The sequence below is a fragment of the Puma concolor genome, chromosome F2 (genome assembly GCF_028749965.1).
Source record: "Puma concolor isolate L17-30 chromosome F2, mPumCon1.1.hap2, whole genome shotgun sequence".
NCBI classification, from domain to species: domain Eukaryota; kingdom Metazoa; phylum Chordata; class Mammalia; order Carnivora; family Felidae; genus Puma; species Puma concolor.
Window position 1 is genome coordinate 77,513,522 of NC_141684.1, and position 288,358 is coordinate 77,801,879.

The window sequence follows — 288,358 nt, forward strand, 5'->3', positions numbered from 1 at the left end:
AAGCACTGATACATGCTGCAATATGGATGGACCTCAAAAAATATTATGTCAAGTGAAAGAAATGAGACACAAAAGATCACATCTTTATCATATACTGATGTGAAATTTTCAGAATGGGCAAATCTACAGAGACAGGAAGTAGGTTGGTAATTGCCTTGGGATGGGGAGAGGAGAAAAGAATAGATACTGACTGCTAATGAGCATGGCTTCTTTTCGTGATTATGGGAAAGCCCTTTAATTAGATTGTGGTAATGGCTGAATAACTTTGTAAGTATATCAAAAACTATCACACGCTGAGAATCACTATTACATGTGAATTATCTCAATAAAGCTGTTTTTAAAAAAATAAAAATGTACTAGAAAAAGAAGAGCAAATTAAATCTAACATAGACAAAGGAAATAATAACAATAAGCAGAAATCAAGAAAATTAAAAACAAAAAATAGAGAAAATCAATGAAACTAAAAACTCGTTTTTTGAGATGATCAATAAACCTGATAAACCTTGGGGCCCCTGGGTGGCTCAGTCGGTTAAGCAGCTGACTCTTGATTTCACATCAGGTCATGATCTCATGGTTTCCTGAGTTTGAGCCCTGCGTCAGGCACTGCACTGACAGCACAGAACCTTCTTGGGATTCTGTCTCTCCCTCTCTCTGCCCCTCCCTGCTCTCTCTCTTTCTCAAAATAAAACAAAAAAGAAAACTGATAAACCTCTAATTAGTCCAATCAAAAAAAAAAAAAAAAATGAAGAAACATGCAAATTACAATCAGGAACTAGGGAGAGACATCTCTATAGATCCTACAGAACTAAAAAGAATATTAAAGGTATATTAATAATTTCATACCCATAAATTTGACAATGTAGATGAATGACCAAATCCTTGAAATGTACAAATTACCAAAGTCTATTTAAAGAAAAATAAATAACCTTAATAGTCCTGTATCTATTAAAGAAATAAAATTTATAGTTAAAAATCTGGGGTGCCTGGGTGGCTCAGTCAATTGAACGTCCAACTCTTGATTTTGGCCCAGGTCATAATCTCGCGGTTTGTGAGTTCGAGCCCCACATCAGCCTCTGAGTGCAGAGCAGCCTCCTCAGGATTCTCATTCTCTCTCTCTCTCTCTCTGCCCCTCCCCCACTCGGTCCCTCTTTCAAAATAAACAAAAACTTTATAGTTAAAAACTTTATCACATAACTACAGACTCAGGTGGTTACACTGGCAAATTCTTTAAGATATTTAATAATATCAATTTTACACAGTCTTCCAGACAATAAAAGATTATTCTTCCCAATTCATTTTAAGAGACAGCATTATCCTGACACCAAAACCAGGAAAAAAAAAATAGTACCAGAAAAAATATTACAAATTGATATCCTTCATGGGCAAAGGTGAAATAAAATCCTAATAAAATATTAACAAATCTTGGGATTGCACGGTTAGTTCAACATTAGAAAATCAATGTACTTCATCATATCAAGAAACTAAAGAAAACAAATATACGATCATCTCAATAAATGTAGAAAAAGCATTTGACAAATTCAACTAATATTCATGACAAAAACTCTCAGCAAACTAAGGATTAAAACGGAATTTTAAAAAAGCTTCCTAAAATTCAAAAAGGTTATGCACAAATAATATATAGCCTGCATCATCTTTAATAGTAAAAGACTAAATGCTCTCTAAGATCTGGAACAAGGCTAGGATGTGTATTCTCACCACTTTCATTTGTCATCACATCTTCATACCGGAGGTCCTAGCTAGCGCAATAATACAAAACAAAGTAGGGTTGGGGCACCTGGGTGGCTCAGTCAGTTAAGCGGCCGACTTCAGCTCAGGTCATGATCTTGCGGTCTGTGAGTTCGAGCCCCGCATCGGGCTCTGTGCTGACAGCTCAGAGCCTGGAGTCTGCTCCTGTTTCTGTGTCTCCCTCTCTCTCTGCCCTTCCCCCATTCGTGCTCTGTCTCTCTCTGCCTTTCAAAAATGAATAAATGTTAAAAAAAAAATTTTTTTTTTGGGGCGCCTGGGTGGCGCAGTCGGTTAAGCATCCGACTTCAGCCAGGTCACGATCTCGCGGTCCGTGAGTTCGAGCCCCGCGTCAGGCTCTGGGCTGATGGCTCAGAGCCTGGAGCCTGTTTCTGATTCTGTGTCTCCCTCTCTCTCTGCCCCTCCCCCGTTCATGCTCTGTCTCTCTCTGTCCCAAAAATAAATACATAAACGTTGAAAAAAAAAAATTAAAAAAAAAAATTTTTTTTTTTTTTAAACAAAGCAGGGTGGCAGGGATGGGATACAAACCAGACAAGAAGAAATAAAGTTGTCACTATCTGCAGATGACATGATTGTCTACATAGAAAACAGCCCCACACACACACAACTACCAAAAAGCTACTAGAACTAATAGTTGAGTTTAGCTTGGTTGCAGAATAAAAGGTCAACATTTTACAGAATCAATTTTGTTAATATGTTTATTTAAAAAATTTTTTTTAATGTTTATTTATTTTTGAGACCATGCGAGAGACAGAGTGCAAGCAGCGAAGGGGCAGACGGAGGGAGACACAGAATCCAAAGCAGGCTCCAGGCTCCAAGCTGTCAGCCCAGAGCCTGACCCGGGGCTCGAACTCACAAACCGTGAGATCATGACCTGAGCCAAAGTCAGACACTTAACTGACTGAGCCACTCAGGTGCCCCTATTTATTTTTAACATATACAGTTAGAAATTGAAATTTTAAAGTGTCATCATTTATATTAACACCAAAAAACCCCCATATATGACATAAATCTAATAAAATAGGTCCAAGATCTCTATGCTGAAAAATATAAAGATCTAAATAAAAGGAGAGGTGTTCCATATACGTAGTTGGAAGTCTCAATAGTGTGAAGACGTCAAATCTCCTCAAACTTGTCTATAGAATGCAACACAAACCAAATAAAAATCCCAGCAGTTTGTTTTTAATAGAAACTGACAAGCTGATCTTAAAATTTAAAAGAAAATAAAAGGAGTTAGACTACCCAAAACAATTTTGGAAAGATAAAAGTTAGAAGACTTATACTACCTGATTTAAAGACTTACTGTAAAGGGTGCCTGGGTGGCTCAGTTGGTTAAGCAGCCAACTTTTGGTTTGGGCTCAGGTCATGATCTCATGTTTCATGAATTCGAGCCCCACATCAGGCCCTGCACTGCCAGTACAGAGCCTGCTTGGGATTCTCTCTCCCTCTCTCTCTGCCTCTCCCCCACTCGTACTCTCTTTCTCTCAAAATAAAAAAATAAACTTAAAAAAATAAAGACTAAACAGTGTGGAGATTCCTCAAAAAATTAAAAATAGATCTACCCTATGACCCAGCAATAGCACTGCTAGGAATTTACCCAAGTGATACAGGAGTGCTAATGCATAGGGGCACTTGTACCCCAGTGTTTATAGCAGCACTTTCAACAATAGTCAAATTATGGAAAGAGCCTAAATGTCCATCAATTGATGAATGGATAAAGAAGATGTGGTTTATATATACAATGGAATACTACTTGGCAATGAGAAAGAATGAAATCTGGCCATTTGTAGCAACGTGGATGGAACTGGAGAGCGTTATGCTAAGTGAAATAAGTCAGGCAGAGAAAGACAGATACCATATGTCTTCACTCTTATGTGGATCCTGAGAAACTCAACGGAAGACCAGGGGGGAGGGGGAGGGGGAAAAAGTTACAGAGAGGGAAGGAGGCAAACCATAAGAGACTCTTAAATACTGAGAACAAACTGAGGGTTGATGGGAGGTGGAGGGGAGGGGAAAGTGGGTGATGGGCCTTGTGGAGGGGCACCGGTTGGGATGAGCACTGGGTGTTATATGGAAACCGATTTGACAATAAATTTCATATAAATAAAATAATAAAATAAAGACTTACTGTAAGATAGGTCTAGTTATAAAGACCATGTATATTGATAGAATGATAGATACATAGATCAATGAAACAGAAGAGTCCAGAAATAGACTCATGCACATTTGACCAACTGATTTTTAAATTTTTTTTAATGTTTATTTATTTTTGAAGGAGACAGAGCATGAGCATGAGCAGGGGAGGGGCAGAGAGAGAGGGAGACACAGAATCCGAAGCAGGCTCCAGGCTCTGAGCTGTCAGCACAGAGCCCAACGTGGGGCTCGAACTCACAGACTGTGAGGTCATGACCTGAGCTGAAGTCGGATGCCCAACCCACTGAGCCACCCAGGCATCCTTGATCAACTGATTTTTGCCAAAGGTGCAAAAATTATCTTTCAACAAATGATGCTAGAACAATAGAAAATCCATATGCCAAAAAAAAAAAAAAAGCTTTTATAACTTTGACCCATAACTCACACCCTAAACCAAAATTAACTTTATAAGTATCATAGAACTAAAAAGTAAAACCTAGAATTAAGAAAACTTTTGGGAAAAAATAGGAAAAAAAAAATTTTTGTAACCTTGGGTTAGGCAAAGATATCTTAGATACAATACCAAAAGCATGATCCATTAAAGAAAAAAATTGATAAACTGCACTCTATCAAACTTAAAAGCTCTTCTTCAAAAGACATTGTTAAGAAAATGAAGACAAGTCCCAGACAGACAATATTTAAAAATACATACCTGATAAAGGACTAGTATGCAGTGTATATAAAAAACACTCAAAAGACCATAAGAAAACAATCCAATTTAAAAATGTACAAAAATAGGAGCACCTGAGTGGCTCAGTCAGTTAAGCGTCCAACTCTTGATCTCAGCTCAGGTCATGATCACATGGCTGCTGAATTTGAGCTCCAAGTCAGGCTCTGCAGACAGCCACAGCCGCTTGGGATTCTGTCTCTCCCTCTCTCTGCCCCTCCCCTGCTCTCTTGCACGCGTGCATGCTCTCTCTCTCTCACAAAATAAATGAACTTTTAAAAAAATGGACAAAAATAGGAAGATATTCCAAGAAATGTGAATGGTACACAAGCACACGACAGTCAGTAGGGAAACCACAGTGAGATACCACCACACAGCTATTACAATAGCTGAAATTGAAAAAGATGATTCACCAAGTGCTGGTAGGCATGAGAAGCATCTGGAATTCTCTTACACATCTGATGGGAATGTAAAATGGCACACTCACTTCAGAAAACAGTTTCTACATGATGTTCACAATGTTCACATTTATCCACAAGAAAAAAAAGCACGTATCTATACAAAGACTCACACGCCACTGTTCATCGCAGCTTTCCTTCTACTAGATAAACACTACAAACAATGCAGAGGCCTATCAACAGGTAGCTGAATAAATAAGCTGCTTGATGGAACACATACTCCACGATAAAAAAGAGTGAATTATGTATACACACGTTGACATGGACAAACCCCAAATCATCTATAATCATAGTGGCTTTATTAATAAAACTGGAAACAACCCGAATGCAAACAGATGAACAAACTGTGGCACGCCCATAAAATGGAACACTATCCGGCAATAAAAAGGAGAAAATGAGCCGTAGAAGCAGTCAGCATGATTAAGTCTTCCAAATGCATTGTGTTAAGTGAGGAAAGCTAGACTCAAAATGCTATAAACTGTATGATTCCATAGATCACTGATTGCTAGGATTTGGGCGAACAGATGGACTACAAAAGAACAAGAGGCAACTGTAGAGGTGATAGAACGGTCTTGACTGTGGTGGTGGTGGCGGTAGGACTGTATGAAGTTGTTACAATTCAACTCTACACCCAAACACCTTTACTACATGCAAATCACACCTCAGTGAACCTGACCCTTTAAAAAAGGAGATATCGCACACAGACAGTGCAGAGCCTGCTTGGGTTTCTCTCTCTCCCTCTCCCTCTTAAATAAATAAATTAAAAAATAATAATATTAAATTAAATTTTAAAAAAAAGGAGATATCAATGCTTAGCCTTCACCAGGCCAAGGGAGCAGAGCCTCTTTGAAGAGGATGGAATCATGGAATGGGGTTGCAGTGGAAAGCGTTTGCCAGAGGATCAACAAACATGGGGGTTTTAGGGAAGAGGAGAAAGGCAAACCATACGTACACAAGGCTGTGAACTTATAACACGAGAGATGCAAAGATCATGACCCAACACATAAACAGCTCCTACTGACCTCTTCACTTAGGAAATAAGAATTCCTTTCTTGCAAAGGGATTTTACTTTAAATGTGGACTTATGAGAATTAGCAAGATCATGGCTACTTTTTGATTGATTTGGAGCAGGGCACACCATCCAGGCTCTTCAACCAAAGCACACACTGAAAGCTTAGGATTCACACGGGACAGTTTATACTAATCCGATTACCTCGTTGAAGGGCACACATCGGAGTGTATTTGCCCTTGCATATGTATTCTGCTCCACATCAACGGAAAACGTACTTCCGGTTTCCCCACATGTAAGATGGAAAATACACCGACCTCAGAGGGCAGTTGTGAGAATTTCTGGCTCTTGATCTAAGTTCATAGCAAGTTGTCAGAATAATTTTTGTACGGTCAGAAGAAATCAAGAAATATTAGGTTACCTTTTGGTTTCTTGTATCTTACAAATTTTAATGCTACTAATCTTAAGTTTGATGATGTTGCTTTTTTGAAATAATTACTTTCATTACCGAAAATAAAATTAAAGGCTTTTAAAAGAGAATATAGGGGCATCTGGGTGGATCAGTCAGTTAAGTGCCGACTTCAGCTCAGGTCATGATCTTGCAGTTTGTGACTTTGACCCTCATGTCAGCCTCTGTGCTGACAGTTTGGAGCCTGGAGCCTGCTTTGGATTCTGTGTCTCCCTCTCTTCCTCTACCCCTCCCCTGCTTGCACTCTCTCTCTCTCAAAATAAATAGATAATGGGGTACCTGGCTTGCTCAGTCGGTTAGGTGTACTTCAGCTCAGGTCAGGATCTCACGGTTCATGAGTTCAAGCCCTGCGTCCAGGTCTGTGCTGACAGCTCAGAGCCTGGAGCCTGCTTCAGATTCTGTGTCTCCCTCTCTCTCTGTCCCCCCCGCCCCAACCCCGCATTCACATTCTGTTCCTTTCTCTCAAAAATAAACATTAAGAAAAATTTTTTAATAAAAATAAATAAATAAAAGAGAATATAAAGTTTTGCTGCTCATATTAATGAATTTTAGCCCTGATACTTCCATTTAAATCTTTTACACAATATGGGGTGCCTGGAAGGCTCAGTCGGTTAAGCATCTGACTTGAGCTCAGGTCATGATCTCACGGCTCATGAGCCTGAGCCCCATGTCGGGCTCTGTGCTGCAGCTCAGAACCTGGAACCTGCTTCGGATTCTGTGTCTCTGTCTCTCTGACTCTTCCTTACTCACACTCTCTTTCTCTCTCTCTCTCTCTCAAAAATAAATAAACATTTAAAAAAATTTTAATCTTTTACACAGTACTTAAAACATATATACCCATATAAAGGAAATTTAAACTACTTTGATTTTTATAAATCTATCCTATAATATATACACAATAACCTTAATTGGTGAAAATGAAAACCATCATGAAAATGAAAAAATACATCTACTTACAAAAAAACAGAGGCTCCTGGGTGGCTTAGTCGGTTAAGTGTCCAACTCTTGATTTCAGCTCAGGTCATGATCCCATGATTCGTGGGATGGAACCCCACATCAGGCTTTGCACTGACAGCACAGAGCCTGCTTAGAATTCTCTCTCTCTCTCTGCCCCTCCCCCTGCTTGCACTCTCTCCCCCCACCTCAAAAAAAAAAAAAAAATACATACAGAAAAACAAAAAAAAGAGCATTACATAGTCAAAATCTTAAGTGATTAACTTTTATTTTCTTCCCTTTTTGTAGTTTCCAGATGTCCTATATATAGAGAGAGAATTTATAGGATCTGACAACACAGCCATTTAAATTTTTTCTCAATTTCCTAGATAGGTAAATGGCTTTTATAAATTAAAAAAAAAAAAAATTTTTTTTTTAACATTTACTCATCTTTGAGAGACAGAGAAAGAGCGTGAGTAAGGGAGGAGCACAGAAAGAGGGAGACACAGAATCTGAAGCAGGCTCCAGGCTCTGAGCTGTCAGCACAGAGCCCAACACAGGGCTTGAACTCACTGACTGCAAGATCATGACCTGAGCCGAAGTCAGATGCTCAACCTACTGAGCCACCCAGGTGCCCCAACGGCTTTTATAAATTAATGGCAGAGCAAATCAGTGACTAAGTTACTGAAATTCAACTTAATCCTCCTGGTTCTGGGTCTAATTCCTACCATGCTCTCTCTTTAAAATGTACTTATTTGGGGTACCTGGGTGGCTCAGTTGGTTAAGCATCTGACTTGGGCTCAGGTCATGATCTCACAGTTCGTGAGTTCGAGCCCCATGTCAGGCTCTGTGCTGACAGCTCAGAAACTGGAACCTGTTTCCGATTCTGTGTCTCCCTCTCTCTCTGCACCTTCCCCACTTGCACTGTCTTTCTCTCTCTCTAGCTCTCAAAAATAAATAAACATTAGAAAAATTAAAAAATAGGGGCGCCTGGGTGGCGCAGTCGGTTAAGCGTCCGACTTCAGCCAGGTCACGATCTCGCGGTCCGTGAGTTCGAGCCCCGCGTCGGGCTCTGGGCTGATGGCTCGGAGCCTGGAGCCTGTTTCCGATTCTGTGTCTCCCTCTCTCTGCCCCTCCCCCGTTCGTGCTCTGTCTCTCTCTGTCCCAAAAAGAAATAAAAACGTTGAGAAAAAAAAAAAAAAATTAAAAAAAAAAAAAAGAAATTAAAAAATAAATAAAATGTACTTTTTCAGCAGGTCCTGATACAAATAAGAAAGTGTAGCATGCTTCTCTTTTCATTAAAAAGACACTGATTATATATGAAAATTTTCAGGAGAAAAGCAACATCTACAGAATGACTACCACAGAGGGACGGTAAAAGAGGCTTAATTCACTAACACAGGCATTTATGTGCCAGGCATCGTGCTAACATTTTCTACAAGTAGTGACTTCTTCCAATCCTCATCATAGTCATGTCTTAGGATCTACCACTATCCCCCGTGGGAAACTGAGGCATGGAGAGGTTCAACAGTGATCACAAGGCCGCTACTGGGATCTGGGTCCAAGAAAACAACGGCTGGTGGCCCCCCAAACCGGCTCTCTGAGGCTGGTGCCTCTCCACAGATAACCTTCCTGAGTCCCCAAGCAAGAAGAGGGGGGATCCCCCCTTCACACCCAGGACAGCAGAACGCAGCGCTCAAGCTGCTGGAGGAGCCGGGACTGCGGTCCGGGTCTCCGACAGGGACTTCTGCCCCCACCATTGTACGTCTCGCCAGCAAAATGTATAGAGACACAGCCATTCCGGGACCTGTACGAACATTAGCACACTTTATTCCCAGACACTAAGTTGGGTTACTCTGCCCTGTATCTGACATTCTGTTTACTATTCCAGAGCCACTCCATTGTCCGAGAAATAGAGTAACATTTAAAAAAGAAAATAAGGGGGCGCCTGGGAGGCGCAGTCGGTTGAGCGTCCGACTTCAGCCAGGTCACGATCTCGCAGTCCGTGAGTTCGAGCCCCGCGTCGGGCTCTGGGCTGATGGCTCAGAGCCTGGAGCCTGTTTCCGATTCTGTGTCTCCCTCTCTCTCTGCCCCTCCCCCGTTCATGCTCTGTCTCTCTCTGTCCCAAAAATAAATAAACGTTGAAAAAAAAAATTAAAAAAAAAAATAAATAAAAATAAAAAAGAAAAAAGAAAATAGGGGCGCCTGGGCGACTCAGTCGGTTGAGCAACCGACTTCAGCTCAGGTCATGATCTCCAGGTCTGTGGGTCGGAACCCCGCATCAGGCTCTGTGCTGACAGCTCAGAGCTTAGAACCTGCTTCAGATTCTGTGTCTCCCTCTCTCTCTGTCCCTCCCCTGCTCACGCTCTCTCTCTTTCCCTCAAAAATAAATAAACATTAAATTTTTTTTTTTTTAAAAAAGAACTGCCTGTTTTATAAACAGAATGGACACTTTGGGGAACATGCCTGTTTGGGCTGAGAATTATCTGCACAATTACAACACTAAGACCAGGATACAGCTGTTTGTGACTAAGCCCAGGTTCACTGAGTAAGTACTATCCAAGCATTACATCACCAGACATCTGTTTCCTGTTTTCAGTCTTCCTTCTATCGTTCCATCCTGATTTCCCTTCACCTGTAGGCCACCTACGCGAGCCACAATTAAGCAAGTCTTGTCTCCTTTTCCATCTTTAACTCAGGGTGACTTAGTCATTGTGCACGGAGGGGGTGGGGGAGATCCTAAGGGCCCTCAAAAGTGCATTCTGAGACTGGAGGGCTTTTCCCCGGGTAACCCATCTTTACATGACTAACTTCTCGCTCATTTCCAATTATGCACTTTTCCTGTGGAGGCAATACCAGCCCCTCCAAAAGGACAACTGTGAACTGAGTCACAAAAGAAAAACCTCCAGCAGCACAAAAAAGTCGAGGCACTAACTTACCTACAGCAATGTCCCCACACTCTGGTACACAAAAAAATGGTATCTTTTGGGTTTGTTTCCATACTTCGTGTCCGGATGCAGAACAGGATGTGTTTAAATTTAAGGAAATCTATGCAAATAGATGGAGGTCAAAGAAGCTTTCCACAGCCCAAGGCAACATCTTTATCATCATGGCAATAGAGCTGAAAGAGACTTTAGAGGTCACTTTACACAACTCTTGGATTACACAGAGATTAAGTGTCACGAGGTCACTTTACACAACTCTTGGATTACACAGAGATTAAGTGTCACACATTTCACACAGTTAAGAAAGGTAAAGTGACTCCTCCAATGACTCTTATTTCACATGGTTTAAGAATAAAAGCACAAAGGTTAAATACTGTAATGGAAAGTATTCAGAAAAAAGTGTCTTTGAAATACATTAGATGAAGGGCGCCTGGGTGGCTCAGTCCGTTAAATGTTCGACTTTGGCTCAGGTCATGATCTCACGGTTTGTGGGTTCCAGCCCCATGTCGGGCTCCGCACTGACAACTCAGAGCCTGGAGCCTGCTTCAGATTCTCTCTCTCTCTCTCTCTCTCTCTCTGTCTCTCGCTCTCTGCCCCTCCCTCACTAGTGCTCTGTCTCTCAAAAATAAATTTAAAAACTTTTTTTAATAAAAAAGAAAAGAAATACATTAGATGTAATAAGCAAGGTCAAACAGTGCAACAATCTATCCCTTTCTGATTAAAAAAAAAAAAAAAAAAAAAAAGACACCGAACAGTGGTTTATAGTTCTCTCTGGGAACCAGGTCAGGGACAGGCAACAGTAGGACAATATGGGCTTTTACTTTTTATATTTCGATATTACATCATTTCAAAATAAGTATGAAGTACTTTTATAACGTTAGAAAGTTTTGAGGGGGTCTTTTCCTAGCAGTGATTAAAAAAAAAAAAATGTATTCTACTCAACCCTTAGTGACTCACTGTAATCGTCAAAAAAAACCATTTTCCTTGTGCCTTGATATTTTTCTTTGCAACCTATCATCTCACTTCCTCCATACATGACATTCAAATACAACTGTTTAGATACCTAACATGGTAAGCGTAAGATGGCTTTATTGCCAAAATGTTCAGGAAAAGCAGGCACGGAGTACGAGGACTCCTTGGACGCTTCCTGGTGCTCTGTCAACACTCCGAAGACATCTGCTCACCCAGATTGATGAATTCACCAACTTTTTGACTTAATGTAAGTTACTGAACTCAGCATTCTGGAATGGTGAATGTACTAGTAAACAAAGAATTTAGAAGTTCTGCACTGTTTGTGCTGTCCATTATAGTCGGTTAACCTCGGAGTTCAAGTCTGGTCAATACCAAAACAGGGGTCAACCTCCTGCTGGTGGCCCAATGCATCCCACTCTTATTCACCCATCCTAAAGGAATTCTTTAGCTAAGAACATAAGCTACCAAGGTAAAGACTTCAGGCTCCCTTGCAGGAGAGAACTGTATCTAAGCTCTGGCCAATGGGATTTACGTGTAAGTTTGGTGTGGCAGCTGCCAGGAATGTTTCTTAGGACAAGCTGGCTCTACTGCTCCCCATTTGGATCATGAAGATGCACATCTCATTCTCGGGATGGGAGAGCTAAGCAGGGAGAAGCCATGGGCTTTGAGAATGGAACAGAGCCAGCAATCAGCCCTGCAGTGGTCTCAGCACTTCTGGGGAAAAAAATAAATAAATAAACATTATTTCCTTGAAGCCACTGTGATTTGCAGTTTCTATCAATGGGACCAAAACTAATCCCAAAAACCCAACTGTCACTTGAAGTCTCTGAAAAATACAAACCATGTTTTTAAATTTTTGTCCTCTGAAATTCATAGGTGACTATCATAGAAGATGGTCCTAACAGTGATTCCTGTAAGTTCTGGGTTATTAAGGGTTTAATAACAAGCCAAACTATGTAATCCTGGATAAACATTTAAATCTTTTAGGGGCGCCTGGGTGGTTCAGTCGGTTGAGCGTCCGACTTCAGCTCAGGTCACGATCTCACGGTCCGTGAGTTCGAGCCCCACGTCGGGCTCTGGGCTGATGGCTCGGAGCCTGGAGCCTGTTTCCGATTCTGTGTCTCCCTCTCTCTCTGCCCCTCCCCCGTTCATGCTCTGTCTCAAAAATAAATAAACGTAAAAAAAATAATAATAATAAATCTTTTGGTGGGAGAGGAGAGCCAAGATGGCAGAACAGCATGGATGTTTTTTATGTGTCTCACACCCATGAAATCCAGCCAGACCAACACTAAACCATCCTACACACCTAGAAAACCGATCTGAGGATTAACACAACAATCTGAGCAATCTGAACCACAGAATTCAGCAGGTATGCAGCGTGGAGAGGCGAACTTGGGGAGCGAGAAGCCACGGGAAGGGAGGTGCTTTTGCAGGCAGAGAGAGGACGGAGACTGCAGTGGGGGGGGGGGGGCGGATTTTGGGACAAGCACCCCTCCCCAAAAGCAGCTGGAGAGAAAGTGGAAAATTGGAAACAGCCGCAGGCACTAAACGAAAAAGGGAGAAAGGAGATAGGAGAGGGTTTAAATTCCATTAAGACTATAAACAAGGGTAGTGCAAAGGCTGCAACTCTGCAGCTCCATACCTGGCGGTGCTCTGGTGGGAAGGGCGAATCCCCAGGAACAAAGTGGGGTCTGGGAGGTGCTCGGGCCACACGAGAGAAGCGGTTCCACTGCTGGAAGGACATTTGGTGGAGACTGTGGAAGCCACCTGGTCCTGGCAGACCCCGGAAGGCAGCCACATTTACTGGTGCTGAAACAAGGTCGTCGAGGATGAAGCCCGCTGCCAGGCGTGTGTTGTGATTTTCCATAATCCCTGAGATGCTGCTGCTACACCATCTCGCGACCTTTTTCTGGGGCGGGCTGGCACCTGGCCTCAGTCTCGGGGCACCGGCAGCAGCAGGGTCTAGCAAGCGTTCCTGGGTGCAGCCGACATTTGGCCATTGCTCATTCGGCCAATGTTTGGTGAGCCCCTCCCGCAGAGGGGCCGAACGGGTCAAGGCCGCAGTCCGTCAGAAGTAAGGGTCCGGGGAAAACAGCCGCATCTGAGACAAAACTTGGGAGAGAGGTACTGCCTGGGGCCTGGACACGGAGAATGAAGCGGGGAGTGGACAGAAGCTGAAGAGAGAGGACAGGTGCACAATCGCTGATCGGGGAGAACAGACAGGGTAGCTGGAGGATGCCATTTTCACGATCCCGCGCACGCGCATACTTACAAGCGCCGCCAGCATCCACCCCAGGAGGCCAGCGGCGCCATCTAGTGGAGAATGGAGCCGTCACATGGAGCCCCGCCCGACTGGACCCACCTCGCTCTTCAAGAACACAAGTCTCACCGACGGCTTAGTTTATGGACTATGAAGCGCTACATAGACTGACTTCTAGGGGAAAACGAAGTAATTTCAGTCCTACTTCAATCTGTCAGCAGGTTCATCTATTCAATTTTCTTTCTTTTTTTCTTTTACACGACTCTTTCTTGAATAAAGAGAAAAAAATTCATTTTTGTTTTTATTAAAAATATTTTTTCTTTAATCTTTTTACTATGTTTTTTACGTTTGTGTAACTTTTTTCAAATTCTATCTTACTTCCATTATTTTACTTCACTGTATTCACCTTTTCAAATTTTCAAACGATTTCCTTTTTTTCTTTTTCTTGAATGCAGAAAAACTTCATTTTTACTTTCAATTTCTATTAAAAATATTTTTAATTTTTTTACTATATTTTTTGCTTTTATGTAAATTTTTTCAAATTCTATTTTACTTCCATCATTTTAGTCTACTACAGTGTATTCACTTTTTCAAATTTTCAAATTCCTTTTTTTTCATTTCTTTTTTTGTTGAAGAGAAAAAAATTTTTTAATTTTTATTTAAAATATTTTTAATTTTTTTCTACTATATTTTTTTACTTTTGTGTAAATTTTTTCAAATTCTGTTTTACTCCCATCATTTCATTTTAGTCTACTTCAGTGTATTCACTTTTTCAAATTCTCAAACAATGTCCCCCCCCCTTTTTTCCTCTAATCTATCAAACCACTTTCAACACCCAGACCAAAACACACCTAGGATCTAGCATCATTTATTAGATTTGTGTGTGTGTGTTCTACTTTTTTAATTTTAATTTTTTTAATTTTTCTACCTCACTAATTTCTTTTCTCCCTTCAAAATGACAAAACGAAGGAATTCACCCCAAAAGAAAGAGCACAAAGAAACGACAGCCAGGGACTTAACCAACACAGATACAAGCAAGATGTCTGAACTAGAATTTAGAATCACGATAACAAGAATACTAGCTGGAGTGGAAAATAGATTAGAATCCCTTTCTGCAGAGATAAAAGAAGTAAAAATAGTAAGAATGAAATTAAAAATGCTATAACTGAGCCGCAATCACAGATGGATGCCGCGGTGGCAAGGATGGATGAGGAAGAACAGAGAATCAGCAATATGGAGGACAAACTTAGAATAATGAAGCAGGAAAAAAAAAAAGGAGACTAAGGCAAAAGACCACGATTTAGGAATTAGAGAAATCAGTGACTCATTAAAAAAGAACAACATCAGAATCATAGGGGTCCCAGAAGAGGAAGAGGGAGAAATAAGGGTAGAAGGGTTATGTGAGCAAATCATAGCAGAAAACTTTCCTAACCTGGGGAAAGACACAGACATCAAAATCCAGGAAGCACAGAGGACCCCCATTAGATTCAACAAAAACCGACCATCAACAAGGCATATCATAGTCAAATTCACAAAATACTCAGGCAAGGAGAGAATCATGAAAGCAGAAAGGGAGAAAAAGTCCCTAACCTACAAGGGAAGACAGATCAGCTTTGCAGCAGACCTATCCACAGCAACTTGGCAGGCCAGAAAGGAGTGGCAGGACATATTCAGTGTGCCGAATCAGAAAAATATGCAGCCAAGAATTCTTTATCCGGCAAGGCTGTCATTCAAAATAGAAGGAGAGATAATAAGTTTCCCAGACAAACAAAAATTAAAGAGTTTGTGACCACTAAACCAGCCCGGCAACAAATTTTAAGGGGGACTCTCTGAGGGGAGAAAAGATGAAAATACATACATATAAATAAATAAATACCAGAAGCAACAAAGATTAGAAAGGACCAGAGAACACCACTAGAAACTCCAACTCTACAAGCATCATAATGGCAACAAATTCCTATCTTTCAGTACTCACTCTAAACGTCAATGGACTCAATGTGCCAATCAAAAGACATAGGGTAACAGAATGGATAAGAAAACAAGATCCATCTATATGCTGTTTACAAAAGACCCACTTTAGACCTAAAGACACCTTCAAATTGAAAGTAAAGGGATGGAGAACCAACTACCATGCTAATGGTCAACAAAAGGAAGCCAGAATAGCCATACTTGTATCAGACAATTTAGACTTTAAAATAAAGACTGTATCAAGAGATGAAGGGCATTATATCACAATCAAGGCGTCTATCCACCAAGAAGACCTAACAATTGTAAACATTTATGCGCCAAATGTGGGAAAACCCAAATATATAAATCGATTAATCACAAACATAAAGAAACTCATCGATAGTAATACCATAATAGTAGGAGACTTCAGCACCCCACTCACAGCAATGGACAGATCATCTAATCAAAAAATCAAGAAGGAAACAATGGTTTTGAGTGACACACTGGACCAGATGGCCTTAAGAGATATATTCAGAACATTTCATCCTCAAGCAGCAGAATATACATTCCTCTCCAGTGCACATGGAACGTTCTCCAGAATAGAACATATACTGGGACACAAATCAGCCCTAAGTACAAAAAGATCGAGATCATACCTGTGCATATTTTCAGACCACAACTCTATGAAACTCGAAACCACCCACAAGAAAAAATTTGGAAAGGTAACAAATACTTGGAGACTGAAGAACATCCTACTAAAGAATGAATGGGCTAACCAAGAAGCTAAAGAGGAAATTAAAAAGTATATGCAGGTCAATGAAAATGATAACACCACAACCCAAAACCTCTGGGACGCAGCAAAGGTGGTCATAAAAGTATATAGCAATCCAGGCCTTCCTAAAGAAGGAAGAAAGATCTCAGATACACAACCTAACCTTATGTCTCAAGGAGCTGGAAAAACAACAGCAAATAAAACCCAAAACCAGCAGAAGACAGGAAATAATAAAGACTAGAGCAGAAATTAATGCTATCAAAACCAAAAAAAAACCAAAACAAAACAAAAACAAACAAACCCAGAACAGATTAATGAAACCAGAAGCTGGTTCTTTGAAAGAATTAACAAAATTGATAAACCACTAGCCAGTTTGATCAAAAAGAAAAAGGACCCAAATAAATAAAATCAAGAATGAAAGAGGAGAGATCACAACCAACACAGCAGAACTAAAAACAATAAGAGAATATTATGAGCAATTATATGCCAATAAAATGGGCAAAGAAATGTACAAATTCCTAGAAACATACATGACCAAAACTGAAACAGGAAGAAATAGAAAATTTGAACAGACCCATAACCAGTAAGGAAATCGAATTAGTAATCAAAAATCTGCCAAAAAACAAGAGTCCAGGACCAGATGGCTTTCCAGGGGAAGTCTACCAAACATTTAAGGAAGACTTAACACCTATTCTCTTGAAACTGTTCCAAAAAATAGAAATGGAAGGAAAACTGCCAAACTCTTTCTAGGAAGCCAGCATTACCTTGATTCCAAAACCAGACAGAGGCCCCACTAAAAAGGAGAACTTTAGACCAATTTCCCTGATGAACATGGATGCAAAAATCCTCAACAAGATATTAGCCAACCGATCCAACAATACATTTTTAAAAAATTATTCACCACAACCAAGCGGGATTTATACCTGGGATGCAGGGCTGGTTCCATATCCGCAAAACAATTAACATGATTCATCACATCAATAAAAGAAAGGACAAGAACCATATGATCCTCTCAACAGATGTAGAGAAAGCATTTGACAACATACAGCATCCTTCCTTGATAAAAACCCTCAAGAAAGTAGGGATAGAAGGAACATACCTCGAGATCATAAAAGCCATGTATGAACGACCCAACTCTAATATCATCCTCAATGGGGAAAAATGGAGGGCTTTCCCCCTAAGGTCAAGAACAAGACAGGGATGTCCACTCTCACCACTGTTATTCAACATAGTATTGGAAATCTTAGCATCTGCAATCAGACAACACAAAGAAATAAAAGGCATCCAAATTGGCCAGGAGGAGGTCAAACTTTCACTCTTCTCAGATGACATGATACTCTATATGGAAAACCCAAAAGATTCCACCAAAAAAACTGCTAGAATTGATTCATGAATTCAGCAAAGTTGCAGGATATAAAATCAATGCACACAAATCGGTTGCATTCCTATACACCAACAATGAAGCAACAGAAAGAGAATCAAGAATCAATCCCATTTACAGTTACACAAAAAATCAGAAAATACCTAGGAATAAATCTAACCAAAGAGGTGAATAATCTATACACTGAAAACTACAGAAAGCTTATGAAAGAAATTGAAGAAAACACAAAAAAACGGAAAAACATTCCATGCTCATGGACTGGAAGAACAAATATTGTTAAAATGTCAATACTACCCAAAAGAATCTACATATCCAATGCAATCCCTATCAAAATAACACCAGCCTTCTTCACAGAGCTAGAACAAATAATCCTAAAATGTGTATGGAACCAGAAAAGACCCCGAATAGCCAAAGCAATCTTGAAAAAGAAAACCAAAGCTGGAGGCATCACAATCCCGGACTTCAAGATTGTATTACAAAGCTGTAATCATCAAGACGGTATGATACTGGCACAAGAACAGACACTCAGATCAATGGAACAGAATAGAGAACCCAGAAATGGACCCACAAACGTATGGCCAACTAATCTTTGACAAAGCAGGAAAGAATATCCAATGGAATAAAGACAGTCTCTTCAGCAAGCGGTGCTGGGAAAACTGGACAGCAACATGCAAAAGAATGAACCTGGACCACTTTCTTACACCATACACAAAAATAAACTCAAGATGGATGAAAGACCTCAATTTAAGACAGGAAGCCATCAAAATCCTCAAGAAGAAAGCAGGCAAAAACCTCTTTGATCTTGGCCGCAGCAACTTCTTACTCAACACGTCTCCAGAGGCAAGGGAAACAAAAGCAAAAATGAACTACTGGGACCTCATCAAAATAAAAATCTTCTGCACAGTGAAGGAAACAATCAGCAAAACTAAAGGCAACCGACAGAATGGGAGGAGACATTTGCAAACGATATATCAGATAAAGGGTTAGTATCCAAAATCTACAAAGAACTTGTCAAACTCAACACCCCAAAAAAACAAATAATCCAATGAAGAAATGGGCAAAACATGAAGACACTTCTCCAAAGAAGACATCCAGATGGCCAACCGACACATGAAAAAAAATGCTCAACATCACTCATCATCAGGGAAATACAAATCGAAACCACAATGAGACACCACCTCACACCTGTCAGAATGGCTAACATTAACAACTCAGGCAACAACAGATGTTGGCGAGGATGCAGAGAAAGAGGATCTCTTTTGCATTGTTGGTGGGAATGCAAGCTGGTGCAGCCATTCTGGAAACCGGTATGGAGGTTCCTCAAAAAACTAAAAATAGAACTATCCTAGGATGCAGCAATTGCACTACTAGGCATTTATCCACGGGATACAGGTGTGCTGTTTCGAAGGGGCACATGCACCCCCGTGTTTATAGCAGCGCTACTGACAATACCCAAAGTATGGAAAGAGCCCAAATGTCCATCGATGGATGAATGGAGAAAGAAGATGTGGTGTGTATACACACACACACACACACACACACACACACACACACACACACACACACACACAATGGAGTATTACTCAGCAATCAAAAAGAATTTAGGAGACAAAACAGATGAACATAAGGGAAAGGAAACAAAAATAATATAAAAACAGGGAGGGGGACAAAACAGAAAAGACTCATAAATATGGAGAACAAACGGAGGGTTACCGGAGGGGTTGTGGGAGGGGGGATGGGCTAAATGGGTAAGGGGGACTAAGGAACGTACTCCTGAAATCATGTGGCACTATATGCTAACTAATTTGGATGCAAATTTAAAAAAATAAAAAATAAAACAAGTTTGAATAAATAAATAAATAAATAAATAAAATACTCTTGGTACATAAATTACCTTATAAACTGAATCTCAGATCAGGAATACAGAAGGTAGACAAGTGAACAAAATATTGCATCATTTAGGTTTTTAATTTTTTTATTTTAAGAAAATGAACATCCAGGAATCATTTTATTCTTGCTGTGGAAAAATTATCATGAATTATTTAGATTTAACTGCAGCGGGACAAATTGCGTTTCTGTATGGTTTAGATACGACGTAACTTTGGAAAGCTAAATAAGCTTACAGATTGCTGAAACTTTTACGTTAACTGAGTTTAATTTTCACAATACCAGCTGTTTTCATGGCTTACATAATTACTGGACAATTTTTCAAAAATCATTTAAAATGAATGAAAAACATGGGGCGCCTGGGTGGCGCAGTCGGTTAAGCGTCCGACTTCAGCCAGGTCAAGATCTCACGGTCCGTGAGTTCGAGCCCCGCGTCGGGCTCTGGGCTGGTGGCTCAGAGCCTGGAGCCTGTTTCCGATTCTGTGTCTCCCTCTCTCTCTGCCCCTCCCCCGTTCATGCTCTGTCTCTCTCTGTCCCAAAAATAAATAAAAACGTTGAAAAAAAAAATTTAAAAAAAAAAAAAAAATGAATGAAAAACAAAGGTCTCCACTATCTATGAAATAAGTAAAATATCAGTTAGAACACTTACCTTGTTCAAGAAAAAGGCTAAGGGCTTAATCATTATGGTCTACTCTTATCAGATGACTTGAGAAAATGAATTCGCTTGGAATTATTTCAATTTTGCTAGCAAATATTGTACTACTTACTCACTAGCCTTAAATCTTAAACTCCTATCCCAAATCTTAATAATCCAGAGTTGAAAGCTTTCCATCCTGACACTGGATGGAGCTTCCTGAGGCCCCTGATTAAGATGGGCAACCAGTAGCAACTGCTTAGCCTTGACAGGCCCACCCATCAATCCCGTTCCAGCTGCACCTTCATTTTGATGTGCAACAATGATTAACACAGACCTGGACAAAAAGATCATGAAAAAAAGAACGCTCCCCTAAGAGTTATAATCTTCCTTTGGCAGAAAACCAGGGGGGGTTGTTTCTTTAACTGAGAAAGAACCCGCACAGATTCAGTTCCTCTATACAGCCTTGCTTACTGCATTTTTATTTTAATTTTAGATAAAAATGGAAACGGGACTACATGGAAAATTTACAACTAGAGAAAAGATGATGAGAAATATACATGTTTCAGTCTCTTTTCTTCCAGAACTCTTTTACAACTCTGCTTTCTTGGAAGGAATTCATGAGCTGTAATACTTGAGGAGATTCTCATCTGTAGGTTTTAGGATTTTCTTATCTGCCATATTCACCACCCATCCAGGAGCAAGACCAAAGAAAATCTGCCTTGGATCCTTTCGAGTACTAAGCATTTTGAAGAGTTCATCTTTAGTGATATCAGGTAAAATATAGCCGTACTTCTTGGCAAGTTCAAGTCTTGCTTCAGGAAATTTGGCAGGATCCGCCAGGTAACCACGATTCTTTGCATCTGTATAATACGGTACCAGTGCTTCGGGCGGAAGCATTCGTTTGGGAATGGGTTGTCCACGCAGAAAGAATGGAACAGGTTTGCACAGAATGTCTGAAAAGGTTTTAAATAAAAAAGATACAAATAGTGGCTATATGTATATGATTTTAATTATTCATATGTTTAATGTTTATTTTTGATTTTAATTGTTAATATGCTTAATGTTTATTTTTGAAAGACAGAGAAAGAGGGCAAGTGGGGGAGGGGCAGAAAGAGAGAGGGGAACAGAGGATCCGAAGCAGGCTCTTGTGCTGATAGCAGAGAACCCAATGCGGGGCTCGAACTCACAAACTGTGAGATCATGACCCAAGCAGAAGCCAGACACTCAACTGACTGAGCCACCCAGGTGCCCTTCTTTTGATTATTAATTTTTAACTACTACCAAGATGGGAACTTCCAAGAACTTTTTATTATTATTATTATTATTATTATTATTATTATTATTAAAAAGACTTGTCTTAAGTAAGCAAATGGAAATACTTCACTTTCCAAAATTTGGATCTTGAAAATCAAAGTTACCTCTGGGTTACCAACAATGAGTGAATTTCTAAACATGGTATATAATACCATATGTAAGTCCCATGTTTAAAAACAAAAAACCTGCTCATGACCTAGTGACTGCGGAATACTAGAAGCCACACCACGAACAGGAAACCCTAAAACAGAAGACTGAGGTGTCCGAACCACAAGTCAGAGGGCCATGAGGCCTTTTAAATCCTCACACGGCAGCCAGTAGGAGATGAAGAGGGAGAAAAAAGGGACTGCAGGACATCTTACCCAGGCTTCTTGGATCATAGAAGGCCGTAGTGACGACACCACCATTTTTTTCGATTGCAGCGATGGCTAGTTCTGAAGCCAACTGTACTTCAATATTAACTTTTGCCTTAAAGGTGTCAGCACCCTGCGACATGGCAAAGCAAAGTCTGTTTGTAGGTGGTTCGGTTAACAGTGGAGTATAAAATTATGGCAAGTTTTTTACACTGTGTTTTCTCCTCCAAAATGCCTACAATGTTACAGTAATTCCAACTCTAAATACCTCTGCTTCCAGGTCCTACCAAACCACGTTCATTTCTTTTACGTTTGTTTAGGCTATCTTGTTTTACCAACTTTCATTCTCCGTAAGCAAGGACGACTACGTTTTCATCCTACATATTTAGTAGACAGCAACACAAGCATCCATCCCCAGTATCTCATTAATAGTGGACTGTTTAATCCCGACAACCCCATGACAAAATTATTGCTACACCAACTTCATAGATGGGGACACAAAGCACACAGAGGTTAAGCAACTTGTCAAGATCACACAGCTAGGATTCTAACCCAGGGAGTCCAGTCACAGCATGTGTTCTGTTTTGTTCTTTTTCAGAGCAAGGTTTCACGCTGTGTGTATTCAAACATGACAGCCATTTTCACAAACATGGAGTCCTAAGGCATGCTGTAGATATCCTTGGGGCCTTTCCTGAGGGCGGGGGCTGTTCCAGGTACAGCAGGAGCTAACATGGAAGGAGACAATACCAGCAGACGTCAGAGGGATCCAAGAAGGGTCAGTTTACCTAATCACCCTCCTTAAACTTGCCACTAGTGTAGGGCACCCAGTCCAGAATCAGCTGGCAGTCCACGGCCCATACCAGCCCTACCGTGCCCACAGTGCCCCACATGCCTGCTGTGGGAATCCAGGTTTTGGCCAGCTCGTGGCAGCACAGGCCCAGGAACGTGCCCAGCATCGCAGTGCGGGCCACAGCTCAGGGTGACGCCTGTGTCTGTGTTCTTACACACAACACTCTACCATACTGAGGTGGATAGAAATTTCTCTTCTTGGGCGCCTGGGTGGCGCAGTCGGTTAAGCGTCCGACTTCAGCCAGGTCACGATCTCGCGGTCCGTGAGTTCGAGCCCCGCGTCGGGCTCTGGGCTGATGGCTCAGAGCCTGGAGCCTGTTTCCGATTCTGTGTCTCCCTCTCTCTGCCCCTCCCCCGTTCATGCTCTGTCTCTCTCTGTCCCAAAAATGAATAAACGTTGAAAAAAAAAAAAAAAATTTAGAAATTTCTCTTCTTTATCCCTAAGTCAGCAAGAGGCCAAGAAATTTTTTTTTTATTTTTTTATTTTTTTTTTTTTTTTTTTTTTTTTTAAATTTTTTTTTTTTTTTTCAGTTTTTATTTATTTTTGGGACAGAGAGAGACAGAGCATGAACGGGGGAGGGGCAGAGAGAGAGGGAGACACAGAATCGGAAACAGGCTCCAGGCTCCGAGCCATCAGCCCAGAGCCTGACGCGGGGCTCGAACTCACGGACCGCGAGATCGTGACCTGGCTGAAGTCGGACGCTTAACCGACTGCGCCACCCAGGCGCCCCAAAGAGGCCAAGAAATTTTTAATGATGGGATGAGTGGGCTGGAACCAGTGGAAAAATAAAAACCTGACAACAGAGGTGCCTGGCTGGCTCAGTCAGTAGAGCATGCAACTCTTCATCTTGGGGCTACATCTGAGCCCCTGTTGTGTGTAGATTAAAAATAAAATCTTAAAAAAAAAAATCTGGAGCACCTGGGTGGCTCAGTCAGTTAAATGACTTTTTTTTTTTTTTTTTAACGTTTATTTATTTTTGAGAGAGACAGAGACAGAATGCAAGTGGGTTAGGGGCAGAGAGAGAGAGAGGGAGACACAGAATCGGAAACAGGCTCCAGGCTCTGAGCTGTCAGCACAGAGCCCGATGCGGGGCTCGAACTCACGAGCCACGAGGTCATGACCCGAGCCAAGGTCAGACGCTCAACCGACTGAGCCACCCAGGAGCCCCTAAATGTCTGACTCTTGATTTTGGCTCAGGTCACGATCTCCCAGTTCATGGGTTCGAGCTCCACATCGGGCTCTGTGCTAACAACGCAGAGCCTGCTTGGGATTCTCATGCTCTCTGCCCCTCTGCCCCCATCTCTCTCTCAATAAATAAATAAACCTAAAAAACTAATTAGTTGATTAATTTTTAAAATTCTGACAATATCTGATCTTGGAGGGATCAGCTGCCTCTTAGACAAAAGATTCACTCTGCTTTTACTACTGATTTTATCACAGCCTCTAAAAGGACAAAAAAAGTAAGAACTTTTCCCTAGAATAATCAACACTAAAAAAGGTAGACTTGAACTTCCTAAAGTTCTGGTTTTGGTCATTTTAATTAGGCTGTACTACATTTTACTCTAATTTCAAAACAGATTCTGAATTAAAAGATGGTAGTATTACTATTTTGTGGTAATAGAATTTTTTTTTTTGCTATTTTGGTGTGGTTGAATCAGGCTGGCTCCCAATCAAGTTCCTTTTATTAATTATGAAGCTTTAATGTACTTCAAAAACACTCCTTTGGGGTGCCTGGGTGGTTCAGTCAGTTAAGGGTCTGACTCTTGGTTTTGGCTCAGGTCATGATCTCACATGGGATCATGGGATCCCAGGGCTCGTTCGTGGGATTAAGCCCTGCTCTGTCAGTGAAGAACCGGTTTGGGATTCTCTCTCTCCCTCTGTGTCCCTTCCCCAATCACACCTGCTCTGCCTCTCTCTCAAAATAAACATTAAAAAAAATAGGTTCACCCATTCCATCAAGTAAGACACAAATATTCCACCAAATAAGATGCATATTCTCACATTTTTTTCCATCTATGATACTGGTCTGCATTTTATTAATCAATGGCACCTCTGACTCAATAAAATAAGGTCTTGGGGCACCTGGGTGGCTCAGTCAGTTAAGCGTCCAACTTCAGCTCAGGTCATGATCTCACAGTTCACGAGTTCAAGTCCCATGTCAGGCTCTGTGCTTACAGCTCAGGGCCTGGAGCCTGCTTCAGATTCTGTCTCTCTCTCAAAAACAAATAAATTTAAATAAATAAATAAATAAATAAATAAATAAATAAATAAATAAATAAATAAGGTCTTGCCATATTATTTGTGAATTTTAATTACTATTCCAAATTGCCCAACTATTTCCTTTTCTTGGGCATTAGAGTTAATTCTGGTGTTTTCAGTATTATAAATACTATTTTTAGGAATGTCTTTATATCAGTTAAGTTTCTTTTTTTGTTATTCCTTGAAAACATATATTCTGAAATTGGTAATTTTGTGCTATGGATTAATTATTACCATTATTTATTGCAAATCTAAAATCCAGAAAAGGTCAACCAATTTACAGCTACAAATGACTGTAACTGTACTTACTCAACTGTTGCCCTGGTGTAGTTTTCAGGATTATTTTCCTAGTTAATATAGATACATGCCTGAAAGCTGTTGGAATGTGCTATTGGCTGACAAGGTCACAGATTTTTCCACATTAATTTATATGTATATTCCCTTATATACCCAGAATAGAATACTGAGGCTTAACTGAGTATTTTGTATTTTATTTTCAAATCATTTTATTTGGAAAACTTTTATCCACAAGGTTCATTTTTTCAAAGGAACCTAAAAGATTTTTCCATAAACACATGCCTCCCTCTAGTGGACACTAAGTTACTCACATAGCTGTATTCCTGACCTACAAGAAACAAAAGTATTATTGAAGAAATTTAACTGCTTATGAAACTCTTAGCCAATTTCTATAAATAGAAAAAGGTTTTGCTGCAGTTAGAATTAGATTTGATTCTGGGTGCCTGGGTGGCTCAGTCGACTGAGCATCTGACTTCAGCTCAGGTCATGATCTCACAGTTCGTGAGTTCAAGCCCCACATCAGGCTCCCTGCTGTTAGCACCGAGCCTGCTTCAGATCCTCTGTCTCCCTCTCTCTGCCCCTCACCACCCCCCTCAAAAATGAATACATATTGAAAAAATGAGAAATTAAAAAAAAAAGAATTGGATTTGATTCATTCCTTGTCTCCATAAAACTAATTATTATGAGCCAGTATTTCCAATACTGAAAATATAGCAATGAACTAAAGTACTTGTCATTACATTTAGACATAGAATTTACATTATGGTGTGAAGAAGAGCATGAAAAAATAAATGCATTACTTGGTAATAAAGGTCAGGTGTTTATACATTCAAAGAAAAATACTTTGCACAGGGTAAAGCAGACAAGAGTATGAGGGGAGCGGAGGGGAGGGAGGAGTTGTGAGTATTCTTTTATAAAAGGATGTCAGAAAAGATCTCCCAGATATGACATTTTGAGCAGAGAATCAAAGGGAGAGAGCCAGCTGAATCGATACACAGCAGAGCACCCCAGAACCAAGGACAAAGGCCATGCCAACTTCCTCAAACTACAACTGAGTATAACACAGTGTAATGGTTATATGGTAACTCAAAAGAAATAAAAATTGGGGGGGGGGGGGGGAGGTGCCTGGGTGGCTCAGCCAGTTAAGTGTCCAACTCTTGATTTCAGCTCAGGTCGTGATCTCGAGGTTCATGGGTTCAAGAGCCCAGCATTGGGCTCTTCGTTGACAGTGGGGGGCCTGCTTGGGATTCCATCTCCCCCTCTTTCTGCCCCTCTCCTGCCCTCTCTCTCTCAAAATAAATAACCATTTAAAAAAAAAAAAAAAGAAAGAAAGAAAAATTGGGGCACCTGGGCTGACTTCAGCTCAGGTTATGATCTCACTGTTCGTGAGTCCGAGCCCGGCTTCAGGTGACCTCAAGCCCCACTCCGGGTAAGTTTGAGCCCTGCTCCAGGCTCTGCACACACTCACTCACTCACTCACTCACTCACTCTCACTCTCTCTGTCTCTCTCCCTCTCCCTCTCTCTCTGCCCCTCGCTCACTTGGTCTCTCAAAAAATTTTAAATTAATTAAAGAAATAAAAATTAAAAAGGCAGAGTGTTGATTATATGGTAATCAGAAATAGCCTTCTATGTGACACCAACAAATCTCATCCAGACTTACCTCCTCCACCAGCTGGACACCATAATCCCTTTTAAGTGGCTGGATGGTCACACCTCTCCCATTGACAAGCTGAGTTAAGTCAATAGGTTGAGTAGGATCCACTCGACCCAAATCAATAAGATATTGCAATCTATTCAGACTCAAAGGCTGATACTGGCGTCTGAAGCTACAAAACAAAGTAACAATTGGAACACTCGAACGGCTCTTCCCGTAAGTTCTTCCGATCAACTCAAAGCTTTGTCCTCTATTTTCCTCCCTCGATTTACATAATTTAACAAAAATAAAACCATCCTGAGTGCAACAAAATCACACAATATCGCTTGCTTTTTGGCAATGAAACAGAACCAGAACTTCATTTCACTAAAAATAATTTGCCTCTCTAAGCATTTACTTCACTCATTTAAACAAATTTGTCAAATGTGACTTATGCATTAACGGAGCTCAAAGTAACAAGAGGAGTTGTCATTTATTGGGTGACTACCCAGGTTTTTATATACATTATTGCTAAGCCTCTAGCCAACCACAAGAGCTGGTATTACCATCTCCTCCTTTGCCAGGTCTGAGCATCAAGTCCGGGCTTTTTTCCCCTCCTAATCCAGGCCAAATTTCATCACCAAAAATGATTCAGAGAAACAGCAATAAAAGTTTACCTCAAAGTGAATTTAAATTTCTACCAAGCAATTGTTTTTGTTTTTTTTTTTTTTGGTGACTGTCAGTGAAAATTAGGGATTTTTACTTTAAAAAGCAAAGCAACCTTACCTATGACCTTCATTAAACCCATATTTTGGGATTCGAATGTAAAATGGAGTCTGGCCTCCCTCAAAACCCAGTCTGGGCCGGGTTCCTCTCTGCCGCTCTCCCTTATGGCCTCTGCCACATTTTCGACCTCTTCTCTGACCTCTTCGCCGTCTTTCCTACAAGGAAAAGAAACGCCATTCATTTATCCAATCAACCAGTACTAACAGCTAACACTATGTGCCAAGCTCTGTTCTAACTGCTCTAACCTCCTCTTTTAAGTTAGCATCCTTGCCTCTGTAAATGTAGTGAATTCTTGTAACCAAAGTCCAAATTGTGTTTCAAAGGAAAAGTTCCAAGGACGGAATGGAGGTAAGGACTCTAGGATAGGCTGGAAATGAAAAAAATCCTAGAGTCAAACATCCACAACAAACAAGGTTTACACGGTATTTAAGAACACTTATTTTGTAATTAATTGTAAACACATAATCGTTACCCATGTGTATTATTTAAACCTTAATTTGTAAAGAAAGTAGTTTTTTCCCAAATTAACTTCCTGTCACTTCGTGAAAACGAACCGATTCTTTAAATAATAGTGTGTTGGCGCTCAGTCACGGGTTGTGAGTTCCAACCCCACGCTGGGTGGAAACAAAATATTTTTAAAGTTAAATAAATGACAGTATGTCAACTGACAGCTTTTCTAGCTGTATTCAGTGATTTGCAGAAAAGACAACTACCGTAATCAATTCAAATCTTTCCCACGAAAATAAAGTTAACGGGAAAGTAGCTCATCTTAAATCCAATTCTGAACGAGGCCATCATTTTGTGGCTCCTGCGACTTCACGCCTTCGCCGTAATTACAGAATCACGCTTTACCATATGAACCTTATTACGAATTGGGACCGTGTTACGAATTGGGTTCTCCGTGCAGTTGAGAACAAGGGCTCGGCAACCCTACGTTTACCCCAACACCCTCCGCAAAGAGTGCGGGAGAACGATGGCGAGAACAGGCCGCTTCCATCGCCCCTTCCCCCGGCGCGTCCCCGCACCGCCACCAGCCATTTACCGCTTTCCTGGAGCCTGGATTCGGCTTTAGGTTTGCCAAGCTCACACGTGGAAGTGCCCGGAGCAGGTCCAGAGCCCCTGCCCCACCGGCCCGCAGGGGACCGGCCATGACCCGCACAGCCAAGGCCCTCCAAGGGCGCCCGGGGTCGCCTCGGAGCCCACGTGGTCTCCGGGCGCTGCTTTACGGCCGCGGCCCCGCCCCTGTCGTACCGCAGGAACTGCTGCGCTCTCGGCCGCTGGGCTCGCCGGTGTCCGGGAGAGCCCTGGTAGCGTGCGAAGTTTTGCAAGTTAGTCTCTGCTGCTCTACCTCGTTTTCTGGGTTTTAGTTCGCTGGGGGTGTGAGCGTAGTTTGGGAGACCGTGCCTTGACCTCGTCCCTGAGCCTACGACGTTTTCCCCGGCTTTAGAAAAGCGCGCGTTGAAAACGCCATGCATTAGGGAATCTTGGGAGTCCGTGTTTGGCCTGGCACGTTTTGTCGTGTCTTGGCCTCTAGGAGACAGTGTCTTCCCCGAGCTCCGCGTGGAGCCCAGACCAAAGTAACGGGAGCGCTAAGCCTTTAGCTTTGAGCTTCGCCTGGCTACACGCGGTGAGAGACAAAAATAATACCCGGGGTCCAGCTATTAAAATGCCTGGCTCCTACCACCTGTGAGTAAGACTCAAACTATGCGTTCTCATCCCGGTGTATCTACACTACATTGTTGTGCCTGAGCTGCTGAGGTAACTAATTTCGCTTATTGTTTAATGATGTTAGCGCTTGGTTATGTGTCAGGCGCGTGTTAAGTCAGCCTTACTCGGTTTATCTAAACAACCAGTCGTAGAGATGTTTTTATTTTTTACAGACCTCGGCAAGGTCGAGTAGCTGGACCAGGGTCTCACGATAAAAAGCAGAGCCAGGATTCAAACTTCTACTACCTCCTTACAAAGTAGTATTTTTTATCATATAAAATTGAGTATCTGCAGCACGAAATACATAAGGTTATTTTCATTCAAAAAATAGCAACTTCCCTATTTTTGCCTTGAGGGGATGTAATGTCAAAGACCATGTTCCCTCCTTTTGTTTTATTCTTTTTACATTTCACTGTCTTGCTGTGGAGTTGTTCTTCCTGGTTGCTATTAGTTATACAATAGTGAAGTTGAGAAATTTGGGGAGGCGAACTACTTCTATGTTTGACAAAACCTTTCTGAAGTTATTTTGAATGAAATATAAAAGAAGGAAGATGCATCCATTTCTTTAAGCATATTTATGAGCACGTCACTAACTAACTTGTTACTGAGAAATATACAAAGATGAAATCAAATAGGATCTTGCTCCCAGGTTTTTTTTTTTTTTAAATCTACAACAGGAAATTTGTCAAAATTGACGGGTTTTTTTTTTTTTAAGATTTTATTTCTTTTTTAAAATTTCCTTTTAAGATCATCTTTTTTTTCTTATGTTTACTTCTTTTGAGAGAGAGAGCGAGCAAGCACACGAACCGGTGAAGGAGAGGCTGAGAGAGGAGAGAGAGAATCCCAAGCAGGCTGCACACTGTCAGCATAGAGCCTACCACAGGGCTCCAACTCAACCCTGAGATGACCTGAGAGGAAATCGAGTTTGATGGTCAGCCGACTGAGCCCCCCAGGCACCTCTGAAGTCTTTATTTTTAAGTAATCCCTACACCCAGTGGGGCTCAAATCCACGCCCTGGAGATCAAGAATTGCTTGCTCCACCAACTGAGCCAGTCAGGAGCCCCAAAATTGAGTGTTTTTTAAAAAGTCAAAAAAAAAAAAAAAAAAGTAGGTCTCTTGTAGACCTAACAGCACAAATAGAAGAAAAATACAAATATGAGCTCTCTAAAACAATATAAAATACTCTATTTGGAAGTACAAAAGAAAATACAGAAAACAATAGAAACTAGTTCCTGACTTTAAGGGTTTCAATTCGATATATTTCATCATCTTTTTGTTAGAAATTTCATACTTCTGGGAAGAAAATTGCAAAATACACTGCAGAAAGATTCACAGCTTTTTTTTTCTCTACCTAGAAAATCGTTGCTTGCATTAAGTAGTGAATTTCTGGGTGAGTGTTAATACTAATAACATTTTTAAACATATAATTTTTATTGAATAAATGAGATACAGGAAATATAAATACAGTACAGTGTGCTGTACTTCCTGGAAGTAGATGTTTTTATTCGTGTAGGTTATATAATGTTATTGGGGGACATTAGTTAATAACAGTTAATAAGGACATTAGTTAATAATTGTCGTAAATTGTAGGCTATATGTTTGTTTATCCCATAACCAACTTGTTGAGGAAGCATATAAAACTCAATTTGATGAGTATCATCGTGTTGTGAAAATGTAAATTAAGGTTGTGTAATAAATAGGTAAGGTAAGGTTTACATCATCAGTATTGTATGATAATATTTATTCAGCACCCACATGATTGGGGTATTGCAGTAATATATATTAAACACCCACAAGATTGAGGTGTTGCACTATACCCTGTTTAAATCATTGAGAAGACTTTGTAATAAAATATTTCAGGGGGTGTGGGTGGCTCAGTCAGTCAAGCCTCCGACTCTTGATTTTGGCTCAGGTCCTGATCTCGTGGTTCATGAGTTCAAGCCCCATGTTGGCCCCGTGCTGGCAGTGAGGAGCCTGCTTGGGATTCTCTCTCTCCCTTTGCTCCTCCCCTGCTTGCGTACTCTCTCTCAAAATAAATAAATAAACTCTAAAAAAAAAAGTCTTCAGGGGCGCCTGGGTGGCTTGGTCGGTTAAGCGTCCGACTTCTGCTCAGGTCATGATCTCACGGTCTGTGAGTTCGAGCCCCGCGTCGGGCTCTGTGCTGACAGCTCAGAGCCTGGAGCCTGTGTCTTCATAAAAAGAAAACATTTCAGTGACTGCTTAAGGTCCATCCTGATTCCAGTCCCAGTTAATAATGACTACTGCATCATTATATAAAAAGAATGAAATGAATCCTGTGAAGGTGGTATAATTTGAAATTCCTTGGGAAGTCCTCTTTCTCACACACTCCTAAATAATCTTTTGCCACTTATGCAAGGACCCTAACGGTCCATCAACATAGATTAATTCCTTTGAACTCATTTAAAATGAAAATTCTCGGGGTGTGGGGTAGCTCAGTCGGTTAAGCATCTGACTTCAGCTCAGGTCATGATCTCGCAGTTAGTGAGTTACAGCCCCGTGTCAGACTCTGTGCTGACAGCTCAGAGTGTGGAGCCTGCTTCAAATTCTGTGTCTCCCTCTCTCTGCTCCTCCCTTGCTCGTTCTCTCTCTCTTTCTCTCAAAAACAAACATTAAAAAAAAATTTTTTTTTAATGAAAATTCTCAAAGTGGGTAGAGAATGAGAGTTGGGGACGTGAAAATAAAGGGATAATTTTATCATATAAGGCAGTTTACATGAACCATAATAAAATACACTAGGAAGAGGCTAATCAACTTACCCCTCTGTTTCTGAGATTAAAAAGCAACAAAACAAAAACATGCACATAAACTCTCCTCCTAAATGAGATCACACATTAAAGAATATTTCGGCAGGGATGGGAACAAGAGGAAAAGAATTTCAGTTATTAGATTATTACTGACTTTTTCTGTGACCCAAGAACAAGTCATTTTTAGAGTGCAACCAAGAACAGGCTTATTTTGTGTTTATCAAAGTTGAGAATTGGAAAACAACTAGAGATGAGAGTTTCCTTAGTGAAAAGAGGAGGAACCCAGGTGCAGGAGAGCAGTAAATCCCTTTGATACTGGGGAAAAAACAATACCAAGAGGGCATGGGAAGGGGATGGAAATAAATGTCACCCTGATAAAACCTACCTAGTTTTATCAAAGGTTGGCCCTGACTTACAGGTCTTCATTTATACTTGAATAGTTTTTGTTTTAATTTTATTAAAGTATAGTAATGCATTCATTTGTTTGGAGAAAAATCAAATAGTACGAAGAGTCTCATGAGAAACAGTTTTCCATAGGCAATCAACTTTTAACTTTCGTTTTTATTTCATCAGGTGAGTACTTCTATATTTATAAATTAAACTATCTCTACCACTAATTGTTTTATTAATTTTTGACATTGTATATTCACTTGTCTTAAGATAGATGAAGATTTAGATAATTTAAACTATTTCCTAGTATTTTAGTTTTCTCTATGGTAACTGTAATTCAAATAATGTGAGTACTTTAAATATCTATCTCTTGAATTGTCAATTGTCAAAAGCATACAGAAACTCCTCACTCTGTGTAAGATGAAGGCATTGACTCATCTAACCTCTCACACTTTTTGGCCCCTTCTACTTACAACATCTTTTAGCTATATATATATATATTTTTTAACATTGTCATGGATATAAATAAGAAGCTACAACAATTACTGTATCTGCTCTCTCTCTCTAGAGCAGTTTTCAGTGTTTCTCTTTCCTGCCCATAAAGAACTAGCTGTCCGGCTAACAAGCTTTCTTTAAATTCAAGATCACAGGGGTGCCTGGGAGGCTCAGTCGGTTGAGCGTCCAACTTCGGCTCAGGTCATGATCTCATAGTCTGTGAGTTCGAGCCGCACATTGGGCTCCGTGCTGACAGCTCAGAGCCTGGAGCCTGCTTCGGATTCTGTGTCTTCCTCTCTCTCTGACCTTCCCCCCCGTTCATGCTCTATCTCTCTCTGTCTCAAAAATAAATAAACGTTAATTAAAAAAAAAAAACAGGGGCGCCTGGGTGGCGCAGTCGGTTGGCGTCCGACTTCAGCCAGGTCACGATCTCGCGGGCCGTGAGTTCGAGCCCCGCGTCGGGCTCTGGGCTGATGGCTCAGAGCCTGGAGCCTGTTTCCGATTCTGTGTCTCCCTCTCTCTCTGCCCCTCCCCCGTTCATGCTCTGTCTCTCTCTGTCCCAAAAATAAATAAAAACGTTGAAAAAAAGAAAAAAAAAAATTCAAGATCACAGACCCCAAATTGGTCATCCTATTCCAGTGTCCCAGAATACTTACTTTTTCACTCTCCACAATGACTACTTTGTATCTTCTTTCTCAGCCAATGATTTTCCTTTCTACTTTACAAAAAGCACTCATGAGCTCAGGCATTTTCCCACATCCCACCATTAAATGTACAATCCTTCCCATCATTGCGTGTATTCTCTATATCCTGTTAAAGACAAGGAAGTGGCTTCCTCCTGCTAATGGTCAGTCTTTCCAACTGTGATCTGGACTTCCATGCCTCCTACCTGCTTAAGGATTTTGTTGTTTTGAATATCCCCTATCTTTCCCACATCAGCATCATCAATCTCTCCTCATGCCAGGTGGTCTCATGAGCATATAAAAACGCATGACTAGCATTGATTACGAAAAAACTATACCACTTTTCTTTATCCCATCATCCCTCCACACGCCTTCACCTGTATCCATCTTTCTGCTTGCTCTCCTAGCAAAACTCCTCAAAAGAGTTCTATGTAGGCTATCTCTATTTCCTCTTCTTTAATCCTATGTTTTCCTACGAATAACCTCCATGTTGCCAGTTCTGATAAGAAATGCAAATCAAAACCACAATGAAGTATTGCCTCACAAATGTTAGAATGACTATTGCCAAAACAAAACAAAACAAAAGATAATAAGTATCGGTAGGGATGTGACGAAATTGGAACCCTGTACGCTGTTCCTGTTCATGGGAATGTAAAATGGTGCAGGCACTTTGGAAGACCGTATACAGATTCTTCAAAGAATTAAAAACAGAACTGCCATACGATCCAGCAATTCCACTTTTGGGTATATACCCAAAAGAATTGGAATCAGGATCTCAAAGAGATATCTCCTGTGTTTATTGCAGCACTATTCACAATAGCCAAGATCTGGAAACTGCCCAAATATCCAATGTAAGACAAATGGATATAGAAAATGTGGGATATTGAAACTAATGTAACGTTGTGTGTCAATTATATTCAAAATTTTTAGAATATGTGGGCTATACATATAAGTAGATACTATTCAAACTTAAAAATTAAGGAAATGCTATCATTTTTGACAAGATGGATGGACTCGGAAGACATTATGTTAAGTGAAATAAATCAGTCACAGAAGGACAAATACTGCATGATTCCTCCTCTATAATGTATCTAAAATAGTCAAATAAGCAGAAAATAGATTGGTGGTTGCCAGATTGGAGTGAGTTTGATAGTTGAGATGGGGGAGTTGTTTGATGGGTATAAAGTCTCAGTTTTCCAGGATGAGTATGTTCTGGAGATCTACAACATTCAACACTCTGTTGTTAACAGTGTGGTATTACACACTTCTTAAGAGGGTAAATCTTATGTTAAATATTCTTACCACAAACAAAAAGCCAGGGGACAAAGGAAATTTTTTGGATGTGATGGATATTCTTTTCAAGTTTACTTATTTATTCAAGTAATCTCTACACCCAACATGGGGCTCAAATTCACAATCGCAAGATCAGGAGTCACAATGCTCCTCCAACCGAGCCAGCCAGGCACCCTGGTGATGGATTTGCTTATAACCATGATCGTGGTGGTAGTATCACAGGTCTAAGCTTATATCCGAACTCATTAAAGTGTATACATTACATGTGTACAATTTTTGTATATTATACCTCAATAAAGCTGAAAAAAATGGAAATTCTCTGTTCTTTTAAAGGAGTGCTTTGCATCATTCAAGGCAGTTGATCACTTTGTCCTTGAAATACTTTGTGTAGTTTCTGGACCACCCACATTTCTGGTGTTCTTCTTCCATCCTGGTTGATCTCACTCACTTTTACCGAGTTGTCTTAAACTCTCTGCTCTCTAAATGTTGAAATTTATTTTTTCTATTCAGATATTCTCTCAAGGTGATCTTAAATGGTTTATAGATTCTCAGATTTATATCTGTATCCCAAATTGGAGTTCAACTTTTATGTATCCAGCTCCTTAATTGATATCTTGACTAAGATGTCTTAACATCATCAAAAGGGGATCCTAGATTTCCAACACTCTACCACAATCTTCCCCAAATTCCTCTTCCCTTATATTCTCCTTGTCAATAAATGGCACCTCTGTTTCCCTAGTTATTAAAGCCAAAACCTAAGAGTCATTCTTAATGCCCCTCTTTCCCTATTTCATCCATCAACAACACCTATCACTTTTACCTGTAAACATAATGCTGGTTCAAACCACCACCATATTGCCTAGAACAATGCTGCAGTCTGCTGATGACTATTTTCACTTCCACTCCTGTGCCCTTCCAATCCATTTTCCAAAAAGTCAGAATGTCATTACCCTTCAGTGACTTCACATTGCTCCTGAGTAAAATGCAAACTTCTTACCATGGCCTATGAGAATCAGGCTGATCTGATTCAATTTCATTCAGTGAATGAAATAAGTCTTTTTTTTTTTTTAAGTTTATGTATTTAAGTGGGGGAGGGGCAGAGAGAGCCCTGAGCAAGCTCCACACTCTGTGAAGCCTGACGCAAGGCTTGATCTCATGACTGTGAGATCATGACCTGATGCAAAATCGAGAGTTGGGTGCTTAACCAACTGAACCACCCAAGCACTCTAGGCAAGTCTTCTTATGGAATTTTCTGGGTTATTTCTTTTGCGGGGGGGAGGGGGGGTGAAATACAATAAATAAGTACAAATAAAACTATTTCTCAGAATAAGGAGTACCATGGAGACAATTAGGGGATTTTGTTAGGGAATAACTGATATTTGTGTTGTCTTTCAGACTGAATGGTCAAATATTGCCTCTCTGAAGGGACATTTGAACTAAAGGACACAAAAGATTTTTTTAGCATTTTCTAAGGGAAGGTTTATTTCTTGATTACATTATAAGCCCACTGAAGATGAGCTGGGAACTCTATTCCTTATCTTTCTAATCCTAGAACCCAGGATGAGAAAGCAGCCATATCATGAAACCTGCAGGTTGCTATGACAGATGGAAAGAGGCTTCTGGGGGGTTCTCACACCAGGAATGGAAATCTCTAGTCTGAAAGTGACACATGTCTCTTCTACCTACAATTTATTGACCGGACCTACTGACATGACCTCACTTAAAATCTGGGAAGTGCAATCCTACCATGTCCTGGAGGACAGAGAATCAGAAATATTTGAAAAAAAAAAAAAAACCACCACCTACAGAGTCCTTCGTGTTCATAAAGGAAAGTTTATAAAAGGGAAAGGTATAGACGCGTAGTAGCAAGAGTTCTCCTACAACTATACAGTGCCATAGTGTTGCTAGGTGTGGTCCCTCTGGTAGATGTAAAATAGAAACAAGATGGTTTGGTGAGCCTTTCCAAGTCTTGCTGGTATCCAATCCTAAGACTCAGGAAATGATTTCCTACTATTATACAGAGCTGGAAGAATGAGCCCACAGAATACTACCTAATTCTCCCTACTCAGGATTGCAATTTGCTCAGCTTCAGTCTCACTGCCTTAAACTATTCTAGAAGTCAAGAACAGTCTGGAAATATGTATATTCTCCACATCAGCATTATAGAGCAAAAATCAAATAAATGGGCACAAGACTGGCTCGGTGTTTTTTTTTTATGGCAGATTATTTAATTTCAAGACTATTTCTTATATATTACACATACATTTGCAGAAAGAGTAAAATGTTGAATCAAGGTTATAAATGCCACTAAGACATATATGTTCTTTCTTCTAGCATTTTTATGGTTTCTTTGTCAAAAAAAAACCAAAAACCCACTTAACCCTTTGTCCTATTTGAAATCTTTCTATGGTGAGATATTTCAAGACCAATGTTAAATATAACTAACAATAAGCTGAACACCTATGTGCCCACCACCTACCTTGTGAAATAAAATAGTATTTTTATAGTTGTAAGTCTCCTTTTATACCTAACCATATTCCTATTTCTCCCAACTTCCCCAGAAGTAGTCACTATTCTGAACTTAGAATTTATCCTTCCTATGCATTTCTTTGTACTTTTACTCTGTCTCTGTATATCCATTATCAACATATAATATTTTGAGATTTTTGGCTTCTGGCAATGATGGGGCAAGAACTGAATAATAATATTTAAAAGGAATTATATTTAATATAATAATATTTAAAAAGATTTATCCTCCCACCACACACAACTAAGCAACCAGACAAAATATACAGCATAATGGCTGGTGGATATTAGACAACAGGCACTTCTCTGAGAGAAATGAAACAAAAATTTTGAGTTACATTATTGTTCCAACTGATGGCATGGAGCGAATTTCCAGGCTACATCCAGGGAGGAAGTACCCAAACAGAGCCCTCTAGTCTCCCAGAGGTGAAGAGACAGAGTCTGTACCGGGAAAGCCTACTAGCATTTATGGGATCAAGTACAAGAGAAGAGAAAGCTGCACAGGAAAAGCTCCAAATGTGTGTATTAGTCAGCACGTGTGTGAAGAAACCACTCAAGGCCAGTGAACGGCCATGAGAAAGATGCAAGCAGAAGCTTTACCAGAGTTCACACAGGGCTAGGAATACTTTATCTTACCACTAGCCAAAAAAAAAAAAAAAAATTCCTAACACAAGGACATTCCCAAAACGTTACTGCATAAGGGCTGGGACCAAATTAGCCCTTCAGTAAAGGCTGTAGTGGACCCGCCTCGCAAAGCAAAAATGCGAGCCTCAGATAGACCAACTTAACAAGTGACTTAACTGCATTCCCAAACAAAGGCCGAAAATATTTTAGGAAAAATCAGAAACTCCAACAACTAACAAAATAAGGAAAATAAAATCGACAATATTTAGCATATTGTAAAAGAAAAAATTACCATATATGCAAAGAGGCAAGAAAGAAACGAAATAAAAAATCAAAGTAGATCCAGGGGCGCCTGGGTGGCTCAGTCTGTTGAGAGTCTGACTTCGGCTCAGGTCATGATCTCACAGCTCATGAATTCAAGCCCCGCATCGGGCTCTGTGCCAACAGCTCAGAGCCTGGATCCTGCTTCGGATTCTGGGTCTCCCTCTCCCTCCCTCTCCTCCGCTCATGCTCTCTCTCTGTCTCAAAAATAAATAAACATTAAAAAAAATGTTTTAAAGTAGATCCAGAAATGACAGAGATGATAGAAACAATTGGCAAGAGTGTTTAAACAGAATAAATACAGTTCATACGTTCAAGATAGAGGACCGATGAGCATTTTAAGAAGACACAGATGTTAAAAAAATATCTATTGCCCAGCAATGTAAATATACTCAACCCTACTGAACTGTACACTTATAAATGGTTAAGATGATAAATTTTAGGTTATGTGTTTCACCACAGTTAAAAATTTTGCTAATCCAAAAGACAACAAACAAACAAAACTACAAATAAATGTCTAGAGGTGAAAAATATAATGTCTGAGAAGAAAATGGTATGGGTAAAATTACCAGCAAGTTATACACTGTAGAAAAAGAGCAACAAACAAAGACTTCATAGAAATCATTTAAAATGAAACGGAGGAGATACTGGGGAAAATAAAGCAAAGAGGAAATTATAATCTTTTCGATGGATGATAATGGACAATCAGATAGCCATATGCAAAAAAAATCTCAATCGTTCTTTCATACCTTATGAAAATATAGTTCAAGATGGATCATAATAAATCTAAATATAATAGCTAAAAGTATAAATCTTCTGGAAGAAAACATACAAGAAAATGTTAGTCATGTTGGGTTAGGCAAAAATTTCTTAAAGCATAAACTAAACTAAAAGGCATAAACTATAAAAGAAAAATTGATAAATTTGACTTTATGAAAAGTAAAAATTTTAGTCTTTATTTTTTTTTAAATTTTTTTTTTCAACGTTTATTTATTTTTGGGACAGAGAGAGACAGAGCATGAACGGGGGAGGGGCAGAGAGAGAGGGAGACACAGAATCAGAAACAGGCTCCAGGCTCTGAGCCATCAGCCCAGAGCCCGACGCGGGGCTCGAACTCACAGATGGTGAGATCGTGACCTGGCTGAAGTCGGACACTTAACCGACTGCGCCACCCAGGCGCCCCATAAAAATTTTAGTCTTTAAAAGGCATATAAGAAAATGAGAAGTTCAGCCACAGATTGGGAGAAAGTATTTTTTTAATGTTTATTTATTTTGAGAGAGAGAGACCAAGGGAGGGGCAGAGAAAGAGGGGGAAAGAGAGAATCCCAAGGAGGCTCCACACTGTCAGTGAACCAATTTCATGAACTGTGAAATCATGACCTGAGCCAAAATCAAGTGTCAGATGCTTAACTGACCGACCCATCCAGGCGCCCCTGGGAGAAGTGTTTTTAAAACGTGTCTCTGACACAGTATTTGTCCCTAAGTTATTTGTGTAATTCTTACAACATAATATTGAGACAACCCAGTTAAAACATGGACAAAAGATGTGATCAGATATATAAAATGACTATTTTAGAGAATATTTTCCCAGGTTTTTAAAGAGTTAAGGCTTCACCTTCTACATGGTTGAGCAGTCCCACTCCTAGAGAAATGGGAGCGTATGTTCACAAGAAAACTTGTACAGGGTTGGTAATAGCAGCTCCTTTGTAATAGCCCCAAACTTGAAACAACTCAAATGTTCCTCAGCAGGTGAACAGATAAACAACGGTGTGTCGTGGGAGGGTCGTGGGAGGGTCGTGGGAGGCTACTTAGCAATTTAAAAAGTGAACAGTTGATACAATACGGATGGATCTCTAAATAGTGATAATGAGCGAAAGAAGTGCTAGAAAATGATCAGGTCTCTTGAAAGAAACAACATATGGTATCTTAATGGGCTTTTAAACTTCTTACAAAATTTCATTTTTGTTGTTTGTTTTAAAAAAATTCAGTGTTGTTTTGGGGGCACCTGGGTGGCTCCGTTAGTTAAGCGCCCAACTCTTGATTTCAGCTCGGGTCGTGATCTCATGGTTCCTGGACTCGAGCCCCGCGTCAGGCTCTGTGCAGACAGAGCTTGGGATTTCTCTCTCTCTCTCTGCCCCTCCCCGCCCCCCCAAATAAATAAATAAACATTTAAAAAAATTCAGCATTATTTTTGAAATCTGCTCATGTTGCTGTATTTATCCACCATTCATACATTGTCACCTTTGTATAATATCATATGAATATAACCATGAATTCATCCATTTCCTGTCAACGAGTGTTTAGGTAACTCTTGGTTTTTCACCTTACAAAGTGATGCTTTTAACATTCCTATAAGTCTCTCTGTGCACATATATGTGAGGGTTTCCAAGGTATGCCCCAGAGCAGAGTTGTCAGGTCATAGTTGCTGTTAACCTTAAAAAGTAAAAACTGCTGGTTATTTTACCAGCAAAAGATGGGTTTGTTCAGGAATAAAAGCGAATTATAATCTGGGACAAAGACACTGTGGCAAAACCAAAGGTAAGTCCGGGGAACAAAGGAGAGGTAATATTATTCTTTTTTTCTTTTAAGGAGAGAAGGGGTACGTTGGGAAGGTTGCTATAAACTAAAAGTCCATTTGAGTACATTGGGAATTTGACATCTGGTGCCTTCTCATTGGTTGAGCTGCCTGGGGGGTGGAGGGGTGGAGGGAGGAAAGTGGCTCTTGCTCAAGCTGAAGTAGCAGAGTAGTAGCCACCGGCAAAATGAAACCCAAGTAAGGTCAAGTCTATCTCTTCCTGTTGGGTCTGCAACTGACTAGGCATGGTAGGGCAGAGCTCCCCCTGCCCAAACCTCCCCACTCTGTTTTAGTGAGGTTTCATGTTACTGATTTTCTCACATTGCACATCTGCAACTTCACTAGATCTTTCCCAACTGTTCTGCAGCTGTATTCCATTTTTTCTTTAGCAGTGTGTGCAATTTAACATGGTTCTGTTCTTTCCAGTAACACAGGTCTAAAGTAGTAAATTGTTTTAATTTGTCTTTCTTTAATGATTTGAAAAGTGGGGCACTTCCTTGTATTAGTCATTTGGATTTTCTCTTCTGGATATTGCCTACAATTTGGTGGGAGGAATAATGGAGAAACCATCTGAATTTTCTCTCAAAGGTAGCCAGTTATTCTGCTCTCATTTATCGAAAAACTCATTTTTCTATTGATTTGAAATGTCACCCTTAACATATCCCTATTTCTCTTATGTTTCTTTTTTTCTTGCAGTTTTCATTCCATTTTACAACTAAATTGACTCAACTAAGGGAATTCAGTAAAGGATCCGATCTACTTGTACTTTCTTACATTGGTAATTTACTCTTGTAGCCAATGTAATTCTAGGTGATATTGATGGGCAGGGAAAACACTTTTTCTTCTCCTCTCTTAGGTTCAGTAACTGCAGCCTGGCAAGCTGAATTGACAAAAAACGGATTAATAGGAGAAAAAGGGTTATTTCATATGCCTGTGTTGGGGACCTCACAGAAATGACACAAAAACTCTAAAGAGTTGGAGCACCTTGCTGGCTCAGTCTGTGGAACACGTGATCTTGATCTTGGGGTCATGATTTTGAGCCCTACGTTGGTCCTTGAGATTACGTAAGGAGAAAAAAATAACACACAACTCTAAAGAGGTAGTCAGACATAGAGGCTTATGTACCATTTGAAGAAAGGGAAATAAATTTATGGAGAAATGATAAGACAAACAAAAAGGGTTTTGAGCTTCTAGGGTTTGTAAATTATGGGAAGGTAAATTTGTGGGGGAACTAATGAAAGATAAAAGTTATTTAGCAAAGTTTGTTTGTGAAATAGCACTTTGGTGCCAGCTTTCTCTGTCTTCTTTGTGGCCATAAATCTCCCCCCAGGAGAGGAGATTTATGACCGTCCTGTTCTTTTTTTTCTTAATGTTTATTTATTTTTGGGGTGCCTGGGTGGCGCAGTCGGTTAAGCGTCCGACTTCAGCCAGGTCACGATCTCGCGGTCCGTGAGTTCGAGCCCCGCGTCAGGCTCTGGGCTGATGGCTCAGAGCCTGGAGCCTGTTTCCGATTCTGTGTCTCCCTCTCTCTCTGCCCCTCCCCTGTTCATGCTCTGTCTTTCTCTGTCCCCAAAAAAATAAACGTTGAAAAAAAAAAAATTAAAAAAAAAAAAATGTTTATTTATTTTTGAGACAGAGACAGAGTGTGAACAGGGTAGGGGCAGAGAGAGAGGAAGACAAAGGATCTGAAACAGGCTCCAGGCTCTGAGCTGTCAGCACAGAGTCCGACGCGGGGCTTGAACCCACAAACCGTGAGATCATGACCTCAGCCGCAGTTGGACGCTTGACTGAGCCACCCAGGCGCCCCTTAGAGTTTCTGTTCTTAAAGGAAACCCCAAGATGGCTTCTTTCTCCATCTATTGTTTCTCAGTGGCCTTAAGGCAAAATGATCAATATTGCCAAATGGCAGAATTTGGGGCATGAATTCTGACCCCCTTCAATGTCACATGTATGGTAGGGTTGGTACCTCAAATTGCCATATTTCTTTTTTTAATTCCTGGATTTTCCTGCATGTCTATTCTCCCACGCGCATGAATTTTAGAATTATTTTATGAAATTAGAAAATTTGATTGGGATATTCAAAAATAATTGTTATCAAAGTATAAACTATTGGGATTTTAATTGGAAGTACACTGTGTTAGTAACTCTGAGCAAATTAATAACCTTATAACAGTGCATCTTCCTATCCAATTATTTGCTCTCGTACCCTGGTGCCTTCATGCTTTTTCTGATATAGGTCTGATACATTCTTGTTAAATTTTGCTTGAATACATTTTTTTAAACTTCTATTGCAAATATTTTGTCTTCCATTAGATATTCTAACCAGGTATTGTTTGTAGACGGAAAAACCACTCATTTTTGTATATTGATTTAGTAATTAGCTATATTGCTAAATTTTCTTGTAACTACTCATTAAGTTTTCCCTATTTTCTGTTAATTCTGAAAATAACTATAATTTTGTCTTTTTTCCACTATAATTCTTTCATTCCCTTACGGGAGGAAAAGAGAGATCAATTAATTAGAACATTAAGGTTCTTTAAAGGATGTATGACTTGGGAGAATCTTGCAGGAATTAGCATTTGGATAGGGAGGGAGGGGCAGGTGACTGAAATACACGAAATTGAGCAGTTCAACTCCGCACTGTTGGAAGTTAATCGTTAGAACGGATTGGTGCCCCGGGGAACTATACATATTACATCATAGAAAAAGTCACATACTAGGGAATATGTCGTGGTCACAGCAAGAACTAAAGTTTTTCTCTATTTAGATCACAACCAAATACTTAAAAGCCTGACATAAACACGTATACTCCTATGTGAAATGAGTCACATTATCATTTTCAATAAGTGAGCACCAACTTAACATTTTTGAATTCTCAGCACTCCAATCCAAGATACGAGTCATAAAAACAGTACCAGTAAGATCCCCAACCCTTCAGCATTCTGGTTACCATGTGAATTAAAGTGGAGTGGGTTTTTGAAACCCTTTTGTTCACCAGCTTCCTTCCCTACCTTAGGTGCTACTCTCTAAAGATTGTATAGATCCTTTAAGTTTCTCCACTGAATTGCTAACTTCTGAAAGTCAAGGCATTTTGGTTTCAAGCGTTTCTGCCTCTTGTCGCCTCCGGGATACACAAAGTGATATAATTTGAGCCACCGTGCAGAAAAGGGGCCATCCAATCTTGTGCTTAAATCAGTACAGTGTTAATATTCGTCAGTCATAAATTGTGGATCCACAATTGAGTGTTTTCCTTTTCAGGTGAAGTTTAAAGGAGGAGGGGAGTCGACCCCCAAACTGCACACTAGCAGAGCCCCGAATGGAAATACGGCAAAAGCTCCACCGGCCTCTCCCAGTCCAGTCCTTCTTGACTCTTACGAACTGAGTACAGCCCTGGCTTCAGGACACAAAGGAATATCCGGGACTGGGTACGACGACTGGCTTCGGGGATAATTACTTTCATTACGGGGCCCCAGGAGCGGAGGATAAAGCTGGGCTCCGGGGACCACGCTGCTGGCCTGGGCCTCCGAGCCTTCCCCGGGGTGCCCGGGACGCCCCACGGGCAGGAGCGCCGCGTGGCCACCCGCACCGAGCGCTCGCGGGCCGCGGGGCACCAGAAGGTCCGCTTCGGTCGCAGCCAATCGGGCGGACGGAGAAGCCGGGCATTGTGACACGCGGGCCGAGCGGGCGGCGGGGGAGGGGCGGGCCGACCGGCGTCCCGCAGCGCGGGCGCGCGCGGAGCCGGCGCAGGGCGGCCAGGCGCCTCGTTGGCGCGCACGCGCCTGAGCGCGCGCCCGGAGGGGCGGGCCGGGACTCGCCGCTCGCACGCCCTTGGGCCGGGGCCGGGCGCCCGCTCTCCGTTCCGCCGCCGACGCGCGCCGTCAGTCGAGCCGGTGTATGTGCGGCAATAACATGTCTGCCCCGCTTCCCGCCGTCGTGCCCGCCGCCCGGAAAGCCACCGCTGCGGTGAGTGGCGGCGGCCAGGGTTCGGAGGGGCCCGCTCGGCCCGCCGCCGGCTGCCGCCTCTCGCGCGGGGTCGGCGTCGCAGGCCGGTGGGCGACCGGTGGGTGGGCGCGCTCCGCCCTGCCCCTCGTGGGGGTGGGGGGGGGTGGGGAAGAGCGGCTTGGCGCGGGCGGAGGGCGCGAGCGGAGCGCGCCGGGGTCGCGGCCGGCCCGGAGGATTCGCCTCCCTCCCGCTCAACGGCCCCCCGAACCCGAGTCCTCCGCATTGCGGAGCGAGTGCGGCCCGCCGGACCCCCGGAACCCTCCCCGCCGCCCCCCCGGAACCCTCCCCGCCGCCCCCCCCCCGTCCCAGCTTGGGGACAGTGGCGTTAGCGGACAAGCGCCTTAACACGAGGTGGCTTTCTAACATGCTTCTGTCTCATTTGTGATGAGGGAATGCTTTATTTTCTTACCTCGCACTCTTGTTCTAAATTAAAGAAGTTTGAAGATTTCGTGTCTCCCAAAACCAGAGGTGCTGTTTTTTGGTTTTGTTTTGGTTTTTGTTTTTTGGGTTTTTTTGTTTGTTTGTTTGATTTTTTTAGGAAACTTGGGTATGAGGATCTCAAACTTTTTATGCCCGCCCGGAAGTTCCTTTTTGCGATGGAAAAATTCGGCACCCTATGCGAAGCTTGCATGGTTTGACTGGAAAGAGACAAAGTCTTTTTCTTAAAATGGGTGGACATTCGCACCTAGGAATGTCTACTTGGGACCTCTTTTAAGTGCTAAAACGCCACCTTGATTGTCTTAGGAACTCGGGGAGAGAAGTTAAAGATTTTCGTCACTTAAGAGGTCTGTAGAGATTGATGAACTTGCTGAAGGCAGTGCTCTGTGATTGCGGCATCATCCACCGTAACCGAGGCCTCAGTGTCTAACGCTTCTCTGTGGGTCTGTTTAGGCATTGCTTATTAATTTTCCCTCTTCTCTTTTAGGTGATTTTCCTTCACGGCTTGGGAGATACAGGGTAGGTGCCGCTGGTAGTAAGAGTAATGAAATGGGGTTATGCAACCCTACTTACACCATCAAAGGTTTGTTTAAGGCCTCGAGGATTGTATAAAAAGAAGATTGCTGTTCGTCCTGCTTCTTACAGCCCAGGAATAAGATACAACCTTTTCATTTTTGAATTTTTCTCTCATCATCTTAAATTTGTCATGTTTCGTCTCCTGTTTCTGGAACATATTAAAATTGCAAACTCTTCTCTGAGTTGCTGGGGGTATTGGATGCAAGAGATCGGGGGAATGTTTGTAGAGACAGCGTGCAATTGAGAACTTTCTCCAGGAGTTAAAATTGCAGGACGGGCTGAGAAGTAGTTGGTTTTGATAAGACACATAATAGCAACGTGAGGTCTACGGTGTTCTGATTGAGAGCTTAGATAGTCCCTTAAAAGAAGAAATCAGTTGAAGTGCAGGGGAGAACACGCAAAGATTTATTTGGAGGCTGATGAGCCAAATTTTGTTGTGCTAACTTTAGTCACATGATTTATCTTTCCCTTAGGCTTTTTCTGTATTGAGAGGTGTGTGTTTTGGAAAGGTTTTTGTTTTTGTTTTTGTTTTTTTTTTACTGTTTTGTTTTATTTTTGAGACAGAGAGAGTGCGAGAGGGGGAGAGGCAGAGAGAGAGGGAGACACAGAATCCGAAGCAGGCTCCAGGCTCTGAGCTGTCAGCACTGAGCCCGACGCAGGGCTCGAGCTCATGAACCGGGAGATCATGACCTGAGCTGAAGTTGGATGACTGCATCAGCGAGGTGCCCTGAGAGGTTTTTGTTTTTAATGTAAAGCAGTGATTATCGGGGGCACGTGTCTGGCTCAGTCAGTAGAGCCTGTGGCTCTCTCTCGGTCTCAAGAGTGGTGAGTTCAAGCCCCACATTGGGTATGGAGCGATAAACCAACCAGTGATTATCAATTTGAAACTTGGGCAAAATTACAGAACTGGAGGAAAACTGAAGATAGATAAATTTTGGATAAAGTAGCCAAAAACCATTAAATGTTCTTTCCAAGGAGGTGTTGGGCTAGATGAATTGTTAAAAGTGACTCCTAATATTCTTTTATGTCTACTAAGTGGAGGTGCATGACACATACCTTGTATGGAGCTGGGGAACAGGTTGCAGGACTCTTTCTGGCAATCATGTTGTCTTGTGAAAATGACAGACTTTTTTTTTTTTTTTTTTTTTTAACTATTATTTAACTGAAGAGAGTCTCACAGCTCTTTTACAACCAATCCCTGACAAGTCAAGGAGGAACTTGCTACCCTGTAACTTTCTCTTTAAGGAGATCCAGGCCTAAAGAATCAGTCCAAGAGAAGAAAGCTTCAGTGTAGGAAGATTCTCTGTAGACCCCAATTTAGCCAGATTCCATGCATGAGCTGAAGTTAAAGACTGAAAATGATGAAGGAAATGTGAGATTAAAATTACCAAGAGCATCCAGGCATCTTGACCAAGAATTAAGTTTATGTAAAAAATTAAAGGTCTCCAATTCTTCTTTTTTTTTCAACGTTTTTTATTTATTTTTGGGACAGAGAGAAACAGAGCATGAACGGGGGAGGGGCAGAGAGAGAGGGAGACACAGCATCGGAAACAGGCTCCAGGCTCCGAGCCATCAGCCCAGAGCCCGACGCGGGGCTCGAACTCACGGACCGCAAGATCGTGACCTGGCTGAAGTCGGACGCTTAACTGACTGCGCCACCCAGGCGCCCCTAAAGGTCTCCAATTCTAAAAATACTTCATGAGATAAAAGCTGACTCTAAATTGGTCCCATGAATACATGGTGAAATTCAGAAGCAATCAATCTGACAAGTGGCAATTTAATGTTTAAAATATGGGTTAAATTGGCGGATGATGGGGATTAAGTGATTTTGTTCGTTGCTATAAAATTGGGCAGGTTTTGCCTTTTTTTTTTTTTTTTTTTCTTTTTGGTTAAGACTTTTGTAGAACTAGCCAAGGTATACTGTCTGGTAACATAGGTCTCCAGGTCTGTGTCTTTTAGATTCCTCATGAAAAAAATGGTGACCAAATATGATTGGAAGACCCGTGTAATTCTATATTTTGACAATTCTAATATATAATTTCCCCCACATTTTTGTTTCTGAGATTGGTGCTCATTTTACTACACGTGTGTTTATTGTCATGGTGATTTTTTTTTTCCCCCTTAAAAAGCTGTTTTTTTCAGTGGTGTCTCTTATTTAGATTATGTCACTGTCCAGGAAATATGAAGTGGCATATTGTCCTCTTGAAAAATTTTCTAGCATATGCACTAGCATGTTTAAAATTCTGAAAAGTTCTGCTGTAAAGAAACACCTATGATAAAATGTTGCTAATAACATGTATAATAAACTGTGAAACTAGTATTCACAGAAATATGTTTTAGACTATACTGTATGGTGTGAGATCACAGATTTCCTTCTAAAATAAGAGTAGCTGTTAGGATTATGAAAATACTATATTAGTATTGTAAACAAATTCAAACTGTAAATATGAGAGGAGAATGAAAATTAGTTGAAATCCAAAAACCCAGAAGTACTTATTTTTGATAGCAATTTAAAAAATGTTGCATTTTGAAGTATTTTCAAGTTTGTGGAAGAGTTGCAAGAATAGAGATTGCTCAATACCTTTTACCCAGAAATAGGTTACTATGTTTGCCGAACCCCCTGAGAGTAAATTGCAGTTATCCTGATTCTTTATTTCCAAACCCTTTAGCATGTATTTCCTAAGAACAAGGAGAGTCTTTTATGTAACCCCAGAACAGTTCATCACGTTTGGGAAATTGAACATTTCATATCATTGTCTAATGCAAGAGTTATTCAAACTTTACCTGGTGATACGTCCTGTTCATTGCATCATGTCAGCATGCAAATGATAGCATTTGTCCCCTTGTTGTTTACTTGGATCACTTGAGCATGATGGCATTTTCCGGGTTTCTCTACTGCAGTTATTGTCCCTTTGTAGTTTAAAAAGCAACTTGTAGGGAGATACTTTGAGACTTTGCAAATTGTACGTTAAGCTTTCACCCAATGTTTTTAGCATCCGTTGATGATTCTTGCTTGACTCAGTTGTTAATATGATACGATTTTCTAAGTCTGTCACTCTTTATGTTTATTAATTTGCCCCTACCCATTTTTTTGTACAGACTATAAATTTAGGGAACGGCATTTCATCATTGTTACTGTGTTTTAAAATTTTTAGCTCTTTGAAAACAACTGTAAATTTACATAAATGTTTAACAGAAGTAGTATTTAGAGCTCCTGATGCTCTTCCTCTCAGATTACCCAGTTGTTAACATCTCTGGAACAATTGGGACATACTGAAGAAGTATTGCCTCATTACTCTATAAAATTTCAGTGTGTATCTTGTAAGTACAGGAACATTCCCACATCACCACAGTTAACCATCAATCAGGAAGTTAACATTGATCATCAAATATCTTGCTTTTGTCATCACATTTTTCTTGATTTGACCCAATCATGTCTCTTACGGGCCCAGGATCCAATTCAGGATCACATGTTACGTTTAGTTATCATGTGCCCTTAGTCTCCTTCAGTCTAGATCAGTCTTTCCTTGTCTTTCATGACTTGACACTTTATGAGAATACGGGCCAATGACTTTGTGGGCTGTCCTCAGTTTGGGTTTATGTAATGTCTCCTGACTTAAGCCTTTTTTGACAAAAATAACACAGGTGTTGCTGTGTTCCTCTCTATGGATTGTATCAGACACATACTGTGTTGGTTTTTGTTCACTGGTGATGCTACATTTTTTCACCTGGTTAAGATAGTGTTTGTTCCATTTCTCCACAGTAAAATTAATAAATGTGTTTACTTAAAAATATTTTGTGGGGAGATGTAGCAGACTATGAGTCTGGAGTTCTTTCTTGTCCGGCAAGAGAGCAGATGCAGAATTGAAAGGCTAGTGTTCGGGAGGAGACAAGAGCCCTGAACAGGGGTTTTGTCTCCGGATTTATTGAGCTCATAGGATATTACTCACGTGGTGAACGTGAAGAAAACAAGATCTTACACACGTGAACGTGGAGAAAATAGACAGTAATCATTAACTTGTGTGGAAGAAGCAAAGGGTCTGGAGGGCAAGTGGAGTTTGTAATCAAAGAACAGTAGTATATTGGCATCAGATGGACAGTAGTTTCCTGCAGGTGATGTAATAAGCTACTCCTGACCCCATTATAATGTCCTGCTAGCTATCCTCGGGTGCTTTCTCCCCCATGGTGGCGGCTTTCCACTCTAAGCTTTTTTCTAACCCATTTATGTAAGTAGAACCTATTTCCCCACAGGGAGATGCTTCGATGTTATGAAAACATGTTTCTCGCCAAATTTTCACCTATGGATTTAGTGTCCATTAATGATTCTTGTCCATACCTATTATTGTGAAAGTTCCAAATGATGATCTTTTCAAAAAATCCTTCATTCTAGATTTATTCATTGGCAACTCTCCCTTCTCCCTTATTATGTATACATATATTCATTTATTCATTTTAAAGTGTCAAATCAGGACAGACTCTTGGATTGCTGTTTTACTCTGAGGGTTACAAACTTAAATCTATCATATTTTTGACGTCAAATCATCTTGTAGTTGGCTAGCGGGAGCCCCTTCAAGCTGCTCTTATGGGACATGTCTCCATCATTCCTTGAGCACTTCCCTGCTTTCTGATACAGCAAGATCTGTTCCAGGATCATCTTATATTTTTCCTACTTCAGTCCTGGGACTCAGCCATTTTTTTCAAGAGCTCTGGTTCCTTTTCGTAGAGTATTATTTAGGAACCTAGATCTGAGTGCCGGATGTGCTTGTTGAAGGAATCGTTACTTCTAGATCCTTTCCGTAGACAAAACTGGAAGTGTAGCTACATAACATACATGTGTGGACACACATCTATATCAGTTTTGAAATTTACATATATTAAAATTTGGGGCTTTATACTGATTTCCTCCAGTTCCAGTCAGCACCACTGGGATTATGCTAGCCTTCCTTCTTTCCGTATTTGTAACTCCATAAGAAACCTGGCTTCTGTTCCGCAGTTTTGGTCAGTAGTGCGTTTTGGCATTGCCTCATCACCCCTCCAGGTGCCCCAGCCCACAGCTTTGCTTCATACATGGGAACCACCTCCACACCTGACCGCCCCCCTCGCCCCCACACAGCTGAACGTGACACTTGAAAGCTCAGTTCCAGGGAAGGAGAAAAGGCCAGGTGGAAAACTTGGCCCTCTTCATGTAAACTTCCCTCCATATGTTCCAGGAGTTACTGGTCTTTATTACCAATCTACATGAGAATTTTCTAGGCTGTGGAGATTTTAAAGCTTAGAAAAGAAAGTTTCAAAAGAAAAAAAAAAAAAAGACGGGGGCGCCTGAGAAGCTCAGTCGATTAAGCAGCTGACTCGATTTCGGCTCGGGTCAGGATCTCATGATTCAGGAGATCAAACCCTGCATCGGGCTCTGCACTGGTAGTGTGGAGCCTACTTGGGATTCTCTCTCTCTCCCTCCCTCTCTCTGCCCCTCCCCTGCTTGCACGTGCTTTCTCTCTCTCTCTCTCTCTCTCTCTAAAAATAAACATTAAAAAGACAAAGTTTCAAAGACAAATGTTTAAGTAGATTAAGTCTTAACTGAGAGATCAAGTAAGATCAAAAATAATATTGAATTGGCAACATGGGTATATTTTGTGACCGTTCATTTGCAGGTCTTTTTGTAATCAAGAACTAAGAGAATTATAGAGCGGGATTTGGGGATCATTTAGTTACAAGGACTAGAAAACTGTTCAACTAGTTTATACAAAATTTATGGAAGGATACAAGATAGCTCATTAGCATATAAGCTCCAAGAACGCAAAGATTTTTTTTAATTTCATTGAAATAAAAGTCACCTGAGAACACAGGTTTTTTCTATTTAACTTAATACTGCATCCTCAGGGCTTGGACGCTACTGGAAGAACTAAGTGTTGAGTAGATAAATGAATGAATGAGGAATTAAGGGGCAAGACCTATAATGGGAATTAGTCACCAAGTATATTAAGTTTCCCAGGGCTGCCATAGTAAAACACTACAAACTAGATGGCTTAAAGACACAGAAATTTATTCTGACAGTTAAAGAAGTTAGGAGTCCAGTGTCAGGGTGTCAAAAGGACTACAAATGCTCCCTGCAAAAGCTGTTGGGGAGAACCCTGTGCCTCTTCCAGGTTGTGACAGTTCCTTGGCATTTGATAGTTACTTCCAGTCTCTGCCTCCCTCCTCACATGACCATTTTGCTGTTAATCTGTGTACTTTCCTCATTTTTTTTTCTCATTTCTAATAAGGACACCAGTTGCTAGATTTAGGGCCCACCCTAATCCTAATAAATCCCATCTTGATCCTTAACAGATTACATCTGCAAAGAGCCTATTTCCAAATAAGGTCACGTTCTGATGTTCCAGGTGAACATGAATTTTGGTGGGTACTATTCAGTCAACTGCATGCACCAAAGTGCCTTTCATCTCTCTGCTTTTCATCCCCTTGTGGTCTCTTACTTTTGCTTCTTTCTGTGTATTTGCACAATTTCCTCAGCTGACACATTTTTCTGATCAAAATGGACCACCCCAGCTCTGACTTTGTATCAACCCTAATTCTGGTGTTCAGTTAAGAATCTGACCCCATCTTGGGGCACCTGGTAGCTCAGTCAGTTAAGCGTCTGACTTTGGTTCAGGTCATGATCTCATGGCTCATGAGTTCGAGCCCTGCGTTGGGCTCTGTGCTAACAGCTTGGAGCCTGGTGCCTGCTTCAGGTTCTGACCCCCTCTCTCTCTCTGCCCCTCCCTGGCTCGAGCTCTGTCTCTGTCTCTCTCTCAAATAGAAACAAACATTTTAAAAAAACAAAACAAAAAAAAAATCTGACCTAATCTTGGGGCACTTGGGTGGCTCAGTTGGTTGAGCGTCTGACTTTGGCTCAGGTCATGATCTCATATCTTGTGGGTTCAAGCCCCGCATCGGGCTCTGTGCTGACAGCTCAGAGCCTGGAGCCTGCTTCAGATTCTGTGTCTCCCTACTCTCTCCCCATCCCCCACTCATGCTGTATCTCTCAAAAATAAGTAGACATAAAAAAAAAAAAAATGAATCTGACCCACCTTGGGTCATTTTGCTCTTAGCCAGATAGTTGGTAAGACTCATTAGGACAGATAGGAGAGATTCTGTAACTGTGATGTGCTACTGGGACAGGGATGGTAATAAGTAGTGCTTCTTGTACAAACCTGGAATCTTTGTTTTTAGTTCCACACCATATTACTATGGAGTAGTGAGCATAATGGAAATAGACTTTAGTTACTTTGTTGTAGTCTTTTCTAAAAGCACAATTGAGAAATAAAATAGTGTGAATTTGTGATATTTCTTGGGATATGCCTGGAAATTTTTTTTGGACTCAGAAAACCTTTGTATGTATATGTGTGTGTGCATGTTTTGTTTTCTTTTTCTGTTTCAAGTAAGTGAAATATATTCTGATTGATCTAGGTTTCTGACCAGTAGATTGTTCATTTAACTGAAGCTTTGTGTCAACTTCTTGAATCTTGAGGTTTCCACTGACTTTGAAAATTAACAAAAGGACTGGAAACAAGTTGGCCATACTTTTGTATAATTCAGTTACAGTCAAAGATCTTTAGGGGTACCTGGGTGGCTCAGTCGGTTGAGCATCTGACTTCGGCTCACGTCATGATCTCACAGCTCATGAGTTTGAGCCCTGTGTCTGGCTCTGTGCTAACAGCTCAGAGCCTGGAGCCTGCTTCAGATTCTCTCTCTCTCTCTCTCTCTCTCTCTCTCGTCCTCCCCTTCTCGTGCTCTCTCTTTCTCTCTCTCTCTCTCAAAATAAATAAACGGTAAATAAAAAAAATTTTTTTTAAGAAAAATAATAAAAATAAACATTCAAAGAAGATTTTTTATAAGCGATGGGGAGATTATGGATGGGAAAACTAAGGACTGGAAAAGCATTGATTCTCATACTTTAATATGCATAAAAATCACCTGGAAGGCTCAATGTGGTCCCCACCACCAGAGTTTCTGATTCACTGGGTCTGGGATGGGGCCCGGCAATTTGCATTTCTGACAAGTTCCCAGATATTATTACTGATCTGGAGAGAACACTTTGAAAGCCACTAGTCTGAGCTGTCTGTATCCACGCTTCTACATAGAGGCAGAGTTGGACTAGAACTCAAGATTTCTGTTCTTTTTCTCATAAGAGTTCTTAGTATTTCTTGTGTAGAAGAGTGGTTGGCAAACAGTGGGCCACAGTTCAGTTCTGGCCTGCCCCTTTTTAAAAACTTCTTCAGTTGTTAATGTTATTTATTGAAATATGATTTGCATATCATAAAAGCAACTCTTTTAAAGTGTACAATTCCATAGTTTTTAGTATATTTACAAAGTTGTGGAACCATCACTAAGGTGTTAATTGCAGGATATTTTCAACATCCCCCAAAGAAATGGCACACCCCTTAGCAGATATTCTTTATTCCCTTCCCTGGCAACCACTAATCTCCCTGTGGTTTCTATGGATTTACCTCTTCTGGATTTCTCATATAAATGGAATTGGACAGTATTTGACCTTTTTAGTATGCATTCTTTCACATAGCATGTTTTTCAGGTTCATTCATTTTGTGACATGTATCAGTACTTTATTCCTTTTATTCTCAAATAATATTCCATGGAGTGATAGCCATGTATTGATCTTATGAATATACCATAGTTTTTAAATTTATCAGTTGATGAACATTTGAATTGTTTCGTCCTCTTGGCTGTTATGATTAGTGCTACTCAGAACATCCATGTGCAAGATTTTACATGAATATAGGTTTTCCGTTCACTTGAACGGTTGCTGAGTGAGTGGTAACTGTTTAACCCTTTGAGGAGCTCCCAGACTGTTTGTTGTCCACAGTGGCTGTACCATTTTCCTGGTCTACTAACAGTGTAAGAAGGTTCTGATTTTTCCACATTCTCACCAGTATTTGTTATTCTCTTTCTTTTGGATTATAGCCATCCTATCGAGTGTGAAGTGTTTGGGTTTTTAATTGCATTTCCTAGTGACTGATGAAGTTGATCATCTTTTCATGTGCTTATTTGGCCATTTATATATCTTCATTAGAGAAATATCTGTGCAAGCCCTTTGCCCATTTTTAAAACCAAGTTGTCTTTTTTCTTGTTGATTTTTAAGACTTTAAAAATATATGCTAGGGTCTCCTGTGCAGCTCAGTCAGTTAAGTGTCCAACTTCGGCCCAGGCATGATCTTGCAGTTTGTGAGTTCGAGCCCTCCATTGGGCTCACTGCTGTCAGCTCAGAGCCTGCTTGGAATCCTCTTTCCCCCTTTCTCTCTGCCCCTTCCCCACACTCGTACTCTCTCTCTCTCAAAACTAAAAATAATAATAATTAAAAAATAAAAATATATTCTAGGAGAGTCTGGCTGGCTTAGTTGGAAGAGCATGTGATTCTTGATCTCAGGGTCGTGAGTTCCAGCCACACATTGAATGTAGAGATTACTAAAAATAATAAATAAACTTAAAAAATAAAAATAAAAATATATTTTAGATAATGGAAACCTCATATATGTGATTTTCAAATATTATCCCCCAATCTAAGGGTTATCTTTTCACTTTCTTGATAGTGTACATTAAAGCACGACAGTTTTAATCCTGATGAATTCTAGTTTATCTTTTTCTGTCTTTGGTTACTTGTGCTGATCATTCCATATCTTTGTTGCCAAGCTTCCCCAATTGTTAATCTTTTACTACATTGTGCAACTGTGCATGCATTCAAGCTCTTTCTCTGTCTCCATATGTATATGCTCATTATCTAGTAATCAGAACTCTTTTTTTTTTTTTTTTTTTTTTGAGGGAGAGAGAGATACATGGCCCAACTGAGGGACAGAGAGAGAGAATCCCAGGAGGGGCGGGGAAAAACAGAGAGACAGAGAGAGAGAATCTGAAGCAGGCTCCAGGCTCTTAGCTGTCAGCACAGAGCCTGATGCAGGGCTTAAGCTCATGAACCGTGAGATCATGACCTGAGCCCAAGTCCGATGCACAACCAACTGAGCCATCCAGGCATCCCCTAATCCATTCAGGTTTTGCCAACTTTCCCAACTATGTGTTTCCTTCCTGGTCTAAGATCCTTTCCAGTAATTTGTGTTACTTTTAGCTATCATGTCTGTTATGAAACAGTTTATTAGTCTATCTCTCATTTCCTTTATATATAGATGTATATATATATTTTTAATTTTTTTAATTTATCTCCAAGTTAGTTAGCATATACTACAACAGTGATTTCAGGGGTAGATTCCTTAATGCTCCTTACCCATTTAGCCCATCCTGCCTCCCACAACCTCTCCAGAAACCCTCTGTTTGTTCTCCATGTTTAAGAGTCTCTTATGTTTCCCCCCTCCCTGTTTTTATATTATTTTTGCTTCCTTTCCCTTGTGTTCATCTGTTCTGTGTCTCAAAGTCCTCATATGAGTGAAGCCATATGATCTTTGTCTTTCTCTGACTAATTTCACTTAGCATAATACCCTCCAGTTCCATCCACGTAGTTGCAAATGGCAAGATTTCATTCTTTTTGATTGCCAAGTAATACTCCATTGTGCATATATACCACATCTTCTTTATCCATTCATTCATCGGTGGACATTTGGGCTCTTTCCATACTTCGGCTGTTGTTGATAGTGCTGCTATAAACATGGGGGTGCATGTGCCCCTTCGAAACAGCATACCTGTATCCCTTGGATAAATACCTAGTAGTGCAATTGCTGGGTCATGGGGTAGTTGTATGTTTAGTTGTTTGAGGAACCTCCATACTGGTTTCCAGAGTGGCTGCACTAGCTTGCATTGCCACCAACAATGCAAAAGAGATCCTCTTTCTCTGCATCCTCGCCAACATCTGTTGTTGCCTGAGTTGTTAATGTTAGCCATTCTGACAGGTGTGAGGTGGTGTCTCATTGTGGTTTCGATTTGTATTTCCCTGATGATGTGTGATGTTGAGCATTTTTTCATGTGTCGGTTGGCCATCTGGATATCTTCTTTGGAGAAGTGTCTGTTCGTGTCTTTTGCCTGTTTCTTCACTGGATTATTTGTTTTTTGGGTGTTGAGTTTGACAAGTTCTTTATAGATTTTGGATACTAACCCTTTATCTGATATGCCATTTGCAAATATCTTCTCCCATCGGTTGTCTTTTAGTTTTGCCGATTGTTTCCTTCGCTGTGCAGAAGTTTTTTATTTTGATAAGGTCCCAATAGTTCATTTTTGCTTTTGTTTCCCTTGCCTCTGGAGATGTGTTGAGTAAGAAGTTGCTGCGACCAAGATCAAAGAGGTTTTTGCCTGCTTTCTCCTTGAGGATTTTGATGGCTTCCTGTCTTACACTGAGGTCTTTCATCCATTTTGAGTTTATTTTTGTGTATGGTGTAAGAAAGTGGTCCAGGTTCATTTTCATAGCCTTTATATTTTTAAAATACAGAGCCTTACCTTTGTATATTCTGTTGAATGACCCTTAACTTAGTTTTAATGTTTTCTCATGACTGGGCTTGCGTCATGTATTTCTTTTGGCAACAGTTTGAGATATACCACACAATTCACCCACTTGAATTCTGCAGTTCACCCTTTAATATATTCACAAAACTGTGCAGCCATTTTTATTCCAAAAAGAAACCCTATACTCGTTATCACCCTGAAACCCGTATATTCTCAGCCCTAGGTAACCACTATTTTCTATACCTGTAGATTCACCTATTCTGGACATTTCGTATAAATGGAATCATATAACATGGTCTTTTAACGGCTTCCTTTACTTAACCTAATGTTTATAAGGTTCATCCATGTTGTAGCATATGTTAGTACTTCATTCCTTTTTCTTGTTGATCATATTTCTTTGAGTAGAATTGCTCGTTCATATGGTAACTTCATGTTTACCAGCAGTACATGAAAATTCTGATTTCTCCCCATCCTCATTAACACTTGTTTCTGTCTTTTTTTTTTTTTTTTTTTTTTTTAAGATTTTAAAGTACATCCAACATGGGACTCAAAACTTACTACAACCTTGAGATCAGAGTTTACATGCCCTGCCGACTAAGCTAGCAAGGCACCCCTTGTCTTTTGATTATAGCCATCCTAGAGGGTGTGAAGTGGTATTGTGATTTTATTTGCATGTACCTAATGACTAATAATGCTGAGCATCTTTTCCTATCCATGTTGGCCATTTGTATATCTTTGGAAAAATGTCTTTTCAGGTCCTTTACCTGTTTATGTTTAGGCTGTCTTTCTGTTTGTGGGTTTTAAGAGTTCTTTATATGTTATGGATCCTAGACCCTTACTGAATGTATGTTTTGCAAATATTTCTCCCATTCTGTAGGTTGTCTTTTCACTTTCTTTGTAATGTTCTTTGAAGCATAATGGTTTTTAATTTTGATGATTTTTTTTGAAAATTTTGTTGTTGCTTGTGCTTTTGGCATCTAAGAAATCATTACCCAATCTAAGGCTACAAGATTTCCATGTATTTTCTTCTGGGAGTTTTATAGTTTTATCTCTTAGGTTTAAGTCTTTTGAAATTGGGAAGTGTGAGGCCTCCAACCTCACTCATTAAATTTTTTTTTAATGTTTATTTATTTTTGAGAGAGAGACAGAGACAGAGCACGAGTCGGGGAGGAGCAGAGAGAGAGGGAGACACAGAATTCAAAGCAGGCTCCAGGCTCTGAGCTGTCAGCACAGAGGCTGATGCAGGGTATGAACCCATGAACCGTGAGATATGACCTGAGATGAAGTCAGATACTTAACCGAATGAGCCATCCAGGTGCCCCCAACCTTACTCGTTTTTAAGATTGTTTTGGCTCTTCTGGGTCTCTTGCATGTCCAAATGAATTTTGGAATTGGCTTGTCAATTTCTGCAAAGCCAGCAATGATTCTGATAGAGATTGCATTGACTCTGTAGATCAGTTTGTGTGTACTGTCACCTTAAGAAGATTAAGTTTTCTGGTCCATGAACATGAGATGTCCATTTACATAGATCTTTAATTTCTTTCAACATTTTTGTAGTTTTCAGAGTGAAGTCTCATATATGTACACACACACATGAACTCACATATAAACACACATTTAGGGGCGCCTGGGTGGCTCAGTCAGTTAAGTGTCCAACTTCGGCTCAGGTCATGATCTTGCAGTTTGTGGGTTCAATCCCCACATCAGGCTCTGTGCTGACAGCTCAGAGCCTAGAGCCTGCTTTGGATTCTGTGTCTCCCTTTCTCTCTGTTTCTCCCCTGCTCACACTCTCTCTCTCAAAAGTAAATAAAGATTTGAAAAAAATTAAACACACATTTACACATGCAAGCACTCCTACAACTCTAGAATAGTGCCTAACTTAGTGTTGTTATATAAGTGTAAATATTACTACAGTTGTTACTGATTTTTCTATATGCCTTTAACACTTTTGGGAGAGGTGTATTAAAATAGAAGAATAGTTAATACAAAAGCATTCAACATTTTTGTATTTGTTTATTTAATTTTAAATTGTTTTTTTAATTTTAAGTAGCCTCCTTACCCAACATGGGGCTTGAACTCATCACACAAGAGTCGCATCCTCTACCACCTAAGCCAACCAGGTGCCCTGCATTTAACATTTATATCTGGACTATTTCACACAAAAAATGTCCTAAGTTACTTTTTAAAAATTTTTTTTAATTTCTTTTTTTTTTTAAATAAGCTCTGTGCCCAGCATGGGGCTTGAACTCATGACCTAGGGATCAAGAGTCCGTGCTCTACCAAATGAGCCCAATAGGCGCCCCTTAGGTTACTTTTCTTTTATGCTTTAATAGAAGTAACATGTAGGAAGTATCAGTTACGATGTCAAGTGTAAACAAGTAGGTACTGTATGTATGTATGTATAGTATGATCCCATTTTTGTAAAATCTGTGTCTGTTGCTTAGGTGTTATGCGTGAAAAAAATCAGAAGGAAGTGCACCAAAAGATAACTGCTTATTTGCAGCTAGAAGGATTGTGATTTACTGTTTTATTTTTTTTAGTTTTTCTTGTATTCCATTTTGAACACATATAATACACACAAGGAAAGAATGTTAATTAAAGTTATTTTCATTAGAGTAGAAGCATGTAGAGATATTAGACAACTGATTTACTTCTGAGGTTTCTTCCATCATATAAAATATGATTTATATTATCTGTCTTGTCTACTTTGTTGTGACGTTATAGAGAGATAAATATACCTGTATTTTGTAAATAGTAAAGCCCTGTGGAAATCTGTGAAAGAAAACACACTGCTCTTCAGAAATCAGGAGAGTTCATCTTTATTTGTAGACAAAGCTTAGTAGCCTTTGGGTTGTTGTGGCGTTTTAATAGCATTGACGGCCCATACTTTTATGGTATTATAAAGAGCTACATTTATCCTTGCAAGTTTTTTAAAGTACTATTCCGTTACTAATTTATTGGGATTTAAAACAGTATCTAATGGCATTATTCACATAATTTCCCTCCAGGCATGGATGGGCAGAAGCCTTCGCGGGTATCAGAAGTTCACATATCAAATATATCTGCCCGCATGCGTAAGTATTTTAATCTTTACATTTGTGAGTCAGAATCTGGAGAGGAATCATTGTGATACCTTTACTTTTCTAGAAAAGCATTTAAATATAATTTGTTTTTGTCCTTTTAAATATTTGGTTTAAAAGTAAAGATTAGTAAATTCTTTAAAACTAAACTGGTGACTTGGCTACATAGAATTTTTTTCCTGTTATGTTGGGAAATTTAAAATAATGTTCTCTTGAAGGTCAGTTGAACTGAGAACCAGAAAAATTCCTTTAGATATACACACATCTGAGATCTAAGGATATCCACAAGGGGATTTATTTACTTGTCAAGTTTGTCTTTACTATGTTGGAAACACTCCTAAAGTTTATCAGGTAAAGGCATTGTGATACACCATGGGGAAAAAAACCACAGGTTTTGAAGTCTCATAGGTTTGGTTTTAAATTCTGGAGATGCTTGTGGATGTCAAAAAGAAACTATAAAGTTTTCAGGAAACAGAAAATTGCTGAGATTGGCAACATTTTAGGTCAGAATGTTGCCGAGAAACAGTAGCCATGGAGAAGACAACTGTGATTCGAGTTCATGCTAATAGGTTAGTTCATCCTCAGAAGTGGTGGTAGCAGTAGAGCTGATAAATGTGAAAGAAGAAATGGAAGGAGGAAACATATCTGATTAGGTAAGAATACATTCTGTCCCCTTTTTATCCTTAAATAGGTGGTTCATCTTACCTCTGTAGACTACCAAATACTCTGGCCAGGGTTACTGTGTCCTCTATTCTGACTCATGTAAGAGAGATTTTTTTTTTTTTTTTTTTTTTTTTTTAGTTTTTATTTTTGAGACAGAGAAAGACAGAGCATGAATGGGGGAGGGTCAGAGAGAGAGGGAGACACAGAATCTGAAACAGGCTCCAGGCTCTGAGCCATCAGCCCAGAGCCTGATGCGGGGGCTTGAACTCACAAACCGTGAGATCATGACCTGAGCCGAAGTTAGACGCTTAACCGACTGAGCCACCCAGGCGCCCCAGAGACAATTCTTGATTAATTAGAATGTTCTCATGTGTTGTGATTGGCCCCAAGATTGAATTTGATTTAAGGCCATTTCCCAACCTAGGGAAATTCATGTTCTCAAAGAAATTGTGATAAGATTTGTAACCTCTAACTAAGGTAGACTTGTTTTATGAATCAGGAGGATAGTGATGAGATGTAGTTATAGTGTATTTATTTCTCTTTCCTTTTTTATCTAGCTACATTCAGGTTATCCAACAGATTGTTCATCAAAGACTTGAACTGAGTGTAGTGGACACTTTGGCAAAACGTCTATTTCCCATATTTATTTAGAGGTCTCTTAAGCAACTACATAGCTGAAACTTAGAAAATAAGCAAAAATATAATCTGAGCATATGGGAATTGATGTACCATATCTGTGTGGTAAATTGCTCGTTTCCTTAGACTTAGCCAGAGTCTTATATTTTATGCATTTCCAACTGTCTTGGTTACACATTTTTGTAAGAAAATGTCTGGCTTGAAAGTATTAAATAAGAGTGTTGAGAAAGGAAAATGTTTTTATTTGCCAAGCGTGGTCCTGAACACCTGCTGCTCTGTCTTCAGAACACATTTGGAGGATGTGTAGAGAAAATGATGCAATGTGGATGCGGTGACACAGCTCAGTGTTGAAATTGTAGCATACAATTTTGTGTAAGCCTGAAGTAATTCTCTATCCTTCAGTGATGGAATGTATCAGGTTTTATGCCTTGTTATATTACTCTCAGTTTGCGGTTTTTTTCTTTCCTATGTAGACCAGTTATGCCTGTAACATTGAATATGAACATGGCTATGCCTTCCTGGTAAGTAAGAATTATTCAATAAGACCTTTTTATTTACACTTAGTTTTTTTGTTTTTTATTAGAAGAGCTTTTGCATATAGCAATTTTTAATTAGCTATTTTTAAGTTGCAAAGTTACATAATTAACTTTACGTTTAACCTTTAATTATTTAAGTTTTGTATTTTAGATTCAGGGGTAAACTTGAGGAGCTGTGCCAAGAGGTAGAGGAATGGGAGAGAATAGGTACATAGAAATAGTGTAGAAAATATCTCCTACTGCCTGATAAACCTTTGTTGGTTTGAGTGACCCCATGTGGCATAACTCTGATTAAGCCACAACCTTACACCCTTCCAACCTCTTGCTTTTGTGGAGAGTTGACAAGTTTTTAAGGAGACCACTTCCTCTTCCGCACTCTCAAGATATTTTCACATTCCCTGTATGTTTTATAGTCAGGAAGTAGAGTCAGTTCTTCGTTCCTCTAAGCTACTTCCAGTCTATTGTCCTCTTGTCCTCTCTACTTGTTGCCACCCATTTCTTACCCACCCCTTCACTTCCTTTCTGTCTACCCTAGATTTCTTGGCAGTTTTCACAGGTTCCTGCCTATTTTGCCCTTTGGTTCTTTCATCTTCCTTCTCTGGCAAAACTCCCATCCAGAACCACAATTTCTAGCGAACGTAGCTAGAGACCACAATGAGAGGATATAACCCAGTAGGGAAATGGAAAGGGCCTGACAGAGAAGAGGAAAGCTTCCTTTGGGGCTCTGGTTTGAGGTACCTACAATGTACGATGAAAACGTTTTGAAGAATGTGGCTAGAGATCAGTGTAATACCTCTGTTTAATAGCTATGAGATGGTTCATGAGAGAGTGACGGCGTAAAGTAGCTCTGTCCCATTGGACTGACCTATGGTGCAGTAGAAGGGGAGGGGAGTGGCTGGAATCATTGCAGACTTTTTAGGGGAGTGTGCATCGCAGTTCCTGCTTGGGTGTAGGACTGGATTAGGTATTTTCTTAGATGTTCTTACTCTAAAATTATGTGGCAGTGTGATTTTTTAACATTAGAATCTGTATCTAGTTGGTGAAAGGAACGTGTAGAGTGTCATATTCACACATTTAAGTTCTATTTTGGCCTCTGTAGACATTTTAATTTGAGTTTCATGTTCATGGTGTGCCCTTTTAATCCAGACTACCATGAGTTTAGTGAAATGTACTTACCATAAATACATATTTTTAGAATCAAATAGCTCTTTTAAGATTTTGCCTTGTTTTCCAGGTTCGATATTATTGGGCTTTCACCAGAATCACAGGAGGATGAACCTGGAATTAAACAGGCAGCAGAAAATGGTAAGTACAGAAAAATTTTACGAAGACAAAAGAATTCTTATTTTAGCGGCTTCAGTAGTTTTATTGATACTGATGAAATCCGGTGTACAATTATCTGAACTTAGTAGGTGATGCTATTTCCTTCTTTCTGATCACACTCTAAGTTGTTTGCCAAATGGACTCCCTTAACTGTAGGCAGCGAAGGTGAGGTGAATAGGGAAGAATGGTCTTTATCAAACTTAGTATCTGTGGATACATAATTTTGCTTTTATTTACAGCAGCTAATAGAGAAAATGGCAACTTAATCGTTGTGGCCAGTTATCTTCATTAAGGAGACTTGAATTAATGATGGATGTAATGATATAATCATGTGTGATGCAAATTATGTTAGTGGTTGGTTTTCGTGTGGTAATAATAATAGAAGCCACTGATTGAACACTTAGCTGTTTAAAAAGACAGGTAATTCTTGTACGACTTAGCATTTGGGGTGACCTTGAGGAGTAAAGCTTTGCGAAATTCAGGGGAAGTGGTCCCGGCACTGCTGGCCGGTGGGCAAGCAGCTTCCAGTCGCCAGGCCCCCACAAGCCTTCTCTCCTCCCAATCGGGCCTTTTCTGCCACTTCTGCTTCCTCCGTGCCACTGTAAATAAATCCCTCAGGTTTCCCAGCACTTCTTTTCTTTCTTAACCCCCTGTTCCTATTTTCTAGCCCATTCTTCCATGCCATCGTCAGGGTGTTGCTTGCTTTTCATGCTCAGTCTAAGAACTAAACTGTATATAAAAAAGAAAATAAGTTTTCATTCGGGCGTTTGTTTTTTGCAGTGTTTTAGAAAAAGCAGATTTTTATTTTTTGATAGAAAGGAAGTATGAAATTGGAAATTCTGATCTTAAAAAATGAAACTCTTGGGGCACCCGGGTGGCTCAGGAAGTTGAGCGCCCGACTCTTGATCTTGGCTCAGGTCATAATCTCATGGTTCGTGGGTTCAGGCACTATGTCAGGCTCTGTGCTGACAGTGTGGAGCCTGCCTAGGATTTTCTCTTTTCCTCTCTCACTGCCCCTCCCCTGCTCGCACTCTCTCTCCCAAAATGAATACATAAACTTAGAAAAATAAATAAAATGTCACATTGTTGTAAAAAAATTAAACTCTTGCACATATGTAAAAAATGAAAGGACAGGGGCGCCTGGGTGGCTCAGTGGGTTCAGCTCAGGTCATGATCTTCAGCTCAGGTCATGAGTTCAGGCCCCATGTCGGGCTCTGTGCTGGCGGCTCAGAGCCTGGAGCCTCCTTCGGATTCTGTGCCTCCCTCTCTCTCTCTCTGCCCCTCTCCTTCTTGTGCTCTTTCTACCTCTCAAAAATAAACAAACACTAAAAAAAAAAACACATAGCACTGATTATAAAGAAAAATTCGAGGGGCGCCTGGGTGGCGCAGTCGGTTAAGCGTCCGACTTCAGCCAGGTCACGATCTCGCGGTCCGTGAGTTCGAGCCCCGCGTCGGGCCCTGGGCTGATGGCTCAGAGCCTGGAGCCTGTTTCCGATTCTGTGTCTCCCTCTCTCTCTGCCCCTCGCCCGTTCATGCTCTGTCTCTCTCTGTCCCAAAAATAAATAAACCTTGGAAAAAAAAAAAAAAAGAAAAATTCGAGGAGTCAGCAGTTTTATAGTTAATGATTTGTGTCAAAGTGCTCTGCAAAACAAAAGAACCCTTTGATTTTTTTTCGTACATCATTTAGTGGCTATAAGAAAAATTAGAGTTTTAAAATAATAGAAATGAACTTTTTTTTTTTAATGTTTATTTCTTTTGAGAGAGAGAGCGAGCAGGGAAGGGGCAAAGAGAGAGAATCCCCAGCAGGCTCCGCTGAGAGCATGGAGCCCAACACGGGGCTCAAACCTGAGAACCATGAGATCGTGACCTGAGCCGAAATCAAAAGGTGGACACTTAACTGACTGAACCACCCAGGTGCCCCTAGTAGAATGAACGTTTTACTTATTTATTTATTTATTTATTTATTTATTTATTTATTTATTAAAAATGTTTGTTTTTTTAAACGTTTTATTTATTTTTGAGACAGGGAGAGACAGCATGAACGGGGGAGGGTCAGAGAGAGAGGGAGACTCAGAATCTGAAACAGGCTCCAGGTTCTGAGCAGTCAGCACAGAGCCCGACACGGAGCTCGAACTCAGGGACAGTGAGATCGTGACCTGAGCCCAAGTCGGACGCTTAACCGACTGAGCCATCCAGGCACCCCAAAAATGTTTATTTTTGAGAGAGAGTGCGAGCAGGGGAGGGGCAGAGAGAGAGGGGGACAGAGGATCTGAAGCAAGCTCCATGCCGACAGCAGACCGCCTGATGTGGGGCTCAAACTCATGCACCACGAGATCATGACCTGAGCTGAAGTCAGATGCTTAACTGACTGAGCAACCCAGGTACCCCTAGAATGAACTTTATAAACACTGTAAATCACAAACCATGTAATCTACATTTCTTAGGATTTAAAATGGCAACTTGAGGTACAAATTCCTATGATTCATTGAAGAGAGAGAAATATAGAATGTATATGGGCAGAATTGACGCAGGTAAAAGAATATCCATTGATTGGTAAGAGAAAGAACTTTTGTTTACAAATGACATAAATAATTGGACAGGGGTGTCTCACTGGCTCAGTTGAAAGAGCGGAGTATGCGACTCTTGATCTCAGGGTTGAGTTCAAGCCCCACATTGGGTATAGAGATTACTTAAGAATAAAATCTTAAAAAAAGAAGAAAAAAAAAAGGAAATAATTGAACTATTTAAGCAACACCTGCCAAATATGAGTTTTATAATGAAAATACATCCTCCTTTTATATTTTAATAGAGTGCTTCAAGTTTTTCACGTATTATTCACCTTTAACATACCTTGTGCTTTTCTGTAATTAATTTATCCTGTTTAAAATGGTATCAGGCTTAACTTTTACAGTATTGGTGATTTAATTTTATGTTGTTTTTAGTAAAAGCTTTGATAGAGCAAGAGATGAAGAATGGCATTCCTTCTAACAGAATTATTTTGGGAGGATTTTCTCAGGTAAGGTAAAGTTTGGGTGATATGTCATTGGTATATTTATCTAGAAAATCTGTGGTTTCCATCCTTTTCTATGGAGGAGTCTTTTTTTTTTTTAGTAGATGTTGTAGAATCTGTTACACTATTGCTAATGCTGAATTAAGTTCAAATGGATTACATGTAGTTAATTACAAGAGTGTTCTCTTTTGCTTTTCTAGTTTTCTCTCTTCAGCTATTGCCTTTCCCTTCTAAATTATATCTTTAAAATAAATTTATTTGGCAAATTGATAGGAACTTGGAATGTATTTTCTTAAAATACTAATACGCACATAGCTAGGTTTCTAAGTTGATGCTATGTACCCCTTTAAACAAAACTCTAATTTAAACACAGGTATAACTCCCCTCTTCTAGGAGGAGACTACTGATAGGAACAATACATTAGAAGACAGGAGAATTTCTTCTCTCTTTCTGTCACAGATTCCCGGTGGTTGAGCCCCATAGACTCCCCCTGCAATCCCCTTGAGACAAGATCTAAGTAGGGGCTCCCACAAAGTGACCCACAATGCTGGGGATGCTGGTTGTCCCCGTTGCGTTCTTTCTTCCCACTGGAGGAACTGGAGGCTCCGGGGAGACTCTGGGTGGCGCTGCACTGGTCAGCGTGTAACCACTTCTCTTCCCTTCCAGTGTGATCTTTCTTGGTCTCTGTGGGACAGGGGTGCCTCCGCCTCCCCTCCGTGTGCTAGGATTCTCTCAGTGGTGCCCTGTCCATGATTAGATGTTAGTTCTTGTAAGAGGGAGCAAAGTTAGGAATGACCTGTGTCCCATCTTGGTGACGTCACTCTGTCATCTTTCTTCTTTTCATCTTGTAAAATAGATTTTAGACTTAAATATGTGATGTTTATTTTTGGTATCTTCTTCTTTCTATACTTTTTCTCCTACCTTCTATACTTTTTCTGCAGATGTAGTTACCTCATATTGACCTTATGTCTTTATTTCACCTATCCCCACATTGCTGTAGCTTCTAATCTGTGAATCTTCTAAATCAACAACTTAGTGTTCAGACTGAATACCTGAATTTGGGCAATGTTAGAATTATGGAATTAATTACGGAATTATTTAGAAGTTAAAATCTAGTAGACAGTTTATTGATTCAATATGGTAAAAAAGATGTTACTGATTTGATATTTATTGAAGTTCAAGATAATGTCTATTGTAATACACATTGTGCCATAAATATAGGTATAGAAATGAATGCTTGATTCGAGTAGGAAGCTAACATAGGAGGCTATGTGGTTGGGATTCATTGATTACAGAAAGCAACTCCTAGTACCGTAAGCCAGAAAGAGCAAGTTATGAGTCCGTGGGGTCACGTCAAGGAAGTCAAGGATGAGAATGAAGCAAGGCCTCAGGAAATATCTAAGACTTGGAGAGCCGTCATGACTTTCTCTCCATCTTCCTTGTTTCTCTGCCCATCTGCTTCCTTTGCCTGTTCATCTAGAGTTGGCTTTTTCTGCCGTCGCAGCCTATAACTTTGCCAGTTCTTGAGTTTACATGTTACCATCCCAGCTGCACAGAGACAGACTCACAGTCACTGAGTTCCAGTTTCAAAATCTTGGGAAAAAGAACTTGACTGTCTCGGATGAGTTGGAATCTCATGTTCTTATGGGCCCCGGTGACCCGTGGGGATGGTCAGAGTGACATGGCATCCAGGTGACTAACAGGAATACAGTTCCCAGAGTGCAGGGTATTTAAGCTGGGGTGGATACTCTAAAGGTATCTGCTACAGGGTCCTTATTGTCTTGAATTTTTTAGAAAAGAGTACCAAGTTACAACTAGATTTGATTTTATACCTAAGACTTTTCAGAGGAGAAAATAAGTAACTAAGTTTAGAATATTCCTAAGGCATCTGTAAGTGCAAATATACTGTTAACTCTTTCTCAACTGATTGGGTGGTCCCTGTGTTCTCACAGTGATCTTCAATGTAGAGAATCTTATCCTTTAGGACATGGTGGAGTGGGGTGTTTGTGTTTCTAGGAGCTTGTCTGATCTGACTTGACATCAGTCACCCGGGTTGATTTTTTCTTTAATGGACATTATTAATAACAAGAAATCAAGTTGCTGTTAGCAGAGCATGTGTTCCATTGACTCTCTCTGTTGTCTTTCCAGGGAGGAGCTTTATCTTTATACACTGCTCTTACCACACAGCAGAAACTGGCAGGAGTCACTGCCCTCAGTTGCTGGCTTCCACTACGGGCTTCATTTCCACAGGTAGCCTGATTGAAACTTGCAGCATAAGATTACTGAGTTAAGGCAGATAATGTTGTGAGAGGGTCATTTTTTTTTTTTTTTAATTAATAAACTGTATATTTTTAGAGCAGCTAAGGTTCACAGCAAAACTGAGCAGAAAACACACAGAGTTCCCACATGTCCCCTGTCCCCATACGTGCACAGCTTGTGAACACCCCGCAGCGTGGTGGTGCGTCTTTGATAATCAGCAAACCTACACTGACACACAATATTATTACCTAAAGCCCGTAGTTTACATCAATCATCCTTTTTTAAAAAGGATTTTCCTAGACTTTTGTGATCTGTATACTATACTGTCTTTACTGTAGATTGCATAGAATGGGGTAAAAAAGAAGTCCTTTTGTCACAAATCTTCTATTTGAAGTGTTTGATACTTCTATTTGAAGTGTAAGATACTTATAAAAGGGGAATTTTTTACACATAGAAATAACATTTTTAAATATTCAATATTCTTATTGATTGCTAGCAGAATTTTACCATAGAATATAATTTCTAAGTACTCTATAGTGTAAAGCAGTATATAACACACATGGGAGGTGTGGACATTTATTTTCAGGTTCATCTTTAAATCTAGGATTTTTTTTCTTTATCATTATATAGCGTTTGTTTGGTGTCTTACACGTAGTAAGTGCTGCTGATTAACCGTCTTATTTAAATCAATTAAATAAGATCCAGCTAAAGTGTACCTCTCCTGTCAAGACACTGAATATAATAAAGAATAATTAAGATACAGTCTGCTTCAAGGAACCAGTTCGTTGGCAAAATAATAATACAAGACAGGATAATCATGTGTCCTGTAAAAGTTTATTTTTTTTTTATTTATTTTTTATATGAAATTTATTGTCAAATTGGTTTCCATACAACACCCAGTGCTCGTCCCAACAGGTGCCCTCCTCAGTGCCCATCACCCACTTGCCCTGTCCTGTAAAAGTTTAAATAAAGAGTTGTGGGGAGCATAGGGATGGAAGGAATTTTATTCCCGTGGCCGAATAGAACCTGTGATGTAAGTAATAACATATGTACGTGCATATCTATCTGCAGTTGTAAATGCCTGGCATAATGCTCTATACATTTGAATAAATGATACTGGTTTTTTTGTGTTTTTTTTTGCAGGGTCCTATCAGTGGCGTTAATAGAGATATTGCTATTCTTCAGTGCCATGGAGATTGCGACCCTTTAGTTCCCCTAATGATTGCTTCTCTTACTTCTGAAAAGCTAAAAATGTTAGTAAACCCAGCCAATGTAACCTTCAAAACCTACCAAGGCATGATGCACAGCTCATGTCAGCAGGTAACTGTTTGGAAGCAGAGACATATTTACCACTTTTCCGTGTGATGTTTTTAACTTAAGTAGCATTTGATTCCTTGGGTATTTAAAGGAGTTAATTAATGAATTCACATTGAATCATAGGTGAGGACTTAGAGTTTCTTCAATTTGATTCAACAGATATTCACTGTTTTTCCTATTACATGCAAGTTTTGTGCATAATTCAAAGACAAATAAAAAACAGTCCTTTTTATTGCAATTTAAGCTAAATTAATTAAAATTTAATAGGGGAGAAGGGTATATATCCAAATGTGTAGAAAGCAGAATGTGATACGTGTTATATTAGAAGTTTTTAAAAGCATTCTAGAAAACTGAGAAAAGCTGAGATTCCTTTTGTTTGGGGAAGTACAGAGATCATGAAGGAAGAGCTGGATTTGAAAGAATGGGTAGGATTTGGATAGCAGGTGTACAAAGAAAGGACTGTGGGGTAGGGAAAGCAAGCTGACCAGTTGGGCCATAGTCTCATGAAAAGCTGGGTGTCCTCATAAAGTAGTTACAAGGAAGAGTTTTAGGGTAACGGAGGAGACAATAATGATTGAGTTTAGTGAACGTACTGAGATTGATGTACCCCCATCATAGCAAAATGGGATGTTGGAAATACTTGTCTGGAGCTCAGGCCTGTAATAGAGATTTAGAATAATGGCCAATATTATTGATCACTGAAGAATTACCATGGGGGAATATCAGGAAAAAAGCTGAGGGGTAGAACTTGTTTGAGGGGGGTACGATTAGAAAGGAGTTAGGTGTTGAATGAGAGTACGAGAGGAGAGAGTTTCAGAGCGGTTGGGTGCCTGGCTGGCTCAGTCAGAAGAGTGTGTTGCGACTCTTGATACTGGTTTTGAGTTTGAGCCCCAAGCTGGGTGTAGAGATTGCATACATATATACGTACATACGTGTGCAAACTTTTTTTTTTTAATTCGTTAAATTATTTAAGGAAAAAAAGAATTTCAGAGTGGAAGGGAAGAGTGTCCCATGATTCAGAGAACAATTAAGGAAAAACAGGCCAGGAAGAAACTATCCCATAGTAAGCCATCTGTGACCTTGGATGCTTGGAAATGGAGCCTGCAGTGGATTGAGTGAACTAGATAGGGATAAGGACCTTTATTAAAAAGGTTTTTGTGAAAGGGGGAAAGAGTAGGAAGGCTCCTTAGTCAATGGGAGAAAAAGACTCCCATGGGTGGGGAAGAAGGAGGGAGAAAATGAAGTGAAGAGAAGATAATAATCTAATGGGAGAATCTTAGGGAGATCAAATAATAATGTAGTTTAAAGCCCTAAAATGGGTAGTGCTTGCCTTCAAAGAGGAGAACATCACTTAAGAATCTAGAATAGGATGGATGAATATAAACAAGGATTGTTGAGGTGGGTAATAGTTGAGAGCTCACTTGAGATCTTCTTTGTCTTTTCAGTAAAGTGGGAGATATGGTCACTTGGTAAGAGTGAAGGAGGCCTGCATTGGTTTGGAGGCTTGAAAAGGTCTAGAATAAAAACGGATTACCCATCGTTAAGGTAGTCCAACTTAACTTAGCTTTGCAACCACTGAGTGGGTCTGAATCATTTGCTTTAGGGGCAGAGAAAAGAGGTATTAATATGATTTATCCAGAAAGACAAGGGGGCCTAGGATTCTAGGGTGTTATTGAGAACATAGTTGAAACTGTCAGCAAGTTTTGAATCCAGAAAGCAGGTGGGCTGACACTCAGGATCCAGGAGGGACTGAGGGTCTAGAGCAGTGGTTTTCTTTCTTTTTTCTTTTTTTTTTTTATATGAAATTTATTGGCAAATTGGTTTCCATACAACACCCAGTGCTCATCCCAACAGGTGCCCTCCTCAATGCCTACCCCCTACTTTCCCCTCCCTACACCCCCCTTCAACTCTCAGTTTATTCTCAGTTTTTAAGGGTCTCTTATGGTTTGCCTCCCTCCCTCTCTCTTTTTTCCCCTTCCCCTCCCCCATGGTCTTCTGTTAAGTTTCTCAGGATCCACATATGAGTGAAAACATATGGTGTCTGTCTTTCTCTGCCTGACTTATTTCACTTAGCATCACACTCCCCAGTTCCATCCACATTTAGAGCAGTGTTTTTCAAAGTAGGCTTTACATTACAAATACCCTGGAGCCTAATAGAAATGCAGACACCAGAACTTCAAACTCCGCATTTCTTTTTTTTTTTTTTTTTTAACCTTTATTTTTGAGAGAGCACAAACTGGGGAGGGGCAGAGAGAGAGGAAGACACCAAATCCCAGGCAGGCTCTAGGCAGGCTCTGAGCTGTCAGCACAGAGCCCAGCACGGGGCTCCAACCCACAGACCATGAGATCATGACCTGAGCTGAAGTCGGATGTCTGACCGACTGAGCCACCAATCAAACTCTGCATTTCTGATTCAGCACATTGGGGGTTAGCAGGTAAACTCAGGTATCTGTGTTTGTATAGATGTGTTTTTAAAATAAAAGCTCTAGGGGCGCCTGGGTGGCTCAGTCGGTTGGGCGTCCAACTTCGGCTCAGGTCATGATCTCGTGGTCCGTGGGTTCGAGCCCCGCGTCGGGCTCTGTGCTGACAGCTCAGAGCCTGGAGCCTGTTTCAGATTCTGTGTCTCCCTCTCTCTCTGACCCTCTCCCGTTCATGCTCTCTCTCTGTCTCAAAAATAAATAAACGTTAAAAAAAAAAAAAGCTCTATTGGGGCACCTGGCTGGTTCAGTTGGTAGAGCATGTGACTCTTCTAAGATTTTATTTAAGTAATCTCTACACCCAGTGAGGAGCTTGAACTCAAAACCGCAAGATTAAGAGTCTCATGCTCTACTGACTAGCCAGCCAGGTGCCCCAAGCATGTGACTCTTGATCTTGGAGTTATGAGTTCAAGGCTCATGTCAGGCGTAGAGCTTACATACAAAGGAAAAAAAAAGTAAAATAAAAGCTGATGATTCTTTGCAATCACATTGGAGAACACTGGACTGAATGATTAGGAGCAGAAAGAAGAGATAAAAGGCACAAAATATTTTATGCAATGGATTTAGCATTTCATTCTAATGAGGGAAGGCTAAAAGCTAGGTTTTTCCACCCAAGCTTAGTTGACAGTAATTGTATCCTTACTGATACTTCTCGGGATGGGTGTTGTCACTCCTAAGGCCCTTTGTCCGCACTCAGCCCCAGTGTTTTGTTCAAGTAGAGCAAAGTGCAGACCATTTTCATGGGACCTCAAAATAGTTGGGAACTATCATTTGAACGTAAAATAATCATCATAGTCACGGGAAATGTTCTGAAATTTCTATCGTAGCCTCATTTCTCTGTTACAACTTTTCATTTAATAGAAGTGAAAATGTGGTTTCGCCTTACCTAGGCACACTGCAGATTTATTTGGTGGTATTTTAGTGGGGATTTAATTTCTGATTTTGTAACAGCTTGTTAAATCACTTTATTCCAAACAGGAAATGATGGATATCAAGCAATTCATTGATAAACTTCTACCTCCAATTGATTGACGTCACTAAGAGGCCTTGTGTCGAAGTACACACCAGCATCGTTGTAGTAGTGTAGAAACCTTTTCCCGTGCCCAATCTTGAAACTTCGGAAGTTTGCAGTGTTAAAATGTTTTGCAAATACGCACCGATAACACAGACTACGTAATAATATCTCCTTGTGGGAAATAATGGTCTTTTAAGTTTCTATACGTGTATTTGTATGATTCAGAATATACTAGTATTAAAATAGGTGAAGCAGCTGACTTTTTCCCAAATGTAATTCAGCAAAATAATAAAATACTGTAACCAGATTTTTTATTACATCATTTGAAAATTATCAGTATGCTTAATGAGAATTTGTTCAGGTATAAAGGAACAGTTAGGATATGAATTATTTGTGCATCTTGTGACTTAGTCTACAGACTTACTCCAAAATGTAGACACCATGCATTATCTGTATTTTTATATATGTGTTCCTTACATACTTAATGATTGCACTACATAATGAGAGTGAGGTGTTACTGCATTATTCCCAGTAACGGGAGTAATGCTTCTAAGTGTCAGTAAAGAGTAATATTGCTCTCTCCAGTTAATGGCCCTTTTATTTTGGGGACCAGGCTTTACTTTCCCTGATATCATTTCTATTTAAGGGTTTTTTTCCTCTCCAGAAAGGTGTTTTCTTTTTTATCCTTCATAAAAGACCAAATGGCTTTGGCAATTGGCTCCTTGCTGTAGACCTCTCCTGCCAATACATGCTGTAATTTGACATTCTGGATCACAGATTTGATGGTATTTTAAATGTATTTACACTTACATAAAGACACCTGACATCACTTTAAACTTCCTACACTACTTACTTCTTAAACTATACCTTACTTAGTCCAAAGTTAGACCGATATAGTTATTAGAATCTTCAGTCTAGATAATTGGAATAATTCTGTGGTTGTATTTTTCTGTAATTAATGGAAGGGTAATTACGTCATATTCTAGTATGTTCTCGAATATTTAAGACAGATTTTAAAAACTGTAATTTCTAAGATGATTTGCTCTAAGATGATTCTCTTCGTAGCATAGTTTTAGTTTGTTTTGTACATATGTTTGAAACCAACTACTGTAGGAAATGAACAATCCATTAGAAAAATTTGCTTTATTTTTATCTGCCAATGGACTTATTTGAAGACTTCACTTTAGTCAGATGTTTTTTTTTTTTATTTGATTTTACATAGTTGAATTTTTCAGATTATTGGTAAAATTTATTTGAAAACGTGTATGGGTGACAACAATGAATCACAACTCAATACATATGGTGTAGTTACCACAGTTTAATATGTAGCAAAAATGTACACTTGATATTTCTGATCTGTTGTTAATTTTTCTGCTGTATTCCAACTGACTAAAACAGTGTTAGGGATGCATCTTTATAAATGGGTGCTAATTGATAATGGAAATAATTTAGTAATGGATTGTACAGAATGTTAATAATGAAGCCATATGTTTATGTCTGGATTTAAAATTTTTAAACAATCATTTACTAAGTCATTTTGCTTTACCTTGAAGAATATAAATTGTTGTTTCAGTTATATAAATCAACAAGATCTAATTTATGGCAAGAAATATTCTGTTGAAATGTGCTGTTATGTGGGACGATGTAAATCTTTTTCATGGTTTCTACCAATGTGAAATAAAATTTAATTCTGACTTTTCTGTGACTCCTTTTTCAAATACTGTGTTTAATATTTGGATTTACCTTCAAGTGGCCATCTGTACTGAAGAGGGGGAAAATGACAATGTAATCATAAGAACACATATTCAGAAGAGAATTTTTAATGATGGTATGGTTAGCCTGGAATGGAATTAGGCATGAGAAAAGCTTCTCTTGTTACTCAGTTTTTTTTTAAGATTTTTGTTTTTTGTCGATAGAGAGAGCAAATGGAGGGGCAGAGAGCAAAGGAGAGAGAAAATCTCAAGCAGGTTCCTTGCTCAATCGCACAACCTGAGATTGTGAGCTGAGCCGAAATTAAGAGTCAAATGTTTTTAATCGACCAAACCATCCAGGCATCCCTCAATTTTAATGACCTAAAAAAAATTCTGAAGTTTGGTTTTCAGTGTTTTTAACCTACTTAAGTTTGGTTTGGGGTTTGCCAGTCTCTTCCTTATTTGCAGTAGGCATGGTATTTTTAAATTAGTGTCATGAGACGGTTATCCAAATAGTTTTTTCTCCTTTTATTTCACCATTAACTTCTAGCATGTCCCAATAAAGGAATCCTTTCTGTTGTGGCTCTTAAGCGGTCCTTCATTTTCTGCTTTTGAATACTTAAAACGACCAGTACCCTTTTTGTGAAGCAGCTTGTTCTATTTTTGGACAACCCTGATGGGTAAGTGGGTTCTGGACCAAAACATTGTGTGCAACCTCAACTCTTTGTGACTTCACAGCTGTGCCTTATTTCATGTGATAATCTTTATTTCATCATCCTTTTTAAACTATTGTGTTCACAGATGTGGTCAGAGTGTGGTATTATTACTCTATTGACAGATAATAGCAGTGCCTTATGTATATATAAATAATTGGGAAATGTGTCTACTGTTGGAATCAGTCTTATTGCTACTTTTATTTTTTTAATTAAAAAAAATTTTTTTTTGAGAGAGAGCAAGCACAAGCAGGGAAGGGGCAGAGAGAGAGGGAGAGACAGAATCTGAAGCAAGCTCCAGGTTCTGAGCTATCAGCACAGAGCCTGATGCAGGGCTCGAACTCACGAAACCATGAGATCATGAACTGAGCTGAAGTCCGATGCTTAACCCACTCTGCCACCCAGGTGCCCCAAGTTTAAAAAAAGGTAAAAGTAGAAACATGACATACATCTGCACTCCTAACAACATACCATTTTATTTTGTAAAAATTATTAAAAAGTGAAGATGTAGGGGCGCCTGGGTGGCTCAGTCGGTTAAGTGTCCTATTTCACAGTTCGTGGGTTCGAGCCCCGCGTCAGGCTCTGCTGACAGCTTGGAGCCTGCTTCGGTTTCTGTGTCTCCCTCTCTGTGTCCTTCCCCTGCTTGCGCTCTCTCTCTCTCTCTCTCTCTCTCTCTCTCTCTCTCTCTCTCAAAAACATTAAAAAAAATTTTTTAGGTGAAAATGTAATTTGTTAAGTACTTGAGATAGTCTAGGCACTATAATAGTGTTTTATAGCCTTTATTAATATAATCTTCACATCAACCTTATCTTTATAGGAGAAACTGATAGCTAGAAAGATGAACTGTTTGCCTATAGTTACAGAGCTATTATGTGTAGCAAGCAGGATTCAGAATGCTGTGCCTGACTCCATGGTCTGCTACGTTGCTGTATGCCCCCATGATTTCATTTAAACGCTGTAAACAGGGGCACCTGGGTGTCTTGTTCGATTAAGTGTCCAACTCTTGATCTCAGCTCAGGTCTTGATCTCGGTCATGAGTTCAAGCCCCATGTTAGGCTCTATGCTGGGTGTAAAGCCTACCTAAAAAAAGGCTGTAAACAAAACAACTTCTTCCATACAATTCAGAACACCTAGAATTGCCAAAGAACACAAAAAACAAAATGATGGTAAACCCCAGCCTACCATAAAGAAATTACAATCTCCAGTGCCCAGGGAGAACTGAAAAGGAAACGGAAAACCCACATGGTACACCTGACTTTGGGGCTCAAAATAACTCACCATTACACAGCCAGGACCCTTTTAAGAGCTACACTCTTCACCACAAAGTAGACTGGAAAAACAATCTGACCCCTCAGGAAGGGACGGGGGAAGCTTGTCTTATTTTGGCCTGGGCTCTGGACTGGGAGAGGAGGGAGCTCTTCCCTTGAAATTGTTTAGCTGGAAGCTTGTATTCATATATATTTGGATCTTGAATTAATACTATTTATGTGGCCTGGAAACACATAAGCTCATAAGTTAATGCGTCAAGCATCTCCTTGGATTGACTGCCCCTCAAGCACCTGGAAGAAACTTTTTTTAAAATTTTTTCTTTTGACATTTATTTTCAAGAGGCAGAGAGAGACAGAGTGTGAGTGGGGGAGGAACAGAGAGAGAGAGGGAGACACACAGACTCCGAAGCAGGCTCCAGGCTTTGAGCTGTCAGCACAGAGCCGGACGCAGGGTTCGAACCCACCAACCGTGAGATCATCACCCGAGCTGAAGTCAGACGCTCAACAGACTGAGCCACCCAGGCGCCCCTGGAAGAAACAAATTCTTTATGGAGAGTGGCATCCTCAATGTAGGCTGCATAAATTGTCTGCCAAAAGTGAGCTCAACTTTCTTCCCCAAAGTACAAACCATAGGAGGGAACAGTCTACCTGCCACAAATGAATACAAGTGGCACAAAAGAGAAAAAGATCATTAGACTCTTCAGGAACTTTAAGAAATAGAACAGAGTGTTGAGAGTGTTAATCAGAATAAACAAGTGTAAAGACAGTACCAGAAAATTTATAGAAACAAAAAACAGCCACTCGAGTGAAAAATATATCAAGTGAGAAGCATTTATGACAATAAAATATTTGAAACAACCCAATGTGGAATTAAAAAGCCCAGCTAGGGGCGCCTGGTTGGCTCAGTCGATTACAACCTCTGCCTTTGGCTCAGGTCGTGATCTCACGGTTAGTGAGTTCGAGGCCCGTGTCAGGCTTTGCACTGACAGCTCGGAGCCTGGAGCCTGCTTCAGATTCTCCCTCTCTCTCTGCTCCTCCCTCACTAACGCTCTGTCTCTCTCTTTCAAAAATAAACATTAAAGAAAAATTTTAGAAAGCAAAATGAGTTACCAACAGGTTTAAACTAAATCCCTAATGAGGCATTTCATGGTGGAAACACAACTGAACACCACAGAGAAAGATCATCGTGGCAATTAGGAAGAGCCTATTCAGACCGTCCATATACAGTGCACTTGAGAAAAACAATGCTAGAGGTCAGAATAATGGAATAATATCAAAGTTGGAGAGAAAATGGTGGTTTGGAACTTTCTACATAAGTAGACTCATTTAAGAGCAAGGGCAAAAGAAAACCATCTTAAAATATGTAGAAAGTTTAGAAGGAAGAGCTTAGTGACAGAACCTTTAAAAGATGTTCTTTCAGAGGAAGGAAAACGGATGAAGAGGAAAGGAGAGCTCCAAGCAATGGGGAACAAAGTATAAACTTTTGAACTGATGGCAGAAAACCAATCCGAATTTGGGGGCTGAAACACGAGATAAAAATTAAGTATATGCAAAAGTACTATAAAATGGTACTTTATACACCAGCAATGTTTCCAATTTCTCAGAAGAAAAAAGGAATACTTCAGCGTCAATTTAACAAATCATGTACAGGATTTGGAGGCTGAAAACTACAGCAGGCTGATGAAAGACCTCAAAGCAGATCTAAATAAATGGGAATCTATATCATGTTACGGATCAGGGGATTCAACATAGTGACGATGTTAATTCTCTCCAAATTGATAAAGTTCGATGCAATTTCTATCAGAAACTCGGCAAGATTGTTGTTGCTATGCACAAGATGATTCTAAGATGTATACGGAGGGGCGCCTGGGTGGCTCAGTCGGTTGAGCGGCTGACTTCCGCTCAGGTCATGATCTCGCGGTCTGTGAGTTCCAGCCCCCCGACGGGCTCTGTGCTGACAGCTCAGAGCCTGGAGCCTGCTTCGATTCTGGGTCTTGCTCTCTCTCTGCCCCTCCCCTGCTCACACTCTGTCTCTCTCTGTCCCAAAAATAAATAAAACAGGGGCGCCTGGGTGGCACAGTCGGTTAAGCGTCCGACTTCAGCCAGGTCACGATCTCGCGGTCCGTGAGTTCGAGCCCCGCGTCGGGCTCTGGGCTGATGGCTCAGAGCCTGGAGCCTGTTTCCGATTCTGTGTCTCCCTCTCTCTCTGCCCCTCGCCCGTTCATGCTCTGTCTCTCTCTGTCCCAAAAATAAATAAACGTTGAAAAAAAAATTTTTTAAATAAATAAAACATTAAAAAATTTTTTTAATGTGGATGGAAAGGCAAAGGAACTAGAATAGCTTAAACAATATTGAAAAACTGGGAGAAATCTACCAGATTTTGAGACTTATTATATAGTAACAGATCGAAACTGGGTGGTATTGGCAGAGAGATAGACACAAGATGAACTGAACAAAATAAAGCAGAAATAGCCCCCCGCAAGAGCAGCCAAGTGAATTTTGACAAAGGTACAAAAGTAATGCAATAGAGGGATGGTGGTCTTTTAACAAATGGTGCAGGAGCAGTTGGATATCAACTAGCCAGAAAAGTGAACCTGATACAGAAGTGAACTCTGTATAATGAATCATGGATTTAAATGTCAAATATGGGGGCGCCTGAGTGCCTCAGTAGGCTCACGTCATGATCTCACGGTTCGTGAGTTCGAGTCCTGTGTTGGGCTCTGTGCTGACAGCTCAGAGCCTGGAGCCTGTTTCCGATTCTGTGTCTCCTTCTCTCTCTGCCCCTCCCCAACTCATGCTCTGTCTCTGTCTCAAAAATAAATAAACATTTTAAAAAATGTCAAATATGAAACTAAAAATTATAGAAAAAAACACAGGAGAAAATCTTGGGACGTAGGGCTTGAAGCGTTTCTAAATAAGACACCAAAGTAAAATCCTTAAAAGAGAAAAATTTAATTGGACTTCATCAAAATTTAAAACGTTTTTGCTCTCTCGAAGCTCCTGTTAAGAAGATAAAAAGACAAGCTAAGACTGGGAGAAAATATCTCCAAACCACATATCCACATGCCCAGTTTCTAGAATATATAAAGAAGTCTCAAAACACAACAGTAAAGAAGAAGAAGAAGAAGAAGAAGAAGAAGAAGAAGAAGAAGAAGAAGAAGAAAATAAGCAAAATTCACAAAGACATATTTTATTGAAGGGGCTGCATGGATGTCAAATAGGCTCATGAAAATATATTCAACATTTTACTAAACCATTAAGGAAATGGAAAATTAAAACCACAATAAGATTATTGCCATATACCTATTAGAACTGCTAAAAGAAAAAATGACAATGCCCAGGGCGTCTGGGTGTCTCTGTCGGTTAAGCATCCAACTCTTGGTTTCAGCTCAGGTAATAAACTCAGTTTGTGAGTTCAAGACCCACATTGGGCTCTGCACTGACAGTGCGGAGCCTGCTTAGGATTCTCTCTCTCTCTCTCTCTCTCTCTCTCTCTCTCTCTCTCTGCCACTCCTGCACTCTCTATCAAAATAAATAAATAAATAAACTTAAAAGTAATAATGACAATGCCAAGTGCCAAAGAGGATGCAGAGAACTCAGATCTCTCATATGTGGCTGGTTGGAATATAAAATATCATAGCCACTTTGAAAGTTAGGTAGTTTCTTTAAAATCCAAATAAAACAGACCGAGCAATTATAATCTTGGGCATTTATGCCAGAGAAAGGAAAGCTTATGTCCACACAAAAACCTGTACATGATTATTTATAGAAATTTTATTCCAGTCAAAAAGTAGAAACAAACAAAAATAAGGTACATCCATACCATTGAATACTGCTTGCCAATAAAAAGGAATGAATTACTGATGTACACAACAACTCTGATTGATCTGAATGGCAAAAAACAGCTAATCTCCAAAGGTCATATCTGGTAGGATTTTATATAACTTTGTCAAAAGACAAAAGTGTAGAAATGGAAAACAGATTAGTGGCTGCTGGGGGTTAGAGATGGTTGGGGGAAAGTAATGGGTATGACTAAAAAGGGATATGAATGAGATCTTGGTGGTGATGGAATACTCTGTATCTTGATTGTGGTGGTAGTTACACGAATTAATACATGTCATAAACGACTGTGCACACAAGTGTCAATTTCTGGGTTTTGATACTGTATTATAATTATGAAAGATTAACCATTGGGGAAATTTGGTGAAGCATACATAGGACCTCTCTGTACTATCTTTACAATTTCTTTTCAATCTGTGAATGTTTTGAAAGTTTTTTTTTAATTAAAAAAAATGTTAATGTTTATTTTGAGAGAGAGAGACAGAGCAAGCAGGGGAAGGGCACAGAGAGAGAGAGAGAGAGAGAGAGAGAGAGAGAGAGAGAGAGAGAGAAAGAGAGAGAGAATCCCAAGCAACCGCCACACTGTTCGTGCAGAGCCGGATACAGGCCTGGAACTCATGAACAATACAATCGCTTAACCGACTGAGCCAACTAGGCACCCCTAATTTTATTTTATTTTAGAGAGTGAGGGAGAGGGGCAGAAGGAGAGAGAGAAAGAGACAGAGAGAGAGAGAGAGAGAGAGAGAGAGAGAGAATCTCAAGCAGGCTCCACACTCAGTGTGGAGCAGACGTGAGACTCTATCCCACAACCCTGGGATCATGACCTGAGCCAAAATCAAGAGTTGGATGCTCAACTGACCGAGTCACCCAGGTGCCCAAAGTAAGTTTGTTTTTTTAATGTATAATGGGAGGGATGATAGAAGTTGAAATATTCTTTTTTTTTTTTTTTTAAATTTGTTTTTCAACGTTTATTTATTTTTTGGGGGACAGAGAGAGACAGAGCATGAACGGGGGAGGAGCAGAGAGAGAGGGAGACACAGAATCGGAAACAGGCTCCAGGCTCCGAGCCATCAGCCCAGAGCCCGACGCGGGGCTCGAACCCACGGACCGCGAGATCGTGACCTGGCTGAAGGCGGACGCTTAACTGACTGCGCCACCCAGGCGCCCCAAAGTTGAAATATTCTATGGTTCTTTTATTTTCTGAGAATAGATAAGAAATATTCATTCCCTTTAGATTAAATACTCACAATGTAAAGCAACTAAAGCAAACAAGCAAACAAACAAACAAATGTATGTAAGTTCCAAACTAGTGGGGATTAGGAGGAAATAAAGCTTGATGTAAAAGATAAGAAAGGAGGAAAGACAAAATGTAGAACAGGAAGTTTCATGATATGATAGATACAAATCCAAAAATAATAGTAACTACGATTGTGAATAGACTAAATTTGCCAGTAAAATGACAGAAGTTATGAGATTGGGCAAAAGAATGAGATGAAGCTATATTTTAATTACAAACTATTCTATTTAATTACAGAAAGATTGAAAGTAAAGGGATGGGAAAATGTAAGAAGCAAATATTACCAAAAACTAGGTTGGCTTATCCTAAATTAGTGTGATGGAAAATACATTTTAAGGCAACGAACACATGTTCCACGAAGACTTGTACATGGATATTCATAGCATTATTATTCATAATAGCCAAAATGTGGAAAGAACCTAAATGTCCATAACTGATGAATGGATAAAGAAAATGGGGCATCCTTACAATAGAATAGTATTCAGCAATGAAGAGGAATGTTATGACATGGATGAATCCTGAAACCATAATGCTGAGTGAAAGACACCCGTTACAAATGACTTCATCTTATTTGATTTCTTTTATGTGAAAGACCAGAATAAACAAGGCTGTTTTTATTTTTGTTTATTTGCTTGACCAAGCTGTTTTTATTTTTTTATTTGTTTTTTATTTTTTTTTTCAACGTTTATTTATTTTTGGGACAGAGAGAGACAGAGCATGAATGGGGGAGGGGCAGAGAGAGAGGGAGACACAGAATCGGAAACAGGCTCCAGGCTCTGAGCCATCAGCCCAGGGCCCGACGCGGGGCTCGAACTTGCCGACCGCGAGATCGTGACCTGGCTGAAGTCGGACGCTTAACCGACTGTGCCACCCAGGCGCCCCAACCAAGCTGTTTTTAAAAATAGACATTAATACAAAGGGTATTATTGGGGATAAAAATGATTACTACGTCAGGATAAGAGCGGTAATTCTCCAGGAAATATGCTAATCTTTAGCACGTATGTACCCATCCATCTCTCTCGTGATTCACTCTGATAACCATAAATTCTGGAAGGTTCTAGGCAGCACACAGAAATGATGATCTGACGCCATTCCTGCTTATCAGAACTGGTTAAGCCCATTCACATCAGTGAAAGAGGTGGGCAGAGAATTCTGAAGTCCTGTGCCTCCACAGAAATACCAAAAAAACGTGGCAAAAATTGTCAGAATAAGCTTTATGGAACTCTGGAAAATAGTCAAAGGTTTATAATAACCAAGTGAATACTTTTTTTTAATGTTTATTTATTTAAAGTTTACTTATTTTTGAGAGAGAGAGAGAGAGAGAGAGAGAGAGAGCAGGGGAAGGGCAGAGAGAGAGGGAGAGAGAAAGGATCCCAGGCAGGCTCCACACTGTCAGTACAAAGCCATATGGGGGGCTCGAACTCACAACAGTGATATCATGACCCGAGCTGAAATCAAGAGTTGGACACTTAACAAACTGAGCCACCTAGGTGTCCCAACGTTTATTTATTTTTGAGAGACAGAGAGAAACAAAGCACAAATGGGGGAGGGGCAGAGAGAGGGGAGACACAGAATCTGAAACAGGCTCCAGATTCTGAGCTGTAAGCGCAGAGCCTGACGTGCAGCTCGAACACATGAACCGTGAGATCCTGACCTGAGTCAAAGTTGGAAGCTTAACTGACTGAGCCACCTAGGCTCCCCCAACCAAGTGAATACTTAAGAAAAAGTTGGGGTGCCTGAGTGGCTAAGTCGGTTAAACAACCGACTCTTCATTTCAGCTCAGGTCATGATTTAGCAGTTTGTGGGTTTGAGCCCTGCATCGGGCTCTGTGCCGACAGCTCGGAGCCCGGAGCCTGCTTCAGATTCTCTGTCTCCCTCTCTCTCTGTGCCTCTCCCCCACATGTGCTCTTTCTCTCTCTCTCTCTCTCTCTCTCAAAAATAAACATTTAAAAAAATTAGAAAAGAAAAAAGAGTTGGCTGAAACCAGTAAGAAAGTTTTGCATCATTTTAACTTACCCTTGCTTAATCCCCCACTCCCAGGTCTTGAAGATGGAAGTCCACACTCCCAATGTGAATTCCAGATTTCAGAGAAAGCAAACCAGATTTTGTTTCCAAAAAATTGTGATTGACTCTTAGGTGGCTCCTTGAAGGACTAACCTAAAGGCCTTTTCCCTTCCTTCCCCCCTTCCTTCCCCCCTTCCTTCCCCCCTTCCTTCCTTCCTTCCTTCCTTCCTTCCTTCCTTCCTTCCTTCCCTAAGTCAGAACTCTCTCAGATTGGGGAAATAGCTATGTGGAGGATGTTGCTCAAAAAATATTTAAATGCAAATGAACCAGCCGCTAACACCTGGGGAAAAGGATATAAGTTGGGGCAAAAAATAGATACACTGAAAAGCCTGGGAAGAAAAAGCTAGGGAATGAATGAGATGTCCTGGGGAATAAAAGCTTGGAAAGCTTCCACGATTCTTGGAAATGTAGGAGGCCATGTGCACATATGGGCAGACGCATGCTTAAAAATACCTGAGAATGCTCTAAGCTCTCATCTCTGGCTGATCTTGATGCCCTGGGAAAGCAAGATGTGAAAATAAAGGCAAAGTTGTAAGTTGCCCAACTGAATGTTAAAAGCATGCCCAACACACACAGAGTCCAGATGCAAACACTGGGAGTTGTTGTTGTTTTGTCACTAGGCATTGAAGGAAATCACTGTTAAATCACTAGGTGGAGGGGCGCCTGGGTGGCGCAGTCGGTTAAGCGTCCGACTTCAGCCAGGTCACGATCTCGCGGTCCGTGAGTTCGAGCCCCGCGTCGGGCTCTGGGCTGATGGCTCAGAGCCTGGAGCCTGTTTCTGATTCTGTGTCTCCCTCTCTCTCTGCCCCTCCCCCGTTCATGCTCTGTCTCTCTCTGTCCCAAAAATAAATAAACGTTGAAAAAAAAAATTAAAAAAAAAAAAATCACTAGGTGGAGAGTAAGCTAACAGACTTAGTGACCACACATGATAATGAATTTAGTCTTTACTGAAAAGAGTTTAGAAAAGTCACTAAATCAAACACAACAACTAAACAACAACAAAAACTGTAACCCTCAACAAACAGCAACAACTCTGATTTCCAAAGTTACACTGTAATATTCAATATGTCAAGTTTTCAACAGGAAACAAAGCCTGCAAAGAAACATGAAATTCTAGCCCATTCACATATAAAATAAAAGAATATTAACAAAAACTGTCCCTGAAGAAGCTCAGACATTGGACTCACTAGAAAAAGACCTTAAGTTTTAAATACGCTCAAAGAACTAAATAATGGACAAAGGATTAAGAAAAATATGTCCATATCAATACAGGATATCAATAATAAAGAGATAAGAATTATAAAAAGTTACTGAATAGATATCTGGAGCTGAAAGAAAAATAATTGAGATGAAAATTCACAAGAGGGAATCTATAGCAGATTGGAGCAGTCAGAAGAATCAGCAGACTTGAAGTCAGGACAATTGAAGCTAGTCAGTCTGAGGAGCAGAAAAAAGAATGAAGAAAAAGGAACAGAACCTAAGAAATTTTGGAAAACCATCATGTACCAACATTCACATCATGGGGATCCTAGAAAGAGAAAAGAGTCCAAAAGAATACTTGAAGGAATAAATGGCAATTCCCTTTTCTTCTGACACGCACTAAGTTTAATGGAAGACATGAATCTGCACATCCAAGAAGCTCAACGAACTCCAAGTAGAATAAACTCAAAAGATATATACATTCGGTGAACTGAAATTAAACTGTCATAAGACAGAATTTTGAGAGCATCAAAAATGACGCAACTCATCATGTCCAAGTTTCCTCAATAAGATCAACAGCTAATTTCTCAACACATATTATGGAGGCCAGAAAGCAGTAGGATGTTATATTTAAAGTATTGAAAGAAAAAACGTCAATGAACAATTTTATATCTGGCAAAACCATCCCTCAAAAATGGAGAAATTAAGGGGTGCCTTGGTGGCTCTGTCGGTTAAGTGTCAGACTTCAGCTCAGGTCATGATCTCACAGTTCATGGATTTGATCCCTGCATCGGTCTCTGTGATGACAGCTCAGAGCCTGGACCATGCTTTGGGTTCTGTGTCTCCCTCTATCTCTGCCCCTCCCCCTACTCGTGCTCTGTCTGTCTCTCTCAAAAATGAATAATAAACATTGAAAAAAATTTTTTAAATGGAGAAATTAAGACATTTGAAGAAATAAAAGCTAAGGGAGTTCACAGTGCTAGTAGACTTGCATTAAAGAAATGCTAAGGGGGGGCGCCTGGGTGGCGCAGTCGGTTAAGCGTCCGACTTCAACCAGGTCACGATCTCGCGGTCCGTGAGTTCGAGCCCCGCGTCAGGCTCTGGGCTGATGGCTCAGAGCCTGGAGCCTGTTTCCGATTCTGTGTTTCCCTCTCTCTCTGCCCCTCCCCCGTTCATGCTCTGTCTCTCTCTGTCCCAAAAATAAATAAACATTGAAAAAAAAATTAAAAAAAAAAAAAAAAAAAGAAATGCTAAGGGAAGTTCTTCAGGCTGAAATGAAAGGACACTAGATAGTAACTTGAAGCCATATGAAGAAATAAAAAAACACCAGTAAAGGTACTTACATAAATTAGTATAAACGCCAGTATTATTATATTTTTGGTTTGTGACTTCACTTTTTTTTTCTACATCATTTAAAAGACAAATGCATGGGGCGCCTGGGTGGCTCAGTTGGTTAAGTGACTGACTTCGGCTCAGGTCATGATCTCGCAGTTTGTGAGTTCGAGCCCCGCGTTGGGCTCTGTGCTGACAGCTCAGAGTCTGGAGCCTACTTCAGATTCTGTGTCTCCCCCTCTCTCTACCCCTCCCCTGCTCACGCTCTGTGTCTCTCTGTCTCTCAATAATAAATAAGTGGTAAAGAAAAAAAAAGACAAATGCATAAAATATTAATTATAAATGTAGGTTACTGGACACACATTTTGTAAATGTAACAACTGCATAAAGGGGGAAGGACAGAGTTGTTTAGGAGTAAAACATTTGTATACTATTGAAGCTAAATTGGGATTATTAAAACTAGAATGCTATAATTTTAAAATGTTAATTGTGCTTTCAGAGACTATGAAGCTGGGGAGATCCTGGTCAGACCGAGGACATTGGATCTAATTGTCCTCCTAACCCTTTGACTTTTCCCTGAAGTCCCTCAATAAAATGGGTTGATTAAAAGTTCATTGTAATCCCCAGAGTAACCACTAAGAAAATAACTTGAAATATGCAGAAAAGGAAGTGAGAATGGAGTAAAAATGGTATATTGAAAGAAATCAATCACGAAGGCCGTAACGGAGGAACTGAGGAACAAAAAAGATAAAAGAGAAAGGAAATAAGTGGGTCCTTACCAGTAATTTATCTTAAATGGATTCAGCTAGTTAATTAAAAGGCAGAGATGGGTAAAATGGATTTTTAAAAAAGAGATACAACCATATGATATCTTCTAGATCGCTTTACTTTAGATCCAAAGACATAAATAGGTTGAAAGTCAAATAATGGAAAGATGTTGCATGCAAGTTGCATAAGAGAATATTATGAACAATTGTACGTACAGAATTTAGATAGTCTGGTGAAATGAACAAATTTCTTAGAAACATACACACTAAGGTGACATACACCTTACAAAGGTGACTCAAGAAGGTGTACAAACATACAAAGGTGACTCAAGAAGAAATAGAGAATCTGGACAAACTTATAAGTGATTGAAGGAGTAACCAAACGTCCCAACAAACAAAAGCCCAGGACCAGGTGGCTTCACTGGTGAATTCTACCAAACATTTAAAGATTTAACACTAATTTTTTTCAACTCTTTCAAAACAAAAGAGGATGGAACACTTCCTGATGCATCTATGAGGCTAATATTATCCAGATATCAAAGCCACTTAAGGACAACTACAGTAGACCAATTTTCTTTATTAGTATAGATACAAACATCTTTGACAGAATACTAGCAAACACAATCCTGGAGCATATATATGTGTGTGCATATATATGTATATTTAAAAATATTTATTTATTTAAGTTATCTCTATACCTAACATGGGGCTCAAACTCATGACCCCAAGATCAAGAGTCCCATGCTCTTCCAAATGAGCCAGCCAGGCACCCCCAATCCTGGAGCACATTAAAAGGATTATACACAATGATCAAGTGAGATATATGTCAGGAATCCAAGAATGATTCAACATATGAAAATCACTCAGGGGCGCCTGGGTGGCTTGGTTGGTTAAGTGTCCGACTTCGGCTCAGGTCATGATCTCACGGGCCGTGCCCCGCGTCGGGCCCTATGCTGACAGCTTAGAGCCTGGAGCCTGCTTCGGATTCTGTGTCTCCCTCTCTCTCTGCCCCGCCCCTGTTCATGCTCTGTCTCTCTCTGTCTCAAAAATAAATAAACGTTAAAAAAGAAAATTAAAAAAAAAAAAAGAAAATCACTCAGTATAATCCATTATATTAATACAATGAAGGAAGATTTTGACATAATCATCTCAACTGACACAGAAAAAGTACTAGACTAAATTTAACAACTATTCAAGAGAGAAATGCTCAACAAACTAGGAATAAGGAAACTCCCTTAGCATGATAAAGAGCATCTGTGAAAACCCCACAACTAACATCACACTTAATGGTGAAAGCTTTCCTTCTAAGATCAGGAATAGGAGAAGGATTTCTGCTTTCACTGTTCCATTCAACGTTGTATTGGAAGTTCTGTCAGATCAGTTAAGCAAGAAAAAGCAATAGGGGCACCTGGCTGGCTCAGTACAGCATGAGACTCTTGATCTCAGGGTCATGAGTTTAAGCCTCAGGCTGGGGGTGGAGCCTACTTAAAGAAAAGAAAAAGAAACAAAAGGCATGAAAATTGGAAAGGAAGAAGTAAAAGTCTTTCCCAGATGAAATAATTTTACTATGTAGAAAATCCTAAAGAATCCCCCCCCCCCAAAAAAATAGAGCTAAATATACTCAGCAAATTTGCGGGATACAAAATCAACACATAAAAATAAGTTGTATTTGTAAACACTAGCAATGAACAATTTGAAAAGGAAATTAAGAAAACAATTCCAGGGGCGCCTGGGTGGCTCAGTCAGTTAAGCGTCTGACTTTGGCTCAGGTCATGATCTCAGGGTTGGTAGGTTTGAGCTCTGAGTCTTGCTCTGTGCTGACAGTTCAGAGCCTACAGTCTGCTTGGTATTCTGTGTCTCCCTCCCTTTCTGCCCCTCCCCCCACTCATGCTCTGTCTCTCCAAAATAAATAAATATTAAAAAAGTTAAAAGAAAACAATTCCATTTTCAATAGCATTCAAAAGAATAAAATACCTAGGAATAAATTTAACTGAAGTAAAAGATTTGTACACTAAAACCCACAAAATATGGTGAAAAGAAATTAAAGTAGATCTAAATATATGGAAAGACATTGCATTTCTTTGAAAGATTTTTTGTTTTTTAAGTAATCTTTACACCCAACATGGGGCCAGAACTCACAACCCTGAGATCAAGAGTCACATGGTCCACCAACTGAACCAACCAACTCCCAAGACATTCCATTTTTATGAATCGGAAGACTTAATCTGGTTTAAATGGCAATGGCAATCTTCATGGCCTTGGATTTGCCAATGGTTTCTTAGATATGACAATAAAAGTACAAACAACAAAATAAAACAGATAAATTGGACTTCGATAAAACTGAATAGATTTGTGCATCAAAGATCACTGTCAATACAACGCTCAGAATGGGAAACAATATTTGCAAATCATATCTGATGTCTAGTGTCGGAAAAATATAAAAAACTCTTAAAACTCAATAAAAGACAACCTGATTAAACATTGAGTAAAGGATTTGAGTTAGACATTTCTCCAGATGTACAAATGACCAACAAGCACAGTAAAATATGCTTAGCACAGTTAGTCATCAGGGAAGGGCAAGTTAAAATCCACTTGGCACCCACTAGGATGGTTAGAATAAAAAATATGTACAAAAACAAGCAGATATGGAGAGATTGGAACCCTAGTACATTTCTGATGGGAATGCAAAATGGTGCAGCTGCTGTGGCAAACAGATGGCAATTTCTTAAAATTAAATAATTACCCTAAGACCTAGCAACCCACTCCCAGGTACATATTGAAAAGAATTCAAAATTTTGTATATGAATATTCATAGCAGCGCTATCACAAGAGTCAAAATGTGGAATAGTGCAAGGTAAGTGGAAACGATGCACATGTACATCAATGAATGAAGGAAATAAAATGTGGTTTAGCCATATAATGTGATATTATTCAGCCATACAATGGAATGAAATAGCTGCACCATAAATAAACCTTGAAAACATTATGCTAAGTGATAGAGGCCAGTCACAAGAAGTCCCATATTGTATAATTTCATTTATATGAAAGGATCAGAATATTCAAGTCCATCGAGATAGAAAACAGGTTAGCGGTTGCCAAGAGTTGGGGCAGGGAAATCAGGAATGACTGTTTGAAGGGTACAGGGTTTCTTTTTGAGGTGATGACATTTTCGGAAACCTTTTTGGAACTAGTGGTGATGGCTGTACAACGTCGTGATTGCACTAAATGGTACTGAATTGCACATTTTAAATGAGTTAAAATGGTACATTTTATGTTGGTGAAGTCATTTGTATATAGGGAGACACAAAATGTGGGCCGCCCCTGCCTAAGTCACAAATCAAAGTCAGCGTGCCCTTCATGGAAACACCTGTCAAGGAAACCTAGCCTACACCAATCACAATCTTCCAACTCAGCTTTAGCTAGCCTACCTTAGCCTGGAAAACAGGACCTGTTATGTTTATAAGGAAATCTCGTACCTCTTAGTCAATCAGGACGTGTTCCCTCTTTGCCTCTTCAATGCTCTGTAAATCTCGCTCTTGTCCCAGATCCCTGGGGATCTGTGCTCCACTGCTTGTAAGGCAGTCTAGTCCCCCCATCGGTGGATTATTTTCTCTATGATAAAGGATAGCAAGCTCGTTACTAAATTGTTCTAGTTTTGTCATTTGACAATATTGTGTGTGTTTTACCGCAGTAAAGACAAACTGATTCTTTGGGGGAAAAACAAAAATCACAGTTGTTAAAGTAAATGTACAGGGATGTCTGGCTGGCTCAGTGGGTTAAGTGTCCGACTTCAGCTCAGGTCATGATGTTGCGGTTTGCGAGTTCGAGCCCTGCATCAGGCTCTGTGCTGACCGCTCAGAGCCTGGAGCCTGCTTCGGATTCTGTCTCCCTCTCTCTCTGCCCCTCCCCTGCTCGTGCTCTGTCTCACTCTCTCATAAATAAATAAAACATAAAAAAAATTTTTTTAAAGTAAACGTACAAATCCACAATCATAAATGAAGATTTTTATACATTCATGAATAGAATACAACAAAGTGAGATATAAATATTTGAACATTAAAATTAAGTTGTGGCTAATGAGCCTATATGGCACCTCCTATCTGCTATTATAGAATACAAATTCTTTTTCAGGACATATAGCATATTTATAAAAATGGACAAATCTTAACAAATACCTTAGAACCAGTTACTTTCCAGTCATATAGTTTCATTACAATGTTAAGATGGGAATCAATAATAGGAAGATAATTTAAAAATGAAATGAAATACGTGAAATCAACAGAAGGGGGAAAAGTCAAATGCCTCTTCTCCCCAAATAACTGAGCTAGAAGTAGGGGAAAAAAAAAATCTGTCATGTTAGTATAGAAAAAGCATTACTAGGTGGTGCATTTTGATAGTTAAATCTGGTGTGGGGATATGTCTGCAAGTAGCATGAGTTGGTAGTAAAGCGTATAATTGGGCAAAGACCTACTGAAGGAGCCTATACTCTACAGTATTAGTAACATAGGTATTTCAATTTTCTACGTTGGCTTTGTGTCGTTAGTCATAACCCTTAAATTAAGGATGTCAACTTCCTCCCTGATCTTTGGAAGCAGTTGAGATGCCTTATTTCTTTTTTGAGAACGTTTCTGCCAAGTATCATTCAACTCTACTCAAATACTGTGTTCGACATTCTGAGTCTGAAAACAAGCCGGACTGGGTCTCGGTGCTTCGGCAGCTTACAAACCAGCTGACTTTTAAAAAGGGGACGCTCAAAAAGATCAAGTCCGTATTTCACGAGACTATTTAGGGAAACTGGGCGGGGCTCTGCTTTTCACGGTAGCCGCCTCTCACGGAAAAAAGGGTCGGGCTCCGACCGCCTTTAAAAACCGCCAACGTTCCGTGCCCCACGCCCGCCGCAGTTCCAAGCCCCGCGGGTCTCCGCGGGCTCTCAAGCTCCCCCCGCGCCGTGGTTGGGCCGGAAGCGCACGCGCGGCAAAACTCGGCCCCGCCTCCTGCAGACTTTTACAACCGCCTGGCGGGAAGCTCTCCCGCCCGTTTTGCGCCTCTCCTCATTGACGGCGCCTCGGTCGACGCCCGTCTGGCGGGAGCCTCGGCGCGCGGGTTCCCAGCGATCCGCCGTCGATTGGCAGTGCCTGAGCGGCGCGCGCGGAGCTCGACTGGCGCTGCCTGCGGGGGCGGAGTCGCTGTCTCGGCCGCCGCCGCCACCGCCGCCGCGGGCTTGGTGTGCGAGGAAGGGCCTAGGCCCGGGCCTGCTGTGGGGGGCTCGCCGCGCGCCTGGGCTCGCGTCCCGCCGTCCCCTCGGCCCCAGCTTCGCCCACTTCCGGACCCAGACGGGCTGGGCGCGGGGAAGACCTGCCGAAGCCATGGAGGACGAGGTGGTCCGCATTGCCAAGAAGATGGACAAGATGGTGCAGAAGAAGAACGCGGTGAGCGCGGCGGGCGACGCGGGCCGGGAGGGAGGCCGGGCGGCTGGCGGGAGCCGGACGTGGCGGGCCTGGGGCCGGGCCCTCGGGGGCTCCCGGCCCGCCCCCGCCGGCCCTTCCCGCGGGGGAAGGCGGCGTGGACCGTGCCGGCGTCCTGGGGCAGGCGGCGGGGCCCCGCGCCGCCGGCGTTAGCACCCGTTCTGGGTACTTCCAAGTCTCTTCGTTGTTAGTACAGAGGAGTAAACCTGATCGAGGGTAGGTTTACTCGCCAGTTACTTCGCTCATTTAGTTTAAGAATCGAGGAGTGTAGAAAGCCCTTCACAGTTTGGGAGGATTCGTTCCCTTTTCCGCGATCGCTGGCTAACAACTAAAAATAACATCGCATGGAGGTTTGTGAGACGTTCTGGACCTCAAGCGGATGAGTTACAATTCCTGTATCTTAGTTTTTAGAAGAATGCTAGCCACGCACTTGATGTATCTCCACCACGCTACAGGTTTGTTTAGCAATCAAAAAGGCAGGGCGTGCTAGCGTCTTTGGCAAGTTGCTAAATGTGTTTTTCAAAAGTGGATCTTGTTAGGTGGTAGTATGTAAAAGAGCTATGGTTAAAACGCACGCCCTCAGGGGTACTGACTGGTCGATGGATTTGGACAGCTGTCATCGCTGAGTACTCTTAAGTGGTTTACAGTTAATACCGGTGGCGTTATCTTGTTAATCGATAAAGTGTGTATGTATGTGAACACGTTGTGGTTTGTGTGAAGTCTTCCAGTTTTGCATTTTTTGTCCACCACTGTGTGTACTTTCAGTCCTCTGATGCAGTGTCACCTGTTTTCAGCTAAAACTCCATGATTGTCTTCGCCTGAATTTATTCCACCCTGCTCGGTACATTTTCAGCATCCGTGTATCTGAAATAACTTATTCCCGTCTACGAAATAAATTTCCTGTCAAGCTAATGTGAAGGAGAAAGAGGATGCTCTGATTTGTACAGCACTTTGGAATTACAAAGCATCTGTGCAAAATTCTCTACAGACCCACGACACAGCTACGGTGTACCCATTTTGCAGAGTAAGAAACTGAGTCAGAGAGATTAAGTAGTTCGCCCACTTAAATTAAGTACTGAGCAATTTGGATTAAGCTAGGACCCAGGTTTTCTACTGGACAGCATGCCGGAGCAGAAAATAGTGTTAAACGCTGAATTTTTTAAGACTTTGTATATAGTCTCTTCCTCTTTTTTTAACAGGTGCATTGCCTGGCATGGCATGTAATTTCATACCCCGTTAATCTGTATTTGCAATTTTGGCCTTTTAAAATATTTCCTGTTTGTTTTCTGTTCCAGACATTAACCTTTACCGTTTAGTTTTCTCATTGATAACAGCCCTTTCATTTCCCCACTGCAAGTGATGAGATCTGGTTATTTAACAGGCTGAGCATTTATTTTGTTTAAACTGGAAAAGTTTTTTTCTTTGCCTGGAGTTCCCTGGATTCCCACAGTAGAAGCTCCTTGGGGAAAAAGGCCTTTTGTTGGGTACCTTTTTTCTCTACTCAGGCCATAATGTGTATCCATTAATCATCTAATGATTGTTTTCTTTCCTTGTAATAGGTGTTTCATAAAAATGACTAATTCCTTAGTGGATAAATATGGAGAAGACCAGTTTGTATTTATTTGCAGTTCTCAAGTTACAAGCAAATAATGAGTCTGGGTGAGAATGAGGAACAACTTTACAGACACTCCTCAAATCTCATTTATCTGATAGTTTGAAACTTTACCAATATGAAAACTTAACCCCAAAAAGAAAGATAAAATTGACTGGCTCTTTTATGTTTTTTGTTTGTTTGTTTTGTTCCTTCTCCTTTTCCCTGTATATCTTACAGAAATTCAAATTGGCAAATGAAATAAAGAGAAAGGGGTCTTGAATGACTCTCTCTTTGCCTTCCAAAGCACATCATTCCACAAATAGCTTTTTTAAAAATTAAAAAAAAATTTTTTTTAATGTCTATTTATTTTTGAGAGTGAGAAAGACAGAGCATGAGCAGCATGAGCATGAGGGGCAGAGAGAGAGGGAGACACAGAATCCGAAGCAGGCTCCAGGCTCTGAGCTGTCAGCACAGAACTCACGGGGCTGGAACTCATGGACTGCAAGATCATCACCTGGGCCGAAGTCAGACGCTTAAGTGACTGAGCCATCCAGGGGCCCCTAAAAATTTTCTTTAGAGAGTGTGAGAGCATGAGCAGGGGAGAGGGGCAAAGGGAGGGAGCTGGGGAGAGGGAGAGAGGGGGGGAGAAGGGCAGGGACAGAAAATCTTAAGCAGGCTCCATGCTCAGTGTGGAGCCCAACGCGGGACCTGATCCCATGGCCCTGGGATCATGTCCTGAGCCGAAATTAAGAGTTGGACGCTTAAGCGACTCAGCTACCCAGGTTCCCCCACAAAGAGCTTTTAAGGAGGTCAGTAATTTAACAGAAGTTGTTCTGGGGTTTGTAGGATTATGGTAGATTTGTTTCTCCCTCTTTTTTTTTTTTTTTTTTTGTGGTGTCCAGATTTTTCTGTGAGCTTTTTAAAATATTAAAAAAAATTTTTTTAATGTTTATTTTTTTTGACAGAGAGCGAGAGAGAGCATGTGTGAGTTGGGGAGGGGCAGAGAGAGAGAGTTAGACAGAATTCTCTGAAGCAGGCTCCAGGGTCTGAGCTGTCAGCACAGAGCCAGACGCAGGGCTCGAAATCACGAACCGTGAGATCATGACCTGACCCGAAGTCCGACACTTAACCAACTGAGCCACCCAGCTGCCCCTAAAATACTACTTACGCTAGGTGCCTGGCTCAGTTGGTTAAGTGTCGGACTTCGGCCTAGGTCATGATCTCACGGTTCGTGGGTTCGAGCCCGGCGTCCGGCTCTGCTGACAGCTCAGAGCCTGGATGGAGCCTGTTTCAGATTCTGTGTCTCCCTCTCTCTCTCTGCTCCTCCCCTGTTCACACGCTGTCTCTGTCTCAAGAATAAATAAACGTTAAAAAAAATTTATAAAAAATATTACTTAAGCTATGAAAAAGTAAACTTTGCTTGAAGAATAGTAGTTGTCCTCTTTAATTGACAAGTTTAAGTACTGTTGTTGGATATTGTTTTGTTTTAATAAAAAGGTTAGGTGTCACCTTTAAGTAATAGTAAAAACAGCTACTATTTATTGAATTATTACTCTGAGCCAGGTATTCAGCTAAGTATTGCCTACCTATTCCTCAGTTTTACAAGATAAGTATTTCAAAAGTAAGGAAACTATTTGGAAAGTAAAGTGAGTTGTCCTAAACCAAATAGCTAGAAATGAAGAGGTGAATCTAAATCTGTTTTGCTTAAAGTCTGTACTATGTTAAGCGGCAATGTCTCTAGAAGACCCGGTTTTTGAAACTTGCATGGGTGCAGTTAAGTGAATATAAGGCCAGGAAGTAAGGGTGTTTGTTATTCTGGGGCAGGAAGGTTTCCATAAATATCCAATCAATATCCTGACCTTAGTATTTATCCAGAATGTTGCCCTATCTGTATAATTGGTCTTAAACAGTGTTAGCAGTTTTACAAGTGCCCACTCTGAGGCCTTGATGAGCCATGTAAGTTAGTTCCAAATATTCAGATATTCGTTTTTTTTTTAAACTATCACTTAAAAAATTTTTTTTTTATTGTGTATTCCTTTTTCTAGAGAGAGAGACACACACACATAGAGCATGAGCAGGGGAGGGGCAGAGAGAGAGGGAGACGCAGAATCCGAAGCAGGCTCCAGGCTCCGAGCTGCCAGCACAGAGCCTGACGCGGGGCTCGAACTCAGGAACCGTGAGATCATGACCTGAGCTGAAGTCGGCCGCTTAACCGACTGAGCCACCCAGGCACCCCAGATACTAGTTTTTTTTTAAGTTTATATATTTATTTTGAGAGAGAGCACATGCCAGTTGGGGAGGGGCAGAGAGGGAGGGAAAGAGAATCTTAAGCAGACTCCGTTCTGTCAGCACAGAACCCAGCTCGAGGTTCGAATTCACAAACTGTGAGATTATGCCCTGAGCTGAAATCAAGTCAGATGCTCAGCTGACTGAGCCACCCACGCACTGCTGGTATTTGTTGTTTTTTTTTATAATTTTTACTTGATGTCAATAGGCAAGTCTGACTCCTAATCTGGGTTCAAATCTTGGCTCTTCTGAACTTTAGCAGTGTGATCTTAGGCAAGTTCCTTAGCATCTTTAAAATGTCTTTTTTTTTTTCTTTTGGTGGTAAATTGGAGATGACTTAGTAAAGATTAGATGAATATGAAATTCTTGACAATGCCTAAGATATGGTAAGGGCTAAAAAACCTTGTGTGTTTTTTTTATAAAGGATTTATGACATGACTGTAGAAGAAGGAGTGAGGTAACTTAGAAGTTTCAAATTCATAGATTTTGTGAGTAGTGTTGAGCTTTGTTTATTATGATTTTTTCGCTGAAGGCTCGACTGAGTAGAATTCAGTTGTTAGGAGAGAAGTTGAAATTATATGTCAAAATACAGGAGCTGGTATACATGGAATGTAAATTTTTTCTTTTTTTTAATTAAAATTTTATTTATTAGAGAAAGAGGCAGGGAGGGGTAGAGGGAGAGAGAGAGAGGGAGAGAGAGAATCCCAAGCAGGCTCTGCACTGTCAGCACAGAGCCTGATGTGGGGCTTGAACCCATAAACTGTGAGACCATGATCTGAGCTGAAATCAAGACTTAGACACCTAACCTACTGGCCACCTAGAGCCCTAAAATTTCTAAGTCTTCTACCTGATTTGAAGAAAAAACTTCAGTTTTCATATGAGGGTTAGACTGATTAGTATAAATCAAAATTTAGAATGACTACACATAGTTTTTAATTTTTTTATTAAATTTTTTTTAATGTTTTATTTTTTAACAGAGAGGGACAGAACACAAACAAGGGAGGGGCAGAGAGAGAGGGAGACACAGAATCTAAAAACAGGTTCCAGGCTCTGAGCTGCCAGCACAGAGTCCAGTGTGGGGCTTGAACCCATGAACCATGAGATCATGACCTGAGTTGAAGTTGGATGCTCAACGGGCTGAGCCACCCAGGTACCCCTGACTACACACAGTTTTTAAAAACAGTCTTATTAAGATATACAATACAGTTTACCCCTTTAAAAGTGTACAGTTTGGGGCACCTGGGTGGCTCAGTTGGTTGAGCATCCGACTTCGGCTCAGATCATGATCTCATGGTTTGTGAGTTCGAGCCTTGCGTTGGGCTCTGTGCTGACAGCTTGGAGACTGGAGCCTGCTTCGGATTCTGCGTCTCCCTCTCTCTCTGCCCCTCCCGTGCTCATGCTCTGTCTCTGTCTCCTTCAAAAATAAATAAACATTAAAAAAAATTTAAAAATCTTTCTACTCCTACCCCTCTCTCTCAAAAATGAATAAACATTTAAAAAAATGTAAAAAAGTGTACAATTCAGTGGTTTTTAGTATATTCACAGATTTGGGTAGCTCTTACAACACTAATTGAAGAGCACTTTGATCACTCCAAAAAGAAACCTGTACCCATTAGGTAGTCACCATGTATCTGCCCCCGCAACCACTTATCTGTTTGTCTGTGGATTTGCTGCTCTGGACATTTTCTATAAATGGACTTATACAACGTGTGTTTGTATAAATGGAATCACACAATATGTGGTCTTCTATGACAGGCTTCTTTCAGTTAGTGTTTTCAGGATTCATCTATACTAACAGCAAGTATCAGTACTTTGTTCCTTTGTGTTGCAGAATAGCACTCCACTGTACTGGTGGACGTACCACATTTTGTTTATTCATTCATCATTTGATGGACATTTTGGGCTGTTACCACTTTTTGACCATGATGAGTAATGCTGCTAAGAACGTTTTGTGCAGGTGTTTGTGTGGACATATGTTTGTTTTTTGGTTTTTTTTTTTTACTCTTGGGTATATACCTAGGAGTAGAATTGTTAGGTCATATAACTACGTTTAACCTTTTGAGAAATTGACAAACTGTTTTCCAAAGTTGCACGATTTTAAATTCTTATCAGCAGTTGGTGGGCATTCCATTGCATGGAATCTTCATCAACACTTGCATGTTTTTTGATTATAGCCATCACAGTGGGTATAAAAAGGTGTCTCATTGTGGTTTTGATTTGCATTTCTCGGATGACTGATGATGGTGAAAATTTTTCATTGTTGGCCATTTCTATATATTTGGAGAAATGTTCAGATCCTTTGCCCATTTTTAAACTATTTGTATTTTTGAGTTGTAAGAGTTCTTTGTATTCTGAATATTAGACTTATGGAAGACAGGATTTGTATATATTGCCTTGCATTCTGTGGGTTATCTTTTCACTCTCTTGATAGTGTCTTTTCTTTCAGTTTTGATGAAGTCAATTTTATATATTTTTTCTTTTGTTTGGTGTAGAATAAATGCACATTTGAGATGACATAATAAAATTATAATTTCTAGTATATAATGATGTTCCTGAGCCATAATTCAAATATTTACAGTGTTTCCTTTTTAAAAAAAATGAATAGGGGCGCCTGGGTGGCGCAGTCGGTTAAGCGTCCGGCTTCAGCCAGGTCACGATCTCGCGGTCCGTGAGTTCGAGCCCCGCGTCAGGCTCTGGGCTGATGGCTCGGAGCCTGGAGCCTGTTTCCGATTCTGTGTCTCCCTCTCTCTCTGCCCCTCCCCCGTTCATGCTCTGTCTCTCTCTGTCCCAAAAAAATAAATAAATAAATAAATAAATAAATAAAATGAATAGCATCTTATAATTGAAATCTTATAATTCTTACTGAGAGGTGTTTGAGTTGATTGAGGTTAAATAATGCTTACTTAAAATGCTGGTTTATGGCTTTTTGAGAATATTGTTATGATGGAAGTAGATAAATCTTTTTATTTCTTTGTATTCCTTATCAACCATATCCTACATGTCAGGCACTCTATTTCAATACTTCATATGTTTTTTATTACTCCATTTGACCATTTGAATTCTTCTAGGTCAGTGTATTATGCTGTCCTACATATGAAGAAACTGAAGCTTGAAAAAGAAGTAACATTCTCAAGATCTTATAATTAGGAAATGGCAGTGCATAGATTTGAATTTCGATCTGATATATGTGTATATATATATATATATATATGTATATATATAGGTGTATCTCTTTATATCTATATAGATATATCTCTATATCTATAGAGATATATCTCTATATCTATAGAGATATATCTCTATATCTATAGAGATATATCTCTATATCTATAGAGATATATCTCTATATCTATAGAGATATATCTCTATATATGTCACGCATATCTATACACACATACGTATGTATATATAAGTATGTGTGTGTGTGTGTTCTTAACTGTATATTCCATGTTGCTTCCTTTTCCATACATCTTCTTGAGGAGGATGTTTGTGTCCTATACAAAGTTGTATATGCTCTGTGCTAAGTACAAGTTTGAATGCAATATTTTGTAAAAGTACTTGTTTCTGATGACATATAGTACCAACCATGTAATAAAGTCATGTGATAGTATTGTTTATTCTTCAGCCAGTACTGTGAACTAAATTTGACTCTGGAAGATAAGGTAGAATCTTTCTTTCTCTTGCATCATTATCTGTAGGAGATGCTGCAATCTAATAGACTTGACCTTTAGAGGCAGGTGATTATTGGGGAAGGATAGAATTTAGTTTCTTGTTTGGTAATGCTATTCACCCAAGTTCACAGAGCAGAACTGCTACCAGTGGACCTAGGAAATGGAGAGAGCAGCGGTGTGAGGGTCTGGAGATTATAATTCTTGTCCTTTTATATTACCTATCAGTTGGCCAAGTCACTTTCCTTTTCTGAATTTGTTTCTTTGTATAATTGAAGTTTTGAAGTAGATATTCAAAGGTTTATGTTTATTTTAAATTCCCTGAAGTCACAAAAGATTTGTCTTGCTCACTGTTGTATCCTCAGAGTTTGGTACACAGTGTTAGTATTTGTTGGGAGGCATAAGTATAATTTGACAGAAGTGAGTAGATTTCACCTTTTTTAGTTAGTAATAATCATATGACTGTGCAGGTTTCCTAAATTGTCTGGATTTTCAATTCCTCTTCTGTAAAATGGAGAGAAAAAGATTACCTTTTTCTATAGGGTTTATTGTGAAGATGGAATTGCATGTATATATATGTGTGTATACATACATATGCACATATATATACACACATATATAAAGGGCTTACCATGATGCTTGGCACATAGTGATATTCAAAGAAGCTTTTGTCACTGAATTAATATATGTGATCATCTGTTTTTTGCCTTTTTGTTCATTTAGATTATCATAGTTGTTTATTTCTTAAAGAACCGTGATTGAAATATTCATCTTATTTGGCCAGAACACAGTGTAATTATGAGAAAGGTCATAGCGTCATCCAATTAATGTTATTTTGCTTTTTCTTCCTTCCATAGCTTGTATCTCTAATTTCAGTCTCACCAAAGAGATCTGAGTGTAAAGGGAGAGTGTGATGAAATTAATGCAAATCTTATCTATTGCTTGGAAAGCAACTTAAACCTTATGCCACATTGCTGATGTGTTAGAAGAATCAACTTTATATGTGGCAGACAGCATTATGTAAGTCTAAGGAGACGCTGCATTTTCAAGGACTCCTAGAAGTGTGGTTCTTTATCTTCCTCTCTAATTGATCCTAGGTCAGAAATGGATTGGAAAGTCCATGGAGGCATAGGTAGAAGAAAAATGTCTATGGTAGTTATAGGATACAAGTCCACAATCTCTTAATCAAAACTTTTAGAGTCTGATATATTTGAGAATTCCAAAATTGTCACGTTTAAAAAAAAATTTTTTTTTAATGTTTATTTTTGAGAGACACAGAGTGTGAGCCAGGGAGGGACAGAGAGCAAGGGACACACAGAATCTGAAATAGGCTCCAGCTCCGAGCTGTTAACACAGAGCCCAACGTGGGGCTCGAACTCATGAGCTGTGAGGTCATTACCTAGCTGAAGTCGGATGCCTAACCAACTGAGCCACCCGGATGCCCCTCAGGTTTTTAAAAATTAAAAAAAAAAAATCCATATTTTTAATTTGTTTATTTTAACCATGTTTGTTTATTTTTAATTTACATCCAAGTTAGTTAGCATATAGTGCAACATGATTTCAGGAGTAGATTCCTTAATGCCCCTTCCCCATTTAGCCCATCCCCCCTCCTACAACCCCTCCAGTAACCCTCTGTTTGTTCTCCATATTTAAGAGTCTCTTATGTTTTTTCCCCCTCCCTGTTTTTATATTATTTTTGCTTCCTTTCCCTTATGCTCATCTGTTTTGTATCTTAAAGTCCTCATAATGAGTGAAGTCATATGATATTTGTCTTTCTCTGACTAATTTCGCTTAGCATGATACCCTCTAGTTCCATCCACGTGATTGCAGATGGCAAGATTTCATTCTTTTTGATTGCTGAGCACCTCAGGTTTTATTAAGATAATATGGTACATACATTATATATCTTCAACAGGATCTGGGCAGTTCCTAGTAATCAGACATTAACATTTTTATAGTGAAATGTAGTACTGTCACATGAAGTGGGATATATAGAACATAAATGGCTTTACGTATGTTGAGATTAGGTGTTGTTGGCAAATGAGTTTGTTGAAAATCTGTGAGAAGTCTTGCTTTTCAAAGGTTTTTGGTTTGGGGATTTATAGATGTGGGATTGAAGAACCCATTTGCTCACAAGATGTCATTTCTGTAGAATTTCTGATTAACAGTAAATTTAAAGTCAGTGTTGGTTTTCTTCTCTAACACCTGCAGTGTTTCACTGTATTTAGTTACCTCTAAAAATAATTTGTAGAATTTTAAGATCAGAAGGGATCTTTAAGAAGTAAATCGTTAAAATCCTTCATAATAAAAAAACAAAACAGGTGCCTGGGTGGCCCAGTCGGTTGAGTGTTCAACTCTTGTTTTTGGCTCAGGGTCATGATCTCATGGTTTGTGAGATTGAGCCCTGTGTCAGACTCTGTGCTGAGTGTGGAGCCTGCTTAGGATTCTCTCTTCCCCCACTTTTCTTTCTCTCTCTCTCTCCCCTCTGCCCTTCTCCCCTGCTCACACTCTCTCTAAAAAAAAAAAAAAACTTAAAAAATATCCTTCATAGTAACCTGTCTCATAATTGTTTTTGAACTTAAGTTTTAAATTAAAATAACATACCTGTTGCCAGAAGGAAAGTTAATGTTTTTTTATTCTCCACAGCTGAGTCTGTTGTCTGTCAACTTTATTTTTTTTAATTAATTAATTAATGAAATCTCTGCATCCAACATGGGGCTCTGACTCATGACCTCTGAGATCAAGAGTTGCATGCTTTACCCACTAAGCCAGCCAGGCACCCTGATGTCAAGTTTATTTTATTTTACTTATTTTTTAAGTGTCAGTTGTTTGTTTGTTTTTTTTAAAGTTTATTTATTTTGAGAGAGAGAGTGCATACCCAGGGGAGGTGCAGAGAGAGAATCCCAATCAGACTGCGCTGTGGGGCTTGATCTCACGACCTGGAGTCATGACCTGAGCAGAAATCAAGAGTCAGATGCATAACTGAGCCACCCGGGCGCTCCTGCCAAGTTTAAATGGAAAAATTACATGACTGGAAGCCTTGACTCAATTTTATATTTAAGAAATATGATAATGCCATGAGGGTTCCGTGCTTGTTTCTTCCTTGGGGGTACATGTTGAGGGACATGCTCTGGGGCTTTCTAGTTCCCTGGGGTATGCTGTGTTTCATTGATTCGTAGGGTGCCTAGTTTTTGTATTTTACCATTTCAGAAAGCAGAATGAGTTACACATGTATTGTCGACCAGATGGCTATTGGGATGTACTTTCACAGGCAGAACATCAAACCCAGCATCAACATTTGCAGAGTGGGTGTCAGTGGCTTGGAAGAAACTCTTAAAGACATTAGTGGAGTGCTCTTTGAACCTTAGGGAACCAAATGGTTGAAGAGCAGTGGGGGTGAAAACAACTAGCTCTCTACACACTACAAAGCCAGGTAAGAGCTAAAGGCTTTTTAGCTCTTTGATGGCTTCGGCTGCTTCTGCTTCTTCTTCTTCTTCTTCTTCTTCTTCTTCTTCTTCTTCTTCTTCTTTTTTTTTAATGTTTTATTTATTTTTGAGACAGAGACAGCATGAGCAGGGGAGGGGCAGAGAGAGAGTGAGACACAGAATCTGAAGCAGGTTCCAGGCTCTGAGCTGTCGGCACAGAGCCCGGTGTGGGCCTGGAACCCATGGGCCATGCGATCATGGCCCTGAGCTGAGGTCGGACACTCAACCGACTGAGCCTCCCAGGCGCCCCTTTGATGGCTTCTTTTATGAAATGCTGCATTACTACTGTTTTCTCTACAACTTTTTTGTGGATAAAAACAGATATAATTGAATCTGAGTCAATAAGTGATTCATAATCATTGGATTCTGAATGTGAAGTAGTTTTAGAAGCACTTTAGCTAATTTATTTTGCTTATGTTTTTCTTTTATGTATGTAAAAGGTGGCACATGATCAAAACTTCAGGTTTACAAGAATTATAAAAGTGTGAAGAAGTGATAAGAAAATACTATGATAGTTTAATAGTTTTTTTATTAGTGGCATATAGAATAATGTGTACAAATATAGTACATTAAGTGAATATTAAACTAAGTAAAATGTGATTAAGTGAGGGTATTAGATTAAATATGATACATAAATGAATATCAAATTGGAATATTTGGCCACAAGGTATAAGGTGGTGCTGTTGCTTCTCATTTCATTCCTTTTTTAATTTTAGGTACTTTATGTAATTCTTTTAGGAGTCTTATTTTGTTCTGTCTTCATCATCTATATGGGAGTCTTTGATTCTAGACGGCAGTGGACAGGCCTGTGAGCTTAACATACATCTTAATTCTGAATTTTCTCTCAGAGTCTGCTTTTTACTACTTTGTAGGAGTTAGGTAGACAGTATTGTTTCTGTGTTTTTTTTTAATTAAAAAAATTTTTTTAATGTTTTTTTATTTTTGAGAAGAGAGAGAGTGTGAATAGGGAAGGGGCAGAGAGGAAGAGAGACACAGAATCTGAAGCAGGCTCCAGGCTCCAAGCTGTCAGCACAGAGCCCAACGTGGGGCTCGAACTCATGAACCGTGAGATCATGACCTGAGCTGAAGTCAGACGCTTAACCGACTGAGCCATCCAGGCGCCCCAAATTTTTTTAATGTTTTATTTGTTTTTGAGAGAGAGAGAGACAGAGTGTGAGTGGGGGAGGGCCAGAGAGAGAGGGAGACACAGAATCGGAAACAGGCTCCAGGCTCTGAGCTATAAGCACAGAGCCCGACGTGGGGCTTGAACGCACTAACCGTGAGATCATGACCCGAGCTGAAGTCGGTCGCTTAACCGAATGAGCCATCCAGGCACCCCAACAGCAGTGCTTTTGTGACAGATGAGTAAGAAACAGGAGACCTCAAGAGAATTCTAGTAAAGACAGGCCCTTTCCCATTCTCACTGTGTGTGAATGCTAGAGGTGCTATAGTATCTTCTGACCCCCATTCCTGCTTTTTCAGGGTTGGCTCCTTAATCAAATAGGTGTTCTTCATGGAAATGTGGGGTGTGTTATGCTACCAGGGTAAGAAACACATTTTACATTTCAAATTTGGACACATATAAACAAATATTACTTAAAATGAACTTTAACAAACAAGTGCTGGTCATAGTCCAGTAAATGGATCTTATGTTCCTTTAATGAGTTGCAATCATTATTTGGAAAACACTACCCCTGTTTCCCTGCCCCCCTTTATGTATGTATGTATGTATGTGTATATGTGTGTGTGTGTGTGTGTGTGTGTATACACATATATATGTGTATATATATATATATATCATCCTGGTATGCACATATATATGTGTATATATATGTATACATATATATATATATACATATAAATACACACACACACACACACACACACACACACACACACACACACACCATCGTCCTATGAATAAGTGAGCCATAGTGAGTTGTGGATGGGAAAACGTAAATTTAAATCTCTAGTTAGTCCTGGTTTTACCATCTGGGAAATTGCATCTGCAATTATTTTATTTTATTTTATAGGCTGGAGCATTGGATTTACTGAAGGAGCTTAAGAATATTCCCATGACCCTGGAATTATTACAGGTATGTGCTAAAATGTGTCATGATTTGGATAGATAATTGTCCTAAAATGCCAAAACATTTTTACTACCAATAAGTTTTTTGTATTGTCCTGTTATGGTGTGAATCATTATTAACTCTTGTTTTTTTTTTAAAAGATGGTAACATAAATCAATAATCTAAGTTATCATTATAGAAAAAGTTGCCTTCTCAAGAAGAATAAAATCTAAATCTTCCAAGTTTGTAATCTCACCGTGAAAGGAAAGGAAGTTGGACTCTTGGCCCTGATTTGATTTCCCAAAACCTCACTTTCTTTGTCAGTGACAGCAGCTGCCATCAGGACACCAGCCTCTGGGGTGCCTTTTAGCAGCCGTTCCTCATTTCTCCCCCTTCTGCCCTAGGAACCACTGATTGAGCCACATTTTTGTCTCTACAGATTTACCTATTCTGGAAATTTCATATAAATGAAATCATATAATATATGACCTTTTGTGTCTGCCTGCCTTGTTTTTTTTCCTTTGAAGATTAAAAAATTTCTTTATTTTAATTATGATCTACCCCTCAACGTGGGGCTCAAACTCATGACCTGAAGATCAAGAGACGCATGCTCTCCCGGCACAGTCAGCCAGGTGCCCCTTGGGCCTTTACTCAGCGTAATCTTTTCAGGGTTCATCCATGTTGTAGCATGTGTCAGTCCCTCGTTCCCTTTTATGGCTGAATAATAGTCCACTGTATGGTTATACCACATTTTGTTTATCCATTTGTCATTTGATGGACATTTGGGTTGTTTCTACTTTTTTGGTTGTTATGACTCATGCTGCTTGCTGTGCACATTCATGTACAGGTTTGTGTGTTTTTGGTTCTCTCTGGTAGAGATCTGAAAGAGTCGAAATGATGAGTTGTATGGTAACTTTATGTTGAATATTTTGAGGACCTGCCAGACTGTTTTCCCACGTGACCGTACCATTTTACATTCTCAGGAGCAAGTAAACGAAGGTTCCAGTTTATCCACATTCTTGCCAACACTTATTATTTGTCTTTGATTATAGCCATCTTACTGGGTGTGAAGTGATATTTCATTGTGGTGTTTATTTCCATTTCCCAAATGACTAATGTCGAACATCTTTTTCATACGCTTCTTAACCAGTCATATATTTTCTTTGGAGAACTGTTTTTTCAGATCCTTTTCCTGTTTTGAAATTGGATAATTTGTCTTTTTAGTTTTAAGTTGTAATAGTTCTTTATATATTCTAGATACAAGTCCATTATGAGATACAGGATTTTCAAGTGTTACCTCCCCTGGGCTTTACTTTCTTAGTGGTGTTCTTTGAAGCACAAAAGCTTAAAATTTTGTTGTAGTCTGATTTATTGTTTTCTTTGGTTGCTTGTGCTTTAGTTGCCTAATTCAGGGCTACAAAAATTTATTCTTTTGTTTTTTAGCTCTTTCATTTAGTTCTGTGATTCATTTTGAGTTAATTTTCATGTGTGGTATAAAGAAGTCCAATTTCATTCTTTTATGCATGGATATCTAGTTCAGCTTTTTTTTAAAAATGCTATTTATTTATTTATTTATTTATTTTTGAGAGAGAGAGAGAGAGAGGGAGAGAGAGAGAGAGGGAACGTGAGCAGGGGAGGGGCAGAGAGAGACACAGACACACACAACCTCCCCCACCCCCCCAGAATCCGAGCTGGCAGCACAGATCCTGACGTGGGGGCTTGAACTCACGAACTGTGGGATGACTTGAGGCCAAGTCAGACACTTTAACCGACTGAGCCACCCAGGCACCTCTTACCTTTTTAAAATATTCTTCTCTCTAATGAATTATCTTGAGATCCTTATTGAAAATCAGTGGCAGAAAAATTGTAGGGATTTATTTCTGGATTCTTAAATCTATTAATCGTGTCTCTCCTTATATAGGACCACATTGCCTTGATCATTGAGGTTTTGTAGTAAGTTTTGAATTTGGGAATTATGCGTCCTTCAATTTTTTCAAGATTGTTTTGGCTATTTTGGGTCCCTTGTATTTCCATATGAACTTTAGGATAAGCTTATCAATTTCTGCACAAAAGGCAGCTGGGATTTTAATAGGGATTTTATTTTAGTCTGATTTTCTTAGCATTGCAATCTTAACATTTAAGTCTTATGATCCATGTATATGGGATGCCTTTACATGTATTTAAGTCTTTAATTTTTCTCAATGTTTTATAGTAGCTCTATGTTTTTACTTTAAGATTTAGGGGGTATCTTAAATCATCTTGGCGGAAACTCATGAGTGATCATAAAGGTGATTTTTCTTCTAGAGTATACCAATCTGCTTATTTCCTGTGATGCTGACAGCATCTCTTAATCTCACTGCTCATTCCTCTCTGCTTTACCAGCAGTGTGCATCTGGTTCCCTAAGTCAGCTTAGTGGCCTCTCCATCTTTCCAGGGTAGTGTCTTTATAATTGCATAGCTGGTGTTCTATAGAAACCAGATGGCCAGCCATGGGCAAAGGCATACATTTTCTGTGTCCAGAATTTCACAGTATATAGTTGATCTCAAAAACCTTCATTAGTCCTGCAAACAAGAAGCCTGTTTAAATCTACAGTCCTTAGGGGCGCCTGGGTGGCGCAGTCGGTTAAGCGTCCGGCTTCAGCCAGGTCACGATCTCGCGGTCCGGGAGTTTGAGCCCCGCGTCAGGCTGTGGGCTGATGGGTCGGAGCCTGGAGCCTGTTTCCGATTCTGTGTCTCCCTCCCTCTCTGCCCCTCCCCCGTTCATGCTCTGTCTCTCTCTGTCCCAAAAATAAATAAAAACGTTGAAAAATAAAAATAAAAAAAAAAATAAATCTACAGTCCTTAATGTTATTTGAGCACACAGTACTTTTTTGTAGGGCACTTCTTATATCCTATAAATTAAAGTCTACTGGTTTTAGGAAAAGTCTAGAGAATTCTTAGAGGTACGTTTAGACTTGGTTATCCAAGTAAAATGGCTTCATAATCCTTTCTTCTCTCTAGTTTCATCTGCTGTTCCCCAAATACTCTCTTCAAAAGGAGGAAAAAAACCTACCCAGATCTTTGTTTTTCACTCTACCTCAGCAGCCTTGTTTCTTATTATTCTTGACTGGATAGTCTCTTCCTTAGACAAGTATGTTTGTTACGGATTCCTGCATTCTCCGGATGGATTTTCGTAGGTTTTAAGTGGGAAATTATTGACTCTTTAGTGATGAAAACATCCTGTGACAGTTAAAAAGCAGTCACCCAAAGTACATGATTTGTTCATGCTCTTCCTGTATCTTTGCTTGCCTCTGACTACCTCTTAAAGCTCCATTTTCTTTGCCAATCTGTGTCAGCCCCAAGCTTCAGAACTGTATTAGTAGCTCAAATGATTTGTTCCACTCGTTCCAAAAATAGATTTTCTTCTGGGTGGGTGGATGGGGTGGGTTTTGGGGTGGTAGTAAGGAAGAGCTGTGAATGGGTGCCGGAGGGAGGAGTGCCAAAGGCATCGGGATAAGGAAGTCAGACCTGACACTCAGTACTTGGTTGTAATTGCAGGCCTGGCTTCTAAGCGGTTAGCTGTATCCAGTAGGACAGCTCTGGGTCCACACAGTTGTAGGCTATGCCATCTGGCCCAGGAACTTGCTTGTGGACAATTTTCTATATTGAAGTGTTTTAGAAGAGTTCTAAAAAGTTCTAAAGTATTTTCTTTATTAAAAAAGTTCCAAGAGCATTTTATTAAAGCAGTAAACCACTTTCTTTGGGGGGAAACCCTCCCCAAACATTAATCCCAAACCATTTTAGGATTTTAGAATTGTGGAATCCCCTTTATCTTTCTGCTGTGGAACCTTATCTGCCTTGCACAGCTTTCTTTCCATAGATACAGCTTAGGCCATTCTGGCCAAACACATATTCTAAATTCTTGAGCAGAATTTCTGTCCTGAATCTCTTTGTTGAGAAGTTTGAATAATTTAGCAGGAAAACTGTAAGTACCCATTTATTACTCTACCTTAAAGTTTACAGCAGGGATTCCTGCTTTTTTTAACCACTAACAATTCCTTTTGTTGTTTTTTTCTTCCATTGACCATATGTCTTGAAAGATCGTCTACTAACAACTTGAACTAACTAAATAATTTACCATTTGTTTTTTTATTTATCATCCTTAATTGGCCTGTCACAGCTTTTGTGTTCTTTGAGCACAATTTGAAAACCATTGATGTCCTGGAAAGAGCTGGACTTTGGAGGTGCATTTAAATCCCAGCTTTGCCAATTAGGTATGGTGTATTGCTGGATGAGTAGGGATAATGATATCAAGCTTAAAGGTTGTTAGGAAGGGGTGCCTGGCTGGCTCAGTCAGTGGAGCAGGTGACTGTTGATCTCAGGGTTGTAAGGGCAAGCCCCACATTGGGCATGAAGTCCACTTGAATAAATTAAATTAAAAAAAATAAATGGTGGTTAGGAAGATTAGTGAATATGGATGCTCCCAGCATATTTGTGAGTACATAGTATTACCACATGATATATTACTGTATTCTGTGAAGTCCTTTTTTTTAACAAACGTTTATTTATTTTGATAGAGGGAGAGAAAGGGGGGAAGGGCAGAGAGAGAGGGAGAGACAGAATCCCAAGCAGGCTCTGCACTGTCAGTTCAGAGCCTGATGTGGGGCTCAATCCCATGAACCATGAGATCATGACGTGAGCCGGTATCAGGAGTCTGATGCCTTAACTGGGGCCACCCTGGGGCCCCTCTGTGAGCCACCCTGGGGCCCCTCTGTGAAGTCCATTTTAGTATCTGTAATTGTATGCTGATGTGGGGCAAAAAAAAAAAAATGTTCTTAAACCTCTGTAGATGGTAATATTCAAGTATCCTCATTAAAGTTGCAGCAGATGATCCACAAAGTAGTCTACATAGAAGAATATACAGAAGCACAGAAGTGCATATGTTAGTCATGGTTGCTTCATGCCTTCTGTATAATACAAACATTTTATAATTTATTCTTACCTTAAGGGATATGGAAAGACTGATTTCATTTTACCAGTTAACCAACCTTATTACAATAGCAGCTCAGCTTATTTGTCTGCAGATCTCTGTGCTAATAACCTTGAGTCCAGTGTTGATCTGAAGATGCATGTATCTTAATTCTATAGTATACTATTATAAGAATTCAAATAACTCAGGTTTTCTTCTGGTCTACCATGGAAACAGGAAAATGAGAAAGAACAGAATGAAGCACTAAATTGTCTGAAGTAAAGACAGCTTACACAAATTTTTTGTATTCCCTTGCAGTCCACAAGAATTGGAATGTCAGTGAATGCTATTCGCAAGCAGAGTACAGATGAAGAAGTTACATCTTTAGCAAAGTCTCTCATCAAATCCTGGAAAAAGTTATTAGGTATAATTGATCTTCCCTTATGTGTATTCGTGATCTGGTTTATTCAAACATTTGGTGTTTGCATATTTTCCTGTTTATAAATATAGATGTATTGAAATCAGTGCCTTATATGAAATGGGAAGGGTGTTAGTTTGACCTCCTTGAGGGTTTTGCTTTTTAAACTAGTCAAATTTAGCCTTTTTTGTTTTCTAAAACTTACAACTGGATGCCTCTTTAAGAAGAAGAATTTTCCCCATGGGGAAAGTTGTCATACATTTTAAAAACGTTTTTGAAATAATTTTCTAACTTACAGAAGGTTTACAAGAATAATAAAAATAACTCACATGTATACTTTTTCTAGACCCATTCATTTTTAATATTTGCCATGCTTGTTTTGTCATTACTTGTCTTCTCTTTCTCCGTATGTACGTATTCACACACGTACACATTTTTTCTGAACTGTTTGAGAATAGGTTGCATCTATCATGCTTTACCCTTTAATACTTAAGTGTGTGTTTCCTTGGAACAAGTTTATTTTCTTACGTAATCATAGGAAATTCAGGAAATTGAACATGGGTACAGTACTTTAATCGACAGTGCAGGTTCCAGTATTGTCATGTGTCCCAGTGGTGTCCTTTAGAGCTTTTTTTCTTCTTTCTTTTTTTTTTCAACGTTTATTTATTTTTGGGACAGAGAGAGACAGAGCATGAACGGGGGAGGGTCAGAGAGAGAGGGAGACACAGAATCGGAAACAGGCTCCAGGCTCTGAGCCATCAGCCCAGAGCCTGACGCGGGGCTCGAACTCACGGACCGCGAGATCGTGACCTGGCTGAAGTCGGACGCTTAACCGACTGCGCCACCCAGGCACCCCATCTTCTTTCAGAACAAGATCTAGTCTAGGATCACATAATCTAGTCTCCTGGTCTGGAATAGTTCTTAAGCCTTCTTATGCTACTTATGCTATTGACAATTTGAAGAATACAAGCACTCATCTCACTTTATTTAAAAAAAAGATTTTTTTAGATCTTTATTTTTGAGAGAGAGAGAGCGAGCGAGAGCGTGTGTGGGGGAGGAGCAGAGAGAGAGGGAGACACAGATCTGAAGCAGGTGCCAGGCTCTGAGCTGTCAGCACAGAGCCCAACTTGGGGCTCGAACTCATGAACCGTGAGATCATGACCCGAGCTGAAGTTGGATGCTTAACTGACTGAGCCATCCAGGTGCCCCGCACTTTATTTTTAATCGCATGTTCCTGATTTGGGCTTTATTTGTTATTTTCTCATGATTAGATCAGGTTGAGCATGCATAGTTGGAATACTATGTAAGTGTGTTATATCCTTCTCGGGTATCACCTCCAGAGGCATTGATGATGATGACGTTCATTTTGATATAACCCAGTCAAGGTGTACACCGTGTAGTTTATTGTTTTTTCTGTTGTACCTAATAGGTATTCTGTGAGAGATACTTTAAGACCCTGAAACTATCTTGCTTCTCTTCAGACCTCCTCTCATCCCCTGTTTAGTATTCACTGATTTTTGCCCAGACCACATTTTATAGTGATAGTTGCAAAATTGTAATTTTCTTCAATATTTCTAAGTCAGCATTCTACTATAAGAAAGAACCCTTCTTTTACTTCCCAGTTGTTTTTCTATTAGTGTGGACACATGGATTCCTATTGTATCCATTACTGTTCATATTTATTTTGATATTTCCATTTTCCCAGATTTGACCAGTGGGCACCCATTCAAACTGGCTCCTGTGTCCTTTTGACATCCCCCGCCCCCCTTCAGTTTTCTTGATCTCTTTTTTATATTCTGGAGCCAGAAAATGTGTTGGGCTCATCTGTCTTCCCTGCCCCAGCCCTCGAATCAGCCATTTCTCTAAGCAGTTACTAGCTTTATGTGGAAGAGAAAAATAGAAAAAGTTGAACCTTTTACAATTTCAAAGACAACAATAGCAAGAACAAAAAACCTTATTACTTCTGAGATCTTGGAAACTAGGGACTAAAAATTGTAAATTGGGATCAATGACATGATTTTTGTAATGTCTGTAGGTAAGTAAACAGTATTGTGTGATTCTTAAATTTATTTATTTACTGTGGTTATTCGAATTTTTTCTTCTTAGGGAATACATAATGAGGTATTTTGGGATTAAGGAGCATGATATCTGCTACTTACTTTCAAATAGTTCAAAAGAACTATGCCTGTGTGCACAATGATGTGCATGTGTGAATATATACGACACATGCATGCGTATCTGTAGGGGGCAGTGAGTGAATGAGGAAGCAAGTGTAGCAAACGTTAACATTTGGGGAATCTGAGTAAAGTTTCTTGTACCATTCTTAAAACATTTGTGCAAGCTTTAGATTATTTCAAAATCAAAAGCTTTTTAAAATAATCTAGTCTTTAAAGACCAACTGAAACTTTGTGTGTTTATAATTAATTTAAATTTTAAGTTGAATTCCATATTCTAAAGTAATGAAAATTTGCCACAGACACTGACTGAGAACGATATACATGTGTTTTTATTTCTGGAAAGATGGTTTACATTTTGTGGGACATTGTAGTTATATTTATTTAATCTTAATTTAAAGAAGTTTTACTCTTTTATACTTTTTGGAGGTATCTGATCTCATTACAGGTTCTCTTTTAAAATCTTTTTTTTTTTTTATGTTAAAAGATTTCCATGTTCATTAGATAAAATTTGGAGAGTTGGAGGAGGAAAAGAAATCATCCTTAAGTCTGTCTCTAAATAAAACCATCAGTTAATGTCTTGTTGCATTTCTTATCTTTTTTTCTCCTGGTGTATAGCTTTTGCTTCAGCTGTATTTTTTTTTATGCTGTATGTATACTTATATTGCCTTTTTGAATGAAAAACATTTGTGTCTTTATATCATCATTAATTCCATTTTATTGGCTTCAGAATAATCCACTGGGTGATTGTGCTTTAATTTCTTACCTGTTAGATATGTGTTTTTTTAGCTTTATAGCTATTATAAATAATGTCTTGATGAGTATCTTTCTGCCTAAAGCTTTTTCTTTAGATTATTAACTAGATTTCTAGAAGATTTATGAGTGCTGCTACATGGTAGCAAGCACAGTTTTGAATACTTGCATATGCCAAGCCATCAACCTTTATGAATGCATTTAATCCTCCCAGGAACCCAGTGTACTAGGTGCCATTATATTTCCCATTTTCTGATGAGGAACGTATGCATTGAGAGATTGAGGTTAAGCATTCTGTGCACGGTTGGATTGGTAGTGAGGTGTGGTCTGCAGTCAGTCCCAGTCCAGAGCTGGAGCACTTCTCCCTGGGTCTGTTTTATTGCCCACGACGCTGTATTTAGGTAGCAGGAATCCCCTTACTGCTCTGCTTCCTCAAAGGATTGCACCAGTTCTCCTAGAGCAGTGTGCGGGATCCGTGTGACCGCGCTGGATCTTCGTTAGATAGTATACTGCATTGTTGTGCCACCTTTCAGATGCTTTCTACTCCCTCAGTTTTGAAATATTTCTTAGTCCTTGTTATACTCTTTAACGTCTTTATTAATTTTTGTTTCCTACCTCACAGTGCTATACCATCTTTAGGTTTTGGGGCCTTTCACGTGAACTGTAGAGAAAAAAGAGGGGTAATAATGGGGCGCCAGGGGGGCTCAGTCATTTGAGTGTCCGACTCTTGATTTGGCTCAGGTCATGATCCCAGGGCTGTGGGATTCAGCCCTGCATTGGGCCCTGCACTGAGCTTGGAGCCTGCTTAAGATTTTCTCTCTCTCTCTCTCTCTCTCTCTCTCTCTCTCTCTCTCTCTCTGTCTCTCTTAGATAAAAAAATAAAGGAGGGCAGTAAAATTAGTATTTGAAAACTAACACTGTATCATAGGGGGCCTGAAATATATTTCAGATTTGGTAACCCTAATGTTTACAAGATAAGTTCTAGAATTGTGATTTGTACCATTTTCTTATCAGTTAGCCTCATCTAGATTAGCATATTAAAGTCATCTGGGGAAGTTTTAGAGATTTTGATGCTCAGGCCTTACTGGCAGAAATTTGGATTGAATGGATCCAAGATAGGAGCTTGAGCATAAGGATATGCTTAAAAGTCATCTAGGTGGTCCTGATGATCAGTTGAATATATGTTCTTTTATATCCTGTGCAGAGGAAGATGGGGAAGTGAAGTATTTATGTAGCTCTTATTATGTAGGGATCAAAATGTAGATAGATGAGTGGGATAATTTATGCAGTAGATCCAAACAGTTTCTGAACCCAGTTTCAGAAGGCCCTTCTGGCTGATTTAAACGTGAATGGTTCTTTTCATTGTTAAAGGATTGCACTGGTCCAACCTGTTTTACACCCCTTACCTCTTTTTTTTTTTTTTTAAACACCTTCTTACCTCTTAAAGCTTGTGTACTTGGTATTACTTTGCAGATTTTTTAAGATAGAGGAAGTGTTAATAGGCCATACTAATCCTGAAGTCTTTTTTATGAAAATGTTCTTTATCCACTGTCCCTGAAATAATTTTTTTGACTTCGTGAAAAATTGTTAAAATAAGATTGCTATATATGCTTTGCACTTTGATTTTTAAAACTTTTAAATGTTATTTTGAGAGAGATAAGGAATGAGAGAGAGCGAGTGTGGAGAAGGGGCAGAGAGAGGGAATCCCAAGCAGGTTCCACGCACTGTCAGTGTGGAGTCCTACACGGGGCTCAAACTCATAAACTGTGAGATGACCTGAGCCAAAATCAAGAGTTGGAGGCTTAACCGAACCGAGCCATTTTAAAAATGTCATTTTAAAAATGACAGTGCTGGGGCGCCTGGGTGGCTCGGTTCGGTTAAGCGTCCGACTTCGGCTCAGGTCATGATCTCACGGTCCGTGAGTTCGAGCCCCGCGTCGGGCTCTGTGCTGACAGCTCAGAGCCTGGAGCCTGTTTCGGATTCTGTGTCTCCCTCTCTCTCTGCTCCTCCCCTGTTCATGCTCTGTCTCTCTCTGTCTCAAAAATAAATAAACGTTAAAAAAAAAAAATTAAAAAGAATAAATAAAATGACAGTGCTGATGTTATTTCCATATTCTTTCCTTTGTTCTACATGTTTTTCTCCATTTTACTAATTAATGAATATATTTTTTTTAAGACTGTATTTTTAAGTATATTTTTGTCTATTTTAGGTTCCCACTGGCATATGAATTGTGCTTCCCACCAAAAGAGGGAGGTTTTTTTGGGGGAATGCTGACTAAGCATGCATTGGTGAAAAATACCCAAGTACATATGTTAATAGAATAGCTTACATAAACTTTATTTACTGTTGAAAATTTAGGATTTTTGTGTTTTTTTGTTGTTACATAAATAACCTGATAACATGCAGTAGTTCCATTTTGTAATTAAAAAAACTTTTTTTAACGTTTATTCATTTTTGAGACAAAGAGTGTAGGTGGGGGAGGGGCAGAGAGAGAGGGAGACACAGAATCCGACGCGGGTTCCAGGCTCTGACAGCTCAGACTGGGGCCTGACGTGGGGCTCGAACCCACACACTGTGAGATTGTGACCTGAGCCGAAGTTGGATGCTTAACCAACTGAGTTACCCAGGTGCCTCTGTAATTTTTTTTTAAACAAATGCTAACAACTGAGGGATTTCATAATTTTTAGATGGACCATCAACAGATAAAGACCCTGAAGAAAAGAAAAAAGATACTGCAGTTACATCACAGAATAGCCCTGAAGCAAGAGAAGAAAGGTATGTCACTTTATGGAAATTGATTTCTGTTGGAAGTCATAGTTCTACTTGACCGTCACTTCCTCCATGGTTGTATTTTGGTTTTATTTATGGTCACTTATGTGTACTCCTCTTTCTATTTTGTAATTAAATGGAATTAGTAAATGTTTATAGCCAAATAGAATATTCTAAGGTTTCTCATAGGATTTTCCTGGAAATTTAAAAGAGACTTAGAATTCTGACATTACATAAATCAGGAGAAATTATTTACACTGTATTCAACAAGCTTAATTGAATGGAATCTTTGAGATAGCATTAATAGAGTTGATAATGAAGGCACTGATTAAGGCTTCGGGTGGTTAGGGGGCAACTAGGTAGCTCATTCGGTTAAACATCTGACTCTTGATATTAGCTCAGGCCTTGATCTCAGGGTTGTGAGTTCAGGTCCCTTGTTGGGCTCCACGTTAGATGTGGCGCCTACTTTAAAGAGAAACAAAACAAAAAACAGGATTCAAGTGGTTACTTCCTTTATTTACCACATTCCATTTTTAGATTTTTTTTGGGGGGGGTGACCTGGATCTAATTCTCTTTTTATGCTTTTTTCCTTCCCAATTTAGCTGTCATAAGAACTGAAAAAGGGTTCAAATTTTTCCTTACCTCTTGTGAGGCCTTTGTTCCTCTCTTCTTGGGAAGCTTGTGTTTTAACATTTGGCTTTGATTTAGAGCAGTAGTTCTCAAAGTGTGGTCCCTGGAAGGGTGGGGAACCTGGCAACTTGTTAGCAAAGCAAAATCTGGGGCTTTACCCTGAAACTACTGAATCAGGAATTTTGGTGATGGGGCCCAGAAATATGTTTTTAACAAGCTATTCACATGGTTCTGCTGCACTCAAGTTTTAGGCTACTTATTTTAACTTCATTTATTTCTTAGTATTTTTCCCCAAAGTGATAATATACCCCTCCTTTGTTCAGTAACAGTGACCTATGTCCCATACACTGTTATTTTACGCATTAGACTAACTAAACTTAGTCTAGATGCTAAAGGAAGTAAGCTAAAGAAAGACACGGTTTAAACATCAGGTGTAAATAAAATTTATTCAGTGTTTTCTAACTCTTTGAGATAGTTTTAGACTTTTAAAAAATCATAAGAATAGTAAAGAGAATCCCCAATTGCCAGTGTATGTGTATATGCATACATTTATGTTTGTGTACATACTTAAGACACATGAATAATTTTATTTTAAACTAAATAAGAGTCCTTTATATCCCTAAATACCTCAGTGCATATTTCGTAAGAACAGGACATTTTCTCACATCTAACCACAATGTAGATCTTAATAATCTGGAAGTTAGGATTAATACAATACTTTTTTCTAATCTATAGGACTTGTATTTTAGCGGTCTTCCCCTTACTCCAGAGGAAAAAGATTTTCCAAAGTATCATCTAAGGTCACATACTGCATTAGCTATCATCTCTGGTTTCCTTTAATCTGGAGTAATTTTTCAGTCTGTCACTGTCTTTCATGACCTTAATATTTTTGGAAAGTATAGGCCATAATTTATGAAGTTTTTAACAAATGCTTTCAATTGTGTTACATTCAAAGTCATTTGACTTAATGCCTTGAATATAAAATATAAAAGTATAGGCAGATAATTTTAAATAGATATTGAAGTAGGAATAAGTTCGTAGTGTATTTTTATCTGTTTTATGTAATTGAAGTTTAGGGATAGAGCCTGTTGACAAAAGCATAGTATTATCAATATGAAGTCTGACAAAATGGTTGGTATCTGTCCATGTGCGCGCGCGCACACACACACACACACACACACACTCTCTCTCTCTCTCTCTCTCTCTCTCTCTCTCTCTGAAGAAGACAAAGTTTCTAGGAGATGATTAAATGTAGAAGGATACAGAAGGACTGTTCTGTCCACTGTATCTGTTTATGAAGTTTTTATTTTTTATTAAAAAACAAATTTTTTTAACATTTATTTTTGAGAGAGAAGAGACAGAGCATGAGCAGGGGGAGGGCAGAGGGAGAGAGGGAGACAGAGTCTGAAGCAGGCTCCAGGCTCAACGCTGACAGGCTGACAGTAGCAAGCCTGATGTGGGGCTCGAACCCAAGAACTGTGAGATCATGACCTGAGTCAAAGTCAGACGCGTAACCAACTGAGTCACCCAGGTGCCCCATTATTTATTTATTTATTTTTATTTTTTTTATTTTAGAGCGGGGGAGAGGGGCAGAGGGGGAGAGAGAGAATCCCAAGCAGGCTCTACACTCATGATGGGAGCCCAACATGATGGGGCTCAATCCCACGACCCTGGGATCATGACCAGCCCTGCATCAGGCTCTGTGCTGGCAGCGGGGAGCCTGCTTGGGATTCTCTCTCTCCACCCCCCCCTTCCTCCCTCACTTGCACGTGCACTCTTTACCAAAAACAAACGAATAAGCTTAAGAAATGTTTTTAAAAAAAGTTAATTGAAACCCCGCAGAAAGTAATTTTAGTGAGACTCTAGGAAGTTAATCAGCAGCAGTTGAAATGATTGGGTTGACTCAAAAACTATTAAACTGTCCTTGATTGAGTTGATGTTTCTATGGAGAAATTAAAGAGACATTTTTATATTCTTACAATTCATTTGTCACTATACATGTTCTTTATCCTGAAGGGAGTGTTTTAAATATAAACCTCTTTGGTTGTCTAATTGGAATAAGGTTTTTTTAACGTTGTTTTTCCCTCTAGTTTTGGTTGAGAGCTGTTGTATTCTTTGGTGTCATCCCCTCCTCCCCTTGTATAACCGAAATCCTTGGTTTTTATTTATTGTATTGAGCTGTAATGTGTATTTTCTTAAATGTTAAAAATACTGTTTAATGTTTAAAAAGATCAAATGTTTAGTTGGTTAAAAAAACATGAAATGAGTCTCAGATTTAATAAGATTTTAACTTTTTAGAAACGTGTATGCAACACCATTTTTGTTTTCGTGTCACTGAATACTGTGTCATTTGTTTAGGTCAAGAAATTGTGTTTTTGGATAGTAATGCTGTTATTTTAAGAGACTTTTTCCTGACCTCTTTTTGGCGTGTATGCGTGTGTGTGTATTTTAGTAGTTCCAGTGGCAACATAAGCAGCAGAAAGGAGGAGGCAAATGCCCGAGATACTTATGTTTCGTCTTTCCCTCGGGCACCGAGCACTTCTGATTCTGTGCGGTTGAAGTGTAGGGAGATGCTTGCAGCCGCTCTCCGAACGGGAGGTAAGTTTAGTGTGCCTTGTTCCATCGCCGAGTCCTTTGTTTGCGCCGCCTCTGCCATGGCCACCCCCGTGTGTCTGCCTCCCCCGCAGCAGCCCCGTGCTAGCTACTTGCGCTGTTCAGTGCAGGAGGACGTTGTGGCAAACAGGGCTTACTGCTGGCAGAGAGGTACGGGCATCGTGGGGCCTACTGTGTAGTTCCAGGGAAGAGATTCCTTCTCGTCTACGGATGTTTCCTTTGTTTACAGTAACTTAAAGGGTTTTCGCAAACCTTTCCCCTCCACTTGTAACCTGCAAAGTATAGTTGGCCTTTGAACACTGGGTTTGAACTGCGCAGGTTCACTTATAATGCAGATTTGTTTTCAACACAAACAGTACAGTCCTATAAATGTATTTTTCTCTCGCGATTTTCTTAATGGTATTTTCTTTTCTTTAGCTTACTTTATTATAAGAATACAGTATATAATACATATAACATGTAAAGTATGTGTTGTTTATGTTATCGGTAAGGCTTTTGGTCAACAGTAGGCTATTACTAAGTTTTTGGGGGAGTCAGAGGTTATATGAGGGTTTTCTGCTGCATGGGGTGTTGGCGTCCCTAACTGCTGTGGTGTTTGAGGGACAACTATAATTACTCTGCTCCCCAGATTGAGCGTTAATGATACTGTATTTGGGTCCTGTTGTTAAATGTTAGTATGAAATATGGTATTTAAGTTTTATATTTGTAATTCCATTTTCTACCTTTTTTTAAGTGAAAAAGAGATCTTGATTTATATATATGCGAGCCTTAATTTAATTTGAAGTTATCCATTCTTATGTAAAATTTTAACTTTTAAGTTTTACATATAGAAATACTTACCATCTTATACAAGTTCATTCTTTTTCTTTTCTATTATACTTGATCCATAGTTAGTATGACCTGTTTTTCTCCTTACTCTGCCTTTTCTATTTTGATTCCCTGTTTCTTTATATATTTTTTCTTCTTTCTTCCTAGTTTCTTTTTATTTCCTTCTATCTGTTTGAATATTTGCATAGGAGTCTTCTGAGTGTGTCCATATATGTGATTGGCAGATGAAATGAATGGTTTCTTTGCATTGAAGCCTGAGTCACAGGAGACAAGACAGTTCTTTCTATAACTTTCTCTACTCTCTGCTGGAGCAACCAGAATTTATGGAGTTGTGAAATGAGGAATTGCCTGCTAGATCAATTACTTCCCCACTCCTGAGGGATAAGGAGTCATCATTGCAGGAGCACTGTGGACATTAGGTGAATCCAGAAGAGTCTAGTGGGTAGTAAAGAGACCAGATTCTAATGAAACTAAACAAAAAGGACTCTTTATTAAGGCAATGGGGTTGAAGAAATAGGAATGCAGGTTAATTTACTCTCTATTGAAATTTTCTTTTAATATGTCATAATCACTTATTCTTGACAATTCTTTGTGCCTGTGTTTAGATGACTACGTCGCTATTGGAGCCGATGAGGAAGAATTAGGATCTCAAATTGAGGAAGATATCCTTTCTGTGTATATTCATGATTGTTTTAAATAATCTGGTATAGAGTAACTTTTTTTCTTCCTGTATAGAATTTAGAGTTTCATTTTTCAGTTTCTATCTTGATTGTATTGTTTTGCTGGGAAACAATAGGGCATGTCATTTTATTGTTGTTTTCTTGTTAATCAAAAGGAAAACATATGTGTTGATAGTATTTTTACTTCTCTGCCTTGCAAATTGAGAATATAACACCCCAGTTGAAGTCGTGCAAAAGGGGGCGGAAAACATACACACCACGTGTGAAGTAGGGTCTCATGTTTGAGGGAACTCAGCAAAGCATATGAGGTCCCCTGACTTCATCATCAGGAGGGAAGTGTGTTTGTGCTGAGCACCATTGAAAGGGCTTTGGAAGAGGGGACTTGCATGTCTAGGTGACAGTGTGACCCTGGAACTATCCATGGCCTTGTTAGATGGCATGCTGCGCTTGGGGCTTGCTTTCTGTTGAGAGGAAAAGAACCTGCTAAACTAGCTTCTTGCTGAGCTGGGGCAAGAAGCGATCCTTTGGGGCCACCGTGAATGGGTTTCTTCCCAGTGGGTCCCAAAGGAGCTGTGTCATCAAGACTTTTAGGATCCTTTGTAGAATTCAGATTTGGGCAAGCAAAAGTTTATATAAATTCAGGCTTCTTTTTACAAGTTTTCTCAGACTGAGTACTTAAGTTACTTTTTGAAACATTTCTAATTTGTGTGCTGCTGGCATTAAACGTTATGAAGAAAGTATTGCTCATTCTTGATATAAAAGTAGGATGACTATTACTTGCCAGTTCCAGATCAAGCAACGAGGTAGAAGCAGTGCCTTGTTAGCTTAATCTAATGTTGGAAACTTGTGGAGAACTGCTTAGAAATTTCAGGTATTCTTATTTTGGTGAACTAGGGGAAAAAAATACCTTACTTTTATAATTTAACCTTTTTTCCTTAACGGCCTAGTACCTATATATCAAGAAATAAGGAATACAGACATGAAATACAAAAATAGAGTACGAAGTAGGATATCAAATCTTAAAGATGCTAAGAATCCAAATTTAAGGAAAAACGTACTGTGTGGAAATATTCCTCCTGACTTATTTGCTAGGATGACAGCAGAGGTGAGTATATGTGAAAATAATGTTTCCATGATGTGACTACATGATGCCAAGTAAAAGTCTGTCTGAATGATGAAGTACTATATAAATACTACATTTATAATAAATCCTTATCAGCTATTCTGATGTTTATGTGTGTAACGTACTAGACAAATATGTAAGGTGATCGAATCAGTTGGTATCAGTACTTTGTTGCTTACACAACTGTCTCATGATCTTTGGTTGATTGCCTTAAATCGTTGTCAAAAAGCAAAAGTGTTTTTACTTACTTTGGATTCACATGAAATTGAACATTTGAGTATCTAGTTGCAAGCAGACTTTGTAACTTCTGAGTTCTTTTCATGGTTAAACCCCATAAAACTGGTCACATCATATCGACTATTCCTAAATTTTAGGGAATGATGGAAAAAAAATTCAGAGCTTGCTATTTATAGACATAGCTGTTCATACTCTGCACTCTCATTATTTTATTATGCATCCAAGAGAATGAATTTGTCTCTATAGCTAATACAAATTGTTATATTTTTAAAATTTATTTTTTAAAAAACCTCATTAAAATAACTTGAAACTTTAAATTAGAGACCAGAGTGTAATGATCGTCTATATATCCATCACCCACGCTTCAGATATTTTCAAGAGTTTGTCACCCTTTTCACCTATCCCTTTTTTCTTTTTTCTTCTTTTCCCTTGAGACATTGTATCTTTTTAGTTTATAAACCTGCGAGAGATAACCTTTAAAAATATAACTTTCTACATTGTCATCACTACATCCAACAAAGCTAACAATAATTCCTAATTTATATTCATATTTTCCTGATTGTACATTACTTTCTGTCAGGATCCACATCAACATATTGCCTTTAGTTTGGTTTCTAAAGATTCTGTATATATGCATTTAAATCCATAGCAGTCTCTTCTCTTACCCCTGCCCCCTTTTTTCCTTCATGACACTGACCTGTTGAGGAAACCAGTTTATTTCTTCTGTATCCCACGGTATGGATTTTCTTTTTCTCCCTCATGATGTTATTTAAGTTTTCTGTAAACTGGAAACTAGCTCTCTAGGCTTGATTACACACAAATCCCGCTGTTTTCCCCACAAAGACTTGGTAACTGGTGATTTTTGCTCCGTGTTGCACCACATCAGGAGATGCACAGCGTCTTACTGCTTTGGACTGTTAGCACGCTGAGATGGGTCAGTGGGTTTGGATGCGGACAGTCCGATGCTCCCGTTGTAAAGTTCTCCTTTGACCTTTCGTCTCACGTGTTCGTTCACTGATGCTCCTTGCCTGAATTGGTTATTTTATTAGCAGTTGCAAAATAGTGACTTCTAAAGTTGTCACTCCCTTCACATCTTTAGCTAGATTTCTTTGACAAAGAAGCACTTTCCCTTATAAGCTCAGGCACTTAGTTACTCTTTTGGGTTGGATAGGAAAGGCAGGTAAATGTGGAACTGTTGCCCTTTAGTTAGCAGTTTATCAGAATGAGGAGTTGGTGCCGTAGTAATGGCCACTGTGGGCTTTTGTTTCTGTTTTTGCATCCTTGTGCTCTCCTTTTTCAGTATCATCATGGATTTGTGACCTTTTTATTTACCCAGTGGGGATTGATTCTGTACAGTAATTTATTTTGATGGCTGAAGAAACTGTCCTATCCTTGGCTAATGGGAGCTCCTTCGTCTTAGCCCCTCTGTCTGTTTGACTCGACTGCAAGAGTCTTTGGAGGCTTCCGTGCTTCTCTGGCACAAAAAGATGACCTTAGCTTATCCTGTGCATTTCTTGACTCAAAATGGGAACCGAAGATTCCTCCAAAGGTCCCCGGTTCCTTTTTGGGGAGGGCGATGGTAGAGACCATAATCTGGATACCAGAGGTGCTCATTGCTAACAGGATTGTTACGTTGTTTATAAACCTTTAAACAGTAATCTCATTTTCACATACAAACTTATAAGTATTTGAAGAAATTTTAAAAGGAAGCAAATTTACAAGTTCTATGAGGAGAAATACTAATTTTTCACTTTTAAAACTTTAGAAGGTGATTTTTGTTCTATTATAATTAAGCTAATTGAACATAAAAAGCAGTCAGGATATATATAGAAGGTGCCTATAACTGAGTGGTATTGCCACCTCCTTGACAGGAAATGGCTAGTGATGAACTCAAAGAGATGCGGAAAAACTTGACCAAAGAAGCCATCAGAGAGCATCAGATGGCCAAGACGGGTGGAACCCAGACTGACTTATTTACATGTGGCAAATGTAAAAAGAAGAATTGTACTTACACACAGGTTTGTGATTGTTTATAGATTCTTATTTTCATATTAAGAATGTTTGAGGGTATTATGCTAAGTCAGGTAGGACAGAAAGACAAATACTATGAGTCACTTATATGCAGAATCTAAAAACAAAGGAAATGGATAAACCAAAAATGTTTGAAACACTCAGATACAGAGAGCAAACTGGTGATTGTTGGAGAAGAGGGGTGGAGGGGTGCATGAAATAGGTGAAGCGGATGAAGAGGTACAAACCTCTAGGTATAAAATAAGTACAAGGATGTGGTAACATACAGCATGAAGAGTACAGTCAGTAATGTACTAACTTTGTATAGTGACAGGGTAACTAGACCTATTCAGATCATTTCATAATGTATAAAAATGTCTAATCACTTGTACACCTGAAACTAATCACAAAATTGTATGTCAGTTATAATTCAATTAAAAATAACTAAATGGAATGCTTGCAACTCTTGTTTCAAAGCAAGTAGTAAAGATAATTACCGGTACTTTGATATTTCTCAAGAGGAGATGTGGTCTTTTCAGTGTAAGAATGCTCTTTTAAAAAAAAATGTTTATTTTGAGAGAGAGCATGCACGTGCACAAGCAGCAGGGAGAGGCAGAGAGAGAGGGAGGGACAGACAGAGAATCGCAAGCGGGCTGCATGCTCTGTGGAGCCTGACAGGGGGCTGGATCTCCTGACTGTGAGATCATGACCTGAGCTGAAATCAAGAGTCAGACGCTCAACCACCTAAGCCACCCAAGCGCCCCAGAAATGCTTTCTGAATACTAACAGATTTCACTTACTTGAAAATAAGCTGATATATTTATACTTTCATGGAAATTGTTACTGTGAACGCTATATGAATTAAAGAAAATTAATAAAACACATTATAGGATTTAATAAAATGCCCATATTCTTTTTCTAAGAGTCGAGCAGTTGATTATTGGTTGGCATATAATCAGGTTATAATTCTTTTTATTTGGCAGGATCATACAATTTAAGGAAAGTTCTTTATTCTTCCTCACTTGGAGCATGGCTACTTTTAGCTTAACTGCTTTCCAGACACCGATTCCTTTTCTGCCACATATTGATGACTTTTATCTTCAAATAGAATGTGACTAACCCTTTTTGTTCTTGAACAAAAGAGCTGTGAAAAGAGCCACATAATTATTTTTGTTGTATATGTGTGTGAAAATGGTTTATCAAACTATCATTAATTTCATTTGTCAAGAAGGTATTTTTGTGCTGTGTCTGTAATCTACTAAATTCAAAGTTTTCCCGTTAGAGAATAACTTAACAGTTAATGTTTCAGGGTAATAGATTTAGGGAATTGAATTTTCTGATTGACAGAAAATTAAGCTGTTAAGAAAGTAATATTACTAAACTCTGTAAGTTACAGAAAAGATCCTTTAGTTAGTTTGTTCTTTAACTTTTAGAGGATATTCTGTTCTCAAGGTTAAAAATTCAAAAGGTACAAAAGATTAAGCGTAGAAAGTTCCCTTCCCACTTTCGCCTGCAGCTACTTGGTCCCACCTCCCTGGAGGTAAACCAGGATTACTCATTAGTTGTGTGGCTTTCTATGTGTTTTATGCGTGCATATACAAATAAGAATATATTTTTGTTTTCCATTTTATTTTGTGTGTGTGTGTGTGTGTGTGTGTGTGTGTGTGTGTGTGTGTGTGTGTTTTGGTTGGTTCGTTGGTTTATTTTGTAATCTCTACACCCAACGCAGGGCTCTAGCTCACGACCTTGAGATTGAGAGTCATATGCTCTTCCGACTGGGCTGTTCAGGTGTCCCTGTTTTCCCATTTCGTAGAAATGTGGTAGCACACTACATAAACTTCTGTCTCTTAGTTTTTTAGCACTCCATGTTCAGATATGCTCTACTTAACCAATCTAAAGTCCTCTACCTTTTTGAAGTCTTTCATTTAATCATAGTTATATATCTGATATTTCAGTATTTTATTCTGTGAAAGTATTACTACTGATAGTCACTAAAATACATTAACAAATGAAAATGGCTTCAGAAATATCTGAGTTTGGATTGCTGTGTTTTCTTTCAAAACGTGTAGAAAAATCTCAGCAATGAAAATTCTATCCTGAAAATGCTGCATAGTAGGAAGTATTAAGTGTAAATAGAAAGGTATTTAAAATAGAATAAAAAAATTCTGTCAGTAGATCTAAAACTTCCCAAGTTGTCAGAGTAACAGATATGAAAGACTTAAGTTTGACTCTTGGGTTAACATGTATCTACCAGGAGACCAAATTTTTTCCAGAGAGCAAGAAGTTCCTCATACTTTTAGGGCCCCAGTTTAGGAAGTATTTAGATATAAATACATGAGAATACTTCAGAAGGATTTTTCAAGGCATTTTTTATCTTAAAGCCTTAAGTAAACAGAATGCTATTCTTTTGAGAATGCCTCTTCTTTATCTTCCTTTGGGCTTTTGAGTTAAAAATCATGTTGATAGTTTACAGGTATTGTGAGCTGCTCATCCTTGAAGTGGTAACATACTGGATTTCATCATCCCACATTCAATTTAAATATACGTTATTCAGAATACAGTATTTAGGTTCTTGACTTCATCCATTTTCCTTATCTCCCCTATACTTAAACCTAAGAATAACTTTAAAAAAAATTTTTTTTTTTTTAACATTTATTTTATTTTTGAGACAGAGAGACAGAGCATGAATGGGGGAGCGTCAGAGAGAGGGAGACACAGAATCTGAAACAGGCTCCAGGCTCTGAGCTGTCAGCACAGAGCCCGACGCAGGGCTCAAACTCACGGACCGCGAGATCATGACCTGAGCCGAAGTTGGCCGCTTAACCGACTGAGCCTCCCAGGCGCCCCTAACTTTTTTTTTTTAATGTTCATTCATTTTTGAGAGAGAGCCAGATCTTGAGTGGGGGAGGGGCAAAAAAAGACAGAGACACAGAATCTGAAGCAGCACAGAGCCAGACACAGGGCTCAAACTCATGAACCGCGAGATCATGACCTGTGCCGAAGTCGGACGCTTAACCAACTGAGCCACCCAGGCACCCCACCTAAGAATAACTTCTAACTTTAATAATGTATTGTCAGCTTCATTCAGGAATGCTCACTTGAAAGAGATAATCTTCTGTCTTTGGAACCTTGGTTTCAGGAATTCTCTTAAGTGGAAAACTTCAGAAGTCTGTTATGTTGCTAAAATTTTTAAAAATCATATTAGCTTATTATTTTTTTTCCCTGAGTCCTCTTTTTAATTAAAAATTTTTGGTGGTGGTAAAATACACATAACCTAAAATTGAGCCTCTTAACCATTTTTAAGTATACAGTTGAATAGTAGTGCATTCATAATATTGTGCCAATCTCCAGGATTCTTTTTCTTTTGTAAAACTGAAACTCAATACCCATTAAAGAGTAACTGTACATTTCCCTAACTCGTGGCAACCACCAGTCTCCAAATTTGGCTACTCTAGGTAGTCAGAAGGATAAATGGAATAATACAGTATTTGTTCTTTTCTGTCTCTGGCTTATTTCTGATATCTATTCTAAGATAGTAATTAGAAACACAAATAAAGGTCTGTGTGCAGAGCAACATCACTAATCATCAGGGAAATGCAAATTAAAACCATATAATATTCATAAATGGTCATCCATATTATAGCATCTATCAGAATTTCCTTCCTTTTAAAAGCTGGATAGTAATCATGGAATGTATATATCACATTTTGTTTATCCACTCATCTGCTGGTGGACATCTGCTTCCACCTTTTGGGCTATATTGTGAATAATGCTGCTATGGACTTCTGTTGTACAATACCTCTTTGACACCCTGCTTCCCATTCTTTTGAGTGTGTTAGGAGTGAGATTTCTGGATTACATGGTCATATTAGCCTTTTAAAGCAATGTAAAGTACCTATTCATAGAAAAATTGGAAAACACAGGAAAATATGAACAAGAAATTTATTTTTTTTTTTAATTTTTTTTTTCAACGTTTATTTATTTTTGGGACAGACAGAGACAGAGCATGAACAGGGGAGGGGCAGAGAGAGAGGGAGACACAGAATCGGAAACAGGCTCCAGGCTCTGAGCTGTCAGCCCAGAGCCCGACGCGGGGCTCGAACTCACGGACTGCGAGATTGTGACCTGGCTGAAGTCGGACGCTTAACCGACTGCGCCACCCAGGCGCCCCTGAACAAGAAATTTAAAATCACCCATTAATCTGTGCTCTCAGAACAGTGGTCAGTATTTTGGTACCTGCAGTATTTTGTGAATTTTTTCTTATCTAGTTGCAGCCAATCATTTTAGATACAGTTGACCCTCGAGCAACACAGGTTTGAACTGCGTGAGTTCCCTTCTACACAAAGTTTTTTCAGTAAATATATATCCAGTGTTGAAAATTTATTTTCCTTATGATTTTCTTAGTCACATTTTCTTTTCTGTAGTTTGCTTTAAGAATTTAGTATATAGGGGGTGCTTGGGTGCCTCAGTTTTGTCTGACTCTTGATCTCGGCCCAGGTCATGATCTCATGGTTCGTAAGATAAAGCCCCATGTGGGCTCTGGGCTGACAGCGCGGAGGCTGCTTGGGATTCTCTCTCCTGCTCTCTCTTTCCCTCCCCCGCACGTGAACACACATGTGCTTGCACTCTCTCAAAGTAAATAAACATTAAAAAAAAAAAAGAATTTAGTATATAGTATGTACAACACACAAAGTATGTGTTAATTGATAGTTTCTGTTATTGGTAAGTAAGGCTTCTGGTCACTAGTAGGTTATTAGCGGTTACGTTTTTGGGGGAGTCAGATGTGGATGTTCAACTGCATGAAGAGTCGGCAGTCTTAACCCCCACATTGTTTAAGGGAGGAATGTACTTCTTTTCACTTAGCTACTGTAAAACATAAGCCTTTTCCTTTAATTATTTGAAAAAAAAATACAAAACCTGGGTAAACATCTTAATAGCTATATAATGTTCCATCAGATAGGTATGCTCTTATTATTTCCCTGTTGGATATTTAACGTGTTTCTAGTGTTTGTGCTGTTGTAAAATTACACTCTTCAAACATTCCTGTATGCAAATTTCCAACCCCCCAACTTTATGAGGAATTGGCATATAATTTTATGTATTTAAACTGTACAGTGTGATGATCTTATACACATATACATCGTGGAATTATGACCAAGATCAAGATGATTAACATATTCATTACCTAGTTCACTCTTCCTTCCCTCCTCCCTCCTGCCCTCCCTCCGTCTCTCCCTCCTTCCCTCCCTTCCTTCCTTCCTTCCTTCCTTCCTTCCTTCCTTCCTTCCTTCCTTCCTGCCTTCCTTCCTTCCTTCCAATGAGAATGCTTTAGATCTACTCTAACTATAGTCACCGTGCTGTACATTAGATCCTCAGAAACTTACGTTTTATAACTGAAATTTATACCCCTTGACCTATATCGCTCCATTTCCCTCTTCTCCCAGCTCTTGGCAACCACCTTCTATTCTCTGTTCCTATGAAATCATTTTTTCTTTTTTAAGATGCTGCATATAAGTGATACCATACAGTATTTCTCTTTCTCTGTTTGGTGTATTTTATTTAGCGTGCCTTCCAGGTCCATCTATGTTGTCTCAAATGGCAGGATTTCCTTTTTAATGGCTGAATAATATTCCATTGTGTATATATATGCCACCTTTCTTTATCCATTCTTCCATTGAAGGACATTTAGGTTGTAGCTTGGCTATTGTAAATAATACTGCAGTGAACGTGGGTGTGTAGATACGTCTTTGAGATACATATTTCATTTCCTTTGGATATATACATAGAATGGGATTGCTGGATCATGTGGTAGGGTTTTTCTTTTCTTTTTTCTTTTTTTTAAAGTCAAGTCTACCCCTAATATAGGGCTTGATCTCACAACCCTGAGATTGAGAGTTGCATGCTCTACCAACTGAGCCAGCCAGACACTCCTACAGTAGTTGAAGTTTTAATATTTTGAGGAACTGCCATCCTGTTTTCCATAATGGTTGTACCAGTTTACATTTCTACCAACAGGGATCCCTTTTCTCTACATCCTTAGTCTTTTTTTTTTTTTTTTTTAATATTTATTTATTTTTGAGACAGAGAGAGACAGCATGAACGGGGGAGGGTCAGAAGGAGAGGGAGACACAGAATCCGAAGCAGGCTCCAGGCTCTGAGCCGTCAGCACAGAGCCCGATGCAGGGCTCGAACTCACGGACTGCGAGATCATGACCTGAGCTGAAGTCGGACGCTTAACCGACTGAGCCACCCAGGCGCCCCAGTCTTTTTGATATTAGCCATTCTAAATGGCTGAAGTGACATAAAGTGATGTATCCTTGTGGTTTTAATTTGTATTTCCCTAATGATTAGTGATGTTGATCTGTACACAGGTCTTTATTTGTGTTTCTAGTTACTATCTTAGGTCAGATACCAAGTTCTTAGGTCATAGAGAGTGGATATTTAAGGCTCTTACCTTGTTGCTGCCTCACTTTTAGAAAGGTGGTGGCAGTTTATATTTTTTAGAATGAAACATTTATAATTTTTACATCTCTGCTAATTTATAAGACAAAACTGATGTATCTTTTAAGTGATGATGAAATTTTTCTATATTCGGATTTATGAAAAATATAATGTGTGACTTAGATGATTTCCACTTATCTGGGAGAAATTAAACATGAAAAGACAAATATGGAATGATTTAGAAAAATGGAAGTTTTGAAATATGTGTCCTTTTGGCATTTATTTCGCTTACCTGAACTTGTTTCAGGCTCTTAAACATTTTATTGTGGTACTATTGTGGTTATTGTATCTCCTAATATAGAATGTTCTTATTGAGATTGGACTTCTTACAGTATTGTAAAAAGTAATATTTTTCGCTTGATTTTGCTGTAGGTACAAACTCGTAGTGCTGATGAACCAATGACAACATTTGTTGTCTGCAATGAATGTGGAAATCGATGGAAGGTATGGCACTTTCTTATATTCATATTTTACCCATTTATAATAGATTTCTTCACATCGTTTTATTAGACTACCTAGCTATCTAGATATATATATACGCTCATGCTGTTCAGTGTTATGCAAGTCAATGACGAACTATTTGTAAAGGAATATACTATACTATACTATACTCTTAGAAATTAAGAATGTTAATTTTCCTGCCTAAATATTGTTTTGGTGCAGGAATAACAGGATTGAATCTTAAATGTGCAATTACTGTGTCATAGTCCTGTGTATACTATATTCATTCAGTTGCTTCCACTGTTGTACTTCCAGAAAATCTGTACTTGAGTATTACCTGTCCTCATGGATTTGTGATTCTGGGAAGATTACTTTACCTTGTTGAAATCCATTTGCCCGATGGTTTTAGTGTTTAAGAATTAACAGATGAGCACTGCCATGGTTTTGGTAGGCTTTTCACTGAGCCTTCTTATCACCTACATACTCCTGAATTAGCCCCACATAGGCAAGCTTATGTTTAAGTGATCCCTTCTTGAGTGATTTTTGTGAGCCACAGAAATGTAATTTAAACGTGAGGGAAGATTTACACATCACTTCTGAGACCAAATAGAGATAAGGATTTCAGTTTGTTTGGTTGGAGAGCTCACCTGGTAGGAGTATAGTCTTTGGAGCTAAACAAGTTTTGAAGTCCTTTGTTGCTTGTCTTTTTAGTGTATTGTAGTTTTACGTCCTGTTAAGTGTAAGTAATATCTACATCATAGGCTGTGGTGAAGAGTACAGATAATATATTTAAAGTGCCTGATAATTGTTGGTATTCCAGAAATGCTGGTTGTATTTATTAGTTTTTGAGAAAGCTTGTTTGATGCTTTTTTTTTTTTTTTAAAGCTATACTTAGCTTTAGACCTTTTGCTCTAATGCTTAAATTATTCCCGTAAGTTAAAGCATTTCCTGAAAATCAGAGGTGAATTAAAAGTAGACAGGTGGGAGTATTCTCCACAAATATGGTATAGGATTTGGGCCCTAGACATTATTTTAGGGGTTGAAGTTTTTACATTGGTTGAAGAGAGGGACATTCATTATTTTCAGTCCTGTTGAGCAAGTCTGGCTTTTCCAGATAGCTCTTTGGTTTACTTTGCATAATGGATGATGATGATGATGGTTACTATTACTGTGCACATTGCAGTTTGTTTTGAATACAGGCTGCGTGCAACATAGCTGTGACATAGTACCTGCTGGATTTTAGGAGAGTTCAATTTAGTGTAGAACGGTGATGCATAGATAGGGTGGCTTACTCTAGAAGTGTAAGTTTAAAATGAACTTTTGTTTTGGAATTATTTTTTTTAACCTAAAAACATTAAGAAGGGCACTTAATAAAAAATATTTTATACTATTTCTTCAGTTATATATTCCTACTGATTCTAAGTTGGAAAAGTCAAACACATAGGATAGGTGACTATTCATGTCTGAGAAATACAGCGTCTTTTTCAAAAATGCCTCTTTCTTCAGCAGTGTAAGGTGTATACTGTGTTAAATGGGGGTGGGGTATACACTCCATTGTCTGTATTTAAAGGTCTCATGAAATACTTCTCTTTTTTTTTTGGCAGTTCTGTTGAGTTGGAAGAAATGGCAAAATGCCTGGACCATTAAATGGATTTTCTAATTAGCTTTAAAACTAGGCCATCTAGTTTTCCTGCAAATCAGATTTTTAAAGTAACATACATCCCTTGGGTTAGTCTTGGTTTTTGACATAGCATTCCTTCCTTAAATGCCTTCTGTAGTATCAGATCATTAGGGAGACCACATAATAATTATATGGTATCTGTTTCAAAACATTTTTTTTTTCATTTTGGTAGTAAGTTGATATTAAACTTTTGGCAGTTTATTTTTACCTTTTTTTTTCCTTTTAAAAGGAAAACGTACCTTAACTTTTTTACAGTCCAAAACATACACTGTAGAAATGTTATTCTTCTCAGTTAATACATAAATGGAAATTGCGTTTTTTCCCCATATTGGCACATACCTGCAAATAGCAAAGGAGAAGAAGAGGTAATATAAGCTTATCAGATGTGTGTGTATTCAGATAATACTTGACCAGCTTATCTAAATTGTACATAATATTTGAACTAGCCTATGAGATTGAACTTAATTATTATGTTCACAAGTCTGGGATAATTAGATATTATTTTGCATTTGTAACTAACCGTGATAATCATTTCTTGTAATTTCTTGTACATGTTTATGACTTGTTCTTAATAGATTTTACTTTTGGAAACATGACTTGACTTTGTTGAAATCAGTTTGGTTTTGTTGTTTATTTACCTGTTTGACTTTGTAGTGTATTTTGGTTTTGCGGAACACTGTTGTAGTTGAGTAGGTTTTTCAAAAATCCCAGCAAAGGCAAAGAATGAAATCTTCTGACCATTTTCCCCTCATAGGAAGACATACCTGGGAAGAAAATGTTAGTGTTTTAGTGCAGTATAGTTACTGTAAACAGTTTATGACTTGATTTTGATTTGGAAATCTTTACTGACCAAGGATTAAGTTTAAGGACTATATATATAAATCATTAAAGCTGTGGTCTTTCCATATGGAGGTTGATAGAAAATACTTTTGTCCTGAGTCCAATTTTTCGACTCTTTTTCTGTCACACAATGAATGAGGTTGTTCAACAAACTGAATTATATGGGCTGTAATGCAACTGGTTTTACAGTACAGGTCTTAGAATTAAATTTTTTTTTAAGTGCGTACCGTTTGTTTTGTTAGGAATAAGCAAAAATGATTTCCACGTAGATTCCTTAGGGTACACTTGCTCTAGCACATCTGAGAGGCCACTTTTACAAAGCCCCCATTTTTATCACGCTAAATCGATATTCTATCAGACTCCTGTAGAAAGACTTCAGTATATGCTTTGCACTCCCCTTTGCTCCCTTTTCCCACTTTTTAAATGCAAATCAATTTGATGTAACACAGAAGACAACATTAAAGGTCCACGTTGGGGCCCCATGTGTGAGCATTGACCCACTGGTACTGTCCTGTCTCTCCTTTGTCAGTTCTCAGATTAACCTTTATCACTTGAAAAATAAAGTGCATTTTTGGAAGAATAAAACTAAAATAGTACCACTTTTAAATTAAGTGATCCATTTTTAAATTTGTAATCCAATAAAGTTTCTTGTTATTAAACATGTATCACATTTTGTCATTTTATTTAGACATGGACACTTGCTCTACCTTTGGTTTCAAAATTTCTCTCCCGATTCCTAAAGTGTTTTTAAAGGATGGTTTTAATTAAGTGATGCCTGCCCAGTTTTAAGTGAAAACTAGTGTTGAGCTGTAGTACAGAGCATGCTTTTCTCTTCTCTTTTCCTGGACTCCTGGGGAGGGAGGCAGGAGCGGTTCCAAGTAGAGCCCGCAAGCATAGGCCGTGTGTGCACTTAGCGTGATCTGAGAGACCGAGACTAGTGAAAAATACTAGCCAGTTGTGAAGCCATAGGAAGGAAATGTTATCGCAGGTAATACTCAATAATATTTACTTCCAGGACAAAGTAATTGTGTTAAATGAATACACATAAGAGTTAAATTAGACCTATGTGGTAGGAATTAATGAAGAACCATCCTAGGAAGGCAGAAAATAACCACCTTGGTTTTCTTGCTCAGAGGTGATTATAAGCATTGGTTACCCAGTATTGCTAAGCCATGGCAAAAGTTCTGAAACATTTATGTACACCCAAACATCGAAATCCGTTTATATCTTAAAAATGGGAAAATAAGTTTAAAGTACTAAGATAGCAAAAGAAATAACAGACTATACTTTGAATTCTTATAGGTGCACAGTGATCGTCCTTAGAGGTCAAAGTTTAAATTGAGGGTCTGAATTTACTTCTCAAAATAAAAACTACAGTTAAAAATGTTGGGCTTTAAAGAGTTTTAATCTTAACTCTCCTCCTTCCGTACCATCCCCCCTCCCCACACACACTCATTTAGCTGTAGAAAATTAGCCCTTTAAGAAGAGATATCCCACTGGGAACTGTGATGTGAATAATCACTGGCATAAAAACCCACATATTTTTGTCAGTTTCAAAACTAAGAAAAGTACCAACATCGAAGATGCTGCTTCACAGTGAATAGTCGGGCTCTGTGCCAACAGCTCGGAGCCTGGAGCCTGCTTCAAAATCCGGGTCTCCTTTCTGTCCCTGCCCTTTGCCTTCTCTGTCAAAAATAAATAAACATTAAAAAAAAAAAAGAACACAGTTACTGGTTGACAAGTTCCTAGGTAATAATGGAAACATTATGTTGGAGAAAGGTGAAGTCAGTTGAAGTCCGTCAAAAGTAGTAAGAGCTGTGTATTGGAAAAATCTCATGTGGCTCTCCTAGATAACCAACAGCTGTGACTTACAAAGAAAGCTTCTATGAGACACTTGTTCCCTGCTGTATCTTTAACACCTAGAATACTTGTCACATAGTAGATGCTCATGTGATAGTTTTTCTTGGTTATATTTGTGTATTCCATTTGTTCTTGACCACATAGGAGCTGAGATGTAAAGCATGTTCCACGTGTTGAGGACCCGTGGAAGCTGGTTAGATAACCACCGGTTGGCAGTGTTTTGGACTCCCGACCGACTGACTGACTGATTGCGAGAGCAAGTGGGCGAGGGGCAGAGAGAGGGAGACTGAGGATCTGAAGCCAGCTCTGCTGAAGGCAGTGAGCCTGACGGTGAACCGCAAGATCGTGACCTGAGCTGAAGTCAGATGCTTAACCGACTGAGCCACCCAGGCACCCCTAGACTCCCAGCTTTAATTTTTTTTTTTTTTTTTTTTTTAATGTTTAGTTTTGAGAGAGACAGACACAGAATGCAAGTGGGTTAGGGGCAGAGAGAGGGAGACACAGAATCTGAAGCAGGCTCCAGGCTCCAAGCTGTCAGCACAGAGCCCGACGCGGGGGTCAAACTCATGAGCTGTGCTGTAAGATCATGACCTGAACCGAAGTCGGATGCCCAACCAACAGCCACCCAGGCGCCCCTAGACTCCCAACTTTAAAGGAAGAAATGTAATGAGTCAGAGTCTTGGGAGTTCTCTTTTGGTACCTTAATTCTGCAAAGTGATGCAACAGTTTTATCATTAATGGAAACCAGCTTTTTTCAAATTGACTTGTGTACTCTGTACTTGTTTACCCAACTGGTGGATGGAAAATGAAAGCACAGGTGACTACCTCAAATGACTTGCTCTGATTCCTCTCCCTGGGTGCTATAAAAAGACAGCCAATTAGTATTATTACTTTTTCCTTTAATGGCCTTGGCTACAAAGATAGCAACATTTGATATGTGATCTGCCCTATGGTCAGTTAAATCAGCCCAAGCGTTTCCAAAATTGGAGAACTGAGCTACTTTGAAATAAAAAGTTTCCTTTTTTTTTTTTTTTAAATCCTTAAACGTGGTTTACGGCATATATCCAAATCATTTTTATAATAATGCCATTTGAAGGTATAGCTGATGTAAAATAAAAAAGCAGGAACCGTGAGAGGCCTGCAGTGGAATGCCCTAGCTACCCCTGTCGTCTTTTTCGCACTAGTGCCCAAACATCTTGCCCGAGCCACTTAGCCTTCTTCCTTCCGTGTGACCCTGGGGGTCGGCCGCAGTGTTCCCCTCCACTCCACACTCCTTCCCTGAGCCTGCTGTCTGAAAGATGAGAGAAACACTTTCTACTGGGATAGCTAAACGGGCAGGAACTGCACCTAGGACTTCGCTCTGCCATTTTGCCTACGATGTGCACAGGGTCTCTGTGTGATGAGGGGAGTTGAGATGGAGAGACGGTGTGGAGAACACTGTGTGTCTGGATCCAATCCCGGGGAAGCAGGAACTACCCTGGGCTTCTCCTCAGGAAAGCCATTCAATTTCCTTTGTGTTTTAGCCAGTTTGATCTGCATTTCTCTAACAAGCAACTGAACAAAAGTTTTTTGGGCGCCTGGGTGGCTCAGTGGGTTAAGTGTCCGACCCTTGATCTCGGCTCAGGTCATGATCTCACAGGTTTAAAGTTTAACTTCTCAGCTAATGGATATGTATATGCAGAATGATAGATATTTCCAGATTGCTTTCCAAAAAGTCAAACTAGTTTACCTACCTGTCAACAGGATAGAAAGGCCCATTTCCTGACACGTTTGCTAATAGTGGATCCTAGCAAACCTTTGGTTTTGGCAAATCTAGAGGGGAAATAGTAACCACTATCCTCTCGTTTGAATTTGAATTCGGTTTAATCTTTTTGTCTTTATGACCATCGTTTTTAATCTTTTTAAATAATTTGTTAACGTTTATTTATTATTGATAGAAAGAGACAGAGCGTGAGCAGGGGAGGGGCAGAGAGAGAGGGAGACACAGAACCCGAAGCAGGCTCCGGGCTCCGAGCTGTCAGCACAGAGCCCGACGGGGGGCTTGAACTCACAAACCGTGAGATCACGACCTGAGCCGAAGTCAGACGCTTAACCGACTGAGCCACCCAGGCGCCCCTATAATGTTCTTTTTTTAAAAAGCTCTTATCTTTAAACCGTCCCGGAATTTTTATTTATTTATCATTTTTTTCCAAATGGAGCGCCATCCACCCCAACAAACTCTTCAAAGTTTACTTAAGAATATTCAAAAACCTTGGAATTGCATTGAATTTGAAGGATACTTTCGGAGTGGCTTCCGGATTCTTTCGTATACATAGATGTCACTACCCATTTACTCACTGGATTAGTAGGTAGTAGTCGTGAGTTCCATAGCCACATGGGCTGTGATGATCTTTCTGAGATGTGACACATTGTGAAACAAATTTGGAATGGAATGTTTGTTTTTTCTTAATTATGGGAAATTCTGTTTTCGTGGTATAACTCTCCAGTTCTACAAACATTTATCAAATACTGTTCCTAGATTATATATATAATGAGCGATAAGGTTTATTTCCAATGCCACTGGAGCTTTCGGTCTAATGGGACACATTGGTAATCATAATTTGTAAACTCAGGTAAGTATCCATATAGGAAAATCCTGGAATCCTAAAGAATGGCACCCAGCACAATGGAAGTATGAATCAGGAGGTCAGGTAAGGCTTCTTGGAGTCAGTCGTGTGTGGGTAAATCTTAAAGGAATGACTGGAGTTAGCTGACTGAAGGGTGGCGTTGTAGATGCAGGTGGCGGAGGGTATGAACGGTATGAGTGGTTATGAAGGTAAGAAGTGCCTTGTCTATAAGCATATATTCTAGGATCTAAACCTGTGTGGGGTTGGCTAGGGAGCCGTAGCCCGACTATAGAGGCCCTTGCTTGTACGCTGTAATGAGAATTTGGTATTTGTACTCTGGGCAATCCGGAGTTACTAAAGATTCTAAGGAGTAGAGGGAGGATGTTGGGCAGGTTTGCGTGTAAGAAACATGTGGCATTTTGGAAGGTGGATTTGAAAGGCTGAGATTGGGGCAGGGAGACCAGTTAGGGGGCTCTTGGCAATGATGATGGCAGGCGTGAGATCAAGGGGATGGGAAGAAGGAAGAAGAGACACACGAGAAATATTGAGTAAAGATGAGCCGGGCTTGGCGATTGTGTTTGCGAGGAGAAAGCAGGGAAAAGTTAGCACCTGGATAGGAGCGTAGGTGACTGGCTGGGTGATTGGGGAGGGGCTTGGAGGTGGGGGGCCAGTGGGATGAGAAGTCAGAATCTGGATGAGTTTCACTCCTCTGGGATATACGAGGGGAGGTGTCCGGCCGGCAGCTGATTGTGACGTGCTGGAGGAAATCTACACCGGGTCCTAATTTGGGAGCCACGAGCATGTTGGCAGTAATTGAAACAATGAGAAAGGGGTAGAAGACCCGGGGGACCCCTACAGATTAGTAAGGAAAGTAGTAAGCCAGAGCCTAAACCTCACATGTAACCCTTCTTATTTAACCGGACGTTCCCAAATACCGACATGTGAAAAAAAAAAAGAGATAAAACTCTTGTGCTTTATTTTTTTAGAGTGAAAATGCCCATATTTCTTCGAATAATAAAAACGGAAATACGCTTCTTTGAAAGTTTTGTTACGAACGCGACTAAGCTGTGAGTTAAAAGTCCATTCTTTAGGCTGGCAGATTGCGATGATAAAACAGTGACTTGTCAACAAAAGAATTTTCTAAACACTACTTCCCTTACGGAACAGGAGACCGACCCACCTAAGAGCACAGTTCCTTACATTAACTGGTATAGATACACATGCACCTATATGTATCTGCATACGCGTCTTCTGAGAGCGCCATACCGTCCTTATGAATAGTGGTGACACATCTCGGTCAGATGGGAACTGGGGTCTGATAATGGCACTGTTTTTTCTAAGGCGGCCGTACCCGTCGTTTTCCAAAAGTGTCACTAACGGTGGCTGCAACTGACATTCTGAATACATAGCCTTCTGTGGAAGGAAGCATCTGTTATTAAAATAGCCCGCGGATGACTCTGGCAAGAAGATACTACTGTCTCTAAGTTCCCTGTACTAGACATAGTCCATGAGTTCTTTTATTATTTTATTAATAATAAATACATTTGATAACATCCTATGCTTCGACTGATTTCTCCGATAAGGACTGAAGCAAATCTTTATAGAGGGCAGAGTTCATGAACCGGGGATACGAGTCTCTGTGCATTAAGGTGTAGATCTGAAGTTGGGCGTCATCGAATATGTGTTGGGAGGGCTCTCCCATGTTCCTGTTGATGACTTCTCTTACGCGGGAGTCCAAGCTGACCTGCCAATCGAAACAAGTAAGAGTTGTGTTAGATCTGTTTCTCTCCGGAGACCCATCCCAAACTCCCGTGGCTTTTTTTTTTTAAATCCCAAACCAAACAAAGTTATCCGAAAATCTAAATTGCTGAAAGAGAAACGGAACACATAGTGAACAGGGGTTCTCTAACTTCAGCGGCATCAGAAGCCACTTGTTAAACAGATTGCGGGGCCCCACCTGCAGAGTGTCTGATTCGGTAGGTGTGGGGAAGGCGTGACGATGTGTATTTCTCACAAGTAATGCTAGTGGGGATCGCGATGCTTCAGAAAACCCCAACCTTGTCTTCCTTATTTATTTATTTATTATTTATTAAATTATTTTGAGTTCATTTATTTTGAAGGAGAGAGAGAGAGAGAGCACACGCATAAGCTGGGGAGGGGAAGAGAGAAGGAAAGACAGAATCCAAGAAGGCTGTGCCATCAGCACAGAGCCCCATGTGGGGCTCGAACCCACACACTATGAGATCAAGAGTCAGATGTTCAACCAACTGCGCCATCCAGATGCCCCCGTTTTCCTTCTTTAAAATGTACAATGTCCTTGGAAGAAAAAAGCATGCACAAACTTATCCCTTGCTAATTTCTTAACACCATTAGGGCTAAAACCTGGAGGTCCCAGGCTGTAGCCAGCTAAGAACACAGTCACAGATTTCCAGGAATGTCCGGCCGGTTGCCGTATGGAAGCTAACTCAGAGCACTGTGCGAGGGTTAAAAGCGCACAGGGCCTGTGTTTAAATCCCAGCTATGCCACCGCTTAGTTTGGGGACTTAGGCAAAGTAAACCGTGCCCTAGCGAACTCCTCCACAAAGGGGATGATGATGACGGTAGCTGGGGGGTGGGAGGATTTAATGAGAATTTATTTAAAGTGCGTGGAATTCAGGAAGTCCTTAGTAGATGTCGGCTCCTTCTCTGATGTCTGCCTCGTCCTAGAGAAGGCTGTCTCCCAGACCAGAGCAAGCCGCTGGGCTCAGACTTTCCCCAGGCTGCAGAACTGAACTCACACATCTTCCCTGCTGCGTGAAGAACCTTTACTGGCCCCTGGCCCCCAAGCTTATTCCTGCGGCAGCCCTCAGCACGAGGCAGTCCTCTCGTAGAAGCTTCCCGAGTGTCAGGCCCGGGGGGCCCAGGGACACGGCTCCTGCCGAAGGAGGGGCTTGATACATATCATTGGCTGGAAGGAAGAAGAAATCATCTGCTCTTGTTGGAGAATTAAACCGAAGTACTACAGAAACCACTGGGGACATTCTAGCTCACACACAGATGCGGCACACGGAATTACTTCGTTCTCTGCGGCCTCCGCACGAAGAAGGTCTCTGGGAGCGTCAGCTCGGGATGACGGAACGGACACAGACGGTTGCTTCGTGAAGGGGCCACCCAGGGTGTGACGACTCTGCTAGGTGCTGTGTTGGGGCTCTGCACCTGTCCTCCCTTGTAATCCTCCCAAACGAACAGGGACATGGTGATGTCCCCTTCGTACAGATGAGGAAACAGACGCCCAGAGAGGTGCGGAAATATACCAAAGGTTACGGAGCCACTAAACGAGAGAACCAGGGTTCAAACCCAAGTGCATCTGACCCCAAAATCTAAGCTCTTAAAAATGTCGATGCTGTTATATTTCAAGTAATAGATGGCTACTTTGGGGAAGAAAGGGTCACCTTTTCATATCCTTTTTTGCTTCACACGTTTGGTAACAAGTGTTTCGGTTCTTTGATGCTTTAAAAGTCAGTGATGACAAATCGCATCTCAAAAAAAGGAAGCAAAATCATGACTAAATAAGAATGTGTAGAAGCCATATATTGAAGGACGAAAATTCTCTTGCTTTTGTTAACCCAAACTGGAAATGACTTTTCTGAACTCTACATTCATAACGTCTGTCAGCGGAGTAGCTCCAACGTAAAAACACAAACTTAAGCAAAGTGGAGCCCCGCTGTCTTTCTCCCAGGCATGATCCCCGTCCTGTCTGCCCAGTTTCCACGAACTACGCCGCCGTCCAGCCCGCCCAGACATGTGGGAATCGTCCAGACGCTGGGATTCACCTCAAATGAAACCCCGCCTCTCTGGTTTCCCTCCAGCTGACCCCACTATGGCTCATCGTGTCCTGTCTGCAGTAATCAGTCTGGTAGCTTCCCCCGCCTCTCGTCTCCTCCTAATCCACTGTGCAGCTACACTGGTCTTTTGAAAATCCAAATTCGACGATGTTGCCAGGCTAACATCCGAGGGCTTCCCAAGATGACCGTCAGAAAACCTCAGCATGGCCCCCAAACGCTTCGATGCTCTTAGACCGCCCCCTTTCCTGAACTCTCTTCCTGCTGTCTACCAGCAGCCCTAGTGGTTTGGGAGACGTGTCACGGTCAGTGTGCCAAACTACTGACGTTCTCACAGTTCACGGGACTGCATGCTTTTACCCTTGGCACATCGAGTCCCGTCCTCTGGGATGTCTTCATCCCGTTGTGTTTCTGGTCATTTCCTTTTCACATCCTTAGTTCGTCCATGGCATCTCCTAGTTCCTGTGCCTCATTCCTGGCCCACCCCCCCGTTGATGGCTCACTCCGCCAGCCCATGTGGCACACGAGGGACTCCATGTCTGTCTGCCCCCTTGACCGAGCTCCTTGACAGGAGAGGCCCTGGTTTATTGACTTGATATTCTTAGGGGCACGTAGGAGGAAAGAATGGGTGATTTTACAATTAGAGCTACAAGATACTAGGTTTGAGATCAACCTGACCCCCTAGATTTTAGCTTTGGAGGAACAAAAACTGGGGATGGAAACTTGATTGATTTCACTCATCTGATTTCTCTGCTATAAGGAAAGGACCCCCTAGGGAAAACCTACGCGGCCTCCGTATCCTATCAGTGATGCTATTTCTATTAAAATAAAAATACCTGTGAAAAAGATTTTGCTCAGAATAAGGGGATACTTTTCTTTAAAGAAATGCTTACAGGGTAGAATAGTTTTAAGCGGTGTTTACAATAAAATGCACAGACTCCCCCTCCTGGAGAATGTGAGGAAAGTCATGAATGCTTTTTTTCCCAGAAAAAGGCACAGCGTTTAGGGGGCACTCAGAGCCCGCTTGTGAGACCACAGTCAAAGGCACCCGAATGCCACGAGTCTGGGTGCAGTGTGTTCTCTATTCTGGAGTAACTGTAACCATGTCAGGTGACCAGACCCTGAGGGGGTTCATTTGACCAACGGCCTCCTGGGAGGAAACCTCTGGAGTAGGGTACGTACCTCTTTCGGAGAAAGAATGGAAATGTAGTCTTCGTAGATTGTCCTTGCTTTCTCTTCGATAACGGTCTTATTAGCTTCCTTTTTCAGCTCCTCACACGCCATCCAGAAAAGCATATTTTCTTCACTGAATTCTGTTCGGAGGAACTCCCGGAAGGCATTCCTTCCCGCCGGGGTAAGCATTACCTTGTCGAACGACTGAGCCCAGGCGCTGACTTCTTCCAGAGTGGGGCTTGGGCTTTGGTGGAGACAGAAAGAGAAGGGCCAGGGGGACCCCGGTTACTGGTCTTCGCAATGCATCACCAGAAACGCACCTTTTCCCCAACCGAGAATGGAAACGGGCGCCTAGGAAGAGAGCGCGAGCTGTTCCCATTTCCTGAAGCCTCTGGCAAAAACACGTGCGTGTGAAATTGTTCTCGATTGTTCTCGCTGGAGGGCATGGCCACTGCCGAACTGCCGGGACACCAGTCGCTAGGATTGCTGCTGTGAACGCGTGCGTTTGCACCTAGAGGAGTCCCGGCAAAGCTTTAAAATTGTTAACAGTGAAGAAAACTCCTGGAAGCAGCTGACCAGAACTCTCCAGTCCCCCGCGACAGGACTAAGGCAGACCTCAGCACACTGCCTTCCAGAACAGCAACGGGACTGTGTCTCCTTCGTGGTTTTTAACACTGGAAAGAGACGGCGGAGGGGGGGGGGCGCCTGGGGGGCTCAGTCGGTTGAGCGTCCAACTTCAGCCAGGTCACGATCTCGCGGTCCGTGAGTTCGAGCCCCGCGTCAGGCTCCGGGCTGATGGCTCGGAGCCTGGAGCCTGTTTCCGATTCTGTGTCTCCCTCTCTCTCTGCCCCTCCCCCGTTCATGCTCTGTCTCTCTCTGTCCCAAAAATAAATGTTGAAAAAAAAAATTAAAAAGAAAAAAATTAATACAGAGGGATCCCATGTACCATGTGCCCACTTTCCCCGAGGTGACGTCTTGCAAAACTACAGTACTCCACGGTCCTCCTGGACATCTTTGATTCAAGCTGAATTCTGCTCACTTACTTTTGTGATTCCACCTTTAATCGGTTTAAACATTTCAGAGACGATTATTTTACATTGTATTACAGATAATTCTCATACCTGAAGTCCTTCAGGCTCTGAATCCAAGTATTGTTTCTACTGCCTGTCATTTGGGGGCTGTGTCCTTTTTTAGTTTTAGTTTAGTTTCTGGTTGGTCTTCGCCTTTAGAAAATGGAGAGTGAAAATTGGGGAGATTTTCTTTCCTCTAGAGAGGGTGGGTACCTGCTTCTTTGGAAATACATCTAGGAGGTGTCACTGACCCAGGACCACCAGGGCTCCTTTCATAGGTCAGGGCTTAAGCTGCGATGTCCCTTTCAACGCCCTGTCCCCACCCGGCTCTGCACTTGTTCTCAGAGAAAACCCTCCTGCCCGGTGCTTAGCTGTCACCATTCAGGGTTCTGCTTATTTTTCATTTGGTTTTGTTTTTCAGGCACTTTGTTGTTTTCCTTACTGTCTATGAGTCCAGCGATGCAAAAACTTGAGAATCATGCAAAATCTGTTGTTCTGCACCGGGCGGGGGGGGGGGGGGGGCTCCGATGATCTACTAGTCCGCCATGCTGCCGAAAGTTCTGTGTTCAGTTTTGAGGGGTGCGGGCTGGGTACCCAAAAATCGGATATGTAACTACTTGCCCTAGTTATTCATAGAAAACACACACTCACATATACAGAGGTTCGTGGTGTAAATTCTATGTCCCTTTCTTGAAATTGTATCTTGAAGATGGATTATAATGACCCAGCAGTGAAGCATGCATAAAAGCTCAAGACCGGAGGAAATGGGTTATAGAAAGTAGTCAGCAAACAAAAAAGAACATAGATGTTCAAACCATTCTTTCGAGTTTAGTTTCTAAATTAGATTCACTGTGTATAGAAGGATCCCATTTCAATACAACTGTGTAAAAATGCATCGAAAATTCCTTTTGAGGATATATAGAAAAACCACTGATGGCAGTTACATCCGGAGATCGGGGCAAGGTCTACAAAAAAAGGAAGACTGGGTTTTTACTGCAAAACTTTTGTAGTGTTGGGGTTTTGTTTCCATATTGGGTAGATTTTTCATCATGAAAAAAAGTATTGTGTATGAAAACCTAAGGTAGCTGTCATAACTAGGAAAATTTGTTTTTTTGAAAATTTTTAATGTTTATTTTTGAGAGGGAGAGAGAGAGACAGAGTGCAAGCGGCGGTGGGGGGGGTGTGGTGGGCAGAGAGAGAGGGAGACACAGAACCCGAAGCAGGCTCCAGGCTCTGAGCCTGTCAGCACAGAGCCCGATGCAGGGCTCGAACCCAAGGACCATGAGATCATGAGCTCAGCCCAAATCAGATGCTTAACCAACTGAGCCACCCAGGCGCCCCTAGGAAAATTTGTTTTGAAAGAAAATGTTTTAAAAGATGTTGAAAATATTATTTAAAGCATAATAATTTAGAGTAATCTGCATAAAAATCTTGGAGTCTTTTCAGAAAGGTTAATCAAACTGGTGTGGCTGACTACAGTGTGTTAACTTATGTTCCTTAAATAGGAGGATTCAAAAGATACCTTTTTACTCCTTCAATTTAAGAAATATATATTAAAGAATGACTCTGAAAAACTTAAAGGCAATCGGTAGTAGACATTTATTTATTTACTATTTACTTATTTATTATTTTTAAAATAGGAGAGAGCAGGGGCACCAGTCCGGCTCAGTTTGTAGAGCGTGCAACTCTCGATCTCAGGATCGTTTAGTTGGAGCCCCACATTGGGGGTGGAGCCTACTTACAAAAATAAAAATATAATAAAAATAATAAAAATATTTAAAATAAGGGAGCATATACTTTCCGTAGTACTGAAGAACCTAAAAGCAAAGAAGGCACAGTTCATGTAGCAAAAGCCAAAACCCAAACCAAACAAGCAGAAATTAAGGAAATAATTAGGAGGTCTTACCAGGATTCAAAGAATATGCTGGAAGATTAAACTTACCAATCATCATCAAAACAACTGACCCACTGTAACTGGATTCTAATTCCCCATTTAGAGACAGACCGACCCTGGGCCAAAATCCGGCGTAATGCTATTTTCAGGAAGCTTACTAAGTATTTAAAAAATTAAGAACAAATAGACAGGCAAAGACATACGAGGCAAATGCAAATAATAATGTCTAAGTAGAATGGGAAACACAAGGCATTAAGTTAGAAAGAGTCATTTCACGTTATTGAATTTAATCGAGAGCAAGTAATGGCCAGCAAATATTGCGTGCTCCCAGGCTCACGACAACAGCCACAATAAACTAGTATTATCCCCATTCCACACACAAGGAAACTGAGGCAGAGTGTGGCTAAGTGCCCGAGTTCACACTGGCAGGATGGGTACAGCCAGGCCTAGATGTGGGGCATTCTGGTTCCAGACAGAAGAGCCTTAAAGCTTTGGTACAGAATATAACATACTAGAATACGTAAGATAAAAGTCATTTTTTTTTTTTTCAACGTTTATTTATTTTTGGGACAGAGAGAGACAGAGCATGAACGGGGGAGGGGCAGAGAGAGAGGGAGACACAGAATTGGAAACAGGCTCCAGGCTCCGAGCCATCAGCCCAGAGCCCGACGCGGGGCTCGAACTCACGGACCGCGAGATCGTGACCTGGCTGAAGTCGGACGCTCAACTGACTGCGCCACCCAGGCGCCCCAAAAGTCATTTTTTAAAGTTTGTTTGTTTTAGTAATCTCTACACCCAACATGGGGCTTGAACTCACAACCTCCAGATCAAGAGTCACACGCTTTTCCAACTGAGCCAGCCAGGCGCCCTCAAGATAAAGGCTATTTTTAAACAAACTCATAAATTTTGCCAGATTTAAAAAAAGTTTTTATTTATTTTTTTTTACTAATTTCAGCATCCAGTGTGGGGTTCAAACTCATGACCCTGAGGTCAAGAGCCTCACACGCCTCCAGCTGAGCATGCCAGGTGCCCCAAAATGTGGAATATTTTAATATGCTTCCCAGACTTTGAGAAATCTGGGTAAAGATAAAGAAGATAAAGAATGGGGAAAAAAAAACCCACACACTTAAGTAACCTTTTAGGCTACTTGTTTTGTTTTCCCTTCAAAAATAAGCAATGTAATACAAGACCTATTTGAACACAACTTTTAGGGTATTTGTCTAGTATCTGTAATTATACAGGCATAATACCAAGAAAAAGTATTAGAATAGGGAAGTGAAAGTAAGTCAGTACGGGAACAAGAAGAGGTAATTTGGGGTGCCTGGGTGGCTTGGTCACTTAAGCATCCAGCTCTTGATTTTGGCTCGGGTCATGACCGCGTGGTCGTGAGTTTGAGCCCCAGGTCAGGCTCCACGCTGGCAGGGCAGAACATGCTTGGGATTCTCTTTCCTTCTTTCTCTGCCCCTCTCCTGCTTTCTCTCTCTCTCAAAATAAATAAATAAACTTAAAAAAAAGAGAATTTAAAAATCTGACACCATGGAAAGTAATTTACGTGTTTTCTTCCCGACTTTCCCCCCCCAAAATACTTAAATTAAAACAGTAATACATGGGGCGCCTGGGTGGCGCAGTCGGTTAAGCGTCTGACTTCAGCCAGGTCACGATCTCGCGGTCCGTGAGTTCGAGCCCCGCGTCGGGCTCTGGGCTGATGGCTCAGAGCCTGGAGCCTGTTTCCGATTCTGTGTCTCCCTCTCTCTCTGCCCCTCCCCCGTTCATGCTCTGTCTCTCTCTGTCCCAAAAATAAATAAACGGTGAAAAAAAAAAAAAAATTAAAAAAAAAAAAAACAGTAATACATTAGCTGAAGTATAAATTTATAGTTAAGAAAAAAACAGACCTTTAGAACTTTCCTGAAAACCAAACGTGTGTGTTTCACTATGGTCTTTTTACATTTTTTTTTTTAAATGTTCATTCATTTTTTTGAGAGAGAGACACACACACAAAGCACAAATGGGGGAGGGGCAGAGAGAGAGAGAGAGACACAGAGTCCGAAGCAGGCTCCAGGCTCTGAGCTGTCAGCACAGAGCCCGACGCGGGGCTGGAACCCACGAACCGCGAGATCAGGACCTGAGCCGAAATCAGATGCTTAACTGACTGAGCCACCCAGAAGCCCCTCACTATGGTCTTTTTAAAAGTCTGCTTTATGAAAATAGGATAACGTCATGTTTAGTCAAGAAGCATCGATTTATATTTGTGATTAGCAGGGATGAGATTAATAACGGAACTAATTTTTCTCCCTGTCACATAATGAATTCTGCAGAGAGAAAATGTGGTGCCACATTATGATTTGATGTTATTAAGTTGCAGTTAGAGGAACTGTGTGTTACAGTGCAAAAAAATCAAAATGACAAGGCTAGCATTCTGTCAATTTGGTAAGCTAAACAATAATGAGACTTTACCTTTCTTCACAGGTTGGAAGGTCTTCTCGTCTGAGCTCATGGGAGGCCCTCCTGGGTCTCTGTTCTTCTTGGTTTCTAACAGTAAGACTGCATGAAACAGGACATTTAAATGTCACTTGAGATCATTCTGTATCAAGGAATATGTTAAAAGTTTTATTTTTAAGTAATCTCTACACCTGTGGGGCTTGAACCCACAACTCCCAAGATTAAGAGTTGTATGCTCTATTGACTAAGCCAGTCAGACATATCAAAGAGTATATTTAAAAAAAATTTTTTTTAATGTCTATTTATTTTTGAGACAGAGAGAGAGACAGAGAGAGAGAGAGAGAGAGACAGAGTGCGAGCGGGGGAGGGGCAGAGAGAGAAGGAGACACAGAATGTGAAGCAAGCTCCAGGCTCTGAGCTGTCAGCACAGATCCCTACATGGGGCTCGAACTCACAAACCGTGAGATCATGACCTGAGCTGAAGTTGGATCCTTAACTGACTGAGCCACCCAGGCGCCCCCTCAAAACATATATTATTAAATTTTTTTTTAATGTTTATTATTTGTTTTTGAAGGAGGGAGGGAGAGAGAGAGAGAGCACAAGTGGGGTAGGGTCAGAGAGAGAGGGAGAGCCAGAATCCGAAGCAGGCTCCAGGCTCTGAGCTGTCAGCACAGAGCCTGACACGGGGCTCGAACTCACGAACCGTGAAATCATGACCTGAGCTGAAGTCGGATGTTTAACTGAGCCACCCAGGCGCCCCCATGAATATTTTAAAGAACTCCAGGTTACCAAGTAGAATTTCTTTCTTTTCTTGAAAAAGACTGACCCAGATTGGTTTCCTTAAGAAAACCAAAAGTATGATGCTAAAGTATTAGCAAAATCAATGATCATATTGTGGTCTACACTAGTTGAGGGAGAGTTTATGTTTAGAATAGTTATTTTCATAAAAACATGTCCATTAGAAAGTAATAAAAAAGGTCACGTTATCAGGATGTTTTGGGTTTTCATTTCATTTTTGCACCTTGAAAAAAAGTGTATGTTCTCCAGTCAAAATGGAGGTTTTAGATCTTCATAGGCACAAATACAAAAGTGTTGGAGAAAACCAGGAAAGCATACAATCAAAGTTTATTATCTTCCACGAGATTTTAAATTTCCTTATATCCTATACATTTTTTTTTTTGTAAATTTATTCCAGTTATTTTTGTTGTTACTGCAAATGCAATGTTCAATTCCACCTAATCTCCTAACTGGTTCCTGTTTGTACATATCAACTGATATGTACTGTTTGTACATATCAACTTTCTTTTTTTTAAGTGTTTATTTATTTTGAGCGAGAGAGCGTGTGCAAGAGAGAGCGCACAAGTGGGAGAGAGGCAGAGAGAGAGAGAGAGGGAGAGAGAATTCCAAGCAGGCTCCTAGCTATTGGTAGAGAGCCCAGCGTGTGGCTCAAACCCATGAACAGCGAGATCATGACCTGAGCCGAAGTCAACGGTCGGACGCTTCACTGACTGAGCCACCCAGGCACGCCAAGGCTCTTACTTTCTTAATAGCTTTATTGAACCATCGTTGACACATCATGAAGTTACTTGTTTAAAGTGCACAGCTCAGGGGCGCCTGGGTGGCGCAGTCGGTTAAGCGTCCGACTTCAGCCAGGTCACGATCTCGCGGTCCGTGAGTTCGAGCCCCGCGTCGGGCTCTGGGCTGATGGCTCAGAGCCTGGAGCCTGTTTCCGATTCTGTGTCTCCCTCTCTCTCTGCCCCTCGCCCGTTCATGCTCTGTCTCTCTCTGTCCCAAAAATAAATAAACGTTGAAAAAAAAAATTAAAAAAAAAAAAAATAAAGTGCACGGCTCAGTTGTTTGCGGCATAATCAGAAGGTTGTGCAACCATCACTCCAGAAGGAAGCCCCATGTAGCAACCCCTCCTCATTAGCCCCCACATCCCACGTCCTCCGGCCCTGGACGTGTGCTACCCTATGTCCTGTCTCTCTAGATACACCTCTTTTGAATGATACAGCATGTTGTCTTTGGTGACTGCCTTGTTTTCACCTGGCATGTTTTCATGGTTCCTTCATGTTGTTACAGGTATGAGTACTTCATGCCTTTTGCAGCTTAACCACCTTCCGCTGTGTGGTCATATGAAGTTTGCTATCCATCAATCACTTGATGAGTATCTAGGTTATCTGCCCTTTTTGGCCACTATAAATAATGCCACTGCACACATTCTGTGGATGTTTGTTTTTCTCTCTTGGGTAGATACTTAAGGATGGAAATGCTCTCATATGGTAACTCCGTTTTTAACATTTTGAAGAGGTCCCAAACTCTTTTCCAAAGTAGCAGCACCATTTTGCATTCCTACCGGCAATGTTGGAGGGACCCCGTTTCTCCACATCCTTGCCAACACTTGTAACTGTCTGTCCTTTTTATTCTCGCCAGTTCAGGGGGTATGAAGCGGTATCTCATTGCAGTTTTGCTTTGCCTTTTGCTAAACGGCTAATGACATTGAGTATTTTTTCCTGTATCTATTAGTTATTTGTACGTCTTCTTTGGAGACCTGTGTACTCGGATCTTGTGCCTGCCTTTAACTTGGTTTGTTTTTTAGGGGCGCCTGGGTGGCTCAGTCGGTTGAGGTCTGACTTCGGCTCAGGTCATGATCTCACGGTTCGTGAGTTCGAGCCCCGCACCAGGCTCTGTGCTGTCAGCAGAGTCTGCTTCAGATCTTCTGTCCCCCTCCTCCCTCTCTGCCTCTCCCCTACTGTGTCTCTCTCTCTCTCTCAAAATAAATAAACTTAAAAATATAAATTGGTTTGTTTTTTTTTACTTTGGAATTGTTAAGAGTTCTTTACATTCTGAAGGCTATTCTTTTTTACACTAATTCTGTATCTTTCTACGATTTGAATTCTTTTGTGTTTGCATCAGCTGAGCAGTCATTCTCTTGGTATTTCCGAGCGTACTCTCGTATCTTCTGCAGATGGAGAGCCTTATCACTTCTCTTCTGGTTCTGAGGCCTCAGGTTGTTTTCTCTTGCCCAGCTGCATCAACTGATACTTAAAATCCAACGTTAAAACAGCAGGGGAGAACAGACATCCTCGCCTGGTTCTTGCTTTTGGGCAGGAATGTTTTCAGTTCCCTATTAATTTCAAAACGGGGGCGCTTGGCCGGCTCAGGGGCATGTGACTCTTGATCTCAGGGCTGTTGAGTTCAAGCCCCACGTTGGGGGTAGGGATTACTTCAAAATAAAATCTTTAAAACGTTTTTTCAAAATGGATTATTACCGTTATTTCAGTTTGCTTTATCTGACTATTGCCACTGTACTATCTTTTCTATCCTCCTTATTAAATATCTTTCCTCTCCAGTCTTTCTACCATTTTATAAAAGCAGTTCAGCCTATTTTCAGCACAACTGCTTTATGGATTTTCAGTAATGGCGTGTGTGCGCGCAGCTCTGTTTTTCTTTAATGCAAAGTCATCAGACGCGCAGGACGCTCCCGCCTTGTTGCTTCCGCGATGCCAGTTTCAGTAAATAACGGTTTCTGAAAACAAAAACAAACTTAGGAGGCATCTGGAGGGTGTGCTGGCTGCAAGAGCGTTAGTACTGCTTGACTTACGCTTCTTTTGTTACGCAGAAAACATCACTACACAATGGGTACGAAAAATCCAGGAGGAACAGAAAGGATGAATTTGACACAAGGTTTCTAAGAGGCCCGGAAGTTATATTGTGAATTGAATGACACAGTCTTCATTTAAGCTTTGACATTTTTTCCACGTCTCATTGTTTTTAGAAGTAGGAATATATATATATATATATATATATATATATATATATATTTTTTTTTTTTTAATGTTTATTTATTTTTGAGACAGAGAGAGACAGAGCACGAGCGGGGGAGGGGCAGAGAGAGAGGGAGACACAGAATCGGAAACAGGCTCCAGGCTCCGAGCCATCAGCCCAGAGCCCGACGCGGGGCTCGAACTCACGGACCGTGAGATCGTGACCTGAGCCGACGTCGGACGCTCAACCGACCGAGCCACCCAGGCGCCCCAAGAAGTAGGAATATTTCTTAATGAGATAATGTGTTCCTAAAAAAGTGAGAGGTATATTTTGCGTCAGTTTTTAAACCTGAGTTTCTTGTTAATTGTCACAGTAGAACAAGCCAAGAAAACGTTGCGGGCGGTTAAAACAGTTCCTCGCCACGTGGAAGAACTATTCAGTGAAACAAGTCCCATGGTTAGATACATTTTGGTAAATTTTTTAGTTCTGAAGAGGAAGAAATTCTTCAGTCTTCTAGAAGGGGAAAGAAAAAGTTTATGTTTTAGGGATCAAGCATCTGAATGGCTCCTTTCATAAAACGAAATGCCGTAAGGCCATGAAGCAGAATTCTGAAAGAATAACAAGGGCTTACAAAACATACTGACATTTACTCTTCTTAAAAATCGACTCTACTATGTATTAGCAACAGGGATAAATCGCAAGGGCATGTTGGGGGGAAAAAAAATCAAGGAGATTAAATATTGAGACAGTTGAAGTTTGCTGTGTACTTTCTTCCGTCTCATTTCACCCGTCTACTCCAGAGAGAATACCATCCTGAATCTGTTCTCATTCCATTCATAGCTATGCTACTCTATGTATATAAATATAAATATATATAAATACAAAAACATATTTCAAATTTTGCAAAGGTATTATTATACGATATGCACTGCTTTACAATCTGTTTCCTATTTTTAATTTTTCCTCCAGCACATGAATTTAAATGCACTGCAAAATATTTACCCATTTTCCTGTTCATGAACCTCACAGACATTTTCAGTTTTTGTCAAACAGATTCATGCTTCCATGAATTGTCTCATACGTGTCTCCTTTTGCATGTGTGCAAGAGTTTTTTTTTTAGGGTAGAGTGTTACATTTAGAAGGCTATGTATTTAGGGGCGCCTGGATGGCTCAGTCGGTTGACTGTCCGACTTTGGCTCAGGTCATGAGCTCATGGTTTGTGGGTTCGAGCCCCGCGTCGGGCTCTGTGTTGACAGCTCAGAGCCTGGAGCCTGCTTCAGATTCTCTGTCTCTCCCTTTCTCTCTGCCCCTCCCCTGCTTGCTCTCTCTCAAAAGTAAATAAACATAAAAAAAAAATTAGAAGGCTATGTGTTTAACTTTCATATATCTGATCCTTGTTTGTAGGAGCACAAGTGGATTATGTTTCCTGTTTTATTTCATTTGCTTATTTTCCTTTTGGTCATTATGTTCTTATTTGTCTCCTGAAGTTCTTTCTCTATATGCTCTAGGTTTAATTTCTTTCTTTGTTAAATCCACTGTAATTATCTTCTCCCAGGATGTTCTATCTGCTCATTTTATTTCTGATATATTTTGTTAAACACATTTTAAAAACTGTTTTATCCAAATACAATTCATACACCATACAACCCCCAATTTCAATGGTACCAGTCAGTGGTTTTAGTTTATTAATACAATTGTGCAGCCATCACCATGGTTTTAGAACAGTTCATCATCACTGTTAAATGAAGCTCTGTATACATCAGCACTAACTCCCAACCCCCCCAGTCCTAGGCAACTGCTAATCTACTTTCTGTCTCTATTCTGGACATTTCACATAAATGGAATCATACAGTAAGTGGTCTTTTGTTTCTGGCTCCTTTCACCTAGCATCATCTTTTCAAGGTTTATCCATGTTTTAGCAGTTTTAATACTTTATTCCTTTGACGGTCAAATCCCATTCCACCGTATGGATATACACCACGCTTTGTTTATCCATTCGTTAGTTGACGGACATTTAGATTGCTTCCGGTTTGGGGCTAGTATTAATCACACTGCTATAAATATTCGTGTACAAGTCTTTGTGGGAAATAGATTTTTATTTCTCTTGTTAGGCACATTTTAACCTTTTAATGTGGCCAACTTAATGGATCTTTGAAAAAAGTAATTCTTCCCAGCGCCAAGATCACAAAGATATTATCCTATATTTTACTCTCGGCCTCTCACCTTTAGGCCTGTAACCATCTGGATGAGTTGATCTTGGTTTTTTGGTTTTTTGTTTTTTTTTTTTTGTTTTTTGGGGTAGGGAGAGACTGATTTTGTACGTGATGCAATATAGGAATATGAGTCTATTTTTGTGGATTTGGATACCAGGTAGGGTGACCAACTTTCCTGGTTTGCCTGGACTCGTGGGTTTTCTGGGACGTAGGGCTTTTCACTGCTAAAACCGAGACATCTCAGGCAACTGGGTTGAGCTGGTCACCCTAATACCAAGTATCTTGGGGTTTGCTGAATAGTTTATTCTCTCTTTTGTCAAAACCACTTTTGTCCTATGTTTATCGTTTTCTGTATTTCTTTTGTCGTCTTCCATTGGTGTGGAAACTACATGTTGTACTTCTGACTAATGAAGAATACCATTAATTTCGGAAGAAAATGTAACTTTGGTCTAAGTTACTTGGTGTGTCTACCATGCACATGGGATTATTTGCTTATGACTCTGGATTTATCCTTTTTAGTGTTTGTTCATTTATTTTGGGGGAGAGAGAGTGCGAGCAGGGCAGGGACGGAGAAAAGAGAGAGAGAGAATCCCAGGCAGGCTCTGCACCGTCGGTGCAGAACCCAGCGTGGGGCTCGAACTCACGAACTACAAGATCATGACTTGAACTGAAATCAAGAGTCAGACACTTAGCCGACTGAGCCACCCAGGTGCCCCTGTATTGGCACTTTTAAACACACAATTAAATATGACATTTTATAGCTATATTTGATCAGTCTTGTGTCCATGATTGTTATTTGTTTCCCATGACTACCCTCTGGGTTCACTTTTTCTTCCTGAAGTATATTCTTCCTTATTTCTTTTAGGGAAGGTCTGAAGGTAGTTAGCTCTCTAGGCCTTTGTATGTCTGAAAATGTCTTATGTTATCCACACTCTTGAATCATAGTTTGACTGACTTTTTCATTTTCTTCCATTCTTTGAAGACACTGCTGTCTTATATTATTTTAGTCAAAGTTATAATTAACATACAGTGTTGTATCAGTTTCAGGTGCACAACTGAACAATTCAACACTGTTTCTCATTGCTCTGTTGTCTGTTAAATACACACACAATATGTGCTACGGAAGTGTTGGCTAGGGCGATGATGCCTATGTACGGCTTTATGATTTATTTGCCGTGGCCAGTGCCAGTAGAAGCCTACTCTGGGACCTGTGGCCACCCGCTGTGTCTACTCCATCAGTCCCATACACTGTTCAGGCCATGGTCTCAGCCTTCCGTGTCCCTCTAAAGCAGCAGAGAAGGGAGGGGTGACGGGGTAAATGGGGGTCTCACCCACACCAGGATATCCCTGCACGTCTCTCGCACAATCAGCTTTAATTAGCTCACTGAAACTGATTAGCAGAGTGAAGGCTGGAAGGTGGGGCCTAAACGTAGTCCCTTCACCATTGGTGGGTATCCTCCCTGGATACCCACGTGTGGAGGGTGTGCCACCCGTGCTTCCCCTCCGGTTTCCAGCCGAGTCCTTTAGACGCCCCTTGGGGCTGAAGCCTTGCCTTGACCAAGCCAGACCGCTTGGCTCCTGCCAGCCCCATCTCCCCCATATTCCCACCTGCTGTATAGACCAACCACCCACCACCGTGGTTCCATCAGTCCTTGGAGTGTCGTGTTGCCGGCTCCCATCTACCAGATTGGAACTTCCTGGAAGTTAACGCCGGCCCAAATCAAGCAAGAGATCAAACTCTCCTGGACATTTAATTTCAGCCTCCACTGGCTTTACCCCAATTATAACGGTCCTGTCACTGTTCTCGATCAGCTACACTGTCACCTGGTCGTCTTCTCCACTGGGGAGTGAGGTCTTGGCTCAACATAAATTTACAATAACTTAATTTCCAATAATTTTAATTGCCTAAAGTCAGGCACACATTTGGTGGGCAATAAGCACTTTTCATAGTCACGATTTCAGAAATGCCACCTAAAGTTCCTACGATTTCTAGGTGTAAATTGTATACACTTCTCCAGAACTTTAACAGGGACTCAAATGGTCAAGGATATTTTATATTCAAGTTGTGTCTCTCTCTTTTTAAGCAAACGCTGTGTATCTTCCTGTACCAGTAAGTTATCTTGTGTTTTTACGTTTTTCTCTCTGTTAAGCATAGATTTTGACATTTCTCTTTATTGAAAATTGAAGTTGATAAAAGAGAAGCAGAAGATAAAAATCCATGCTCTCTCTACTTAACCTTTTAGACCCACCGTGACTTCGAACACTTCTACCAAGCCTTTATTACCAAGTAGAGTGCCTGAGTTCATTCCTTTCTAACCATCTAGTTACTGTTTTTGCCCCCAAAGTAATATTTTATCACCAACCGCCTTAGATTATTCTTTAGTTGTTTAACACACTAAACTGATTTCAGGGATTTGAATAGAAAGTCCCTTAAAAGCTAGGATACATGGCCCCTTAGTGTGTGTGTGTGTGTGTGTGTATGCATATGTGTGCATGTGTGTATGTATGTGTATATGTGCATATGTGTGTGTATGTGTGTGTGGCTCTGTGTGTGGATGTGTCTGTGTATGTGCGTGTATGTTTATATGCATGTATGTGTACATGTCTCTGTGCACGCATGTATGCATGTGCATGTATGTGTGTACATGTATGCATGTCTCTGCGTATATGTGTCTGTGTGTATGTGTATACATGTATGTGTATATGTATGTGCATGTGTATTTGTATATGTGTCTCTGTGTATATATGTGTATGTGTCTGTGTGTATGCATGTATGTGCATACATGTATGCATGTATGTGCATATGTGCATGTGTTTATGTCTCTGTGTATGTGTGAGTGTGCATGTGTCTCTGTGTACGTGTATATATGTGTGTCTGTGTGTCTCTGTGTATATATGTGTGTATATGTCTGTGTATGTATGTATGTGCATATGTGTATGTATATATGTGTCTGTATGTGTATCTCTGTGTGTATGTGTATGCATATGTGTGTGTGTGTCTCTACGAGTGTGTGTATGTGTGTGTATGTGTCTCTGTGTGTATATATATGTGTATGTGTGTGCATATGTATATATGTGTCTCTGTGTGTGTGCATGTCTCTGTGTATGTGTATATATGTGTGTGTATGTGTCTGTGTATGTGTGTATATGAGTGCATGTGTGTGTGTATGTGTCTCTCTGTGTGTATGTGTGTATATGTGTGTGTGTATGTGTATATATGTATCTCTGTGTGTGTATGTATGTATGTATGTATATGCATGTGTGTCCCTGTGTGTATGTATGTGTCCCTGTGTGTATATGTGTGTGTATGTGTATACATGTGCGTGTCTCTGTGTATACGTGTGTGTATGTGTCTCTGTGTGTGTGTGTCTGTGTCCCTGTGTGTCTGTGTCTCTGTGTGTACGTACGTGCGTCTGTGTGTGTGTATGTGTCTGTGTGTGTCTGTGTGTGTCTCTGTGTCTCTGTGTGCGTGTGTATGTGTCCCTGTGTGTCTGTGTGTGCGTCTGTGTCTCTGTGTGTATGTATATGTATATATGTGTCTCTGTGTGTATGTGTGTGCACATGTGTCTATGTGTATGTGTGTATGTGTATATATGTATGTATCTGTGTGTATATATGTGTCTCTGTATGTGTCTATATGTGTATAGGGGTGTGTACGTGTCTGTGTGTGCATATGTGTACATGTATGTGCATGTGTGAATGTGTCTATGTATCTCTGTGTGTATGTGTATGTGTGTATATGTGAGTATGTGTATGTGTCCCTGTGTGTATGTATGTATCTGTATATGTGTGCATATGTGTGTGTGTCCGTGTATGTATGTGTCCCTGTGGGCATATATGTGCGTGTCTGTGTGTATATGTGTGTGTCTGTGTCTTTGTGTGTGTATGTGTATGTGTGTATGTGTATATATGTGTGTGTCTGTGTCTCTGTGTGTGTCTGTGTCCCTGTGTGTATATGTGTGTGTCTGTGTCTCTGTGTGTGTGTCTGTGTCCCTGTGTGTATATGTGTGTCTGTCTCTGTGTCCCTGTGTGTGTCTGTGTCTGTGTCTCTGTGTGTGTCTGTGTCCCTGTGTGTATATGTGTGTCTGTCTCTGTGTCCCTGTGTGTGTGTGTGTCTGTGTCTCTGTGTGTGTCTGTGTCTCTGTGTGTGCGTCTGGGCGTGTGTGCGTGTCGTCCTTCAGAGATCCCGTATCAGCGGCAGGCACGCAGTGCTGTCTACAAGGAATCGCAAGCTGGCACTACTCAGGGGCGCCCCCTCCCGGTCGGCGTAGTGACGACAGCGGCCCAGGGCTTACCAGGAACAGCTACAGCAGCAGCACCAGCAGAAGCAGCAGGCGTTGGAGCCGCGGCTCCCCGCTCCGTGCTGGCCCGGCGCGGGGCCGGTGGTCTCCTGGGCCGCGGGCATCTGCCGTTTCCGCACCTCCGTCCGCTCGGATCCCACGGGCTGCAACAGCGCAAGGAGAAGGGGAGGGGGCGGTTACCGCCACCCAAGGCCAGGGAGTCCGCTGTGTGGACCGCCGAGAAGATGCACCGTGTCTCTCCCCACGTCATCTCCACCAATTCTGGCCAAACCTGCTGCTTTTAATCCGTGAGTATCGCCAGCATTCACGCATGTCTAGCACCTGCCAAGCTCTGTGAAGAGACTGATGAGTGGAGGGTCCCCGCCCTAACGCCCCCGGGTCAGTGGGGGGCGTCAGACGAACACTCACAGCACCTACGTGACCACGTGGCGGCGGGGTCTACACGAGGAGGGCGTTTCTCAGCCTGGGCGGTCCCTCCGGGCTGAACCACAGGGGCGCAGCCACAGCCGACAGCTGAGCTCCGGATGCCCACGAGGCCAGAACACGGACGTGGGAGGAAGCCAGGCCGAGATGTCAGGCATGCTACCCAGGCAGGAGGAGGAATTGTCCCAAGAGGGAGGCCACAAGTCCCGACACCCCACTGACAAGACAGTCAAGTCTTAACTCGCTGCGAAACCTTGAAGAAGCTACCCGCCTTGGGTATGCGCAAAGCCCTCGGCCTCTGCCTGCTAGTGAGTGTTGGGCAACTATTCCCAGGAAGCGAGGGAGGGCTGTGGCCTGTGGCCTGCTCTGACCTATCCTGGCATCTGCGGGGACGGTCTCCTTGGCCCACCTCAGTGGAGATCAGGCCACTGTAGGCGACGTCTATGCCCCTCAACCTCTCCTCTTCCCGAGGACCACAAGAGTGGTTGAAGGAGACACGCAAAAAAGCGGGGGAAGAATGAGAAATTGCTGGGTGCGCTTTTGCGTGTGATACTATCATTCATTTGTTGGTGAAGTAAGAAGCGAAAAAATACCAAAGCTACATTAAAGAACCTTAAAGAGGCCTTTGGGATTAAATTCTGCATGTGTTACTCTACTCCAACACTAGATTTAATCTCTTCCTACTGTGACCTATTCTTATATTCTATTGAACTTTGTCTTAATTATTATAGTTTCAGTGTATGTTTTTACACTGGGGAGGTGAAGTTCTCTTCATGAATTACAAAAAATTGTTTCTGGCTATTCAGGTCTTTTTTCATCCAGTTGAATTTTGGAATCAGCTTTTCAAAGTCCAGAAATAGCATGTTGGGGTTTTAATCAGGACCACACTGAACTTATAGATAGATTTATGGGAAATGACATCTGCTGTAAAGTAGGCTTCATGCCCAGTGCAGAGCCCAACTTGGGGGGGCTTGAACTCACAACCCTGAAATCGAGACCTGAGCTGAGATCAAGAGTTGGTCGGTCCACCGACTGAGCCACCCAGGCGCCTTGGTAATTGTTATTTTCTAAGAGATACTGATGCAACTTGCCTCGTTAAAAAAAAAAAATTCCCAATAGCTTCCCAGAAGAAGAAAGGATTATGACGTGGTAATGTCAGTAGGTTTCAAGGGACTATGTTTCCAACATCTTTGCCAACACTGGGTCTCCCCAATCAGTACCGGATATATTTGTTCATTTAGAGCCCGTCTTCTGTATATTTTAAAGGCTTTCCTCCAATAAGTCGTGCATATTTTTGACAGGTTTATTTTGAGTATGTTATAGATTAGTTTTTGCTGCTGTTGTAAACAGTAAGCTTCTAAATAGTTATTTTGGTGCATAGGAAGGCTAAGTGTTCTATACCTGCCTTCCTGCTGAATTCTCTTATGAATTCTAGTATTCTTATGAATTCTTTCTACTGATTCTCTTGGGTTTCCTAGTTGAATGATTATACTGTCTATAAATAGTCACACTTGCCTGTTTACTTTCTATACCTTTCCAAGTACAAGCATCTTTCTTCTCCTTGGTCTTATTTCACTGGCCAGGAAGGTTCCATAAATATTGAAAGTAGCAGTATTATTAGGTAACTTTGTCTTCTTTAATTTTTAAAAATGTTTTATTATTTAGTTTTGAGAGAGAGAGAGAGAGCGAGAGACAGAGCATGAGCCGGGGAGACACAGAGAGAGCGGGAGACACAGAGTCCGAAGCAGGCTCCAGGCTCTGAGCTGTCAGCAAGAGCCTGATGCGGGGCTCGAACCCAGGAACCGTGAGATCATGACCTGAGCCAAAGTCGGACGCTGAACCGACAGAGCCATCCAGGCGCCCCACCTTTGTCTTCTTTAATGACAGCCCTTTGCCCACGTGTCATGTGTGCTGGGGGTTTCCGGGAGAAGATAACTTCAAGGATTGAAGCAAACTTCCTTCTATCATTTACATAGTACAACATAAGTTGTGCCTGCCTATCTTATTAGTTAACATGTTTCATTTGTTTGTACATGCCTCATTTGTTAAATCTCGGGAAGATTTTTAACGATTTAGTGAGCAAACAGTGAGAGAACATCATCTGGTTGCTCATGGCTAAATACAGTCTTTAGAAATCAAAGGCAAATGTCATCGATGTCTGTTACACGTTTTTGAAAACAGCTTTATTGAGGTGTAACAGACATACAGTCTGCACATGTTTAAGGGATAGAATTGTAAGTTTTGGCATGTACATGCCTGTGAAACCGCCGCCACAATCCAGACCACATTATCAACTGCAACCTTCCTCACACCCTGTGTGCGTCCCTCCCTCTGGCCCCTCTCTCCTGCTCCTGACCATCACTCACCTTTCTCCCACCATATGCCAATTTGCATTTTCAAACAATTTTATACAAACGGAATATTTTTTGTCCGGCTTCTTTTTTTTTTTTTTTTTTTCAACGTTTATTTATTTTTGGGACAGAGAGAGACAGAGCATGAACGGGGGAGGGGCAGAGAGAGAGGGAGACACAGAATCAGAAACAGGCTCCAGGCTCTGAGCCATCAGCCCAGAGCCTGACGCGGGGCTCGAACTCACGGACCGCGAGATCGTGACCTGGCTGAAGTCGGACGCTTAACCGACTGCGCCACCCAGGCGCCCCTTGTCCGGCTTCTTTCAATCAGCATAACTATTCTGCGATGGGTTATGTGTATCAATCATTCATTCCTTTTGTAAAAATTTCTGAGCAGTATTCCATTGTCTAGAGGTACACAATTTGCTTATCCATGTACCTACTGCTGGACTTTTGTCATATATATATATATATATATGACATTGTCTTCTTTTAAAAAATTTTTTAATGTTTATTATTTTGTTTTTGAGAGAGAGAGACTGAGTGTGAGCGGGGGTGGGGCAGAGAGAGGGAGACACAGATCAGAGGCAGACTCGAGGTGCTGAGCTGTTAGCACAGAGCCTGACATGGGGCTTGAACTCACGAGCTGTGAGATCATGACCTGAGCCGAAGTCGGACGTTACCCGATGGAGCCACCCAGGTGCCCCAAGACATTGTCTTCTTTTGAACATGGAAGTCTTTCATCAGACAAGATGAGAAGTGTATGTTGCTGAGATGATAGTAAAATTTACAGCATGGGGTTCAGTTGGAACATGTTTCTAGTTTGTTCTTCCACATTGAATAATACTTGATGATTATGTTTAGTATTTCTATTGGACTAGTCATGGTTGTTAACCATTTTCCTAACTTATAATTCCTTTCTTTTCTCAGTGTTCCACATTTCAATTCATCTTTGTAGCTTCAACTTGGTCTCATAATCTATTTAATTTTTCCTCCATCTAACGTTAGGAGCTCTTGTATGGTTTCTTGGAAACCTTACATGTGGTTCAGTAATTTTGACATCTTGAATCACTTAAAGCTTTGGATAAACAAGAAACATATGCTATTCCTATAAAACCTACAAATGACCTATGCCCTCTTAGCTCCAAAATTTCTAGATGAATAGCTGATGATGAATGATGGATGGTTCAATAATTTTGACATCTTGAATCACTTAAAGCTTTGGATAAACAAGAAATATATGCTATTCCTATAAAATCTACAAATGACCCATCCCCTCTTAGCTCCAAAATTTTTAGATGAATAGTTGATGATGAATGATGAAATCCTAGATGAATGGTTTTCACTCGATCACTAGACACTGGAGTGTTGGGTGGAGGGAGCGGTTAGCCTTGACGATTTATGCCCTGCTGAGCGTTGGTGGAACAGGAGAGTGTGAGAAAAAGCAAACAATGCTAATAAAATCTGAATATTAAGGATCGGCAACATGTTGATAATTGTTGAAGCTGTGTCATTAACACGTGGACTGTGTTGTACCTTCCTCTCTACATTTCAGTAGGCTTGAAAATTTTCTTTAATAATTTATTCTTCAAATTTAAAATGTTGAATTCTATCACAGTTACAAATCTATTGAGAATATGAATCTATTAAGAATATGAATTCCCTCCTCTGAATAGTTGATGAAGTAAATTAAATTAATGAATTTCTTAATTTTGAATCACCCTTCCCTTACTAAGTAAACTCTTCTTGGGTCTAAAAGATGGTTACTCTTATATTATACTGCTGGAATGGATTAGGTTAATATTTTATAAGGGATTTTAAAAAATCTGTCTGTCTATCTATCTATCTATCTATCTTTATTAGGAAATTATTTTCGTCCTGACGATTTGCAGTTTGCCTGTAAAATTACTGTAATCTTGTAAGAGTGGCTGGTAGATTATGTTTGCAATTTCTTCTCTGACTTCTGTTCTTCTTCAGCTTCTTTCTTTGAGCATCAAACACATGAATTAAATGGGTTCGACCTATTTACAAGATTTTTAAAATAAACCATGGGTATGAATTAGCTCAGCCAGTCTTTCATATGATGACATACGGTCTGATCGGCCAAACTAGCTTCATGGATCTTTTTTTCCTTTGCCTTCATCGTATCTGTGGCAGAACTCTGTACACATTTCATTTCCATTTGTTCTTCCCAACTAACATGGAATCAGCGCTTCTTCATCATGGCTACTGTCTTCTTCTTTTGGTAGGTGCCTGGTATAGACTGCTGGGCATCACTTCAGTGTCTGTTTGGGAGACTCAAGCATAGCACAGGCATAATGCCCCAGTAGCTGGCTGCCTTTGCCTGAGGAGTTCTATGAGTGCAAGACCAATGTCGGTGGCCTCAGATGCTTTATCCTATCATTTATGGCATTTCCTCAGCCTGAGGAAATGGGAATAACACGGGTTGGCAATTTATTAAACATTTAGATCTTAACCAAAGGATAATCCTACTCAAACATGGCTTTTCCAAATTCCCAGGAACCTGGCATTGAAGAGAATTCCTTCAAAGTTCAAGTAAAATCCAAGGCAAACTCTTAATGTTGACCACAGTCTTTCAGTAATTTGGGATAAAAAGACGTATCTTAGAAAAAAATTTTAACCTACCCATAATTAGCTCAGGAAGGTTATTTCTTATTTTCTGGTAAACTTAAGCCTGGTGGTTGGATTCCATTAATAGCTGCTTATTTCCATTATAGTTTCCAACCTCTGAGAACAGCCATTTCTTGAACTGCATGTTGGGAATATGATGACACATCAAGTATTATATGAAAACAATCTTATCTCTAAGGCCTAAGACCTGAGCTCTTGTTAGAATCATGGACAACGGTTGGGGTGCCTGGGTGGCTCAGTCGGTTGAGCATCCGACTTTGGCTCAGGTCATGATCTCACTGCTTGTGGGTTCGTTGGGCACGTTGGGCTCTGTGCTGACAGCTCAGAGCCTGGAGCCTGCTTCGGATTCTGGGTCTCCCTCTTTCTGCCCCTTCCCTGCTCATACCCTGCCCTTCTCTCTCTCTCTCTCTCTCTCTCTCTCAAAAATAAACAAACATAAAAAAAAAAAAATCATGGGCAAGGATACAGATTCATAGACAAGATCCCAGTGAAGGAGAACCAAGCACCTTAAGGGACATAAATTCAAAACCATCCTAAGCAATTCGTAGAAAATGATCCTACCATGGGGGGACAGTTCAGGCCCTTAAAGAGTTAAACCAATATACAAGGAAACTTGAGAGGACTAAGTCCCATGAAGGCAACCCCAGTCCCAAATCCATCTACACAGCCTCTGAGTTCCTTTTTCTATCACAAACCTTGGCTCTTGAAGTATGTTCCCTCTGGGCAAGTACCCCTCTGTAGATCACACGTGAAAATTACTAAAGGGAAACCTCACTAAAATCGAGTCAGGGGACCAGAAGGGGGAGCTCTCACCCCTTATGGCTCAGTGTCAATTACAGCAAGAACTGCCAATTACAGACCCCAACAGAAGACTCCTTAACAGGAAAGAATCATCAATTACAGGCCACAACAGGAAAAGATACACATTGCATCTCCTACAAGAAACTGACGACCCCAGCAACTCAGCCAATGGGAAACCATCATCACCATGAACTCTTGCTTTTCTCAAATGTGTATATTTTCAAAACAACCCCTCCCCCAACTTCCTCCTCCATAAAATAACATTATTCTCCTTTGTTGGACTAGCCTATGGTTTTTTGCCGTGGCTTGCCTGTCCTGCATTGCAATTTTCTGCTATTCTCGAATAAACCTGTTTTTTGCTGGTAAAAGAACTTTTATTTTTATCACAGTAAATGTCCTTAATTTCTGTTTTCATTTCTACTATTCTTTATTTATCTACTTGCTTGAAAACTATTTTGTCAGCTTTCTCCTCACCTCTGGCACTAAATTTGTAGTTCATTTATTTTCAGTCATTGCTGTTTTCTAATTAATGCATTTTGGGCTACACATTTTTATCCAATTACTGCTTTGATCATAGCCACGAGTTTTGACGTGTGGCACTACTGTTGAATTCTAAAGAGCTCAAATCTAATTTCAGCTCAGATTTTTTTTATCCAAGGTTTTTAGAAGTTTATGTAAAAAAATTTTTTTAAATGTTTATTTTTGAGAGAGAGAGACAGAGTATAAGTGGGGGAGGGGCAGAGAGAGAGGGAGACACAGAATCCAAAGCAGGTTCTAGGCTCTGAGCCACCAGCACAGAGCCCGATGCAGGGCTCGAGCTCACAAACTGTCATATCACGACCTGAGCCAAAGTCAGACGCGTAACCGACTGAGCCACCCAGGTCCCCCTTAAAAATAAACTTCTGAGGGGCACCTGGGTGGCTCAGTCGGTTACGCGTCTGACATTGGCTCAGGTCATGATCTCGTGGTGAGATCGAGCCCTGTGTTGGGCTCTGTGCTGACAGCTCAGGGCTTGGAGCCTGCTTGGGATTCTGTCTCCCTCTTTCTCTGCCCCTCCCCTGCTCACACTGTGTCCCACTCTGTCTCTCTCTCAAAAATAAACATTAAAAACACAAGTTTATTTTTAGTTTCTTGACTAGCCTGTCACTAGCGTCTGTATATTTTTTGCACTGATTAGAAAATGTAGCCTGACTTTACGACTTCTGAATATATTGAGATTTTGGGGTAATCTTCTTCGAAGTTTAAAAAGAGGTAGCTTTACTTACCTACAGTTTTGCATTTTTCAGAATATCATATAAACGAGATGATACAGTGTGTAGCCACCTCTAGAATTTTCCATTCGTTTTCCGGGATCATAATGTCAATGGATGCAAGAACCTATTAGTCTGGGCACTTGCGCCACAGCGGGAATGGGGCGGACCCAGCACAGGACATTCGTCCTCGCGACTAACAACTCCATCATTCCCGCGACGCTTTTGTTATCCTATGTTGCAGAAGTAACCGATTTGAGTTTTGCCTTTTCTCTGCCTTCACACTGAAGAAGCTACTAACGAAGTCAAAACGGGGTGGGAGGAGAAGGCAGAGAACTACTTCCGGTATTTTATCGCTTTAGGAATTCCAAGTACACCAACCCTACTAGGTCATAGGTTTGGACTACAAACAAGCGTGAGACCCCTTTTGCACTAACCACACCGGCACACTCACCAATTGTGCCTTCTTTCCTGTCATGCCCTAAACCTGCCTTCCCCAATATTTTTTTCGAGCCTGTTCAAGTGACTGGAACAAAGCTCCCTTCCTCAGGAGCCACTTCTGGTCATTTAACTTCCACTGCTCGCTGAGCTCCCACTGACAGTGGCGCTGAGATGCATGAAAAGAACGGCGGTGATACTCCAGGAATATTCTCTGTGCTGCAGCCTTAAGAGAGATTCTCGTTTTCTTGTTCTCTGCAGTAACATTTCTGAGTACTTAGCAGAATTTGCTCCTGGTTTTTACCCTTCTTTTGGTCTTCCTGCCTTTTAAGTTTCCGCAGTCTGGAAAAGCTTTTTTCTAACATTATTTTGCCCTGGATGCAGGATGGGTTTTCACAGATACCACCTTTAGTCGTATAGTCTACACCTCGATCCTGACACGCGGGGCAAGCACACCCAGGGCGTGCTCGATACGTGGCGCAGGGCTGAGTGTCAGCCTCCCGCAGGGTCTGCAAATGTGTGTTCTTCAGGTTGGGTGCTCACCGCAGGGTGGGGGCAGTGGAGGGAGCTAGGACCCAGGACCCTCTCAGACGGTGCCTAACTTCTGAAGAACTAGAAGGATTCAAGTGAAGGGGAAAAGTCCTTACACGCGTTGGAGGGAGATGCAACTCTGGTGTGATGGGCTCCGGGCTTCTGGGACCTGAAAGGGGCTATTTCTGAAGGTGTTTGGCTTTGAGTGGGGTTAAACCCCATGGGATGTCTCTTTCATTCAAGAATCTGTACCATGGGGGCGTCTGGGGGGCGTCTGGGGGGCGCCTGGGTGGCTCAGACTCTTGACTTCACCTCAGGTCATGATCTCACGACCTGTGAATTTCAAGCCCCGCCTCGGGCTAACAGCGTGGAGCCTGCTTGGGACTCTGTCTCCCTCTCTCTCTGCTTCTCCCCTGCTCATGCTCTGTCTCTCCCTCAAGGTACATAAATAAACTTAAATAAACCCCAAAGAATCTACCCCATGAAGTTCGAAAAACAGACCAACTGAAATCAGCAGGGTCCATTTTACTACTCAGCTCTCCCTGGGGTTAGCTTAGCTGCTTAGTCTGAAAACAGCAATAGGAGAACGCGGCTTTCTCTGAGTCACACGGTCCAAGCGGTAACACCGGATCACCTGATGCTAAGTAAGTCACGACCAGGCCCACTGCCCGTCGAAGGCTTCCACCCGTTATTACTAGCTACTGGGAAAGAAGCTGAACCCAGGTCAACAGTGATGTTTCTGTTTTCTTTAGCTGGATCCTGAGATAAACCAATTTCAAGTCTGAGGGAATGGCGGCACGTTGCCCTGTGGTACAGTCATCACCACAAAGAAGTCCAACTCATTCTAGCTCATGAAAGATTAACGAAGAGCTGGAAGCTACTTGCACTGACTTCGACATGGTCAAATGGACCAAAACTCCAACCAGAGCTGTGTCTTCTATTTTATATGACCCAGAGAGCTAACAGTTTTTAGTAGCTCATGGGTTTTGGTGGGAGATCTGAACTCTTCCTCTGTGTAAAACTATGAGCTTTGAAAAATTTCTGTCTTGGTTTTATTGTCTGAATGATTTGGGGGCTATTTTAAGACAAAACCGGCTCATTGTTCTAGAAGGGGAAATCAACTGAAAGCGTACTAATAACAATGGACATTTTAGAATTACAATTACTTCCAGATGGATGCTTACACATGTCCTCACCTCTTAAAAAAGTACTTAAGTATGTTACCATCTGTTTTGCAGGGACTTTGCATGGAAATCTTTACTCTTCTGTTTAAATAGCTGCGGCCAAGTTTAAGACTACAATAGTCATGTCTTTCGCTTCTTTTCTGTTGTTACTAAATGAACATATTGTGTAACTCAACTTTTATGATGGCTTTTGGGAAATATTAGAAGTAGTAAGAGTATGATCTGAAGGAAATTAATCAATTATGCATGTTTTACGTTGTTCTTTCTTAATGCCAACCAACAGTTCAAGAACATCTTGCGAGTACTGATTGAAATCTTCATCCTGGGCTTTCCTTATCCCAGGAGACCATGGGAATTTCTCAAGGAGATTGTAGATGGGTGCATTCCCCATGATAACTTAGCCCAGAGGCACCTCTCAAAGTACTGAATGTGAACTGAAATGCTTGTGGGGCTGCTTTGGGGAATCTTCAAGTCATTAAAGAATGTGTCAGTCAGTCATTAATGGTGCGCATGAGAACTTCTGCGGGCCTTTTAGTGTTTCTCAGCAAGGAAGAGGCCCTCTAACAAGAATTTTTGAGCAATCACTGCAAATTACAGGGGAAAAAAAAGGACAACATATTTGCAACATGGAAAAATTAATGCCTACATTCGAACTTACTTCAACGGACAAACCTACCCATGGTCTCCCTCTTCCTGTCTCGATAGCAACGCTGTCGTCTCTCCAGTTGTCTACAAAAGCTTGAAGCCACCCTCCGCCGCTCCCACTCACAACTCCTGGCAAAGCCAAATGAAGTCTGTCCCCAGGATGCCTTTCACCTCCGCCCCCCACTACTTCTCCGCGTGCCTTAGGTAACGTCTCCAGCCTTGGATTATGAAGGAAGTCTCTGCCCTCCATTCTGGCCTTGGCTCACTAGAAAAAGGGTGAAGTTCTGGAAGGAGCCATGAGAGAGTCGTCATTGCCCTTCCTCCCTCTATGGTCTTTCTTTTTTACTCCTTCTGAGACACTATTTTAGGTGGTACTTGGTAGGGAAGGAGTTGACTTTGCGATGAGTGTGCTTTTGCTTGGGAGATACATTTTCATTTTGGATAGCTGGGAAGGTGAGGCTGGGGGAGCAGCGAAGCAGAGGTTATCGGGGGCACCTGGCTGGCTGTCAGAAGAGCGTGTGAACTCTTGATCTCAGGGTCGTGAGTTTGAGCTCCATGTCGGGCATAGAGATTACTTAAAAAAAAGAAAAGAATAGGTTTTATTTTTTTCTCTTTTTTTAATGTTTATTTATTTTTGAGAGAGAGAGAGAGAACGCAAAGGAGGAGGGGCAGAGAGAGAGGGAGGCACAGAATCTGAAGAGGGCACCAGGCTCTGAGCTGTCAGCGCAGAGCCCGATGCGGGGCCCGAACCTATGAACCACAAGATCATGACCTGAGCTGAAGTCGGACGCTGAACCGACTGAGCCACCCAGGCGCCCCAAGAACAGGTTTAAGGGAAGCAGCATGGACAGTGCTAGGTCATCAGGGTTAGAAACCTGACAAAGACTGAGGGCAGAAACTGGGCAGGACTGTGGTCTGCTTCTCGTAGTTTCTTGTCTGTTATGTCGCAGGGACCTAACTGCTGTGGACAGTGGCTGGCTGGAGAGCTGATGTAGTCAAGATACAGTTAATATGAATTCTGGGGCTATGTTAGCTAGCATTCCAGATTAGTTAAATTTGACACACTTTTCTAAACTGGTATTTCTTTTCCTGTAACAATTGTTGGGTGTCTCCTCTGTTCACCATACCCAAACATTTTAAAAAGAAACCTACATCAAAACATCAATAGAGTGTTTTTTTCCATGATGGTGGAAGAGGAGTGCCTAGCATATAGGAGGCACTAGAAATAATAGATGCAAAATATATGGACATACCTATATGAACATACATACATGCACGCGTACACACACACACATGCACAATATTGATAGCACAACGGCTCCATAGATTAACCTGCCCATTTTCATTTAGAGGAAATTAATTACCAACGTATGAACAGATTCCACCTGATCCCTCTGTCAAAAATATAAAAATCAGGGGCTCTTCGGTGGCTCAGTCAAAGCAACTGACCGTGGCTCAGGTCGTGGTCTCATGGTTCGTGAGTTCAAGCCCCGCATTGGGCTCTCTGCTCTGAGAACAGAGCCCGCTTTGGATCCTCTGCCCCCCCCCCCCAAATAAAAATAAAAACATTTAAAAACCATAAAAATCAGTCATTTCTGGGGGTGCCCAGGTGGATCACTTGGTTAAGCCTCCGACTCTTGTTTCGTTTCAGGTCATGATCTCACGGTTTGTGAGTTCAAGCCCCGAGTCGGGCTCTGTGCTGACAGCGTGGAGTCTGCTCGGGATTCTCTTTCTCCCTCTCTCTCTCTGCCCCTTCTGCTACTTGCTCTCTCGCTCTCACTCAAAATAAATAAACTTTGAAAAACCAGTCATTTTTGTTTTGACATTTAATAGTTTAGCTTTTTCTTCATTTTCACAGCAAGGTCCCTAAAGTAATAATCAGTGTAACGATACCATTGCAGACACAGCCCGGAACAGCTGAAATAAGGAAGAAATACCAAGTGATGGCGGTCACATTGCCGACGGGAGTGCAAACTGGTCCGACCACTTTGGAACACTCCCAGAATCCACGAAAGCTGACCGCATGCGCACCCTCCGTCCCAGCCGCTGCAGCGCTTAGTACACATTCCCCGGAAAGGGTGCACCAAAAGCATGCGTTACTAGGCTACTCTTGGATGCACTATACACAGTAGCCTCAAACTACTCAAATGTCCATCAATGGCGGGATGGCTAGATTGCGGTGTGTGCATCCAATGGAGTATTACTCAGCAATGAGCATGATCGATCTACAATCACGTCGACACACACAAGAATCTCACCAACAGGGGCGCCTGGGTGGCTCAGTCGGTAGAGTGTCCGACTTCGGCTCAGGTCATGATCTCACGGTCTGTGAGTTCGAGCCCTGCGTCGGGCTCTGTGCTGACAGCTCAGAGCCTGGAGCCTGCTTCGGATTCTGTGTCTCCCTCTCTCTCTCCCCCTCCCCTGCTCATGCTCTGTCTCTGTCTCAAAAATAAATAAAAACATTAAAAAAAAAAAAAAAAAGAATCTCACCAACAACGTGGAGTTAGGAGCCAGACGGAAAAAGACGGTGCCCTGCGTGGTGCTATTGCAAGAAAATACGAACCCTGGCGAAACCGTCCTGTGCGGTCAGGGGTCAGAGCAGGGCTTCGCCTTGGTGAGGACGTTTCTGGGAACTTGCAGTGCGCGGTCGCCACAATCTGGATGCCGGTTACAGGGGTGTGTGCAGGGGGTACATGCGTCAAACCATAGGCATGCTTTTCTCTCTGTCTGGCATGGTTTTAAAGAAAGCGAGCACGAAAACAGGAAAGCCGAGAAGCCACGGGAATGGAAGGAGGGTGGAACAGAGGTTTATAATTATCCCGGGTGTCTGCCACCTGCCAGGGCGTCCTGACTTCCCGCGCCCAGGAGGCTCCAAGCAGGGGAGCGCTCGCGGGAAATCTTCCCAGCGCTAAGAGCGTGCACATGGGCCTGCAGGTGCTGGCTCGCCTCCGCTCGCCTCCGCACGTGTTCCTCTGCGATCTACTCTCGCTGCCAGGGGTCTGCCCCATGCTTTCAATGTTTTTGACCCTGATGTCGAAGAAGCAGAGAGTGTCATGGAGGAGGCGTGTTTTAAAAATTTTTTTTTCCAACGTTTATTTATTTTTGTGACAGAGAGAGACAGAGCATGAACGGGGGAGGGGCAGAGAGAGAGGGAGACACAGAATCGGAAACAGGCTCCAGGCTCCGAGCTGTCAGCCCAGAGCCTGACGAGGGGCTCGAACTCATGGACCGCGAGATCGTGACCTGGCTGAAGTCGGACGCTCAACCGACTGCGCCAGCCAGGCGCCCCAAGAGGCGGCGTGTTTTAAAGCGTGTAAGAGTGCCTGAGATGCTGTCCATTTCACAGCGCAGCCCTACAAAGTTCTTGGCAGAAATCTGGAGTCCAATGAGCGCGATCGCGGCCTTGCACGCGATTTTTGTGTGTGCCGCAGCATCCTGGGGCATTGTCAACAAGACATTGTGAGAAATGGTTGACATCCTTCCTGGCTGCTTCGTTTCACGGTTTCTCAAAGGTGGAAAATATGTCGAGTCTTTGTTTGACGACTTATCAGGGGGATCAGGGAAAGAAAGGGTCAAAAGGTTAAAAATATGACCACGTTGTTTGTTTTCAAAGGGTTTTCCTGCTGAGCTGGTCACACTTTTATTGAGCTCCCCAGTGAAGCGGTCCGGGGGTGGGGGTGGGGGGCCGCGGGGTGAGCCTGACCGTCTCTGCCACGGGGGCATGTTCTAGTCAAAGAAGCAGACAAAAGCCATGACAGCGAACAGGTAAGAAAACGTCGGGCACGAGATGTGCTGAAGGATGCTAAAAGGGTTGACACCCCGTAGCATGATGAGGGTAGTGGCCAGGGAAGGTCTCTGAGAGGGGGACCTGAGATGAGACCAACGATTTGGAGGTAGGCACACAGAAATGTTGGGGGTGCGTCTAAGAAGGAATTGCAAATACGAATGACACTGGCACGTTCCTGGAACACACAGGAAGGATGGTGAATGATGAAGAGATGGAAGGCGTTGAGCACACGTGAGTCAGGGGGATGAGAAGGAGCTCAGAGACCAGGGACCTCGGATTTCTCCAAGAGGACTGATGGAGAAGTGCCAGAGTGAGCCAATGGGCCATGGGCGTGGGTTTCGGGACGGGGTTTCGGAGGCGGAGCAGCGGGGGACGGCTGACTCCAGGGATGGTCACATAAGTGAGGGCTGAGGTGTGGGAGAGGAAGAGACTTCTGGAACCGAGAAATTAAGGAGCTGAGAGGCCAGAGGGTGGCACGGGTCATTTACAGGCAAGTTGAAGAGATCAGGAGTGATGACAGGGCCAGTGTTGGAGAGGAAATGGCACCCAGATGCTGGAGTCTTCTACTCCAGAGCAGGGACCAGAGGCTGCACAGATGGCTGAAAGGGGCAGAAGCAGGCTCCAAGGATACGCTTTCAAAAGAAGTCTATGTTTTTTAAAATTGTGGTAAATTTACATAAAATTTATCATTTTCACCATTTTTAAGTGTAGAGTTCAGTGGCACTAAGTACATTCACACTATTGTCCAACCATCTGTCTCCAGAACTTTCTCCTCTCCAGCTGAAACTCTGAATTCGTTGAACACTGATTCCCCGTCCCCACCCACCCCCGGCCCCTGGCAACCACCACGCCACTCTCTGTCTCGAAAGTTCCTCCAATAAGTGGGATCATCCAGGATCTGTGCTTTGGTGTCTGGCTTGTTTCAGTCAGCGTCGGGTCTTCGAGGTTCAGCCATGTTGAAGCATGTGCCGGAACTTAAGAGGTAGGGTTTTGAGGGAAGCATGTTTTGGAAGTGGCCACAGACCCGTCTTACTTCTAAGGATGGAAGTAACGGGTACAATTTCAGGGGCGCCTGGGTGGCTCAGTCGGTTAAACACCCGACTGGGGCTCAGGTCATGATCTCGTGGTGCGTAGGTTTGAGCCCTGCCTCGGGCTCTGTGCTGATGGCTCAGAGCCTGCAGCCTGCTTCGGATTCTGTGTCTCCCTCTCGTTGCCCCTCCCCCACTGCGCATTGCAGAAAAATGGCTGCAATTACCAGGGCCAGGGCGGGAGATGTGCTGTCTGAGAAAGGAGCCAGATTTCAGGGGGAGAAGGGAGACAAGGGCCGTTGAGACACTTGGGAAAAGCTGGGACATTCTGCCGATGGCACAGTGAGTTCCAGAGAGCACAGCAGCTCCGCTGAAGCCAGACCACAAGGTGACCACCTCGGTGGGGACTGGGATCAGACACCGATGAGCATTCCAGGTTTATTTGGGGAAGGCCCGCAAATCTTGGGCTGGTACTTAAAGAATAGTTGTTGGGGGCACCTGGGTGGCCCAACTGGTTGAGCATCCAACTTTGTTTTTGTTTTTATTTTATTTTTGAGAGAGAGAGAGAGAGAGAGAGAGAGAGAGAGAGAGAGAGAGAGCATGAACGGGGGAGGGGCAGAAAGAGAGGGAGACACAGAATCGGAAGCAGGCTCCAGGCTCCGAGCTGTCAGCACAGAGCCCGACGCGGGGGTCGAACTCACGGACCGTGAGATCATGACCTGAGCCAAAGGGACGCCCCACCGACTGAGCCACCCCAGGCTACCCCTGAGCATCCAACTTTGGACGACGGCTCAGGTCATGACCTCAGTTTGTGAGTTCAAGCCCCACGTCAGGCTCTGCGCTGACGGTGTGGAGCCTGCGTGGGATTGTGTCTCTCCTTCTCTCTGCCCCTCCCTCGCTTGTGCTCTCTCTCTCAAAAGAGATAAGTGAACTTAAAAAAAAAAAAAAAAAAGAGTAGTCGTTGAAAAATAATGAGCAACTGTTCTAGAACTTCCACAAGTGTGTGTGGTGGCCTGGGGCGTGTTGGGAAGAGAGACCAGGGGGTTTCGAGTCTGAGGCTACTTCTATTCTGACCTTTGCCACGGGTGTGGCCTGGACCCTACTGCGTCATCTTCCCAGGCCTCTGCCTCATCTGCACACCAGCTACCTGGAGATTTACTGAAAGCAGTAGAGAGAGAATGGAGACCAGAGGTCTCTGAAGACTAGACAGTGCTACTTTAATACTGTTCTTATTATTAGCTAACTTAGTACTGACTGGCATTTAGCGTAACAGAGAGAAGGAGTAATGTGGGAGGGAGGCCTTTAAATCGTGTTCTAAGTTCATAAACAAATCCAGCCTATACCTTCGTATCCGTATCCACCCAGGTCCCCACTTATCCAGCCTCGGACACCTGGCACCTGAGCCTTCACAAATCTAGAAACCGAAAATGGCGCCCGCTGCTCGCAGGTGGTAACAGAAGAGCCGAGGGAAGCGGGAGTGGGGAGACCAGAGAAGAGGGGGGTAGGTGCCTCAGCTTGCCACCAGGAGCTGGGGAGCGCTTCTCGCGGGTTCCCCGGGGAAGGCCGGCGAGGACCTGCCCGAGGCCCGGGCAGGGAGACGGGGTCCGGCCGGCACTCTGCCCCGGTCGGGCCTGGGCCTCGGTTTCCCCACCTGCAACCTGAAGGGGCAAGGTGATCACTAAGCTTTTCTTCTTATCCGAAGATGCTACTCCATCGGTGAGACGTGCAAACGCTGCCTGCCTGGTGAAAAAAGCAGGATCCAAAGGATCCAAAGGCCACATACCGCAGGACGCCTTTCAGGGGAAATACCTAACGAAGCTGCAGAAACAGAGGTGGGTCAGCGGTTGCTAGCGGCTGCGGGCGAAAGGCCTGAGTGACAGCCAGGGGGCGTGGGTTTCCTCCTGGGGAATGAGATGTTCGGAAACAGATTTATGGAGATTGCCACGCACTCTGAATATATTAAAAGCCACCGAGGGGCGCCTGGGTGGCGCAGTCGGTTAAGCGTCCGACTTCAGCCAGGTCACGATCTCGCGGTCCGGGAGTTCGAGCCCCGCGTCGGGCTCTGGGCTGATGGCTCAGAGCCTGGAGCCTGTTTCCGATTCTGTGTCTCCCTCTCTCTCTGCCCCTCCCCCGTTCATGCTCTGTCTCTCTCTGTCCCAAAAATAAATAAACGTTGAAAAAAAAATAAAAAAAAAATAAAAGCCATCGAACTGCACACTTTAAATGGGCAAACCGTACATATGTGCATTACACCCCAATGAGATGGTTTCTAAAATGCCGTTGCCTTACGTAGTCTTGTCACCTGAAACGAATGTAACATTGTGTCAACTATACTTCAATTAAAAGCTTTTTAATGCTGTTATTTTCTCTTTATATATATTTTATTTATTTTTTTTATTAAAAATTTTTTTAACATTTATTTATTTTTGAGACAGAGAGAGACAGAGCATGAACAGGGGAGGGGCAGAGAGAGGGAGACACAGAATCTGAAACAGGCTCTGGGCTCTGAGCTGTCAGCACAGAGCCCGACGCGGGGCTTGAACCTCCGAACCATGAGATCGTGACCTGCGCCGAAGTTCGGCGCTTAACCGACGGAGCCACCCAGGTGCCCCCCTAAAATGCTGTTACTTTAACTGACTTTAAAGGCAGTCTGTGGGACTGCAGGCGTCCAAAAGAGCGAAAGCACCGGCTGTGAGTTCGATCCTGGCGCTAAGGTCGTGAGCTGACCCAAGTCATTTGCCCGCTGGCTAGTCCCACCTGCTGTTTCACAGAGGTAACTTACCCCGGGCCTGGTATTTAATCCGAGCTGTTAACCCGGTTAGGTGTGACAAAGCAATTCCCTGGCTTAGAGCCCAGACACATCAGAAAAGGAAAGAAAAATACCCAGGGGAGAAAAATAGGACGGAGAACCCTGGTGGGGAACAGCAGCTGCCGTGTGCGGGGGCAGGGGAACCGGGTACACGCGAAGAACACGGGCTCCGAAGTGGCCAGGGGGAGAGTGATACAGGGCACAGAGGGATACACAGCACTGGGTGGGGTCGGCGTGGGGACTGGCAGCCCGGTTCTGGAAGGAAATGCTACGTCCATAGCCCAGAGCTGTGTGCGGTTGCTAATATTTAGAGGTCTTTTTTTAATGTTTATTTTCTATCTTTGGCGGGGGGTGGGAGGGAAGGGCAGAGAGAGACAGGGGAACAGAGGATCCGAAGCAGGCTCTTCTGACAGCAGCGAGCCTCATGGGGGATGGGGTGGGGTGGGGTGGGGTGGGTGGGGGGTCTTGAACTCACGAACTGTGAGATCATGACCTGAGCCAAAGTCAGACGCTTCACACACTTGGAATTTGTTAAAGTCTGTATTTGAGGGGGGGAAAAAAAAAAAAGAAGAAGGTGCCGTGAAAATACTTCCCCAAACATCATGTTACAGTGGGAAATTCAAAAGAACGTGCCAGTCACATTCTGTGGCAGCATTTCAGGGCTCCCTTTTACACGGAGGGGGGTTGCTACAAAGATCAGGAATGCAAGCTGTTTCCTTGGTTGAAAGCACAAGTGCTCTTGACTATCACGTTCACGGTCTTTCCTACGTGCAACAGTGGAGGCATGGTTCCCAGAGCGCACGTGGAGAAACAGAAACGCATAAAGCTTCACGGGTTACATTTCGGATTTTATTTAACAGAGAAGACAGTGCGGAAGTGCAATTCGTGCCACATCGGCCCTTGCTGTTCCGTCTTCTGCCTACCACCCCCCTCTCTCTTGTTTTGAAGGCTGACTAAGTCTAGAGCCCACAGGGTATCGTGTATTGTACTGTACGTGCCTCCACGTAACCCTAAGAATGTGAATCGAAATTCGATGTGGATTTAAGTCCTCTACGCACTCACTCACGAAAGCGTCTGAAGCATGGGCTGTTAAGAACGAAGCCAGTTTCTTCTGTGGTCCTGAGGGGATACAAGGAACATATCCTCCCAACAAGAAAAAGGACAAAGCCCGTCTCTGCTCCCCTAATTGCCACCCCTGCCCCATTCCTCACCACACTCGGATTCCCTTCAATACTAGGACAAGGGTCTGGGAACATCTGGTCTCCTCAGAAACATTTCTGGAGGTGCCACAGTTTCCTCAACTCAGAAGACTTGTCCTGATTAACCACGCAGAGGGGGAAGTGCAACCTTCCTCGTCGAAGCCAGCCAGGGAAGCTGAAGCTGGGAAAAGGCCGTGCAGGGGCGAGGGTGAGGGGGCTAGGGGGTTGCCGATCAAGGAGGCATTCCCTCCAGAGGGACAGGGCATCAGAGGGCAGGCCTGGAGCTCATACTGTCAAGGTCTTTTGACGGCCAGAAGGCTCCTGTTATACCTGCCAAATGTATCCAGACACACCTTGTGCCTGTTAGTTGCTCTGTCAATGGTGAGCTGACCTACCAAGCATCCAAAAGGCCCTTAGGAGGGGCGCCTGGGTGGCTTGGTCGGTCAGGGTCAGGGTCAGGCTTTGGCTGAGGTCACGATCTCACGGTCTGTGGGTTCGAGCCCCGCGTCGGGCCGTCTGCTGTCAGCACAGAGCCTGCTTCAGATCCTCTGTCCTCCTTCTCTCTCTGCCCCTCTCCCACTCATTCTCTCCTTCTCTCTCTCTCAAAATAAATAAACATAAAAAAACCCCACAAAAGCCCTGAGGAAATAACATTCTTAGCATAACTAACAGGGGTTGGTCATCCAGACTCGGTGCCCTTCTGATGCGAGGAAGTAGAAGTTCAAGCACCATCCATGAAGTGGTCTAGTTAAGTCACTGCACCCACCTAAGTCGATTCCAGCCTTTGGATCTGACATCTAGTTTGCAGAAATTTAGGGAGCAGAGGAACAAGTTAAGCATCATGAGGAAGAAGCAAATACATTCGTGATGTAGGACAATCCATGGGGCAACGGGTCCAATTTTTTCCAAAGTTAGTACGTGAAAAAGATGAAGGGTGGAGAAAGCAGTCGGGCAGAGACGAAGGAGAAACAACGTGATATGGTCAGTGTTAGGGACTAAATTGTGTCCCCCAATTAAAAAAAATTTTTATTGTTTATTATTTTTGAGAGAGAGAGAGAGAGAGAGAGAGCAAGCAGGGAAGGGGCAGCGAGAGAGGAAGACACAGAATCGGAAGCAGGCTGCAGGCTCTGAGCGCTCAGGACACAGAGCCAGACGCGGGGCTCAAAGTCACAGACCGCAAGACCATGACCTGAACTGTCGTCGGCCGCCTCATTGACTAAGCCACCCAGGCACCCCATGTGTCCCCCAATTAAAAAAAATTTAATGTTTATTTTTGACAGAGAGAGAGAGAGAGAGGGAGAGAGAGAGAAAGAGAGAGACAGACAGAACAAGGGGCAGGGGAGAGGGGGTAGGAGCAGAGAGAGGGGGAGACACAGAATACAAAACAGGCTCCAGGCTCTGAGCTCTAGGCACAGAGCCTGACGCGGGGCTTTGAACACACGAACCATGAGATCATGACCTGAGCTGAAGTCGGGCGCTCAACTGACTGAGCCACCCAGGGCGCCCCAGTCTCCCCAGTTTTATGTTGAAGTCCTAATCCCCACTACTTTAGAACGTGACTGCGTTTGGACACAGGGTGTTTAAAAGAGGTGAGTAAGTTAAAATAAGACCATCAGAGTGGGGTCACGATACAATCTGACCGGCGTCCTTATAAGAAGCAGAAATTTGGACAAAGACAAGGAGGATGGGCACGCACAGAAGGAATAACACGGGAGGGCACCGAAGAGAGCTGCGAGCCACGCCAGGGACAGGGGCCTCGGGAGAAACGAAACCTGCCCACACCTTGAACTTGAACTTCTGGCCTCCAAACTGTGAGAAAAGAAACTTCTGTTGCGGTGGCATTTTGTTACGGCAGCCTTAGCAAATGCTAAATGATGCAGATGTTAAATGTTAAGTAGATGTTAAAGGATGTTACAACAGTGTTAATTTTGGTGGGTTCGGTATTATACCGAAAAGGTATATATACAGAAAAGTTATTCTCAAATGTGCTTAGTAAAGGTTATTAGGTTTCTTAAAGTGACGTTCATTTTTATTTTAAGTGTCTTCAATGAATAACAGTTGTAATGAAGCTTCCGATCATGCCCCCCCGACCCCCCCAAAAACCATTTGCTGGAACTATGGAAATGCTAAGGACAGGGCATCCTTTTTTTTTTTTTTTTTTAATTTTTTTTTTTTCAACGTTTATTTATTTTTGGGACAGAGAGAGAGACAGAGCATGAACGGGGGAGGGGCAGAGAGAGAGGGAGACACAGAATCGGAAGCAGGCTCCAGGCTCTGAGCCATCAGCCCAGAGCCCGACGCGGGGCTCGAACTCCCGGACCGCGAGATCGTGACCTGGCTGAAGTCGGACGCTTAACCGACTGCGCCACCCAGGCGCCCCAGGGCATCCTTTTTTTTAATCACAAGTGAGAGAGAGTAAGACCTCACCCAGGGCCGTGGAAGCCTCCACCACTCGGGTCCAGTCAGCTGGGGCTCTCCTAATGCATGGTTTACGCTGGCCACAAATCTTACGGACATCAGATTTGCTAGCTGAAGAACGAATTTTCCGCCAGTCACAGCAGATGGATTGTGAAATGTGCGGATGGACGTGAAAATTAAGGGTAACCAAAGTGCACAAAAACCTGTGCTCATAAGTAGCTAACCACTCTTCTCTACTCCTTCCAGGACTATCTGGGCAATTTTTTCCTCTTCTTTTTCACAAAGTCTACTTTCCTACATAGAAAATTCTCCACGATCCTTTAGTGGATAGTAGCACTGGGTCCTCAAACTTTGACTTCCATCCGCGGTCAGTTAGACTTTTTCATCCTGTGACAATGACAGCAAGCTCCCATCCTATTTAAAGCTTTTAGGTTGTAGGCAATTTGAGCCTCCGAAAGCTGCCACCATTGAAGGTATACACACAGGCTTTTGTTTCCCTCTGGCCCTTGTTCATTAGTACTTTTGAGGCTTGTTCAGTGTCCCTAAGTTTTCCCCCTAATGTGAAAATGCAAAACGTAGAAATGGTGGATACCATTAAGGAACCTTAAGGAACCTTAAGTTAGGTCCTCTGACTTTATTTCCTATAGGAGACTGTCTTTTTTTTTTTTTTTTAATTTTTTTTTCAACGTTTATTTATTTATTTTTGGGACAGAGAGAGACAGAGCATGAACGGGGGAGGGGCAGAGAGAGAGGGAGACACAGAATCGGAAACAGGCTCCAGGCTCTGAGCCATCAGCCCAGAGCCTGATGCGGGGCTCGAACTCACGGACCGTGAGATCGTGACCTGGCTGAAGTCGGACGCTTAACCGACTGCGCCACCCAGGCGCCCCTAGGAGACTGTCTTTAATTGAAGTTTTGGTCTGTCTTTCTAACGTTTTTTTCTTAAGAGTGCACAATTTTGGGGGCGCCTGGGTGGCTCAGTCAGTTGAGCGTCTGACTTCGGCTCAGGTCATGATCTCGCAGTTCGTGAGTTCAAGCCCCACGTCGGGCCCTGTGCTGACAGCTCAGAGCCTGGAGCCTCCTTTGGATTCTGTGTCTCCTTCTCTCTCTGCCCCCACCCCTCCACTCTCTGTCTGTCTCGCTCTCAAAAATAAATAAACATTAAAAAAAAAATTTTAAAAAGGGTGCACACTTCTTCTAAGAAATAACATTGCTAGAGGTTGAACGTCACATATAAACTTTCATATAAACTATTTCCTGCAAAAACGCAGTCATACTTCATTCACACTTACATTTAGGTTGTAGATGAGAGGTAGGCAAACATTTTCCAGAAAGGACTGCAAGGTGAATATTGTAGCCTTTGCCCGCCATTTCGTCTCGAAAGCAACCGCTCAGCTCTGCTTCCATTAGCACAAAAGCAGTCACGGACATCACATAGCTGAACGAGTATGGCCGAGTTCCAATAAAACTTCACGGACGTCGAAATTCAAATTTCAGAATATTTTCACGTGTCACGACACATTATTCTTCTTCCGATTTTTTTCCTCCAACAGTTAAAAAGTGTGAACATTGAACCTCTGGGCCAGTGAACACATCTAGCTGCTGGGAGGGTGGTGTCCCCACAGAGGGTATGGAGGCCCCATGCCCCTCCCCCATGTCTTGCCCTCCACATCTCTTGCACTTGGCTGTTGCTGACTTACTGACCTCCGCTGAGCAAGAAGGAATGCTACTAGCAGACTGCCTTGGATTTGAACTGTAACTCTTCCTGAGTCCCCAGCCTAGCCCTGCAAGAGCCTGGATGTGCCAAGTTTCCATCATCGTGTGAGCCATTTCCCCAAAATAACTCCCTCTCCCTCTCTCTCTCCATATATATATATATATATATATATATATATATATATATATATGGATATATGGATATATATATATGGATATATATGGAATACATATATGGAAAATAAAAATATCGCATTTTTATTTATTTTTTAAATGTTTATTTTTTTTTTTAATTTTTTTTTTCAACGTTTATTTATTTTTGGGACAGAGAGAGACAGAGCATGAATGGGGGAGGAGCAGAGAGAGAGGGAGACACAGAATCAGAAACAGGCTCCAGGCTCTGAGCCATCAGCCCAGAGCCCGATGCGGGGCTCGAACTCACGGACCGCGAGATCGTAACCTGGCTGAAGTCGGACGCTTAACTGACTGCGCCACCCAGGCGCCCCTAAATGTTTATTTTTGAGAGAGAGAGCGACAGAGCAGGGGAGGGGCAGACAGAGATGGGGGGAGGGGCAGAGAGAGAAAGAGAGAGAATCCCAAGCAGGCTCCGCACTGTCAGTGCAGAGCCTGATGCGGGGCTCAAACCCACGAACCATGAGATCATGACCTGAACTGAGATCAAGAGTCAGACACTCAACTGACAGCCACCCAGGTGCCCCAGGATGAATAAATGATTTTTTTAAACGTAAAAACCATATTTAGGGGCGCCTGGGTGGCTCAGTCGGTTGGGCATCCGACTTCGGCTCAGGTCATGATCTCACGGTCCATGAGTTTGAGCCCCGCGTCGGGCTCTGTGCTGACAGCTCAGAGCCTGGAGCCTGTTTCAGATTCTGTGTCTTCCTCTCTCTGACCCTCCCCTGTTCATGCTCTGTCTCTCCCTGTCTCAAAAATAAATAAATGTTAAAAAAAAATTAAAAAAAAACGCAAACAAACCGTATTTAGTGTGCAGGCCATACAAAAACAGGCAGCAGTCTAGATCTGGCCCGTGTGCCTTAGTTTGCTGACCTGTGTGGTAAATATATAGAAACTCTTCGTAGATTGTTTACAGTTTTAGAAAAGAAAAGTCCAGACCGATTCTAGGGCAGTGACATCCCATTGATTATGCGGAAGAATTTCCCACCATAGCCTTATGAGAATTTAGTATGCTGTAGCAAAGCAAGCTACGTATCATGAAGAGCCTACCAAATTTACATTTCTGCCTCTGGCCCAGGCCAATCCTTTCATTTCAAAACACATTAATCCAACCGCCTACTTGCCGCCACAGTTGGACCTCTGTAGACATCTCAGGCTTTAGGATCTAAAATGGACTCTTGTGTCTCCTCTCCTGCCCCCTCTGTTTCCTCTCCCACCTTCTCCAAGTCCATACATGGTGCCCCTATTCACCCATATCCGAGGAACCACCTTGATTCCTCTCTCTGCTGCTTACTCATTGGCCAGGTTGCCAGATCTCCAGAGTAGACATCGGGTCTACTCACCTTTCTCCAATTCCACTGCCCACCCGGCCCAGGTGGGCATCATATTTTGTGTGGGACACTACAATGACTCCCCAATCCACCCCCTTCTACTTTACCCCCCCACCCCCCCAGATTTTCCATTACAGTGGCAAGAGCTGAGTAGTTGCAGTAGAGACCATATGGCCCACAATGTCTAAAACATCTACTGATTACAACAGAATCCACAATTTTGTGAGCCCCCTCCTGTGGTCTTCAGTGGCAATCTATGACACTAGAAGAAAATCTAAACTCCTTATCAGAGCCTACTTTTTCCACTTATGGCTTCCAACGAATCCAGAGTTTCCCCGTTGTCTACATGAGCAAATGGAGTAGTCATCACACCTTACATGTAATTTGTGAATTGATTCCATGGAGATTTCCAGATCCCATTTTATCAAGGGGGAAAGTCAGACTCAGAGAGCTTCTGTGATGTGCCCAACTTCCCAAGTCAGCCCCCAAAGAGACTGGGATCTAGATCATGAAGAGACTGGGGTGTAGATCAGGAAGAGACTGGGGTGTAGATCAGGAAGAGACTGGGGTGTAGATCAGGAAGAGACTGGGGTCTAGATCATGAAGAGACTGGGGTCTAGATCATGAAGAGACTGGGGTCTAGATCATGAAGAGACTGGGGTCTATATCATAGAGAGACTGGGGTCTAGATCATGAAGAGACTGGGGTCTATATCATAGAGAGACTGGGGTCTAGATCATTCGGCTGGAGGCTCAGATCCATCCACCCCACAGTGCCTTGGTCTTCACACCACACCTGGGCCTGGGCAACAGCTAGACGGATTCGGGTTATTTTTGGAGTAAATGCCTCTGGAGTCCTTTTTCTCAGCAGGGCTGCTTCAGATTGGAATGGAAACTCCAGTGTACTCCCTTGGGCCCATACTCCCTCAGTGTCCCCAGGACAGTCTCCGGGGGCTGAGCTGATGGAACGTTTTTGTCTGCTGTTCCTGGGGTGTGTGGGGGAGAATCTCTGTTCCTCAAGGTTCTGGTTTTCTACAGTGTGTGCCAAAGTAGCTACTGAATGTTAGGTTCCCATCCCCCCTTGGCAGGAAGTGTTAAATAGCTAGATATATTGAACAAACATCTAAAACCGAGAAAATTGCAAAGAGCCAAAATATTTAATACTTATGCATTTTGGCCTATCTGTAGAGCACCATAGCTAATTTGATAATCTTTCTGTGAGACAAATAGGCAGTTAGATACAGAGATCCAGAAATGAAACCCCCATCCTAAGGGATGCATAAAAAGACTCAGAGAAGACCAGTTTCCATTATGGAAATATAATCTATTTGCATCTCCTGATTCTCAGAATAGAGTTATTTTATTTTTTAAAAAATTTTTAAATGTTTATTATTTTAAAAATTTTTTAATTCTTTATTTTTGAGACAGCGAGAGAGAGAGCGCGTGCCGGGGAGGAATAGAGAGAGCGGGAGACACAGAATTCGAAGCAGGCTCCAGGCTCCGAGCTGTCAGCACAGAGCCCGACAAAGGGCTCAAACTCACCAACCATGAGATCATGACCTGAGCCGGAGTCTAACGCTTAACCAACTGAGCTACCCAGGCACTGCATCATAATACACACACACACACACACACACACACACACAAATATATGTATATAATATATACATGTATAATATGTGTATATAATATATACATACATTTTTTTTTCACGGGTGGAACTTTTTTTTCTTAATTTATTTTTTAAGAGACATCCGAATTAGCATATAGTGCCACAATGATTTCAGGAGTAGATTTCTTAATGCCCCTTACCCATTTAGCCCATCCCCCCTCCCACAACCCCTCCAGCAACACTCTGTTTGTTTTCTATATTTAAGAGTCTCTTATGTTTTGTTCCTTTCCCTGTTTTTATATTATTTTAGCTTTCCTTCCCTTATGTTCATCTGTTTTGTCTCTGTAAGTCCTCCTAATAGTGAAGTCATATGGTATTTGTCTTCCTCTGACTAATTTCGCTTAACATAATACCCTCCAGTTCCAACCACGTAGTTGCAAATGGCAAGATTTCATTCTTTTTGATTGTCGAGTAATACTCCATTGTATATATATACCACGTCTTCTTTATCCATAGAATACATGTATTTTAAACAAATGTATGCTCTATGTAAATTAGTATTTATAGTTTTTTTTTTTAATTTTTTTTAACGTTTATTTATTTTTGAGACAGAGAGAGACAGAGCATGAGCAGGGGAGAGGCAGAGAGAGAGAGGGAGACACAGAATCGGAAGCAGGCTCCAGGCTCTGAGCCATCGGCCCAGAGCCGGACGCGGGGCTCGAACTCACGGACCGCGAGATCGTGACCTGAGCTGAAGTCGGACGCTCAACCGACTGAGCCACCCAGGCGCCCCAGTATTTATAGTTTTAATACCTTCATGATTTGGAACATGTCACTGAAAGATACAGAAAAGAAATAAAGTCTTTTGTTTCGTTTATGACGTTTGTTTAACGTGCCCAGGTGAGTTCTTCACTTTATTAGATTTTGCAGAATTTTACCTTTTTGCCTCTTTGTACCCTTTCATCCACCCTCCTTTAACCTGAATTTATTCACCAAGTTCTGGTCAGGATATTCAGATGTTTTTGTTACTCAGTCCTTCATTTCACCAAAAGAATAATAGCACAGTCTAACAAGTCACCTAAAGGGCCAGGAGTGACTTACCTTCTTTTTAAATAATTTTTTAAAATGTTTATTTATTTTTGAGAGAGAGAGAGAGAGAGCAAGACAGTGTGCACGGACACACACACATTAGTGGGGAAGGGGCAGAGAGAGAGGGAGACAGAGAATCCAAAGCAGGCTCCACGCGCAAAGCGCTATGTGGGGCTTGAACCCACGAACTGGGAGATCATGACCTGATCCAAAGTTGGCCGCTCAACCAACTGAGCCACCAAAGCCTTCGCTCTGGTAGGAATTAGATAAATTCCAGTTTGTTGCATGACCAGATCCTACATTTCTTGTGCCTTGACTGACACCTGCCCTCACACTGGAAGGAGAGCAGTCTCCTCGGAACGTGGAGGCCAGACCACTCTCACTGCACTAAGGAAGTTAAAGACTGAGATAGGCCTGTGGCCTCAGGGACACAGACCCGAGGTGCCATCCTGCTTGCTCTGGTCAGGGGAGCCCTGTGTATCCCAGAAGCACCCATCTGCCTCCAGGAATACTATTTTCATCTCCTATTTAAAGATTAAAAAAGAATTCTGTCCACATTTATTTAGTTTTTTGAGAGAGAGAGAACGCATGTGTGCGCAAGTGGGGGAGGGACAGAGAGACAGGGAGACACATGATCTGAAGCAGGCTCCACCCAGGCTCTGAGCTGTCAGCACAGAGCCTGAGCTGGGGCTTGAACCCACGGACCGTGAGATCATGACCTGAGCTGAAGTCGGATGCCCAACCGACTGAGCCACCCAGGCGCCCCTCATCTTCTATTTAGGGCAGAATCTAATTGTTTTCATATACTAGTACAGTCTTTTTTAAAAGAAACAGATGCATAAGTCAAAATAAAAGTGCAGCTCGGTAACAGAAAATTTAATATGAAGATTAATTGTATTTAAATCATTCATGAGGATAATGTTAAAATTACTCCTAGCCCCCACACAGACTCTCCTCTGCAAAAATAAACCAGCTGTCCTTTCCAGAGAATACTGGCAGACTTCTTAAAGTATTCTTAATATTGTTTTCTTATTGGCAACATCTTGTAATAAACCCTACTGGATATGACACCAAGTAGTCAGATGTGGATTTTAAGGAGAGATTTTACTTTGGATTATAATTCTCTGTTACTAAATTTTGTTTGTTTATTTTGTGGTCTACAAAAGATAAAAGTTTTGGCAAAATATGAATTCATAAGCTTATTTAGTTATATTTTCACAGATATTAAGACATAAGCATAGGCCTTTTATATTAAAAAACCTTTCAGAACCTTGTTTAAATGGTAGAAATCTTAGAATCTGTACCAGATATAAACATTATCAAAATATGAGTGTTTAAAATCAAATTATTCAGGAGTACCTGGGTGACTCAGTCGGTTGGTGGCTCAGCTGACTTCGGCTCAGGTCATGATCTCATGGTTCATGAGTTCGAGCCCCACATTGGGCTCTCTGCTGTCAGCACAGAGCCCACTTCAGATCCTCTGTCTCGCTCTCTCTCTGCCCTTCCCTCCCGCTTTCACTCCCTCTCTCTCTCTCTCAAAAATAAACATTTAGAAAAATAAATAAAATCAAATTATCCATGTTCAGGGGCCTAAAATAATGATGGATAAATATTATAGGAATACTGATAACAGGTTCCATTTACTGAATACTCTCTTGAATGCTCCTTTTTGCTGTACATTTCTTACCAGAAAGTAAGTGTAATTATCCATGCTATATATATTCAGAATTAGAGGTTCAGAAAACTAAGTGAGTAAAGTCAAGATTCAAACTGAGCTTTCTTTCATCCCAATGCTCATGCGTTTTATATTACATGACTGCAATATGAAACGTGAAGAGTTGCAAGGATTCTAACATATTTCTTTTCCGTCTAACATTTTTAAGCTCATGAAGCGTATAGGACACTTTATAGTTGTGAATGGCAAGATTTTTAATGTTCACTTTCTGAATTACATTGGAAACAAATGTAATAGAAAGATACAAATGTGATCCAAAAGTAAAAAGAAGAAAAAGAAAGAAATGAAAAAGAAAGAAAAGAAAAGAAAAAAAGAAAAAAGGAAAAGAAACTTAATCGGGGAAAGACATTTTCAAGAAAAAAAGGCAACAGGTCAGGGCAGACCGCTGTTCCTCTGCACCAACGAAAAAAGTCAGGTAAGTAACTAGAATCACATTTTTCTAAAGACTCAAGCAAGAAGACTGAATGAGCTAACGTTTCTGAGAGGGAGAGCTCTTGGAAAAGTGAGCAGTCTGTCACCAGGTGTTTTTCCCCCCTGAGGGAACTTGCCCCTGGAGGCGTGGGATGAGACTATAATGGGACACCGTAAGGTCAAGTGGAAGACCCAGTGTCCGTCTGTAACAAGGTCTCCTCAAACACACGGCTGGCCTTCTCAAGACATCTACCCAATGTGCAAGTCAGCCGGGGAAGGTGGGGGCAGAAAGCCAGCTCAAAACCTCTGGAGGGGGCAATGGATGTCTCAGTCTTTCAAGACCCAGGACATAGAAACCCACTAGGCTCTGACTCTGGAGCCCAGGAGAAAACACCCGAGGAATGGGGGGAAAGCCAGAGGTTACCTATGTCTTATTGAAATTGCATCTGTCCCCAACTTATCTCAATACCTGTTAGTAGTCAAGTGGTGAAGCCCCTCATCCTCCCAGAGGAAATCCCTCCAAGGGAGATTGCCGGCTGGTGGATGCTATGACTCAACCTACACAGTCTCTTCATATGCAATGTGCACCTACAATAAAAACTGGGGGGAATGTGAAGAGACAAAAAATGTGACAGAAGAAGCAAATAACAGATACAGGCTCACAAACGCTATCAATACTGGATTGAGTAGCCAAGAATCAGATGGACAGAACTGATGGGGGATTTCACTGGAGAATTTAAGTGTATTGAAAAGAATCAATTGGACATACTGCTTTGAGAACAAAACACTTTTTTTTTTAATTTTTTTTTCAACATTTATTTGTTTTTGGGACAGAGAGAGACAGAGCATGAACGGGGGAGGGGCAGAGAGAGAGGGAGACACAGAATCGGAAACAGGCTCCAGGCTCTGAGCCATCAGCCCAGAGCCTGACGCGGGGCTCGAACTCACGGACCGCGAGATCGTGACCTGCCTGAAGTCGGACGCTCAACAGACTGCGCCACCCAGGCGCCCCCAAAACACTTTTTGAAATTAACAACTCCCAAATGGTTTGACAAAAGACTGGGCACAGCAGAAGACAGGCTCAGTAAACAAAAACAAGGTCAAAAGAAAATATTCAAATTGAAGGAGAGAAAGACAGACCAGAGGAAAAAAAAAGAAAAGAAAGGAAGGAAAATGGATGCAACAGAGCATCAAATAAGAAACACAAGGGAAGAAAGGGAAAATCTAACATGTATGGTTTGAGTCCCAGAAGCAGGAGAGAAGGAAACAGGTAAGAAGCAAAATCTGAAAGATGTTGAGTGAAAAATTTCCAAAATTCATGAAAGATATCAATCTACAGATATAAGAAAATGAGGGAGTTGAATGCAGGATAAATATAAAACCACACCACCTTTATTCTAACTGTGGCAAGCCAAAACCAAAGAGAAAAACTGTAAGTCAGCCAGAGGAAAAAGTCATGTTGCCTTTGGAGAAGCAGGACCTTACAACAAAAACTATAGAAGACAACAGATAATGGTGGGAGATCGTAAAGGCAAGGCACAGCCTGGGATGTGACATACACATAGACACATGCACATTTTTGACTTATATCCAGAATATATAAAGATCTCTCTTTTTTTTAAAAGTAGTTTTCATGCCCAGGGTGGAGCCCAACACAGGGCTTGAACTCACGACCCTGAGATCAAGACCCTGAGACCAAGACCTGAGCTGAGATCAAGAGTCAGATGCTTAACCGACTAAGCCACCCAGGTGCCCCAGAATGTATAAAGAACTCTTATGGATCAAAAAGAAGACAGACAACACAATGGAAGAACGGGTCAAAGGCTTGTAGAGGCAGTTTACAATAGATGACATATGAACGGCCAACAAAAAGATGGTCAACATCATTAGTAATCGGGGGAATACGAACTACAACCACAGTGAATTACCACTACACTGCCACCAGGATGACCAAATTACAGGGGTGGGTGACACTAAGTGCTGGTGAGGATGGGGTGTAAATTGGCTTGGGGTGTAAGACAGTTTGAAAAACTGATAGTATCTAGTATCTAAACATATACTGGATCCATTATCTGGCGGTCTCACTCCTGGGCATCCAATGGAAATAGGGCTTATGTTTGTCAAAAGACATGAATAAGAATATTAATATTAGCATTATTCTCAATAGCCCCACACTAGAAAACAACTCAAATGTCCTTCAAAAGTGAAACAGTTAAACGAACTGTGTTGTGTTAACACAAAGGAACACTGGGCAGCATTGAAAAATCACAAGTCACAATATGCAACAACGAGCGAATCTCAAAAAAAAAAAAAATGCTGAGTTAAAGAACCAGATGCAAAGATTACGTACTATGTAATTCCATATGAAGTTCAAAAAAAAAAAAAGGCTCAGCTAATACAGCTGACCCTTAAACAACCTGCGGGTTGGGGTGCTGACCGCCCCCATACGGTTGAAAATCTGCCTATAATTTTTGACTCTCCCCCAAACTTCACAGCCTCCTGTTGACTGGCTGCCTCACCAACAGCGTAAACAGTCTATTAACACATATTTTGTATGTTATACACACTATATACTGTATTCTTACAATAGAGTAAGCTAGAGAAAAGAAAACATTACTAAGAAAATCATAAGAGGGGCGCCTGGGTGGCTCCCTCGGTTAAGCGTCTGACTTCGGCTCAGGTCATCATCTCACAGTCCGTGAGTTCGAGCCCCGTGTCAGGCTCTGTGCTGACGGCTCAGAGCCTGGAGCCTGCTTCTGATTCTGTCTCCCTCTCTCTCTATCCCTCCCCAACCAGTGCCCTGGCTCTGTCTCTAAAGAATAAATAAGTGTAAAAAAAAAATTAAAAAAAAAAAAAAGAAAACCATAAGAGAAAATACTTTTAGAGTACTATCCTGTATCAAAAAAAAAAAAAAAAAAAAAAAAAAAACACAAAAACAAACAAACAAAAAACATCCATGTGCAAGTTGACCTAAGCAGTTCAAACCCATTGTTCAGGGGTCAGCTGTATATGGTTTGAGAACTTAAAAGAGCCGTTGGTTACCTGTGGGAGTAAAGAGTGGGAGGCAGCAAGAGGGGGCCTTATGGATAGCTAAAATTATCCTGTACCTTGATCTAAAGCAGTGGGGAGTGATCTTGCCCCCAGAAAACATTTAGCAATGTCTGGAGACATTTGTCATTGTCCCATCTAGGGAAGGGTGCTATTGGCATCTAGGGGTAGGGGGCAGGGATACTGCTCAACACCCTACAATGCACAGGACAGTCTCCCAAACAGGGAGGTAGTCAATCCAAAATGTCAGTGATGCTAAGGTGGAGAAAGGCTGGTCTAGATAGTTACATGGCGGTATGCTCACATAAGGTTTATTAAGTTGTACATTTAAGAGGTGCACACTTTACTGTAACTTATGACTCAAATAAACAAAGGTAAAAGCAATAACAAATGTCACAAAAGTATGTTTAGCTCCTCACTGAAAGGAGGTTAGCAAACTTCTGTAGAAACTTTGTTTCAGTGTTATAAACAGTCTAACTCAATAGCGTCCTAATGACCTGCATTTGCCAGGAATTACATTAAGTCAGAACTCTTTTTGTACCGTTCCCATTAAATACCCAGAAGCATCTATACACTCCTATATAGGAGAAGACATATGAATTAGTATCTGGGTTATTCCTAGGAATGGATATCTGTAGAAATATAATAAAGGTCCAGTTAAAATCTTGGATTGGGAGTAACCTGTTCTGTTAGTGTTCTGCAAGACGAACAAACATTTCTAATAAATTTTAAGTTGATAAACGAGAGACGTCTTGCAATACGAGTAGTATGTGATGCTGAATGCCACGTGATCACAAGTGAACCAATGGTTCTTCTCTCCCTCCCTCCCTCCCTCTCACACTGCAGGATTGTGCGTGATCATCAATGCAATGCCACATTTCCACAAAATCCTCAAAAGGAGGCAAAAGCAAATGTCATTGGACAGGTTCCTTGTTAAAATTGCATAAAACAAGAAAGATTCCATTGAGCCAATAGATAGCAGTGATTCCATTATGATAGTGGAAGTTGTCCTACACGGTAATGATCCTCTCTCTTGTCTCCCTCATATCAGTCACAAGGGTCTTCAAAGGTAAGTGGAGGTTAATTTGCTTTTCTTTATATTTTGTATTTTCTTTATTATTTGTATTATATTATGATATCGTAATCATTTTTTAAAAAATTTTAATATTTAATCTTGAGAGAGAGAGAGAGAGAGAGAGAGAGAGCGCGTGAGCATGCGGGTCAGGGGCAGACAGAGGGAGACACAGAATCCGAAGCAGGCTCCAGACTCCGAGCTGAGAGCATACAGCCTGACATGGGACTCAAACTCATGAACTGCGAGATCATGACCTGAGGTGAAGTGGGGTGCTTAACCGACTGAGCCACCCAGGCGCCCCTGTAATCATTTTTATATGATTATTTTGGGGTTGTGGAATGAATCATGTGAGTTTCCATTATTTCTTATGGAGAAATCCTCTTTGATACACAAGTGCTTTGGATTACAAGCATGTTTCCGGAATGAATCACGCTCGCAAGCCAAGGTTTAACTGTATATGGTATAAAGTCCACACTTTTGGGATTTTCTTGGAGCCGTCAGAAGATAACAGAAAAACAAACGTGTACTTTTAAGCAGTAGTCTAAGCTTGGTTCCAAAGGTAATAACTTATCACTGATTACCAAGAAATTAAGAAATGTACTGGTACCTTAAGTCTCATTCTTACTCCGCCCTGAGATGTAAAATTCATTTGCAAAGGTGGGTAAGGCATACGTTGCCTCATGCTTTCCGCTGTCTTGCCATAAATGCAACAGCTCTGTAAGTTTATGTTGATCTAGCCAGCCATCTCTAGAAGGGTGACAAGTGCTAGGTGCACCACAAACCTGTGTTCTAGCTCTTGAGCAGATACTGCTCAGGTAGCGTTAGAGGCGATGGGCACCTAACGGAGATAAACCAGACAACAAAGGATACTCTTCTACTTCACTGCTGGGCGACTAACAACCCGCTGCTGGGTTGTAACCCAGGACCTGGGGGAGTCACACTGCTAAGTAACCGCATGAGATGCCATTGTCTAAAATCCAAATGCTAACTGTATTTCAAAAGGGTTCTACAGTTTAGCATAGAGTTAAATAATTAGAAATTGAGCACTTCCAAACCAGAACAGTTAACTGGCTTTAAAAAAAAAAAAATCAGTGAAATAATCGAAGTAAAACATCACTGCTGGGCAACAGGGCTGATGATGCCTATTTCACAAATGAGTCCCCATGCAAATAGCTAGAATCTAATCAGCCGGATTAGAATCAGGGTGATTTCTTCTATGACTCCATAACATATACTATCACTTCATGCTTTCACTCATATCACACTTGCGTGTGAATGGCTGCTGCAAAAGCTTATTCAATTGTACTACGAACTGACTCACCCATGCAGGGTTGTCTAAACTCTCGAGCTGCTCAAGGTAAAATTCAGGGACCATCTCGATAGCACCGGGTAGTCAATGACTCACACTTATTATACTAAAGGCTAAGCTCTGACTCAGAGTGAACCCTGTTAGTTGCTGACTGACACCATACGTAGTTGAATAGAAGAAGGTCACATTGTGAGTCACCTGGTGGTGCACCAAAAACCAACTTGAAATATTCCCAATTGGATAGTGATTCACATTATAATCAGATCGGGACTTGACTTAACACATGTGATTTCAAAACTCAGTTCTGCTGAACTGGCTTGGGAGACTGCTACAAGGTCACTCCCTACTTAATGCCCTGTATTTCTGTCTAAGAATACACAGTAGGGGAGGTGTACAGAGGTGCAAAGTCAAGGGTAAAATATCCAGTTCGCCCACTGGAAAGAACCATGGTCTCCCTCTTCGAGGATGCAAGCACAGTTCCCAGAAGGGCCTTCTTCGGAAGACACATCGTTCTTATAATCTCAAATGACTCTGCAAGGCCAGATGCTTCCTTGAAAGGTTCTGCCATAGATTCCTAAACTGTTCTGTGAGGGCTGGACCTTGAGGCCACCAGCTGCATCTGTCCATGGAAGGTGAATGTCATTAGTCATTAGACTGCCACATGCAGAAATGAAAGAACTGTAGGATTTTGGGATTGATATTCAGGTGCCTGGAATGGAAGTCATTTAAAAGTGACTGCATTAAAATCAGAAAGCTTTTTTTCTCTTTCATTCTTGCTTGTCCACAAAGTCTGGAACAATAAAATCTCCTTGCTATGTAATTTTGAAGGCCTTTCCTAAAAAGCTCTCTTAAGTCAGCAGGAGGGAGATTTTAAGAATTTACAAAAAGCTCAAAAGTGATTTCTAAGGTAAAACTGCTCCAAGGGATTAATAGAACATACAACCAAATGCAGACTTCGGTGGGACCCTGAATTCCAATGCTGGCTCTCCCTCTAGCTTGATCTGTGATCTCAGTCTACCTTAGGTAAGTTATGAGGGTCTACCTTCCACTGTGAGAGACCATAATCAAGCTGTGGGACAAGAATAGCCAAATTACTGCCCAGTCTTTCTTGTGTTGTATATTAACACATGGCTTCTAGTTTCCTATTTGTTAAAGGTTCATAAATCTGTAGCAAACAGGAAAACATCAGCCTGGTTATGTAGGAGCCCTAAGGAGAGGGTCAGGAGACCTAATTCTAATCATATTTGGGGCCCTATTTAACTGGAGATCTTCAGTAAGGAACTCTACCCTCTCTGAATGTTTCCTCAGCTGTAAAGTGAAGGAATCTGACTTTTATCATTCTAGGTATTTTTTCTTTCTTTCCTCTTAAAGTGATCTCTGTGACCAATCTGGGGCTCAAACTCACAACCCAGAGATCAACAGTTGCATGCTCTAGGGACTGAACCACCCAGATGCCCCTATCTTTCTATTTTCTTTTTGGCTAAAATGTTTATAATCTCATCTTAGAGGAGTTAGCATTTCTAGCTCCCAAGGTAAGTTTCCAGATGCTCTTATATATAATTGACCCGGTGCAATATTTTAAGGCAGACATTGGATTTTCTGTATATACTATGACCTAACGTGTATTTTTTATACCTACCTGTTTTACAAAGTGAAGTATTTTGAAGGTTAGAGATAATTTTCTTAAAATGCTGTTTGAAATGTGTATGCAAATATTTCATAATTATTTGACATAGAGTCGAGATGATGTAGAAGTGCATTGTATCTAACATTTACATATCAACATAGAAAATACTGTTTTTCTAATTTTGGTGATGGATATCTTCTACTTTATTACAGCGTACCAAAAAAATGCATTTTGTTCCTGATCTTTTTCTATACTGTTTTGAAGGCGACTTAGCCAATTGAGCATAAATACAGTAACAGTAATAACAGTTTTTGTTTGGCATGTGGCAGAGCTCTAATGTATTAATTTACAGAATGTTGGCAGCTGCCCTATCAGGTAGCGCTTTTTTCTTATTCTCACACTGCAGACGATAAAACAAACGCACTAAACGTTAAGTAACTTGCCTGAGGTCACACACCGAGGCTGGGATTTGAATTCGAGTTTCAGAGCTCAGGACTCTGACCTATCGGGCAATAGGGCCTCTCATACGCATTACTGATACGAGATACAAAAGATGCCACCTACTGAGAAGATAGGATGAGGCACAGCAGAGGTTATGAACAAAAATTAGGTTAGGAGCAAAACCAAGAATTTCCAGAGAGTCATGTCATTACAAACGTCCTTGCCAAGTCTGGGGAGGAAGTCAGTTCATTTCTTGAACTCAGGACCCTTGTTTAGTCAATTCCATAATCTGGAACCACTAGAAGTAAACTGAAGCCAAGCCACGCAAGGGCCCTGGGTCCCGGAGGAGGGGGACAGACCCAAGTGGGGTGAATGGAGACTGGTGCAGGAACTCAGGCTCTCCCCATACTCCAGGGGCAATACGGAGCCAAGAGGGCGGGTGACTGCTTCTGCCAGGCTGTGGACGACAGGAGTCCAGCCCGCACACAAGGCGCCGGGCGCGGTTGGGACGCCCAGCCAACTCCAGCCAGTCCGCCCGGTTGGGACAGCCGGGGTCCAAAGGCGCGACGGGCCTCCGCCGGATTCGGAGAAGCAAAGGAAGGCAGGCGAGAGTTCCCCTCGAGCGCGCTCCTTCTCCGGGACGGAAACCATTCACGTTCACTCCTCTAACCTGGCGGCCGCGGGCGCAGCAGCTGCAGCAGCAGCAGCACGCCGGGTTCCCAGCCCGCGCCCCCGCTCCGGCTTCGAGCACCATCCACCGCCGCGTCCCGCCCGCTGCTCGGGTCGCGCGCAGGGCCTGGCCGCCCGCCGGGATCTTCCTCTGAAACTCGCGAGTCCGGAAAACCCACTCCCGTCTCCGAGCGCCGCCTCCACCCGGGCCCTTCCCCGCCCACTCACCCCCACGCGGGGTGGGCGGGTCGCCGAGCGCAAACCCCCCGGGGCGCACCGTTTCCCGCCCACTCCCCGGACGCCGCGCACGCAGACCCCGCCCGAAAACGCCCACCCGCTCGCGGCTCGCAGCCCCCTCCGAGGCTCCTCCCCCGCCCACTCCCCACAGCTGGGGGAGGGGAGTCGCCAAGCACACAGACCCCCCCCCACACACCCCGCCCCACGTCTCCCGGTGCCCTCCTGCCGGCTCGAGGCCCCTCCTCGGTCCCCGGCGCGCGCACGCCCCCTTCCAGTCGCCGCAGCCGGGGCGCCCCGACTCGCTCCAACTTACCGAGCGCAGCTCCGAGAGTGCGGAAGACCCAACCGCCAGGGTTTGCTCCAGAAAAACACCCGCGGTGCCCGCACCTTAACCGCCGTGGCCAAGGCTGGGGGCACAGTTCAGTCCATTCTGTTTTCAGGAGCTTAAGCGCAGACCCTCCAGGGTCCGGCTTCCCGCGCCCACCTGCCGGGTCCCCCGCCTGAGTTGCGCTTTTCCTAAAGGGAGGCTCTGCGAGTCAGGGAGTGTCTCCTCTTCCTTCCCACCTGCGCTCCAGCTGCCCGCCTCCAGCGCCCGGCCGCTTCCTCGCCCTTCTCCCTACCGGTGAGAACGCCGACGTTTCCACCGCCTGGAGTTCCCCACAGCTACTTCGGGGCTCAGTACGCATTTCAGGCTTCAAAGGCCACCCTCCCGCGTCCTCTACCCACTCACTGACCTCAGGCCACGGAGGTTGAGTCGTGCGGACGGCCGGGTGGACCCGGCAGAAACTAATCCTGGGGGCTGGACGCCCCCCTGGGGACCCAGGCACACCCTCAGCCCATACACCCCCACGGTACGCACTGACCAACCTACGCGGCTGGACCCGCCGATGAGGCGACCGCTCCGCTCCCGCCACCGCGGCGACAACGAGGGCTCCGGGCCCTGCGTGCGCGCCCCGCTCCGCCCCGGCCACTTCCCACCCCGAGGCCTTAGGGTGAGTCCGAGAGGGGGCAGGGGGGCTGGATGCGGGGGTACTCACGCTTCCACCGTCCGCGCGGCCAGCCGGAGGGGAAGCTCCGGCCAGCTCGCCTCCGTCGGCCGTGCGCATGCGTCCCGCGTGTGCCTTATTTCTTATCACAATACCAACTGGTGGCTTTACTACGCCCGCGGTCGCTCTCCCCGGTTTTCCTCTTCCTCCGGCTCGGTCTTTCCTCTCGCCGCCTTCTCCCTCCCTCAAGCTCCCTCCGCTCTGCCTCCTCCCCGCCCCCTCACTCCCTCCTCCCGGGCCGGACTATCCCGGTCTCGCCTCCCTCTGGCGGCGGCGCGCTCCACTGCGGCGGGGGTCCGGGGGTCGCCCCAGGCTCCAAGCCGGACCCAATCCGCGGCGGGACTGTAGCCCCCTCCTCCGGCCCGGGATTAGGCAGAATCGAGGGTGTGGGCGCGGAGCCGGGCGAGCGCGGAGGTCGTCTGCAAACCCCCCTCTGCGCTCCCTCCGCTTCGGCGCGCGGGGGCCGAGCGAGACTCCGCTGTGCCGGAATGCTTGCTCAGACCTTGTGAATGAAGGAGGGCGGAGGGAGGTGCGAGTGTGAGTGTGCGGGGGGTGCGCCCGGAGCGGAGGGGGTGCTCACGCCGTGGACTCCCCCGCCTCTGGAGGGCAGCCCCCTACCTTCTCTCTTTCCCCGGGCTTCTCCTAGCTCTGCCCTCCCCCTCCCCCCCGTGCAGCTTCGTCCCACCCCCGTGCAGCTTCAGCCTCTGCTGGTCCCTCTCTGGAAAGGGGTTCCACGCCCTCTTCCTGCCGCCGATGCCGGACGCCCCACCGGGGTGGGGGTGGGGAGGTGGGGGCTGGCTGGCTCCGGGTTCCGGATCCCGCTGAGACCCCAGGCTGCTGCCTTCCGTCCCCAGGGGCTCCGAAGTCTGGGGGTAGGGAGAGTCCTAGAAGGGGGGTGGTGGGGGTGGGGAACGCTGCCGCCCAGCTCTGCGGGCACAGAGCATCGAGTGTCCCTATACACCCCGCCGCGTGCCCTCGGGAGCGAGGCGCAGGCGGAGGCCGGAGCCCTGCGCCGGAGCTCGGAGGGCTAAACTGAAGCTGGAAGCTGACCTGACACAAAAATAACATCACGTCATTTCCTCCCCGGCCTCCAGAGCTTGCAGACGCTGAGGGCAGGGGAGTGGGAGCGCGAGGTGGGGGCGGAGGCGCGTCGGGGGTAGGCTTGGAGGAAGGGGGTTGAGCGACGCGCTGAGAGCGAGAGTTTGAGAAGCAGGCTCAGGAAGGGTGAGGGCTCCCTCCCGCTTGCATTGACACTGGAAGGAAATGGTCCAGGGAAAAGTAGCTTCGAGGGTCTACTACGGAAAGGGGGTGTCAGGCGAGGCGCCGGCGCCTTTTCCTTGAACGTGCTCAGGCCTCTGGACCTTACCACCCAAACTCTCTGTCCCGCGCCCCCCTGCCCCTTGCTGGCCAGAGCCCCTGCTGGCCGGGCTTGGAGTGGGTCAGTGGGGGTTGGAAGGAGCTGGGGATGCTGGCGTCCCGGTGAGGCCGGGGGTGGGGCGTGGGTGGAGACAGTGGTACTCACGGGCATGGGCGAGCTCTGCCCCGCGCAGGCATCCTCTTCCTTGGGCAGGCGTCCCCCTGGGGGCCTAGGCAGTGCCAGAGCTGCCCGGAGCAGGAGCGAGAGGCGGCCTGGCCGCTCCCCATGCCCCCGCGAGAGCCCAGCCGCCGGCAAGGCGCAAGCGGGAAGCAGGAGGGAGAAGTCCGGGTGCCGCTGGGGAGCCCCAGAAGGGGGTCGCTGGAGAAGGTGAGAGAAGAATCGCGCGAGGCCAGAGAGCGTGCTAAAAAGCAGGTCGAGCAGCTTCGGGGCCGCGGGCGCGTCTGAGAGCTGTGCAGGGCCGGCGGCAGGAAGACCAAAAAGTAGGGGGAGAGAAACACAACCGACACGCCATTAGTGTTGGGTCCAGCTACAGACTGAAAATGTGCTTTTAGTGCCATTTCTACAGCATTTAGAGGCTGTACATTGGGGTGCAAGAGAAGGTCGGCGAGAGCAAAAGGAAAGGCCTTCGGTTAGATTGTCCTTTCCCTTTCTCTCCTTTCCCCGTTCTTCTTCCTCTCCCCTTGCCCTTTCTCACTTGGCTCCCCGTTGTCGTTCTTGGGCCAGCTTCAGTAACAACCTGGAGCTTGTTGGAAATACAGAATCTGGGACCCTGTCCTGAATATTGCATCAGAATCTGAATGTTAACATTCCCAGGAGTTTCGTGTGCACCTTAAGTATGAGATGCCTCTGTGTTCGTATCTCTTGGTTCTTTAGAATCTCCTACGAATGCAATTCTCCTAGTTCACTTAAAATTTTTTTTTAATGTTTTATTTATTTTTGAGACAGAACATGAGCCGGGGATGGGCAGAGAGAGAGAGCAAGACAGAATCCGAAGCAGGCTCCAGGCTCTGAGCTGTGGGCACAGAGCCCGACGTGGGGCTCAAACTCACCAACCGTGAGATCATGACTTGAGCCAAAGTCGGACGCTTAACTGACTGAGCCACCCAGGCGCCCCACTCCTAGTTCACTTTCGCAACTCTTGCTCTCCTCTCTTTCCCTCTCACCTTCCCCACCTCCCAAGGTGCCTGGAGCTCTTCCTGCTGGAGGCACAGAAGTTGGACTTGGTTACTACTAACCAAGTGTCTAGAGACGTGTCTGGGGAGAATTGGATAGTGGCAGAAGACTGAGGGATCCCAGTCTTGGGATGACGGGGCTAGCTCATTTGACTTTGGTCATGCTGGTGAGAGTGGGTGGGATACCAGGACTGTTTTGGGGGCTCATGAGGGCACAGTATGCAGGGCCCCTTTCTGCACCCTATGTATCCATCTTATTCTCAGGAACGCAGGCCTTTCCACCTTCCACTTCTTGCTTAGGATATCTACAAGGCCAATGTGAAGGTAAAATTATTGTTATTATTTTCTTTGAAAGTAGAGGGAAGCATTCATTTAGAAGTCAGAAGCCCAGGGTTCTAGACTCAGCCTTGCAACTAACACCACGGCTAACCTTGGGAAAGTCTCTTTATTCTTTGAATTTTTCTACTTCACTTGTGAAGTAAAGGGATTGAAGTCAGTGGTTTTTTAAGGTCACCTGCCTAGTCAGACTCTCATTTTTGAGCTCTTAGAGCTTCTTGGTCCACTAACATTGAGTGAAGTTACGGTCCAGAACCTAACTCAGCCAATCCAAACAGCCCCCTCAAGCAAAACAAAAAGACAGTTTAATCTGTTTGTGAAAAACAAGAGTGGTGGTTGCCAAGAAAAGTGAAGATGGAGGCGAGAGGCAGCGAATAAAAGTGACTGGGTGGCGAGGCGCCGGAGGGGACTAGGCTAGTGGGCGGGAAGGGAGGGAGTCCCAAGGGCGCGGCGGCCGCTCTCCAGGGTCCTGAAGGCGGGAGCGGCCGCGGGCGGCCTCGTGGGCTCGGCGAGGATCCCCCCACCCCCACCCCCGCTTTGTAGTTGCCAGGCCCGGCGTGTTTTCTTTGGGCGGTGGAAGTCTTGTGGGAAGCGATTGTCGGGAGGGAGGAGGGAAACCTAGCAACCTATTCTCATTCATGAGCCCCTTTCTTGGAAGCCGCCGAGCTTGTTGGCTGATTTGTCTTTCGGTCGTTTGTATGCGCTCGGGGAGAGAGTGAAGCTTGGTTTGCATTTCCGAGTAAGTTCACACTGTGTCGCTTCCCTTATTACCTTTTCCTGGAGAATGGGGTCTTTCTCCTAGTATTCTCATTGTCCCCGTTCGTTGCTGTTCTCCCCTCCCCCGCTTTCTGGCATCGTGCGTGTATTTTAGGGGTTGGAGCTGAGAGCCCCGGAGGCTTCTGGAGCAGCGCCAACAGCTCACTCGACGCAGGGGGAAATGAGAGATTTGGAAAACGCTCAGAGCCGCCGGCCTTGCCTTGGCGCCCAGCATTTGTCATTCAGGGGAGGAGGGCAGAGGACGAACCCCTTGGTCTGGGGTTGGGGTGGGGGCTCAGTCGGCGCCAAGTGAGCTCAGACGCCGCCGCCAGCTGGACCTGGGCGGGTCTCAGCTAACTTCGTGCGCACCTGCCAGTTATGGCTGGCCGGTGGCCGGCCGTGGCAGTGTATGCCTCCAGCGCTCAGCTGGATGGCAGCAGAAACCTAACCGGAGGAGGGCACAGGGTCCCGAAGGACCCTGTGCAAAGGAAGTCAAGAAAGAACCGGGTCAGTCCCTGGTTACCCAGAGCTTGAGTAAGCCCACCCACGACCTTTCCCGACCAACCTTCATTTGAGGGCTTGAACTAAGTTTAAACTGCTGAAAATGAGCAGCAGGCACGCTTCTGCGATGCATGCCCCACTCCTAGGGGCCTGAAGGAAGCCTCTTGGGACATCCATGGGTCCCAGAATTTGTGTCTCAAGTTCATATTTTCAAATGGTCTTGTGAGAATGTCTGAACCTGTAACCTGACCCTTCCCTCTTCTCCCCTTCCAAGTCCTTCTTCTTGGGTCGTTTGCAACCCCCTCCCCCCCCCCCCCAAGTTCGCTTCATTAGGCATTTTGCTTCGGTCCTTTGCTTCAAGACAGAGACGCTTGTGAGGGAAAATAGTGGAAATGTTCAGGCAGAATAAAAGTCTGAAACTCAGCCGCAGAAACACAAAGCCCGGCTCCACTGCTCCTTTGGAGACATTCAGCTTTTACCCTTCCCTGCACTGGTCTTTTCTCTCAGGATCAGCAGCCTGCCCTCCAATGCTGGCTGGTGTCTGGAGTCACAGGGAGTCTGGGGAGGGACCGCTGGCTTCTCTAACAAGCAGGGATGTGAAGCATGATAGGTGTAGGGTGCTGAAATCTGACTTCCTCTGGCCCTCCTGGCAAGGACAGAGCTCTGGGAGTATTAGTGTAGCCACAAAATTCGATCTGAGACAAGTTATCTGAGGAAAGACCTTCACCTGCCCGCAGTACTCTAGAGATCCCTGTCTTCCTGTTAGGCCAGATTCTAGATGACAGTCAGACGATTTCACTAATATTACCCGCAAAATGGAATCATCTTGGAATCTGTATTCTTGGAAGCACTGCTCCTTAGGGATCCAAAAGACTTAGGGAATACTTTATGAAGATCGAATGTCCATTTCCCTAATTAATCATATTGGCTATTGAACCATGTCGAGGAAAACATCACCACATCCAAATCAATATATGCAAAGTGTCATCCCTTTAGAAGGCAAATTGAAAATTTTTATTCCCCCCTAAATAGCATCGTTTCATAAAAGAAACATCCATGGCAAGATTAAACTACTTTTAACGAAAAATTTCTGAGAGGCTTTAGAATAAAAATCACAGTTAGAATGGAATTTGAAATTGATTTAGTTTTATAAGATGATCTATTTTTTTCCCCTGGATTCTTTTTTTTTCTCTTCAAAATTCTGTTTTGGTGTGGTTTGACCATATTGTATATTTTTATTTTACGCTATTTGGAGAGACAGTTCCTCCACTTGGATCCAAGAATCTGATTGACAGCGATTTAAAGCTATAATGGCAAGTCTTTGCTTGTGCTGACTACAAACCATGTTAACCGACTGCACCACCCAGGCGCCCCCTTTTTTTTTTTTTAATTTTTTTTTTTCAACGTTTATTTATTTTTGGGACAGAGAGAGACAGAGCATGAACGGGGGAGGGGCAGAGAGATAGGGAGACACAGTTCATACATTCTTTTAATAACTTTTTAAGTGGATCTATGCTTAGGGCTTCTATGGAGGTGTTATAAGTAAGTGTCGTATAATGGAACATTGATAGTGACGAAGGCGGGGCTAGGAACAGAAGTGGAGGGGACCAGAAATGAGGACTACTTAGGTGACATGGATGCCTGGGGAAGGGACTCACTGCAGGTTCTGTCTGCTCAGTTCCTTCAGAGACACCTGGGCCCTCTGCCTCCTGCTGATGTTGTCAACCACAGGAGGAGCTTAGGATAGGAGGTGGGTCTTTATTTGAATATACAGTCTATCCATATATTTATTGGCATTATATGCAAAGCTGAACTCTTGATTTTCCCCTCCAAACTTTCTTCTCCATCTCCGTGAATGGCAACTTGATCATTTTCGTTTAGGTCAAAAACATTGGAATATCCCTGACTTCTCTCTTTCTTTCATACACTTCAGCAAACTCCCAACTGCTTCTTATATTCGTAGGTATCACTCTGTGTTGTAGGTTGAATTGGGTCTCCTCCCAAAATCATATGTTGAAGTTCTGAACCCAGTACCCCAGAGTATGACCTTGTTTAAAAATAGGGTGGTAGCAGATATAATTAGTTAAGATGAGGCATGTTAGAATGGCGTAGGCCCCTAACCCAGTATGACTGGTGTAAAATAAAAGGCAGAAATTTGGACAGAGACACACACACACACACACACGGAGAATTCCACGTGAAAACGAAAGTAGAGATCGGGGTGATGCATCTACAAGCCAAGGAATGCCAAAGATTGCCAGCAAACCATCAGAAACGAGGAAGAGGCATGGAACAGATTCTCTCTCAGAAGAAATCTGGCCACAAGACTGAAACACAGAAACCCTTCCTCAGTTTCCAGCCTGTTGGCCTGCTCTGCGGATTTCAGACTTGCCAGCCAACACAACTGAATGAGTCAATTCCTTAAGATAAATCTCCCTCTCCCTCTCCCTCTCCTCCTCCTTCTCCCTTTCTCCTCCCTCCCCTCCCCCCTTCTCCCTGTCTCATAATCTACCTATCACCTATATATCCTATAGTTTCTGGTTCTCTGGAGAACCTGGACTAGTACTCTCTGGTACAGGTCTTAACCATCATTCACCTGGACTGTTGGGTTATCCTCCTAGCTGGTATTTCTATTTCCCCTTTGTCTCATTTTGCCTCATTTTGCCTCATATTCCCTTAATACTGAAGCCAGGATTTTTCTTTAAAATGTAGGTCAGGTTAGGTCACTCTGTAACTCCAAACTTCGTATTGGCTTCTTATTTCAGAGTAAAACCCAAAGACCTTACACTAGCCCTCAAGGCACGACATGAACAGTCACATCCTACCACGAAGGTTTCCTCTTCCTATACAGCTAGTCTTGCAATACTGGTTTTCCATAGCACTTCTTACTGTTTGACATACTATATGTTTACTTCTCTATTTGTGTGACGAACGCAGTAACTTTTTGTTTTTTGTTCATTGCTGTATGAATAGGGTCTAGAGCACTGCTTGGACCTTAACAAAGTGCTCGGTAAATATTTGTTGGACAAATGAATGAAAAAAAAACAAACATAAATATTAATCACTCATAGAAAGGGGTGCAAGTCTGACACACGCTACCACATGGATGAACCTTGAAAACATTATGCCAATTGAAAGAAGCTGGACACAAAAGGACAAATATTATGTGATTCCACTTATATGAGGTACTAAAAATAGGCAAATTCATGCAGCTAGAAAGTAGCATAGTGGTTACCAGGGGCTGGGAGGAGAGGAGAATGGAGAGTCACTGTATAATGGATGCAGAGTGTCTGCGTTGATAGAAGAGTTCTGGTAATAGACAGCGGTGTTGGGTCTACAACCTTGTGAATGTATTTAATGTCACTGAATCACACACTTCACGATGGTTACAATGGTAAATTATTTTGTTATTTATATTTTACCACAGTTGAAAAGAAAACATTAAAAACTCTTCAAGATGTGAGCTCAGAGGAGCCCGAGAATGTCCACCCAGTGGGGAAAAATGGCGAAGTGAATCAGTCCTGATTCTGCCAGAGTTTTCACCCATCTCTTGGGGTTCTCTCGTTTTGATTTCTGCTGCCACCAGCTAAAAGTGTTTCCAGGTAGGCATTGCCAACTCTCATTCTATTCTACAATGTAGTGGGGCTTAGACTGTAATATGTAGAAGTAGAACGAGAATAGCTGAAGCAGGGTCCAAGAAAAGTCTTGTAAGCCACTCATTTATTCATCTTTTCAGCATTTGTCACATGTGTCTCAAGTACCAGGCACTGTCCTAGATGCTCTGCAGTCAAAGTGAGTCAGGAAGAAAATGACCTGCTGTTAGAGCGTGGTGAATAAGGGGATAGTCAGAATCCGTGTAGACTTGCCCCATGGAGGGCAAGTAAGTCACGGCAAGGATTTTGGATTTTATTTTAAAAGCAGTGTTAAGTCACTGAAAGGTTTTAAGCAAGAGAGTGACATGCACTGATTTATATTTTTAAAAGACTCCTTTGGTGCTTTGTGTTGGAGTGAATTGGAAGGGGACACACACGGGCATAGTGAAACAGGAGGCTTGGCGATGGTCCAAGTGAAAGAAGATGATGACTTAGACAGTAATGGGAATAAAATACAGAGAAACGGATAGACTGAAATATTTTAGAGAGAATTAATTGCATTTCAGGTGGATTGAAGTACAGGCTGAGAAAAAGGGAATTAAAGATAATACCCAGGTTTTCTGAGTTGAGCAGTTGGGTGGCTTGCTGAATTGAGGAAGATGGGGAGGGAAATCAAGAATCCTGGTAAACACATTTCTTAGATGCCTATGATGGCATCTAATGGAGATGTTAAGCAGGCTACTGTAAAAGAGACTTGGGCTCAGGGTAGAGGTCTGGGTGGGAGTCTAGGAGATGTAAATTTAGGAGTTATTGGCATAATATGGTATTTAAAGCTGTTGGAATTGGGTAGGATTTCTAGAAAGAGATGAAAAGATAGAACAAGATTGAGTCAATTTAAGGAATTTGAACCATGTCCAGATGGAAATGGGGAGTCATTGACAAAACTTAATCAGGGAGTTCACAGGATCAGGTTTGTATTGTAGAAGGATCTCTCTGTCCTCTGGTGTTACTTAGAGGCAGGCATGATTGGAAAGAGGGATCAGGAAAGATGCTGTTGCAGTAATTTTTTGGGAAATGATCTAGAAAAGCATTCAGTGGGATGGAGATAACTAGATGAACAGATCAAGAGATACTTTTGAATAGTGTGAACAAAACCTGGGGATTGATTAGAGGTGGGAATGAGAGCAAGGGCAAGGTTATGCCTCCCAAATTTCAGTTCAAAACCAGATGGATAAGGTGCCATTTTACTGAGATCGAGAACTTAGGAGACGAAGAGCTTGGGGAAGGGTAAAGACATATTGTTAATTTGAAGTACTTACTAGACACGTAAATCTAGATGGTCAGTAGACTTTTGTAAATTCATGTGTGAGCTGTAGGAGACCCAGCTGAGTGGACTCATCAGTCTATAAGCTGTCTCAGAGCCTTTGACACTGCTCAGATTAGCCAGGGATGATGAGTCCAGTGAGAAGAGAAAAGGGCCAAGGATGGAAACCTAGGGAACTTCCAATATTTCAGTCAATAAAGGGAGAGGAGTTTGCAAAAGAGGCCGAAAGAGGGCAGCCACGGAAGTAGAAGGAAACAAGGCAAAAGGGACATTCTCTGTTATATTCTAGACACTGGCTATTTCTTTCTGTGAACCCCACAAGCAGGTATTGGCCTCATCTCCCTTTTACAAAACACTATATTGGGACTCAGGTGAAATAACTTGGCCCAAGACACTTATCTAGAAAATAACAGAAGTTTGAAGGAATTTAAACAAAACCTTGGAGTATCCAGTGACTAACTACCCTTTGATCTTAAGCAAAAGGAGTGAATCGTGTGTGTGCATGCTCACACATACGTATATTTGTATATACATAGCCTGTCTCTGGGAGGTTCCAAAGCCGCTGGTAAGACTGAAGAGTGGTTGCCTCGGGTGGATCAGGGAGTGGTGGTTGGCCACTGGCCAGATGGATGTACTATATTGTGTACACTTTTATGCTCTGTATTATTGTCATAGAGTCTGTACTAAAGAGTTTGGCTCCACCCCCTTTTTTCATGCTTGATTGATGGCTGACAGCTTTCAGTCCCCACTATTCTTCTTCCCTTTTGCCCCACATCTGGGCAACCTGATGGGACAGCCTAGATGCTTCCTCCTTTGGCACCTGCAGGACCTTCCCGCGGTGCAAGTCCTGGCTCTTGCAGAGCAGAACCCTCAATTCCCACCTTACCATGGAGTCCCAGGCCACTCTCCTTCTGCTCTCTTAAGCCATTTGGACCTGTTAGCATCCTGCCCTGCTCTCCTCGGAGGGTCTCATTATGTGAATAATAAACATTTCTACGCTCTCTTGGTGTTCGTGTGGCCTCATTGGTCTGGACGTCTGAACCAAATTTGGGGTGTGTGTTGGGGGGAGGGCCCATTCTGCCTATGTCACAGCTGTAAGGCTGGACTAGTCTAATTCTGAATTTTCTAGTTCAAAAATATAAATTAACTAAAATGTTTTTATTTTCTTATTTTATTGTTTTCTTTTTATTTATTTATTTATTTTTTAACGAAAACATTTTTAAATGGTGGGAATAAAAAAGGTCCATGTACCAAAGTCCGAAGATTTTAAGATCTATGTGGGCCTTCTCCGCCATCTTTCTTGTTTGTTAGCTCATTAAAAAAACTGGAAAAGAAAAAAAAAAACTAAACTAAACTAAAACCTGTGCTCTTCCTTCCATGCTCTTCCATATCTCTAGAGATCAGGAAGGGGATTATTATTACGTAAAATATCAGAAAATTGAAAAGAAAAATTCCAAATGAATTTTTGAAGCTTTAGTGATGTTTTATGGGCTCTCCAGCTCTATAAAAATTTCATTTGTCCAATCTACTCTATTTTAAAAAATAATGGATGCTTACAATTAAAAAAACATCTATATGTGTGTATGTTGGTATGTATATACATATACATTTGTGTATATGTGTGTATACACACACACACACACACACACACACACACACACACACACACACATATCCAAGCAAGCTATTCCTAGGGAATAGTAAGCAGTACTCTAAGAAAATCCCAATTATATTTTGCATACTTATTTTTAGCATAAAATAATTGCCATGTTTTACCCCAATGTACAAACACAAAATGTTCTCATACATGCGTCTCATTACTCACCACGCCCCATCCTTACAGCTATTTGATGAGGAAACTACAGACCAGTGAGCTCAGATGATTTGTTAGGACTGGTAGGGAGCAGAACTGGGCCACCGACCAATGCCTCCGACTGCCATACTTCTTGACCCACATCCAGGAGACATGGTCATTATTTACTGATGTCAGTCATGATGATTGACAAAGACAGTAATTGAAGACAGTGATACTGTTGATCCATATCCCTGAATGCCCCTGATAGCCGCTAATTGTAGTTAAATGCCCTTGACCACATGATTTCTCTTAGACCAAAATTCCAATTTCCCCTCCTTGTCACACCCAGCAAGTAATGAGAATTCCATGACCTTTAGGCTTCCAAGCTGCCATTGGAGATCGAATTACTGACGTCTCTAGGCACTGGCTCAGTTAATCACATGGCTGCTGATTGTCTACTTTCCGTAGTAATACAGTTAGTTTGCTGAGGTCCTAAAAGGACAATACAGCTTTTGTAATAGCCTGATTTACCTAAAACTTCAGAACAGTATTTTGAGTCCTAACAGAGAAGCCCTAACATTTTAGCCAGTAAAGAATAACACATCAAGTGAAGGCTTTAGGAGAATGTGCCTCACGTAGTATCAGACACCTTTCCTAAGTTAAATCCATGGAGTACAGAATATTGTTATTCTGGAATGAAATACAATACAGTCGAAACCCTGTATAATTTATAAAGTTTCTCTTTAATTATTTATTTTTTTCAAGGAAGCTTGTAATCTTCACGCAGCCAAGCTTTCCACAATGATTGACCAAGTCTAATAAACTTGTAAATCATACATTTATTAATTTCACTTCATATGCAGTTTCTCTTCAGCGGATATAGAACAGGTTAACAAGGGTTCATATTGTAATAGTTCGTCCTAAGGCTTTTCAAGGATTGATGTCAGTAACTATGAGAAATGAAAAACACTTTCATCAAAATCCTATGAGTTGGTAGAAGCAATCAAGCTTGGAAAATGCAAGCGTGAGAACTGCAGGGGACAGGGCTGCTCATATAATTAAAAGTCTTCTTTTTCTTTTTAATTAATTTTTTTTCTTAGACGGAGAGAGACAGAGTGCAAGCAGGGGAGGGGCAGAGGGAAAGGGAGAGACAACCTGAAACAGGCTCCAGGCTCCGGGCCGTCAGCACAGAGCCCGATGTGGGGCTTGAACCCATGAACTGTGAGGTCGTGACCTGAGCCAAAGTTGGATGCTTAATAGACTGAGCCACCCACGTGCCACCAAAGTCTTGTTTTTCTTAAGTTGTCTGTATATAAAAGTTTCCAACACTGCCATCATTTGAATCCTAACATTTCCCCTGGGCTCGGTTGCTCCACTAAGGTGCTTAGTGGAAAGAAGGGAGAAGAGAGGGGAAAGGCCGTGGTTGGAGGAAGGGGTGGCAGTCAGGACAGGGAGGGTCTACCAGCCCTTTCCCTTGTGACTTTGAATAAGTCTGTGCTCATCTGGGCTGTACTTTCTTTTTCTGTACAGAGAGGTTTAGTGAAGATGGTCTCTAACAGCTGATTTCTGGGTTCAGTGTGCGTGCCCCTTTCTGACACATAATCACTTTCCATTGTCCTCTCTTGGGACTCCCTTCCCAACACACGTAAACGTGTACACACAACACACACAGACACACAGACACACACACAGACACACAGACACACACACACACACAAAACCGTGTACCTTAGAGCAGAGAAGCAGAGCAGAATCCAGAGGGAGTTCTGGAGCCAGCATGCCTCCCCAGGTGAACGCTTTTCAACATCCCCACTGTGACTCCCCCAGCTCGCTTAATTAAATTACAACATCCTCCAAAACAGTTTCTGCCTTGGAGTCTGCACAGCGCCTGAGTCCACTCTGATCTGCGGGCCCCCCCCCCCCCCCCCCCCCCCCCCGCCGGCAGAAACACTGATCTTTCTAAGAGGCAAATACAGTCATGTCACTCCCCTCCCTCTAACCATTCACTGGCTCCTCATTTCTCTATAGGTCCTAATATGGCATGTCGACCTTTTGTGATTTGATCCGTACTCTGTTTACTTACTCACTTTTCTTTCTCACTATTACTTTGTACTCAAAGCTCCAATCATGTTAAAGTTCCCCAGTTCCTAAAATTCCCTTGTTCATTCTCATTCCAGGTATAAATTCTCCTTCTGGTGAATCCTTACCCATTCTTTTTTTTCTTTTTTCCTTTTAATATGAAATTTATTGTCAAATTGGTTTCCAGCACTCATCCCAACAGGTGCCCTCCTCAATACCCATCACCCACCCACTCCTCCCTCCCACCCCCATCAACCCTCAGTTTGTTCTCAGTTTTTAAGAGTCTCTTATGTTTTGGCTCTCTCCCTCTCTAACCTTTCTTCTTCTTTTTTTTCCCTCCTCCCCCATGGTCTTCTGGTAAGTTTCTCAGGCTCCGCATAAGAGTGAAAACATATGGTATCTGTCTTTCTCTGTATGACTTATTTCACTTGGCATCACACTCTCCAGTTCCATCCACGTTGCTACAAAAGGCCGTGTTTCATTCTTTCTCATTGCCACGTAGTACTCCATTGTGTATATAAACCACAATTTCTTTATCCATTCATCAGTTGATGGACATTTAGGCTCTTTCCATATTTTGGCTATTGTTGAGAGTGCTGCTATAAACATTGGGGTACAAGTGCCCCTACTCATCAGCACTCCTGGATCCCTTGGGTAAATTCCAAGCAGTGCTATTGCTGGGTCATAGGGTAGATCTATTTTGAATTTTCTGAGGAACCTCCACACTGTTTTCCAGAACGGCTGCACCAGTTTGCATTCCCACCAACAGTGCAAGAGCCTTACCCATTGCTAATCTGCTCCTCATCTTCTCTCCCAGGGCAGTCTCCTACTTAGCCTTCAAATCTCAGCTTAGGTGCCATTTCCTCCAGGAAGCTCTCCCAGGTTGGGTTAGCTGCCCGTATGCTTGCTCTTGTCACAGCATTTCCTGCACTGAATTGTGATAGTCTGTGAGGGTCAGGACTTTGCCTTGTTCAAACCTGTGTCTCAAAAAAACCTAAAGCTGTTCTGAGACATAATGGGTATTCAATCAATATTTGTTAAACGAATGAACTTAAGAAATGACACGATCTAAACAACCTATCTCAAATCTTCGTAAACTGCAATAGACGAGAAATAGCAGGATAGAAGCGGCCACAGTTCCATGTGCAAGACTCCAGGGCATTGGGCTTATTAAAATGGGTGTTCAGAGAAGACGTGATGCAAAAGGGAACACGGGCAGGTCTTTCTTAAGGGGCCTGGCCTCCGTGTGTCCCCACGGTCCCAGGCCAGACCCACCGATTTCATGCTGAAATCGTGAAGCGCAAAAACCAACAACCAAGATGGCAAGAACAAAGGAAGACACTGTTCGCCTCAAAGTGGAAATTTGTGACAGGGCCCAGGAAGTCTGCCTGGGCCTTGTAGCTCTTCCAGTGGTTTCTAATAAACCAGGCTTTGTGTGAGTCTCACTGAGGCTGCACAGGGCCCAGTCCCAAGGCTCGTTCTCTCTCTGCTGGCCCGGCTGCCTGGCCTGGCTGCTGGGAGAACTTGTTAGCCATCATTGATTTCTTTGAGTTGGACTCCACTGAATTGGATTGCTTTGCTCTGCATTTTAAAAGGGGTGTTTTTCTTGAGGGAAGTTGGCACTGACTTGAAATTACAGAGTTTGAGACCATTCAGGATCCATAACTATCATTAATGTCCTTCACAGCACATGAGATTCCAACGATGGTTTTTTTTTTTAATTTTTTTTAACGTTTATTTATTTTTGAGACAGAGAGAGACAGAGCATGAACGGGGGAGGGTCAGAGAGAGGAAGACACAGAATCTGAAACAGGCTCCAGGCTCTGAGCTGTCAGCACAGAGCCCGACGCAGGGCTCAAACTCACGGACCGCGAGATCGTGACCTGAACCGAAGTCGGTCGCTCAACTGACTGAGCCACCCAGGCGCCCCCTAACGATGGTCTTAAAGAGGTAGAGAAAACTCAGTGTTTCACCCATGTGGTGGGAACAGAGTAGGGAAATAACACATTTCTATCTACTAATCAATCAACAAATCAGCATTGACTGGGCTCTTACCATGTGCCCAGTACGTGTGAGGCTCTGCCCGTGGATGGGAATAATGAAGTTAACAACTGTTGTGGGGGAAACTGGGTGCAAATCAAACATGCAGGTCCCAGGGGTTCCTCAGGACAGCAGTGCGGGACCAATGGGAAGCCTGGACCCGTGGGTGCAGATTGTGTTTTAAAATTCAAAGTACTGATTAAAAAAAAAAAACTAATAAAATTATGTATGAGAGGTATCATTGTCTTGATTTTATAGATGAAAACTAAGACTCAGAGAATTAAACCCGACGTGGACCCGAATTCGAAAACCAGTTCTCGCCATGACAAAGACATTGCTCTTATGTCATCATACTGCCCGGTTTGTACCTGCGTACCAAAAAGATGCACCTAGCTGAACTTTTGCAGTTGGGATAAAGGATGCCTTCAAGCAATCAGACTCCCTTTATTTCCAACGCAGTGTTAGGTTTTACTGGATGGCAATCCTGCAATGCCGTAACGTCCAGCAGATGTCAGCATTTACCATTCTTTGACTACCTCGGGTCTTGGCGTTTACAAAGTTTTAGGGCTCAAGAGCCTGTCTTGCTCTTGGGCTCCCCAAAATTGCTATTGCATCTGGGCGCGAGGTGGGGAGCTGTGTGCCAAGAGGGTGCAGCTGAGCGCCGAGTCTTGACTCCGTGAGAAGGCATTTGAAACTGTCACGAGCCTTCATTTTTTTTCTCCTCTCTTTTGTGATTTCATGTTTCTAAAAACCAGCTCATTTCTTTTCTTTTTTTTTTTTTTAAGATGTTTATTTATTTTGAGAGAGAGAGTGAGAGCGCATGCTGTGCGAGTTGGGGAGGGAGAATCTCAAGCAGGCAGTGCGGAGTCCGATATGGGGCTCGATCCCATGACCCTGGGATCATGACCTGAGCTGAAATCAAAGAGTCAGAGGCTCAAGTGACTGAGCCACCCAGGCGCCCGAAAACCAGCTCATTTCTGATGGATGAGCCAAGGAGACTTCTAACCTGGCCTTTGGCCAAGGTTGCACAGAGAGAGAGGAGGCTCTCGGAGTGCCAAGAGGACGCCGGGAATGCCGCGGCGTCTCTGTAATCAGCAGCAGCAGCCGGTGCCAGATGCAGCTGGGATTTGGCCCAGCCTGGAGTGTGGCTTCTGAGAAGGGGCCAGAAATAGCCCCAAACACCAAGGTTTCTCTTCTGTACAGCTTTTAGATGCCTCAGGTTACACCCCTGCAAGGTCTTCCTGTGGCCCTAACCTTAGAATGCCTTACAGATTTGGTGAGAAGGAACGATCTATTAAATATATTTACATCTAAGTGCAAATGAATTTGAACTTGAATTTTTTTTTTTTTTCTAGTGAGAAAAACCAGGCCAGACTGAGAAAATGAGTTGCCTCAGGTATGCCTGGAAATGTGAGAGAAGCGTCTTGGGAAGGGGAGAGGGGAGAGTGAGAATGGCAAACTTCCGTGATCTCCTAGTCTGTGCCTGGGAGACCTTCTTTTGCTTCCTGTCTCCCACACCCTCCGCCTCTTCACCTTGCCCATCTCAAGTGCTGTAAAGAATGCACAAAAGGCAATGATTGGTTCCCCAAAACCTGCTCCCTCAGGGGCCACCACAAGGTGGAAAATGCTGGCTTTCTTTTCCAAAATTGCAACTCTAGGACAGGGGAAGCTTACCGACCTTAATGACACCAGTAAGTTGTTGGAAATAGTCGGTTTGCCACTATTTTAAAGAAAAGACAAACACAGAAAGAAGGAAGCAAGAGTGCCTGGCTTTTATTTGCTAACCGTGTATGCTTATTGTTCAATCCGGCCACCTTTCTCTGTAACAAACGTGTCTACACAATTAAGTGCATGTCCTCCTTGGATGCTGCTGATGGTAACAAAGCTCTCTCCTTGACTGAAAACTTAAAACAATATACCCTTCAGAACATGTGACATTCTGGGCAAATGGTCACAGATGAAAGTCTTAAATAAATGGGGCTCAGTCCAACTTGCAGAAGCAGAGAGAGCAGATTCATCACAGAATGGAGAAATGTGGTGTGAAATTGGTAATATCAAATGCTTTGATCATTTCTTTCTAGTAATGTTTTATTCATTCCATTTGGTCCTTTCTGCTTAACCATTCTTACATAACCTCGAGCAGCCTTTAATGATAATTTGTAGGTAAAATTATTCACGTAGCAGTGTGTCTGGGCTATTAGACACACTGGACCTGAACTGGATCAATCTGGCCTGACTCAAGGGAGCATGGAAGGTCACATCAAACCTCACCGTCCACCATGTCTGGTGGGGGAAAGGGTTTGTCTGGGACTAGGCTCCAGTCGCTGGGGGAGACCACTCACAGATCTTTGCTAAATAGGGGATAAACAGAGGAGATGTGTGGTGCTGAACTGTCTTTCTAGCACCTTCCACAGACTCCTAGGCTCAGGTTCCTGAGCGGCCGGGCTCCTGCCTTCCCGCTGTCTCTTTTTATCTTCTGGTCACACACAGTCTGAAAAGTTCGTTACCAAAATGCGTTGAGACTATGCTTATGATATTTTAGTTCACGTTTAGGTCTTATTTCAAATAAAAGCCCTTGGAATGGTCTATCCGTTGAAAATGAAGCCTTACAATTTTTAGTGCTGAGAATTCAAAATTCTATAAGCAAAATATATATTCATATGGAAAAACATATTTGGTTACATCATTGATGTCAGATTCAATTACTTATGTACTCTGCAATTTGGGTTTCGTTATTGAATATTTGAAATCTATTCCAACAGTCACCGCGTGGCTTAAGCTGTCTTATTCAGACAGAATATTGTCTGTCAGCATATTTGCTTCATTTAAAAATTCCTTTTCTCCGTCTTTTTAAATGCAGTAACTGTGAAACCATTCTACCAAAGTTTCCAAAATAAATGGCCAGATGACACAAACCTGATCTGAATTGCTTTTACCCACAGAATAGAGATACATGGTTCAGACAGAACGTATAACAACAAGTTTACAATCAAACGTTCCCAGTAAAGTTCACCTACATCTCTACCTTGCAAGAAGGCAAAACTTTAATGTAAATTTCCTAAGATATTTGCAGTGATTTTATGGTTTTGTGAAGGCTGGCTTGATTTTCTTTTATTTGTTTACTACACCCAATGTGGGGGTTGAACTCACAACCCTTAGGTCAAGAGTCACGTGCTCTTCTGAGCCAGCCAGGCGCCCCAAGGCTGGCTTGGTTTTGACAGGAAAGCCAACAACATGATTTTATGAGATCTTTTGAATAGGGAAAATGAGCCTTAGATATCTTTTTTTCCTAACCATTAATTTAAAATCTGAGCATTTATGAGATTTGGGGGGGGGGGGGGTGGGTGGGAAGGGGGAAGCCCAAACAGTGTGAGGCCAACCAGGGCAGTATGTTTTTTTAGACTTCCAGACAGGATCTTTTGCCATTTTTAAAGATTTTTCTGAAAGGTCAGTTGTGCTATCCAGTGGATGTCTGAACCGTGTGCTAACAGCTCCCACTGTGGTATAAATAGATATATGGAAAGTTGTATTTGTGTATTTATGAGTCTATTTGTTGCTTAATTTCAAAGGGTAAATTCTAACCTCCAGGCTTTGAGATGAAATCTTTTTATTATGTGTATTTTCAAATAAAACCCGGAGCGAATATACTCGTGAACTCTCGTATGTATCACTCAGTATTAGCATTATTGCCAATTCTGTTTCATCGTTCCCCCTGACTCCCCACTTCCCCTGTCATTTTGAAGGAAGTTGAAGGTCACATGTCTTTCTTCTGAAACCATTTCTGCTTGCCTCTTAAAGGATTTTTTTTTTTTTTAAAGCATAACCAGTCTCTTCTGACTTCCTTTTACTGGACGTGAGGAGTAGGACCCATGTTTCCGATCTCCCTTCCTCTTGTATCTGTGAATCCAAATGGAATTGTGAGCCCCTTCCCCCATTTGTGTCTCCTTTTTATAATATAACCAAACTTTTAAACAATAACCACCTTTTGCAGTCACTTTTTACATCGAACACCTCCATCTGAGGGACCGTTTCAATAATTACCATCAATCCTTCCCAACCGGGACTGCCTCATATTTGAATTCTTATTTTGCCCTCATTTATCATGGCTCTGAAACATATTTCCACGTGATTTGTGCAGGAAGTGTGGCTGTGTCAGAACCCATACACTTGCCTCTCTTAAAATGTCTCTCTCTCTCGAGCGAGCGAGCAAGGGCAGGAATGACACTGGCTTGGGACATAAAGTTTTTTTCTTCAAAGCTCTCCTGCTGTAAATCAGTTTGTCTTCAGTTATTTATTTAGTGCTTCAGAGATTTATAAGATCTATAAGATTTCCAAGAAGAGGAGCACTGTTAGTGCTCGATTAGGACTCTGTGGTGGTGCCACAGTACCCTGGAAGTTAAGACGTTTCCTGCCAAGTGAAATAAGTGAGAGAAATAAAGATACCGTATGATTTCATTCATATCTGGAATTTAAGAAAAACAAATAAGCAAAGAGAAAGAGAGAGAGAGGCAAACCAAGAAACAGACTCTTAAGTATAGAGAACACACTGGTTCCCAGAGGGGAGGTGGTGGGGGTTGCTGGGGGAAACAGGTGATGGGGATTAAGGAGGGCACTTGGGATAAGCACCGGGTGTGGTCCGGAAGTGGCGAATCGCTATATTGTGCACCTGACGCTAATATTACACTGTATGTTAACTAACTGGAATTTAAACAAAAACTTAGAAAGAAAAGACGCATTGGGGAATTCCGGGACACCTCCAAGGAACAGGGACTTACTACTGCACGTCGTCCCTGGCGCTGAGTGTTGTGTGAATCATAACGCCCAGGAAGCCACCCAGAGGCATCAGTTTTAGAATCACCGCCCCATTCATTTGTGTTTTCAGGAACTCTAGGCTTCCATTCTCAAGAACAAAAGCACACTTGGGCTACATGAGAAAACTACCTAATGCCAGATATCCTTTAACCCATTCTCATTCAGAAAAACTTCCGAAGAGCAAAGAAATACCTTAAAGTACTATTGATCTTTGCCAAAACAAATCACTTTGCAGCACCAGTGGAGATGTTGGCCTCTGAAAATAGAATCCAATGGCAAAAACCTAATTTTTAAAAAAAATTTTTTTACATTTATTTATTTTTGAGAGAGAGAGAGGGAGACACAGAATGTGAAGCAGGCTCTGAGCCATCAGCACAGAGCCCGAGGCGGGGCTTGAACCCACGAACTGTGAGATCATGACCTGAGCTGAAGTCGGACGCTCAACCAACTGAGCCACCCAGGCACCCCAAAAACCTAATTTTTAATGTAAAACCCTCAAAGATAATTATTTAAATGTCTAAGTAAATGGCAAACATGACCAAAACTTGTATTTAAAATTTTAATCTGAAACTTTGAGGAATAGAACTCATGTGGATTTTTCTGGTACATTGTTATTTTCAGAATAGAAGAATCTTTGGTTTTGGGGCACCTGGGTGGCTCAGTCAGTTAGGCATCCGACTTCAGCTCAGGTCATGATCTATCTCACAGTCGGTGGTTTTGAGCCCCGCGTCGGACTCTGTGTCTCTTCTCTGTCTCTGCCCCTCCCCTGCTCACGCTCTGCCTCTCTCTCTCTCAAAAATAAATAAATATTAGAAAAAATTTTAGAAAAATCTTTAGTTCCAGTGTGGAAAATAAAACGTTGGGTGTTAGTAAGCAAGCACTTGGTTTGTAGATATTCCCATTGGAGGGAAGAGTCGCATTTTCTCAGAAGCCTCCTTTATGATAATTCATGACAAGTAATTAATGGCTGGTTTTTTTTTTTTTTTTTAATTTTTTTTTTCAATGTTTATTTATTTTTGGGACAGAGAGAGACAGAGCATGAACGGGGGAGGGGCAGAGAGAGAGGGAGACACAGAATCGGAAACAGGCTCCAGGCTCCGAGCCATCAGCCCAGAGCCCGACGCGGGGCTCGAACTCACGCGAGATCACGCGAGACCTCGCGAGATCGTGACCCGGCTGAAGTCGGACGCTTAACCGACTGCGCCACCCAGGCGCCCCTTAATGGCTGGTTTTTAACTTCAGAGGATTGGCTTTTTGAAATCAATTGAAAAGCACAGATACATATTATACATTCTTTCATGTATGCATGCATATGTACATATTTTTAAAAAATATACATGCTTTTCTGAAGTATAAGGAATGCCGTACTCCTTTTGTAGTCATCCGAGTTTTCTCTTACAAGTGGGGCCAAGTGGGAGGTGTGGTGGGAATGGTGAGGCCTCTCGTACCTGGGTCATCTCTGTGATCTAATGTAAACCTCCTTTGCGATCACATTGGCCACGTGCCCAGCTCTGATCAGGGTGAACGTGAATGGAAGTAATGACATTCACCTCCCTCAGAGGGAGTTAAGCTTCCTTTCCCACTCTCCCTTTCCTAAGTATGCCTGGAGAGTGACTTTGGATCTACGACGTGACAGAGCCACCGAGATGGAAGCAGTGTGAGTCCGGGGTCACTGGGTAGAGTCTGACCTACCCCAAACTGTGGCATGACTGAAAAATATGCTTTTATTGTTAAGTCACTGAGATTTGAGGGGTGTAGCTGTTACTGCAGCATGAACTGGCCTACCCGACTGATACAGACTGAGTTGTCTGAGTTGGGCTGTTTGCACTAAAGATCTAATATTTCGTGGGATGCCTGGGCGGCTCAGTCGGTTAAGCGTCCGACTTCGGCTCAGGTCATGATCTCGCGGTTTGTGGGTTTGAGCCCCGCGTCGGGCTCTGTGCCGACAGCTCGGAGCCTGGAGCCTGCTTCACATTCTGTGTCTCCCTCTCTCTCTGTCCCTCCCCCGCTCACGCTCTGTCTCTGTCTCTCAAAAATGAATAAATGTTAAAAAAATTTTTTTGAAAAATCTAATATTTTGTGTCTGGTGTTTTTGTCAGCCAAGGAGAAACATTTATTTGTTATTCGTGAAAACATTTCTTAAATTTTATGAAAATTATATGAGGGATTTTAGCAGTTACTTTTTGCCATTCACTTTGAAATCGATCACTGTTTCACTTCTTACTTTGGAAGGCATGAGCTGGTGGTCTCTTAGATCTTCATCAAGGTAAGAGAGAGTCCAAATGAGCCACATAAGCAAAACTCTGGGATGATAACCATACACTTTATGATAAGCTGAAATGTTATTTGACTTTATTTTTGTTTGGCTCTTAATGTGACACGATTGCCCTGGGTTCTGTGAGCTAGTAATTGAGGAACTTTTTCACCTTTCCGAAGACTACACCCATGGGCTCCCTTAAGGTCCTCATCAAAGGAAGGCAATACACAGATGGCTCATGGAAAGCCCTGAACCTGGAGTCTGGTGAGCCATCCCACCTTTGAGTTAAAGACAGTCATGCTCGTGGTGAGCATAGCATAATGTATAAAATTGTCAAATCAGTATGCGGTACACCTGAAACTAATATAACATTGTACTTCAATAATAATAATAATAATAATAATAACAATAATAATAATACTTTGCTATACTCATCTAGAGACCCCCTATAATAGGTTCTGGAGGATTGCCAATTAACATTTGCATGCGAACTATAGAAGATATAATCACAACAACATGCTTCCAAATGAACCTTTTTCTCAAGAGGTTTGTGAACATCTTAAGTGTTAAACTAATTACTACAGGAGTCGTTTCAGAGGGCTGTCAAAAAAAAAAAAAAAAAAAGAAAAAGAACTAATTTTATCCCCACCGAACTTACTCTTTCACAAATGGAGGCAGGACAAAATAATTTTGTCTTCTGAGTACATTCATGTTGAGGTATTGGATACTAGAAGCATAATTCCTTTTTACTAAGATTTTTTTTTTCTCTTCTTTTCTGTATCCTTTTCATCACACAAAGCACCATTGTCTTTGTAGCTACCCTTTGGGGCCTTGACATTTATTTTTCTCCTTTCAGTGTATAACGTCTCGAAACAAGTGCTTTGATCAGCTGCTCAGGGGATCACACGTCTGGAACAGGAGGGCACTTAGAAGCCTGTGCTCTTAGAGGCGCATTGATGTTGGAATGATATGAAAAATAATTTCGTGGAGGGGTGCCAGGCTGGCTCAGTCTGTAAAGCATGCGACTCTTGATCTCCAGGTTAAAAAAAAAATAATTTTGTGGAAGGAACTTTCTTGTCTAAGCTCCGACCATTTTCATTACCGAAGAGGGATGCCTACACATATACACACAATAAATCTGTATCGATAGATGGATTTGACTTCTTGCCAGTGTGGCTTTTTACTTTCTCTCTTTCTCATGTCTGTCACTTAGGAAGCGATTAGCCCAGGGGACACCCTACATTCCACTAGCACTCCTTGTCCTGAATGAAAGAAAGGGAGCAAAAATCCTGATGGAGAAAAATATGATGATGAAGACAGGTGCGTGATTATATATGCGGGGGTATGAATTTATTCTGTAGTAAATTAGTGGTGCATGTTGGAGTACTTTAGGCTGAATGCACAAAGAAAACCCTATTAAGAAATCTGGCTTCAGGCCCATGAAATTATGGTCTGCTTTGTAAATCACTGTCAGAAGCCACTGAATTAGTAAAGAAATCAGTACCAAAAAAACCTAGGTTCAAATCACCACTCAGCTGACTTCATACAACGTAACCAACCAGTGTTTCTGAACTTGGGTTCTCATCTCTAAAACAGGTCTAATGACATCAGTGCTACTGATCCAGTGAAATCGGTTCGAAATGAAAAGAACAACCAGAAAAACCACGACGAAACACGCAGGCAGTGCTCTGTGGGTATCATCAGTCTACCGGCCTTTGGGGGTTTGTTTTCTTTTAACTTTCTATTTTGAAATCATTATAGATTCATAGTAAGTTCCAAAAGAGAACGTGCAAAGTGGTCCCAGGCACTTTTCACTTAGCTTCCCCAATGGAAACTGCACGACTGTTGTATAACATCAAAGCCAGGAAACCCACATTGGTACCATTCATAGAACTTACTCAGATTTCGCCAGTTTTATAAGCACTCACTTGTGTGTGTGTGCATGAGCGCGTGTGTGTGTGTGCACTACTCCCAAAGAATCTTATCACATCTGTACGTTTCTGTCCCCACCACTGAAATCAGGAGAAAGAACTGTCCCACCCCAAAGTTCCCCCAGTCTTTGGCAACCATGAATCCATTCTCGAACTCTATAATTTCATTTCAAGAATGTTATATAAATGGAATCATACTTTACTCGGCTTTCTGGGATCATTATTTTTTTTCACTCTGCATCATTCCTTTGAGATGATCTAAGGGACATATATCAATAGTTCATTCCTTTTGTGTATCAACAGTTGATTCTTTTTGTTGTTGTTGTTGCAAGGGTTTCCTTAGCATTCCATAGCGTGGATGTACCACAGTCCTTCATTCAACTTTTGAAGGACTTTGGGGATGTTTCTAGTTTTTGGCTGTTCTGAATGAAGCTGCTGTGAGCGTTAGCATACGAGATTTTGTGTAAACATGAGTTTTCATTTCTCTGGGATAAAGGGCCAATAGCGAAATAGGTGGGCCATATGACGGTTGCATGTTTGGGTTTGAAAGAAACTGCCAAATTGTTTTCCAGACTGGCTGTACCACTGTGCATTCTTACCAGGAGTATATGGGTCATCTAGTTTGTCTACATCCTTGCCAGCACTTGTTTTTTTTTCAGTTTTTCATTTTAGTCATCCTGATAGGTATGATATTTGATCAAATGATATTTGATCGTGTTTTTAGTTTGTGTTTTCCTTGGGGCTATGATGTTAACTATCTTTTCGTGGGTTTATTTGCCATCTGTATATGCTCTTTAATAACATGCTAATATTCTAGTTGGATTGTTTGTTATTTTATCCCAGAGTTCTGAGAGTTCTTTACATAGTCTAAACACAAGGCCTTTGTCAGGTATACGGTTTGCATATATTTTCTCAAAGTCTGTAGCTTGTCTTTTTATCCTCTTAATAGGCGTTTTGGCAGAGCAAAAGTCTATTTTTGATATTTTGAGGTTCGACTTATTAATTTTTCCTTTGTGGACTATACTTAAAAAAATTTTTTTAAACATTTATTTTTGAGAGACAGAGAGAAACAGAGCATAAGCGGGGGAGGGGCGGAGAGAGGAGGGAGAGGGGGAGACACAGAATCGGAAGCAGGCTCCAGGCTCCGAGCTGTCAGCACAGAGCCCAACGCGGGGCTCAAACTCACGAACCACGAGATCATGACCTGAGCCGAAGGTGAACACTTAACCGACTGAGCCACCCAGGTACCCCTCTGGACTATACTTCTGATGTCTAAGAACTCTGCTTAGCCTTAGGTCACAAAGCTTTACAAAAAATTGTTTTTCCAAGAAGTTTTATAGTTTTCCTTATGGTTGTACTTTTCAAGTCCGTGATGCACTTTGAACTAATTGCTGTTTAAGGTGTGAGGCTTAGGTTTAAGATTTTTTTTTAATGTTTTTATCAATGGCCTCTAGACATCTAGACACGTTCTAGCCCGATCACTCCCTGCCTACTTTCCTACATTTCTAGACATTATTTCACATTCCATCTCTTTCACTCTTTCATTAGGCCATTTTCAGTTGCTCATACACCATCCTAACTTCTTACTTCCTTAATGATTGAAAGATTGTAATTACGTGGATGTCCTCTACCGTTGACATAAGTCACGCCGATAATATGATCATATGCTGATACGTTTGTCTTTCCCACTATACTGGAAGTCTGTTGAGAGGAAGGAGCACATCTTTCTCAAAACCTGGCTCAGGTTTTGCAGATCATGTGGATACGGTCATATTTGTAGAATTAAAAGGAGATGAGTTCTACCCTCCTTGTATATGCTGGACGAGGGACGTGTTCACCTATGTGACTGTCTCTATTCAGATGCGACAAAAAAGATGTTTTGAAGAGGCAGAACTGATTGGAGAGAGCAGTGGCATCCCGGCAGGATCACTCCTGACTGCTCACACCTGGGCTGTACAGGCTGGAACCTGTTATGAGGTCAGGATGGCAGGTAGGTTTGCCTGGTGTTGGTGGTACATTTGATTCCAGGATGCTGTGGGAAGAGGCTGCTGACTCACAAATGCTTTTCCAACTCATTTGTCTAGGATTCTGCTTAAAGCATACCCCTCCATACAATGAGAACTTTGCAATTACATGTGTGTGCGCACCTATGTGTATATCACGTGCACACACAAAACGTACATTGCTGTTCCCCAGAGTAGCCTCCAAGGTCTACCTTTCAGAAATCTCTTTTGCATTTAGGCTTAGATGCCCATCAATGAAGGGCTTCTGGCCGGTATATCCATTTCATTTTAGTTTCCTAAAGACCCAGTGCTCAGGTGATAACAGGGGCTTGAAGTTTCACAACATCTGTCTGAAAGCTCAAAAATGAAGGTCAGTACATTTCTACAGAAAAACCTTTTTAATGACTTAGTGAAAAACACCACACTTGGGGCAACCGGGTGGCTCAGTCGGTTGAGTGTCCGACTTCGGCTCAGGTCATGATCTCGTGGATCGTGCGTTCGAGCCCCGCGTCGGGCTCTGTGCTGACAGCTCAGAGCCTGGAACCTGCTTCGGATTCTGTGTCTCCCTCTCTCTCTTTGCCGCTCCCCCGCTTGTGTTTTCTCTCTCTCTCAAAAATAATTTATAAAAACAAACAAGCAAACAAAAGCAGTTGTCTTGTGCCAGTTGGTTAAAATAACATGACTGACGAGAAATCATGATTATGATCAGGATATGAGCCATAGTAAAAGGATAGATAAATGTTTTGGTGTTAAAGTATTTGGATAGGTTTGCGGTAGTACGATTGCAGCATTGAATTCTGAGCTCTGATCATGGGAGGACAGTAACACATACTCATTCCCCTCCACTCTGAATAATCTTTTACGAGATGATTCTATTAATAGTTAAGAGGATTTACAGGCTTAAACTGCAAGGATACACACCACACTGAGCAGGGAAATTGTCACTGTTTGGGGAAATGATGTTATCTATTGATAGACATCCACGCTTCGAAAATTCACCTTAAGAAACTGTGAATTTAGGAAAAACATCCCTTAGCTTCTTAATGTTCTTACGTTCCTGCAATGTTTTATCAGTTTTTTCTCAAGCAATTTCTGTAGAAAGTGGTCGATAATTTTTCTTTCATTACTACACGCGATATAATTTTTATTTCGGAGAAAAACATCTAAGCCACAATAGCCACAAAACATCAATAGGCATAAGAAACTATGGCTGAGTTTCCTGCCTTTGAAAACATTACCTCCTGAAACAAACAAATAATAAATAGGTAAGCATTTGTCTTAGTAAAGGGAAGCTGCATAGGTTGGAGAAAACTGGACAGAGAAGTTAACTAATTATCAAGGTTCTAGTTTTTCTCTTGGGGTCGGCTTGAAAACATTTTGATAAATTGTCAATAAGATAGAGTAATAGCTCACTGAGCCAAAGCTTGCTTATGGTTTTATAATCTTTCCAGATAAACCTTTTCCTTGTCAAGAAAGCATCATGGACGGTGGAGATCATCTTACCTTGACGTCACGCACAGCCTCGGGGCTTCCTTCATTTTCCATGGTCTGGTGAATATTTGCATTATATCCCTCAGCCCTAGGCAGGGGCAGAAATTGCTTCCACATAGATGGCCTGGAGAAATGTTTCTGGAGGCACTGTTGGTTGTCTTGGGAAGGACTGGGCATGTTTTTACAGTAAAGCTCCAAATGAGTCCTGCAGCCTGATTTTAACAACACTAGCCCAGGGTCCACTCTATTTCTCTTCGTTTGGCCAATGCTGGGCCATCCGTCAGTCAGCCAGGGAACCTCTGTGGAAAGTTACACTATTTGAAACAAAAGGCTTATCTGTTAGGTGGATCAGCAGTTTATCCACGGTTCTTTAGTGTTCTATTCCAGGTAGAGCCTCCTATTTTGAATGTCTAGGTATGTTATGACTGCCCCCTACTGGCAGAAATATACTACTAATTCAAATTTAATCCTAAAATTGAAAGAAATGATTTAAGCGATCTATCACTTAGGATATAATGATAAAATACATTGCTTCGCCATATTCTGCATTAGTTGTGTGAGACACAGACTAGGGCCTGATAATCTTGGGCTATGCAGTCGAGAGATAGGTGGTCTGCCTTAATCTATGAAGGTTTCTTAAAAGGTCATTTTAGCAGGAGTCAGTTTTGTGGCTAGAAATGTATGCTCAACTCATACCCAAACTGAAGCCCAAGGATTATTACACTTCTTGATTGGTGTCATGTAGGATGAAAGTGATTTTTCTTATGAGGTAACTAGTCATCTAATGATTAAGCCAAGAGTTGGCTTCTAACATCATACTGCACATTTGTAAAGTGTATAAAGTAAAGTGTGTAAAATGACCCCAGGGCCCCAGAATTGGTATATGAAACAAACACAATCCCTATAAACATCTTGGCTTCCTTTTTTTTTTCTTTTTGCAGAAATTCATGAATTGATTCTAAACTTCACATGCAGTTGTAAGGGACTTAGAATATCCAAAACAATCTCATAAAAAGAAGAGCAGGGTTGGAGGATTCACATTTCTCAATTTTTTTTAAACGTTTATTTATTTTTGAGACAGAGAGAGACAGCATGAACGGGGGAGGGCCAGAGAGAGAGGAAGACACAGAATCCGAAGCAGGCTCCAGGCTCTGAGCTGTCAGCACGGAGCCCTACGCGGGGCTCGAACTCACAGACCACAAGATCATGACCTGAGCCGAAGTCGGACACTCCACCGACTGAGCCACCCAGGCACCCCACACATCTCTCAATCTTAAAACTTACTATAAAGCCACAACAGATCAACAGAACAGAATTGAGTCTACAGGTAAATCCGTACGTCTACGGTCAGTTGGGCTTTGACAAAGTGCCAAAATAATTCAATGGAGGAAAGAATTGTCTTTCCAACAAATGGTGTGGAACCCCTGGACAGCTCCAGGCAGAAGCTTAAGTTGATGTTCTACCTCACACCACATAAAACATTAGCTCAAAATGAATCCTAGACCTACATGTAAGAGCTGAAGCTATAAAACTCATTTTCTTAGAGGAAAATGTAGGGGTAAATCTTCGTGGCCTTGGATTAGGCAAAGCTTGTGTAAGTACAATATCAAAACTCAAGGCACGAAAGAAAAAGGCCGGTAAACTGGACTTCATCAAAATGGAAAACTTTGATTTTCTAAGAACATCGTCAAGAAAGTAAAAAGATAACCCACTAGGAGACAATATAGAAAACCACATATACATAATAAAAGAATTTTATCCAGAAAATATAAAGAGGTCTTCCAGCTAAAAATCAAAGGGGCACCTGGGTGGCTCAGTTGGTTGAGTGTCCAGATTCGGCTCAGGTCATGATCTTGTGGTTTGTGAGTCTGAGCCCAGCACAAGGCTCGCTGCTGTCGTGCAGAGCCTGCTTCGGATTCTCTGTCTTCCTCTCTCTCGGCTCCTCTCCTGCTCACACACTCTCTCTCTCTCCAAAATAAAAATTAAAAAAAGTTAAAAAACCCCAGAAGTTAACTAAAAATGGGTGATGGGTCTAAATAGACGTCTCTCCAGAGAAGGTACACAAATGGCCAATAAGCCCATGAAAAGATGCTCAACATCATTAGCCACTAGGGAAAAGCAAGTCGAAATCACAACGATTTTACATGTAATAGGTTGGCTTTCATCAAAAAGACAGACAAGGACAAATGATGTTAGCGAGTATGTGGAGAAAATGGGACTCTCATGCATTGCCAGCGGAAACATAAAATGTTGCAACCACTTTGGTAAACAGTTTGGCACTTCCTCAAAACGTTCGACACAATTACCCTAAGACCCAGCAATTTCCTCCTACGTGTCCACTGAAGCCAGAGAAGTGAAACGTGTGTTCACATAAAGGCCTGCATAGAAATGTCCAATAACTGGAATCAACCCACATGCCCATCAACTGATGAACCAAGTGAAGTAAATCTGTACAATGGAATATGACTCAGCAACAGAAAGGAATAAAGTTCTGACACAGGTTGTAACATGGATAAATGTCAAAAACATGCATAGAAAAGCCAGTCACAAAAGACCACATCGCGTGTGATTCCATTTATGAGACAATGTCCGGAGTAGGCACATCTAGAACGTAGATTAGTGGCTGCCTGGGGCAGGAGGGTTTGGGGGAGAAATGGGGAGTGACTACCAATGAATCAGAGGTTTCTTTTTAGCGTGACAAGAATGTCATAAAACTGATTTCAGTGATCGTTTCAGAACCCCGTGAATACCCTAAAAACCATTACGTTTGTATATGTTAAACGGGTGAATTAATGGCGTGTGAATTCGATCTCAATGATGCCGTTGAACTTTTTATGAAAAGAGAGGCAACTGCTTCAAGCGACCAGATGTTTCAGCGCAAGTGCGGTACGTAAGTATCTGGATGGGTCTGTTCCCTGGGGTCAGTTGAATGAAGATATGGTTGAACCATATCACTGGCCGGCGGGGGGGGGGGGGGGGTCCCAGGACCTGATTCTGGACTCAGAATGAAAATAGGATAGGTGGTATCAGTTATCTCAAATTGACCTGTGCCGTTTTTGGAGCTGGAAGTTTATTTTGTCCTCCTGCCCATGTTGTCTTTGTGCATTTTGTGCCTGGGGAAACCTACCTGAGATTTTCGGTGGTATGTTCAGGGACTCCATCCGTGTAGTCCTGCAGTTGGGACCAGCCTCCCCGTCTTCTCATCCTAGGGCCAGAACACATAGTCCCGAGCCACTCTGCAAACCGAATCGTTCACATTTCTCTTTTTATTTAATGCTGCCCTTTTGGTCCACCGGCATTTTTCTCTTGCTCTTTCATTTTTGCACACTCGATTTTTTGGTGTCAAACCTTGGAGGAAGCATTTCTTTCTAACGTTCATGACGTCCTCCTTAGCATTTTCCCCACGCTTGTAAAAATCCTCGTTTTTGGAAACTTCTTCCTAGTTAATAGCCATTTGTATGAAAATTATTTCATCTTGAATCATATTTGTTAATAATATCATCTAGGTCTGCGAATAAAACGCCTCACGCTCCGTTCTTGAGAGATCGTCGTAAACATTATTGTTTCATATTCAAGGAAGGGGTGTGTGTGTAGGGGCACAGTAGCACCGACTGGCCTCCCTTGGCATTCTGTGTAAACCCAGTTTGCTAGAGATTGTAGCGAGAGGAATTTGCATGAAGAAAGAATTTTACAATCTGTCCAAGTTGAGTAAAGTACTTGTTGGCAAATTTTCCATTACTTCAAGAAAAAGGGCATCTCCTAAAGGGTCAATGTAACCGAGAGACCTGTGTCTAGGAAGCATAAACAGCTGAGGGAGTGGCGAGAGGAGGGAGATTAGTGGACCATTGATCTATTCGACTCCAACTTGGTCGTTAGCTCCTGAGAGAGGCAGAAAGCTGGTGGATTGACAGCCGATTGAGTAAATGTTAATGGAGATGAACAGATAAACCCTAAGCCTGGAGGAGCCCAGCCAACACTCTTCCCTCATGCAAATGAGACTGATGATAGGCGGGTCCGGGGAAGGAAATCCTTGCTGGGGTCCATCTCCAATTCCAGACAGTCCTGGAAGACCCAGACAGGGAACCTTCCAAGACTGCCCGAGTGGTCATAGCTCGGGTTGTGGATCCCGGCATTTGCTCTACTGGTAGGAGGATTGTAGTCTTTGCTGTCTGTCATGGATCCAAACGGTGACCTTGTTTTTCCTCCATTACTGTGTGTTAAAAGCGTTAGAAGAGTGGTAGAGGACTCACTTAACCGTGGATCGATAGCCTTAAGGACCCACACGTGGTCCAGATGGAAAGGTGTGCAAATCACTAAATGACCCTTGACTTTCAGCCAGATGCAATAACTGGGAAAGATTGTGGGTTGTTCCTTTAGAATGAGTGAATACATTCTCTCTCTCTCTCTCTCTCTCTCTCTTTCTCTCTCACCTATATATCTCAGAGAGAGAGAGAGAGACAGAGAGGGCATAGGCACACATGAGCAGAAGAGAGGGAGAGTGAGAGAATCCCAAGCAGGCACTGTGCTGTCGGTGTAGAGCCCAGCACGGGGCTCGATCTCACGACTGAGATTATGTCCTGAGCTGAAATCAAGAGTCAGACATTCAACCAACTGAGTCACCCAGGTGCTCTAAGAATGAGTAAATACGTTTAAAAAAATTAAAAAATTTTTAAAAATTTTTAAAAATTTTGAAAGTGCTTGACAAGAGCTGGGGAAAAAGGCTTTTATAGAACAGATGTGGCAGCAGAGCAAGGAAATCATGTGATTGGCTACAGCTTAGGCAGGTGACTAATTTGGGAAACCTTGTTGGCTATTTGTGATTGTTTAGCGTCATTGTCTATGGTATGAGTGCGTTTATAGGAATTCACCCTGGGTTACACGGGCTACCAAGGCATTAGAGGCAGCTTAGTCTAATGGCCTCCTTGGTTAATTAATTACTTTCACAATTCCCCCTTTTGGCCATCTTCTCGTACGTGATGGATTGATAAAAAAGTTTTCTATTAAGGACCCCCTCCCCGGTCACTGTCAGGGTTGAGGTTTTCGCTGTGAAACTCCTAGGTTATCATGACAGTTTTATGGAAATTTTTGCTATTCATTTCCTTGTTCATCTCGTTTCTGTCCTCCCAGCTCAGTGAGACCATCTGATGGCTACAAGCATGTGTTTAAGGCTTTTGAGAGATACTACTTAAAAAAAAATTTTTTTTTTAGTGTTTATTCTTTTTAAAAAAATTTTTTAAATGTTTATTTATTTTTGAGAGAGGGAAAGACAGAGTGCAAGCTGGGGAGGGGCAGAGAAAGAGGGAGACACAGAATCTGGAGCAGGCTCCAGGCGCTGAGCTGCACAGAGTCCGACTCGGGGCTCGAACTCATGAACCATGAGATCATGACCTGAGCTGAAGTCGGACGCTCAATCGACTGAGCTATCCAGGCCCCCCTGCGAGATACTACTTTTAAGCAGACCTAACATAAACATGATTATTGTTGAAAAGTCCATGTATCAACTTTTACTTACAGCTATCCAATGCATTTGTTCATTTAAAAAAAAAATTTTTTTAATGTTTATTTATTTTTGAGACCAAGAGAGACACAGAGCATGAATGGGGGAGGGTCAGAGAGAGAGGGAGACACAGAATCTGTAGCAGGCTCCAGGCTCCGAGCTGTCAGCACAGAGCCGGATGTGGGGCTCAAACCCATGGACCATGAGATCATGACCTGAGCTGAAGTTGGAAGCTCAACCAACTGAGCCACCCAGGTGCCCCATTTGTTCATTTTTTTAAAAGATTTCTTTTATGTTTTATTTTTAAGTAATCTCTATACCCAACTAGTAAACCTAGGTAGAACTAAAGTTCTATATTTGCCTTATATTTAATGTTGATAACTCTGAAGACATGAATGTTTTCATTAAACCAACCAAACTTAGACTAGCTTTTATATACCAAAGATGATCCCAGATCATGTGAACTTGAGAAACATTTGGGTTAGTGTCTATATTTCTGAGACGATACTTAGTTTTTATGTAAATACTTAATTTATTTTTCTTTAAGCCAATTAAATAGAGTGTCTTTACAAATTAATTTTGCCAATACCATCTGGAGTAGAAAAACCACACATATAACACACACACATGCACACACACACACATAGAGAGACATAAATAAACATATAGCAGATACTTTTTAAATTTTAGCTATGAGACAAGTCTAATAACACAAAACTCGCTAGTTTCCAAAGGAACTGTTGGATCCAAATTGTGTTTCTGGCAGTTGGAGTAAATCAAGATTACTTGCTCTGGTGACTAAAACTTCTTACTAGTGTTTGTGGAGAGGATTTATGATACTTCCAGTTGCTTTTTGTAAATAACTTTTTGAAGAGGCAATTTTTAATTCATTTAGTCTCTTAGAAGCTTCTGCATATCAATCAAAAGATGTATCCCATTATTTTGGGGGAAGCGTCCTTTTTCTCTAGGGCACCTTGCAAATGGATAAGGTTATCTAGGTTAAAAGTTCCCTAGGGGCGCCTGGGTGGCGCAGTTGGTTAAGCGTCCGACTTCAGCCAGGTCACGATCTCGCGGTCCGGGAGTTCGAGCCCCGCGTCAGGCTCTGGGCTGATGGCTCAGAGCCTGGAGCCTGTTTCCGATTCTGTGTCTCCCTCTCTCTCTGCCCCTCCCCCGTTCATGCTCTGTCTCTCTCTGTCCCAAAAATAAATAAACGTTGAAAAAAAAAATTAAAAAAAAAATAAAAGTTCCCTACTGTGGCCACTGTAATTCAAGATTATCTTTGGTAAGGTTCACCCACTCGTTCAGACAAACGTATGTTCTGGGATCGTAATTTTTCTACACGTTCTCAGCCAGAGTTCTAGATGGAGGAGCCCCAGACTCTTTGGGCTTGGAGGGACCCATTTTGTTTTACCTGTGGACTGAGTCTGGAAAGAGGAATGCTCAAATAAAGCTGGAGAGCTCACAGTGCAAAAGCGGCAGAGCTCAGATCTGGGAGGAACTTTCTGCACCCTCAAGCAAAGAAGTGGTCACGGTAGACTCTGCAGGTATCCGTGCCTGATTGCTCCCCGAGGGCCACCTAAGGTCTCCTTTGGGTCCTGTTTCTGACACCGGAACTCTAAAAAAGACAAACGGAGGCATACTAACATTTTGAGGAGTTTATCTGAGTAGATGTGGATTCGAATCAGGGAGTGCCAAACCAAACGTGGTTAGGGGTGCCCGGGAACAGGGGTTGGGGGAAAGGCTTTCATAGAGCGGAGGCAGAGGCGAAGCAAGGGAATTATTTGCTTGGCCACGGCTTAAGCCGTGGCCGCATTTAAGAAAACCTAGTTGGCTGTTTTGATTCCTTGCTCTGAAATTTTGTTGCCTGGAAGGATACAAGTGCATTTATGGGAATTGACTCTGGCTTAGGTTTCGGTTTGCTCACGTAGGCTGCCGACGCATGATAGCCATCTGGGCCTAATGGCCTCCTTCAACAATGGCGTATTAAGGTTACAAACTGTGGAGGACCAACTGGCTGACACGCGCCCTCGAAACAAATCGGGGAGTCAGGCAGCAGTCCAGGCAACGCTTGGCCATGCTGTTTCCTACCCTTTGCCTCCTTCTAATTAGGATCTGTATTTCTAAGGGTAGCGACTCAATGGTGCTCCCTGGAAGACAGGCCCACCTCAAATCCGGGGAATCTGTGGATGTTTCCTTGTTCAGAAAAGGGTCTTTTGCAGATAAGTAATTAGGCGAAGGCTCTTGAGATGAGGAGATCATCTTCAGGTGGGCCCTAAATCCGATGACAGGGTCCCCACAAGGCACAGAGGTGGAAGCAGCAGTGTGACCCGGGAGGTCGAGATTGGAACACTGCAGCCACCAGAAGCTGGAAGAGGCAGGGACTGGATTGTCCCCCAGAGCCTCGGGAGGGAGCATAGTCCTGCTGACACCTTGATTTGAGACTTCTGGCCTCCAGAACGGAGAAAGAGTACACTTCTGGAACTTCTGGGGTTTTTTAGCCTCCAAATTTGTGACAGTTTGGTACAGTGGCCCGAGGAAACGAATACCGTCGGAAGGCCTTTTCTCAGTCCGAAGCCGTGTTTCTCAACTTTTTCCTTCATTTTTGCCCCGTCCAAGAGAGAACAAAAATGAAGCCACAATTTAAAGTGAATTTAGTTTCTCCCTAACAAAAGAAGTTAAATACTAAGAAAATTTTGGTAGGCAGGGTTGAGTCATTATGGGTCTCAGAACATTGGAATGTCCATGTGTTTTCTCAACCTCAAGGACCATTTTGCTACCTTGAAGACAATATTATGTCCCCAGTTTCCATTGAAAGTACAAGGTCTAAAAATAGAGGAAATGACTAAAAAGGAGAAAATTACTGGGGAGGGAAGCATTGACACTGTAGACAGAAATCAGTGGAAATTTAGGCCGGCTAATCTTTTTTTTTTTCTTCCTTATTCATTTTGAGAGAGAGAGAGAGAGAGAGAGACAGAGAGAACCTGTGCACACAAGTGGGGGAGGAGCAGAGAAAGAGAGAGAGAATCCCAAGCACACCCCACATTGACAGCACGGAGCCAATGGGGGGCTCAATCCCACGAACCCCATGAGATCAAGACCTGAGCTGAAGTCAAGAGTTGGACACCTAACCACGACTAATCTTTTGTTTTAAAAAAGGTATATTTGGAGAAAAAGCTATTAAAAAGTCAGTTTGTGACCTTTTGGCCAACTTCCAAAAGTTTCCTGAGAATAATAGTTACTAAAAAGAACATTATATTGCAGGCAAACTTTGATAGCAGTGTAATAGAAGAATATAGAGAAATGTTTAAGTTTGGATTAAACAGTGACTGAATGATATAGTGTTATAGGTAGGTTCTGGACTGGGGCTTGATTGATGTTGGGGTGGCTAGCGGAGGAGAGCCAAGAAGGCACTCCTGGCATAAGGAGAGAGGTGGAGCAAAGGAGAGGACACGAAACCTATCAGGTCTCTTAGGCTTGTGATAACAGTTGGACTTCCCAAGGGAAGTAATGATGTTGGGTCCATATTGCAGGGAGCATTGAATGCTAGACCAGGAAGTCTAGATTTTGTTACACGGGAAATAGGGAGGCAGTACATACTCTTCATCAATGTTTATGTCCTAATCTCTTCTTTTTATAAGGACACCAGTTATATTGGATTAGAGCCCACCCTAAGGACCTCATTTTAACTTAATCACCTCTTTCAAGACCCTACCTCCAAATACAGTCACATTCTGAGGTACTGGGGATTGGCACTTCGTCATCCGAATTTTGGGGGGAAAGACACAATTTGGCCCAGAGCAATAGTAACATAAATCAATTTTATGGCAGTGGCTTAACTTCTTACGTCTGCGTTTTCAATGTAGTTCCCCCAGGAGTAAATACAAATTCAATCTTTTAATCTTTTGATTTTCTTCCTCTATCTGTACTCTTGACACATTGATATGAAACTTAGATATTTTCAGACTCAACATACAAGAAAGTGATGATAGAATAAAATTTCTTACTCTCTCCCCTAAGCTTTACAATTAATAATTAATGAAATTAATGTTAATTAATTAATACATTGATACATAAATCATTACATAACAAAATATATATTTTATGTATGTAATATTGTTATTACATAACAAAATAATACAATAATAAATAAGTTAAATAAATTAATAAAATTAGTGTTTTCAACTATTTGTAAAAACGTCAGCTTAATGTATCCTTTGTTTGTATGTGTTAATCAAAGATATTTTATTATAATGAAAATAACCTACATTGAATTCCTTGATTTTGATTGAGTTTAATTTTTGGTTAATTCGTTGACGTATGAAAATTACCCATGGAATTGTCACCTGTTCTGGTTTATGATTTTCTCTAGTCCGACCAAAAATACACGTACAGTATATGCTGCAGTTTGAATAATTTCTAGATCTACCAATGACATTCAATTCCTTTCTGTAGCATGACATTAAGCATTCATTTTTATGATATCTTAAAGTATGATATTTAAAAACTATCTTGAAAATGAAGCCCTGGACCCCTTTTCACTATCAGACCTAATAGGATAATGAGATGTGTGTTGATGTGGGTCGGTGAAAGCCCTGTTTATCTGAGTGCCTCAGAAAAAAATAATTCTGCATGAATAAAGTGAAACATTTCTTGATTTCTCCACTTGGTTTACTTTGAAACCTGGCCAGTGAATAAATACATTCAATTGATGGTAGTGAGAAGTCATCCTTATGAAATTTTAGGGAGATTATAGTCCGGATATTAGCTCCTTGAGATATGCAAGAGAAGTTAAGGGGTGCCTGGGTGGCTCAGTTGGTTAAACATCTGACTTCAGCTCAGGTCACGATCTCACGGCTTGTGGGTTTGAGCCCCACGTCGGGCTCTGTGCTGACAGCTCAAAGCCTGGAGCCTGCTTCCGATTCTGTGTCTCCCTCTCTCTCTGCCCCTCCCTCACTCATGCTCTGTCTCTCAAAAATAAATAGACATTAAAAAATTTTTTCTATCTATCTAATCTTAAATTCCACTATAGGGAACATACAGGGTTATATTAGTTTCAGGTGTGCTTAAAAGCAAGGCCCAAAAGGATTAAACTGTGTGTAATGTAAGTATGTTCTGGAACAAAACTCAAGAATAATGATAGAAATAAAAAAATACCCTGGCACCCAAATAAGTAAAATCCACCAGTTCTGGCGTTTAATAAAAAATAACCAATACCTTGTAAATTGTAAGTGTTGCACATTCTCTCTCTCCCTGCACTGTGTGTGGACACAGAAGGTGGGTACCTCCAAGCCAGAAGGAGACACCTCACCACTAACTGAATGGCCAGCATGTGTTCTGGAGGCTGGAAGTCCAAGAGAAATAAAGCCCTGTCGTTTAAGCCACTTGGTCTGTTGTATTTCATTGGCAACGTTAGCTGACAGAGTTTTCTTTTTTTTTTTTTTTTTGCTATTTAAAAAAATATTGCACGAAAAATCCTTGCACATTTATCTTTGCACGCTCATGCAGCAGACGTTCCCAGAAGTTTGATGGCTTGCTTATGGGGTGTGCACCCGTAACACTGGAGTAGATACTTACGCTATTCTTTCTGGCAGGGCCTCTTTGTGTTCAAATGCTCCACAATGATGTCCTTCTGTAATGGTAAGGCCATGTATTCCCGCCACAGCCTAGAATGTGCCTTCACATTTGGAACGACAGATCAATCAGATACAGATAGGCATTCTTCTGCTTTCTCCATAGGAGCACCACTGACATTTTTGGCTAGAAATTGCCTTGTGTGTGGTACCGTGCTGGTATCCCTCCCCAACATTCATCATCCGTAGTCCCTGGGCATCAAATGCCAGAACTCCATCCCTAATCATTGCAGTAAGCCCAAAAGTCCCACAGAGTTTCAAAGAGCCCTGAGGGGGTTCCTTTCTCCACTCTCAGAAGCTCTGAAACATGTATCAAATTTAAAATATTATAATTAATGTTGTATGTAAGTGATGAATCACCGACTTGTACTCCTGAGACCAATATTGCACTGCATGTTAACTAAAATTTAAATAAAAAGTTTTAAAAAGTAAAAAAAAATATATTATAAAGAAATAGTTTTGGGACTTACAGCTTTGTTACCAACGAAATTTTTTACCAAGCTATTATTGTGGTTAGTATCTGCAATCTTTCTTTGATTCCAATTCCACAATTTTCTTAGTAAGCAAGTCTTTGATTAATTTCGGCTAGAAGCTCGCATATAAACGGACTCAATCTATAGCATCAAATTTATTAAAAGAAAATTTCAAGTAAGAAGAACAAACACAAGGAATATCCATGTACATTATTCAGATTGAAAAAGTTTAACACTTTGCAGTATTACGTAGAGTTTTTAAAAAAAACTTTAGGGGCGCCTGGGTGGCTCGGTCGGTTGTCTGACTCTTGATCTCGGCTCAGGCCATGATTTCATGGTGCGTGGGTTTGAGCCCTGTGTCTGGCTCTGTGCTGACAGCATGGAGCCTGCTTGCGATTCTCTCTCGCTTTCTCTGCCCCTCCCCTGCTCTCTCTCTCAAAATAAAATAAAACTTAAAAAAAATATTTTACTTTAGAAATACAACATAGATACGACGTAGGGCCCCTCTGAACATTTATACTAGTGTTTATCCTTTCCTCTATGTTTGTGATAGAATAATGGCCCCCTAAAGATTCTACTTTCTAATCTCTGGAACCTGTCAATATGTTAGCTTACATGGCAAAAGGGAAACATGGTGACATATGTCATTAAAGTTAAGGACCTCGAGATGGGGAGAGTTGCTTGCATTAGCCAGGTGGGCCCAATCTAATCCCATGAACCCGGAAAACCAGAGAACCCCTATCAGCTGTGTTGACTGAGTCTCAGAAGGCGCTGTGACGTTGCTGACTTTGAAGGTGGAGGGAGGAGGACATGGGCCAAGAAATGCAGGCAGATTCTAGAAACTGGAGAACACCGGGAAATGGATTGAGACCCACGTCAGGCTTCTGACCTGGAGAACTGTAAAAGACTAAATTTGTGTTGGTGTAAGCCCGCAAATTTGTGATAATTTGTTAAAGCAGCAATAGAAAAATAATACATTATATCCTGTTACTATGTGTTTATTCACAGTGCTTTAAAACTTGGCCGAAATTTAACATTTTTAGTAAAATGTCTTGGTTATACATCCCTCTGAGTGCTAATTACATATAACTGACTCTTTTTTTTTTTTTTTTTTTTTTTTTTTTTATAAGAATCACCAGGAACCACTTGTCATAGGTGCTGATTTCCAGGCCTCTTTCCTGGAGACTCTGATTTTTTTTTTTTTTTAATTTTTTTTTCAACGTTTATTTATTTTTGGGACAGAGAGAGACAGAGCATGAACGGGGGAGGGGCAGAGAGAGAGGGAGACACAGAATTGGAAACAGGCTCCAGGCTCTGAGCCATCAGCCCAGAGCCCGACGCGGGGCTCGAACTCACGGACCGTGAGATCGTGACCTGGCTGAAGTCGGACGCGTAACCGACTGCGCCACCCAGGCGCCCCATAACTGACTCTTTGCAGTACTGAGTAGTAGTACTCATTATCTTAAGACAAACAGGGTAGTTGAGGCCTGGACTGGGGCAATCTTGCTCAAGTCAGGATTGTCAAATTTGCATTTTCAGTGAACACAAAGTTTTTAGTATAATTGCAAATACTACGTGAAATATTATTTGCTCAATCTGCAACCCGAAGGCAACGTAACTTTTGTGACCCACGTCTCAGCATCAGTTTCATATTTAAAATCCGAATAAGAATGCCTGCTTCATGGAGCTGTTAAATCCACGTGGAAGTCCATCTATTTAAAAGCATTAAATGAAATATTTCAAAAGAACGGCGGTTAAGATTAAGTTTCGGCCTGATTCTCTGCCTGGGGCTGGGGGCCTCGACCGCCCCCAAACGGGGCTCGGGGTTTCCGGGCGGTGGTCCCCATGTGCCCACCTGCTCCCCTCCCTCTGGAGGGGCTAGCCGGGGCACAAGCTCTGCGTCCCTCCGGGGCCTGTGTCGCCGGTCGCGTGGACTCCGCCAGCCCACCTTGAGCGAGGCCCCCCCCCCCCCCTAAGCGCAGTGCGGCTCCCTGAGCTGTTTTGGATCCTCCGGGCTTCCGGCTTCCGCCTTCCGGGCTGTCACGTGCCTCCGCTCACGTGACCGGCCCTTCTGTCATTCCGCTGCCGCTCCGGCTTCTTTCCACCTGGGCCGCCCTCAACGTCTCCTGGGTGCGGGGACGTCTGCCCTTGCCGGGGCCGCTCCGGCTGGAAACCTCGCTCGGCTCCGACTCGGCTGGCGCCCCCAGCCGGGCGGCGCCCCCGACGGCCCACACCGCCGCGTCCTCCTCCCTGCCGCCTTCGCGCGCGTTGTCGGGTCCCCTGGATTCGCGAAGTAAGCCCGCAGTCGCGCCGTTTCGTCTCCCGCCCCGGCCGGAGGGAGGCGACCCCCGCGCTTTCCCCAGCTTCTCTGGCGCCTGCTGCTTTCTCGCCGCGCAGGCCCGTCCAGCCCTCTTGCGGCCCCGGGCTTCCAGATTTCTGTCCTTCCAGGCCTCAGCTGGGTTTACGGAACTGGAGCTCCTTCCCCGCGGGGGCAGGAATGGGGTTGGGGGGAGGACAGGTATACTGTATACTTTCCCCAGGATTGGGCCTCGGCCTCGGCCTGCTGCAGGTTCGAGTTGTTCGGGGACCCAGAGGGCCATCCGGAAGCACCTTCACCTACCCCGGGGGAGGCCGCTGCGCCCGAGTCCGCTCGGTGTTCAGGGTTCCGGCCTGACCCGGCCAGAGCCAGTTTTCCCTCCGCCCCACCTGTGTGTATTGCTTGGGTTGTTTAGGCAGCAAACCCTCAGATGTAGAGATTAAGTTCCAAGCTGACTAAGGTCATTGGGATTGCAGAATAGAATTTTGGGTATGGTTTTAGCTGCTTTGTGGCCGTGGCAGCGAACGTCTGTTCTGTGAACCAAAACCTGTATATTTCGTATCGGGAGAAAATCAGGCCTGAGCATTTACGCTACGCGTAAATTTAGAAGTGAGAATTACGTGAAAGCTCATTATTGTAGGTTGTTGTCACCAGACCAGAATCCCATTGTTGCTTGTACCTAAATTGTAATTGGTATTTGTTCCAAAACTTCCTCCCCAAATTGATTTTGAAAATACTCTGAACTTTGCTTGAAGAAAGAAAATTACATTCCCACTTTAGGGTTTTTAGTTTGAATGAGTAATTTTAGAAGGCACTTGTGGTAGTTTTGTTTTTTTTTTAAATAATGGTGCTTCAAAATGATGGTTAGTAAATGTAAAAGTAAATGGTCTTCTCTCTACCGTACAGGTTCTTATTTTTTTCCGTGTCAGGAGAAACTTGTTCCCAGTTGTGTACATTTGATCTGTATACCTATTTTATTGAAGCCAGACTTCTGATGTTAGTTTGAAGAACTTAAAAGAGTTACTTTGAAAAACCTTACTGCAAGATTAGTGCCAGTAATTAAAAAACTTTTCCTGGAAAAGTAAAAATCTTTAGAGAACACTTTTATGGAGCAGGGCATAATTAGGCAAATTTTGAAATCTAATGATTTTCATACTTAGGACATCTAATATATTTAATGTTTGAGTTGAATGGGGAGAATAAGGCGATAACGATGATGTTAATAACAATAATAGTGATAGCAGTAGTTGTTAAAAAATGGTAACACCTAGTATTCTCATGTTACTTTGCCTCAAAATTGCAGATCTGTTGAAAAAACATCCAAGATCATAACATTTAGATGACCAAAATGGATATCCGAGGTGCCGTAGATGCTGCGGTTCCGACGAACATTATTGCTGCCAAGGCTGCGGAGGTTCGGGCAAACAAAGTGAACTGGCAGTCCTACCTTCAGTAAGTACCGATTTGCTGTGAATCAGGGATAATCATGTGCTTTTGCATCGGACTTTTTCGTGATCATGCCTCAGTGAGAGACGTGATGGAAAAATACTACCAGACATGGAAGAAAACACTTCCTCCTTAGAAGTCTTACCTGCCGTAAGGAGGCAGGATAGTGTGGTGGAAGGAGCTAGAGGCTCTAGCAGGGGAGCAGAGCCCGTCAGAGCCCTTTTGATCTTCCATGTCTGGAAAGTTGTACCTTTTGAATGAGCGGGAGAGGTGGGAGGCGTGTTCATGGGATTTGGAGGGGGGAAGGGGAAGCCAGCCTGCCAGACTGGCTCGTTTTGCCTGGGTGATCAACGTGGGGAAGCCGGTGTTGCAGCATGGCTCATACAACTAGTAAAAGGTGTAGATGTTTGAATTCCAAGACCTGGGTTTGAAGTCTGGTTCTTCTGTCTACTAGTTTGGTAATCTTAGGGGAATCATTTAACTTCTTTGCAGTTCATTGAAGTAAAATGAAATGGGGAATACGGATCTCGCAGAGTTGTTGCTGAAATAGTATATTTAAAGGATTCGCACAGTTGAATATGTGCAATAGTATGTTGAATGCACTCTCCATAAATTTTAGTCCTTTTCCCTTCTTTCTTTTTTTAAAAATTTAATTAAATTGTTTTTGATTTACATCCAAATTAGCATCCAAATATAGTGCCACAATGATTTCAGGAGTAGATTCCTTAATGCCCCTTACCCATTTAGCCCATCCCCCCTCCCTCCACCCCTCCAGCACCCTCTGTTTTCCATATTTAAGAGTCTCTTATGTTTTGTCCCCCTCCCTGTTTTTATATTATTTTTGCTTCCCTTCCCTTGTGTTCATCTGTGTCTTAAAGTCCTCATAGGAGTGAAGTCATGTGATATTTGTCTTTCTCTGACTGACTAATTTCGCTTAGCGTAATACCCTCTAGTTCCATCCACTTCCCTTCTTTTTTATATGTATTAAGATTTAGCATGCTGGTGTTCCGTATTTATCTGTAAAGTAAGGGTTCGTTTATTCTTGACCATATTTTATCATATTGACTTCATATCTGTTTTGGTATATTTATAACAGTGATTTATTAAGGAAATTCAGTTCAGATTTTCAGATACATTTTGAAAAACAAATCGAGGAATCTTTAGATTTATATTTAGGAGTCTGCTGTAAGAGGGACATACGGCATACAACGATGATGCACTTATTTCGGTTTAGTCACTCATCAAACATTTATTGTCCACCTTTCAAGTTTGAGACCTATTTCGAGGCTTTGAGGCTTCAAAAAGATAAACTTATAGTCTGGTAGGGAAGTCAGTTATAGAAACAGATCATTTGGTATGTTAACTGAGAGAGTAGAAAGGTGCACCGGGAATGATGGGTGCACAGAAAAAGGACAGCTAATCCTCCCTCCAGGAAGTTTTTCTGGAGGGAATGTTCAAATGTAGGGACTTAAAAGCAGCGTGCTGGGTGGGGAATAATACACGTTTTGGAGGCAGGCAGTGGGGTGGGCTGAGGCCGGAGAGGCAGCCGGGAGCCAATTGTGGAGGCTCCCCAAGGAGCACAGTTTTAAAATCCCTGTTGTAGGAGTTGGGAATGACCGATGTTTGTAAGTGGGAGTTGGATGTCAGGTTGCCTTTTGATTGGATTGTTCTCCTGACAAAACGTAGAGGGTGGATTTGTGGAAACAAACCTAGAGCTATGATGAGGCTGTAGCCGTATCCAGGCTGTTGGGATGGATAGGATTGGATAGATTTGAGAAAGTCTTTGCGATCGATTTAATCTATGAGGGTGAAAAAGAATCTAGGATGATTCTGGATTCCCTCTTTAAGGGACTAGATTATTGTGGGGCAGGAGGAGGAGGGACTTTCTGATATTCTCTCTGTTCATCTATATCTTTATAATTTAAATTTAATTTAAATCCCCTGCGAAATTAGGATTTTTGAGCTGTTTCCTAGTTTTAGTCCAGAGTGTGTTTGGACTAAAGAACAAGGGGTTTCATGTTTATAAAGCTTGTCCCTGTTTATAACCTAAATAGAATGGTATTATTATTAATCAGAAAGCACTGGCTGACTGGCAGAGGTTCCCTAGCATTGGCATCTGGAACATTTTTAGTTCCAGGGGGATATTTAATTGCTTTCTCTCTGTTCCTCCTTTTCAAAGGCCTCTGTACTACTAAGTTGTAGTCTCTCTCATTCTTTTCTCTGTCCTGTATTCTGCTGTCCGTCTCATGCGTTTCTTTTATAAAACCCTTCTACTTTGTACGTCTGTGCACAAATGTTCACCAAGTGTTAACTGTGTGCCTGCTGTTGAGCCCCACCGCCCTGAGACGTACACTTCCGTCTGCAAGTTCCTCCCTAGATCACGTGGCTCATTAACTCCCTTCAAGCGGGTGTCTGCCCGGGTGGCCTCAGAAAGGACTTCACTGTAATCTACCCAAAAGCTATCCTTTCCTCTGTTGTCACTTTCTAGCTCCTTACCCAGCTAAAGTTTTTTTCATAGCATTTAGTGTCCTGGCATTGTGTGCGTGCGTGTGTGTGTGTTAAAAAATTACTTATTTTTGTGTTTGTGTGTTTTTTGTTTTCCCCACTGCAGCCCAGGCTCAAAGAGGGATGTTTAATTCACTGCTGTGTCACCTGTTCTCACAGGTGCCTGACACACAGTAGGCTGCCTGTTAATCTTGGCTGGTTACATCATGAGTGAGCAGAGTAAATGTTGGGCAGTGGTGGAGACAAGTGTTTGGGAAAGGAGTACCTTACTTGGCTAAGTCACATACTGTTTCATGTTACTTTCATGGCAGCACTGTGACCTAGGGTTTTCTATCCCTGTCTTATGGAAGAGTAGATAGCCATTCAGATAGGTTAAATAACATGTACATACTGATGTAGGTTTTAACTAGTTGATTAAAATGATTTTTCTTTCTTTCTTGTTTTTTGTTTTTGTTTTTGTTTTTGTTTTTTGTTTTTTTTTTTAGAGAAAGAGAGTGTGAGCAGGGGAGAGGGGCATAGGGAGAGAGAGGGAGAGAGAGAGAATCTTAAGCAGACTCCACACTCAGCGAGGAGCCCAGTGTAGGGCTCCATCCCCCGACCCTGGGATCTTGACCTGAGATGAAATTGAGTTGGGTGCTCAACTGAATGAGCCACCCAGGTGCCCCTAAAATGATTTTTCTTGAATGCCTCTACCTTGATGCCAGGTAGAACTGCCATTCAAGTTCGCAGTGACTGATATGAAGGAGTAAATGTGGTCAGATGTGTGCTTGAGAAAGCTGGCTGGCACTAGTAAGAGGGGTGTGGAGGAGGGGTGGATTGGAAGCAGGGAAACGTTTGGTGGGTTGTTACCTTAAGGCTGAGCTGTTCCAGAGGCAGAGAAGTTGAGCGGTATTAGGTGGGAGGATCGTTAGGACTGGTGCCTGAGTGGTTGTAGGTCATGAGAAAAGAGACCCCCGTTCCTAACTTGCTAGGTTATGGGACTGTCAAAAGAAGATTCAGAGACAAAAGAATTTAAGCAAGAAAAGAAAAAGGTTACTTACAAAAAAGGAAAGAAATTCAGACCTCGGAAGAACTGGCTTACTGCAGAAAACCACAATTAAGTGGAAAAGAAAGCTGTGAAATGATAAGGTCACCAAAAGTAACCTTCATTGTACAGTTTTGTCATGGTAGAACACCACAACTTTTTCTCATGATTATCCTATATACAAAGGTTATAATATGCTTTAATTTGTTAGCATGGCAAAATCCGGGGGTGAAACTGTTTTAGCTGGGAAGTTCAGGCTTATGAAAAAGACCGTATGTATTTTGGGGCCAGAACTGGACCTTGTTACCTTGGTCTACCCCAGGGTACGGAGTGCCTTTTTTCCTGCCTGGTGTATGAAGTGCTTAGCCACAGGGGAAACAGGGCAAAGTGTCTTTTTTTTTTTTTTTTTTTTTTTTTAATTTCATTATCCCATTAGCCAGGCTGGGATGGAATGTGGGTAGGGATATATGTTAGTGATCTCTGCTGTGCCCCTCAGGGTCTAGGGTGCTTGTGTGCTTGCTCTGTGGGACGAGAGGTCCCCATGTGTAAGTGGGGACTGTGGGAGGTCGGTCTGGGCCGCAGCTCAGACTGGCGCAGCTCAGACTGGGCCTGAACTCAGCAGCACGGAGTGTAGCGGGGAGCACTCAGGGAGGATTCAGGGAGTGCAAATGAAGACAGCCCCCCACAGAGCCTGAAGCACAGGGTAGGAGACAAGGAATCTGTGAAGAGCACTAGTGAGAAGTGGCCTGAGAAGGGCAAGAAGAATCTGGAAGCTCAGGACGAGAGGGTCAAGAAATGGCCACATTGCCACCTGCCTCAGAGATCTGGAAAGATAAGGACTGGAAATTCCCCTTTGGGTTGGTAAGGAAGGGATTGTTGGAAAAATCCAGCAGGTGAGAATAGTTCTCACACACACACACACACACACACACACACACACACACACACACACACAAAGAGCACATGCGAAAACAAAGTTACAGTGCTTGCAACTGAAGAACTGAAGGGCAGTAGATTCCAAAGTCCAGAAGCAAGTGAAAAGTATATAAAATAGTGTTTAGTAATAGTATATATAAAACCGAGAAGGGATAAAGTAAAACGCTGAGATTTTGAATACTCAAAAGTCGAGATCTTCTTTGGAGGAGGGTCGGGTTGTGGGGAGGGGTGTCAGGAAGTATGAAAGTTTAGCTCCCTTGTCTCGGGGAGGGCCCGGCTCTGAGGACCTCACCTTCCCAGACTCCCCTGTGTGCTCAGAAACCCGTTCTCTTCAGGACTTTGCCTGAGTCTGGGCTGGGCTCCTAACCTTTCGAATCCTGTGCCCCCCCGCCCCATCCCTGGTCTCCCCTGGGAGCGCTGCCTCCATTAATCTCCTGCACCCCAATCTCCGTGTCGAGACCTGCCACCAGGAAGCTGGCCCAAGACTTCTGAAAAAGGACTCCCATTTCTGTAACTGTGCATATGGTGAAACCTGCCTCAAATTCAGTGTTCCTTGGTTGGCCTTTTGTGGAACAGTAGCCTCTCAACATACTCCGGGGCAGGGGGTGGGGAAGGGCGGTTTTTTAAACCACTCAGTTAAAAGACATCTATTTGAACGGCAAAGCGTATTACATTTTTTTAATTTTAAATTTGCATTTCTGTCATGCTTACATACGTCACGTGGTGCTTCTTGCTTTCATAACCGCTCAGTGGAGTCGGGCAGGTACCGTTAGAGTGGCCATTTTATCGGTGTGGCAAACATCGGTCAGAGGGATAGCGACCTGCCGAAGTTTCACAACTGCAGTTGGAACTCTTCCTCAGACTGGCACAAATTCCACACTTTCCCCACCAGACTGATGGTCCGACAAGGTCGGTGTGTGTCCCGAAGTGCCCAGTGTCAGAGACTAACAAGGATGTTTTGCTGACAGATCTTTTCACAAGGAAGGGTCAGACGGGGGGTCGCTGTGGCACGTTTGTGTCGTTGATGAGTGTGTCTGTGGCGAGGCTGGGTTGGAAGGGAAGGTGACGATGGTTCCGTGGTGATGATACTGAGTGTATCTCAGTGTGACTCTCTTGATTGGAATCTCACTGAAGGAAAGAAGTTGGGAGAGAAAAGGAAGATTCCAAGGACTGAGCTTGGAGAGAAGTCTTGCGCTGCGAGGAGCCACTGAGGAAGGAACCCCTGAAAGAAGTGGGAGGAAAACCGGATAGTGTGGGGTGATTGCTGTTAGGACAGCGTGTCAGGAGGGAGACGTTATTTTTTGAGAGAGGGGGAGGAGCTCATTTTTCCGAGTCTGGAGGGAACATGAGAAAATGCCGGAGGCAGTGATCGTAGAAGTTCGTGTAGAGTGGCTTTGGTCTTGATGGAGTGGAAAGCCGAGTGAATTGTGTGGCTGGGAGGGGGGTAGGGTGAGACTTCGGACGGTGCTAAGAGGCGTCAGTTATTCATTGCTTCCTGGGCCAGGCGCCGCTCTAACCACCTTATGTGGGTTATTTCATTTCATCCTCCGATCAGCCCCTACTGGCAATGTGGACGTTGTTTCCATTTTGCAAATGAACTCACTCAGGTCCAGAGAGGTTGCATGTTCCATACCTGGTGGAGCTAAGCTTGCACCCGGGTCTGTGTGATGCGGGGGCCTGTGCGCCGACCCCGGTGGTTAACCACCGAGGAGAGAGGAGAAAGATGGGGAATTCCTGTGTCCCTTCGTCGCAGTGTCAACTCAACTCTTACTGAAAAAAACCAACTTCCTCTTACTTTCTAGGGGACAGATGATTTCTGCTGAAGACTGTGAATTCATTCAAAGGTTTGAGATGAAAAGAAGTCTTGAAGAGAAGCAAGAGGTGCTCCAAACTGAAGGCAGTCAGGTGATGGATATGAACATATTACGAACACCTTCCTGTGTCACTGAAAATTCGAGAACAAAATTTTAATGACTTGGTGATCTTTCCTTGTAGGTGTGCGTCATGATTTATCTACAAATCCTTTTTTATTGGAAGACGTTTAAATACTTTCCAGTTTTGTTTGTTCATTTTGGGAAAATGTTATGTTGGGTGTGTTTATTCAGTTTATTCCTCCACCCTTTTTTATATGTTTTTCATGGCACTTTCCTTATGGTTCCAGACATAGGGTTTTTCTTTTTAATTTTTCTTTTTCTTTAAATTTAGTTAACATACAGTGCAATATTGGCTTCAGAAGTAGAATTCAGTGATTCCTCACTTACGTACAACACCCAGTGCTCATCCCAATGAGTGCCCTTTTTAATACCCATCACCCGGGGCGCCTGGGTGGCTCCTTCGGTTAAGCGTCCGACTTCAGCTCAGGTCATGATCTCATGATCCATGAGTTCGAGCCCTGCATCGGGCTCTGTGCTGACAGCTCGGAGCCTGGAGCCTGCTTCAGATTCTGTGTCTCCCTCTCTCTCTGACCCTCCTCCATTCATGCTCTCTCTCTCAAAAATAAATAAACATTAAAAAAATTTTTTTAATACCCATCTAGCCCATTTCCTACCCACCTCCCACCGTTAACCCTCGGGTCTCTATTGTTAACAGTTTCTTGTGGTTTGTTTCCCCCCCCCTTCTCTTTTTTTCCCGTGTGTTCATTAATTTCACATATGACTGAAATCGTATGGTATTTGTCTTTCTTTGATTGACTTATTTCATTCAGCATAATACATTCTAGGTCATCCACATCATTGCAAATGGCAAGATTTCATTCTTTTTTGATGGCTGAGTAATATTCTATTGTGTATATATATATCGCATCTTCCTTATCCATTCATCAGTGGATGGACATTAGGGCCGTCTCCATAATTTGGCTGTTGTCAGTAGTGCTGCTGTAAACATTAGGGTGCATGTACCCCTTTGAATCTGTGTTTTGTATCCTTTGGGTAAATACCTAATAGTGCAATTGTTGGATCGTAGGGTAATTCTATTTTTAGTTTCTTTTTCTTTAAAAAAAAATTTTTTTTTTAACGTTTATTTATTTTTGAGACAGAGAGAGACAGAGCATGAACGGGGGAGGGTCAGAGAGAGGGAGACACAGAATCTGAAACAGGCTCCAGGCTCCGAGCCGTCAGCACAGAGCCCGACGCGGGGCTCGAACTCACGGAGTACAAGATCATGACCTGAGCTGAAGTCGGCCGCTTAACCGACTGAGCCACCCAGGCGCCCCTCTTTTTCTTTTTTTTAAGGTTTATTGTGAGAGAGAGCGCGCGCGCACACACACACACACACGTGTGTGTGTGTGTGTGTGTGTGTGTGTGCGTGCAAGTGGGGGTGGGGGCAGAGAGAGAGAATCCCAAGCAGGCTCTGTGCCCTGAGGTGGTGTCTCATTGTGTTTTGATTTGTATTTCCCTGATGATGAGTGATGTGGAGCATCTTTTCATGTGTTTGTTGGCCATCTGGATGTCTTTGGAAAAGTGTTCACGTCTTCTGCCCATTTCTTGACTGGGTTGTTTGTTTTTTGGGTGTTGAGTTTGATAAGTGGATAGATACTGGATACTAACCCTTTATCTGATATGTCATTTGCAAATGTCTTTTCCCATTCTGTCAGTTGCCTTTTAGTTTTGCTGATAGTTTCCTTTGCTGTGCAGAGTTTTTTATCTTGATGAAGTCTTAACAGTTCATGTTTGCTTTTGTTTTCCTTGCCTTTGGTGATGTGTCTAGTGAGAAGTTGCTGTGGCTGAGGTCAAAGAGGTTGCTGCCTGTTTTCTAGGATTTTGATGGTTTCCTGTGTCACATTTAGGTCTTGCATCCATTCTGAATTTCTTTTTCTGTATGGTATAAGCAAATGGTCCAGGTTCATTCTCCATGATGCTGGCCAGTTTTCCCAACACCATTTGTTGAAGAGACTGTCTTCTTTCCACTGGATATTCTTTTTCTCGTTTTGTCAAAGATGAATTGACCGCATAGTTGTGGGTCCATTTCTGGGTTTTCTATTCTGTTCTGTTGATCTACGTGTCTGTTTTTGTGCCGGTACCATACTGTCCTGGTGACAACAGCTATCTAATGTAGCTTGAAATCCAGAATTGTGATGCCTCCAGTTTTGTTTTTCTTCTTCAGGATTGCTTTGGCTACTCAGGGTCTTTTGTAGTTCCATACAAATTTTATGATTGATTGTTCTAGCTCTGCAAAGAATGCCGGTCATATTTTAATAGGGATTACATTTAAATGTGTAAATTGCTTTGGGTAGGATAAACATTTTAACAGTATTTGTTTTTCCAATCCATGAGCATATGGAATGCTTCTCCATGTCTTTGTGTCCTTTTCAATATCTTTCAGAAGTCTTCTATAGTTTTCAGAGTAGGGATTTTTCACCCCTTTAGTTAGGTTTATTCCTACATATCTTATTATTTTTGGTGCAGTTGTAAATGGGATCATCAGGGATATTGGCCTATAATTCTCCTTTTTAGTGGGGTCTTTGTCTGGTTTTGGAATCAAGGTAATGCTGGCTTCATAGAATGGGTTTGAAGTTTTCCTTCTATTTGTTTTTTGGAGTGGTTTGAGAAAAGTAAGTATTAACTCTCCTTTAAATGTCTGATTGAATTCCCCTGGAAAGCCATCTGGCCCAGGAATCTTGCTTGTTGGGAGATTTTTAGTTACTGATTCAATTTCTTGCTGGTTATGGGTCTGTTCAAACTTCCCATTTCTTCCTGTTTCAGTTTTGGTAGTTTGTGAGTTTCTAGGAATTTGTCCATTTCTTCCAGATTGCCTAGTTTGTTGGCACATAATTTTTCATAGTATTGTCTTATAATTGTTTGTATTTCTGTGGTGGTGTTTGTGATCTCTCCTCTTTGATTTCATGATTTTATCTATTTGGGGTCTTTTTTTTTTGATAAGTCTGGGTAGGGGGTTATCAATTTTGTTTATTCTTTCAAGGAACTAGCTCTTAGTTTCATTGATCTTTTGTACTGGTTTTATTTTTGTTTCTATATCATTTATTTCTACTCTGATCCTTATAAATTACCCTTCTTCTGCTGGTTTTAAGCTTTATTTGCTGTTCCTTTTCTAGCTTCTTTGGGTGTAAGGTTAGGTTGTGTATTCTGCTTCCTGAGATAGGCCTGAATTGCAGTATACTTTCCTCTGAGGACTGCCTTTGCTGCATTCCAAAGGGTTGGGAGTGTTGTTTTCATTTCCATTGGCTTCCATGTATATTTTAATTTCTTCTTTAATTTGCTGGTTAACCCATTCATTTTTCAGTAGGATGTCTTTAACCTCCATCTATTTGAGGGCTTTCCAAATTTTTTCTTGTGGTTGATTTCAAGTTACATAGTGTTGTGATCTGAAAATATGGATGGTATGCGCTCAATCTTTTTGTGCTGCTGAGGGCTGATTTGTGACCCAGTATGTGATCTATTTTCAAGAATGTTCCAGGAGTGCCTGGGTGGCTCAGTTGGTTAAGTGTATGACTTCAGCTTGGGTCATGATCTCATGGTTCATGAGTTTGAGCCCTGCATCAGGCTCTGTGATGACAGCTCAGAGCCTGGAGCCTGCTTCAGATTCTGTGTTTCCCTCTCTCTCTGTTTCTCCCTCGCTCATGCTCTGTCTCCCTCTCAAAGATAAATATTTTTTAAAAATTAAAAAAAAAAAAAAGAATGTTCCATATATACTTGGGAAGAATGTGTATTCTGTTGCTATAGGATGAAATGTTTTGAATACACCTGTTAAGTCCATCCGGTCCAGTGTGTCATTCAAAGCCATTGTTTCCTTGTCGGTTTTTCTGCTTAGATGATCTGCCCATTGCTGTAAGCAGGGTGTTAAAGTCCCCTACTCTTATTGTATTATTAATAATGAGTTTGTTTATGTTTGTGATTAATTGATCTGTATATTTGGGTGCCCTCAAGTTGGGGGGCAAAAAATATTTACAATTGTTTGATCTTCTTGATGGATAGACCCCTTAAATACGATATAACGCCCTTCTTCATCTCTTGTTCCAGTCTTTATTTCGAAGTTTAGTTTGTCTGATACAAGTATGGCTAATCCGGCTTTCCTTTGATGTCCATTAGCATGATGGATGGTTCTCTGTCCCTTTACTTTCAATCTGTAGGAGTCTTTAGGTCTAAAATGAGGGTCTTGTAGGCAGCATATAGAGGGGTCTTTTTTTTTTTTATCCATTCTGATACCATAGGTGTTTTGATTGGAGCAGTTAGTTTATTAAAATTCAGAGTAATTATTGAAAAATAGGAACTTAGAGCCATTGTGTTGCCTGTAGAGTTGGTGTTTTTTGGTGATGTTCTCTGTTCATTTCTAGTCTCTGTTGCTTTTGGTCTGTTTTGTTTTGTTTTGTTTTGTTTTTTCTCTATTCAAAGAGTCCCCCTTAGAATTTCTTGCAGGGCTGGTTTAGTGGTCACAGACTTCTTTAGTTTTTCTTTGGCTGAGAAACTCTTTATTTCTCCTTCTATTCTGAATGACAGCCTCGCTGGGTAAAGGATTCTTGGCTGCATGTTTTTCCCATTCAGCACGTTGAATATATCCTGCCACTCTTTTCTGACCACGCTTCTCTGGACAGGTTTGCTGCGAACCTGATCTGTCTTCCCTGTAGGTTAAGGACTTTTTTCCCTTGCTGCATTGAGGATTCTGTGTATTTTGTGGATTTGATATGTCTTGGCTGTGGTATACTTGTTGAATTTAATTGGGAGTTCTCTGTGCTTCTTGGATTTTGATGTCTGTGTCCTTCCCCAGATTAGGGAAGTTTTGCTCACATCAACATTCCGCCCCTTTTTCTCTCTCTTCATCTTCTGAGACTTCTATGATACAAATGTTATTCCTCTTTAATAAGTCACTGAGTTCTCTAAGTCTTGTATCGTGATCTTCGGCCTCTGTATCCCTCCTCTCTTCAGCTTCACTATTTTCCATAATTTTGTCTTCTGTATCACTCATCTGCTGCTCTGCCTTGTCCATCCTCGCCGTCATGGCATCCATTCGAGATTGCATCTCTGTTATAGCATTTTTAATTTTAGCCTGACTAGATTTTAGTTCTTTCCTCTGTAGAAAGGGATTCTCTGGTGTCTTCTATTTTTTTTCAACCCCAGCTAATATTCTTACAATTGTGGCTTTATTTTTAGTTTATTTTTATTTTTTGAAAGAGGGGGTGCAAGTGAGTGAGGGAGGGGGAGAGAGAGAGAGAGAGAGAGAGACAGAGAGAGAGACAGAGAGAGAGACAGAGAGAGAGAGAAGCAGGGCTCATCCAAAGTGGGGCTTGAGCTTATCTGATTCAGGACTAGAACTCAGGAACTGTGAGATCATGACCTGAGCCAAAGTCAGATGCTTAACCGACTGAGCCACCCAGGCTCCCATAATTGTGGTTTTAAATTCTATTTCAGACTTTTTCTGCATTTCTGAGACATTTTTTAGAATAGATTCCTAGAAGGGCAATTAAGTTTCAAAGTAAGTATTATTTTTAAAGTTGCTTAACTGTTTTTTTTTTTTTTTTTTTAGAAAAAATTTTCCACTTTGTATTCTTACTAGAATGTGATGCAATTCTGCTGTCCCTCAGATTTTCTGATATTGGGTGGGGGGGCTACTGATGACTGAAGGAGCTTACACACAACTCAGCCCGATTCTCACAACAATCCTGGGAAATCTGTGAGGAGACATACTGATGGCTATGTTTTTTGTTGAATTCCAGAGATTGTTACACAGTTGGTAAGATGTAGGATGGGGACAGGTCATAGCCTTCTGATTCTAATCCCTAGTACTCTTGTCGCTGGAGTCTTCTGCTTCCCAGTAAATGCAAAAACAAAACAAAAATAAAAGCCAAAATCAATGATAATTTTTGGTTGTCTTCATAGCTTCATGTTTATGTTATGGGCAATCAAGAGTTATCATTGCTAGGTCTATTTAAAAGTAGTAAACGTTTGGAAATTTATCACTAAAAATGATCAAAACTCTGATGCAAGTCATAGTACGTTCCTCCCTTACTTCATCACAATATTTGTAAAGCATGTGCATATTCTATAATTGAAATCTTTTAGTTAATAGCATTTGTGTTATAATTTGTGCAAGAGAAATATTTTACTGAAATTCCATTAAAATGTTGTGTTTGTAGTTGAAAATGAGAGTTCACATTACTTTCATTTTTTTTCCAGTGTGCTAAAACATTTATAAATTTGATGACTCACATCTCCAAAGAACAGACAGTTCAGTATATACTAACTATGGTGGATGATATGCTGCAGGTAGGTATATTCTTTATTTAATCCATTTGGTGACTTCGTTGTTTTATATCCTGCGCGGTAACAACATTTTTGTACGGTGTCACTTATACCGTGGATTTCTTCTGAGTTGGAATTGCTAGTAGTGTTAAAGATGGGAATGCCTCCACACAGGCTCTTTTTGTTGTTTTTCAGGATGTCCAGTAATTAATTTGTATTTTTTTCATAATACCTCGGAGTTTTTTGTTCAACACCAGTGACATTGGGTAAATCATTTGAGGCTCTCTGGGTGCTCTGTGTCCTTCCAGGCAATGTGGCTTCTTCTCTTTCAGTCATTCAGCAGATTTCGGTGCCCCTGCCGTCCTCCAGGCCAGTGCCAAGCGCTAGGGGTTCAGTGCTGAATGTGGGCAAGGTGCTTCCTCTCAAAGATCCTGTCTCTTTGGAGAACATTTTGCTTATCATCTGAGACTTTTCCAGTTGTGTAAAGTTCCTATTTACTGTTTTACTGTCCCCGAACACAGAGGAGCCTCCCTTATTCATAGTTTTGTATGTTCCACCAGAGTATAGTCTAGATTGAAATTGTTGGTGTGCAGAGCAGTTCTTTTTGAGAAAGGCCACCTGGGCCGCTAAATCCAGTGCCTGACCACTTCTTCGGGACTTGAGGAACGGTGCCAGTGTGGTTGCTTGTGTGGAGCGTTGTTCTGTCAGTTTACAAAGAAACACTTACTGATGGCCTGCTATGTGCCAGGCGCTGTACGAATTGTTAGTGAAGGTACAAAAGTTAAGAAGAATGGTGTTGTCTACCTAGGACCCTCATTTATAGGAATGTAGTGATTTTATAATGCGGGTAAGGATCCGTGTCCAGCCTGGGCTGATGCAGGCCTGTCTGAGAATGACTTCGGTCTCTCTCAGTGCTTTTTTCTTCCATAAAGTTAAGAAAAATGAGGAATGATGTGGTCTGCCTTGGTTATCCTGCTTACAGGATAGGATTGCACCTAGAATGAGCAGGCTTGAGTTCGCGTGCAGACTTTGCTTTTATTTATATGTGTATACGTATATACAACACACACATGCGTGCACACACAGATATCCTCTTTTATACATATATCTGTAAATTAGAAACCAGGAGTTCACACTACCCAGTTTGATTTCAGCTCAACACCAGAGTTCATTCGAGTCTGCCCTTCCCATGTTCGTAACTTTCTTCCGTGACAGTGAGATCGTGAGCCCTTCTTATCCTTTGTGTATTTACTTGTCTGTTCCGCCCTATAGCACAAGGAAAGGAGTTTCAGAATTGCTGACCCATACAACTGTGAAAAATGAGCCCTTTAACTAGAGTTCAGTATTTGTTTGCAGTACTTTTTCTTTAAGCCGAGAATATGTAGTCAGAGTATTGTATTCAGAATAGTTATATTATTTTTCTTGAAATACAGTTAGATTCACTTGTGTTTTTGGGTATTCTACTTATCTTTTTCTCATTCTTGTTGATTTTTATTATTTTTGATTATGTAAAACACCAACATGCTTCCAGAAGTCAAAACTATATAGAAAAGATACAATCAGAGAAATGTCACCAAACCCTAACTCCCCATCCCTGCATTCCCACCTATCTCTTCTTAGGTAACCAGTATCATAGATTTCTGGTTTTATCTTTCCAGGTTCTTTTCTCCCCTTGCAGAAATAGTCAGATACATGTAATGTGTTTTTTTTTTTCTTCTCTTTCTTTTTTTTTTTTTTTCAAATGTTTATTTTCAAGAGATAGAGCATGAACAGCGGAGGGGCAGAGAGAGAGAGGGAGACACAGAATCCGAAGCAGGCTCCAGGCTCCGAGCTGTCTGCACAGAGCCCAACGCGGGGCTCAAACCCAGGAACTGTTAAGGTCGTGGCCTGAGCAGAATTCGGACGCTTAATGACTGAGCCACCCAGGCGCCCCATATTTGTGTCTCTTTCTTACAGAAAACATGTAGTAAATATAATCTCTTGTATTTTGCTCGTCTCACCTAACAGAATATGCCAGAAATCATTCCATGTCAGTTCATAGATATTTCACATATTCTCTTTTGATAGCAACAGAGTACTGTTTTGTTTTGTTTTTTCTTTTAAGATTTTATTTTTAAGTAATCTCCACACCCAGTGTGTGGGGCTCAAATTTCCAACCCCAAGACCAAGCGTCACACGCTGACGGCGGCCAGCCAGGTGCCCCGCAACGAAGGACTCTTTTAGTGGATGTACCGTGGTTTACTTAATAGTCTCTGATGTGATGGACATTGAGGTTGGCTCATATACATATTTATTTTGGTTTAATAAAGTTTTTATTATTTTTTTCATTTTTATTTTTTTTAAGAAAGAGCAAGTGAGCAGGGGAGGGGGCAGAGGGAGAGAAAGATAATCCCAAGCAGACTCCACTCTCAGTGTGGAGCCCGATGCACAGCTTGATCCCACATCCCTGGGATGGTGACCTGAGCCAAAATCGAGAATCATTTTTGATCGAGAATCATCATTGAGTGGCTCAACTGACCGAGCCACTCAGGCGCCCCTAAAGTTTTACTTTTCAAAATGTCCATTGGTTTGGGCCTCCTCATGAATCTTCACCAGCAGCTGGGACATCCCTGACTTTGGTGTTTCTGGTGTAAATTACTTGGGCTCTGTTTTGAAACCAGTTAAGAAGTCCTCTATAAGGAGCCCTTGAAGGACTTCTCTGGCCAGGGAACCACGACTTTCAGTCTCAGCTAACAACTAGGGTTTATAACCTTTATAGTTGGGAAGTTGTTTGGGGTCTGTCATGTGTCAAACGAGACAAGGTTATTGGGCATGTCCCAAACTTTACCTTTGGACCACGTCTTTTTGGCTTTGCCTTCAGATTTGTTCACTGGGTCTTTGTCTTTCTTGGCCAACTTTATGGTATCTTCTTCTTCTCATTGTCCTTGGGTGGTACCACAGAGCTGGGGGGAGCACCCTTGCTAAGATGTTGGACGAAAAGTGGTTCCAACGTTTTGTAATTAGAAATAATGAGGCCCAGAATAACCTTGTGCAAATGTATTTTCAGATGGTCAGGAATGTACTTCATGGTAAATGGCTAGAAATAGGATTGCTGGGTAGAAGAGAACTACATACGTAGTTTTGTTAAGATATTGCCGTATAATTCCATTTTGCAGTCCCACCTATGTACGGGAACACCTGTGTCTCTACAGCCTTGCCAACAGAGGGCATAGTCAGACTTTCACATTTTTGCCAGTCAAGATGGATCTAAAGTTGAACACCTTCAGATGTATAGTTTTATTTCTTCTCCTTGTTGGCCTGTTTTTATGAAGTGTATGTGGAGGGATGAGACTTAGGTAGCTGACGTTATCCTCGGCTATTGATTAAGCATATTTTATAAATTGATTTTATTGGTACAATTTTAGTAACCTTGAGAAATTTGCACATGACCCCTATCGTTTGACTTCTTGTGCTGTTTAAAAAATACTGTAATTATAAATGTTATCCTGTTTTTAACCAGTCATTTCATTCTTTAATACTTCTGGGTAGAATACTTTCGGACAGAATTGCTTGCTTTTCCTCATGTGTTTAGTGTTGGGCACATAATTTTGAAGATGACGTTGTTTTCTGTGCTCAGCTATCAACAGGAATTGTTAAATGCCTTTGAGAAGAAGGGCTTTTCCCATATTCTCTTAAAGGTTTGTGACTTGAGTACCTGGAACAGTGATGAATGGAAGATGCATTTTTAAGCAGGAATTGAAACCACAAAGGACTAGTCAAGGGAGATGGGTTTTAAACTTACTTAAAATGTAAAAAATAGTGTCTCTTCTTTCTGTATGTAGGGTCCTTGGTTTATTTGTGTGCCAATGATAATTACTGTTTTAACTTGAGAAATAATCCACTAATGGAGTAAATGATGACTTCTGCAAATTTTGAATCCCTTGATAAAATCATTACCATACCTTGCAATTGTTATTCCAAACTGTGATGACTCATTACTTAAGGAGATGTTAGTCTGCTCCCCAAATAGGTAGGTAACTGTAAGCACAGACCAAAATTTAAGCCAATGTGTTTAAAAAGAACTAAATGATCTGAAAATTGTTTATGTTTTTTTGTGATTTTACCAAATATTGCTACTTGGCAACCATATTCATTTAGTGAATCAGAAAGTATATTTCAGCCAGTGAAATGTACAGAAAACTTAGGTGAGAGGTAGCGTTTGCATGATTTGAACTAAGAATTAGTTGTTCCTCAGATCCTGTCTATCTGCCTAGTGTTCCATGCTGTGTTTTGCTGTCTTTATCCGCCCTGCTTTTCTGTTGTGATTGTCAGGAGTAACCCGATTTTATTGGTGTGGAGACAACATTGGGAAGCGCAGGTCAGAGGTGCAGGCTCAGAAGTGTAACTTAAATTGCTTTTCCCTGCATGGGTGCGGTCTGCTAGCTTGGCTCACTTGACTTAAAGCTAATCATGATAATTAAAGGTATTTTGAAGTATCTATGCCTGCCCCGTCACCACCCCCGACCCGTAATAGCAACTGGCAGAAGAAGACACACTGATGGGACCCAGAACGAAAAGTTGAGAAACAGTGCACAATAGAGAGATGCATTCTGATGAGTGATATCATTTCTTTTCTTGTTTCAGGAAAATCACCAGCGGGTCAGCATTTTCTTTGACTATGCTAAGCGCAGCAAGAACACCGCCTGGTCCTACTTTCTACCGATGCTGAACCGCCAGGATCTCTTTACTGTTCATATGGTAAATTTTGAATTGATTAAATTTCTGATCTGGGGAAGAAACACTCTTGGGCTGTTTATGACTTAGTAACCTTCCAGTTCCCCCGAGGAGTAATGGCTGTGATGTTAATTTTTCAAAGCCGTGTTTCCATTGATGTTTAGTAATCTGGGGGTATCGGGAAGACAGAGGAGATGGGATTGCTCTGAGAGAGTTAAAGTTTCATAGAGTATTTGTTGAGCTCATGAGCATGAAAGCCTTTGGTAATTGCATGTGCAAAGAGCTTTTGATTGTCTGTGACAGGATTAACCACATTTTGCTATAGAAATTAAATTTTGTTTAGTTGTTTTTTTAATGTTTATTTTTGAGAGAGAGAGAGAGAGAATATCTTTATTTTTTTATTATTATTATTTTTTAATATGTTAAGCAGGCTCCACGCTCAGCACGGAGCGTGACGAGGGGCTTGATCCCACGACCCTGGGATTGTGACCTGATCTGAAATCAAGAGCTGGACCCTCAACTGACTGAGTCACTGAGGTGCCCCCCAAAGTATATTTTCACAAGTGAAATACAAACTTATTTTGGAGGAGTTGGGTATTAAAAAAAAATCTTGCAGCAGAATGGTTATAAGAGTCCTACTTTTTAAGGTATATGATGTGATTTTTAGAATCAACATGGCATTCAAGTACATTTCTTATTTTTCAGGCAGCAAGAATTATCGCAAAGTTAGCAGCTTGGGGGAAAGAACTGATGGAAGGCAGTGACTTAAATTACTATTTCAATTGGATAAAAACTCAGCTGAGTTCACAGGTAAAAGACACTTTTTCTAGTATCTTTGAAAGGAATGTGACGCCCATATACAGATTCTTATGGTAATTGTATAAATGGGAAATTAAAAAAAAAAAGTTATATTCAAATAATGCCATTTTGAACTACTCTTAGGTATGGTAGTATGCTTCACTTTTTCTTTCTTTGACCACCTTCAGCTCAAACTTTTCTGTCTTTTCTGCCACTTGGGGTTTTCCATTCATGCTTTTCAGTGGATGAGGAGGATCTTCCTTCCTGGGGGCTAACCACCATCACACAGGCGGGGGACCGGAAAGGACTTGCACGGCTCCAGAGGGGGGACTCACGTAAGGCTTGCAGGAAGTGGAAAGAAACAGTGTAGCAGGAGACGGGGTGCAGGCCCCGAGGCTAAGAGACTTTAGGTGCAGCTCCCACGTCTGCCGTGGGACCCCAAACCTCCGAGATTTGTGCGGGAAATCTTGGATTTGGGGAGAGCTCTTCATTAGTCTGTAGCTGGGATCGTTTATGTCCTTCTGGTCACAGGGTCAGGGCAAGCTGTCGACCAGTTACACCAATAAACAGAATGGCGCCGGGTGCCGCCAGGGACTTTTAAACTGCAGACAACCCGTTGCAGATCAGGGGTCCATCCAGTTATTCTAGTCTTGCCCCAGAGTCCATACAAGGCTGCCAGGCGGCCCCCGGGTAAGCCTGGAGCTGCCGGGTCTAGCTGCGAGGTAACCGTTACTGTGGCACCTTCCCAGATGCACCGTATCATCGTGGGATTGAACATTTGGGCCTGAGGTTAGACGTGAAGCCTGCTTGTGGCCATCTTGGTTGCTTTCAGACCTTTCTAGCTCTACTTCCCCACGGAGGAAAACAGCTTGCTGGTTGAATGACGGGAAAAATGAAAGCTTTTCTGTTTTTGTCGTCATGGTTCCCTAGAACACGCAAAAGATAAGACAGTTATGGTGGCTCAGTGGTTCTTTCCTTTAGGCTTCAGTGACTGACAGCAGTGATAAGAGGGAGACTGGGAATGGTTCGCAGAAGAGGGGTGAAGCGAAGGTGGGTGGGGGAGGAGTACTGTGGGGAAGAAAGGGTAGAAGAGAACGAGATTTTGGCGTGGGGATGGCTCCCGTGAGGAATGGGACCAGGAAAGTAATACTGGTAGTGTTTTGTCTGTGTTACAAATAAAGGTCTATTTGAAATAAAGTTTTGGAAAGTTGTAATTCAGATTTCAGGTGACATTTTAATAGATTCTAATTTGAGGCATAAGAGAGAGACACGATGACATTTTCCTTGGGTTTATTTTTTGTCTTATCGTTGTTTGCCTTTTTGGGGAACTCTAATTAATTGCCTTTTATGTTTGGACAGGGATATTTTGGAGTGTCTTGAACACGATTAAGTATTTTTTATATCAGTAGCATAAATTTTAAGTCTTTTTGGCTTAATTTTTAAAAGTATTTTTTCTAAGAGCCACAGATTGGCAGGTTTTACTGAATTTGTGAGGTATTTAAAAAACACACTTAGAACACGAAAAATAGGGAACACGAAAAATAGGTGTGCAAGGATGAGATTTCAAATTTCTAAGCGTATGGCATTTGGGATCCGAACGCTTAAACTTCCCCTCTCCCCTCCCTTTTTTTTTCCTTTTTTGAAATTAGTCCTTCCTTTGAACAAACTTTATTTGTTTTAGCGTTAGCTTTATGGTGATGATAGTGAGGCTCTATTGTAACTGGATTCATAAAATGAAAATTGGTAGGAAGAATGTATACTGCAGTTTGCCACTAACATTTTGGGTTGCTTCATGCTAGATTTTTCCTTGCAAGAATAACATTTATACCATGCCTCGCAGATGATTTGTCGCTTCTGGAATGATTACGGTTATAACTGTGTCCAGGAAATATCCTTATCATCGCTAGTGGAAGCAAAATATTTCAGTGTCTAGAACAGTTTTCATTACAACTAAGCTTCTTGGTATTAGATGAATGCTTTTCTTTATCTTTCTGGTGCATTCTTTTTTATCACCTAGTCTTTGGCTTTCTTTGGTTATGGTATCGCGTTTCTGCTTTGCACGTCCTGCTACGAGGGGACTCTTCAGAGTGCCAGGCCCCGTCTGGCTTTGCTTCTCAGAGTCTGGTCACTCCTTCTGCTAGGATCTGAACTGCATTGTCTTTCTTGCCACGGGCAGACACTTCTTCCACAGCCTTCTATCAGGGTCCAATTACCGACTTCTTGTTTAAAGAATGAAACAGGATTATTTGGGATTCTGTTTGCTACTTTGCTTAAATGTCATGTGATGGCACTGTATCTGGAAGGTCTCTTCTTTTCTACCATCGTTAGTGTTTTCTCTCTCATAAAAAGGACCACAGTTTCATAATTTTAATAAAATACATTTTCAAAAGTCCAAAATAGTTGCAAGTTTGGGTTTTTGGTTGACTTCATAGTGACATTTAGGAACTTTTTCTTTTTTGGTAGTTTAAGCATCGTATATAGGTTGGAGGGCTTCATGCCTGGCATTTAGTACATAATAAATAAAATTAATTTGAATAAAACAATAAAAATATCCTTTCAGAAATTCATTACCACTTTTCTCTTGCACATTTAGCCTTTGACTTTCTACCTTTCCTTTAGTCATTTCTGTAAGTCATTTAGACATTATGTAACGTGTGAATTTCTGATTGTCATTATAAACTTACTAGCATTGCTATGGATAATCTAATTTTAAGTTCTGTGTAGTATCTTCCCATTAGTTAGGCACCTGTTTTGAAAGCATTGCCACAGAAAAGAGTGTAGGTAGTTCAGCTTAAGACAATCATCTTACTTGAAAATCAGTTCAATAAGTAAATCCTGAGACTTGGAAATTTGCACCAGCTTCACTTAATGAAATTTAGCTGGAGCTTAGTATTCAGTTTATTATTGTTCCTTTTTTAATTATTAAGTTATCTGGGAGAGTGTAATATTTAGAGTATTTCATGTCGCCCCCATGCTTTTTATTAGCTGATGATATTCCATTAAGTAGGGTTAAGAAAAAGAATTATGAAATTTGCTTAGCTCCCTTTTGTAAGCTGATAAATTCAGATAAAAATTAAAAACAAAACTAAGTAATAAGTTATTTATTTCGTAATAGAAACTGCGTGGTAGCGGTGTCGCTGTTGAAACAGGAACAGTCTCTTCAAGTGATGTAAGTATATTCCTTCTTAATTCACTGGCCTCCTAACACCATGAACATAAGTTATTTTGAGTCATTTAAAATTTTAACGATGTTTTCTAGCTCCGCAAATGTACATCTGTGGATTTTGATATCGCCTCCGGTTAGGGTAGTAGCATTGTAAAAATCGTATGTGTGTGTGTACATAGGCACACGCACACCATTTATAAATATATATGGTCTCTTGGGAGACTGGAGACTTGTTCTTCCTTGTTGCTCTTCTTTTCGGGTCACTTCATCTCAGACCCGAGAATGAAAGCAAGAGTCTGAATTCAGATCCACAACTGGAGTGAATAATTGTAAAGTTGCTGATGTCGAGCTTCAGTTGTCTGCTAACATCTCCAATATCTGTCTAACGGATACGTGAACAGTATGTCAAGCAGTGGAAAACAGTTCAGTGATGGCTTTGAAACTCGTTACTTGCACTGTGTTTCTCAAGGCTTTATGTAGGGCTACATGGTGGCCAGAACCCCACCCACCCCCTTGTTTTTTTTGGCCAAACTCTCCCCACATTTTTGTAGAGCCAAAAGGTTAGAGGTTGAAATGAATCCCGTCTCCCCAAGTTTCCTTCTTGATTAGAATTATCTTCCCCACTTGGGAACAGCTTATCTTTGTTGTACTCAGAATAGCTCAAGAACAGGCAATGAGTTTGGACAAGTAAGGGCCGGCCTGAGTAGAGCCGGTTGAGACAAAGGGAAAAAGAAACTTAGAAATGTAGGTGAGGTGCGTCTGTCTTCATTTGTTGGAAATATATCTGGGGAATTGGAAAAAGTCTTTAGAGGGCAGTGTCTACAACCTGCCTATAGTACCTAAATGAAGCTCTGTGGAAGCCATCTAATGTTCCTACTGATTACCAATACGCCCATAATCTGCATGGGATGTGTTTGTGTGCCCTGAGACTGTAGATGGTTGTGGAACCCATTTTCAAAGCCAAGAGCAGGGCTTCTCTTGGGGCATGGGTTGAAGGATTTGCCAAGTAGCATGTTAGGCCAGAAAATAGCTGTTAGCCTTCTGAAATGGAATCGGAACAAGGTGAGCAATCTTGTGGTCAGAGTGGGCTAAGCAGGTGCTAGGTTAGAAGTCCAGATATTCCGCCATAAGCGCATGTTTAAATTGAGAGTCTTTATGACTTGAATTTCTACCAGTTTGAACTTTTGAAAAGTTATTTAATTCATGTGTTAGACTTACTGGTAAGTTTTTTTAAAGGTGTTTTCAGAATCATGTATCTTACAAACTTACTTGCTTGTTAATGTGTTTGTAACTTATTAAAGCTTACACAATGAGTTGCAAGCTCCGGTGACATGCATTCTCATTTTGTTCTTTTCTGTCCAGTGTATTGGGGGAAAAGAACTAATTAATTCAGTTGGCAGCATATTAGTCAAAGTGGTTTACCTGGTAGACGCCTCTCCATCCCTCCCTAACAGAATTAGCATCGGGTAATTGTGAGTGAGGAAAAGAAGGCCTTTGATTTTGACCTTTTTCCCGTTCATACCCTTCAAACTTGAGCACACTTGCTGTCTCTTCCTGAAAGTTCCTACTTTTTCAGATGGCTATCAGCTTGGAAGGCAGACTTTACTAAGTTGAGCATAAGGTGTTAACCTTTCGTCTGCTACTTGCATTTTAATAGGGGAATCTGGGTTGGTAACTAATGTTTATTGAGCTCTTACTATGTGTTCAGTACTGCTTTGCTCACTGGGCATTTACATCTCTTTGATATTCACGCTCCCTCTCGGATGTAGGTCTTACCGTAAGCCACACTGTATAGATGTGAACAGTGAGGCTGCATGGAATGGCAGCACCGTCTTGCCCAGTCATTCGGCTAATGAGTGACAAAAACCCCGAAGAAAGGAATTGCTTGCCAAGGGAACTCCTTTTGAGGCAGTGGAAGGGGAATTGGGTCTGGGGGCATTCTCCACGTTGCAGAGCCTGCTCAGACTTGTAAAAATATGGGTGGTATATCTTAAAATCCCTTTAGGTTTTCTGAGCATAGAAAAGGTTTGGGAAATTGCATTATATGATATTGCCACTTGATGGCAGTATAAAACACAAGTTTTACACTTCAAAATGTGAACTACGAATGATCTAATAGTCTTCTCTCTTAAAATGGCCACGGAAACCTCATCTTGAGTTATAAGTGGATTATTACAAACATTTTTGTTTAAATGACATCACATAAGTGGGCTTGCCTTAGAATGCATTATGTTGTTTTTGCCCAAATATGAAAATGTTAACCAACATCAGATCTTACACACTCACCTCCTTAAACTGTTTCGTTCTTTACTGGCTCTTGAAAGTGAGTACTCAGTCTTCTGTCCTTCTGAGGGAGCCACACAAGCCATGGAAGTTGGTTGGTGCTGATGTCCTGATAAAAAGGCACATACTGTGATCTGTCACGAATGGCAAGACTTAGAAGGAATCTGGGAATTTCGTGTTTGTTTGCTCGTTTTCTTTTCCCTCTGTCTGCCTTCACTTGCACCCATGTGTGAGGGAGCAGGGTGACTTCTCATTTGGTTCTGATCTCTGGCCGTTTTGTTGTAGATCCAGTTTAGCATTAGTTATTGCTAGATGAACATTGTTTCACTGATGGGAGTAAGTAACTGCAGGAAGTTGATGTGTTCTCCTTATTCCTTATTTCATCTTGCCTTTTAACGTTCTGGATCCATTCTGTCCACCCGAACTCTCCATGATGATGGAACTGGCCATTGTGGGAGCCACCGTGTGGCTCTCGAGCACTCGGAAATGCGACAAGCGCGAGTAAGAAAGTAAATTTTCAATTTTATTTAGTTTGTTAACTTTTTTATCGAAGTATATATTCACATACCATAAAATCCACCCATCTGCGCAGTTCAGAAGATTTTAGTATATTTACAGAGTTGTGCAGCCATTACCACAATCTAATTTTATAACATTTCAACCCCTCAGAAAGAAACCGTGTACACGTTAATAGTCATTCTTCATTCCTGTTCCTTGCTCCCACCCTCTAGCAAACACCAGTCTACTTTCTGCCTCTCTCTTCCTCTTCTGGCCGTTTCATAAAATTAGAGCGTACAGCCCGCGGTTGTCTGTGACTGGCTTCTTTCACTTAGTGTAATGTTTTCAAGATTCATGCATGTTTTAACACATATTCATAACATTTGAGAATGAGAGAAACGAAATTTAGGGTTTTTTTTTTCGGCTTTTGGCAAGATTTCTTAAATTGTCTTCGGTGGTGGTTCTAATGTCCTCATTAATATGAAATTCATTTTACTCTTGTAATTTAATGCTGTGCCCATGTGACACTTTTCAGTCTTCCGCAAGAGGTAGAGTACTCGGTTTAGTTCTTCACCGCTTCGTTGTTGAGCACATCAGGAGTATCCCCGAGTAGCTGAAATGAGTCAGGAATTCCCGTGTCACGAATCCATACAGTTTGGGCCTCTTATTTAACTGCGGTCTGCTCTAGCTGGTGAGTCGTGAGGTCTGTGAGGACCCAAAGTAATTCACAAAGGATGTCTGTGTAAGTTTGACCTGAAGCGGATCTTGGAGGATTTTCATTGTTCAATTGCCTTTTATCTTCCTGCCACCAAATTAATACATCTTACTACACACTGGGGACCTTTAAAATGTATGCACAGAATGAACGTTAAGGAGGGAAGATAAGAATCTGTGCGTTTTGTTTCTCTGATCGTATTTTTGGAAGGATTATCCAGAGGTATATTCTGGCAGTACAAAAGAAAATTTGTGGTAAGGTATTTCAGTACAAGACTTCCTTGTACAAATCATTGTCAAAGCATAGCAATGATTATAACAATAAGTAATCTAAACTTGTACGCTAGATGTGTTCTTGGAAGTTGTATACAAAGCAGTAATTTATAAAGTAATATTTTCTCAAGTTCATAATGATTTTTCGGCATAGTAAGGAATCTCATTGGGTGACTAAGCAAATTAGGTTGAAAGCAATGCTTGAAGGAGGTTGAGAAATTTGTAAATTAATAGTGAATTGTGTTTTTTTGGTAAAACTTAAGTCTAAGACTAAATTATCTCAATTTGGGCATTAATTGAATCTAGGTATCTTATGAGTATTGACTAGAAGATCTTTTTGCGTAAGCCAACTTCAAGAGGATTTTTGCCCTTCTGTATTTTAGTTCCTGCATATGAGGTAATAAAAATATACCTTACCATTGTTTTGCGCCTTGCAGAACTGATGTGAGTTCAGATTTGAGTAGCAGATGTTTTCCTTTTAATTTGTTAGGGCTGATATTTCCCTTTATTGGTGATAAAACAGTTTTGAAGAGTTTAAGTGATTTGCCAAAGATAATTTGGCAAAATTCTTGATAGGCAAAGCCTCTCCCCTTTTCCTTTCCTTCGTCTTTTTTCTTTTCTTTCTTTTTTTTTTTTTAATTATGTCTTAACTTACACAAAGTAAAATACACAGATTTTAAATGTTCAGCTAAAAGAATTGAAATGTCACAGGTCCTCGTACTCAGCACTTCCCTTTGGCTCAACTCTTACCAAGGTTGTGGTTATCATGGAACCTAGTACCATAGATTAATTTTGCCTAATCTTGAACTCTGTTGTAATGGAATTGTATTCAGTATGAACTCTTACGTATCTGAATTCTCTTGCCAATATTGTGCCAATGAAATTCATTCATATTGCATTTAGCAGTGATTCATTCTTTTTTTTTTTTTAAAGTTTATTTATTTTGAGAGGAAGAGGGAGAGGGAGAAAGGAAGAGAGAGAATGAGCAGAGGAGGGGCAGAGAAAGTGGGAGAGAGAGAGAACCCCAAGCAAGCTCTGTGCTCCATACTGAGCCTGATGTAGGGCTCGATCCCACGACCCTGAGATCGTTACCTGAGCTGAAATCAAGAGTTGGATGCTTAACAGACTGAGCCACCTAGGTGCCCCTAGCAGTGATTCACTCTTTTTATTGCTGTGTAGGAATCTATTAAATGAATATTTTCTATTCTCTTATTAATGGATATTTGGGTTATTTCTAGTTTTGGGCTGTTGTGAGTAATCTTGCTGTGAACATTCTTGTACATGTCTTTTGGTAGATGTAATCACTGTAATCACTTATGTCTGGAACACTTAATTCTAGGATGGAATTGCTGGGTTGTAAAGTATATATAAATTTAGTAGATACTGCCAATCCGTGTTCTAAATCAATTTACGTATCTGTCAACAGAGAATGAGAATTCCAGTTCCATTTCCTTACTGACATTTGACATTGTGTTGTGTTATTTCTTAAAGCGAACGTCTGTGATAGAGTTAAAAATCACACACATTCGTGCACATACTCGTTTTTAGTTCTATGAGGAAGGATTCATGTAATTGTTATGAAGCATCAAATACTTTTCGGACTGTTGAAATGGGCAGTCCTCCATTTCATGTAAAACTGGCTTCTGGAATTTATTTTAGTCAATTTTGTGTTTGAAAAGTTCAACTTAGTGCTTCACCAGGTCTGCTCTGGTGTACATTTCACTGTCTGTGGGACACATGCCTTTTACTGCAATACAGACGTGTTATTTCAAGTGCCCATGATTCCAGGATTTAAATGAATATTATCTTTGCTCTTTCTCATTTAGTCTGTACTTAAATCCCAGCATTATAGGGGGGCACCTGGGTGGCTCAGTCGGTGGAGTGTCCGACTTTGGCTCAGGTCATGATATCGTGGTTTGTAGGTTTGAGCCCCGCGTCAGGCTCTGTACTGACAGCTCAGAGCCTGGAGCCTGCTTCGGATTCTGTGTCTCCTTCTCTCTCTGCCCCTCTCCCACTTGTGCTCTGTCTCTCTCTGTCTCTCAAAAATAAATAAACGTAAAAAAAAAATAAAAATTAAATCCCAGCATTATGAAGATGAATATTGAAAATGTATCTATAAACTTTTTATAACATTAGTTTTACTGGGTACAATATCACCGTAGTTTTTATGTTTATCTTGTGTTGCCAATTTACTGTGTAACTCCTCAGTTTTCAGATTAGCTTGTAAATCTGCAGAGTATGGATCCCTCAGACCGTATTTGCCAGGAAGGTGAATTTTATCCGTTACTGTTTTCCCTTTGCTGTGATTATTCCACCACGATGTACGAGAGTTTGCATTTCAGCGACATTGGAAAATGTACCCAAGTGATACTCTCTTAAATGTGTTGAGAAGTAAACCTCTCTCTCTATACCAGTGAGGTTTGCTGCAGTGAGAGGGCTTGTTGTGGCCAATTCTCAGCCCGGGATGTCTGGTGTAGCACAGAGAACTCTAGCTTAAGCATAAGAGAGTGGACTCCTAGTGCCAATCCAAGATTAACTCACTATTTTAATTTTAACAAATTATATCACCTTTTTAAGCCTCATCTTGAAAAATTGGTATCATGGTATTTCCCTTTTATTTTTAATTTTAATTTTTGTTTGAAAGGGCTTTGAAAAATACATGGGTTAATAAATTGTTTTTATTAAAAATTCTTAATTTCTTTTTTGACAGTTTTTTTTTTTAAGTTTACTTATTTATTTTGAGAAAGAAAGAGAGACAGTACAGGGGAGGGCTAGCAAAACCCGACATGGGGCTCGATCCCATGAACTGTGACACCATGACCTGAGCCAAAATGACCTGGCTTAACTGACTAAGCCACCCAGGCGCCCCTACCTTAGCAATTTAAATGGCAACTATTATCTGCCTAAGTGAGTGCTTTTATCATAAATATTTTCTAGTAAAATAGGATGATATAAGGTGCAGCCAGAATTGACTAGCAATTCATATTAGTTCTTAAATTGAGATAAAAGAAAATACTAGACAATTTCATAAGATCCACACTACCAAACAGATTCAGTTTTGGCTCCAAAAGGAAATAGAATAATAGTGCTATGTTGTATGTATTTCTGCAGTATTGATTGTTATCAGCATAAGATTTTGGCCAAACTTTCAGTTACTGAACCATCTCTGTTAGAGTCCCATTCATTTGGAATTTGTGTAAGATAGGACGTTTGTTTGTATTTCCCGTTTGTTCGTTCAATCAAGAAATAGGTATTGAGGTACCTGGGTGGCTCAGTCGGTTAAGCATCTGACTCTTGATTTCGGCTCAGGTCATGATCTCATGGTTTGTGAGCTCGAGCCCCGTGTTAGGCTTTGTGCTGACAGTGTGGAGCCTGCTTGGGATTTGCTCTCTCCCTCTCCCTTCTGCTTGCTCGCTCTCTCTCTCTCTCTCAAAATAAATAAAGTTAAAACAAAGAACCATGTATTGAGTGTCAACAGGTACAGTGCATGGTTCTTTTTTTTTTTTTTTCAACGTTTATTTATTTTTGGGACAGAGAGAGACAGAGCATGAACGGGGGAGGGGCAGAGAGAGAGGGAGACACAGAATCGGAAACAGGCTCCAGGCTCTGAGCCGTCAGCCCAGAGCCCGACGCGGGGCTCGAACTCACGGACCGCGAGATCGTGACCTGACTGAAGCCGGACGCTTAACCGACTGCGCCACCTAGGCGCCCCTGTGCGTTGCTTTTATTTTTTATTTTATTTTATTTTTTTCAACGCTTATTTATTTTTGGGACAGAGAGAGACAGAGCATGAACGGGGGAGGGGCAGAGAGAGAGGGAGACACAGAATCGGAAACAGGCTCCAGGCTCCGAGCCATCAGCCCAGAGCCTGATGCGGGGCTCGAACTCACGGACCGCGAGATCGTGACCTGACTGAAGCCGGACGCTTAACCGACTGCGCCACCCAGGGGCCCCTCAGTGCATGGTTCTGAAAGGGTAGCACTGAACAGGATGGGCAGGACTCCTGGCTTCACAGGCCTTCATTTTACTCAGGGAGGACAGCATTAGACAAGTTAATTAGGCTCTTTGATTATTTTAGTACCCTTGTGGCAAGGCTTGTAGGAAAGGAGCACGGGTCCACGAGGGGGCGGGGGGGGGGGGGTCTCATCTGGGGCCAGTTTGCTCAGGCTTCCTGAGGAAGCAGGGGATAAGCCTGCGCCTCCAGCGGAGGGAAGCGTGTGGAGAACATCGCAGGGGAGGGAGAGCAGGTGGGGAGATGAGGCAGGTCCAGGACATTCAGGGCCTTAGGGATCACAGAGGGCTTTAGAACTTCTCCTTGGCAGCGGAAAAAAGCCATGGAAGCATACTAAGAGGGGGAGTCACATGGCACAGAGCAGCCATGGGAAGGAGGCCAGCGTGGCACCGGACCTGGTAAGCAGTGCTTACCAGAGCGTCAACACTGCTCCCTCGATGGCTGTGCGCCTTGCTTGTTTACTTTCCTGGGCTTCTGTCACTTGTCTCCTCAGCATCGGGTGCCTCCAGAGATCCTGTGTAACAGAATGGAATTGCTGGGTTGTAAGGTATATGTAAGTTTAGTAGATGTCGCCAGTCAGTGTTAAGTCAATGTACAGATCCATCAACAAAGTATGAGAATTTCCATGTCTCCTTCTCTGCATTTCCTGTTTCCTTTTCTTAACAGTATTTTTGTTGCATTGGATTTGTCAGATTCCAGTGCGCTCTGTAATTTACTGTGTGTGTGTGTGTGTGTACTCTGCATTGGACTGTAAACTCCCTGGTGGAAGGGATTGTGGTCTATTTGTTCATGGTCATGTGTCCAGTGCAAGAACAGTGTCTTGCACATAGAAGGCACTCAGTAAATACCTGTTGAATGAATATTGAGTATAGACCTGTAGAGTCTTTCTGGGGAATAGTTGAGAACTTAGAAAGATGGAGGCCTTATGTCCCTTACTAGTTTCTGACCGTGCAGGCAGTCTGAGGTTGTAGCTGTCAAGCAGTTTTTCTACAACTGCAAGGGCAAATGGGCTTCTTCGTCTTTGGTTGGATTCTAAGGACAAATACATGTGAAAATAAAGTGGAATCCCTTCTGCTTATCAGATAATATAAGCAACCAAATAGACGCTGTTGAATTAGGGAATACTTCTTCAAAGTTGAGAGAGCACAGGGGGGTTAAAATCTTTATGTAAACGGTTAAAAATGCAGTAGATCTCTATGTATAAGATTGAATGGAAAAAGAAACATAAGTGAAAGTTATAGTATAATCTTTTTTTTTTTCCAAAAAAGAACGTATAATGCATAGAAACTTTCTACAGTATTACACAGAATATCTACTAACAGTGATTACATCGTAGGAATGGTACTGAGGGATGAGAAGAGGGATGTTTTCTTTCATGCTTATTCTGTATTGATTGAATTTTTAATCATAAATATGTACAAAGAATTTCATGTAAAATTCAGGTCGATACAAGTCATATTAATACACAAATATTAATGAGATTCTGTACTATTTGTCTAGTTTATAACTGTACCTAGTACCTGGAAGCAGCTTACATAGTGATGGTGCCTGTTACCCTTGGGTGTTCCAAGCACGGGGTCAGGAAAGGTCAGCTGGAAAAGCGAGGCTCTGGTACTGCTCCAAGGGACGGCACGGAGATCTCTTCCTCGTTTGAGTCTCTCTTGTGGCATTTCTGTGTGGAAGGAGCAATCTTTGATTACCTCAAACACTGCTTCATCAGCGTCTGTGATGGTGGTTTGTGATATCATCCTGCGAGATAGACTGTTTCTCTGCCTTTCGCTTCTTGTTCAGTTTGTCTTTGTTTGAAATCTTTTGACATTTCAGGGTTTTCTAATTAGCAACTGCAGCTTTTTCAAGAATACTTTTTATTTATTTATTTTTAAGTTTACTTATTTATTTTGAGAGGCAGGGAGGAGCAGAGAGAGAGGAGGGGGAGGAGAGAATGAATCCCAAGCAGGTTCTGCACTGTTAACATGGAGCCTGATGTGGGACTTGATCCCACGAACCATGAGATCGATCATGATCTGAGCTGGAATCAGGAGTCAGATGTTTAATTACTGAGCCACTCAGGTGCCCTGAGAATACTTTTTAATGTCCTGATAGAATCGGAAATGCTAGCAGAAAGAAAAATATATACAGCAGGAAGATCAAGGTTGTGTTCACATTGAACCGTATGGAGGACAGTAGTACATTGCTCAGCTGATTAAGCGTCCAGCTTCGGCTCAGGTCATGATGTCACGGTCCGTGAGTTCAAGCCCCGCATCGGGCTCTGTGCTGACAGCTCAGAGCCCGGAGCCTGCTTCAGATTCTGTGTCTCCCTCTCTCTGACCCTCCCCTACTCATGCTCTGTCTCTCTCTCTCTCTCTCTCTCTCTCTCTCTCAAAAAAAAACAAAAACCAAAAACCAAAAAAAACATTAAAAAAAAAAGAAATTTTTTTGTTGAGAGGAAGTTGATGATAAATGGAAGAGGAGAGAGTGCCCTAGGTTGCATTTTTATTCATTATATGCGGAAACCTTGCTTAGGCTATCCCTCTAAACAAGAAAAATGGAATTTCAAAAAGGATTACTACCTGCTGACTAAATTGGAAAAATAACATTTTTTTCCCATTATGGAAGATTATTTTAGAACTGAAAATTCACTTTTTTTTTTTTTTTTTTTTTTTGGTCATTTCTGTTAATGTTTTGAGTTTTCAGGCAAATTGTATTAATGGATATATCGTGCTTTTGGGAAACTTCACTACTTTTAAAATCTAAGATAACGTTTTCTTGATATCCTTTGATACTTCCCACCAAATGTACTTATATCGTTGTGTTTTTGTGATCGAATGCCTGGAATTTCTTTGAAGTGTTAGGTTTTAACGAACTTCGTTTGAAAACACAGAGCCTAGTAGCAGCGTGTATATTAGGTTTTGTGAATTTCTATGACATCCGTGATTCTCTCCATTTTCTTTTCTTTTATTAGCATGTTCTTTAAGGCTAGAGTGCAGCTTCCTCTGCTCTCCCTGTTCTTCTAGATGGGGGGCGGGAGGTTCATGGCAAATATTTGGACAAGAACCCAGGCCGAGTGTTGCTATTAGCTTTACTAAAATGGAGGTGCCTGCATTGTTCCTGGGGGTATTATTCCTGTCTATTTCAAGTTCCAGATTTAACCTCAGTTTTTCTAGAACAGTGCTGTGGAACTGATAGCTGTTAAAAATGATAGAGCACCTTTTTCAAATGTTTCGACTTCTTATGTGCTGTATGGTGGTGGTTTTTTTGAAGTCCCCATTTATTGCATTTCTGTGCAATGCCTGGCTCTACGCTAAAGGCATTACTTAACTTAGTCCTAACAACACTCCTTCGGGATGTGTGGGGTGTCATCCTCATTAAGGACAAAGGTATCGAGTATTGGGAAGGTTCAGTGAGTTACGTCCGTTTACGTACAGGCCCATCTCCAAGCGTAGAGTTTTATCTTTTTAATCTTATTCGACATTTCTACGGTTATGAAGAGCAGTATTGTCTCTACGGTGCCCCCGTTCAGGGCTAAGTGAGACATTGCGAGATAACACTTAACCAAACCATAACAAGGAAAGGGTTACTTTTTTTCCTTGATTTCCCTGTGTGCTGAGTAATCTTGAGCTATGTAGGTTTAACCTGGCAGAGAAAAACAGCCTCATCTCTAGGAGGTAGAGAGAAAAGCAAAAACGAAGGTTGGTTTTTGAAGATATATTAGGGGCTTTTGGATGTTCTGATGATAAGAACCTGTAGCTAAAAAAAAAATCCAGACTTTCCGTGTATGCACGATCCACGCCTTTAAGTGCCCTTCAACCTGAAACCTTGTCCTTCTGCTTGTGTAGAGTTCTCAGTACGTGCAGTGTGTCGCCGGGTGTCTGCAGCTGATGCTTCGGGTCAATGAGTACCGCTTTGCCTGGGTAGAAGCAGATGGGGTGAGCTGGTGAGTGCCCTTTCGCGTTTAACGTCGAGTAACATTTAAAAGCTTCCCTCCTTGACATTTGCAAAGAAATTAATGCACTGAATCATCTAAAGGGAGGTTTTTTTTTTTGTTTTTTTGTTTTTTTTTTTTTTAAGGCTGTTTAACAGTGGATTATGCTAACCTTCATGGAAGTCCGTAACTCCTAAACGAAATGCTTCCCCTCTCCCTCACTTGGTCTGTGCTGTTTGTAAGAGGTTAAGGACTCTTAAAAGCCTGATGCTTGACAGAACAAATTCTAGGTACTCAGAATAGGAAAAAAAAAAAAACAATTATAAAATATCTTGTGGTAAACGCAGGCAAAAATCAGCAAGAAAAGGTCTTATCCAGAAAAATGAGTGTGACCCATTCTTTGTAATGCTGTGTAATTAGCCCATTCTCTGTGGGGTCCTAATTTGCAGGCTCAGAAACCTTGAGGGGCTGCCCTCTCAGGTTGGCAAATGTACTTATATGAGAACTCCCCCCAACACCAAAACAAACAATGCTCTTTTATTACCAGAAAGTCAATTTATTCATTATGGGCGATCTCATGCTTTTCTTTTTTTTTCTTTAACGTTTATTTATTCTTGAGAGAGAGAGAGAGTGAGCAGGGGAGGGGCAGAGAGAGAGGGAGACACAGAATCTGAAGCAGCTTCTAAGCTCTGAGCTGTCCACACAGATCCCGAGGTGGGGCTTGAACTCATGAGCTGTGAGATCATGACCTGAGCTGAAGTCGGACGCTTAACTGACTGAGCCACCCAGGCGCCCCGAGATCTCATGCTCTTCATTTAGACGCTCTTTTGGGTTGATGAAGATGTTGTTTATCTGTTGGAAAACGCTTCAGGAAGCTAGTTTGTCCGCAGAGGTTCGCTGGTGAGAAAGAGGACCCGATTGATCTCCTGCTGCTGGGCTGTCACACGACTAGGCTGGTGCCTCCATTTCCACTGTAGGCATGCACCTGCCAGAGGGATCTTCCCAGCCGGTGTTTGCATGACGCTTCCTTAGCTGGGTGACTTTCTCAAATGGCTTTCCTTATGAATTGCCTAGAATTGTCATCAACTACTCAGTTATCATCGACTCAATAAATTAATAATCCTTTTTAAAAAAAAGTTTATTTATTTTGAGAGAGACCGAGCACAGTGCGGGAGGGGCAGAGAGAGAGAGAGAGAGAGAGAGAGAGAGAGAGAGAATCCCAAGCAGGCTCCATTCTCAGCATGGAGTTCGATGCGGGACTCAGTCTCACGAACTGTGGGATCATGACCTGAGTGGAAATCAAGAGGGGGACACTTAACTGCCTGAGCCACCTGGTGCCCTAACAAATTAGTAATCTTATGTTAACATGTAAAATTTCAATCTTTTTATACTTATTTAGCCTTCAGTATGTCAGGAAAAACAGTCATCACAATTTGCCATGTGGACAATTTTCAAAAATATATATATTTGGTCATTTTATGGATAATTGACAGACTTATGAATAAAACAATAGTGAAAAACAACCATTAGAAATTCTGTAAGAATTTTTTCATGGTAAGTCTTTTTGTAGTAAGTGAGTTTTGGTGCACCAACATCATAAAAGATGAAAGAAAACCATCACATATCCTTTTAGCAAAATGGAATGGTGCAGGCTCTTGTTGCAAAATATCGTTGGAGGCTTTCACGTTGAACAGCTAAATAGGTGAGAATACCCTATTTCCTTTCTTTGTCCTTAGAAACATATTTTCACTTATTGCCTCTTGAGTTTGAGAAAATGCATTTATGATACAGTCAGCTGAAAACTCACAGTTTGAGGTTTCACGTATGTGACCAATTTTATCATCATTGTTAATAGAATGCCTTCTGTCTCCGCTTTCAACTTCTGATTCATCTAATCATTACGAGACACCTTCCTCAGGTAATTGTCATTATGGATGGAAAATAAAAAGTTCTGAATTCTTTGAATTTGCAGTGTTCACACAGTGTCAGGAGACTCAGCGGAAGGACTCAAGGGACCCAGCATGTAGTCATTCTCACGGCTGGGATTTATTTTTAGAGACACAGTGGATCAGGCCGCGTCTGGAGGAATCCACGTTAGGCTTCCGTATGTTCTCTCCCCGCAGTAGTGGGGGGTCGCACGGCCTACTTTTTCCCCAGTGGTGAAAATGTAGCAACATTTGTGTGACGTTTCTGCCCAGGAATCCCTGTAGAGAGTAAACACCTGTGGTTTTCAAATTTTTTTTAATGTTTATGAGAGAGAGAGAGAGAGAGTGTGCACACACAACAGAGCATGAGCTGGGGCGGGGGGGGGGGGGGGGGTGGGTCAGAGAGAGAGGGAGACACAGAATCTGAAGCAGGCACCAGGCTCTGAGCTGTCAGCACATAGACGCGGGGCTCCAGCCCACAAACCACGAGATCATGACCTGAGCCAAAGTTGGACACTTACCGGACTGAGCCACCCAGGCACCCCAAGCGCCTATGGCTTTTATTGGAGGTTTATCAGACACCCTCTGCCTACCACGCAGCAAAATTCCAGACTCCAGAATATATTGTTTAGGTGCAGTGAGCCATCTCTGTCATTTAGGGAGAGTTTTGTATCAGTGTAGGAAGTTGTTTACCACTAAAGTTTCTGGAAGCCAGCCGAAGGCTGACTGTGGACGCGGACTTTCCTAAGAATAGCAGTTTCAGGACTACGATGTTGCTTTTCTTATTGCGCAGAAACCTAAAGGTAGACTACGGAGACGGAGACGGTGTTTCCAGCCTTTTTACCTTCGTTACGAACGATGCAGTGCTCGCCTCAGCAGCACACATACTAACATAGGAGCGACACAGAGATCAGCTTGTCCCCTGTGCAAGGATGACATATAAAGTTGGAAGAAGGATGCAATATTCGGGGCAATGCAGTAGGAAGGATAATTATTTCGTTATTATATCATCTTTGTAGGTGATTGCATCATTCTCCGATTTTCTTATATTTTAGTCTTTATTTTTAAGCATAGTTGGGAATAATGAATGTATAATGATGCAATAATATTTAGTATAATAAAATACTATAATTGTTCAAATTACGGGCAACATAAAAGCACTGAGATCCCGTAAGCGCATCTTAGGTTTATGAATGGATCCAATAGACCTGTATAGTGTTTGAAGAATAAATTGAATTTCATTCTGTTACATACAAAATAGATTTTTTTTGTTCCCTGGAAGATCTGGAAAACAGAATAAAAGTCGTGAAACAGCAATTTCTACACATAGTTAGAATTGCTCAGAAAATAAACCCAAATACCGAAGTTAACCAAATGTGGCTATTGTAATTACTGCAGTATTTCGGAGGACAGTAAGCAGTATTATTAACTGTTTCAGTTAGCAACAAGCACAGGGACACATTGTGTTCAGCATATCCATTTTGACATACTAATGACTGCTAATTAGATTTAAAGTAGTCAAAAATAATAGAGACCTTTAGGTTGAGAGCAGGCGTTAAGGTATAACATGTTAACTCGCTGATAGGATAGCAATCTAAAAAAGTCATTTAATCTTTTCACCTTTATCTTTTTTTTTTTTTAATTTTTTTTTAACGTTTATTTATTTTTGAGACAGAGAGAGACAGAGCATGAGCAGGGGAGGGGCAGAGAGAGAGGGAGACACAGAATCTGAAACAGGCTCTAGGCTCTGAGCAGTCAGAACAGAGCCTGGCGCGGGGCTCGAACTCACGGACCGCGAGATCATGACCTGAGCCGAAGTCGGACGCTTAACCGACTGAGCCACCCAGGCGCCCCTAAGATTTTTATTTTTAAACATCAGAATATTATTAGGTGACACTGTGTGATAAGGTGTGAGGTGCTCGTGGGTGTAAAGAGCATCAGCCAGCTAAAAGTGCACAAGTCAGCCAGTAAATCCGCTGTTCGGTCTCCCTAGGCCTGCACTGGCTTGATTTGTTTTTTAAGCCTTAATTAAAAACACAGGATACTAAATAATAATTTTGGCCTCATGGACCTTGGCCTTCTATTTTGGATTTGACAGTAATTTGTATTTTTTGGACTCTCTGCGTAATGGTGCGCTGTATATTATAGGGAATACAAAGAAACGTATGTGGTCTCTTAAAAAAAAATTATAATCTAGTTGGAAAATATTAAATAGCAAACCAAGGTAGCGTTTAGGATCCTATAGCATCATTGAGTAACTTTTTCAGTGACTTTAAAAATAACATTAAGCTCCTCGGTTTGAGAGGGGTAGTTGAGAGATGGGGATTTGTACTTATCCATTCTTCAGGTCTCTGCTCAAGGGAGGATCCTTCCCTTGAATCCACTCTGGGAATCCTGCCTCCCCACTGGACTCTGAGCTCCTTGAAAGCATGGGTAGGGTCTGTTTTTGCCCCCCATTATGTCTCCCACGCCTTGCACTGTACCTGCCACGTAGATTTTCAACAGGTGTTTGTGAAATTACTGTATTCAGGTTTATTTTGGGCCTTTGTGTCCTTGGAGTCCCCTTAGCATGCTCTTGGACCTCCATTGTCTTTGGAGTTAGGGTTCCCTGCCCCTAAGGGAAACCCTTCCTTACTCTGGTAAATAGGAACTTTATTTTAATTGCTTCATTGGAGTTCTTTTGGTGGTTACTATTTGGATGTAGAAGACTTACTTACTTTTTCAACACAATATATATACAGTGTAGACACATATTGAACTCTGAAATTTCTCTGCAGTGTTCATCATTGTTGATTGCTCCTTCCTTTGAAAGCTTTCTGTCTTTATTTCAGCGACAATGCGAGCTGTTTTTAAGCCCTCTGGTCACTTACAATTTTTTTTTTTTTTAGAGATAATTTAATATCAAGAACTTGTTAATTACAAACTTGTTAACTAGGTTTCTGAAAACAAATAAAAGAACTCTCAAGTGTCAGAGAGAGTGGAAGGTACAGACGCAACCCCTAAAGTTGGGGAACAGATAAGAGATTGGAATTACTAAAATTCATACGCTTCAAGGAGTCTGTGTAAACTGAAGTTTAAACCAGGGCTTATGTCCCTGAGCTCAGAGGAAGGGCCTCATAGGTCAGGGACCTAAATGGCTGGTGTTGGTATCGCTGAGGGTGTGCAGTGAGGCTGTGCGGCCAGCGCTGTTGCAAAAGGAATTCAGCCGGTGCCACGGAAAAAAACGGCTGCCGCTGCCCCGGTGAAGAAATGTAGCTGGAGTGTTACCCCCCCCCCGCCGGGAGCAGGGAGCCAACAGGACAAAGCCTCTTCTTCCTCTGTCCTGGCGGTCAGCCCCTAGCGGCTCTTGCTGGCAGACCCAGCTGGCAAAGCAGAACTGTGGCTTCAGGTTCCAGCCACAGCGTCACGGAGCAAAGTGTAGAAGGCTTCTCTTCATCAGTGGAATAATCAGAGGGCAAAAGGAAGCTGGGTACCGGGGTACTGATGGGATAAAATGACTTTATTTTACGTAAGATATTTTACGTGATGTATACCACTGACATCAGTATTAAACAAAAGCGAGTCTTAAATAACAACTCAAAATAGAAAAGATGTGAGGGAGAAATCACGCATGAGAAAATGAAGGGCCGTTCAGCGAATTTGTAACTGTATAGGAAGGAATCATAAAGATGGGAAAATGGCACAAATACAAGCCTTCCACTAAGCTAGCGGTTGTAGATTGTGAAGTCAGATTTTAAACATTTCTTTCTTTCTTTCTTTTAATCGACTTTTTGGAGCACTTTTATGTTTACAGAAAAATTGAAAGTGCAGAATTTTCTTATCTACCTGCCCCATAGTTTTCACTGTTAAGAATGTCTTACGTTAGTATGGTACGTTTCCTTCAGTTGACGAGCCGATACTAATATACTCTTATTAACTAAGGTCCCTGTTTACACTATGGTTCAGTCTTTGTGCTGTGCATTCGGTAGGTTTTCCTCTTAACCCCTTAAGGAGTTCCACTTAACCCCTCTGGTCATTTTTTAATGATCTAATCTGGTAGTTTCTCTTCTTTCTTGTTTAAATGTAGGCATTTCCTGTGGAAATTTCCTTAGTTGTTTTCCTTGATGTAATCTCTTTCATTTCCATATAGCTTTCCCAATTTCCTTATCAGTAAAATGGGAGGTTGAATTAGAAGCTTCTGAGGTTTGGGGCACCTGGATGGCTCAGTTGGTTAAGCTTATCAGACTCTTGATTTTGGCTCAGGTCATGATCTCACGGTCTGTGAATTTGAGCGCCTCATCGGGCTCTGTGCTGACAGTGTGGAGCCTGCTTGGGATTCTCGTTCTCTCTCTTTCTCTTCACCCCTCCCCTATTCACACCCCACTCTCAAAATAAATAAACTTAAGGAAAAAAAAAGAAGCTTCTGAAGTTTTACCCCCAATTGGCTATGTCCTATTCAGGCTCACGACAGTTTTTTTTTTCCAAAATCATCCTGTTTTCTCTGTATGAGTCTCCTAAATATTTTTAAAGCTAAAAATGAACCTCTTGGTTATACAGACTCAAAATCTTGGTATACCTTATGACTTCACCAAGATGTACAGCTATTTGTGTTACCAAGTCCTTTTGATTTTAACTTCTTTAATGTCTGTCCGTCGGTCTTACCATTTCCTCTGCTGTATTATTGCAAATTTATGTTTCATTTCTTACTGCTTTCCAGCAGCAAGGGCTGCTGAATGCTGAAATCTTAAGAAAAAAAATTTTTTTTTTTTTTTTAAATTTTAGAGAGAGTGAGTGTGTGCAAGCAGGGGAGAGGAACAGAGAGAGAGAGAGAGAGAGAGAGAAAATCCCAAGCAGGATCCAATCCCAGCACGAGCCTGATGTGGGGCATGATCCTGCAACCCGGGGGTTGTTACCTGAGCCGAAATCAAGAGTTGGACACTCAACTGACTGACCACTCAGGTGCTCCGGAAATCTTGTGACCTTAGGGAAGACTTAAGTGAGGCTGTGCTGGAAGTGGCCGTCTATAAGTAGGCGCCTAACTTGCTTGTTATTTCTGGCAGAAAAGAAAACGAGGACATAATTCAGAAGGGCTTGTTCCATTAGTGCAAAAAGAGAATAGGCAATTATTTCTTCTCTCCTGTTGCACTGTTGTAGTAAATGTTTTCTTAATATGTGTTCCTTTTCAGCATAATGGGAGTTTTGAGTAACAAGTGTGGCTTTCAACTCCAGTATCAAATGATTTTTTCAATATGGCTCCTGGCATTCAGTCCCCAAATGTGTGAACACCTGCGGCGCTATAATATCATTCCTGTCCTGTCTGATATCCTTCAAGAATCTGTCAAAGAGAAGGTGACAAGAATCATTCTCGCAGCATTCCGTGTAAGTGTTTTGTGGGTTTTTTTTTTTTAATGGTGTGTGTGTGTGTGTGTGTGTGTGTGTGTGTATACGTGTGAGGCATTTTCCCTGTGGAGTATATATTTGAGGGCTTTTAGCAGGTGGGAAAAAACTGATTGTTCTCCGTGTAGTTATCAAACTATGGGTGTTGGTGAACATAGAGACAAACCTCACTAATGTATATATATTGTGGGATTGAGGCAAAGCCATATAATAGGATGGGGTTGGGGAGAAGCCATTTAAATGGATAAAATATATGAGTTATAAAAAGCTCGTGGGAAATGTCATTGTATGATGTTCATGTGGACGAAATCCTCTTTGGTTGCAGTGTGTTCCAAGAGACCGTTGAGGAAGTTTTTTTCTCTTGAAGGGCCCTTATTTTAAAAATTTTTTTTTTTTTTTTTAACGTTTATTTATTTTTTTGGGACAGAGAGAGACAGAGCATGAACGGGGGAGGGGCAGAGAGAGAGGGAGACACAGAATGGGAAACAGGCTCCAGGCTCTGAGCCATCAGCCCAGAGCCCGACGCGGGGCTCGAACTCACGGACCGCGAGATCGTGACCTGGCTGAAGTCGGACGCTTAACCGACTGCGCCACCCAGGCGCCCCGGGCCCTTATTTTAGTATAGAGTTGTAGTTCAGATTCTGGATATAATTATATATATATGTATATAAAACTCCCTTGAACAGATGAGGGAGTTGAGAACGAGATGGGGAGCTGAGCCAGACTCTGAAAACTAGGTCTTCTGGCTGCCAGGCAACTCAGCACTGAAATAAAGTGTTGTTAATTGCCTGCGCAGACCCAGCGCATTTGCTGTCGTAGTTGTGTGTTGGTCATTTTGTTGGTCACCTTAGGATTTGTTGGGCTTCTGAGGGATAGCTTGGCCAACCCTAGCGTCTTTTAAGGATGCCACTGGAGAGTAATAATAATGGGATTCAGAGACTGCTTACTCTGTGCCATGCATCATTCTAAGACTTTCCATTTGTTAGCTCATTTAGTGCTTACTACTGCCCTAGAACATGGCGATTATAGTTTTTATTGTTAGTATGTTGGTCTTTTCATTTTACAAATGGGGATACTGAGAGAAGGCACATTGCTGGTGGACATGCAAATCCAAATTAGCTTCGTGATCTGCTTTTAACTAGTATTTGCTCTTATGTTTTCCTTAAATAGACAACAACAGACCAAAAATAAAAAAGTAGTACAGACGTATTACATACATTTAAAAATAGCATTCACATTACGTTTGCCAAACATAGTTACTAACATCTTTCAGATTTTTCTAAGCACACAGAAATACATAATTAGGTGTGTAATTTTGTTTTATATTTAAAAATAAAATGGCATCATATTATAAATATTGTTCCGTGACTTTATTCTTGACAATATGTGATGAATATGTGTTCATTTTCATACGCATGGTTCTCCAGTAACTTTTAATGTCTGTATTCTACTGTGTTGATGTAAAGTGGTTTCTTTAACCAGTGTCCTATCGACGGGCATTTGAGGTGCTTCCAGTTTCTTTTACATGTCTGTCCACTTCTGTTGGATATAGTTCATTTTTTTTTTTTAAACGTTTATTTTTGAGAGACAGCGAGGGGCAGAGAGAGAGAATCCCAAGCAGACTCCGCACTGCCAGTACAGAGTCTGGCGCAGGGCTTGAACCCAGAAACCCAGGTCAGCTGAGATCATGACCGGAGCTGAAATCAAGAGTCAGACGTTGAACCAACGGAGTCATGAGTCACCCAGAGGTCCCTCTGTTGGATATATAGCTCTATAGGTGGAATTACTGAATCTAATAATAAACGTTCACAGTCTTGATAGGTAACATCAAATCACCTTTCATACATTTGCAAGTTTACAGTTCCATCAACTATATCTTGAGGGTGCCTGTTTTTCCATTCTTCCACTGGCATTTAATATGATCTTTCTTTTCATTGTTACCAAAGATGAGGTGAAAGGTGAAATCATTTAAAGTTTGTATTTTGTTAACAATGAAGCTGAGCATTGTTTAATACTTTCTATTAGTTATTGATATTCCTCCTATAAATTGCTTACTGATAGCATTGGTCACCTTTAAAATTTTTCAACCTGATGTGTAGTAACCCTTTTCTAGGTGTTTGTAGTTAATAATAATCATAACTAATGTTTATCGAGAGCTTATTTTGTATCAGGTGCCATTCTAATTGCTTTCAGTGTGTTGCTCATTTAATCTCCCAAGAACTCCATGCAGTGGGCGTTAGGCCACAAGTGGTTAAGGAATTTGCCAGAAAAGCTAGGAAGCGGCAGAGTGGGACTTCGGTCTCAGGCAGTAGGACCCATGCTCTTAACCGTCGTGCTAACCTGTCTTCGATGCTGAGGATAATAAATGTTACAAGTTATTGGGTGATTTGCATGCGTTGACTTATTTAATCTTCATTATTATCCAATTATTTTATTTACATGTGAGGAAACCAAGGCTTAGCCAGTAAGTAAGCCTCAGTTAGTAAGCGTTACGATTGGAATTCCAGTGAGTGCTGTCTGCTCCAGAGTCACTAACCACTCTGTCATCTCCTTTTTCTCTTTTCTTGGTGCATTTTCTCAGGAATCTTTAGCATTAAAAGAAAGGGAAACCACAAAAAGGAGAACTATAGGTCACATGAGAGAGGAATTCTGATTCCCTATTTGAAAATACATTCTTTAAAAAAAAAATTTTTTTTTTTAACATTTATTTATTTTTGACAGAGCACGAGCAAGGGAGGGGCAGAGGGTGGGGAAGACACAGAATCCGAAGCAGGTTCCAGGCTCCGAAGCAGGTTCCAGGCTCCGAGCCGTCAGCACAGAGCCTGACGCGGGGCTCGAACCCACGAACTGTGAGATCGTGACCTGAGCCGAAGTTGGACGCTTAACCGACTGAGCCATCCAGGCGCCCCCAGAATACATTCTTTTTAATGTAGGAACTGTTCTGTGGCCCTTGAGAATTTACTCTTAAGAAACAGGGGAATGTGGTGCCTCACATTGGCTGTGCCATTAGGTTTTCTAGCAAACTGTTTATGTGAGTGGTCATGTCCAGATACGGTAATAATCAGTTCTTCAGTCAGAGCAGGTTGTATTAATGAGACTCTGCTTTGAGGTGTTTTAGTAGCTGAATTGAATGTACCTTTTCTGCTGCTTGAGTGTTTCATCATCCATATTCTTATTTCTTTAGTAAAGATGAAAAATTCTAGAATTAGGATCTTCCAACAGTCTTCTGTTGGAGGTGGAGGGTGAGAACAGGAGGTTTTAGGAGAAGCTTCAGAGAGGAGAAGGCTTGAAGAGATTTTGGAAGGATGCCTAGGAGTGTTTTAGTACAAAGTTGGAAAGAGGTTGATAAATGTTAACAAATAAAGAAACTGACTTCTGGAATTGTCAGTAATTTGTTCTTGTAGGTTGATTATTGCCCCCTGCTCCCACCCTGAAGCAAATGTTAAAGGAATAAATGGAGTACGTAAGTCTGGCTCTTTTTTTTTTTCTTTCTTCTTTATTCTTTTCCTGTGTGAGAGAGAGTGTGCTTAAGCTGGGGAGGGGCAGAGGGAGAGGGAAAGGAAGCATCTTAAGCAGGCTTCATGCCCAGTGTGGAGCCCCACGCTGGGCTCCATCTCACAAGTGTGAGTGAGATCGTGACCTGAGCCGAAATCAAGAGTCGGTGGCTTGACCGCCTGAGCCACGCAGGCTCTCACAGTCTGGCTCTCGAAGATACGATCCTGGTTTGTGGCCACCGGCTCTCCGAAAGGACAGACCTGCTCTGTAAAACGGAGCGTTTGCTCTGCTGCTCTGTAGTACCCTTCTAGGCACTGGCCTGGTGGGGCCAGCACAGACCCTTCGGCCCCTGTCACTGACTCACCCTAACGTGTGTTCATACTCTGGGGGCGCTCTGGGGGTGTCACCAAAGCCCAGGGCCTCTGAACGAGGCTCCTTGAGATCTGCTTGTGCTACTTTATTGTGCGCTGTGCCTCCTTGGATGGACATGCGGCAGGGCTGGCTGCTCTTTTCAATTCTGTTCATTTTGGTCGAATATGAGTTACATCCTTTCAACTCAGTATATATTTTTGAAAGCTTAAAGCTCCTCCTATTTGATTTGTCTTTGTTTTGATCTTCTCCCTCGTTTTTCCTTCTTCTAGTTCTGCTGTAGTTACAGGAATCTTTGTTTTATTAAACTTCCCTATTCCAAATTAAGCACCTGCCATGTAATAAGCAAATGGAAAAAAATTTGATCTTCTTCCTGTTTATAAAAATAATACGGTGTTATGGTTAAAAAAGATGCTATGGAAAAATATTAAGAAAGAAGTGTAAATTAAACATAGTTTCACTCTCAGATATGGAAGCCTCTTGTTAATACCCGTAACTTACGATCTTTGTTCCCTTCCCACATCGGGGAGCAACCCTGGATGCACTGAAGTGGGCACCGAAAACCCGAATGGTTGGAGGGGCCCGGGTTCTCCTCTCTTCATGGTTTGGGCAGATCGCGCTTGGCACCAATTTCTGCAGAGAGTGCGTGCACTCAGGTTGGTGGTGGTGTGTGTGCCCAGCATGCACAGTGGAGGCCGAGTTTGCTGGGCCGTCGGGCCGGCCTCTCTGCCTTTGGGAAGTTCGCTTCGCGTCTCCATGCTTCCGCTTTGTTCGCGTGTCTGGTGAGAGTGATACCATCTGTCTCCAGTCTCTCCTCGGGCTTTATGCTCCTATGATAATGCCCTTTGAAAAACTAAATGTGGGCTAAAGAGCAGGCCCTCAGCAAGTATTGTGACTACATGAGGGACCGAACAAAACGCTGAGGTAGAAGTAGAAGAGCCTTCTATAGGAGTAGATTGGTGGTATTGAATTTAGTGATCTTTTTATGGGTTTCTTTATGGACTGAGAAATTCCTTTTAAAGGTTTTGGCTGCTTTGCTTGGTTCCCATGTTTAAAAGTATAACAGTAAAATTCTACAAGAGAATATCTGCTTGCAGCTAATTCTGCATTGACAGTGAACTCACCCTAGAGTGTCCTACATTTCGTCTTCATGAGTGTGTTAAGATTACTGATTATATTAGGATTTCATTTAAATAATCCGCTTAACAAAACACTGTGGGAAGCAAGACTACAGGGAGAGAGTCCCAATTTTCTGTTAGTGCATGGGCTTTTTTCTAAATTGGAAGCTGTTCCTAAACTTGTCATGAAAAAAGTCTTTTTAGAAAGTAAGATATATTTGGTGTTGCTAAATTGTTAGGAAAGTTAGTACCCTGACTCAATGTCTTTGCAATTACATTGTCAGAAAGATGTCTTGGATTATTATCATTATTATTTTTCTTTGTGTGACTTTCTTTTCTGTGAAATGGGTCAACAGCTGGCTAAGTAATTAACATGGAAGTGAATAGTATTTTTCAGTTTATATCTACCTATCCTTTTTTGTATGTTATATTTTCTTAAGTTAAAATATTTACTGTTCCAAATGTTGATGATCGTAAACATTTATCCTAAATTATTTCTTCTGATCATTTGGTGATAAGGGTGCTTGTCTCTTTAAGGTAAAATACAGGTGTGGGAGAGAGAGCTGCTGTAGAGGTCAGGGTCTTATTTTAGCTGCTCTGTTCCACAGAATAGATTTCTATATTGATTTTCATTTTAGACCATTATTGTGTAAGATAAAAGGGTCATTGGAAGCAGCAACCGTTAATATTGTTA

General features: G+C 41.8%; 5 protein-coding genes, 2 long non-coding RNA genes, 1 other non-coding gene and 2 pseudogenes across 13 annotated transcripts in view; 6 read left to right on the plus strand and 4 right to left on the minus strand.

Moving 5' to 3' along the window:
- Positions 1-19,719: 19,719 nt before the first annotated feature.
- On the minus strand, positions 19,720-29,014 carry MRPL15 (mitochondrial ribosomal protein L15). Its single transcript, XM_086695003.1, has 5 exons — positions 28,830-29,014; positions 27,788-27,942; positions 27,029-27,194; positions 21,971-22,094; positions 19,720-21,247 (listed from the first exon to the last, which is right to left on the minus strand). The coding sequence occupies exons 1-5, from the start codon at positions 28,935-28,937 to the stop codon at positions 20,910-20,912; spliced, it is 891 nt and encodes a 296-aa protein (XP_086551129.1). The 5' UTR covers positions 28,938-29,014; the 3' UTR covers positions 19,720-20,909.
- Positions 22,101-25,973, minus strand: LOC147572129 (cytochrome b-c1 complex subunit 10 pseudogene; annotated as a pseudogene). Its single transcript, XR_015246520.1, has 2 exons — positions 23,546-25,973; positions 22,101-23,028 (listed from the first exon to the last, which is right to left on the minus strand). The product of XR_015246520.1 is annotated as a cytochrome b-c1 complex subunit 10 pseudogene (transcript).
- A 15,941-nt stretch (positions 29,015-44,955) lies between the features above and the next one.
- Positions 44,956-75,625, plus strand: LYPLA1 (lysophospholipase 1). Its single transcript, XM_086695004.1, has 9 exons — positions 44,956-45,129; positions 46,094-46,125; positions 60,624-60,689; positions 62,468-62,515; positions 63,765-63,835; positions 66,796-66,869; positions 69,012-69,113; positions 70,266-70,442; positions 73,895-75,625. The coding sequence occupies exons 1-9, from the start codon at positions 45,061-45,063 to the stop codon at positions 73,946-73,948; spliced, it is 693 nt and encodes a 230-aa protein (XP_086551130.1). The 5' UTR covers positions 44,956-45,060; the 3' UTR covers positions 73,949-75,625.
- On the plus strand, positions 47,199-51,683 carry LOC147572130 (uncharacterized). The gene is made up of 2 exons (XR_015246521.1): positions 47,199-47,623; positions 47,858-51,683. It is a non-coding gene; the product is annotated as an uncharacterized LOC147572130 (long non-coding RNA).
- A 17,469-nt stretch (positions 75,626-93,094) lies between the features above and the next one.
- TCEA1 (transcription elongation factor A1) lies at positions 93,095-135,981 on the plus strand. Its single transcript, XM_025923049.2, has 10 exons — positions 93,095-93,532; positions 106,635-106,697; positions 111,937-112,042; positions 117,651-117,738; positions 120,815-120,960; positions 122,409-122,465; positions 123,434-123,588; positions 125,715-125,861; positions 132,727-132,798; positions 134,400-135,981. Exons 1-10 carry the CDS (start codon positions 93,470-93,472, stop codon positions 134,406-134,408), a joined length of 906 nt encoding a protein of 301 aa, XP_025778834.1. The 5' UTR covers positions 93,095-93,469; the 3' UTR covers positions 134,409-135,981.
- Positions 135,982-141,289: 5,308 nt separating this feature from the next.
- RGS20 (regulator of G protein signaling 20) lies at positions 141,290-227,363 on the minus strand. 3 transcript variants are annotated; one of them, XM_086695001.1, is made up of 6 exons: positions 226,995-227,363; positions 201,037-201,339; positions 160,456-160,604; positions 150,195-150,281; positions 144,786-145,020; positions 141,290-141,526 (listed from the first exon to the last, which is right to left on the minus strand). In XM_086695001.1, exons 1-6 carry the CDS (start codon positions 227,157-227,159, stop codon positions 141,338-141,340), a joined length of 1,128 nt encoding a protein of 375 aa, XP_086551127.1. In that variant the 5' UTR covers positions 227,160-227,363; the 3' UTR covers positions 141,290-141,337. The 3 variants fall into 3 exon arrangements, with proteins under 3 accessions (XP_086551127.1, XP_025778642.1, XP_086551128.1); XM_025922857.2 differs by lacking the exon at positions 201,037-201,339 and having other exon boundaries at positions 226,995-227,361; XM_086695002.1 differs by lacking the exons at positions 201,037-201,339; positions 226,995-227,363 and adding an exon at positions 199,506-199,697.
- Positions 147,850-148,845, plus strand: LOC147572131 (uncharacterized). The gene is made up of 2 exons (XR_015246522.1): positions 147,850-148,260; positions 148,485-148,845. It is a non-coding gene; the product is annotated as an uncharacterized LOC147572131 (long non-coding RNA).
- Positions 227,364-240,735: 13,372 nt separating the features above from the next.
- The window catches only part of ATP6V1H (ATPase H+ transporting V1 subunit H), a 108,485-nt gene continuing 60,862 nt past the window's right edge, over positions 240,736-288,358 (plus strand). For 2 of the 3 annotated variants that reach the window (XM_025923034.2, XM_086695332.1), the window contains exons 1-9: positions 240,736-240,875; positions 242,203-242,351; positions 248,613-248,715; positions 254,937-255,026; positions 259,626-259,739; positions 260,421-260,525; positions 263,629-263,682; positions 275,296-275,393; positions 282,472-282,664. In XM_025923034.2, the coding sequence (XP_025778819.1) occupies positions 242,239-242,351; positions 248,613-248,715; positions 254,937-255,026; positions 259,626-259,739; positions 260,421-260,525; positions 263,629-263,682; positions 275,296-275,393; positions 282,472-282,664 (870 nt within the window). In that variant the 5' untranslated portion in view covers positions 240,736-240,875; positions 242,203-242,238. The remainder of the gene's footprint in view (positions 240,876-242,202; positions 242,352-248,612; positions 248,716-254,936; positions 255,027-259,625; positions 259,740-260,420; positions 260,526-263,628; positions 263,683-275,295; positions 275,394-282,471; positions 282,665-288,358) is intronic. The other variant, XM_086695331.1, reaches the window with a different exon arrangement.
- On the minus strand, positions 257,581-258,212 carry LOC147572132 (small ribosomal subunit protein eS25 pseudogene; annotated as a pseudogene).
- LOC112859838 (U6 spliceosomal RNA) lies at positions 278,170-278,273 on the plus strand. Its single transcript, XR_003223568.1, has one exon. It is a non-coding gene; the product is annotated as a U6 spliceosomal RNA (small nuclear RNA).

Bases quoted from the DNA above. Each gene is read 5' to 3' on its own strand.
- MRPL15 (XM_086695003.1), bottom strand. From the start codon at position 28,937: ATGGCCGGTCCCCTGCGGGCCGGTGGGGCAGGGGCTCTGGACCTGCTC. The intron at 27,943-28,829 runs GTAAATGGCTGG...TTTTCCTTGTAG, and splicing joins ATCCAGGCTCCAGGAAAGCG to GAAAGACGGCGAAGAGGTCA. The intron at 21,248-21,970 runs GTAAGATGTCCT...AAACCTTTTCAG, and splicing joins CTATGATCCAAGAAGCCTGG to ACATTCTGTGCAAACCTGTT.
- TCEA1 (XM_025923049.2), top strand. From the start codon at position 93,470: ATGGAGGACGAGGTGGTCCGCATTGCCAAGAAGATGGACAAGATGGTG. The intron at 120,961-122,408 runs GTAAGTTTAGTG...GCCTGTGTTTAG, and splicing joins AGCCGCTCTCCGAACGGGAG to ATGACTACGTCGCTATTGGA. The intron at 122,466-123,433 runs ATATCCTTTCTG...ACGGCCTAGTAC, and splicing joins AGGATCTCAAATTGAGGAAG to CTATATATCAAGAAATAAGG.
- RGS20 (XM_086695001.1), bottom strand. From the start codon at position 227,159: ATGCCCAGTCCTTCCCAAGACAACCAACAGTGCCTCCAGAAACATTTC. The intron at 201,340-226,994 runs GTAAGATGATCT...GGCCCTGCACAG, and splicing joins AGGCTGTGCGTGACGTCAAG to CTCTCAGACGCGCCCGCGGC. The intron at 145,021-150,194 runs GTAAAGTCTCAT...TCTCCACCAAAG, and splicing joins CTTCCAACCTGTGAAGAAAG to CCCAAGCCCCACTCTGGAAG.
- LYPLA1 (XM_086695004.1), top strand. From the start codon at position 45,061: ATGTGCGGCAATAACATGTCTGCCCCGCTTCCCGCCGTCGTGCCCGCC. The intron at 63,836-66,795 runs GTAAGTACAGAA...TGTTGTTTTTAG, and splicing joins TAAACAGGCAGCAGAAAATG to TAAAAGCTTTGATAGAGCAA. The intron at 69,114-70,265 runs GTAGCCTGATTG...TTTTTTTTGCAG, and splicing joins TACGGGCTTCATTTCCACAG to GGTCCTATCAGTGGCGTTAA.